The sequence below is a fragment of the Cervus elaphus genome, chromosome 26 (assembly GCF_910594005.1).
Source record: "Cervus elaphus chromosome 26, mCerEla1.1, whole genome shotgun sequence".
Classification (NCBI taxonomy): domain Eukaryota; kingdom Metazoa; phylum Chordata; class Mammalia; order Artiodactyla; family Cervidae; genus Cervus; species Cervus elaphus.
This window is the reverse complement of record NC_057840.1, coordinates 34,009,543-34,297,900: the sequence shown is the minus strand read 5'-3', so window position 1 is coordinate 34,297,900 and position 288,358 is coordinate 34,009,543. Positions and strand designations below refer to the sequence as shown.

Genomic DNA, 288,358 nt, shown 5'->3' with positions numbered 1-288,358 from the left:
GTGCCCTCGGGGCTGGTCCTGCGGCTACCTCTGGTGCCCCATCAGGATGCAGTGTGTCAGGAAGGAGACCCTTCTCTTGCCCTTCACTGTTCTGAGCATTAGAACAGGTCTTTCGGGCGCGGTGTTCAGAGTCTAACTGCAGCTGCTGGAACTGCGGCTGGAGATGAGAACCCACCAAAATGGCGCCTTCAGCTTCACCACGTGGCTTCATCTCTTCCAAGCCCAGAGATACGCACCCCAACCGGAGGCCCTCCCGCCCTTTCTCCCACTGCCGGGCTTATATGGGTCACATTCATGTCCAAGTTTATGAAAATAAGTTGGGGAAAGAAGGGGGAATCTCTGATGGGAAGCTTCCTGCCTCCCTGATCAAGATGGATTGTTCTCGATTGTTTTCCCCTTTTGCTACATGACCACTTAGTGTACTCGCTGAGGCAAAGTGTCCTTCCCCTGCGGCTTTGGGCGTGGCCACGTGAACGACTTCAACCAATGAAATGTGAGGAGGCACCACCCACTCGGGCAACTCCCTTCGATGTTCTCGCGAGCTTTGGCTCATCCTCTCGTCGTAGGTCCGCCTTACTCCATCCTGAGGCCGGTTTTTGCATGGCGCTTATCAATGTGGTCATTGCCGGCCGCCTATCTGTGTTCTCATTACCTGGCTCGGGCGTAGAGATAGATGTGGGAACCTGGAGAGTGAGGAGGAGTGATCAGCCTCTTTGCCCACCTACTACGTCCGCTTAACCCGTGTTCGGGTGCTCCAGGACCCTCCTGCTCTGGCCTTTACTACGACCTCCTTGGTTTTTCTGTCTCTTGTGAAAGATGTCTCTGCAGGTTCCTCTACTACGTCTAGGGCTGCTACATCCTTTAATCTGATCCCACTTTCGCTTTGGCTCTCAAAACTTGAACGATTTGTGTCAACTGACCCTTTGTCTCATAGCTCAAATCACTAATTGCTTCTCCTACTAACTTGTCAAATAACATCAGTGAGACAGTTTTCCAATAAAGCACTTAAAGAGACCACACTTTTGAGTATAATAGCAGAAGGGCAGCGAGCACATTTCTATTAAAGGAGAAAGCAACAAAGGAAATGGGATTTCTAAATTTAAGTGTAGTTTCAAAACTCATTATATCAAAGATTTTTAATTTTTTTTAAATACGAAAGTGACACAGTTCCAAAGTGTGTTAAATCCTGCCAGCCTGGGGACATTTGCAGACACGTGTGTGGTACTCAGGCAGGCCTGGACAGCTCTTCCCCAGCATAAACATCTCACAGGCAAAAGTCCACGTGTGCCAATTCAATATATATGTCAGAGGAAAATTCATTCCTTTGCAGGATTATAGAAAAATTATTCCAGGACGGTTTAATCTTGCTCTATAAGACAAATTCTTAGTGAGTGAATTAACTCTCTCGAGTAAATTAAGACACATTTTGAAAATCGCCTTAAACCCTCACAGGCATGCCGCCTGTTCGGTTACCCAGGGCCTGCACTCCGAAAGAGCCTGCTCCTGCGCTAGGAGTCTTGGAATTCTTAATAATCATCGAACAGAGGCCTGCATTTTTCAGTCTGTACTGGGCCCCACAAATCATGTAACTGACCCTACTTTCAGGTCCCTGTGACAGAGAGAGGTTCCAAATAGTCCTTTGGTATTTTTTGTTCCCTTATTGTTTGTTAATCCACGTGTATTCTTGGCATCTACTTTGGTGACTGAAACCCTCTTCCACAGTAGACCGAACTTCTAGAAACCATCTTTCACCTCTTTTAATCGTGGCTGAAAGGGTCATGGGAGTGGGTCTGATGTCACTGGTTTAATGGCCAGTGGAAATATCACATTCCCTCATCAATTCAAAACACACCGTTTGCTTTATGTTCACTGTCCCCAAGCCTGCTTTTCTGATGCCTGCCTTCTTCCCAGAAATAAACGGTGAGAATTTGCTCTTTAGGGAAAAGTGGCCAGTTCAGCCATCATAAGTTTGTTTGTGCTTGTGGCAATGGTTTAAAAAGGAAACCGCCCCCCAAAAAGAACATGGTAGGCAGTGCAGCGATTCAAAGGACTGTCAACTTGCAATGTGGGTATGGAGGGAGGACGGGAGGTGGCCACCAGCAGGCGGCTCTGAGGGAGATGAATGTCCCTTAAAGAAGAGGCAGGCAGCCCACCTCCTCCTGGAAGAGTGCCTGCTAAGGATGTGGGATTGTGCATATGAATATTTAATTTGTGCCTTTTAATGGGTTTGTTTTTAGCATCTTTCTTATTTAAAAATAATTCTGACTTCATTTCCCCCCTCCCCCAAAGGTAAATAAAGGCAAAATAACGCTGAGAAAGCATCTCCAATGGTTTCCGAGTCATTTTGCTTGTTTAATGCCCGAGACTCAATGCTCCTCGGGTGTCCTTGAGGTTAAAAAGATTCTCTGAAGCACACCATCTTTTCTTGCCCTCCTCACACAGTTCTTGTCCTTCACCTTTTACAGGAAGATCATCTAAATGACAAATTACCAAAGAGAGATTAGACTAGTCCTGGATCTTTAACCTCCCCCACCCCAAATATTCGGTATAATTATCAAGACAGTTCATCTTGTGGATGATGGTTATGCTGGTTCTTCTCCAATAGAGACAAATGGCAAGAGGTGATTAACCTGTTTGCCAAACTGCTAACTGGTAGACTCGACTACCTCCTGAGGGTCACTCAAAGAGCAACATAAGATGAATGGAGAATAAGCACCTTTAGGCTAAACTGCCAGTTGTGAGAAATATTGAAGGAAAGACAATATTTAACCATCTGAACTGTTCCTCTGTGACCTGGCTCTAATCTAGGCTCAACTGATCAATAGCAGCTGACATTGATGTAGGTTCCTACTGATTATAAAATGCCTTTGGGTATATTATCATATCTTCAAGTCCCTGATCTGAGAATATGCAAAAGGGTAACTTCCCACTGGAGAAACTCATTACAGACTTGGAAAATGAATAATGAAGACAAGCCCTTTATTCATTTCAACTAAGCATCTGACGGCCTTCCCTGGTAGCTCAGCTGGTAAAGAATCCTCCTGCAATGTGGGAGACCCTGGTTTGATTCCTGGGTCAGGAAGATCCCCTGGAGAAGGGATAGCCTACCCACTCCAGTATTCTTGGGCTTCCCTGGTGGCTCAGATGGTAAAGAATCTGCCTGCAATGAGGGAGACTTGGGTTTGATCCCTGGATTGGGAAGATCCCCTGGAGAAGGGAATGGCTGCCCACTCCAGTATTCTGGCCTAGAGAATTCCATGGACTGTATAGTGTGTGGGGTCACAAAGAGACGTTTCTGCTTTCACTTACAAGCATCTGAAGGGGCAGTGATGACTTGACAGTAATGCCTGGGTTATTGCGGTTGCTGTTCTGCAAAACTGCTTAATGGGTGGGTTTCATTCATCCTTCTTGGCTCCTTTCCCCTGCTTTCTGTACTCTTCTTCCACCTTTAGGCGCCAATCTCAGTCTGTTCCATGACTGACTTGCACCCGTCCCCACCTGGACCTTGGTTCCCATTGCCACATCTTCCTGGTTCCAAAGCTTCCTCCCCATTCCATGCAGGGCACTGTCCAAGTGAAAGCCTTGACCACTCCATGATGTGGCCCTGGCCTCATTTCCTCCTCTCTCTTCCTCACCTCCATGCCCAGATCACACTATCCACAGCGGGCAGCTCTCCATGTACACCATGGATTTTCTCACCTGGAGCCTCTCCCACAGTGTCCCTTCTATCTGGGAAGGAAGTCAGCACTTTCTGCTCAGAAGAAGGTCACTCTCAAGGGCTTGAGAGTAAACATTTGAGGATTTACCTGCCACAGGGTCTCTGTGGGGGCAACACAACATGGAAACAGTCATACACAATACATAATTAAGCATTCTGGGTTCCACCAAAACTTGATTTTGAGACATGAAGATCTGGAATTTCATATCATGTTCACATGTTGTAAGACAGTTTTCTTCTCTTGATTTTTTCCCCCAATCATTTAAAAATGTAAAAATTGCTCTCAGGTCATGGGTTGTATAAAAACCAGGAGCTGTCTGAATTTGGCTCACGGTATGTAGTTTGACAATTCCTTGATCTAAACTAGTATTAGCTCTTCACAGCCATGTCAGGTGGAGTCTTCAGGAAACTTCTCTGAATGTTGGGCACGTTTGGCAAAAAAAAAAAAAAAAAAAAAAAAATTCTTTGTCTGTGCTCCTGTGGGACCAGTTCACATTTTTTCATCTCTTCCCATAGGATTTTCCAGTCAAGTGCCCTGCCATTGAGATGCAGCTCCATGCCCAAAGCATTTGGCAATGACCTGCTTTTGTGCCTGACTTCCTGCTAACAGCTCAGTCTCCCAAAGCAGAGCTGGAGCCTGCCTGCTCCTGAGCTCCAGGCCTGGCCTTGTACTCCCAGCTGGGTCAGGGCCTAGGCTCTGAGTGGCCTAGGTGGAGCTGGGCATTCTGGGGTGGTATCTGAGCCATCTCCCCTGGTTTGCCTGGGCCTTGAAGGGCAATGGGCTACCCAGGTGGCACTAGTGGGGTAAAGAACTCACTGGCCAATGCAGGAGACCTGAGAGATGGGTTTGATTCCTGGGTCGAGAAGACCCCCTGGAGGAGGGCATGGCAACCCACTCCAGTAACCATGCCTGGAGAATCCTGTGGACAGAGGAGCCGGTAGGCTACAGTCCATGCAGTTGCAAAGAGTTGGACATGACTGAAGTGACTTAGAACACACACATGCAGGGAGACAGGCCACTGTAAATAAGAAAGCAGTGTATAGCCTACACTGTGAACCAGACAGTTACTTGATCCAGACAGAAGGAAGCAGTGATTATGGGAAAAAAAGAAGCGCCATGTACTTGGAACATATGAGAGCTCTGGAAAGGAGAGGGACTCTCAAAACATGGGGCCTGTGAAAGGGAGGGCATTTCCCTGCCACTGAACTCTCCTGAGAGCCAACGTTGCCCTTCTGCCTCAGAATCACCAGCCTTATCTCAAGTCTACAGCTCAGAATGGCCAGGGGAGCTTGGGGATCTGCATTTTAGTTAGCTATTGCTACAGAACAAATTGCTCCTAAATTTTAGTGGTTCAAAATAAAAATAACCATTTATCATCTCACTCCATTGCTATAGATCAAGAATTGGAGAGTGGCTTAGCTCATAGTTCAGCTGGTAAAGAATCTGTCTGCAGTGCAAGAGACCCCAATTCAATTCCTAGATTGGGAAGATCCACTGGGGAAGGGATAGGCTACCCATTCCAGTATTCTTGGGCTTCCCTGGTGGCTCAGCTGGTAAAGAATTCACCTTCAATGTGGGAGACCTGGATTCGATCCCTGGGTTGGGAAGATCTCCTGGAGAAGGGAATGGCTACTCACTCCAGTATTCTGGCCTGGAAAATTCTATGGACAGAGGAGCCTGGTAGGCTACAGTCCATGGGGTCATAAAGAGTCAGACACAACTGAGTGACTTTCGCTTTCGCTTCACTTAGCTGAATGGTTCTGTTTGTGGCTCTCGGAAGATGATGGCCAAGAGGTCAACCAAGGCTGTGATCACCTGAAGTCCCATCTGGAGTTGGAGGATTTGATTCAAAACGGTACACCCAGTGGTTCACAAGTTGGTGCTGGTGGTTAGCAGACAACCTCCTTTCCTCCTCAGGTGGATCTCTCCATGTTTTTTTTTTTCTTTTCTTTTTACTGCTTCATTTTACCAGTGTTTGTAATATGGTGGGATAGATCTGATTTTGAAGATGTTAGGATTGGTGGCCTCTTTTCATGAGCATCTGAATCCATCATGTTGCTTAGGATCTTTCTTCTTCACAAGGGATTTTTTTTCACCCATTGACCACAAGCACTCAGCTCCATGCCTGGTAGCTTCCTCCACCAGGGCTTCTTGGATGTCCTTAACAACATGGCAGCTGGATTGCTCCAAGAGATAACAAGATGGAAGCTGCAATGGACCTCAGAGTCACATTCTTTCATTTTCACAATGTCTGTGGTTACCCAAGTCAGCCCCATCCCAGCATGGCAGGAAATGGTACCAGGGTGTAACTCGTCAGGAGGCAGGAATCACTGGTGCCATCTTGTAGACAGGATATGGTAACAAAGGACTTAGAGCCTGTTTTCTTAAGGGCTAGATTAAAACAACTTAAAAAAAAATTATGTATAGAAAAAATTATGTATAGAAAAAAAATTATGTATAGAAATTATGTATAGAAAAACTTCCTTGATCCAAACTTCATCAAGATTCTTTAATCTAGGCAAATGCTAAAAACAGGAAGCTATTTCCCAAGGCTAGAGTTTGCTTGTGGCTGACTGGGTCTGGTATGAGTGGACTGGGTTTGGGGGAGTGGAACATGACATTTCTCACCCTGAAACAAATAGTTTTAACAATAGTTTTATATCTTATGAAAATCTGTATTGCTGGTGTGTATGTGTAGTAAATGGGCTTCCCTGGTGACTCAGGTGGTAAAGAATCCTCCTGCAATGTGGGAGACCTGAGTTCAACCCTTGGATTGGGAAGATTCCCTGATAAGGGAACAGCTACCCACTTCAGTACTCTTGCCTGGAGAATCCCCTGGACAGAGGAGCCTGATGGGCTACAGTCCATGGGGTCGCAAAGAGTTGGACATGACTGACACAACTTGGCACACACACACGCTTGTGTAGTAAACACTGGACTATTTTACATCCATATCCAAGTTCTCTTCTTCCTGGCAGGATTCCTGAAACTAGTTCTTATTGATGGAAGGTAAGCAGAAGTGGTGTACGTTACGTCCACACTGAGGCAGTTAAATGAAATAGGATTTACTCATCCTCCTCCTCTCCTGGCTGCTGATCAAATGCAAAGCACTGATAGAGGAAACCAAAGCACTAAAAAATGGCAGCCCACCAATTGGAAAAGGCCTGGATCCCTGAATGCCTGGAGCCGGGCTCCCTCCCTTTCTCCTGAGAGACCCATGTTAAGCTGTGAAGAAAGTGAGAAATAAACCTCTGCTTTGTTAAACCACTGAAATTTTCAGGTCTTTGTTAGTGGAGCCAGCACTGCTTGTTATGACTCATGCAAAGTATAAATCTTATGTAAATCTTTGCCATCCTAGAATTGAATTGAATTTTTACAAAACTGAGTCTCTGCCTCCTTTCTTTCATGTTTGTGCTTTCTCATAATATATTTCGTTTTTAAACTAATAACAGCACCAAAGCCCCAGACTGTTCTGGATCTTTATGATGGGTTTGTAACAGCTGTTGAAGGCCTTTAGGGGGAAAAAGTGTTGCCTTCTGGGTTATAGCTTATGAAGTACAAATGTATTCTATAATGTCACAACATATGACATGACATCTGGATCAAAAAAAAGAAAGTAGGGATTAAAAATAAAAGTAAATAGGGGTTATTAAAAATGATATCCTGTATACAAATTGATCCAGTATATTCAAAAATTAAAATAACTCTACTTCTTCATAAATGTCAGAGGACCACAAAGTTCTTTTTATATCCCAAGGACCGAACCAATAAAAGCAAAACAAAACTTTAACCATATACTTCTAGAATTAAAGGTCAGCTCTGAAAACGTTTATAACAGACTTATAAATACTAACAGTTCCTAAAATGTTGTCTGCATAATCACGGACTATTTCTCAATCCTGCCCTATAAAAAACTAGATCACACCCTTGTTTTGAGATTTAGACTATGATTTTCTGTCTTCTCCTCGTGGAAACCGAGCTCCACAAGGGAATTGAGGAAAGCATGGTCAGTGTGTCCCCTGTATTCCATCCATCGTTCACCCTCTTGAGTCTACTGTCCCTTCACACCACCTACTCCAGGGGCCACCAACACCTCAAGGGGCCTCTCCTTCCATTTCTTGGCTCAGCAGCAGGGCCCCAGCCAAGAGGTGGGCCTGCCAGCCCCCAGGCTGTCCAGCTTTCCACTTCAACACAGGTAGCCTCTTTGTGGCCACATTTGTGGCTTCGTGATGTCAGACTAGCTAACTCTCATTTCTCTCTTCCGGCCTCTAAGTCTCTCTGTTAGTTCCCTTTATTGGCTCTGGACTTATTCCACATGATGTCCTACCAAACTTTTCCTCTGGGGGCCTGTGTCTTGCTTTAGAGGGAGTGCTGGCTGGCGCAGGGGTTAGACTAGGAGATGGCAAATCTCAGTGACCACAGGACAGGCTCGTAACATAGCTGGTCTTGCTGGTTCAGCTTCAGACTGAATATTTCCTCTTCTCCCCACTTCCTCTTTTTTCAAAAGGCAAAGGCAAATAAACCTGAATAAAGAGAACAATCATTTGTTTTGTATCTTGGGACATTTCTCTAACATCTTTCCAAAAGCTGAGCCCCTTACATGCAAAATAAAATGAGTGGCATCTTTAAGAGGGTTGGGGAATTGATGTACTATACAAGAAAATTTCCAGAATGTTCAAGAGCATAGTTTTCCTCTCAATCAGTGTGTGTGTGTAAGAAAAGAGACCCAGACCACTGATGTAAGTGGATGAAAAGTAAAATAATGTGTGACAAAGGAATAGTCAGAATACTTGAACTGAAAACAAAGGAGAGTGATCATTTTTACAGCCTCGCCTTAGACATTGAACAGTTGATTTGGGTGACTAACTCTAGCACATCTGTATTTACATGATCTGGAAACGTAAATTACGAACACACAGGAAAATTCAGGGGTTGCCCGGAGACAGAGAAAAGAGAGTATCTGATTCCATTGGTGAATCTTTGGTCTTATCTTTATGAAATCCTGATCTAGCATGCGTGCGCCATCTGGTGGAGTCACAATATCTACCTTCACTTGGAAATGGATTCAGTTCAGCAAGATGCTTTGAATTTCCCATCAACTGCAATGAAAGGGGATTGAAAAAGTATTTCTGTGGCAACCACATGTAGGGTATTTCCAAATTATGTAAGCCAATGGTAAGTGAAAACTTAGGAACTTCACACAAATGCCTGATTTCATCATCTAAAGGAATCCATTCAATGTCAAAGTGTGTTTTGAGTCTGGACATCAAAGACACCCACCAGCTCTGCAGATGGTTCCTGCCTTCCAAAGCAGACTTCTCCCTTCTGTTTTCAAGGTGCTAAGAGGGAGTGATAGTACTAGAGGCAGCTAATAAAGATAGAAAGAAGAATCCCTAAACTCAGTAGCCATCCTTCAAATAACCCAAGGCTGATGTTTGCCATAAAGCAATAAGCTTGACCTACCGAATCTCTTGCTCTGAAATTGTGATTTTTTTTTTGCAAATATTTGTTCTTAATGTGAAGCCTTCCCACACCAACTCTGACTCTCTCTTTCTTTAAACCATTTTTTAAATTAAATTTTTATTGGCATATGGTTGCTTTACAATGCTGTGTTACAAAACGATGTTAGTTTCTACTGAACAGCAAAGTGAAACAGCTATATGTGTATATATATCTCTTTTCTGGATTGCCTTCTGATTTAGGTCACCCCAGAGCACTGGATAGCGTTCCCTATGCTGTATGGGAGGTTCTCATTACTTATCTATTTTATACTTTTATACATACTAGCACATACATGTCAATCCCAGTCTCCCAATTCATCCCACCCCCTACATTCTCCCTTGGTGTCCGTATTTTTTTCCTCTATGTCTGTATCTCTACTTCTGCTTTGCAAATAGGATTTCTAGATTCTGCATGTATGTATTAATATGTGGTATGTGTTTTTCTCTTTCTGACTTACTTCATTCTATATCTGATTCGCTATTTACTTGGGGTCTCCTGCTCTCTCTGACTTGTGTTCTGAATGTCATCAATATCCACCTAAAGTTGTCCCCAGCCCTCAAATTTCCCTACTTCTGCGCAATTCTCTGATCAGCCACTTAAACTCTCTCAACTGTACCACCCACAAGGAAACAGTCAGAAGGAACTCAGGGAAGAAAGAATAGAAAATATCCAGAGTTTTTTTTTGCAAGTTGCTTTGAAATGATTGCACATTTTATATGGAATCTACAAAAGCATAGAAATGTACAGAAAGGTAAAATAGCCGACATGAGAAAGAAGCAAGACTGGGGAAAACATCTCAGCAACTTTTGGAAATATTGGAAAAGTGGAGACGTGCCAAATTTTTAAAACATGGATTTTTAAAACATGAAACTAGAATATTTTAAATAGTTGATGATGTTTGTTGGTTTATTTACTGTTTTGTTGTCGTTGAGACATAATTCATGTAACATAAAATTTACCATTTTAAAGTATATAGTTCAAAGTTTTATTTTTCATTCACAAACTTGTGCAACCATCATATCAAACCAATCTTAGAACATTTCCATTACTCCCCAGAAAAACCCCACACCCCATACCTTACTTCCTGTTCCCTCTTCTCATACCAGCCTCTGGCAACCAGTAATCAATCTACTTTTTATCTCTACAGATTTGCCTATTCTACATACTCTGTGTAAATGGTAGCATATAGTAAGAGGTCTTTGGTATTTAGCTTCTTGGCTTAGCACATTCAAAGTTCATCCATTTTATAGCATTATAGTCCATTGTATGAGTATATAACACATCATTTTTCATACATTCAGTAGTTAATGGACATCTGAGTTATTTCTACTGTTGGCTTTATTGTGAATAATGCTGCTATGAACATTCATATACAAATTTTTATATAAATATACATTTTCAATGCCCTTGAGTGTATATTTATATATATGAGTGGAATTGATGGGTCACATGATAATTGTATGTTTAACTCTTTGAAGAACTACCAAGCTGCTTTTCACTGTGGCTGTACCATTTTACAGTCCCAACAAAAATGTATGAGTGTTCTAATTTCTCTGTATCCTCACTAAGACTAGTAATTTTCTGTTTTAAAATTACCATTATTATTATTGCCATCCTACTGGGTGTGAAGTGATCATTGATTTTTAAGAGTGAGTATTTCAGGTGGTGCAATGGTAAGGAATCTGCCTGCCAATGCAGGAGGTGCAAGAGACACAGTTTCGATCCCCGGATCAGGAAGCTCCCCTAGAAAAGGAAATATATTCTCCAGTATTCTTGCCTGGAGAACTCCAAGGACAGAGGAGCCTGGCAGGCTACAGTCCGTGGGGTTGCAAAGAGTCAGACAAGACTAAGTGACTGAGCCCACACTCAACACACGTTAATGCAAATACAGACTAGAAAACAAAGGAGATGATCTTGGGCATAGAAAAGAACTTTATGTTTCTATATTAAGGTCAACTACATACTTGGCCCTCATCTAACCCAGATGAGAATAATTACCCAGCTTGTTTACCTAAGTATTCTGCTACCAGGGTGTTTATAGAATCACAGAGTCTTGGAGTGAAAACTGCCATAGAGAAGATTCCTCAACTGATGCTACAGTTTCTAAATTGCAGAAATTTCTCTACAATTTACCTGACAGTTAATCATTTCATTTCACTCATGCAATGACAGGGAACTCTTTTCTTCACAAGGCTTCCCATTTTATTTATAATTTCTAGACTAGCTTGCCTTCTTGTAACATCATGTAGATTTTGAGACCATATGAAAAATCTTGAACTACGTTAAACCACCTGTCATGTCCTTGTGGGAGAAGGAAATGGCAACCCACTCCAGTATTCTTGCTTGGAGAATTCTGTGGACAGAGGAGTCTGGAGGGCTGCAGTCCATAGGGTCTCACAGAGTCGGACATGACTGAAGTGACTTAGCATGCATGCATGCATTGGAGAAGGAAATGGCAACCCACTCCAGTATTCTTGCCTGGAGAATCCCAGGGACAGAAGAGCCTTGTGGGCTGCCGTCTATGGGGTCCCACAGAGTTGGACACGACTAAAGTGACTTAACAGCAATAGCATGTCCTTGTCCTCAATATTTCTCTGCATCAAGCTAACTATCTTCAGATTGTTACCCGTCCTATAAAGTCATGGATTCCACTCCTTCACCATCTCCAATGTCTTCCTCTAGATATTAAAATGGGTCTATATCCCGCTAAACATGCATCACTGAGGCATGAGCCCAGCACGCTCTGGACAGTGGGGAATATGGTGAGAGCATTATTTGGCTGTGATGCTGTGCTTCCTCTAATGACGTAGTCTGAGACTGCATGCCTTTCTGCAACTGTGTCATATGTTTGCTCAAATTGTGTTTGAACCAATCAGCTAAAACCCCTCAAACTTTTTAGAATGACCTGCTCTCACTGCCCTATTCTTGGGCAGTTGGTTTCCAAAGCATGTAGGACTCTATCCTTTTTAAATCTCATCTTTCAAATTTTAGTCTCTAATTCCAAAGATTGTGACAATCTTTTGGACTCCTGAGTCTGTTTCTACTTCACTACCTCTCTCAGGTTTTGTGCCCATCACAAATTAGAAAGACATTTTTGTTGGTCTTTGATCAATTCATGGTTATGAACCATACATCCAGCCTGCTCTCCTGGATGGCATCTGTTCTCACAGGCAGCACCACTATGCAGTTCAAACACCTGTTCACGTGTCTCCCTATTAGATTGGACTCTCATTGTTCTTTTAAGTACTCATCACTCAGTAAGTTTTGTTGAATCGAGTTGGACTGAATCTCCTTTTCAAATGCCAGCTTAGAGTTTTTTTGATAGGACCACTTGCCAAACACATGAGAACATCTCCTGTCTTGCTAAAATCTCACTAATTAGTTATGTTAAACTATGGTCAAGGGGGAGGAAAAAGCTGTTCATTTATACCTTCTGCTTAGTTAATAACTCATTTTCTAATACATCATCCTTCATCTGCTAAGTTCTTGTAATGATATGTGCTAGGATCTGTGTTTTTCTATGTGCTAGGATCTGTACTAAGTATTTTACATAGGTGAGATGAGATAAATCTCATCCTTAAAGCAAACCTATCAGGTACAATTATCTCCCATCTCCTAGAGATGAGGAAGCTGTGGCACAGGCGTAATTTAAGTAAATCATTCAGGGTCACGTGTCTAATAACTAGCCAAGCAAGCATCGAAACTCAAGTCAAGTCTACTATGGAGCCAGAAAGCCAATCGCTATGCACCTTGTCACCTTTTATGAAGTCATGACTTTCACCCAGAAAAGAGATGAAATGTTATTATAATGTGTTACTGAGAACATCCATTTCCTTATCGGCATCCACAGATTCCTGCTGGTGATTAATACCTTCCATTCAAAGTGACCCACAGAGAATGGTTGCCTCGGAAAAAGGAAGGAAAAACTTGAGACCTTGAGACCATAGAGGGTCTAATGAGATCTTAACATGCATTTCTAATGCTTTGTTTCTTGTATTTTAAAATAAAGAATACAAAATTACACAATGTAAATACTCACTAATATAAAGTGCTGGATTCATGTGTGTTTTTATGTTCTCAATACTTGCCTGCATTTTCCAAATTACCAAAATAACATTTCAAAACAAAAATCTATAGATACATGGAAATTCTGATACATGTGAAACTGCTGATGCCACAGTTCCTTTTGACGTGGCTAAATGAGGTGGGTCACAGATTTTCCTGTTTCATCACAACAAGTTTAATGTACATCAGTGAAAACATAATTTAAAAATCACTTCAGGCTGTTTAGCTGAATGTATATAATTTCTTCTAGAAGAGCAGTTCACCTCCCAGCACTAGAGGAGAGAGGGAATACCCAGAATTCTCTTGGCTCTGTGGACTCCTTGCTGGAGTCCCAACAGTTAAGCTTCTGTTTGAAGAGCTAGGCTAGGCCTTTAGAAAATGAACTAATATGCATTCTTAGTGCTGCAAATTTATTGCACGTGTTGGCAACTAGGAAGAAATAAAAGGTTCCCAAAGATTATTTCTAAGTCATAAGATCAATGGAAGATTTTTTTTCATATTCTTTATACATGTGCCAATTTTCCACAGGAAAAAATAAAACTTTAATGTTTTGTCCTCCAATGTTTTAATATTCATCTAGAGGTTTATACGCTCTGAAACAGTGATACTGTTAAACACTACTGAAGTTGTAAGCACTTTAGATAATTAACCGTCCCCAGATTGCTAGCAGCTAAGTGCATTGAGGCTTCTATCTGTCTGTTGCCTCACTGGTAAATGGTCACATCTTTCTTAATGTTGCTTCTTCCGTTTTTTGTCACCTTCCAAGTTCCTATTTCGTTCACTGTATCCTAGGGAATTAAACAAATATGCTTTTTAGACCTGTTTGTAGAGTAAATACACCTGAGTAAAGGTCTGAAGACCTTTGTTGTGGAGGACTGCTCTGGATCTTTAGGGTGGGTTTTTGACAGCTGGTGAAGGCCTTTAGAGGTGGGGAATGTTGCCCTCTGGATTTCAACTTGTGAACCAGAGGGTTGAGATTTTTAATAAATCCAAACATCTGTCAAGTGAGTCATTTCCATACCTGATATAAACTCTATTTTTTTGTTGTTGTTTAGTCGCTAAGTTGTGTCTGACTCTTATAGACCCATGGACTGTAACCCTCGGGGCTCCTCTGTCAGTTGGATTCTCCAGGCAAGAATACTGGAGTGGGTTGCCATTTCCTTCTCCAGGGGAGCTTCCAACCCAGGGATTGAACCAGAGTCTCTTCCATCAGCAGGCGGATTCTTTACCGCTGAGCCACCAGGAAAGGTGCATAAACTCTATACACATCTCCTTTTTACCTTTAGAGGGTGTGTGGAAGAAGTTATCTGCTTCCTGCTGAAAACAGTGTTTTGAAATCAAAGCAAAGACACATGAGCTTTGTGAAGACATTACAAACTTTTTTCTATTTTAATTTTTTATTAGATGAAGAGTGCCAACCCTCTGATTTTTTTTAAAATCTAGTACACTTTATTTGGAGCAAGTCTACTTAACAATTTATGCCCTGGGATTAAGCTATGAGATTAGACATTATAGACTGATTTTTGAAAAGTACCATTTTAGTATATTATCATTGCAGTTGTTGAGTGTTTAAAATACATTTTATACATTTGTTTATATTTCCCCCAAGAAGCCCATGATTGGATCTATTGTGTTTTGAGACTTCAGATCATTGGGAAAAGTTTTGATTTTCAGAGATTAGGGAACTGTTTTGACTCCACTGTAAGGTGTTTATTTGACTTGCTGTCTGTCCAAATAGAGACCAATGATAAATGGATCCATTTCAGAGGGATATACTTTGGGTTATTCTTTAGGAGTAAGAATAGTTTGCAATGAATCTCCATCATTTCTGTCTTCACTGTGACTATCGCATCTCGTATGTAGACGATACTTTATAACCTCAAAATATAAATCATCTCAGTTGATTGTAACACCAAACAGTAGGAGTGATTACCCACTCCCCAAAGAGGAAGAGCCCAGAGATTGTCTCCTGATTCTTGGTATAGGCGGCTTCTGACCGCTCAGGGTAGCAGAGAGTGTCTGCTTCTGAGACGACTGGTTTTCTGCAGTCTAATGATCCTGGCCGGCCTGTGTTGGCTCAACAGTTTTATCTGTATTTGCTTCTTAATTGTCAGCTATGACAAAAAATCCTCACTGTTAAGTCTTCATCCTATAAATTAATAATTCCAAATGAGAAAGAGTGAATCTCACACATACGTTTTAGAAGAATGTCAGTGAGCTTCTCAGAATTTCTTCTTCTAACCTTGACTTTGAGAAGGACAGATCTTCTGGTAATTGGCTGGCACGTATTCGAGTTTACTTTTTATGATCAATCATAGAAATATGGCTTAGAAAAAGGAAAATGGCATTTAAAATCATACCTATTTGTTTGTAAGGCTTGGAGTTGGTTTAATACTTCAATGTAATTCATCATTTTGAAGTGAGCCATTTTTCTCAATGACTGTGGTATGTAGCTTCTTCTATGACTAATATGCCATATATCATATTAAAATTGTCAAAGACTTCAGTTTTCTGTGATGAAGAGCAAACACTGAAATATTCTTTAGAAAAGCCTTTCCATACCCAGACTATTGTCAAAAGGTCTTATGTTTAGATAACAATGTAATGTGGTCATTTGACCCTAAGAATGGTGGGAAAAGCAAAATATCGCAGAAATCACCTTTCTTATTGCCTCTATCGCTCCCATTTTCTGTTTGCTTTTTTATTTTTTATTTTTTCATTTATTTTTATTAGTTGGAGGCTAATTACTTTACAATATTGTAGTGGGTTTTGTCATACACTGACATGAATCAGCCATGGATTTACATGTATTCCCCATCCCGATCCCCCACCTCCCTCTCTACCCGATCCCTCTGGGTCTTCCCAGTGCACCAGGCCCGAGCACTTGTCTCATGCATCCAACCTGGGCTGGTGATCTGTTTCACTATAGATGATATACATGTTTCAATGCTGTTCTCTCGAAACATCCCACCCTTGCCTTCTCCCACAGAGTCCAAAAGTCTGTTCTGTACATCTGTGTCTCTTTTTCTGTTTTGCATATAGGGTTATCATTACCATCTTTCTAAATTCCATATATATGTGTTAGTATGCTGTAATGTTCTTCATCTTTCTGGCTTACTTCACTCTGTATAATAGGCTCCAGTTTCATCCATCTCATTAGAACTGATTCAAATGAATTCTTTTTAATGGCTGAGTAATATTCCATGGTGTATATGTACCACAGCTTCCTTATCCATTCGTCTGCTGATGGGCATCTAGGTTGCTTCCATGTCCTGGCTATTATAAACAGTGCTGCGATGAACATTGGGGTGCACGTGCCTCCTTCAGATTGTTTGCTTTTTTAAAAAAGAAGTCTCAGTAGTGTCAGCTGCCTTCAATCTTTATTGAAAGTAGATATATTAAAAAACAAGGAAGAGAGATTCATGCATTTAACAAATACCCGTGTGTGCATGCCTGCTCAGTTGCTCAGTCATGTCTGACTCTCTGTGAGCTCATGGACTGTAACCCACCAGGCTCCTCTGCCCATGGAACTTTCCAGGCAAGAATACTGGAGTGGGTTGCCATCTCCTACTCCAGGGGATCTCCCTGACCCAGGGGTCAAACCAGTGTCTCCTGCATCTCCCGCAGTGGCAGGTGGATTCTTTAACCACTGAGCCACCTGGGAAGCAATAAGTAAGAGATTCATGCACTTAACAAATAACCACCTGCCTCAAATATGGATGTAGCCTTGAAAACTAGGGTTTGGATACAAAGTCATAAAGAATTAAAGCTACCCTCCATTAGCTTTGATATTCATGCCCGTATTAGTTTTAATTAGTGGACATCTGCCTCTTTTAAGCTTTATTTTCCCCCCAGCTTCTCCCCCCAATTTTTACCTTTATAGGTCACGACTAGAGTTCACGCTGTCTCTGGTTTAGTTTTTGCCTCTAAGCTAGGAAACTCTGAGTTTGACCTTCAACATTAAAAAAAAATATTCACGCAGTGGATAAAAACTGGCATAAGTTAAATCACTTCACTCCCTTAGACCTTAATTAAGGAAATTGCAGAAGTGTTTATTTAATTACGTTTAAATACCTAATTGAAGATCAGAAGTCCACTAGCTTCTAGGTACACGAGTTTCTGATGAAAGTTTCTCCATTTCAATGTTATGAACTGAATCATTGACGCTCACATGCTTGATATGGTCCTTTTTTGTTTCAATAGTTAATAGGCTGAGCCTAAGACCATAGAGCCTCCTGGGATCACTAGCTCAATATTTATTCTTTCAGAAATGAATACTATAGAGGTAAAGAAAGAAGACCATATATCAATAGTTTTTTATTTTAATTTTAAATATGCTCTTTTCTTTTCTAGATATATTAGTGAGCACCAGAAAAAAAGGGTTCCCTGTTCTAAAAAAAAATAAAAAAAAAAAAACAGGGAAGAAATGAAGAAGGAGGAAGGGAGAAAAGAAGGAAGTCTCAGTCAATGAGAAGCACTGGCGGGAGTTTGGAGCATCAGGGGAAGGGTGGAGTCAGGGGACTTCTCTGTGTGTGTCTCAGACTGTATCCTGAGCTGCATAGCTCTGGGGTCTCTACCTGGCAGGCCATCTATGTTCCCAGCTTCCTCCAGGTGGCCCCTCGGGGGAGACCTTCACCATCACCCCTGTCAACATCTACTTTGGTTTGGCAGTGCTTCCATCAACTTTGCAACCAATTTCTTTTTCTAAATCCTCTTATGTAAATAAATGATCTCCATTTAGGCCGGACCTGACTGATACACTCCATAATACCTTTCTTGGAAGGCAGCTACATGGGTGGCATCCACCCTCTCCAAGGGCAGAAAATGGGCTTTCACTTCCTTTTTCAGACCAAAACTCTTTATTAAACATGGTGTTTAGTAAGTCCAATGCTCCAGTTTATGACCAGAAATTAAATTATAAACTCAGAGTGCCAAAGAGTGAAGAGACAGCACTTAGTTTAATCCCATCCCACCACCCCCCTCTCCAAATACCTACCTCTACTCTGCCCATAATTACGTGGGGTTTGTGGTAACTGGTTTATCTCACTAGCAAATCTGACAGACCCAGGCCTTCCTTTTTTTACCCCCACGAATTTCCCACTGAAAATGCAGAAAAGGTTTTGGTGAGGTCTCCCAATCATCGAGTGATAACATCAAATTGCAGGGCTTCCCCACAATGTGAATCAAATCATACAATAATCACCAAGCACCTACCATGGGCCAGGCCACGTGCCAGGTGCCCAGGGGACACCAAGCTTGGTTCCTGCTCGCTAAGAGCTGAAGGTCTAGTAGAGAGCTTGGGTCTAGAAGGAGGGTGGCAAGTGCCCTGGGAAGGGACACCACCGATGCTCGAAGGAGAGGGTCTGACCTTGGTCTTTGCCTCTGGAAGTCTCATTGGAGAATCTGGGGGACTTCTTCAGCAAAGTGGCAGCAAGTTGGGCCTTAAAGGATGGGAGATAAAGCTGTGAGAAGTATACAGAAAGGTTACCTGGTTCTGATCAGGAAGGCCAACCATGGGGAGTTGGGGGGCACAGAAAATGGTCCAATAGGACTAAGCAGGGATCTGAGTGACAGTGGGACACTGCGAGGCTGGATTCTTGGGCTGGTTCTCTTTCATGTATTCTGGCCAAAGGCTCAGTCTAGTTCACTCTCTCTCTCTCCAGGTATCCCAGTCTGGTGGAGCTGTTCTCAAGGACGAGAAGACCCTGTTACTGCCTCTGTGACTCACATCCCCATCCCCCTCTGCCTGCAGCCCATGATCACTCCCTCTCTCCAATTGCTCCCCTTCACCCCCACTTTGGGGGTTTTACTTTCCATCCCTTTGGTAGCCCTGCTGTCGGCTCATTTGCTAAGTGATGTATACATTCCAGCTTGGATCCAAGACAGTGTGGGATGAAAACCAAATGCAAATCCAAGTAGGAAGAAAGGCCAGAATAAACACAAACTTTAAGACCTCAAATGAACAGCTCCCAAGGCTGAGCCTGGGTCTGAGCCATCCCCCAGGGCTCTGCGGCTCAGCCCAAAGCAGCCCCCATGGCTGCCTTGCGAGGACTTGCAGGGAGCTGAAGGGAAGAACTCTAGGCGTTCCTTCTTCATCTTTTAAAGATTGATGTGATCTCAGGGCTTCCAAAGGCAGCCTCCATTGGGTCAGCATTCCCTCTGCCAGTGTAGTGGCCTGTCCCCCTCCCTTCTCTGTCCCCTTGGCCAAGATCCCCCACATCACCATAGCCCTCATGGTCCCTGGCAGCTCTGTTCCTATACTCTTGGATCAGAGGCTCACCTTCTGAAGAATCTTCAGACCTGTACCTCCCACCTCCAATGGCACGTGTCTTTGGCTTGTACCAGCTCAGCCACGCAGGAGAGCCCTTGAGCTGTCAGTGTGAACTCACTCCAGACTTTTTTTTTTTCTTTTTTTTCCCCCATTTATTTTTATTAGTTGGAGGCTAATTACTTTACAATATTGTAGTGGGTTTTGTCATACATTGACATGAATCAGCCATGGATTTACATGTATTCCCCATCCCGATCCCCCACCTCCCTCTCTACCCGATCCCTCTGGGTCTTCCCAGTGCACCAGGCCCGAGCACTTGTCTCATGCATCCAACCTGGGCTGGTGATCTGTTTCACTATAGATAATATACATGTTTCAATGCTGTTCTCTCGAAACATCCCACCCTTGCCTTCTCCCACAGAGTCCAAAAGTCTGTTCTGTACATCTGTGTCTCTTTTTCTGTTTTGCATATAGGGTTATCATTACCATCTTTCTAAATCCCATATATATGTGTTAGTATACTGTATTGGTCTTTATCTTTCTGGCTTACTTCACTCTGTATATTGGGCTCCAGTTTCATCCATCTCATTAGAACTGATTCAAATGAATTCTTTTTAATGGCTGAGTAATATTCCATGGTGTATATGTACCACAGCTTCCTTATCCATTCGTCTGCTGATGGGCATCTAGGTTGCTTCCATGTCCTGGCTATTATAAACAGTGCTGCGATGAACATTGGGGTGCACGTGTCTCTTTCAGATCTGGTTTCCTCAGTGTGTACGCCCAGAAGTGGTATTGCTGGGTCATATGGCAGTTCTATTTCCACACTGTTTTCCATAGCGGCTGTACTAGTTTGCATTCCCACCAACAGTGTGAGAGGGTTCCCTTTTCTCCACACCCTCTCCAGCATTTATTGCTTGTAGACTTTTGGATAGCAGCCATCCTGACTGGCGTGTAATGGTACCTCACTGTGGTTTTGATTTGCATTTCTCTGATAAAGTCACTCTAGACTTTCTTCCTGGGGACAGAACTTTGGACCCATAGCCCAAGGGACTGTGTTTACAATAACTGCTTCCTCTCATGTTTCAAGGAGTCAGCAGCCTGGGCTTGAATCCCAGCGCTGTCCTCAAGATAGTCCATAACCCTGGACAAGTCACTGTACCCCCTTGGGCCATCATATCTTCAGCCATTCAACAAATATTCATGTCACAGCCACTGCTCTGCAGAGACAGGGTGGGGCATGCATGGGGGATCAGATGTCTTAGAAGTCAAGTCTTGTCATGGGAGATGCTCAATAAGTGAGTTTTCAAAATCTGGGGCCGGGGAACCTTGGGAGAACAATTTAGTTGAAATATCTAATTGAAATATGAATGCTCTTTGACCCAGCAATTTTCTGCTGATGTATATACCCTAAAGAAATTCACATTTACACAAGGAGAAAGAATGAACAGAAAAGAATTTAAATGCCGGCTCACAAGAGATTCAGTTCATGGTCTGGTTTAATTCCTGGGTGGGGAAGATCCCCTGGAGATGGGATAGGCTACCCACTCCAGTATTCTTGGGCTTCCCTTGTGGCTCAGCTGGTAAAGAATCCGCCTGCAATGCGGGAGACCTGGATTCAAGTCCTCGGTTGGGAAGATATCTGGAGAAGGGAAAGGCAACCCACTCCAGTATTCTGGCCTGGAGAATTCCACAGTCCATGAGGTCGCAAAGAGTCGGACACAACTGAACAACTTTTACTTTCACAAGATTGAAAATTGTGGGATGTAGTCCTGAATGATTTTGTCATGGATTTCATTGAACCCTGGACCTGTATCCAAACTTATCATTATGAGGAACAGATACACCTCTACTTATTTAAGCCACTGTGGTTGGTTTTGTTTGTTTGTTTGTTACACATAACAAACATAACAGGGGATGGGGAAGGTCCTCTGGAGGAGGGAGAGGCTGCCCACCCCAGGATTCTTGGGCTTCCCTGGTGGCTCAGATGGTAAAGAATCCACCCACAATGCGGGAGACCTGGGTTCGATACTTGGGTTGGGAAGATTCCCTGGAGGAGAGCATGGCAATCTGCTCCAATATTCTTGCCTGGAGAATCCCCACGGACAGAGGCGCCTGACAGACACAGTCCATTGGGGTTGCAAAGAATCAGACACAACTAAGTGACTAAGCACAGCACAGTGCATTTAAATAATTTAAAACTAATTACTTTTGGGAAGAAGGGCTTTGATTAATGCTTGATTAAAACTCAAGTTGAATAAATAAAACTCCCTTAAAGCATCTGTCTCATTTACCAGAATCATTTACTATAATCTCTTAAACATTTTAAACTCCTTCTATAGACTTAATCATAGTTGATTTTCTGTTTTAGCACTTCATGTAATTGACCTGGCAAGTTTATTACCAATTAAGCCAAAATGTTCTCATACACTTAAACAGCTCTTCTAAACCTGATAAGTTAAATTGATAAATATAATGAATCTATTTTAATACTGTTAATGAGCTACACTGTAAACTTTCTTACACCTTTCAACATAAAATTATAAGCCTAAATCAACTTCACATTTTAAATTGGAATCATAAGTTTAAAAAAAATGTAATTGCTTAATAAGAAACATAAGCAAGTTTGGGAATATCAGTATTATGGGATTGATTTATTTCATCATCTCTGTATTGATTCTAAACATTATCAGACTTGGGAAGTCACTTATTCAACAAAGGAACAGATTTTTGACCTCAAGGGAGTCAAAGTTACTTCATCAAGGACTCATGACCACAATATGGTGGAATCTCAGATAATTCAAGGGTGCTGAGGAGCCAAAATCAGAAGGAGAGCCAGCCCCCTGACCCTTTCTGTGGTTACCATGACAACAGGGGACACCTTCAGAGGGGTTTGATTTTAGAAGCTTCATTCCAGTTACCTCTTAGTTATTATTCTTTATTCTTAGAGTAGAAAAAAGTTGTCAACTCCACCTCCACCCGAGTTAGCTGACTTCCTCTATTACATCATTGGCTTCTATGCAGACACTGCTGAGATATTTCCAGATTGCTCTAAGGACATTTTAATGGTCTTGAATTGAATCCTGAACTTTTGGTTCTGCACCATGATTCTAAAGTCATAAGAATAACATGAACCATTCCTCTTCCTTGTGACTTTTCAGGAATTCCCCACATGGGATTATAGCATCTCACTTTTCATCAGAACTACCAGTTAACCCACAGGGTGTCTGACCGGGGGCACTGTTATCCCTGCAGACTGTGCATCCTGGGTGTTATCTGAGTCACCTGAAGAGGGCGCTGATCAGGTCCACCCTCAGATGCATCAGTCCTTCAGTCCATTCCAGCCCAGGGGGTCTGATCTCCTTACCATCCCCACCTCCTGTTCTCTTCATTCATTTATCTCTAAAAGTTAGAGAAGTTCCTCCTTTTTTGAATGTCTGGCCTTTTGTGTGTGTGTGTGTGTGTGTGTGTGAAAGTGAGGCCACCACAGCAGAGCTGGGGCCACATTTGTTTTAGACTTATCATTATTTATTGATCCGTGTGGTTTGAAACATTACAATTGTTCCCATTTCATGAAATTCATACTTTGGCCACCTAATGGGAAGAGCTGACTCATTGGGAAAGACCCTGATGCTGGGAAAGATTGGGGGCAGGAGAAGGCGGCAACAGAGGATGAGATGGTTGGATGGTATCACCAACTCAATGGACATGAGTTTGAGCAAACTCCGGGAGACAGTGAAGGACAGAGAAAACTGATGTACTGGAATCCATGGGGTTGCAAAGAGTTGGACACAACTTAGTGACTGAACAGCAACAACATGAAATTCTAAGGTGAGCACTCTGTTGATATCTGGCAAAATAACAGTTATATTCCTCATATCCCTCTAGCAAAATATTCATTGATAAATGTTTTCTTTAGGGTTATAGATACTCTTAAAAATATTTACAAAAAAATTGTTTTATTTTATTATGCTAGTTCAAATACTCTTTAAAACACCAACAGTTAGAGAAATTAACTGGCGGATCATCTTTATAAGGTGAATACTCACTTGTAATTTGTACATTTGGCTTAAAATGGAGTACAACCTGGCTTGGTTTGGACATGTAGAGTAACTCGTTTTTCCCCCAATTTCACTAACCAGAGAAGTCCTTCTTCCTTCATAGGGATGAGCAAGTGACATGAAAATAGGGACTTTCCCTCAGTACTTCTGAGATGTGCTTAGTCACTCTGTCGTGTCCGACTCTTTGTGACCACGTGGACAGCAGCCCACTAGGCTCCTCTGTCCACGGGGATTCTCCTGGCAAGAATACTGGACTGGGTTGCCATGTGCTCCTCCAGGGGATCTTCCTAATCCAGGGATCGAACCCAGATCTCCCGCATTGCAGGCGGATTCTTTACTGTCTGAGCCACCAGTGTAGCCCACTTCTGAGACAAAAGTTTCCATTTTGTGGGCAGAGGGAGGAATGTTTAGGAAGAAGGGAATTTGAGTTTCCTTCTCAATACATTTATATTAATTTTCTTTGCCTAAATTTATGCTGTATTTAAAAGCTGCGTCAGACAAGTATAACCAATTTTAATGTTTACTTTTCAGAAGAGAACCTTTATGCCTTGCACCATCCTAATTCTAATTTTGTCCATTTCTTCAGCCTTCCTTTCTCTCCCCACATGTTTTTTTGTATCCAATTTTATTTCTGAAGTCTTAAGTTACTTGTTTGAGGAGAAAAGACTTCTAATGCTTGCGTAGCCCCATCTCAGTTCCCTCTCCTTCTGGACATAGGAGGGTGACCTTTCCTGGCTTTCTGACGGGGCCACATGACTTAGTTCCAGCCAGTGGGCTGTGGGGGTCAGGAAATCACTCCTGGGCCAAGGTATGTAATCTCTAGGGTGAGCGCTTCCAATTTTCTCTTCCTCCACTGTAATTTTTAATTAAAAATGTTAAAAACGCATGTAAAGAGTAATTACCCAACTGCATATCGAATTGATGACATTAACTACAACAGAGGGGAAAAAAAGCATTTTAGGTTCCCAATGGTGACATCTGCTGGGAAGCTCTCTGATTCGGTGTAGCTGACACCCTGGGCCACCTTCACCTGGCCTGCAGCTGCCACCTGAACCCCAGCCAGGCCTCTTATCTTAGAGGAAAGGGTCCCTCACCCACCCTTCTAATCTTTGCCCACTTGGAACCCAAAGTAGGGCTGCCTGAAGACAGCAGTGATGTCAACCATCACCTACACATTAAGATGCTATCACTTTTAAATGCTGTGTACCAGAGACTATGCCAGACCCCACAAGGTAACTTACGACTCACCCCATTTTACACATCAGATACGAGACTTGATTAAGCAATTAGCCTAAGACTACCAAGGACTTTTCCCTTTAGATGTCTGGCAGAGCAGGGAAATAATAAACCCAGGCTGAGTAACTCTTGTGCTCAACCATTGGACCCGTTGCCACCACGGACTCCTGGACGTGACCTTGATGGTGATATTGACATATGAGGCTGCAGCATCTCCTCCTCTCTCCCCAACTGACTAAGAAAGGTCTCCCCTCGCCTGTCATTGTTAGGCCTTTATTACCAGGATCAGAATAATATATGGGGGAGAGGGAGCAGAGAGGACAGAAGAAACAAGAAAGGCCAGTTGGATTTATAATGGTGAAAAGTGAGAGGAAAAAAATAGTCACAGCCAGCAGAAAAAAGCAAGGAATGCAAGTCTCCATAGGGTGAGTCTGTGACAAAATGTTGAGATGATTAACAAATGTGTTAATTACTCAGTTGTGTCTGACTCTTTCGACCCCATAGACTGTAGCCTCCCAGGCTCCTCTGCCCATGGGATTCTCCAGGCAAGAGTACTGGAGTGGGTTGCCATTCCCTTCTCCAGGGGAATCGTCTCAACCAGGGATCGAACCTGGGTCTCTCACATTGCAAGCAGATTCTTTAACAAGTGGGGACAATATATAAGTTGGGAACAGCTGTCTACACCACATTTAAATTTGCTTCTTTTTTCTGACACTGATTGTCATTGTGGTATCTTACTATGTGTCTTCATTGTCTCTTCCCTGAAAAAAGTTTTCCAAGGATGCTTTTCCCTACTGTTAAATAGATCTCTGTTGGACGAATTTATGGTTACCGGGGTAGCGGGGGAGGATGTGGGGAAAAGATAGGGAGTTTGGGATCGACATGTACACACTGCTATATTTAAAACAGATAGCCAGCTGGGTCCTACATATAGCACAGGAAACTCTGCTCAAAGTTATGTGGCAGCTGGATGCGTAGGGAGTTTGGGAGAGAATGAATACATGTGTGTCTATGGCTAAGTTGCTTTGCTGTGCACTTGAAACTATCACAACATTGTTAAGTGGGTACATGTCAATATAAAATTAAAAGTTAAACGAACAAAGAAAAAAAGACCTCTGTTTATAGATCTTACTATTAAAGAGATTCCGAAGTCCCATCCGGAGGCTCCCAGAACCCATCAGATATAGTCAAGTCAACCTCCATCCTCAAAACAGGCTCAAGCTGGGACAGCCGACAGCCTTCTTTCACGTTTTAAGATTATTTAATGCATTAAGGACAAGACTCTTGAAGGGTGTCATTTTATGGTTTTAATTTTCATGGTCAAATGTGCATAGCACATAGTATTAATCAGAGCAATAATAACATTCATAATAATATCAAGTTCAGTTCAGTTCAGTCGCTCAGTCGTGTCCAACTCTTTGCAACCCCGTGGACTGCAGCATGCCAGGCTTCCCTGTCCATCACCAACTCCCAGAGTTTACTCAAACTCATGCCCTTTGAGTCAGTGATGCCATCCAACCATCTCATCTTCTGTCGTCCCTTTCTCTTCCCGCCTTCAATCTTTCCCAGCATCAGGGTCTTTTCAAATGAGTCAGCTCTTTGCATCAGATGGCCAATGTATTGGAGTTTCAGCTTCAACATCAATCCTTCCAATGAACACTCAGGACTAATCTCCTTTAGGATGGACTGGTTGGATCTCCTTGCAGTCCAAGGGCCTCTCAAGAGTCTTCTCCAACACCACAGTTCAAAAGCATCAATTCTTCTGCACTCAGCTTTCTTTATAGTCCAACTCTCACATCCATACATGACTACTGGAAAAACCATAGCCTTGACTAGATGACCTTTGTTGGCAAAGTAATGTCTCTGCTTTTTAATGTGCTGTTTAGGTTAGTCATAACTAAATAATACCAAGAAAGAAAGTGAAGTCGCTCAGTTGTGCCCGACTCTTTGCAACCCCATGGACAGTAGCCTGCACCAAGCTCCTCCGTCCATGGGATTTTCTAGTCAAGAGTACTGGAGTGGGTTGCCATTTCCTTCTCCAGGGAATCTTCCTGACCCAGGAATATAACCCAGGTCTCCCGCATTGTAGACAGATGCTTTACCGTCTGAGCCACCAGGGAAGTAATATCAACAGCCCTCAGTCAAAGCTAGCACCAGGTGTCACATAGCCTATGCCAGGGACTATAATGTGAATCATCATACTCGATCAAAATAGTCCTAGGTAAGCACTACACTTCTCCTCATTTTACAGATGAAGAAAATGAGGCTGAGAAAGATCCAGTTCCCCATGGCCACCCAGATGGGGAGAAGTTGAAGGGGAACTTGATTCCAGGCCTGTCTATGCTGGGCTATCCAGATGAAGAATTACGAATAATCCTATCCCCCAAAGAGAAAGCTAGCTGGAGCAGTTCCCAGAGCTGCACCTCGGCAACTCAATTCAGCATCCATGACAGATCAGGGCTGTGTCTCTGGACGGCGTGGTTAGGAGACAACCAGATCAGCTCTTTGCTCAGGAACTCTAACTCATGTGACTGGACTTCCCCTTTCCTCTCAAGGAACTTTGCACTTGAACAACTGTACCCAGACCCCCATCACTGGCGTGGACTCCTTTTCCACCCCACATCCGGGAGGGAAGTTTCCCCTCTACCCTCACCTCTTCAGCAGGGTGCGTTGAAACCAGCAAAGAACCCCCTGGGTTCAAACAGCTTCAAAACAGAACAAACACAAGCTCATAAATACAACTTCAGTTTCTTTGCACAGTGATACCAAAATGTTTATTGTTCTCCCATTGGAACTCAAGAGTATCTTTGTCCTTTTAAAAACAACTGGAAGTACTGTGATTAGGTTTAATAAAGCCTCAATGTAGTTAAAACAATGTTCGTTTACAGTGAAGAGTTCAGGACAAACACCTATCAGAGTACTAATAATTGTTTGAAAAAGAATAGAAACAAAATATAGGAAGGGATGCATTTAGTAAAATGTGTAGACTTGGGGAAAAGAACGTCTAGAGAAAAAAAAAGATTTAGATGGAAGATTTTGGACCTTCTAAAAGAGACATCTGGCTACTTCAAAGGTCAAAAGCACAGGTTCTTATAATACCTAATTCTCTCTCTCTCTCTCTCTCTATATATATATATATACATATATTTTTTTTAAGTTTTCTTTCTTTCTTTCTCTTGGCCAAGCCACAAAGCTTGCAGGATCTTAGTTTCCTGACCAGGGAATGAACCCACACCCTCAGCAGTGAAAGCATGGAGCCCTAACCACTGGACTGCCAGGGAATTCCCTCTATATTTTAAATGGGAAAAAAGTCTTCCTTTTCTCTGATACAGATTTGTCGCCAGCCCTGACTCTTATCAGTGACACTAGTGATGATCCTATCAATGCACTGTGTGACTCACACACAAAGTGACACGAGGCAGAAGTCTGAGTACAGTTGCTTAATGAGCAATTATCTGAGCTACTCCTGGGCCAATGTGAGCCGCACCCCTTGAAGGGAGACAGAAGTGACGGGTGAAGGGCTGGAGTTGGCAGTGACCCCCCCACCTGCACCTTGTGGCCCCATGGGTTCCGAACAGTGTGACTGCCATCTGGAGAAAAAGGATAAGTGCGTTTCACGGAGGAGAGTGGAAAAGACGAGGGACACTGTTAGTGTCTGGAAAACATTGCTCTTTAAGAAAAAGAAAGCAAGTCCTGAGTTGTGTGTCTGCCAATTGCCATGGTGTACTCCCACCATCGGCAGTTTCAAGCTACAAATGGTTTAGTAACTGGCATGAAGAATTCATGAATATTTAACCATCAGCTTCCACGAGCTGGTGCGAGCCACCTTCAACACTCACTGGGCTGGACAGTGCGACTAACCATTTATATGCCCGGATGGTGGCCCGTTCAACTCACCTGCACAAGCAGACGCTGTTCTGTTCTGTGCTTGTGAGGTTTTAAATATTTTGAAGGTTACTTACTGAAAACTAGCAGAGTATCCATGAAGCTCAGAAAGATTTCCTCTTAAAAATAATCCTTGCTTAAAAGCCACCAGAAAGCACCAGAAAGATTTGATCAATCTAAATTTAAATTCAGAAATCATCACACAGCTGAACTCTTGGGACTACACTAAATTTTCTGGTAACTCTTTCCTCTATGAATTTTTAAAGAGCAAAGGAAAAAAAAATCCCCCATGATTTTTCTGGAACAATTTAGAAATACTTAAAAACCAGGGCATATTCTTAATAAACATTTAATGCATTTCCAAAGTGGATAAGGAATGGAAGGGAACATACCTGTTCATCCCTTATTCTGTATGTTCAGCTAATCACACTATCGGAACCAGGCCTTCTCAGACTCAAAGTGCTGGAGAAAGTGGAAAGGCTTCTTGACTGACATAGTGGCCACCCCCGCAGGGTGGACTGCCAGGGAGACGGAATGCCCAGGGAAAGAGGAACCGGAGAGGGGAGCAGGGCAGCTTCCAGCGTCTGCCTGCCTGTGTCCTGCCTACACAGTCACCATGATCTGATCCAGAGTTTTCCGGGCGAGGTTGGGCACCGTGGCGTCTTTGCTGGGGTACCCCACAGGGAGCAGCATCAGGAGTTTTTCATTGGTGGGGCGGTTCAGAAGCACTCTCAGACGGGGGCCGCAGTTGAGAGGCGTGGTGGTGACAGTCACCAGTCCGGCATTCTACAACAGGAGAGAAAAAGAAAAAACATTTTAAAGTCGGCAGGCAAAACCCCAGCTCTGCTTGTAGCATGGGCACGTTCTAGTCCCTGTAAGACTCTTTGTCCCATAGTTGGGCAGAAAAGAAGCTACCAACTTGGGCAATGGTGTCTTGAATCTTTCCTACCCTCCTCGGCCTCCCCAGACCCCATCTCTGAACCAAATAGTGTGAAGCTTCTCAGAGAAGAAAGTACCAGTCTTATTTTTCACTGGTGCTTAAAAAAATGGGAATGGTTATTTCACGGAAAGAAATTTGAGCTATCTAATCATACCAAGACAGCATATTATGTGTCAGCATACCTTGACAGCATATTAAAAAGCAGAGACATTATTTTGCCAACAAAGGCCTGTCTAGCCAAAGCTCTGTTTTTTTCAGTACACATATATGGATGTGAGAGTTGGACTGTAAAGAAAGCTGTAAAGAATTGATGTTTTTGAACTGTGGTGTTGGAGAAGACGCTTGAGAGTCCCTTGATCTGCAAGGAGATCCAGCATGTCAATCCTAAAGGAAATCAGTCCTGAATATTCATTGGAAGGACTGATGCTGAAGTTGAAACCAATACTTTGGCCATCTGATGTGAAGAATCGACTCATTGGAAAAGACCCTGATGCTGGGAAAGATTGAAGGCAGGAGGCGAAGGGGACGACAGAGGATGAGATGATGGATGGCATCATTAACTCGCAATAGACATGAGTTTGAGTAAACTCCGGGAGTTGGTGATGGATAGGGAAGGCTGGCGTGCTGCAGTCCGTTGGGTCGCAGACACGACTGAGCGACTGAACTGACTCACACCAAAGAAATGGAATAACAAAAAGCAGTTCCTGTGATTGTACAACCAACCAGTGGAAGCAGAGCATCATCCCAGCTGAGAATACTTGACGTCCAGTGATGGAGGACGCAGTGGCCAAGAGGTACATTAAGAGGTAGAGGACATATTCCACCAACCTCTGCCCAGTCCCGTTGAATAATAAACATTCGATAAAAATCACGTGTAGCTTCAAGCCACTTTTCCAGTTGGCTGTCTCTATCCTCCCCCTGATTTTCCCGTTAGATGGTCAACGGGAAGCCTGGGCCAGAAGGAAGTTCTGGAATTGTCTTTGGGAGTCAAGCATATCTACAGTCCGTGAGCAATCTGTCCAGGTGGGCTCCTGGAAGATTCTTTCCTGTCTCACAAAACAACTGATCACAAAACCCACTCTCATTACACTTTACAGAACGCTAGAGGGCAGCAAACTCCACGCTAAAGCGGAGAGATTTGCCTAGCCAAACGCGCAGAAGCCGATGCTTGAAGCCAGCGACAGAAGGCGAAACTGCTTCTTCCGGGACCCTATGTAGGATAGCGGCGGCGCCCGGCGGTCTGACCTTCGTGACGTTTGTACAGCACCTCCTTTACTTATCTGTTTCAGAATCAGGAAGGAGATGGGACGCCAGCTCCTTTGTAACCATTTTTCAAGTCATCTAAAGTCTTTTTTATGTTTTTTTTTTTTAATGTTTTATTTTTTATGTTTTTTTCCCCCCTCTTTTATGCCACAGTGACTATTTTGCAGGCTTTCAGCAAGCACGTTTTCCTTTGAGATAATGAGGAAGCACATAGGTTTTTGCCGTCGACTGTCCCTTGATCCCTTGAAAGCTGGCTCATTCGCTCTAATAATACTGTTTGCTTTGTTTATTTCACTTGTTTACCATCTCTCCACCCCTTCCCAGGACCGCAGTCCCCACTAGAGTATACTGTTCACACAGGGGGCAACTATTCCTGGAGCCTTCTGGAATCTGCCACATAGAAGGAGCTCAGAAAATATCTGGTGTATCAATGACTTGAATCTTGTGAAAGGCGGACCTCAATTCCTGCTCAATTTCAACTTAGTGTTACTGTAGCTACTATATAGATGGAATTTTTTTTTTTAAGCACATGGACATTTTTTTTTTTGTCATGGACATGTTTCTAATGCAATATATAAACAACTTCTCGGGATAGGAGCTCCATAATAGATGGCTTTTTAATCATCCCGCTGACTCAGACAACAGTGAACACAGCTGAGAAGCCAGGCCCTGCAACTTTCAAGTTCCGAAGCTCCTCATGTGTGTTTACCAAAATCCTTAAAGTTTCTTGTCCTTACAAAAGAAGGCAAACACAATGACCATTCTTTTGACCCTTAACTGATGTTGTAAGTAAACTTCCAGGAAGGATTCCGGATTGTTTGAACCATCATCCTCACCAGTCCAGCTTTCCAGAGGTAGTTTATACATCAGAGTAACTTGCCTTAGGAATTCAACTTTAGATGAAACTGTACTAGTCCCTGAACTAGAAACTCAGCTGAAATTTGCAAATAAAACCACAGTCGGCCCCACATATCACTTCTCTCTCTTGGACAGAGAGGGAGGGCGGCATACCTGGAGGGCAGCCAGGAGGATGCCACAAGCGATGGAAACGCTTATCTCATTGTAGTAGTGAATCTTTTTCTTGCCATTTGCAGCAAATCCGTGGACTTGCTTGAAAATGAGAATCAAAACAGGGGCAGTGTCCAAGTATTCTTTAATCCAATTGGTCCTAAAGGAGAGAAAAAGATTCAGAAGAATATTTTCTGTTAATGGTTCTTTTGTTCCCCTCTTACCACCTTACTGACATGAAAAATAAAAACATTTACTTGTCTTTTACGTTAAAATTGAAAAAGACCAGGATTATTCTTTTGTCATATTTATCTTTTTCTAGCCAAAGTCAATAAACAAATATTCATAAAAAGTCATATGGCAAGACTGAAAAGACACAAAGATGGATCCTATAACCCAGAGGGTAATAAGTCACATTTAGTAAAATAAAAACTTGGTAAGTTTTATGAAAGAAAAATAAGCCAAATGCCTTAGGAGCTCAAAAATGAAATGCTAATTTTAAATAAGAAGATTGTCAGAATGTATCCAAAGTTTCTCTTGAGGAGGGATGCTGAAGGCCAAGTGGAAAAAGGACATTGGGGAGGGCACCCTAGTGAAGAGATGAGCAAAGGGCAGAGGCGGAAGGAGAATCCTTGGCCAGCCAGGGATTTCAGAAGCCTGATAGGCTGGAGGATGGTGTGAGTGGTGGAACATATGTTGGAGGATTGGCAGTTTTCATACAGATTTTGCACAGGGTTTTGTTCAGCGGGGCAGGAAAAGTTACCACGTTTCTGAGCAGAAGCATCACATGATCAAATCTGTTTCAGAAACAGCCAGGCTGGTGTGGACCAGCTCTGGGGAGACCAGAGAGGAGATGATGGCCATGGCCCAGGAGAATCTGGGGAGCTGTGAAGGCTGGATCTGACAGATAGGATACAGGAGTGCAAAGGGAGACGGAAAACGTGACAGTGAGGCTGAAGCGAGTCTCCAGATGGTGATGCTCTTAGCCCAGTTATGGAGAGAAGGAAGGAAACCGTTGTGGGAGAGGGACATAACTCATGGGAGGTATAAATGCTGAGTTTCCCTTTTTGTTTTCCAGCTAAGAGCATGTCTTTCATTACCCTGCCCATATATTTTGGCAAATGCTTCATTCTAGCACAGGTATTCAAAGGAAAGACCCTCATTCAATGCTATATATTAGAATTTTCCCTTAGGGTATATAATGTCATCAGTAAACAAGAGACAGTAATCATTGATTTCATTTTTAACCTAGGAAGTATAATACTTCCTTGTTTAAAATACACTAAACTCACATGTATATCATGTATATTTTTCTATGGTTTCTTTTACCCTACTTAACTACTGTAGGTTACTTGTTCAAAGCTACTTCACTGTACTTCAACCAGCTTACTCACGTTTGACTAAGATCAATGCTTTTCCTCTTTAGAAGGAGGGAGAATGTTACTAGTTTTACCAGAACACTCTGGAGTCAACTAGCTTTGCCATGTTAGTTAAGTCTCTCCCTTTCTCACAGCTCATCTTCCTCATGTGTAAAATGTACTCACCTCAAAAGGTTTTGTGATGGTAAAATCGGTGCAAATAAATCAAATGTTTAGAATAGTACCCAGGACATAGTGCCATGCTTGCAATGGCTAGTGTTATTATCACAACTGTATTTTATTTTACAGTGAATAATTCAAAACAATTTTTAAATATAAGGTGAAGAATAAGCAATTTACTAGTTTTGGAGGCAGGGTAGTAATTTTTTACAATTTTCATACTTATCTGCCAGGGCATACATTGATGGCTAGCATTTTGGTTTGTTCAATTTTACAGGGATGTATTATGACATTGTATTAGAATTAATACAGATTGCCACATGCCGACGCCTGTTAAGAAAACACCTTCTGCCTAGGGCGGAGGGCCTCACGCCAGCAGCAGGAGAACAAAGCTTGACAAGTAAGTTGGACCAGATTGTATATTATAGGCTTTAATGACAGCCCTGAGTTTGAGAACTGACCTAAATTGGATATCAGGAGGTGAGTGAGGTGAGTGTTCATTTGCAATTTAGCAAACATTTATTCAGTTACCTACTATACGTTAGCACTATGCTAAGTGATACAAGGCTGGGCCCTAGAGTTTTTATGAACATATCTGTGTGTACATATTATCTGCAGAGAAAGTCCGTAATGCTCATTGGACTCTCATGAGTATCCTGGTGTACAACAGAGGTTTCTAAAATACAGAAATGAAAACGAGAAGAAAAGCAAGCCAGCAATTAAAGTACTGTGTGCTGTGCTTAGTCACTCAGTCGTGTCTGACTCTGTGACCCCATGGACTGTAGTCCACCAGGTTCCTCTGCCCATGAGGATTCTCCAGGCAAAAATGCTGGAGTGGGTTACCATGCCCTCCTCCAGGGGATCTTCCCAATCCAGGAATCAAACCAGGGTTTCCTGCATTGCAGGCGGATTCTTTACCAGCTGAGCTACCAGGGAAGCCCAAAATCCTGTGTGGTAATGGCTATTTCAGATGCATGGAAGGTGTGTATAAAGTGCTTTGCGCGTGGAGACAAGAGAGCAGCCGATTCTGCCTTCACTGGGGAGAGACGGGGCTGGCAGTGTGTTGTAGGTACTGCACGCACACAAGAGCAAAACGTCTCTCTAAGAGGGACGGGCTCGACTGGACTTTACCTGTCTGTGTTTTCTCATGAATGTGCCGTAAGATTTATGTATTTATTATTAATACCCTGTACTTATTCCAGAACACAATCTAAGTTACATTGCCAATAGACATCCATTTTGATAGCATTTAAATGTTATCTCAGGAAAAAAAAAAAAGTCCTCTGGGACCAAAGAAATGAAAGGAACAGGTCTAAGAGGCCAGCCTTCTCATCACCCAGCCTTGTCTACCAGAGGAGAACCCTGCTTCACTCCACAAGATGGTGAGCCCATTGCCTTTCCTCAGACCTCTGTCACAGTGGGTGTTGGATGGCTGGTGCTGAAAGTGACCACTAAAGGCCCACAGCTGACAGCCTGGGGCATGAGAACTCCTACCTTCTACACGCCAAGGGCTAGAGTTGGCGCCCCACCCCCCCTCATGCTCGACCTGAGAAGACTTCAGAGGGGAACCGAAACGCCTGTGACGAGTGCAGTGTTTGTAAAGAGGACCCTGCGACCAGTGTTCTAAATGACGAGGCTGATGGGGGCTTCCTTTGTGGTTTATCTGGTAAAGAACCTGTCTACAATGCGGGAGACCTGAGTTCAGTCCCTGGGTTGGGAGGATCCCCTGGAGAAGGGAAAGGCTACATAATCCAGTGTTCTGGCCTGGAGAATTCCATGGATTGTATAGTCCATGGAGTTGAAAAGAGTCTGACACAACTGAGCAACTTTCACTTTTTCTGCAATGAGCTAAGCCATGTGCCTCATCTTGAGAAAGCTCATCTGCTGCAACAAAGACCCAGTGCAGCTGAAAAGACAAACAACAAACTAAAGAAACATTTTAATTAAAAAATAAAATAACAAGGCCTAGTCTGAAAAAAATGGAGTGTTTTTAACTTTGAAAATGACTGAGAAATTACTGAATTCATCCTAGATATAATGTAGGATGACTGGTCCTCAACGGGGAAAATGGGTTCAACAAGGCATAGTTAGTTGCAGATTCTAGAAAAAAATGAAACTTCACATGTGTCTGCTCTAATACATTGAAGCTTCATGGTAAAGCCAGTTACACTGAATTCCAATCCTCTTTCCCTGGAGTTAAGAAAGCCTGCAATGTTACTAATGCCTAATGGATATTATACCTGCACTAAATTTGTACTTTTACTGAACATGTACTAAAACTAAAGCCTGCTCAGCGAGATCATGTGGAAGATGTGATCATTATAGCAAGATGTCATTTATTCATTCAAGATCCTGAGAATTTCACAGTCTTATGTTCCAGATAGTAGAAAAGTACATCCTCAAAGTTTTGTTTGCTAATAATTATTTGGGTCAGAGCCTACTTGTTTACTAGACTTACTATGTGTCATCGCTGTTCTGCATGCTTACAAACACATCCAGATTTCATAATGAAATAGACACTAGACTTATTCCCATTTTGTAGATGAAGAAACTGAGGCACAAAGAGTTTAATAAATAGTAGATCTCATATTTGAACCCAAGCACTCCAGCTTCTAAGGCCCTACTCTTAGCCTGTATCTTATTTAATCCTGATACCAAGTTTTTAACATTATTTCAGGTGAAAAAAATAGAAGCTTAGTGTGATGGTTAAGTTAATGTGCCAACTTGACTGGGGCACAAGGAATGCAGATAGTTGGTTAAGCATTATTCTGGGTGTGTCGAATGGATGTTTCTGGATGAGATTAACATGTGAATTGGCAGATTGAGTAAAGCAGATTAACCTTCCCAATGTTGGTGGCCTGATCTAATCTGTTGAAGCCCAGAGTAGAGAAAACACAGGTGGAGTAAGGGATAATTTTCTGCCTGACTGTCTTTGAGTTGGGACATCAGTCTTCTCCTGCCCTTCGACTCAGACTTGGACTGGAACATACACCATCAGTTCCCCTGATTCCCAGGCCTTTGGACTCAGACTGGAATAGCAGCATCAGCTCTGCTGGGCCTCCTGCTTGCTGAGTGCAGGTCTCGGGATTTCTCAGCTTTCATAATCATTTAAGCCAGTTACAATAAGTTGGCTAAAGTAATTATGAGCCAATTATAAATAATAAATAGTCTATTATAATAAATAATGTGCTAAAATGTGCTTAGTCTCTCAGTTGTGTCCAACTCTTTGTGACCTCATGGGCTATAGTCTGCCAGGCTCCTCCATCCATGGGGATTTTCCAGGCAAGAATACTGGAGTGGGTTCCCATGCCCTCCTCCACGGGATCTTCCCAACCCAGGGATCAAACGTAGGTTTCCTGCATTGCAGATGGATGCTTTACCAGCTGAACCACCAGAGAAACCCAAGAATATTGGAGTGGGTAGCCTCTCCCTTCTCCAGGGGAACTTCCCGACCCAGAAATCGAACCAGGGTCTCCTGCATTGCAGATGGATTCTTTACCAGCTGAGCAAGGAAGCTCTATAATAAATAATATTATCTGCTATATGTAATAATATGATAAATCTCTTTCTCTGTGTGTTTCTATTTCTCTCTGTCTTTGTCTCTGTCTCTGCATTGATTCTGTTTCTCTGCAGAATCCAGACTCATGCACTTGGAGACAGCAAGCAGACACCCAAGGTCTTGCACTTGGAAAAACCAGAGCTGAGACATGAACTGAGATGCGATCACAGCCAGCATCTCTAATACCTGCTCAATATGTGTGCTCAAGGCAACACAGAGGTGAGGCCTGACTGCACTTCCATTATTTCTCCCACAGGTAAAATGAAACTTTTTAACCCCTAAAACAAACCAGGAAACTGAATCTTAGTTATCTCATTTTAAGAAGCCAAACCAAACATCCCTGATTCTCCGCACTTTTGTACCTGAATTTCTTCAGGTCTGTGACCCACTGAGGTCCCATCCTCTTCAGGTAGTTTATTTCCTCTTCCTCCTCAATGATCTCCCGAATCTTATGCTTCACATCTGGGTCCTTCACCACCACAAATGTCCAGGGCTCTGTGTGGGCCCCACTTGGGGCTGTTCCTATCACACATTCAATTAACATCACAAATTAAAACTGCAGGAAAATGTGACTGTTAGCTAAGAATTCCTATAACTCATATTTGCTCAAGATAATGTTAGATCATCTAGTGCACAAAGTGCCCAGCAGTAGCCTCTGGGGTCTTGCTGACATCCTGTTTTGTTCCACCTCGCTGTCAGGGTCTTTGAACCAACTAAGGCTGAGATCAAGGCCAGTAGTTCCTGGGCTATGGGAGTTTATCACTGCTTCTCTTATTATGTGGGAGAAGACGTCCTTTGAAAACTATACAGTGACCAGTAAGGAAACTCAGAGGGCAAGCTCTATCAGGCAAAATCCTCCAAAATCCTATTTGTTTTGGTATTCTTGAAAAAAAGTGTTAAGTCGTGAAGGTTATTGGAATTCAAAAAATTTAAATGGTAAAAAGCGTGTAAAATTTTTACATGGTTAAAAGCACTCTCCAGGGCTTCCCTGGTGGCTCAGTGGATAAGAATCCTCCTGCTGTTGCAGAGGACATGGGTTTGATCCCTGGTCCAGGAAGATCCCACATATGAAGAAGCCACTAAACCCATGTGCCACAGCTATTGAGTCTTTGCTTGAGAGCCCAGGGACTGCAACTAGTGAACACATGTATCACAAGAACTGAAGCCCTGCTCCTGGAGCCTGTGCTCCAACGAGAGAAACTGCCTCAACAAGAAGCCTGCACATCTCAGCTAGAGAAAAGCATACACAGCAACGAAGACCCAGCACAGCCACTAAATAAATTAATAGATTTTTAAAAGAGCACTCGCCGAAAGGCAACTGAACTATAAATTGTTTAGTGCCTATATCACAGTTCTGAGGGTGGCGCTGTGGGGTTGTGGTCCTATGTGAATACATGAAACTTCTTGGCCCTGGGCGCTCAGACACGTAACAGTGGTGTCTTTCAGCTCTCACAGGCTTTGGGAAACCTCAGACCACACTTGGATCAGTCCCGGTATCCCCGACAAAGCTTCACAGTGCATCGTGGACTCAAGGAGCTTCAGTTCTCTTTACAATTTCAGCTAAGGAGCGAGCCAGGTTCTGGTCTGGATGTTGCCTCTCTGTCCTAGAAATCGCTCACTGTTTCTGGAAGCAGACCATGGTGTGGGATATTTCAGAAGCAAGTCTTTTTTTCTTCCTAATGAGTAATTCAATGGCATAAACTCTATAGAGGGGGTCTCAAGCCTGCCAGCCTTCATGAGTTCACCATCCACCAGTCCCCGTGATAGAGAGAGCATCACTGAAATGTTAAATGCAACTCGCATCAAACATAAAGCCCACATTTCTAAATAGAGATTCCAGTTCACTTTGTACATGTTGTCTGTTCACTAAATATTGGTGCCATTGAACACAAGAAATAGGTTGCCCCCTAATGTTTTCAGTTATGCCAAACTTCTCTGAATGTCATGTGCATGCATAGTTAAACACAGATATACACACAGAGGATATTTAGTAACTGTTACTAGTTAGATAAAGGACTCACCAATCTAGTACATTTGTGTTCTTAACTGAAATAAAATTTTTTATTCTTACTTCCTTTTAATTCGGGCAATAGATTTATAATGGTCATGCAATAATTTCTGAAAATTAACTTAAATGTGATTTTGTATAGGAATAAGAACCCAGTCAGAGGAGACTCTCAAATAGGGGACTTTCTCTTATATATCCTTCCCCTTGTCTGTAATTCTCATCTCTTCTTCTAGGGAGATATTTATTACTTTACATTAAAAATGGGTTTATCTTGCTTCAATTTACTTTGTGAATTCACATGAAGTTTGCTAGTTCATTGGAACAGAGCCTCATGGTGTGTAATACAAGAAATTTGGTCCCCAAAAGAGAAATATATAAATGTGAGTATGTGTCTGTGTGAGTGTGTGTCTGGGTGTGTGTGTGCTCATGCACGTTTGCATGTGTTTTAAGGGGAAGGGAAAGTAAGAGGATGTTTTTTCTCTTCCATTGTGTAATATCTTCAGAAATTTTCATTTTTCATAACATTTAATAATGTTGAATAATTTTAGAAGTTTTGAACTGTTGTCACATCTGCTCCCAGAAAGTCTGTAATAGTTAGAAGTTTGTAGAAAATGGAAGTCATTATGTCCCTAGAAGTCAGTCAACATGTGGGTAAGACTGTAACCAAGAAGGACCCTATGGGGCCTTTCTAGGATGGGCTTTTCCCATATCCTCTGCTTTAGCTCCTCTTGAAGTACCTAGATAACAGTATCTGATGCACATTTCCAGAGCTGGTTTTTTTTTTAACACCAGACATCACTTTTTTTTTTTTTCACTTTTTTTTTTTAAGTTTATTTATTTTTTAACTGAAGGATAATTGCTCTACAGAATTTTGTTGTTTTATGTCAAACATTAGCATGAATCAGCCATAGGTGTACACATGTCCCCTCCTTCCCTCTAACCTACCTCCCATCTCCCTCCCCATCCCACCCCTCTAGGTTGATACACAGACCCTGTTTGACTTCCCAGAGACAAACAGCAAATTCCCATTGGCTATGTATTTTATCTATGGCAATGTAAGTTTCCATGTTACTCTCTGAGGTGAAACCCCCCACCAAATGGAAGGTGTTAACTATTTGACCCCATGAGCTCATAGCCCCAGGCCTCCTGGAGCCTAAGGTCTGATGAAGTTAACCCCTATGACACCACCCAGCAGCCAGTCAGAGACTTGTGCCTGAGTGGATCACATACCCTGCGACTTCTCTCCCTCACCTGGTTTTTAAAAATGCTTTGAACTCAGGGGGCTTTTAGGGAATGAACCACCCCTCTCCTCTATAAACCTTTCTCTGCTCCAAACTCCTACATTTTGGTGTGTTTGGCCTCACTGTGCACTAACAAGACTTTACAGGTAAACCTATCACTCCAGGCTTTATCTGCTGTGTTTGAATGTCAACATTGCTCTACTACTATCTCTTGCAGCGGACATTCTCAAAGACCCACTGCGCATGTACAGACCTGCTGCTTTGATGACATTATCAATGACCTCCACTGGGACCTGCTCGTGACTTATGAATCTAACAGACCGTCTCTTACTGAGAAGTTCATAAAACTCTTGGGATCTCTTAACCATTTCCTTCTCTGGGTATCTGGTGTGGGAGAATGGGATATGTTCCACCTCTTCCTCTGACTCTTGCCATTCATCAGCCTCTGCAAATAGGAACAAGACAGCAAATTAAAAGATCTCTTGGCTTTGAAAGGGGATGCCCCCTCCCCACCCCCATATGCCTCATTAGCATAAGAATTCTTTTTGAGTTGACTATTTTTAGGAAACAGAAGACACAGGAGAAACTCTGAAAACCAGAGTAGAAGTCACTCTTTGGTAAGCAGAGGTTTACATTTATAAAGGAATTCTCCATTTGGAAGTATCTTCCTCTCTGCCCCAGGAAGAGAAGGATGATTCTAAATCACAATAAACTCTTGTCAATAGAGAAGGTGTGGCCGTAAATCTCTGTAACAACTTTACCCTTATTTACTCTGCTTTTTCTGATAACCTCCCATAACTGACTCTGCCCAGCGCCCAACACCTTTCTTTTGTCTTTATCTGAAACTGATATTTAAGGTGGTGGCTGGGGCCATTTCCCTGGCAGCTCAGCTGGTAAAGAATCTGCCTGCAATGTAGGAGACCTGTGTTTGATTATTGGCTCGGGAAGATTCCCTGGAGAAGGGAAGGGCAACCCACTCCAGTATTCTTGCCTGGAGAATTCCATGGACAGAGGAGCCTGGCAGGCTACAGTCCATGGGGTCACAAAGAGTTGGACATGACTGAGCGACTTTCACTTTCTTTCTGGAGCCATTTCAGGGGGGTTACTCAGTTTTCCTGGATCTCTCCCATGTATACAAGAAATATACTTATTGTTAAATTTCTGTTTGTTTTTCTCTTGTTAATCTGTATTTATTATGAAGAAGAGATGTCTCAGCAAAAAACCTAGAAGAATAGAGGGGAATGTCTTTTTCTCTTTCAGAGTCACAAGGTGGCCAGTGGGGAAAGAGAAATCAAGTTCTCAAAAATATCTCTAAGGATATGAGCTCAAAAACATCATAAAAAGATGAAAAGGGTCTGAGAATCCTGAACTCTGATCTTGACTGTCCTCCAAACTCGACTGGTTACAAATCAAGAAAAAGAAAATTTTTGCTTTCCCAAAGATGAGAAATATGAATTTCTGTTAATGGTGAACTAGCTTATTGAAGCAATCTCCCACCAGCTGAAAATCACTGAAGTGAAAGTGAAGTCGATCAGCTGTGTCCTACTTTTTGCGACCCCATGGACTGTAGCCTACCAGGCTTCTCCGTCTATGGGATTTTCCAGGCAAGAATACTGGCGTGGGTTGCCATTTATTTCTGGAGATTCCAACCCAGGGATTGAACCCGGGTCTCCCACACTGTAGGCAGACACTTTACCGTTTGAGCCACCAGGGAAGTCCAAAGTGTTAGTCGCTCAGCCGTGTCTGACCCTTTTGTGATCTTATCAACTGTAGCCCTTATCAACAGGCTACTGTTCACGGAATTCTCCAGGCATGAATATTGGAATGAGTAGCCATTTCCTTCTCCAGGGGATTTTCCTGGCCCAGGGATTGAACCCAGGTCTCCTGTATTGCAGGCAGTTTCTTTACCATCTGAGCCACTAGGAATCATTGAACACTAAGATCTTGAAAAAAAAAAAAAAAGTATTACTTTAAAACCTATTGTAAAATCATTAAATTGCTAACAGCATAGTAAGATATACCCAGGCCAAAACTTAAGGGAAATTAGGAACCTGCGAAGGTAAATAAGTGCAAAAGCTGCATTTGCCGTGTTAGTACCTGCCAATCCCTATATATTTACATGTTTATTTTTTTATTTTCAGGGATCAAGAGAGACAGAAATCAAAGCTCAGACCCGTATACAATGGGAAGTCTAACAAGCTGGGGTCCCAAGACCACATCCTTAGAAAAAGTAAGAAATGTAAATAAGTCAGCCCCCAAGGGGTTACAGCATTTCTGTGAGTCACGCCTCAAACTTGAACTTGGAACAATGTGGTCCTGCCTGAAAATAGCCCCATCACCCAATAGAAGCAAATGCCAACATAGAGATAATTTTAAGTACAATTGTCAGCAACCCACCAAAGACAACCAGACATACACAAAACCAAAACACCTTGAACAAAATATAGCAGAGCAGATTTTTAAAAATAGAATCAGACACCTGAAGTCTCCAAATATGGAATCGTCAGACTCAAAATGTAGAAAAACTTTGATGGCTAGGTTTAGAGGGAAAAAAAGACAAGCATTTATAAATCTGTAGGGTATAGGAAAAAATGAAAAGTTACATGGAAAATATTTTAAAATAGACATTTTAGAATTGAAAAATAAAATAATAGAACTAAGAACTTGGTGGATGAGTTTAACAGCAGGTTAGACATACCTAAAGAAAGAGTTAATGAACTGTAGATAACTCAGAAGAAAATATCTTGAATAGAGCAAGGAAAGACCAAAAGATGGAAAACATAAAAGAAAGATCAAGAAAAATAAAACAGAATGAGAATGTCTATTTTATGTCTGATGATAGTCACAGCAGGAGATGGGAAAGAGGATGTGGCAGAGGCCATATTTGAAGGAGACTATTTGTTAAAAGGGCTTCCAGGGTGGCTCAGCAGAAAAAAAGCCACCTGCAATGCAGGAGACACAGAGACTCAGGTTCAATCCCTGGGTGTGGAAGATCCTCTGGAGGAGGGCGTGGCAACCCACTCCAGTGTTCTTGCCTGGAGAATCCCAGGGACAGATACATGCATCTGATTAAAAAAAAAAAAAAAAAAAAACTGATGAAAAATGCCAGATCTACAGATTCGAGAGGCCCAGTCAATCCCAGGTAGTAAAAGAGAAGGAAATGGCAACCCACTCCAGTGTTCTTGCCTGGAGAATCCCAGGGACAGAGGAGCCTGGTGGGCTGCCGTCTATGGGGTCTCACAGAGTCGGACACGACTGAAGCGACTTAGCAGCAGCAGCAGCAGTAAAAGAGAAAAGCCCACATCTTTTATAATCAAATATAAAATCTCAAAATCAGCCAGAGGGGAAAAAAAAGATTCCTTTAGGAAGAGACCCAGATGGCTTCATAAGGGAGTTAGTTCTACCAAACACTCAAAGAACATGCATGCATGCATGCATACTGAGTCGCTTCGGTCGTGTCAACTCTCCAGGCTCCTCTGTCCATCGGATTCTCTAGGCAAGACTACTGGAGGGGGTTGCCATGCCTTCCTCCAGGGGATCTTTCCAACCCAGGGATTGAACCCTTGTCTCTTATGTCTCCTGCATTGGCAGGCAAGTTTTTTACCACTGGCACCAGCTGGGAAGCCTGAATAATACTGGAGTGGGTTGCCATGCCCTCCTCCAAGGGATCTTCCCGACCTAGGGATCGAACCCTCATTTCTTAGTTTCCTGCATTGGCAAGCAGGTTCTTTATCACAAAAAATAATTATTGCTAAATTTTCTCAAACTCTTACCAAGAATAGAAATAGAGGAAACATCATCCCCAACTCATTTTATGACACACACAGCCTTGTTACCAAGTCTGACTAGGACATTAAAAGAAAGAAAGGCTACAGATTCAACTTCCTCACAAATATAGATGCAAAGAGTCCTGACCAAAATATTAGTAAACAGAATTCAATGATATATAAAAAACAATGCACTTTGACCAAGTTGGGATTATCCCAGGAATGCAAGTTACCAACATTAGCAAAACCATGTTTGTTACATTCACAATTATTACATTCATTGTAATACAGAAAAAGTGTTTGATAAAATTAGGCATTCATCTCTTAGTAAATTGGAAGTATAAAGGAACTTTCTTAACCTGATAAAGTCTAGCTATGGGGAAAAAATGAAAACAAAACACCCCAGAACCAACTGCATAGTTAATGGTGAAACATTTAAACTCTTCCATCAGATATTGAAAATGAATTAATATTGCCTATTCTCACCAGAGTTTTAATTATGAAAGACTAATTTTTGAAGCTTTTAGGAAAGAATGTAGGAGACTATCTTCATGACTGTGTAGAGAAGAAGAATTTTTTAAATAAGATACAAAAATATTAACCATAAGGAAAAAATCTGTTCCACTTACCTACACTAAATTTATCTTTACACCTGCCTGCTTCTACCATGTTCTTCCATATAATATATATATATACATATATATATAATTTATTCTACCATATAACATATCTATATACATATATATAATAATTCTACCATATTATATATATATATTCTACATGTATACATATGCTTAACTTGAGTTAGTCTTGGACTTCTGGTTATTGTTGGGCTTCACCAACTACTAGAATCTTGGAGACAGAAGATGCCAAAAAGAGACCAGTACAGAAAGTGGACTTCTGTACATCAAATCAGAATAAATTGATGTGAGTTGAACTCTTCAGGGAAATTTAAATCAGATAAATAAGGCTTCACCAAGAAGGCTGCCAAGGAAATAGACACTGAAAATATCACTGGAATCTAATGAGTAGATAGTTCTTTTATACAAAGGCTGAAGTCTTTCCTAAACCTGATCTGATATTTTTCAGCCTGATGGGGATTGGTGCAGAGAAGCCACATAACCAGTAGAAGGCAACTCCTACTTAGATAATAGCAGGTAATCAGAATCCACTATGATTAAATTCCCAAAAATGCTCAGCACTTACTTTCATTAAAGTAATAGATTTAGAGTGTTTTAAACCATAAAATTTATCTGTGTGCATGTGCATGGCTTACCTGAATTATTACTGTACTACCTAAACTGTACCTTTAGAAAACTGAATATAATGCTATCATATATCTTCCTCATTCACAACCCAAAACCCAATGAATATTTGCCTGATAAGACATATTATATCCCATGCCTTCAGCTGTGTGACAGAAAACAGTTAATTGTGATTTTCTTCCTTGAGTAGATACAAATCCATTTTGATGCCATGGATTAACTGATGTTGGGGTTATGATTATATTTTGGTTGTTGTGACATTTACTAAAGGGTTCTCATTTCCAGTAATGGTTATTTACATAATTTAAACCAACTCTGTAAAGTAAAAAAAGCTAAAATGCTTAGTAAAATATAATTTAGAATGTTTTCTTCTACATATTAAGAGCTAATCTGTAATTTCCCTGGTGACTCAATGGCAAAGAATCCACCTGCAATGCAAGAGACTTGGGTTTGATCCCTGGGTTGGGAACATCCCCTGGAGAAAGAAATGGCAACCCACTCCAGTATTCTTGCCTGGGAAATGCCATGGACAGAGGAGCCTGGCAGGCGATGGTCCATGGTGTTGCAAAGGGTGGACACGACTGAGCAACTAAACCACCACTACCAATCTGTGACTATAGGACATCATAGTTAAAAATCTAGGTGAAGGTTAGTACCAGGAGAGGTAGACCAGCAATTCAGTGTCCAGACAATATTTTCCAGTTGCCAAGAAGCAGCCATGAGGCTGAGTTCAGACAAAGAGATGGTGACAAAAGTCAAAACCCCAGGGCCACCCAGGGCTTGAAGGTTTATATTCCAACAGTAAGACTAAAATGTAAGTAATCCAGTCCTGGTGTCTTAGAGCCTAGGATGATATCCTGTGAGTGATCCAAGGAACCATAAGTCTTGACCTCATATTAAAGTTGTCCCAGTGTGACAAAGCTGCTCAATTTGTAGGCGCAAATGTGACTATTCCCTGGAGTAAGTAACAATATCTTGTTGTTGTTGTTTAGTTGCTAAGTCATGTCTGAGTCTTTTGGGACCCCATGAACTGTAGCCCATCAGGCTCCTCTGTCCATGGGATTTCCCAGGCAAGACTACTGAAGTGGTTGCCATTTCTTTCTCCAGGGGATCTTCCTGATCCAGGATTAGAACCACTGTCTCCTGCTTGGCAGGTGGATTCTTTACCACTGAGGAAAGCCTAACTATATCACCTGGGAAGCCCTAACTATATCTCAGGTCTCAAAAAAATTGTGAGTAATTTTCCAAAAGAATAACCAGTGTACAATAAAAAATAACTGTGTTCAAGAAAATAAGAAGTCATAAATAATAACCATAGAAACCACAGGCATCAGAAATAGACCTACAAAGACTTGAGATATTGGAATTATCAGACAGATCATGAAGCAGTTTCAAACTGAAACTAGTGTGTAGGATGTTTACAGAAAGTACCTTTGGGAACTAAACCTGTGGAAAGGTGAGGGAAGAAACATGATTGGACAGAAGACATCATACTTCATTGTAAGCCTTGTATGATGGCTTAGCCAACAATAGGGCATCTTTGGAAGAAAAATAGCCCATCAGAGTTGTCTGCAACTAGGCCCAAATGACTGGGCCTTTATACCCCTAAGCCAACCAGTCATTGCATATAAACCACCCTGGGAAAGGCAGAATCTTGGGCAAAGCAAAGGTAAACTCTGGAATATGCAGACAGTTGAAGGCTATTTGTTTACAATACTCCCAATAGAAGGAGCAACAAGTCTTTCCTTGAAGGGTGAAACATTTCCATGCCCATCACATTGTAACTCTGCAATCCCATGCATACCCCAGAGATAGTCATGTGTGTGTATCCTGGAAATAAGTATTAAAATGTTCTTACAGGCATAGTTTATCATAGTCCTGAATTGGAAATAGCCCAGATCTTCCTCAACAGTAAAATAAATAAATTGTGATATACTCATGAAACAGAATACTATACAGCAGCAAAAAGGAATGAACTGCAGTCACATGCCTAACCTGAATGAATTTTACAAATAAACTGTTAAGCAAAGGAACAAAGTGAAAAGAATATAAGCAATAAAATGCTACTGTTAGGAATGCATATTTAGGGGATACATCTATAAAGAAAAACAAAGAAGTAATTCCCATAAAATTAAAAATAATAGTTTTGTCTGTGGGATGAAAGAGGTGTGACTGGGAATACATGGGTTTATGGAGTACTAGAAATTTATACTTCTTGATCTAAGTGATAATTATATGGATTTTTGCTTTCAAATTATTTGTTAAGCCATTCATCTATGTTTTATACACGTTTCCAGCCAGCATATTACATATCACAGGCTTCTCTGGTGGCTCAGGATAAAGAATCCACCTGCAATGCAGCATATGTGGGTTTGATCCCTGTGTCCATGAGGTTGCAAAGAGCTCAACATGACTTAGTGACTAAACCAATCACTACCTTACACTTCACAATTAAGGGATTTGTGTGTGTGTGTGTGTTTTGTTTTAATAAGAAAGCCATAGAAATGAATTACGCAAAAAACCCCAAGGGTAGATCAACTGAACACAACTGTTAAGACACTTCACAGTCTCTTAAGTGAGTCAGAAGGATGAGAGATAAATCATCTGGGGAAGGTGGGGCAAAAGTAGGAGATGGAATGAATGAATACAGTTAATTTGTCCTAAACATGCAGTAATCTCTCATGGAGCCAGAACTATAGCTTAGGTTTCTTAACTCTTAAATCAATGTTCCTCCCTTCCTGCCCCCCCCGAGAACGGAGGTTTTGCTTTCTGAGGCTGGTTTCAGTTACCCAGGTTCAACTGTGTTCTGAATATATTAAGTGGAAAATTCAAGAAATAAGCAATTTATACCAGTAGTCATGTATGGATATGAGAGTTGAACTACAAAGAAGGCTGAATGCCAAAGAATTTATGCTTTTGAACTGTGGTGTTGAAGACTCTTGAGAGTCCCTTGGACTGCAAGGAGATCCACCCAGTCCATCCTAAAGGAAATCAGTCCTGACTATTCATTGGAAGGACTGATGCTGAAGCTGAAACTCCAATACTTTGGCCACCTGATGAGAAAAGCTGACTCATTGGAAAAGACCCTGATGCTGGGAAAGATTGAAGGCGGGAGGAGAAGGGGATGACAGAGAATGAGATGATTGGATGGCATCACCAACTCGATGGACATGAGTTTGAGTAAGCTCTGGGAGTTGGTGGTGGAGGGAAGCCTGGAGTGCTGCAGTCCATGGGATTGCAAAGAGTCAGACATGACTGAATGACTGAACTGAACTGAAGTTTTAAATTATGCATCATTCTGAGTAAGATGATGAAATCTAATGCCTGTCCTGCCCCATCCCCCCACCCACATGAATCATCCTTTTGTTCACATATCCACCTAATTAGACACTTAGTAGCCTTAGGGCTTACCTGGTGGCTCAGATGGTAAAGAATCTGCCTGCAGTGCTGGAGACCTGAGTTTGATCCCTAGGTTGAGAAGATCCCCTGGAGGAATGCATGGAAACCCACTCCAGTATTCTTGCCTGGAGAATCCCCATGGACAGCAGAGCCTGGTGGGCTACAGTCCATGGGGTCACAGAAAGAGTCGGACACGACCGAGCAACTGAGCACAGCACAGTTATCAGGTCAACTGCTGGGGTACTGCTTGTTCTCAAGTAGCCCTGATTTTACTTAATAGTGACCTCAAAGCACGTGAGTAATGATGCTGGCAATTCAGATATTCTCTTCAGTTCAGTTCAGTCGCTCAGTCGCGTCCGACTCTTTGCGACCCAATGAACCGCAGCACGCCAGGCCTCCCTGTCCATCACCAACTCCCGGAGTTTACCCAAACTCATGTCCACTGAGTCGGTGATGCCATCCAACAATCTGATCCTCTGTCGTCCCCTTCTCCTCCTGCCCTCAGTCTTTCCCAGCATCAGGGTCTTTTCAAATGAGTCAGCTCTTCGCATCAGGTGGCCAAAGGATTGGAGTTTCAGCTTCAGCATCAGTCCTTCCAATGAACACCCAGGACTGATCTCCTTTTCTTACTGTGTCGAATTTAAACTTTACCATAGGCATGTATGTATAGGGAAAGGTTAGGGTATGTAGGGTTCAGTACTATCTGCAGTTTTAGGTATCCACTTGGGGTCTTGGATGGTTGCCCCTTAGGATTAGGGGGGACTGCAGTCAGTGTCCAGGAGGTAAGATGTTGCTTAGGGATCCCTCAAATAAAGATGAGAATGACAATCAAAACGAGGATCCAGAAGATCCAGAAGAATCCAAGAAGATCCAGGGCCTGGCCCTGAGGGTCTGGGGCATTCCAGGTGGAATTCAGGTAGGAGAGAGTCCTCCGCCCCAGCGAGCACCCACACATTTCACTCCTGGGTATGTGATGATGGGGAAAAGAAGGCAAGAGGGAGAAAAGGGGATTTGGGGGAGCTTGAGAACCCAACTACAATACTAGTAGGGATCATGGTAGCTCATTGCTAGCAGTGAGAAACTTCTTACACTTTACTAGCTCGGGGCAGTGGGAGCCCACACTGTACACATTTAATGAGATGGCCCAGTTACTAAATCAGAAGGTACTAGATGTGATGGGGGAGTGGCCACTAACACCTACCAGCTTTCTAACGTTCCACCCTGAACCAAACCCAGATATCATCAGGTCAACTTTATCAAATGCATCAGCAAAGACTTTCGACACCAGTGATACTCCCCCACCATGTGTCCAAAGTCCAGCAAACTCATTTACTCAATGGTAAATGAGCGAATGCATGAAAGGCCTCCTTAACTTCAGGTCCATTTGCAGAAACTAAAGGCAGCGAAGGGGCATGAGTCGGCAGTTTCTGCAGCCACTGAAGTCCAGGGTAGGCGCTCCTACTCGGGCAGAATGAAGGGGCAGCCTCTCAAGCCTTATCAGCGCAGCCTTGTCTCTGAGCCGGCAGATACACGGTCCCAACCACCACTGGGTTGGCTTGTCCTGAAGGGCTTTCTGAGCAGAGCACAGGGGGGCTGCTCTTCCTGGAGCCTCTCCCAGGACAGAAAGTCTACCCTCGACCTGGGGAAAGGGGTCAGCTGAGCCAGATGGAGAGAAGCTCCGAGGGACTGCAGGGCAGTGAACCGACACAAAAGGCACGGCTCTTTCCTTCCTCTTGAAGTCCTAACCATCCCCCGCCACCCCGGCCCCCGCCCCCAGGAAATGTGGCCTCACCAAAGGAGAGGGAAGAGCCTCCATTCTGTGGCTTTTCTGCCTCCAGCCCAGACCAGCTAAACCACTCTGGTGGATTCATTCAAGTGGTGGAGCCCACATATTCCAAAATAAATGCACACTGCTGTGGTCTGCTTTTAACAGAAGTCCTGTGCTATCACACATGGAGTTTGCTATTGACACCAAAACCAGCTTGCCTTGTATCGTGGCTTAAATGCCAGGGAACCAAATTGCTCCCTAATTAGGTTTAATGGCCAAGTAATTCTAGGTCATGTTTATCCTTTAATGTTTAACTTGGAGGCATTTTTCTGGCTGCATTTTTCTATGTGAACTGCTTTTGTGTTTTCGCAGTTCCACTTCCAAATCTTGGCAAACGGGCCAAATGTTTTCCGGCTATGAAACCGCTAGGCCAATTTGTGTCGTATCATCCTTGTTCCCTCCCTGCAATTTTGGAGGAGCCTTGAGCAACCATGTTAATAAGGCTCTGGGTGACGCAGCTCTTGCAGTTGACAATGGGAACAGCTCTGGGGCTCAAGATTGGCCCAGAGAAGGTCTCCTTCCCACTTCCTCAGCCATCACTTTCCCTTCTGTGTGGGCCTCTCTGCCATTTGTTACAGTGTAAACTGACTCACTAGCAACAACAATGGTGGGCGGGGGTTGGGGCGTCTGGGAGTGTTCAGCTGGAAAGATCTGGATTAGAGCAATGCTATTCCAGGTGAAGTGGACAGAACTTGTTTTCTGAGCCCCTCCACCTCTTCTGGGGTCCCCAGTGTTCTGTGTTGACCTTCACTCTCCCCAGAGGCACTCACCCAGATTTGATCCCAAGGATGACATCTCCATCAAATCCTTTCCTGTCCCTAATCTTCTCTCATCTGAATTCGAATTTACCTCTCATTTATCTTAGGACCATAATGTCTTACAGGAGGCCTGGTAAACCAGCCTTTTAAAATTAGTCATGCAGAAGTATGCATGGGTGTCAAAAGATGATGAAAGGCAAAGATGAAGCTGAATTCCTTGCTTCTCATAGCAGAGGAAAGCTAGGTTGGTCACGAGTGCTGCTCTTACATAGCGTTTTTGTCAGTGGTGTGCTGGTAAACCAGCTCTCTGAGAGTAGGGAGAAAAAGATCACTGAATTATAGCACTGGCCAATTTCCAGTGCTATAATATAGAGTCAGCACTTCCATCATGGCCTGACTTCAAGCTACTAGCAAGTGAACAATGGCCCATAAATTTCCTGAACCTCTAAGATCTCAGGCTAGTTCTTGCATACCACTTGGTTGGAAAACATGGAGTTCAAGCATTGGTTGACTTCCAGGCATGTAAGAGGGTTGATATCGTCTGTAGGAACAGTGTTACTTGGTTGAGACTGCTATTGATTGGTTGGCATGCAGAGGAGCTGGTACTAGAATGAATCTATCTCTAATCGGTTGACTTGTTAAGCTTTTACTGAAATGAGCTGTCATTGATCCAATGAACAGGTTTGAAACAGCTGCATATGGGTACATAAAAATCTATCTGTTCCTAAGTCTGAGGAACATTTTTATTCTCAGGTATTGAGCACATTAGATAAAAATTTTGGCAAAGCCTTTATTAGCAGTGACTGGGACAATAAAAATTCAGTTAGAATACTAGCTTTTGGATGGCTAGCAAAGCCAAGTAAAGAAAATCCCCACTAATGTTAAAATGGACACATCTGAATGTGTTTCCTGTCTTTTCCTCCTACTTCCAGTTCCATGAGTTTTCATGAATCTGGGACTGACTGGAGGGTTTTTGTGTGGTATCTTCAGTTCATTTTGGGGAAGCAATCTGAGGTTTCCTGTTTGAGATTAAATATGGGTCATTTCTCTTCCTCAGGCCTCTGCCACAGATAAAGAGGGAACCGAAAATCACCATCAGGACACCATGTGTGACTGGTCCCCAGACAAAATCTGTGTCTGACATCTAATCAGCATGTCCTCTGTGTGACCCGCCCCTTACCCCACACAGGCTGACTCCCCGATCGATCTGTGAATGTGGAACAGGAATCTGGTGAGTCACAGCTGGCAGAGGTTGGATTGGTGCTCATATTTTCCTTAACTCACACTAGAATGGCCTACAAAACTTATTTTACTGTTTTGTCTCTGTGAATTTTCAAAATGGCTTGCCCCTGGTCTCTAGTCACTGTTATCAAAGCCATCTCGTGTTGCCTTGGCAATGGTAGCCTTCTCCTCTCCTCCACTGGAGCCACGGTACTGGCGGTGTATCCTGTCTTAGACTGTGTCCACCCACCCAGTGGTTAAGAGCAGGGACTTGGGTGGCAGAGGAGACTGAGTTTAAACATTAGCCCTAACTACCACCTGCGTGCCCGTGTGACCTCAGGAAATACCACTTAAGTAGACAGCAAAAATCCCAACAAGAGACTGTGAACTCTACACTCGGGGAAAATTTGCTCATGGCTGCTGAGGGGGCCACTACACATTCACTTCATTCCTCTTTGTAAAGAATAGAGAATGGAAAGGGAATCAACAGGCAGAGAAGCAGAACAGGGTTGCAAAGCTTTGGTGTCTGGTCCCAACCATCAGGAGCAGGTCCCTGGAACCAGGTCCCTGGTTCCCCACCAGCCACATCGATCCTTTTGTATCCCTTCAACCCTTGGGTCTTCAGAGCCAGTGGGCTTTCCTCAATGCACACACTACTTCTGATCTCTCAGGGAATGTTTAACCCTGTGGGCCATCTCCTGCCTGCTCTGTTCTGGGTCATTCTTTGGAAAAGATGTCTAGCTTGTAAGCCTGGAACTCTGCAACCAGCCCCCGCTGGGTCCTGGCTTCACCACTAGCTGCTTGGACAGATGATTTAGATGATCTGAGCTCAGCTTCCTTATCTGTAATATAGGGGAGATAATAGTGCCTGCTCCCTGTATTATGAAAACTAAGTGATTCACCCTGTGTAAAAGTGACCTCGGATATAGAAAGTACCTGGGAGGGCTTGTTATGACTACTAACCTGACCCTTCTTCCCTACATCTTGTCTTCCAAGTCCATTCCTCCCAAGCAGTTCCTCTCATCTGAATGTGCTCCCCACCAGGTTCTCTCCTCAGCCTTCTCTTTAGCAATAGCCCCTAGTGAATTCATTTGTTTTCCAAGTTCCAAGCATCACTGTAAGCTAGTGACTCTCCAATCAGTGTCTGTGGCCTGGATCTCTCACCTAGAAACCTCCCTATCTTTCTACTTCAATGTGCCACTGTTCTCTCAAGTTCAGCATGCCCTGCACTACACTCAACAGCTTCCCCTTTAAACCGGGTCCCCCCCCCCCACCCTCATATGACAGCGTTGTTCTAATTCTTCCAGTCTCCAAATCGTTGCCCTCTTCTTCTTCCGACATCTAACTTATTGCCAGAGCCCACTGTTCTTCCTTGACCGTCCCTCTGATCCACCTCTTCTCTTGCATCGCACTGTCCCCACCGCCCTGCCCATTGTTACTGGAGCAGATCCTTACCCAGCTTCAGAGTGGATCTCCCCTCATTCAGGGAAGTGCTTCTCAGCTGGCATAGTTGGCATCCAGGGAGGAGAGTAAGAGGCAGCCCTGCTAGGAGGCTGTCTGGGCTTGGACCCTGTGAGGTATATTCAGTGTACCATTTATGGTATAGCCAGTGGTGCATGGCTTCCAGCATGGAGCACCAGCTGTGTACCCCACCCCCAAATCCTAAGGTTAGGACAACTCAGAACACGCACACACACTTACACACACATGCACACATATACTTCCAGGTGGCCTCTTTTGGAGGGAGGGTGGAGCTTTATTTGGGGGAGAGGGGCGGGCTCCAAAATCACCGCAGATGGTGACTGCAGCCATGAAATTAAAAGACACTTGCTCCTTGGAAGAAAAGTTATGACCAACCTAGATAGCATATTAAAAAGCAGAGACATTACTTTGCCAACAAAGTTCCATCTAGTCAAAGCTTTGTTTTTTCCAGTGGTCATGTATGGATGTGAGAGTTGATTATAAAGAAAGCTGTGCACCAAATAATTGATGCTTTTGAACTGTGGTGTTGGAGAAGACTCTTGAGAGTCCCTTGGACAGCAAGGAGATCCAACCAGTCCATCCTAAAGGAAATCAGTCCTGAATATTCATTGGAAGGACTCATGTTGAAGCTAAAACTGCAATCCTTTGGCCACCTGATGCCAAGAACTGTTTCATTTGGAAAGACCCTGATGCTGGGAAAGATTGAAGGCAGGAGGAGAAGGGGACGAGAGAGGATGAGATGGTTGGATGGCATCACCGATTCAATGGACACGAGTTTGAGTAAACTCCAGGAGTAGGTGATGGACAGGGAGGCCTGGCGTGCTGCAGTCCATGGGGTTGCAAAGAGTCAGACACGACTGAGCGACTGAAAACTGGAGCCATTACTACTCCAGCTGAGAGTCACTGAGCCTCTTCCGAGTCAAATCCAGCCCACAGAACCACCTCAGACCCTCCCCAAACACAGATCACTCAGAGCTCCCCCAAACCCCTCCCTTCCTGCCTGCCTCCTTCATCACCTTGTCTCTCTTGGGTCAACCATGCCCCAGCCCATCCTCAACATCCCACTTCATTTTTGCCCCTTCCCTGGTCAGCATAGTCCTTCCGTCTTCTTAGCATCTTTCCTAGCAGTTCTGTATTCAGGCTCCTTCTGTTCCTCTCAACCTCCTCATCCTTTCTATTCATATCCTAGTAATCCACCAGGCCTGGTTCAGTCTTTCTGTAACTGCCTCGCCAAGATCCCGAGCCTTCTCAAAACACCTTATAATCAATCAGTTCCGCCTGTCTCTTTATTATTCTCTTTTAGTTGTCTGTTCATTGCCTTGTCTACTGAATCAGACACTTAACTTTGAGGACCACAGCCACTCTTGTCTCTAACCCATAGAGTTGCTGTAATGAGTAGTAGTGAGCCCCTACACAGCTGCCCCTTCTTTTATTTCAAAGTTCTTGATCAAAACCTGACTACTTAACTCATGGCCACACCAGCCCATGCTGTGCCCCCTGCAGAAAGATTTTAGCAGCCAGTCAGGACAGGAGCTGGGGAAAGCCAGCCCTTCAACAGTTCTTTTACTGACAATCCAGCTTTTTACTTGGTGACAGCAAATGACAAGCTGACACCCAAGAGAAATGATGTCTCTGTCACACACTAATTTGTTTGCACAATAGAAATTGATGATGAAACTGACCTGCCTGCATTTATTTCTCTCCATAAGCCCCGCCACCCACTTGACCTCATCGTAAAAATACAGAAGGTGGAACTGGAGCAGCAGAGCCAGTGTCTTTACCTGCTTCCTCCTGGTGGACATCGGTGCTGCCTGTCGAGTCTTCATCCACCCAGGGACGGGCCTCAGCCCTAGGCTCCCTGTTCCTTCTCTCAGTGCCTCCATCAGCATTTTTAAAGATCCACACCATCAAAATGCAGACGACTGCTACCAAGACTGGAGTCAGAAGAAACATGGTGGTGAGGCTGATCCTGAAGGGTGTCCATGCTTCCCAGGCTGGGGTTTAAACAAACAGGGACAGGTGTGCGGAACGCTGGGAGATGAGTGAAGAGAGGGAGGGGTTTGCCCAGGGAAGGAACAGTGAACCTGCTGACTCCACAAGGACTTTGCCAAGGAGCAAAGATCACAGCTGCGTGCATCAGGGTGTGCTGTGGGTCTGGCAATGCGTGGGTGAGTGCACTTTTTTAAATTGTGTACTCAATCAATATATTCTTAGACAATCATTGCCAGGATTCGAGGATATACTTTGAAGCACTAGATCTTGCCAGCCATGGTGGAAGGTATTTCACCCTTCTCCTGTAGATTTTGCTGAAAGCAATGTGTCTTCGACTGATGTGTCTCCTGGTGCTAGGAGTAGCTAAGTGTTGGCCCTTCTCAACCAACCTCCATGGCCCTTTTGAGCGGTTCCCAAATCTGGGATGTTTTCCTGTGGTTTTAGAGACTAGGCAAAGGATTGGCTATCTCAGGCCTCTTGTGCACATTTTGGCTTATGTGTATCTATATTATTTGAATTCTTTTCAACCAGTGTGTACTATTTTTTTTTTTTTTTACTATTTCTACTTTTTTTATTGTGATAAAATATAATAATATAAAATTTACTATCCTAGCTCTTTTTAAGGCTCCAGTTCAATGACATTAAGTACATTCACAGTGTTGTAAACCCACCTCCACTCTTCCAAAAACTGCTTCATCATCCCAAACAGGAACCCTCTAACCATGAAGCAGTAACTCCCCACTTTCTCTTCCCACAGGCCCTGGTAACCTCAGACCCACTTCCTGCCTCATGATTCTGACTATCCTAGGAGCCTTCTGTAAGTGGACCCATACAGTGTTTGTCTTTTTGTGAATGGCTTGTTTCACTTAGCCGAAAGTCTTCAAAATTCATCCATGTTTTAATATGGATCAGAACGTCATTCTTTTTCATGGTTTAGCAGGTTCTATATATTTTTATGGGGGCTTCCCCAATGTCTCAGTAGGTAACAAATCTGCCTGCAATGCAGATGCAGGTTTGATCCCTGGATCAGGAAGATCCTCTGGAGAAGGAAATGGTAATCCAAGTCAGCATCCTTGCCTGAAAAATCCCATGGACAGCAGAGTCTGGAGGGCTACAGTCTATGGGGTCGCAAAGAGTCAGACACAACTGGCTCGGCACAGCACATGTATTTTTATACCTAAAAAATAGATACTAAATAAATGTGATATTTTAAAAAAGACCATTACAACACAGTGCAATAAGTTCTATAACAGACAAGTATGCCTGGTCCCTTATTTCATCTGAGACAGGACAAGACCCCACGGAGGACATAGCTTCTACTGTCTCATCAAACTCAGTGTGACCTGGGACAGTGCAAATCAGGGAGCCTGCGCCAGAATCTAATCTACACACTCTTCCCTTCCTTGAGAAACTCTTGCTACAAAAAAAAAAAAAAGTCAGCTGACCTAGACAGTGTGTAGTGTAGTGACATGGTTACTTTGCCTGAATTTCCATTCTACTGTGTGCTCATGTCTCGTTTCTTGACTGGTGATCATGAGTGGATGGGTTGGTCAGTCTGCAGACCGCACTGTGAACATCTTTACTCTAGAGAACATATTTTCCCAAGACACACATGTGAGTCTTTACTTCCAGTGCTGGTGGTGAATCTAATTATCCCCGTCCTTGAATCCTTCTGCTTTAGTAACACCCTGCAAGTGTATTTGCAGGGTAAGTGAAATGAGGTGAAAGAGAACTTTCCAGGAAAGAGACTTCCCGGAGCATTGAGTGAGGCAGCACCGTTTCTAATGATTCACACAAACAGCCTGTCATCAAGCATTTCTATCAAGTACTTATTTAACAAGTGTTATATCAAGTATTCACACTGTCGGCTGGGGACTTCCCTGGTGATACACAGGTCATAGCTCTGCACGTTCACTACCAGGGGCATGTTCAAACCCTGGTTGGGAAACTAAGATCCCACACGCCATGTGCCGTGGCCAAAACAGAAACAGACTCACAGATTTAGAGAATGAACTTGCGGATGCCAGGAGGAAGGATGGGGAGAAGGAGTGGGGGAAGGGATAGTTAGGGAGTTTGGAATGGACACGTACACACTGAGTCCCTTTGCTGCCCCACCTGGAATTGTTACAATATTGTTAATCAGCTATGCTCCAACGCAAAATAAAAAGCTGTCTTTTTTTTTTTTTTTTAAAGAAGAACCTTATGGCTAAAAAAACAAAAATAATAAGATATTCCTATGTCTGCACCAAAATCTTATCTCAGTTCAAGCGTGAAGTTAGGGGAAAAAATTCAGAATGTTTTTAAATCTAACTGGCCTCACCTATACACAGTCCTTACTCACTAATAACTTCAACACCATCAAAGGATATTTACTTTATATAGATCTAATGACCAGAGGACTGTGTGATGCAGAAGTTTATGTTTCTATGTGTGATCACTATGTTGATTCTTTATCTACATTATCCCATATAATCCACAGGAATCAGGCACTTGATAAGAAACTCCACTGTTCCAGCCATTCCACTACTAGATATATATTAATACATATAAGAATTGAAAGCAGGGTCTCAAAGAGATATTTGCACATTTATATTCACAGTACTATTTCTCACCATAGCCAAGAGATGGGAGCTACCCAAGTGTCCATGAACAGATGAATGGATAAACAATATAGTAGAGACACTAGAATATTATTCAACCTTAAAAAAGAGGGAAATTCTGACCCATGGTGCAGCATCAATGAATTTTGAAGCCATCTGCTAAGTGAAAAAACATCCAGTTACAAAAGGATAAACCTTGTATAAATCACGTGTATGAGATCTAATGTAGCCAAATTCATAAAGACAGAAAATAAACTGTTCACTGTGGCTGGGGGAGGGGAAAAGGAGAGCTATCACCTAATGGGTGCAGAGTTCCAGTTTTGTAAGACAAAAGGAGCTCTGGACGGTGGTGGATAGTGGTGATGGTTACACAACAGTGAGAATGGACTTATACTATTGAACAGTACACTGAAAAAAAGCGAAGATGGTACATTCAGTGTTGTGTGCTGTGCTGTACTTAGTCACTCAGTCGTGTCTGCCTCTTTGCATGACCCTATGGACTGTAGTTCGCCAGCCTCCTCTGTCCATGGGGATTCTCCAGGCAAGAAGACTGGAGTGGGTTGCCATGCCCTCTTGCAGGGGATCTTCCCAATCCTGGATGGAACCCAGGTCTCCCACATTGTGGGCAGATTCTTTATCATCTGAGCCACCAGGGAAGCCCTTAATGTTGTATATATTGTACCAAAAATATTTTAATTAAAAAAAAATCTCCTCTACCCTGAAGGAAAAATGAAGAGCTTGTACACAGTGGCTAAAGCACCATGAACGAGTGGAAACAAGGTCCTTAATGCGTAGTCCTGGATCCCCATCATCCACATCCCCAGAGGATTTGTTAGAACAGCAAACTCTTGGGCCCTACTCCAGATCCACTGAATCAGAAACTCTGGAGGTGGGCCCAGCACTCTGTTTCAAGAAGCACTCCAGGTGGTGCCGACACTTGCTGAAGTATGAGAACCACTGGACTCAAGAAAGATTCTCTCCTCATATTCCCTTGTTTAGTTGCTCAGTCATGTCTGACTCTTTTGTGACCCCATGCACTGTAGCCCTTCAGGGTCCTGTGTCCATGGAATTCTCCAGGCAAGAATACTAGAGTGGGTCACCATTTCCTTCTCCAGGGGATCTTCTAGACCCAGGGATCGAACCCATATCTCCTGCTTTGGCAGATGCATTCTTTACGGCTGAGCCACCAGAGAAGCCATCAGTTCAGTTCAGTTCAGTTCAGTTCAGCCGCTCAGTCGTGTCCAACACTTTGCGACCCCATGGACTGCAGCACATCAGGCCTCCCTGTCCATCACCAACTCCCGGAGTTTACTCAAACTCATGTTCATTGAGTCGGTGATGCCATTGAGCCATCTCATCCTCTGTCGTCCCCTTCTCCTCCTGCCCTCAATCTTTCCCAGCATCAGGGTCTTTTCCAATGAGTCAGCTCTTCCCATCAGATGGCCAAAGTATTGGAGTTTCAGCTTCAGCATCAGTCCTTCCAATGAACACCCAGGACTGATCTCCTTTAGGATGGACTGGTTGGGTCTCCTTACAGTCCAAGGGACTCCCAAGAGTCTTCTCCAACACCACAGTTCAAAAGCATCAATTCTTTGGCACTCAGCTTCCCTTATAGTCCGACTCTCACATCCATACATGACTACTGGAAAAATAGCTTTGACTAGATGCACCTGTGTTGGCAAAGTAATGTCTCTGCTATGGGAAGCCATAGCCCAGGGAACTATAGTCAATATTCTGTAAAAGTGTATATGGAATAAGAATCTTAAAAGGATATGTGTGTGTGTGTCACACACACACATGTATATGAATCACTTTGTTGTACACTTGAAAGTAACACAACATTGTAAATCAACTATAATCGAAAAAGAACCACTGCAGCCATTCAGATGAGAGCTAACTGAGGACCCATTGGGGAAGAAAACTTGGGGAGTAGGAGGAGGAAATGGTGGCATAAAGTTTGGAGATGGTGGAAGTGACCAGGTCCAGATGTGGGGGTATTACAGAGCAGGAATCAAAAATGACATCCCTCCTTCTCCCAGCATATTCCAGTCTGTACTTTGTCTCATTCTCTTGGGAAAAGACTTTGGGATTTCACGGACTTCACGTTATTTAACCCAATGAGCATTTAAGTGGTGAGACTGCTATAAAGAGCTCTCAGGGGAAAAGCTGAAATGACAACACAGCGCTCACAAAGCTGGGGATTGTTCCGGAACGTAATTCATCAAGTGAGACTGGCTCTGCCTCTATCAAAACATGACTTCTGAGACTGGGGGATTTCCCGAGTGCTTCTTTTTCTCACTCAAGCAATATCCAAACAGTACTGCCTGGTCACAGGTTGGGGCCCACAGATGAGAAACGACAGCAATTCCTCAACCTCTGTATTATATTATCTTTTGAAAACAATGCTGTTTTATGAAAGAGCTTAACCACAAATGATGTGGCATCCAATCTAGACAAGAAGACAAAAACTCTGTGGTGATATTAGTCAGAAAAAGTTTTTCACAGAAAGATGTTATGTTCCAGAGCCACATTCCTTAGCATTTATCGATACTGTGTTTGCTTCCAATAAAGATTCATTATTGCTTTTCTGCACAATAAAAAAATTATCATCTGATGATGGAATTATCATCACCATCTTATTTCTCCTCCAAGAAGAAATTACGAGGCAGAATGTTAACAAAGCAAGGTGACTTGTAGGAGAGGCATTGATTGCTTGGCATTTAAGAGAATGTCTGGTGTGTTCCTTCCCTAATGTGTGTGTCACTCAGTCATGTCCAACTCTCTGTAACTCCACTGACTGTAGCCCGCCAGGCTCCTCTGTCTACGGAATTCTTTCGGCAAGAATGCTGGACTGGGTTGCTGTTCCCTTCTCGAGGGGATCGTCCTGATCCAGGGATCGAATCTGTCTCTCCTGCACTGCAGGCAGATGTTTCAGGGTCTGAGCCACCGGGGCAGCCCTTAGGCAGCTGTAAGAAAGCCCCGCAAACTGGGTGACTTGAAAGAACAGAAATGTGCTGTCTCTCAGTGCTGGAGGTCAGAAGTCTGAAATCAAGGGTTCAGCAGGGCGGGGTTCCTACGAAAGGCTCCAGGGGAAAATCTGACCAGGGCTTTCTTTTTATTTCTGGTGGAGGCCAGCAAGTGTTGATACTCCTAAACATCACTCTAGTCCTGCCTGTGGAGTCACATGGCATTCTCCCAGTGTGTTTTCAGTTCCCCTTCCCCTTGTAAATCTGCGTCTGTATGTTTCTCCTTTTCTCACCAGGATACCAGTCATTTTAGACTCGGGCCCACCCTATGACCTCATCCTAACTCGACTACACCTGCAAAGACAGTATGTCCTGGTGGACACGAGCATATCCCTTTGGGGCACCACTCAACCCATAACACCTGGTAAAATGGAAATGAAGATACTTCCTCCTCTTCTGGTGGGAGTAAGTTCACTGTGAAACATTAATCAAATCATGGTGAGTCTCCAAGTTTTTAGCCTATCTGATTGTAAAGTGGGCAGAGCAGGAGAAATTGTACTTATTTCTCTCTAAGCCAAGCACCCCATTCATAATCAATGACTCATCTGCCCAGCTGGGAGGCTGAGATTGCTCAACACAAATGTTGGGAGATCAGAAACCTCTTTTATTCATACGTCTAGACTCTGGAAAGTCTAGAGGTCCAAAGGTTATATCTTTTAATTATCCTTATATTTCAGTTTTTGATTAGATATTAATGTTGATTACTTTAACTCGCAACAGCCGGTCAAGTTTTTCTCCCATTACATTACTCTGACTTCCACCTCTACCCCTCTCTGTCCACTGGGAGAACCAGGGGGAGAGAGGACAGGAGCTCTTCTTCTGATTCCATGGGCTCCATCCTATAATCCAGGATGATCTCCCTATTTTAGTATTTCCTTGAAATATTAGCATAAAAGAATATTTCTGCAGACCAAGAAAGGCATTCAGTGCTTTTCTGCAACATAATGACTTAAAATCTCTTTAATACTGCAGGCTAGGCAATCACTGTTTCTCTATTCCTTAATAGATGAAGTGAGTTACTATACTCTTGTTTTTTGAATGATTCATCTAAACTAAGCCTAAAGCCGAGTGCATAATATTCTAATTGCAAAATATACTCTTTTTTTAAAAAATGGTGGTAAAAGTTTATGCAAAACATAAACTTTACCATTTTAGCCATTTTTAAGTGAACAGTTCGAAGGTGAGAAGGACATTCACGTTGTTGTGCAACCATGCCCACCTCCCACCTGCAGAATGGTTTTTTATCAGCCCAGTCAGGAAGTCTGTTAAACAGTAAACATTACAAATATCCATTAAACATTAAGTCCCTCTGCCCTCCTGCCCTAGTCCCTGGCAACCACCATACTATCTTCTATCTCTACAGAGTTGACTACTCTGAGTACCTCACATAACTGAAATTATATTTGTCCTTTCATGTCTGACTTATTTCATAGCTCAACATTGTGGCTAATGTCAGAATTCCTTTGCTTTTTAAAGCCAGATGATATTTCATGGAGTGTATACACTGCATTTATTCATTTACCTGTTCATGGATCTGTTGGGTTGCTTCTACCTTTTGGGTATTGTGATTAATGCACCTATGAACATTGTGGTACCATGTTATTCTTTTTAACCCGATTGATGATTCAATTGGACAAACTAACTGTAAAATGAGTTGCCCAGAACACATCGGGCTGATTCTTAATGAAGCACTATACGATACAAATTTCTGGAATTTCTTTTTCCCCCTAGTTAGCAATGTGTGTGTGCTCAGTCGTGTCCAACTTTTTGTGGCCCCATGAACTGTACTCTGCCAGGCTCCTCTGCCCATGGAATTTTCCAGGCAAAAATACTGGAGTGGGGTGCCATTTCCCATTCCAGGGGATCTTTTTGACCCAGGGATAGAACCCTCATCTCTTGTGTCTCCTGCAGTGGCAGACTGATTCTTTACCCCTAGCACCACCACTACAGTTACCCTTAAATTCTTGTATTTCAATTTTTAAACATTTCTCTAAAAAAATTTATTTATTAAATAAATAATGGCACAGATTCTTTAGAGAAAAAAGGACACAGCATACACTAGCAAATGTAAATAAGAAAAATGCAATTTAACAAAATTAGAACTAAGGTTGTATCTCAAATAGTTACAAAGGGACATTTTAAATTACATCAAACTTCATACAATTCAGTGTGGATACATTTTAAAACTCAATAAAATCAGCAATTTCCAGGGGAAAAACAAGCAAAATTCTCAAACTGACTAAAAAATATCAGTTACTATGATAAAAAATTAAAAACATTGTCAAAGAATGTTATGTTTAAAAAAAGATGTGTCCTACCTCAGATCGTGACCTTTTCAAACACTCAAAGAAAAATATTACCCAGGCTAAATAAAAAACCTCAGAGTATATGTAAATCTTCTCAATTTATTGAGCAAAAATAGGAATAATTCTACTAACAAAGCTCAACAAAGATAGCAGACCAAAAACAAAACAAAAACAATCACACTTATAAATCCCACTTGTAAATTTTACAGAAATAATTAGAAATTTAAATGAATCAATATATTTTAAACATATCTTCACTAAATACATTCAAATAAGATTTATTAAAAAAAAAAGATTTATCCAAGCAACACAGAATAATTAAATATGAGGAAATCTAAATATATTATACTACAAAAATTGGTTAAATTTTAAAATTATGCAATAATCTTCAAAAATTTCCAAAAGCTAGCTGATATTCTTTAATACCCAATCTGACTTTTAGAAAGTTCTTTAGAAGTCCTAAAATTTTCTTTTAACATGATTTTAAAAATTCACCTTAAACTGAATCAATAATATTCTTAATGACAAACACTATAGGCAATATCATTAAAATCAGAAATCAAAATTTAAAAAAAGGAAGGAAAGACAAAGTGAGAGGGGGAAAGATAGGAAAAAAGAGAGCTTACTCTTGAGCATCCTTATTCTGAAAACTCTGGTCAAGATAATAATGAAACTCCTAATAGACCTTCTAGATCGTCACAACATGGGTGCCACATTCTTCAGCTGCATTTTACCAATAATAAAACTGATATTTTTGTTCCCATTTATCTATCACCTGAGTCTCTCTGAACTCCAAGTAGCAGAGAGAGTGGTGATTAATTATTAATTCATTACACTCAAACCCCAACCATAGGCATTTTTTTCCTTCCAGTTTTCAGTTCAGTTCAGTCACTCAGTCGTGTCTGACTCTTTGCGACCCCGTGGACTGCAGCACACCAGGCTTCCCTGTCCACCACCAACTCCCGGAGCTTGCTCAAACTCATGTCCATCGAGTCAGTGATGCCATCCGACCTCTCATCCTCTGTCATCCCCTTCTCCTCCTGCCTTCAATCTTTCCCAATACCAGGGTCTTTTCCAATGAGTCAGTTCTTCTCATCAGCTGGCCAAAGTATTGGAGCTTCAGCTTCAGCATCAGTCCTTCCAATGAATATTCAGGATTGGTTTCCTTTAGGATGGACTAGTTTGATTTCCTTGCTGTCCAAGGGACTTTCAAGAGTCTTCTCCAACACCACAGTTCAAAAGCATCAATTCTTTGGTGCTCAGCTTTCTTTATGGTCCAACTCTCACATCCAGTTTTATTGAGAAATAATTGACATACAGCACTGTGTAGACCATGTAAAGACCAGAGTACCTAGGTTAGCCCCAGAGGTGGAGCACAGCTAAGGGAGTGGCTATCTCTGATGGTTTGGGCTGTGAGGCAACATCGATGTTAGCAGAGACAAAAGGCTCTTGTTTTACTCGATAAAAAGCCTGCCTATTTTATATATAGTAGTGTGTACATGTTACTCCCAAACGTCTAATTTATCACCCTCCTACCTTTCCCCCTTGGTAACCACAGATATGTTATCAACGTTTGTGAGTCTTGTTCTACTTCTATCATAAGTTCATTTGTATCATTTTTTAAAATTCCACGTATAAGTGATACCATTTGATATTTGTGTAGAGACAGGGAACTCTACCCAATACTCTGTAATTACCTATTTGGGAAAAAAAATCTGAAAAAGAATGGATATATGTATATACATAACTGGATCACTTTGCTGTGCATCTGAAACTAAAATAATCTTATAAATCAACTGTATTCCAAGATAAAATAAAAATTAAATTTAAGAAAGAAAGAAAAAAAGCCTTCATGTGGTGGGGGGAAGGCAAAGCTCACCACAAGGTGGCAGGTGTGTGCTTAGAGAGAGTCTCAACGTCAGCTGAGAACAATGCCTGGGTTGGCAGGGCTGGGCCCCCAGTGCGGACTTCTCAAATGCAGGAGAGAAGTCCTGGGCATGCCATGGTCTCCGGGAAATGGAGGAACAATGGTGTCAGAACCTGAAAGGCAAGCGAGCAGTGCTGAGGGTCCTTTTCGGGGTGAGCTGGAGAACTCCACGAGCGAGCCTTCCACAGGGCTGAGGGCATCATTTCGCAAGTCTGTTTCCCAGGTCACGGATTCCACAGTATCCTCTTCAGTCTAGACGTTTTCTGGACACTTAGCGGGGAAATCTTGGATTCTGTATCCTCTCTTGTTATGAGTTAAATTGTATCCCCCCAAAAGGTATGCTTAAGTCCTAACCCCAGTGCCCCAGGATGGGACTTTATTTTGAAATAGAGCCATTGCAGATGTCATGAAGTAAAGTAAGATGAAGTCATACTGGAGGAGTGAAAAGCGAAAGTGAAAGTTGCTCAGTTGAGTCTGAATCTTTGCAACCCCATGGTCTATACAGTCTGTCTAATTCTCCAGGCCAGAATACTGGAGTGGGTAGCCATTCCCTTTTCCGGGGGATCTGCCCAACCCAGGGATTGAACCCAGGTCTCCCGCATTGTAGGCAGATTCTTTACCGTCTGAACCACCAGGAAAGGGTTGGCTTCAAATTCAACATGGCTGGTGTCCTTATTAAAGGAAGGGAGGCATAGAAACAGGTTCACAGGGAGACAGCCATGCGATCATGGAGGCAGAGATTAGAGTGATGTGTCTGCAAGTTAAGGAACACCACAGATTGCTGGCAAACACCAGAAACCAGACTAGAAAGGAGGGACTTTCCCCTCCAGATTGCAGAGGACGTATGACTCTGCCCACCCCTTGATTTCAGATTTCTTGCCTTCTCATTCCTTCTCACTTCTCACTCTCTAGTCTAACAGACTAGAAATCTGTTATTTTAAGCCACCCAATTTGTGGTACTTTGTTACAACAGTCCTAGGAAAGTAGGAAACTGGTCTGTCTCTGGTGACTCAGTGGTAAAGAATCCACCTGCCAATCAGGAGATGCAGGTTTGATCCCTGGGTGGGGAAGATCCCCTGGAGAAGGGAATGGCAACCCACTCCATTATTCTTGCCTGGGAAATTCCATGGACAGTGGAGCCTGGAAAGCTACAGTCCATGGGGTCGCAGGTTGAACACAACTTCGGGAATGAACAACCACCACCTAGAAAACCACTTAAAAGACACTCTTCTAAGAAAAACACATTCTAATCCCAATCTTTATCTTCTATTTAGCCTGGATACTTTATTTGCTGTACCATTTATGTCATTCTACACGCAAGAGTCTGACCAGGAAGGAAAAGGTTAAACGCTCAGATCAAATTTCAGAGAAAACTCCAGAAGGCTCATGGGTTTGCATTCACAGCATCAGACCAAGCTTCCCCACCATTTCAAGGTTCACTTGGCAGTAATGATTTCTTCTCTCCTCCCTGGTTGCCTGCCAGGGAGGCTACCCACCCCCATCTGCCTGTTGGCAGAAAAGACCTCAGCAGAGAAGGCCCTCAGAGGATGCTATTTGTGTTTTCACCTCACACCCTCAATCTGGGTGGCAAGAAGGGCAGGAGAGAGGGCTTGTCTCTTTTCTGGAGAGTGCGTCCATGTGAATGACAACAGAACAAGAGCCAGAAACCATAACCCTCAATCCCAGTGGAATAAAATTAAATCAGAGGTTAAAGTGTTTCAACAAGAATGATAGAACTGAACTGTCTTTTAACTAAGATGCTTCCGGCTCATCCCGCCATCTGTTTAATAGATCATCGACATCAATTACCACTGCTCTACAGTAAAACAAGGAATAACAGAGCGATGCTAAAAGCAGGATGGCCCCAGGAGAGGAGGCGAGCATTGCTGAGCAGAAGTGTGGTACCAGGGGCTCCAGGGAGGGATGGTGGTGGCTGCCTCACCCGAACAGATCCATTTCCTCTCGAGGACTTGAGGTGGAGCTTGTATGATGATAACTTACTTCTTTGTTGGTTTCTTCTTTGGGGTTGGGGGCAGTGTGTGTGGAGGTGTTACCATAGTTACCATAGAAATCAAGACACTATTCAGAAAACTGAATCTCATTACTGACAGGGAAAAGGTGAGTTTTGGGGTCAAAAACACCAGCACGAATGTTACTGAAGGAAATGTGGATATGACTACAGGGAGAAATGCAAAGTCCAAAGTAACCACAACACCCAGAATTCAGACTCTGTTATGCCCTCTCACTGCTCACACTCTAAAATGACAGTCTTCCTAAGACACAATTACAGGTTAAGTTAATAATCGTGGTTCTACAGGATATCACAGCGTTTCCTACCTTATTGTAATTAGACAGGCAGCTTGCCAGCAGCTCATGGCAAAGCCAGAGCTTAATTTTGGATTTAGGCAGCACAAATTGCTTAAGGAGGTTTGGAGCTACTGAGGGATTTTGCTGATTCCCCAGTGAGTTTTCAGCCTCTCTGTACTTAGAGGAAAGAACTGAAATCCCCCTGAAAGTATTATCCTGGGCTCCTCATTCCCACATCTGAGAACGACTTCATGGGGGTCAGTGGGAGGGAAAAGGTGGCTGGCCTCACTTCCCACCAGCCAACATCAAAGAACCACAGGGATTACCCAGCTGACTCCAGCCTCTTGCTTTCCCGTTGACAAGTGACTCACAAGGGTGGCACCATCTAGAAACCTGCAGATCTAAAACATTAATCAGATGTCTTGAATATTCTCCCCACCCAGCCTGGAGTTCTATTCCTGTTCAACCACTGACAGAGTGTTTGACCTTAGGCAAGTCACTCAACTTCTCCAATCCGCTTTATCTTCTCTATAAAATGAGGACCACAAACTCTTTTCTTTCTGCCTCACAGGTGGGTGTGAAACTCAAGTGAAATATGTAAAGAAAGTGCTCCTAATCGGCAGACATGTTTACAAAGGGAAGATATTATAGGACTTCCCCTCTATGGGCGGGACTTCCGTCTGCTGACATGAATGATAGGAGGACAGGTCCTCAAGTCTCTGTCAGGAAGATGCCAACAAAAATGCACCACGCCCTTGAGATGTGTGTGCGCATGCTCAGTCGTGTCCGACTCTTTGCGACCCCAGGGACTGCAGCCCGCCAGGTCCTCTGTCCTTGGGATTCTCCAGGCAAGATCACCGGAGTAGGTTGCCATTTCCTCCTCCAGGGGATCTTCCTGACCCCGGGATCGACCTTGGGACTTGACAGTTTTTTAAAATACTTAACGTGCAGCTTTTGACATGGGTGAGTTAGGCGTATCGACCGCTGGGACAGCAGACACACCAGAATAAGTTCCAGCAGATTAAAAAGAAATATGGCGCCACTTCCTCTTTCCCACTTCCTTCAAGCTTAGAGGGCTCTTCCTGTTAACCACGACCCCTCATCGGCACCTCTCAAAGAATAAAAGAGAAAGTGCCAGGAGCACATAGGGGCATCTTCCCGCATCATTATTCCCATTGCTTACCCTTTAGCCAGGCTTGCATCTTAATGTAAAATGGAAGAGCAAGGACAGTTCTGTAAGTTACTAACCACCTGCCTTCTAATAAGATCTTCCCTCATAGCTCAGTTGATAAAAAAATCTGCCTGCGATGCAGGGGACCCCTGTTCTATTCCTGGGTCGGGAAGATCCTCTGGAGAAGGAATAGGCTACCCACTCCAGTATTCTTGGGCTTCCCTTGTGGTTCAGCTGGTAAAGAATCTGTCTGCTATGTGGGAGACCTGGGTTCGATCCCTGGGTTGGGAAGATCCCCTGGAGAAGGGAAAGGCTACCCACTCCTGTATTCTGGTTGGAGAGTGCCATGGACTATATGGTCGCATGCGGTCCATGTAGTCGCAAAGAATTGGGCATGACTGAGTGACTTTCACTAAATAAATAAAAACAAGCTAAATCAAAATAAATTAAAAGTTCCTTTGAAAATAAGAATTAAAATAAGCTATAAGGATATACTGTACAACATAAAAAGAATAGCCAATATTTTATAATAACTATTAATGGAATAGTTCCAATGGAACTATTAATGGAATATAACTTTTAAAAATTGTGAATTGTGTACTTATACCTTGTATAATATTGCACGCCTACTCTACTTCAATTTTAAAAATTAAGGAGAATCATTACCTGTGAATCACCATCTTTGAGGAGATTTCACCCTCCAGATTCTGGGCTTACTGCTACACAGGTGAGGTCAATAACCCAGTGAGGTGGGTCTTCTTATGGCACCCATTCCACAGATGAGGAAACTGAAGCTTAGAGAAGTCAAAAAGCAGTGCCGGGCCCTGGGGCAGATCCCTGGGGTCACCCGATCCTGGGGTCAGTCACTTCCACGTTCTCACTTCTTCCTCAGCACCAGGCATCTACTGGTCCTTCTGAAAGGCTTGAAGGAAAATAAACACACACCGGATCTGAGCAGCTGCTGGGCGATCCACAGTGCTCAGTGACCTTAGATGGACAAGAGGCAGCTCCCGACTCAGAGTGGATTAGTGACGAATAATGACATTTTCAGCTTCAGCAGAATCACTGATGGGATGAGGACAGAGCAGGAAAATTGACAGGAAAGAACGTGTATTCTTTTGCCCTCTGGAGGCAGGGGGTGGGAGGGAAAGGAAGGGAGGAATACAAACAGGTACTATTTAACTAATTCTTAAAATGCAATTAAGAAAACATTTTTAGGAAATTAGTACAACATTATAAAGCAATTATATCCCAATTATAAAACAATAGAGTACTGAAAAATAAAAAGCAGGCATGGAAAAAGTAAAGAAAGAAAACATTGTTAGGAATGGAGTCAAATCTTCAGTGTGAAATGCACGCTGATAAACCTGGGGGGGGGTGGTGACCCAAACATTGCAAAGAGAAGCCCCTTCATAGGGTAGAACTCAGCCACAGGGAGAAGGCGGTGAGCCCTGCGGCCTCTGCTTGGGGCCCCTGCCAGGCCTCCTCTGACGCAGCCGGCAGTGCCCGGAGTGTGCTGGGCTTCCCGCCCTCGCTATCAGGCGACTTGGGCTTTGCTCAAGAAGATGACAAATGCAATCGAAACCCCAGGAGATAACACTGTTGGTGGGAATGGTGCAACCACTAAGGAGAAAAGTATGAAGGTTCCTCAAAAAGATTAAAAATGGAGCTACCATTATGATCCAGCAATCCCACTACTGAGTATATATCCAAACAAAACTATAATTCAAAAAGATAGATGCACCCCAATGTTCATAGCAGCACTATTTACAATAGCCAAGATATGGAAACCACATGTAAACAACCCAAATGTCCATCGACAGATGAATGGGTAAAGAAGATGCAGTACATGTATGCAATGAAATATTACTCCACCAGAAAAAAAGAATGAAATCATGCCATTTACAGCACCATGGAAGGACCTGGAGATTATTATACTGAGTGAAACAAGTCAGAAAGAGACAGAAATCTAAATATATGTGTGAAATCTAAAATATGACATAAGTGAACTTATCTATGAAAAAGAAACTGACTCATAGACATAGAAAATAAACTTGTGGTTGCCAACAAGGAGGGCAGGTGAGGGAGGGGTGGGGTGGGAGTTTGGGATTAGCAGATGCACACTATCATATATAAAATGGATAGGCAACAAGATCCTACTGTATAGCACAGGGAACTATATTCAATATCCTGTGAAAAACCATCACTGAAAAAATATGAAAGGAATACATATATACTAATATATTTATATATAAATGAATCACATTTCTGTTCAGCAGAAACTAATGCAACATTGTAAATCAACTAAAACTTAATAACAAATTAAAAATATATAAATAAAATCATTGTTATAAACGGGGATGCTACCTTTAGTAAATAAAAATGCAGAATGGAAACTAAGAAAAAGAGAGAGAAGAAAGCCCAGGAGGTTTGGTAGAGGAATTGTCCATCCCCTCTGGTCACTTCACTGCTGCAGGGTCAGGAAAGGGTGTACAAGTTAAGGAGCTGCCACTTGTCCCAGAGCTCAATTGCCCCTGCTGTCCCAGCAGAAGGGCTCAATTGCCAGCTTTGATTCTTGTGCAAAGGACAGTTTGAAGGAGCTGCTCCCTCAGAGCTCATTCCCTTTTTCCTCCTCAGTTGGTTTGGCCAGGATAACACACACAACCAGCACCAGCCTTCATGTCTGACTGGTTAGACGGCCTGCCCACTTATCCATGCTCACGGCAGGCCCTTCTAGCTGGCCAGAAAGTGGATATCTTTTATCTGTGTGTCTCTGCCTAACCCATGGTAGTGCCAATTGATGGGTGTTTGATATAAGGGATTAGCACTGAAGTCTAGATTGCCTAAGGAGATGGGAGCAAGCCAACTGGTCCCTGCCCGCGGGCTTCTGATGGAGATGAGGCTGCAGGAATCAGAGTGAAAACATCCTCAAGACACAGAAAATGGGAAACATATGGAGAAACGGAAAGGCAAATTCCTTCCACTTCTCAGTTCTGTCCAGAGCAGCTCCTACACAGGAGAGTGTCCCCATAGGAGACTTGACCAGTCCGTCTGGCAGAAGGGCCTATGTGTTCAATGGCTCGTGTCACTTAGGATTATTCCCTTGGTTCAAAGTAAAAAAGGACAACAAAGGTCCCATTGCCTTCTGTGGCAGCTATATATATATCTTTTTTTTTTTTTTTAATTTTTACTTCTACATTATGACATGAATGCATCCGAAAGACTGGTATTGAAAAGGAAAGTTTTTATAAAAGACCTGGTGAGTAGGAAGTACTGAATGTCACGTTCCTGGCGAGGTGAAATGACATCTTCATTGAGTTTTGCTTGACCCAGGAGCCTCTGCAGTCGTGGGTTCAGGACTGAACCTAACCATTGTCACCAATCACAATACTTCCTGTGTGGGAAGTAGCTGAAAACTCCCAGGCACATGAGCACACACTTCGTATTCAATGCAACATTATACTATTGGAATATTTACTTTCAGTATATCTAGAGATGGGTTTTATAGTCTTCTTAAGGATACAAAATATTAATATAACATGTAAAAAGAAACAGACTGCCTTCAACATTTACCAAAAAAACCTATATGATAAAGAATAGCAAGTACAACTTTCTTTTCCATAGTTCAAAAAGGACTGGATACAAACTTTAAAAAAAAAATTACAAAGTTTCATACCTTTGCATTCTTAGAGTACTGTTTGTTTTCAGTATAGGGCAATTACTCTTTAAAATATGAGATTTTCCTCTGTATATATAATATGCTTTCTTTTCTCATTAATTAAATTTAGTCCCTGAATTGCCCTCACTCATTGTGGGCGTTAAGACGCAGACCTGTCCCTGACCTTCATCCTCAACATGTTTACTGATCACCAGGCTTGGTGTTCAGGTCTAAGGGGATAACTGTTGACAAGGTGTCTGCCTTCATGGCATTTATTTCCCCGAGGAACAAAGAAGCAAAGTCAGCTAGCGTATGGAGCTGTGCCAACTGTGATAAGTGCTGCAGGGCAAAGACCAGGGTGCTGTGACATAGCCAACAGTCACCGAGAATGGCCTGCGGGCTGAGACCTGAAGGAGGAGAATGGGCAGAGGAGGGAATAGTCAAGAACAAGCAAACCAGATGGAAGCAGCAGCAGGTGTCGAAGGTCTGAGGGCCTGCGGGCCCCAACCAGGCAGCAGTGCTGGGGTCTGCAAGGAAGCTGAGAAGGCGCTTGGGCTGGAGCTTGAGTGTATTCTAAAAGGATGGGAAGCCATTGAGAGATTTCAGCAAGGAGGTAGCATGAGTGATTTACAGTTTTTGAAGATTATTCTTGATTGTGGTGGTGGTTCCATGAATATGCACACACATATTCACACATACACACACACAAGAGTGGAGGTAAAAGTGCTGAAATCAACTCTGTGGGTTGCACCATTGTCAATTTCCTGGTTTGATACTATTTGATAGTTATGTAAGACTTTACCATTGGGGGAAACTGGGTGATAGGTATATGGGATCTCCTTCCACACTGTTCTTTGCAGTTTCTTATGAATCTATAATTATTTCAGAATAAAAAGTTTATAAAAATGATCATTCTGAGTCCAGTGGGGAGAATGAATGGGAAGCTTTGCAGGAGGTGCAGAAAGAGATATTGGGGCTTAGAACAGAGATGGAGGTAGAAACAAGTAGAAGGATTTGAAATGCATTTTAAAAGTAGAAAAAGCAAGAGCTCTCAGCAGATTAGATGTTGCCCGGGCCAGGAATGGGGGGAAGGGTTTGCATGAAGGATAACTTGGTTTTTAGTTTCAGTAGCTCAGTGGATCGTGGTGATATTCTATACATTTATTTTTGGGAAAAAAAAATCCCAGTCAGCTATCATTTCAAAACAACATGCAAACAAGCTTCTTGGGGGGAAAAATGTATCTTTAGTAATATTAGGGGACAAAACTTTTTAAAAGGAGTAGATTTCAGACAGTCCAAGAGTTGAACTGAAGTTAGAAACTCTAAACTTTAATCAAGATTTTGCTATGAAATGTGTGACCCTGTACAAGTCACTTCATTCCCTCCAAGTCTCAGTTTTCTCATCTGTTTAAAAAAAAAATATGAGGAAGGACTGAATAGAAGCTCTCTGAATTTCTGGCTTTAAAATTCTGTAAAACCTGAGGTATTTGCGTTGAAGCTGGGTGACTGTGTTTTTACTGACCACAGGCATGGTGAGTAACATAGCAGTGTGAATTTTCTCTGGACACCAATTCTCAGGACATCAGCTGCTTTTAATTCCGTCCCTATGCCAACTTTGCATTGCAGGAAGAGGCCTTAAGGGGCTCCTAGTCCTGGAAAATCAGCACCTTTGCAAGACATCACAACCAAGGTATGAGTTGTAAAATGATACCCTGGATGCTACTCTGTCACCCATAAACCACCCAAGCTCTATCTGGCCTGCAGCAGGATTAGTGAGAGACACGGAGAAGCCACTGCTGATGGGGCTGAAACTGTATCTGGGCCTGATGGATGGGGTCAGTGCACGGCCTGGCTCATTGCCTGGACACTGCACTGCGTCAGGCCTCCTCGGCTGCCGTGTTAGACCATGTACTTCCTTCTTGTCCTAGACTATCCGCAGGGTCATCTCCCTGAAGACTATTTTGAGTCTGATTTGACCGACGTACTGCACTTATCACAGTGTAGATGTTGCCTGGCCATGTATATTTCTCTTACTAAACAAAGGGAGGGTGATCTTTGAGAAGATGTGGCCTCCAGAAGGATACACTGTTTCCCAGAGTTGGCTCAAGCTCATGTCCATTGAGTCGGTGATGCCATCTAACCATCTCAGTCATTCAGCCCTACCTCCTTACAAAAGCCTTAGAGAAATCAAAACTCTGCCCAAGTAGAATGGTGTTCCACTTCTCCTTTCAGTGGACACTTACTGAGGGCCTGCTATATCACAGGTGCTGCCAGGGGCCTGGGGAGCAGCTGCAGACTTCAGGGGGTCTTGCTGAGGCCACAAGTCCCAGACAGAGCAAGGCACTCAAAAGTTCAGGCCCAGGAACCCCTTCCCCAGTGAGCAAATCATCTTTCAGATTACATGAAATTTGATTTTTTCAGATGGGAGTGTTCAAGTGATATTATCAGTCTAAACATAGCCCTGGGTATCAGAGGTATCATCCTCATGTCTGAAAGTGAAAGTGTTAATCGCTCTATCATGTCCAACTTCTGAGACCCCATGAACTGCAGCCCGCCAGTCATCCATGGGATTCCCCAGGCAAGAACACTGGAGTAGATAGCCGTTCCCTTCTCCAGGTGATCTTCCTGACTCAGGGATTGAACTGGAGTCTCCTGCATTGCAGGAGGATTCTTTACCATCTGAGACACCAGGAAAGCCACCCTCATGTCTAGTGGGTAGAAAATTAAAGTTTGAAAGAACTAAACCTGCATCATCACAATTCAAACAGCCAGTGTCTCGCCCTGGGTCTTGCCTGGCCTTTCCTCCCTCTGCTCTCTCATCACTGCAGCTCACAGCCCCTTCTGGTGTTTGTCTGAAAGTCTTTTCAGGCAAATCCCTCAAAAGCCTCCAATAACTACCTCTTCCCTACTGACTCACACCTGAGTTCCTAAACACCTGGCTCCCGTGACCCTCTGGGATCTACCTCCCCTCCACTGGCCAGCTTTAGATCCCCTCTGCTCTATCACACCCCTACCCTGGCTGGGTAGGACTCACTGCCCCGGGATCCCTTTGTTCACCGTCTTTTTGAGCTTTAGTTTTTTCTAAATGTAATAATCCAAATCATAGCTACATTTCAATACCCAACATAATTGCCCCCTCCTCTCAGGAGAATTCCTTGATCGCTCTAGTATTCATTCCTTTCTCTCCCTTTTCATTTATGGTACTTTTTAATTTTCTCGGTACTTTTCTATCTTGCACTTCTCTATGTGTTTTTCCCAGCTGCTTAATATGTCATAGCTGTCCCTCTAATGAGACGGAAAGTGTACTAATGACAAGCATGTTGTCCCGCTCACTTTTGTGGTCCCCTCTGTAGCTCTGAGCTACACGGCTGGACACCATATATTAACCAAAGGACTGACAGTAAATCCTGAATAAATGTACCACTATTGCTTGAGACTGGGGCTTCGGGTGACCAGGGATGTAAATCTGTCTGGAGTCACCCTGAGTTGTTTTCACAGGTTCAGAAAGTTCCCAGGCTGGCAACACTGCAAAAACATCATTTTGAACTCGGGTCTCCTCAGTCAAGGAAACGGAGGAACTAGTCTTTCCTTTCTCCTGCCCTTCCTTTCATCCTCCCCTCTCACTCCCCACCCTCGTCTTTAAACTAAAACCACTGCCCACATCCAGCTGGCTTGGGACCCGCAGAATTAATTTACTGGAAAATGTATCACCAATTTGTCCAAAGAAGACCATTCTGCAGAATTCCTTTAAAATTAACCATGAACTAAGATTTCCAATCTCATAAAGTCTATTTACTATACTCCAAAAACTCTTTCAAATATTTAAAAATGAACCCATGTATAATGGAGCGATCATCAGTGTGTTCATGCTATTTTGAGTTCTGGGTGGGTTTTTTTTTTTTTTTTTTAATTTGCATTATTTCAAATGCTGTATCTATATTAATCAACATTTTCACACAGCATCTTATTAGCTAGCTCGTATTTCATTATGTTCAAGTGGCATAGTTTGTGAAGTCTACAAAATAGCCTTTAAAATATATTTTCAGCATACTGCATGGTGGGGTGCCATCTGCACCGGCCCACTGGAGCCCCGCCGGGAAGGAAACCCTGACATTTCATTTCTCTTTCACAGTCACTGCCACAAACCTTTTTACAGTAGCTGCCTCCAGCTAAATGCCAGATTGCACCTCAAGAATGGGGGTGGGGAAGCTAATTTCTACTCCAGTCTTTCACCCGTCTCTTTCTATTAGAAGCTCAGTGCAGGCAATTTTATCACTGGGAGAAGGAATCCAGGCTACTGGTTGGTGTTTTATTTTTACATCCACCTATGCCCCCTTTGTGGTCATTGTCACATCAAAAATCATACGTGGGGGTCGTTTGGTACCCGTGATTCTGCACTAGCATTCCTGTGTTGTAAATACAACCCCGGAGTTCTCAGCATGGCCGCTGGAAACACCCCAAAGACCCCGGAAGTTGCTGGTCTCACTCTTACTCCCTCTCATTGCCACTGCCCTCCAGCTCTTCCATCCAGACATGGAATCCACTGTCTCTGGGAACAGCCAAGAGGTATCATCTGATAGTGAACGCATCTGAAAGGCATGTGAAAGGCATCGCTTTCAGATGCCGAGGCATCTGAAAAAAAGGACCACGAAAACCTCTACTGAACACACTGCACGTTGGGCCCAGGGAAGTCAGATGTAAATCACAGCTTCGCCATGTTCACTTGCTAAGGTCTACTGCGTATAGAGCAGGCAGTAGAGAACGCTGTTGCCGAGGTACCCACCAGGTATGAAGGGAACTGCAGCCTCGGGTCCCCCGCCCCGCTTCTACCACCCTGGTATCCGAAGATTCACTGCTCCCGTGTCGCCAGCCAGGCCTGTGGATGGAGCTGACTCCACCCCCAGGCCCCAGGAGGCAGGGGCACCTGATTGGTTTATGCTAATTACTGTATCTCTTCTTCCTGGTCTCAGTGATCAGTTCAGGGATAGATACTTGACTCAAATGGTCAATATGGCAGGAGGAGATTTAAGGGGGCTTCGGGGAAGGGAAAAAAGAAAAGTCTTTCTTCCATTGGAACTACAGGAGCAAAAGCTCTCTTTCCGTTTGGATGGGACGGAGGGTGGATCTAACTGCAGGACTTGCTCGCAGCCCCCTCCAGTCCATCTGAGACCTGGGAATGGGGCCAACATCACGGAAGCAGAGCCGAGGAGGGAAAGTGGGGCCCAGTCACACTACAGGGGACCTGAGTGCAACCAGACCTCAAGCCAGGCAGACATCTGGATCTTTCAGTTACATAAATGAATCAGCTTCACTACCTGAGCCTGCTTGATTTGTATTTTCTCTTTCTTGCAACACAATAGTAGAACTTGAGCATTATTTGGCTGGGAAAACTCGCAAGCCAACAGCTGGCTCTAATATGATGTGATAGGTGCCACTTCCACCGAGGCCAAAACCAAGCAGACGAAATGATTTGCTCTGACTCAGAGAGAAGGGGTTCTCCTACTTCACAGAAGACCGGGGAGTGACCTGGTGACCGATTCCCTCTTCAGACACCTTCACGGGCAATTAGAACGCTGGCCCTTAGAATGTTTAGCTGCCATTTCACAGTCATAAGAAAGCGCTAAGTCAGACAGGGAGCACAGCGCCTGAGGTCTCAGAGCTACATGTCACTGCTGGAACCAGAATAGAGACCTATAGATTTTTCATGATTTTTAAAAATTTTAATCCAGCAAGGTTTTAAAGATTTTTGTTTATAAATTCAAAACTGATTTGGTATTTTTTAATTATTATGATCTTTTCATTTGGGATCTGCCTGCAGTGCGGGAGACCTGGGTTCGATCTCTGGGTTAGGAAGATCCCCTGGAGAAGGGAATGGGCTAGCCACTGTAGTATTCTTGCCTGGAGAATCCCATGAACAGAGGAGCCTGGTGGGCCTCAGTCCATGAGGTCACAACGAGTTGGACATGACTGAACGACCTTCACTTTACTTCACTTCACTTGTTAAGCAGTAAATCGAGCTTTTCTCTATATTTGAACTCATCTTTTTTGTTAACTCACAGATAGAAGGGTTGGGGGCTGTAGACATTTTGCAGAGTGGAAAAGTGCTGACTTGGAGGCAATGTTCCAAGTGTCACAGGATCCCATCACGAGGCAAGTTGTGATGCTGTTAGACTTCTTTTGAGAAAACCCCTTGGGGGGTTTCAAGGCTCCATATCCTAGGTGTCTATGAGGATGGAGGCACTTTGGAGTCATGAGGCCATAAACAGAAAAATGGTCTCAGTCTTGGAATTCAGCATGAAAGAGGCAGCATATGTTAGAGTAGAAAAGAGTGAACCTGAAGCAGTGAAACAGTCACCCATATTCTTGGAGGAGGGAGAGGTGGTGGGGTGGGGGGCGTAGGAGAGAAGGGTTACCAGAAGAAAAAGTCAGCACCATTCCTTATGTTCCCTTTGAATAAAATCTTACCAGGAGAAGGCTCAAGAGGAAGAAGAAGCAAATCCTAGGAATAGCATTTTCTACATCACAGGCATCAGGGTGAAGATGGTGAGGAAAAACAATGGAGGGACCCAAATTGTTAAAAAAAAGACTGAAAAAAAGAGGTCAAATTGGATTAAGGAGAGTCAGCGCAGGGTAGTAGCATATGCCACCCCAAAATATGACTGCAGGGATTCAGGACATGCCATCCCCAAATATGCGGCTTTGACGGATTGATTATTTTGACCTATAGACACTTGAGAAACAGCAAATACAGGATGAGGCTTTCTCTGCCAGGTCCCCTTCTCAGTCTAGAGACACTCAGCTGTTAACACCTCTCCTCTTAGGGAGTCTTATTGACCACAGAGGACTGAGTCATCACAGGAGAGGAGGTTAGAGGTCAACACAACACCTGAACTTCGTCCCGGACAACCACACCTCCCAGGAAGTCTTCTCATCTCTCCTAAAAATTACTGTTCCTTAAGAAACCTACACCCTCGCCCCTTTCCTTATTAAGGTCATGTGCATGTGTGCTAAGTCACCTCAGTCATGTCCTACTCTTTTCAACCCTGTGGACTGTAGCCCACCAGGCTCCTATCATCCATGGGATGCTCCAGGCAAGAATACTGGAGTGGGTTGCTGTGCCCTCCTCCAGGGGTTCTTCCTGACCCAGGGATCAAACCCAAATTCTCTTGCTGATCTAAGTCTAAATTCTAAGCCACCTTGGGGAGTTACTCTCTGGGTATTTTTCATGTATAGGAGGCATCGTGCATTGTGCTCATGCTCAATCATGTCCAACTTTTTGTGACTTCATGGACTGTAGCCCTCCAGGCTCCTCTGACCATGGTATTATCCAGGCAAGAATACTGGAGTGGGTTACTATTTCTTTCTCCATCCTGTGTGCATTAGTGATGGTCATAACAGACTGTGATTGCAGGAGTGTGCATCTTCACAAGCATCCAGGTAATCCCATGCAGGCACATGGCATCTGTATTGGGGTGGGGGAGGGGGGACCCATCCAGAGCAATCCCTGGGAGAAAATGTTAGCAAATCAAATGAATCACCTGGATCAGGACAAACCATCAGAAGCAACCTGACCTCCTGTCCTCTTGGAGTTGATGGTTTACTCGTTCAGTTCAGTTGCTCAGTTGTGTCCCACTCTTTGCAAACCCATGGACTGCAGCATGCCAGACTTCCCTGTCCATCACCAACTCCCAGGCCCTGCTCAAACTCATGTCCATCGAGTCGGTGATGCCATCCAACCATCTCATCCTCTCTCATCCCCTTTTCCTCCTGCCTTCAATCTTTCCCAGCATCAGGGTCTTTTCCAATGAGTCAGTTCTTTGCATCGGGTAGCCAAAGTATTGGAGCTTCAGCTTCAGCATCAGTCCTTTCAATGAATATTCCTTTATGATGATTTCCTTTAGGATGGACTGGTTTGATTTCCTTGTAGTCCAAGGGACTCTTAAGTACCACAGTTCAAAAGTTAATTTTTCTGCACTTAGCTTTCTTTATGGTCCAACTCTCACATCCATACATGACTACTGGAAAAACCAGAGCTTTGACTAGATGGACCTTTGTTGGCAAAGTGATGTCTCTGCTTTTTAATATGCTGTCTATATTTGTCATAGCTTTTCTTCCAAGGAGTAAGTGTCTTTTAATTTCATGGCTGCAGTCACCATCTGCAGTGATTTTGGAGCCCAAGCAAATAAAAGCTGTCACTGTTTCCATTGTTTCCCTATCTATTTGCCAGGAAGTGATGGGACGGGATGCCATGATCTTAGTATTTTGAATGTTGAGTTTTAAGCCGGCTTTTTCACACTGATCTTTCACTTTCAGTTGGTTAAAAAAAAAAAAAGATTTCAATTACACAAGAATGTACTTTGTTTTCTTAGCTGTTTTACAGTGATGGCTCCCCAGCTTTTCATTATGAAGTATCATTTGTATTATTTTTTAATGTAATAGTTAAACAGAGCTTCTGACCAGCATGACACAACCAGGACTTGAGAATAACCTGACCCAAATTCAGGCCCAAAGCAAAGAATCTTGATTTTAAATGTGGGGTTGTAAATATATGCTAAAGAGCAGGTCATACCTAATCAAGCAACCAGGGGTGTGAACCAGCAGAGCAAGAATCATGACTAATTGAAGCTGACACTGTCTTTCTGTGAAGGAGACAATAGCAAACTGTGTCTGTAGAAAAGGATGTTCCCCCTCTAAAGAAGGCTGCAGTTGCCGGGCTCCAGCCTATGGTTGCCATGCAGGAACATGACCAACCAGATTACTCAGTTTTTCAAGAGTAGACAAAAATCAGACATTTGCAAGTGAAAGCTCTGGGTTTGAGATCTCCAGGCCAGAATACTGGAGTGGGTAGCCATTCCTTTCTCCAGAGGATCTTCCCAGGTCTCTCTCATTGAGGGCAGATTCTTTACCAGCTGAGCCAAAAGGGAAGCCCTTTATTATTATATGTATATGTACTATATACTGCATTATTAAAATAAATTATAGAAAATAAAATGTTATTAATAAAATCATAAGGAAGAGAAAATACAGTACTGTTCTGTATTTATTCATACTGTAAATTTATATCATCTGTTTGAGTTGTCCATCTGTCAGTATATATTGACATCTATATTGTCTTATGATACAAAATGTTGCAGATATTATACATATTACCAACACTAGACATCCAAAATGAAAAGATAATGTGAAAAAGAAACTCAGATATTTATTTACAGAAACAATGATTCATGCCCTGACTATGAAGAGGCAGCAATGTAACTGCCCTATTGTTACCTGGTATAATCAATACAACTGCTTCACGGTAGCCTAGCCTCTATAATAAGGAGTGAATTGCTATAAAATATTTATGGCAAACAGTATTACAATCATATTCATACCACAGTATTAGAAACATTGTTACATTTTTTGAAAATCACTTACCTGTGATGATAGACCAATTCACAATTTCTCCAATTATTAGAAAGTGAGATAAACTGTATGGTAATGTAATTCTTTTAAAGCAAAGTGATAAAACAGTACAAAAACAGACACAGTATTAATTTTATATTAAGTATTAATTTTATATTAAGTATCACTCACCTTATGCCAATGTGAGGATAGACTAGTATCTATAAATATTTTATGCATTCATGACATACCTTTTTCTTGATTTTTTTACATTTCTAGGTTGTGTGATTTTTTTCAAATTGTGACAAATCTCAGAAAAATTTTCCAATGTGTTTGCTGAAAAAAATCCATGTATAAGTGAACCCATGCAATTCAAATCCATGTTGTTCAAGGGTCAATGGTCTTGAAAAGAATTGGTCCAGGGGCCATTGCTCCAGATCACGGGTCAGAAAACTCCCTTAAAAGGCCAGATAGCAAGTGCTTCAATCTTTGCACACCACTGGCTCTCTGGTTGTACTGCCCAGCTCTTCCCTGGTGGCCTGAAAGCAGCCGTGGATCATTCATGAACTAGTGGGTGCCGCAGTGTCTCAATAAAGCTTAATTTACAAAATCAGGCAGTTCTCCTGTGGACCAGTTTGCTGACCCTTTCTGTAGAGTGTCTTGTTCCAGAAACTTTTGACATTTATCTGATCAGTCTGGTTTGCCTAATTAAAAGAAAAGAAAAGAAAGCTATTTTTAACTGTTTAAGTTGAAATTTATTGTGATAGGAATCTTCCAGAAATATCCTCGCTCCCTATGTGCCTTGTAGTAGGCATATACCACACAGGTGCCCAGGTGGTACAGAGTACAGAGAAGGGGAAATGAGCCCCTACAAGCTCCAGCTGGCCCAGCACGGCAGTCCCAGTTCAGAGAATTGCTTCGGCTCAGCCCCCAGCTCTGCTTGTTTCCTGGGTCTAACGTGCTTCCCAGTTGGTGCTGTTTTCCACCCTCGACACAAGGTTTTGCTGCTGGAAACTGTGCCTCACACCTTGCATCCTTGGGATGTTGCCAGTCAACACCAATAAAGTCACATGCTAAATTTAGCACAGCCCTGCCTGTAAAACCAGTCAGAACTGTCACCCTGTAATTGCAGTCGGCAACACTTCCTAACGGCTTGATTCCTGCTGATTTTCCCTGTGTCACAGTGAAACTCAGCCTCTTGCTTGCAATAAACCTGTGTGGCTGGCTTTGATCTTTGTTGCTGGAGCTGCCGAAGCCACTGATTTATGCTGGCCAATCCCCCTCCACCTAGGAGCAGACCCCCAATGTTTTAACTGTCACAGCTGTATCGGGAGAGAGAATTGTTGGGCTGAAGGAGCAATAAGTGGTCACAGCCATCCTCCTATAGAGAGCTGGGTGGAAGACTAAAGCACGACCACACACTTAAAGATTATCTCAATAAGCATATTTTTAGGGATGTCAGCTTGAGGGTTAGAAGTGAGTTGTGGTCAAAATCTAGGGTCAAATGATAATATCTAAAACCATCGGCATCGTGGGACTTACCTGACTATCCGATAGTTAAGACTCCATTCTTCCACTGCAGGGGGCACGTGTTCAGTCCCTGGTCAGGGAATGAAGATCCCATAGCAATGCAGCCAAAAGTTAAAAAAATAAAAATAAAACAAACCATCGCCACCTTAGGTACACCTCTGGGGCCCACCAGCTGGAGCCTCATATACTGACTTCATTCCCTCCTTGTCCACTTACCCACAGCCCTGACTTGTGAACAGAATAGAAAAGCAAGTGTTGCTTGTGAACGAACCATCATTGTGCATTGTGAGTGCTTGGTTCTGTACAGACTCCTTCTCCCGGCTCAGCCTTCAAAAGCAAGTCACAAATTCATATGAGTCACTGTCCAGACTGATTTGTCATGAACACATCTTAATGTGATTTTGAAAAGCTGACACTAATATGTTGGTGACGTCTATCAACTCAGCCTCATCAGAAGAGAGCCCGGAGCCTCTCTTCACCCATGTGAAGACTTCAAAGACCCAGGGAGGTAAAAATATGGATTATTTTAGCAGCAACAGAGTCCATCCCATCAGGGAGCTCTGAGGTGGCCTGCAGGGAATGGAAGAATGTACGCGGGCTCTCTGACTCCCGAGGTCACAGAAAGGCTAGCTTCTGGGAGTCCAGGAGCACTGCACAGGGCTGTTAGATGCCCTGAGCCGGAAGCTTTGTGCACAAATTATTTTCTCCCTCATAAGGGTATGCCAGTGTTAGCAGGCTTCCACTGTGTCCTGTGGCACAATGCAGGGTCAGGTTGGGGACATCATAGGGCACGTGGAGGGAAATCCATTAGCAGCCTAAACAACCCCGCACTGTCTCCTTGCCCTCGAGTGTGCTGATAAAAGGATGCTTCTAGCTGTGTAGTGGGTGAGCCCTGTACTTCCCCTGGGTCTATGGGGATGAGGCAGCTCATTGTCTAGTAAAACACTGCCTGAATCTCTCCAGTAAAATAACGGAGAGAGTGCTGGCCTGCGGGTCAGAAAAACAGTCCAGGAGCAGACTTGCCACTCATAACTCAGCAGCCTTGAGGATATCAGCTAACCTCTTAGAACTCTGGTTTCTAATCAGACAGCATTGTTGGAAGAGGGTCACCCTAAATTCCATACTAAGAATGAGTCTGCTAACGTTTTGTGACCCGTGTCTCTGTGGTACTGTTATACCAGAGCATGTGTGTCTGTTGCATAAAAGCCAGAATGTGCTGGAGTGTGTAGAAAAGAAAATGGAGTTGTTGAATGCAGCTCTTTTCTCACGAGTGGCTTTCACTCAGCTCTCTTTCTGGCAGTGACTTACACGTGGTTCAGCCTCACTTGTCCAGTAATTACCTGGGAAGGGTAGAGAAGTAGGTCATTGTCAAGCTCTGATCACTGCCGCTGAGGACCTTCCATCTTACTTGACACCCTTTCCATCAGATTGCCAGGCCTCTTGGCCAGGCGTGTGTGCTCAGTCTTGTAAATGAGACCTCTTTGTGCCCAAGAAGACAGACTCAGTAACAATGCTCTTTGGGATGATTTAACCTAAATTCATTTCATCTCCCCTCTCACGGCTGCCTGCATTTCCCCTGCTCACCCCTCGACTGACTCACCCCCATGCTGAACCCCATACTGGCCCTTGACAAGCTCTGCAGAAAAGGCTTGGAAGAGATGGCTTGGAAGGCTTTCTCCATAGCCAAGCCCCCTTGCTGTCCCCTGTTGCCAGCAGTCATCACAGGGAGCCATCTCACAAATCTGATCCTCAGCCCCAGGGAAGCCTAGACCAACATCTGGATTGTAGCCTCCCAACAGACCCTGAGCCAGAACCAGTGAGACCACCTTTGGATTCCCGGCCCACAGAGGCTGTGAAATAAGATTTTGTTGCTCTAAACCACTTGGTTTTAGGATCATTTGTAATGCAGCCATAGATAACAGATACTCTAGTTAAACTTTTAAGACACATACAGTGCAAATCCTAGATCTTGGTTGCCTGTTGCCTAGGGATATTACTGAGGATACCTACCCCTGCAGCTGGGTATGAAATCCTTGTGTTACAGAGAAGGGCAGATATTCAGAGTGACAGCCGTAAGGGACATGAGGGTGGGGGCTGGCGTAGCATAGCTGGTGCTCTCCACCCGTATTTATTTTCTTTTCAGAAAGGCTAATTTCCATAGCAGTTGTCAGGAAGCCTCATGGAGCTCCCTGGCAAATATATTCTCGTTCTTGTGGTGCTGGATCTCTAGCATGTATTGAAAATTTCTGGCATTTGCAGCTGACGTGAAAACCTGGTCAGAGAAAGCAGTCCCAACTCCTCTCTGCCCCGGTAAGGATCACTATGACTCCTTCCCAGCCTCTCATCTATTGCCCAGTAAGCTGAACAAAATGCAAGTTTAACAGAGAGAAGAAAAGCACATCAAAACCAACTTTCTTCCAACATATCAGGAGAGACACTTAGAAATTCCTGTCTTCAGGATCTCATGAGAAAAAGAGAAGATTTTCTTTTTCTCTCATGCAACAATAAAGTGTGAATTGTGTTGAATTGTGACAGAGGAGGTCAAGAAAGACAGCAAAAGCAACATTGAGCATGAGGGAAGGTTCTTTCCTCTGCGTGGTGGGTGACCATCTGCAAGTGCAGCGGAAGGCCCCGTGCTACCCCGGCTACCCTGTCCCCGTCGGCCACAGTGCCTGGCGCTCTGTTCCAAGGCACACGGAGCCAGAGCATGCTGTGTGGCTTTTTTTTGTTGTCACTGGCAGCAAGAGAGGCCGGAAAGACATTCCCCTGCAAAAATGTGTTTCCCAGTGCTTCCGAGGGACTGTGATTAAAAAAACTGAAAGAGAGAAAGATGGGGGAAGGGAGAGCAAGAGAAGAGCTAATAACTGGCAAGGGGAAGTTGTTTAGTCTCATGCCAAATCCCTTTAGGTCTCCTGCAGGCCCGTGGAGGGTGGAGGGCAGCCAGCACCAAGGACCTACCTGGGAGGTCAGGAGAGGGCCCCGGGTGGCCTATATCATTCACACGTGTCCTTGGCGAACCTCAAGAAATTTTTTCACAGAGCCTCAGACTTGTTCCCAAAGGTGACAGCTATGAACAGATGGGCCCTCACACCAAGGTGTGGGCACAGGAAAAAGGTGAGAAGCAGTGAAGTCATAAAAACCTGAAAAGTATAAGCAATCCTTTCAGAAAGCAGCCACCTGGCAGATCTTCTCCTGGAATTTCCTGTATGTACCAAGTGGACACCTGTGAAACACAGGTGAGGATGTGAAAAGTTGTCAGTGGTCCAGAAGTTCCTCCTGGGCCCCCATCTCCTAGTCATTACCCAGTTCCTCACTACTCCTGGAGGCAACACCATTTTGACTTCTAATACTAATGTTTACTTTACCTGTCTTCAAACCGGATACAGTGTATAATAATTTCACATATTTTCTTTGATTCTGGCTTATTTTTCATAATATTATGTTTCTAAAATTTATCTTTTTGGTAAAGCATTAATTGTTTTGGGCTTCCCCAATGGTTCAGTGGGTAAAGAATCTGTCTGCAATTTAGAAGACATAGGAGATGCCAGTTTGATCCCTGAGTCTAGAAGATTCCCTGGAGCAGGAAATGGCAACCCACTCAAGTATTCTTGCCTGAAAAACTCCATGGACAGAGGATCCTGGTGGGCTCAGTCCATGGGGTCGCAAGGAGTCAGACGTGACTGAGCAACTGAGCGTGAGCACAATTAATTGCTTTATTTTAACGGCCGTTCGGGATTCCACTGTATGAATGGGTCATCATTTATTCATTCTACTGATGATGGTTGGTTATTTCTAGATAATGATACTATAATCACTCTTTGCATATCTCTTTGTGTTCATAGGCACCATTTCTGTAGGCTATATACCTAGAAGTGTGTATCTTCAAATTTAATAAATAAAACTTTCTTGTAATGATGAATATATAGTTAAATTCAGAATGTTTTAATAATATAATGGGGGTGCATAAATCATATATAATCTAATACAAATATTAAAAGACAAAAGTGTTAAAAATAACTATAATTACAATATTTTTAATAGACATAATAAAAAACATGTACATTGTGATACCAAATCATAAAATGTGGGAGGGGAGTGTAAAAATGTAGAACTTTTGTATGTTTTTGAACATAACTGACTGTTATAACCATAAGATGTTTTAGATAAGCCTCATGGTAACCTCAAAGGAACATAACTGACTGTTATAACCATAAGATGTTTTAGATAAGCCTCATGGTAACCTCAAAGCAACAACCTATAGCAGATACACAAAGGATACCTGCACATAGAAGGGAATCAAGCATGCCTCTGCAGAATATCATCAAAGCACAAAGGAAGAGAGCAAGGGAGGAGGAGGGGAACCACAAAAGAGCCAGAAAGCAACTAACAAGATAGCAATAGTATTTCCACACCTATCAATAATAATTTGTTTAAATGTAAATGGTCTAAATTCAACAATTAAAAGACACAGAGTGGCTGAATGGATTTTAAAAAAAGATCCAACTGTATGTTGCTTAAAAGAGACTCATTTTAGTTATAAATACACACATAGGCTCAAAGTGAATGGATGGAAAAGATATTTCATGCAAGTGGAAACTAAAAGAATGTATCGGTAGCTATACATGCATTTTAAAAAATAGATTTTAAGAAAAGCTGTAACCAGAGACAAAAAGGTCAACAAATAATGATAAATGGATCAATTCCCCAAGAGAATGTCACCATTGTAAATATTTATGCACCAACATTGGAGCAAAACTGACAACCACCATCACCACCCCCCCCCCCCCCCCCCCCCACCCCTGCCAAAGAAACAACAAACCAATGAAATCCTCTGTTCTCAAAAGAATAAACAAAGATTAGGCTTTGGCTCAATTGCCTGAGCCTAACCTCTGACTCTGCCTGGTCATCCCAGCACACATGGGTCTTGGGATGATGCTGGTCCACACCGGGGAGGAAGTGAGAGGCAACTTTGCTTTTACTCTAGGGTGGCATCACTGACTCAATGGATTTGAGTTTGAGCAAACTCTAGGAGATAGTGAAAGACAGGGAAGCCTGGAGTGCTGCAGTACATGGAGTCACAAAGAGTTGGATACAATTTAGTGACTGAACAACGAGGTTCACTTTAAAATATTCTTCTCAAGACTCAGGAAGCAAAGGTGCTTGTAAAGAATAAATGCTCACTCTTTTTTTTTGCAATGGTTCGGATCTAGCAGGAAAATGAAATTATTATGTCAAACAAGAAAGAAAAGAGAGATTTTAAAAAGTTGCTAGGTCACACTACTCGAAATAAAATCTCGGATTAATGCAAAAGTCCCTAGGTAGGATTCCTCTTCCAATGCTGCAGACTCGCTCGTTCATCTCCAAGTCTAATGCTTCCCACAGCGCCTCCTGCCCTTTATTTCTCATTTCTTGTCAGGGAAGCCCCAGCAGTTAGTGGCGTCCCGTCTCTCCCCTGCATATATCTCCTCTTCTCCCCAGTCCAAACACTCAAAGCTTCGAAGAAATGAAGAATTTCTCTTCCTCACAAAATAATCCTGGGAAGAACTGACCTGACACACCAAAGTACAATCAACTCCCTTTTCCATAAAACTTGAAGCAACCAGTAGTATTAAATCCCATTTGACCCCTTCAGGATTCCACCAGCAGGAATACACTGGGTGAGGGCATACCTGAAGTCCTCCAGCTACACAAGGGCATGTGTGCTATGATCCAAATTCTTCCATTTCATAGAAAATATTTTATAATATAACCCAAGTGTTTGCTATGGAGATATTGTATTCCAAACCTTTCTCCTGGGGCTCACCCTTGCCTTTAATATCCAAGCAAAATGGCATGATGTAATTGGAAAGGCCAGATGCCGTGGAGCCCCAAGGAAGTATAGGTGCTTCTGATTACTCAACAAAATTTTATGTTTTTTGAGGACCTATTATGTTAAAAGACTCAATGCTAGGTGTTTATAAAATACAGAGCATTAAAAAAAAAAAAAGTGATGGCCCCATCCTCAAGAGCTTTTATAATCCAGTGAGTTTTCTGTGTCCTTCACACCAGATCTTGAAACAGCACCACTCCAGGGGTAGGTGGCTGTCCATTTCCTGTAAAGCCTGGAGAGGAAAAGTGACCATGGACAGCCAGGGGTGAATCTTCAGCTAGAAGCTTGTGCCTATTTCTCAGGGTGGCCTGCAGTAGAAATAATCATACAACATAGTGGATCAATTATTTGCTGTTTCTGCAGGCATTTGGGACCATGTCACCTCTCTTCTCCTAGCTGTGAGCTTTTGTCATCACATTTTGCCCCAGTAGGAGTTGGCAAACCTATTCCGTGCAACCAAAGGCTTGAGTGAAATGGGATTTAGCTCCTTAGGGCTCAGCTCCCCCATGAGAAATGATCCCCCCAGCATCCCTACTAGGTCTCTCCTGTTGCCAGGCAACAGCCCTAAAGCTCCCTGAGCTTTAGGTCAGGGCCCTGACTGTGGGAATGACTTCCTTTGTCCTCATGTGTGCCTTCCTGCTTTCTAAATGTCCTCTAGTGGCTGAGGTCACCCCGCATATGAGAATCTATGCCCTGATTTGTGTCTATTTCTGAGCTTTTTTCCCCCAAGAATCCCAAATCTTCCTCTTTATGTCATGGATGTTATATAATCTATATGCACACAGCATATATGAACACATTATACATGCAAGTGGAGCTAGATCCTTGGAAGTTTTCTGTTTCTTCCTTGCCAGCTGCCAGATTTGGCAGGCCAGCTGACCCCCAGCCAGGCCATTTTATTCATTGTGGCACAAAACCGGGGTTTGGCCCCTCTCTTCCTAAGAATCACAGAATATAAAGGCTGGGAAGAGCTGGGGCTGCCCTCAATTCTCCTTTGACAACTCTGGCCCTTTCCTTGGAGCTAAATTAAACTGTTCTCCCCAGTTATTGTAAACCTGTCTTCCTTATGATGGAGTACTTGTGGCTTATTCCTTGGGGAGCACTAAAGACAGTGTCTAAAGAACAGCTGGATATATAAGAAAGAGGGCAGTCTCAGCCTCTGCGAAGAGTGTCCATCAGGACCTGAGGTTTCTTTGTGGCAGGAATGTGTGTGGCATGATAAAAACCCTTCCATTTCACAGAAAACTTGTGATGCAATCCAAGTGTCTGCTTGGGATGTCAGTTCCCAAGTCTTTCTCCTGGGAGTTCACTCTTTCCTTTAAGATAAAAAAAAAAAGGAAGCTTGAGTACATTGCACATTCTTTATGAAGCCTGAAACCCAGTGTCCCATATGTCCTGGGAGTCTCAGAGGGATTGTATTCCTTACAGTGTCCTCTCTTTCTCTCTCTCTCCCCACCCCCACTCTCCTCCCCATCCCCTGGATTTCTCTCCCTCTCCTCTTTCTTTTCCACACAAGATCTCTTTAATATATGTGAGCTGCTGCCTCAAGCTAAGCCATTATAGGGTAATTAAGGACATTTTTGCAAGTTAAGTATTTCTTCTGGATTGAAAATAATCCAATCACTACTTTCCCATTTAAAAAAATGCAGCAATACATATTTTATCCCTCCATACAGTATTCTTCTAGCTTTTGTATTAGTTGTTATTGCCCCATGTAAATTACACCAAAATTTGGTGACTTAAAATAAGATACATTTATAGTCTCACAGTTTCTGTGAATCCCAAATCTGGATGTAGCTTAACTGGGTGGTTCTAGCTTGGAGTCTCTCATGAGGGGTCTGTCAAGTCCAGGACTACAGTCATCTGAGGGCTCAACTGGGGCTGAAAGATCTTCTTTCTAGATGGTTCACTCTCATGCCTGATGTGCAGAAGGAAATGGCAACCCACTCCAGTGTTCTGGCCTGGAAAATCTCATGGACCCGCTCCTGTCCATGGGGTCACAAAGAGTCGGACGCGACTGAGTGACCGAGCAAGTTTGTCCTGGCTGCTGACAAGTGGTCTTACCCTTTGCATCAACTTCACCATGGAACTGCTTGGGTATCCTTACAGCATGGAAGCCGGCTTCTTCTAAAATGAGTGATCCAAAAGAGAGCAAGACAAAAGCAGCAAGGTCTTTTATCAGAAGTCATACTCTGTCACGTCTGTAACATCCTGTCGGCTTGCACAGGTCAGTCTTTTTCAATGTAAGAGGGGACACACAAAGGCATAGGAGTCAGGAGCAAGAACCATGGTGGATAGGAAGGGCACCCTGAAGACTGTCTGCTGCACTGCTTAAAATGAACATCAGACCTCAAAAAACACACATTTCACTGGATCTAAAATACCATTGACTGTAAGATACATCTTTATTTTATGTATCAACAAGAAAGAAAAAATGGCCAATATTGGGAGACTCTCCAAATAAAGCTGACCCACCAAAGCTACACCTTCAGTTTTGGGGTAAATAATAATAAATCCACCCCACAGAAAGAAACAGCAGAAGACTTGTAAGTCTCACTTTGCACGGGGTGAAGGTAGGGAAAAAGTACTCCCTAGAGAATTTGAACTCAAGTGGATAGGAGCCCCCAGACTGAGACAGCTTTAAATAAAACCTAAAATCCCCTCTTAAGAAACTTGACCTCAATCAGGCTGAACGAAATTGAAAGAGACATCTGCATTTTAAACAAAGTTAAAATATGGGAAAATGTGTATCTTAAACTCAAGAAAACACAGTAAGTCACCTCAGTGAGGATTCAGGTATAACGTACAGAAATGGTTGAGAGTCAGCATTCCTTAGGGCAGAATCACAAAAATGGAGTCTTATTTTTGACAAAAGAACAGAACCTTGGTCCATCTGCTGTGTTTTGTTGGCCAGTATTGTGTCCTTTCTCACGTCAGTTGCTTAGACTCAGCTAATTACAGAAGAAGATGAAGAGAAGCGGAAAGTTTATAAAGGGAATCAATGTAGAATCAGTGGAAATAAAATAAACTTTGAATTAGATCCAGGTCTAATTCAAAGTAGATTGCAGGTCTTTATAGCTGTGAGGTCTTAAAGAAGCTGCTTTCCCTCTCTGAGTTGTAAGAATTAAATAGCACCTATGAAACACCTAGCACAGTGCTTATCATATTTGTCCAAGAATGATAACTATTATTGTATTTACTATATATTTATCAGTTTCTAAAACTACACTTCTTTTTTGAGATTTTCTTTTAAACCTCAACCAAGAGAAAGCCTAATACCCAGGGAAGACTACCTTCCTCCTGCTGCTCATTCAATAATATCTGTCAATAACTGAACGTAAGTCCTGGGCTTGAATGTGAGTCCAGCTGCAACAGCTAGACAAGGCACTTGGGTCTACATGATTTTATCTCCTTCCCAAGGAGCCTTGAAGGAAGAGCAGTATTTTGCCAGATTGATCGCATTGAGGTCTTGCATTCATGCTGAGTGCTCTGTCTCTTGAGTTGTGTCCAACTCTTCATGGCCGTATGGACTATAGACCATCAGGCCCCTCTGTCTGTGGGATTCTCCAGGCAAGACTGCAGGAGTGGGTTGCCATATGCTTCTCCAGGGGATCTTCCCAACGCAGGGATCGAACCTGAGTCTCTTAGGTCTCCTGCATTGGCAGGCGAGTTCTTTACCACGAGCACCACCTGAGAAGCCCCATTGAGGTCTTAGGGGTTCACTGTATAATATCTACTTATTTTTTTCCCTTCTCCCTTCTTCAACTGAAGAACAAAATGCAAGAGGTAGACAAAGGAGGTCAAAATGTCAGCTATATTGCTGAGAAAGCCCATTAGAGAACATGGCGTTAGGCCTGTGATCAAAAGAGCATGTCACAAGAAAGAGGAACTGGACAGTGAGGAAATTTGACAGATGCTGTCTCAGCCAGGTGATCAAGGTCAATATTGACAGTTGTAAACCATGTAGATACATGTGCCCTTGACATGTATGGTATGATGAGAATAACACTTAACCTCCAAGGTCTTCCTCCCCAAAACCTATAATTCTGGCCTAGTCATCAGAAAAACTTCAGACAAATTGCACATGACAAATTTTCTGCAAAATATCCGACCAGTACACCATCAAGTTCCTCAAAAACAAGCAAAATCTGAAAAACTGACATAAGCCAAGAGGAGCCTAAGCAGAGGTGACCAAAAGATGCTGGAATGGAAAAAGAACATTAGGTAAAAGCTAAGGAAATTTAAATAAGCTATGGATTTTAGTCAATAAGAAAGTATCAGTTGGGTTCTTTAATTTAACAAATGCATCATACTAGTGTAAGATATTAATAATAAAGGAAACAATACAGATTATACAGCTCTCTCTGTACCATCTTCTCAAATTTTCTGTAAATTTAGAACTGTTGTGAAAAACAGAGGATTGAAGAGAAAAACAGGTGGGCCATGCCAATACACTCCAGCCCTTCATCCAAGTGTAGATGGTGGGGCAGCTACCTGGGAACTGCAGAGCAGACCCCCTGACCCAACATGGCTGCCCAGGACCACAGACAGAAGAAACCAAATCCCCAAGACTTAAAGGTGTTCCCCTGATTGACTTCACCCAACCGTGGGCCACCAGCTGTGACCCTGTAGCAGGTCATGAAGACAGCCTCCATGGAGGGTCAGGGAACCATTGCAAGGGGCCAGACATGTGTCCAAAGAGGCTCAAGGCAAAGCAGTCAGCTTGTGGATGCTTGGGCTCAGCTGTCTGAACTCAAAGCCTGGATTTGCCACTTTCTACCTGAGTGACCCCCACAGGTGGCTTAACATCACTGAGCCTCAGTTTTGTGATCTGTAAGATGGTGATGGCATTGGTATCTACCTCAATGGACTGGAGAGGATTAAATTAGATACTACAGAAAAGTGGCTGGAACAGTCCCGAGGACACAGTAAGTGCTTGATGATTGTATGTTATTACTATTACTCTCAGAGAAAGAGAAAGCCGGGGAAAGAGGGGCCCTCCCTGGCCTGGGAGTTGGCATGGGAGACGTCCCTTTCAGGGGGCCCAGGAAGCAGCCCTTGCTGAGATAAGGAGGTGAAAGTCAGTGAAGGGGGCACGTCCACGCTGTGGCCGCAGTCCAGGGCACATGTGGGAAGACAGGCAAGAGCAGGAGCAGAGATGAGTTCAGCCACGAGGCCAAAGAGCACCGGGTTTCTGTACTTCTCTAGGGAGAGACAGGACATATCAGGGCTGTGGTGTGTGTGCTTAATTGCTTAGTCATGTCCAACTCTTGTGACCCCATAGACTGTGTGTAACCTGCCAGACTCCTCTGTCCATGGGATTCTCCAGGCAAGAAAACCGGAGTGGGCTGCCATTTCCTTCTCCAAGAGCTATGGTAGACAGACTTTTTCTGTGAAAGTCCTGTGCATGCTAAAAGGCAAAATCAAGGATACAATACATCTCTGATATGTAACGATAAATGCACACATACTTCATGTTATCATGCTTTGCTTTGTTGCATTTTTACAAATTGAAGGTTAGTGGCAACCCTGCACTGAGTAAGTCTGTGAGGACCACTTTCCCAAGGGCATTTACTCACTTCGTGTCTTTGACACAGTTTGGTAATTCTCATGGCATTTCAAACTTTTTCATTATTATCAGATGTGTTATGGTGACCTGCCATTAGTGATCTTTGATGTTATTATCATAACTGTTTTGGCATTTTTAATTTTTTTCTATTTTTTATTTTTTTGGTTTGGTGGTGCCAGGCAGCACGTGGGATTCTAGTTCCCAATCAGAGGTCGATCCCACATCCTCTATGGTAGAAGCTAGGAGTCCCAACCACTATACCGCCAGGGAAGTCCCTTGGCATTTTTTTGTTTTAAGGTACGTTTTAAATTAACACATGTAATAGCCACCTGATGCAAAGAGCTGACTCATTTGAAAAGACCCTGATGTTGGGAAAGATTGAAGGCAGGAGAAGGGGATGACAGAGGATCAGATGGTTGGATGGCATCACCGACTCAATGGACATGAGTTTGGGTAAACTCCGGGAGTTGGTGATGGACAGGGAGGCCGGGCGTGCTGCACTTCATGGGGTCGAAAAGAGTCAGACACGACTGAGCGACTGAACTATCTTACGTTACTCTATCTTATCTCTGTTTCAATACTTGCTTTATCGAAGTTGTCTGGACCTAAAACTGCAATGTCTCAGAGGTCTGCCTGTAAATAACTCCTGGGTGAGTCTAGTGCCATCAGATGACTTCATTCCTCCCCATCTCAAATGCCACCCCCCCCCCCACTTTAATGTGGTATAGGCGTAAGAATTAAAACAACCAATATAAATTGCAGGATTTGCTGGTCTAGAGTTGTCAACACTGTATTAGAGCCCAGAGCTTCAGAGTCACTCACTTCTGCTCTCCTGTTCTCCTTCCCTTGAAGTTTTTGGAACAGCTAGCAATAAGAAGTAGAATGAAATGCTCTGGTATGGCAGTAGGGATGACTTTCCAAATACTGCTGAGTTACAACTGCACCCCTGAGATTTGCAGTTCACAGAGCAGCAGAGCCAAGTGATGAGGTCATGGTTTGGGCTCCTGGCAACTTCTCTGCAGCCATGGCAGGAAGCAACCATGGACAACTTGTAGACCAATGGGGTGGCTGTGTTCCCATACAACTTTATTTATAGACACTGAAATTTGCGTTTCAGGTAACTTTTACATGCCACAAAATGTCATTCTTCTCTTGATTTTTTCCCAACCATCTAAAAAAAGTGGAAAAAAACTAGTCTTAGCTCCTAAACCCTACAAAGATAGCAAGATGAATTCAGCTTTCAGGTTATAGCTTGCCCACTCCTATTTTGAAGGATGGGCTTTCCTAGTAACTCAGTGGTAAAGCATCTGCCTGCCAGTGCAAGAGATGTGGGTTCGATCCCAGGGTCAGTAAGATCCCCTGGAGGAGGAAATGGCAACCCACTCCAGTGATCGTGCCTGAAAAATCTCATGGACAGAGGAGCATGGCGGGCTACAGTCCATGGGGTTGCAAAAGAGTCAGATGTGACTAAGCGATTGAGCATGCATGAGCACGAAGTATAAAGAATGGTTTTAAATAAAGCCTTAATTCTATCAAGTCATCAGCAAACTACAGACCTAAAGCCTCTTCTCTATATTTTCTGGGGCAAATGGTAACAACTTCTCTGCAGAGAGGGTTCTCCGCATCAGAGAGACAGTTCACCTTATTCTGTTCATCCATCTTCCTTGTTTGCAGCATCTCACCCCTCCTTTCTATAAGCAGTTGCTGTCTCAGATGGCAGGAGAAGGAAACTCAGAGAAACCATTATCACTCTCAACTGGGGTGATTCTGGGCTCCTGCCACTATTACGAAAATGCTTCTTTTAGCCTCATGACTGTTGCCAGAGCTGAATGAGCTCAATTCAGTTGCTATAAATAACTTCTATAGCACCTCCCAGGCAGGCAAGGTGTTACACTAGACGGAAGCTCTCAGCTCCCAGCCTCCTGGGAAGGGTACGCTTAGGATGTGCTTGAAGAAAATGACATGTAAAAACAAGGATATGGTTCAATCTAGTCGTGATGCCTCCACAATTAAAATAGTCTTTGATTTTGTAATCAAGTGGCCTGCATGTTGAAACAGGAAATTTGAGATAGTAACAGTAACGGTAGGTGCTGACATTCACAGGTTGGTGCAGAATGGCGAACAGATGCTAGATGAACAGGAGTTAACAAAGAAAAGGAGAAAGGGAGCCGGAGCTCCTTAATCAGTCCTGAGATTGCACAACTGGACCATTTTTCAGAGAAGGAGACGAGGCCACAGAGGTCGGTGGTTTGTCCAAGCTCACCGGCCTTATAGTGGGTACAATGAAGGCTGGACCTCAGTGTCCCCGGTTGGGATGTACACATCCGGCATAGACTTCTACTAACAAACTAGCTGAAATCATAGGATTTATATCTGTTTACACTGACAGTCTCATGTTCTTCAACTTAAGGAAGAGGGCATTAGGGTGGGTGTCCAGGACAATCTTATGTATATTTCCATCCTGTAAGTAACAGTACCCTTTTCACTCTCAACAGTGTCTGGCCGAACAATAAATGACATGGTCACTCTAGCATTTGGCTGGACAGACGGCCAATGTCTGCCAGACTTCGGAGACTAATCAGTGGGGAAATGTTCCCCAATTCAGCTTTAGGGTGGCAGGCTCCCTTGGGATGGCCAGAAGCCTCTGTTCAGAGTGCTCTGATTTTCCTCACCCAGTTCTTAGCCGAGGCATCAAGTTCAAAGAGTCTTTTGTCCTGCGCAGTCTGCAGGCATCTTCTTCGTGCTCTGGAGCCGGATCCTTTCAGGAGCAGGAGCCCCTCAGTGCAGATGCGGCCTTTCAGCACATCTGCCCCGGCCCCTCCCCTGGAACAGCCTCGGCCCCTTCTGACCATCCCGGGAGAGCAGCCTCAGCAAAATGCAGACAACCTTTTCACCTGAATGGTATGGCTTCCAAGTTGGATGCCCTCTGGGAAACAGAAAGACTAGAAATGTTTTTACTTGGTATTGAAAAACAAGTACCTAACCATCTGGTAGGGCTTCCCATGGGGAGGTACATGGGGTCACAAAGAGTCGGACATTACTGAGCAGCTGACCTGAGCTGAACTGAGCTTCCCAGGTGGTGCTAGTGGTAAAGAATCCACCTGCCAAAAAAAAAGAATCCACCTGCCAATGCAGAACACCTCAGAGACTCGGGTTCGATCCCTGGGTTGGGAAAATCCCCTGGAGGAGGGCATGACAGCCCACTCCAGTATTCTTGCCTGGAGAACTCTCATGGACAGAGGAGCCTGGTGGGCTACAGTCCATGGAGTCGCAAAGAGTTGAACACGACTGAAGTGACTTAGCACTCACACAACCTTCTGGACAAGAGAGTTAGAGGTAAACACCACATGGGCTGAAGAAACACAGTGTGACCGTAACCATCCTGATATTCAGTTAACAAAGGAAGAAAGGAGGGGAGAGACACTGTTAGAGCAGATATCCCCCAAAGTGACGCAAGGACCCCCCTGAAGGGCGTGGTAGAAGGCAGGTTCCTGATCTCCCTCCCACAGAGAAGCTGAGGACAGGGTCGTGTGTGCTAAGTCGCTTCAGTTGTGTCCAACTTTTTGAGACCCCATGAACTGTAGCCCACCAGGCTCCTCTGTCCATGGAATTCTCCAGACAAGAATAGTGGAGTGGGTTGCCATGCCCTCCCCCGGGGATCTGTCCGACCCAGGGACAAACCAACGTCTCTTACATCTCCTGCATTGGCAGGTGGGTTCTTTACCACTAGCGTCACCTAGGAAGCCGGAGGACGAGGTCGGAGACTGCATCTACCAAGAAGATTCCAGATGATTCTAACAGGCACCACATGCTGGGGAGAAACTGCTTTAGAAACATGTTTCAATAAATACACTCTGACCAGTCTTCTCTCTCTGTACCTTTTATACTGTCTTGTGGTGGCTTAACAGGCCTTTTTCCTAGAACTGAAAGGGTGAGATCCCCAAAAGACAGATTCTGATGAGAAAGAACCAGGCAATCAATCAAAGAGGGGCAAAGGGAGCAAGAAGAGAAGAACAATTCCGTGAACATGGGTCTCTGGAAGCTTTTCCAGCTGCTCTGAGCTGAACACCCTCTCCCCTCACCTCCCCAGGTAATACAATGTGACTGGGCTTATTAATTCAAAATGTTCCTCTAGTGTTGTGGGTCTGATTCTTCAGAGGCCAACTTGTCTGTTTGCACCACTTTGCCTTCAGGTATCTCTCTATGCATCTTATGAGGTGAAAACAATTGGGAAGCACTATAGTTATTCCACCGAAAACATATTTATTAGCCTCCTAATGATTGTGCATTCAAGTCTAATGTCTGTGTGGGTGTGTATGTGGCATGGATTCCCCACCACCAACAGATTCTCCCACACCAGCGGGGTGTTACATAATTCTGACCCTACCTACCAGGAAATAGCCTCAAATCTCACAGATTAAAGAGCTCAGCCCTGTAAGAATGCCCCCAACCTACTTCAGATGTAATCACAAGCCTAGGTCACCTGTGCTTCTGACTGACCAGCTATAGAACAGAAGTTCCCATGACCCCTCTCATCGGGTTTGATTCATTTGCTAAAGTGGCTCACCAACTCAGAGAAGCATCTTACTTACTAGATCACGGGTTTATTATAAAAGAATGTAACTCAGGAACAGCCAAATGAAAGAGATGCACACGGCAAGGCATGGGCAAGGGGCACAGAGCATCCACGTCTCTTCAGGTGCCCTACCCTCCCCAAACCTCCCCATGTTTACCCACCTGGAAGCTCTCTGAATCCATCCTTTTGTGTCTCTCTGGAGGCTTCATCATATAGGCATGATCAATGAAATCATTGGCCATTGTTGATGGATTCAACCCCCAGCCTCCTCCTATCCTCTCAAATTCGGGATTGACACTAAAAGTTCCAGCCATCTATTCACCCACTTAGTTCCCCAGGCAACCAACCCCCATCCTTAGGTGACCCAGGGGCTTTCAAAAGTCACTTCATTAACATAACAAAAGACACTTTTATCATTCTCATCCATTTTTTCTTTTAACTTTATACTTAATAATCACTTTTGAAAAATCCCAAGGGTTTTAGCAGCTCTGTGCCAGAAACGGGGACACAGACCAAATACATATCTTATTTTAATTATAAAGCGCATTATCACCCTATCTCTTCACAGGTTAACTTTGGGAAGGGGGGCAGGGCGCAGTGCTTCTAGCTTGTTTGCTATTGAACCAAGGGAATGAGAATGCAACGTTGTCATATCCACGTGTCTCTATCAAAGTCCCACTGTCAATTCAGGGCTGGTTTATCCAGGAACAGCTGAAAGACTATGCTTCACTTCAGAAAAGGCTGAAGCTCTCAGTGCTAATCTGATCTGAAAACCTCCCATCCAGACCCTCTCCCCGCCCCTGGCTGGCTTTTTCTCTTTCCCTGTTTACTCCTCCCAGCCCTGGCGGTGTTTCTGGATGTTTCTGAAGCATCAGTAATAAAAAGGAAAAGCCAGAGGCGAAATCCCGGTGGGGAGAAAGAACGTGTTGAGGTGACTGCTACCTCACAGCTGGGTCATTTTACATCAGGTCATTCTGCTCGAAAGATCGAGAAGGCCATTTACGTCCTTGTAACATGAATGGACGTACGTGGTCTTTCCCCTGAGAGAATCACATTAAAACTGATTTGCCCTTTTAAGCTACCCAAATGCAACTCTAGAACGTGTGGTGAGGCTATATTTAACCTCAGGCCCAAATTTGAACGTCAGCCTCCAGTGAGGTTTCGTTGTTCCCCCAGGAACCGGCCAAACTGGACTTCACTCTCACCCAGCGTTCACTCGAGGGGCCAGGCCTGCCAAGGGAGGCCCTCTGGGGATCACGAGCTTGCAGCCACACCACAGACACTCCTTTCCCAGAGAAAAGACCACAACGGGCTAGACGGACACACCCCAGCCTGTCCTGGTCCGCAGCAGACAGGGAAGGAAAGCCATCTGCTAACTTCTCATGGGCTTAAGTAGCAGAGTCAAAACATATGTCCAGGGACTTGTGGAGATGCTGCCCATTGAGTGAGACTTTGGTCTACACACTTTCTAGAACAAACGCCCTTGTTAGTTCATCCACCTCTTCCCACTCCCCGGACGTCTGTCAGCCTCCTGACGATTCTTCCAAGCAGGTTCTGAAGGAGTCGGTGGGCCTTTCTTCATATCTTCCAGAGAATGGGGGCCAGATGTTAACCTATCACCATGGACCTGAGAAAATGGGCTATAACCACACCAGTTTTTTTTAATTAACTATTAAAAACAAAAAGAATTTTGTACATACTGCTATATTTAAGATGGATAACCAACAAGGATCTACTATATAGCACAGGGAACTCTTCTCAATGTTATGAGGAAGCCTGGATGGGAGGTGAGTTTGAGGGAAAATGGATACGTGTATATGTATGGCTGAGTCCCTTTGGTGTTCACCGGAAACTAACACAGCAGTGTTAATTGACTATACCCCAGCACAAAATAAATAAAAAGGTTTTTTTTTTTGAAGAGTTTTCTGAGAGACTGGTGAATATTGAAATGAAAAGTGGTGGTGTCTCCTTGATTATATTCCTTCAAGAAGAGAGAGCTCCAGCTACATGATGAAGCCCTCACTCCGATGTTTGCAGATATGCATAGACTAACTTGTTTTCGTGGATTCCTTTTAAAATCCTGTGACCTGTGGGGGGAAAAAAAAGAAAAAAGAAAAGTGCCAAAATGTGTGGCAAACAGTGTGTGGTACAATTATAGATTTGTTTTCCCTTTCTTCCTATTGGATGTATTTTGCAATGTTCTAGAACAAGCGTATATTACCTTTGTCATCAGAAAGAAGGGGAGACCCTGTCCTGGTGCTGGGACAGTCATAGGTCATACTGTGCAGATGAATTAACTTAGTGGCAGATGCTTCGTGAGGGATGGGGAAGGGCTGGCACGGTGGCATCATTTCCATGAGTCATGCAGCTGGAATCCAGAGTCAAGTCTTCCACGTGGGCAGAGTTGTCCTCTCTCAGGAATATGCCCAAATTCACCTGGGCCTGGGGTTAGATCTGGAAGCACAGATGGTTGAGCTATTTCCCAGCCACCTTTATGCATGCTTGTGTGCTAAGTCACTTTAGTCGCGTCCAACTCTTTGCGACCCTAAGGACTGTAGCCCGCCAGGCTCCTCTGTCCCTGGAAGAATACTGAAGTGGGTTGCCATGCTCTCCTACATGTCAGGGAGGAGGATCTTCCTGACCCAGGGATCAAATCCAAGTCTCTTATGTCTCCAACACTGGCAGGCGGGTTCTTTACCAATAACACCACCTAGGAAGCCCAGCAACATTTATAAAACCAGTTAAATGCAGCCTTCCAGAAACCTCCTTACAAATTTGAGACCCACAACTATGAGAGCTACCATCAGTCATCCAGTCTTGGCTAAGTGATCCAGGAGTGATGAAAAGAGAAAGAAATGAATGGGCTGCTTCTGACCCATCTGACTCTGTGTCTTTGGCCCATAAAAGAAACATTGTCAGTAATTCTCTTGGAGCTTGCCCCAGCCTGGTTTAGCAAATCATGTCTCCAAACTTCGGTTAGCTTGAGTACAAATTGGGGGCAAGGAAGAGGGTAAGTGTTTGGACTTTTCTAGGCAAATATATTAAAAATAGGAAGCAAATGAGAATTTCCTCTCTTGCCAGCTCCCAGCATTGATCTTCTTTTTAATGGTATTTTTTTAATTTTTTTTTTTTGGAGTATAGTTGATTTACAATGTTGTTAGTTTTGCCATAGGAGATGGTAGCTTGGTAGCTCTTTATCTATTCCAACCTAAGGGCTGTCATATGCTGCAATCACTTTGAAGGCTTAAAAGTAGAATTTTCCAGACCCTTGATGGGTCAATCCTATAATCATGTTCTCCTGAAAATCATTTCTGGGGACCCAGCCTAAAATCCCACATCTTTAGACCTCCCAACAATTATGTAAGCAGCTAATGCTCTGTATCAAATCCCTTTGTGCTTAAACGATAATGAACACTGTTATCTGCAACTGAACCCTGACTTTCAGCAAAGATGTGCTGACTGCCCCATAGGGCAAGCCCTGTGCTACTTGATGAAAGCATGGACAGTAATTCATCTGTATTGAGTACCTCTTATGTGCCACAGATCACTCTAATGTTCTTTTCCTCCAAAACCTTATTGATGATAATTACAACTGGATAAACAAGTATAATTATAAATGTACATTATGATACAACCAGTTAATACTATAACAGGAGCTCTAAACAGAGGTATGTAACAGAAGGGAAGACAGAGATCAAGAGTTGGGTAAGCTTTCAAAAGTGGGGCTCCATACGCCCTATACGTAACACTGCTATTAACTCCTAGGCTGCTCCTAAAGCCCTCTTCCTTTTCTGGTTGTCTGTCCACCTACTGAGGCTTAGTACATTTCAGTCCAGCCAGGTTGGTCTTCTCATGATGTCTCACCTCACCCCCTTTGTTTATTTTATCCCTCATACTTTGAGTGTTCCTCTTTGCCCATCCAGTCTGACTGCTTGTTCATCTCTACTTTCTCTGAATTCCTACACCATTTAGGGTTCCACACTCACTGTTTTGTGTTCAGTCTTCTAGATGAGAGGTCTGTATGGTTTGTCATTACTACCCATCTGCTATCCTGCTTCACCAGCCCTTGGAAACAAGGAACTTTACACTAAGCACATGGCAGTCGCTGAAGAAGGCGCTGGATATGTTAACACTTTGTTTATGATTCACTTGTTTGTCCACAGAGCCCTCACCCTTGCTGTCCTAAATGAGGTCAACACAAATAGGAATTCAAGGGAGAGGAGGAAGTGGGGTACTCAGTTTAAGAATGAAAAGAGGACAAGAAAGGCAGAAAATGGGGAAGGTAATATATTAGAAATCAAATGAAAAAAGGAAGGGAAAAAATACTTTGTCCTAAGGCTAGACAACACATTTCTATCTTCCACCGGGTATCATCTTCATTCTTGATACCGTTTGACTTGCTAAGTGCCTGTTTAGAGTATATGAACCATGTTAGAGTCTTCTGATGCTCTCATGAGTATGTCAATAGAGGTCAAGTTCCCAATCATGACCCCAGTCTGCTGTTCACAATCCGCATCAGTTGCAATGGTGCAGACCAAGCATTTGCTTTATTTCCATCATCCAGGTACCAAACACAAAATCCTCTCCATTCTTTTCTGTCTACCATACTGCCAGGGAAACCAATCTGCCTCTCTTCTTCTAATGAACCAAAAAGAAAAGCAAAATGCTTCTCCTGGGAGTAAAGTAGGATTTGGAAGTCTTTGCAGTATTTATTTCTACCTGTTTATCTTCCACATAAGAGTAGATGCATTCATTCATCTGTATTGAGCAACTCCTATATGCCACAGATCACTCTGACATCCTTTCCCTTCAAGACCTTATTGATAATTACATTGGAGTAAACAAACAGACCAAAAATTACAACCAGCTAGTGCTATAGCAAGAATTTACCTTGCAGCAAACCAGGTTTGGAAGGCTTTGCAGTGTTTATTTAATCTCTCCACCCTCCGCATCTCCCCGTATAGAGCAGTACATTTGACCCATGAAAAGGTTGATCAGCAGCTGAGCTGAATATGCTATAAGCACAGATAAACACCAAACCAGCGTGTGAAGATGCATGGCCCTTAAATGGATCCAGGGCTTTTGTTGTTGTTTTTTTAACTTAGAACTCAATGGCCTTTGCTATTAACACAGAGACTCTCACTCATACTACTGCGGTTCTTCCCTAAGGACTCTTCTAGACACCATTTATTTACCTAGATGCTCCCAAGACAGAAATTACTCCCTTCGTGTCAGGCTCTGAAGGCAGGCGTGGTAACTCTCTGCTGCCCCGGGAGACTCGTTCATCACAGGCTGCTGATCATCCACTTCCCAGAGCAGAGGGATGTCATGCAGGTGCATCCAGCTGCCAAGGGTGAGATGGGAGCCATGCACACAGAAGCACTGAGCCCCGCCCCCTTTGGACCCCCAGCAGGCCTCCCCCCACCCAACACTGATATTTCCCATAGCAGGCTCACAACCTCTCTAAGCCGAGGTTCCCCTTATCTGTTTAATTATGCAAAAGGAAAAGAAAAGTGAAGTCGCTCAGTTGTGTCCAACTCTTTGTGACCCCATGGACTGTAGCCCACCAGGCTCCTCCGTCCATGGGATTTTCCAGGCAAGAGTACTGGAGTGGGTTGCCATTTCCTTCTCCAGGAGATCTTCCCGATCCAGGGATCGAACCCGGGTCTCCCACATTGCAGGCCATCGCTTTACCTTCTGAGCCAGCAGGGAAGCCTGATCATGCAAAAGAACAGACAAAACAAGCAACAACAAAACCCAGGCCCAGTTCAGTTCAGTCACTCAGTCGTGTCTGACTCTTTGCCACCCCATGAATCGCAGGCCTCCCTGTCCATCACCAGGCCTCCCTGTCCATCACCAGCTCCCGGAGTTTACTCAAACCCATGTCCATCGAGTCGGTGATGCCATCCAGCCATCTCATCCTCTGTCGTCCCCTTCTCCTCCTGCCCCCAATCCCTCCAAGCATCAGGGTCTTTTCCAATGAGTCAACTCTTCACATGAGGTGGCCAAAGGATTGGAGTTTCAGCTTCAGCATCAGTCCTTCCAATGAACACCCAGGACTGATCTCCTTTAGGATGGACTGGTTGGATCTCCTTGTAGTCCAAGGGACTCTCAAGAGTCTTCTCCAACACCACAGTTCAAAAGCATCAATTTTTCGGCGCTCAGCTTTCTTCACAGTGCAAATCTCACATCCATACATGACCACTGGAAGAACCATAGCCTTGGCTAGACGGACCTTTGTTGGCAAAGTAATGTCTCTGCTTTTTAGTATGCTACCTAGGTTGGTCATAACTTTCCTTCCAAGGGGTAAGCGAATTTTTTAGCCAAGGTCACACTGCAAGATGGATCCTCAATCCTCAGGCACTACAATGGATCCCTGTGTGGATAAAGTCCAAGCTGCTTACATGTGTGAAGCCCCTTATAACCTGGCTGTCAACTCCACCTCTCCTGACCTCACACTGCAGCCTCCAGCCCTGCTCAAATCATTCAGGTCCGGACACTTGACCCATGCCGTTACTGCTGCTAGAACTTCCTTCTCCAGCTGCTGACCCACCACTTCCCACGCCTCCTCCTGCTCATCTCTACTCATCCTTAGGGTTCCAGCACCCCATTCACCCTCTCATTCAATCAATCCACAGGCATTCTGCTAGTCCTTTCCCTATGTGGTGTCTTTGGACTCTGAGGATACAACAAAGAACAAGGGGACTGGTCCCTGCCACCCAGAGTTCACAGCCCAGTGAAGAGGTATAAGTAAACAGGCGGTGATAAGATGCTGGGGTAGGTTGTGTGACAGAATTAGAACAGGGTGTGTACTCAAGGTTGTCCAGAGGAACAGAGCCAATAGATACTAGAAGAGGTGTGTGTGTGTGTATGTGTGTGTGTGTGTGTGTGTGTGTGTGCGCGCAGACAGAAATATAGATAAAGAGATGTGTTATAAACACTTGGCTGTGTGATCACAGAGGCGAGCAAATCTCCAGTCCTGCAGGGTGTGAGTCATCAAACTGAGACCCATAAGAGCCCATTGGCTCTAGTTCTAGTCTGTCTCCGAAAGCTTGAGAACCAGGACAGCCAGTGGTGGAGTTCCAGCCCAAAGGCCAGCAGGCTAAAGATCCGGGAAAAGCCGACATTTCAATTCTAGTCCAAAAGCAGAAAAAGATCCGATGTCCCAGCTCACAGGCAGGCAGGCAGGAGGCATCCCCCCTCACTCAGGGCAGGGTCAGCTTTTTGTTCTATCCCAGCCTTCAGCTGATTACATAAGGTCCACCCACACTAGGGAGGGCCATCTGCTTTATTTGGTCTACGCATTTAAATGTTAATCTCATCCAAAACACCTTCAGAGAAACACCCAGGATGATGCCTGACCTAATTATCCTGTAACCCAGCCAACCTGACACACAGCAGCAACCATCATGGGGTGCTGCAGGGACACATAGCCAGGCCCTTGACTCTGAAAGTGCTTTTGTGACCACCCCCTAAGACTCCATCCAGAGTCCTTTCTCTCTGTTCCAACAGCCCTCACTACACTCCTTACCGTTAATTCTTGTGGGCTAGTATTCTCTCTCTCCTGACCGTAAAGTCCCTGACGTTGTTAAAATGCTGTTGAGACCTTGCTCTGAAGTCAGACCTACTGGGCTAAAGTCCCAACTCTTCCACTTTTAGCTGTATAGCTGGGCAAGCTTTCTAATCACCTGGGCCTCAGTTTTCTTATCTGTAAAATGGGATGGCATTAATGCCTACCAGCCTCACAGGAATATTGAGAGAATTAAATGAAGCAATACACAGAATGTGCTGAGGGTCTGCTGGCACACAGTAGGTCTCCAGAAAACAGTAACTCTAACAGTCATTCTCTGTGTAACTCCAGCACCCAGCAGGCTTCCAGAGCATGACAGGTTCTTGTTGAGACCTGCACATTGCCACTTGACTCCCTCTCCTATCCTGCCAGCAGCTGCATCTGTGCCCATGAGCATCTCAGGGCCTTGTTCTTGCAGAACGTTGCTAACATCTCCCCAGACAGGAGCGGTGGGAAGGGAAATGTCTTGTCTTGCCAGAAAGAAGGTGATGACAAGATAGATGTCTGTGAAAGGCTGTAAGTGCCTGGAGCAGCTGCCCTGAGAACTATTCCCAACAGGTGACAAACGGTTGTCTTTAGTGACTGGCTTGACCTTCAGTTAATAGTAATAGTGACTTCAGTAGGGAAATTGATTTTTGACCAATCACCTTCAAAAGATGGAGACCTCGGGACAACTCATTATCCAGTATTTGATTTCCACTTCGAGGAGAAATGGGACCCAGGGGAATGAGTTGACATTGTGCAGTTTCATTTTTCCCACCATTAAGGCCCCTCCTGCCTTTCTGGAAGCTTTTAACAAGTCCTTAGTTAATTTTTTTTTTAATTGAAGCATAGCTGATTTCCAATATCATGCTAGTCTCTACCATACAGCAAAGTGATTCAGTTATACATACATATACATTATTTTTATATATTCTTTTCCTTTATAGTTTTTCAGAGTATACACAACACTGCTATACAGTAGGATCTTGTTGTTTATCTATTCCATATATAATAGTTTACATCTGCTAACCCCAGTCTCCCACTCCAACCCTCCTTCAACTCCCTTCCCCTTGGAAGCCATAAATCTGTTCTCTATGTCCCTGAGTCTATTTCCATCTCATAGATAGATTCATTTGTATCGTATTTTAGACTCCACATATAAATAATATCACATGGTGCTTTCTCCTTCTGACTTAACCTCACTTAGTACGGTATCTCTAGTTGCATCCATGTTGCTGCAAATGGAATTATCTCATTCTTTTTTAATGGCTGAGTAATATTCCAATGTATATATGTATCACATCTTCTTTATCCATTCCTCTGTTGATGAACATTTAGTTTGTTTCCATGTCTTGGCTATTGTGTATAGCGCTGCTATGAACATAGGGGTGCATGTATCTTTGGGGATTAGAGTTTTGTCTGAACCAGTCCTTTGTGTAGTGTGAACTCAGTGGTGAACAGACACAAAAGGATTTTTTTAATTTATTTTTTTATTGAAAGATAATTGCTTTACAGAATTTTGCTGTTTTCTGTCAAACCTCAACATAAATCAGCCATAGGTATAGAAAAGGGAAGGTATATAGCTCCTCCCTTTTGAACCTCCCTCTCATCTCCCTCCCCACCCCACCCCTCCAGGTTGATACAAAGCCCCTGTTTGAGTTTCCTGAGCCATACAGAAAACTCCCATTGGCTGTCTATTGACACGAAAGGATTTTACTGTCCTTCTACCAAGATCTTCCACCTGTGGTCATGGAATCAGCCCTGGAATGGTACCTCTATCCTGGCCCTGCCGCTCACTCTCTGGCATCTCAGTGACCACACCTGTAAAGTAGGGAGCATCACCTTTCCCACAGACCTCAGAGTGACATCTGAGATAGGACAGATAGAGTATCTATGTCAGCTGAGCGGTACTTGTGAAAAAGCGTGGGAGAGTTTGCAGTGTTACGCACATACAGGCCAGGAGCTTACACGGGAGGACCTCAGCCTGAAGGCCTTCCATAACCCAAACTAATTTTTCATTTCAGTTCAGTCGCTCAGTCGTGTCCGACTCTTTGCCACCCCATGGGCTGCAGCACGCCAGGCCTCTGTATCTATCACCAACTCCTGGAGCTTGCTCAAACTCATGTCCATCGAGTCAGTGATGCCATCCAACCATCTCATCCTCTGTGGTCCTCTTCTCCTCCTGCCTTCAATCTTTCCCAGCATCAGGGTCTTTTCCAATGAGTCAGTTCTTTGCATCAGGTGGCCCAAGTACTGGAGCGTCAGCTTCAGCATCAGTCCTTCCAGTGAATATTCAGGACTGATTTCCTTTAGGATTGACTGGTTTGATCTCCTTGCAGTCCAAGGGTCTCAACACTGGAATAAATGTAAAGTGGGAGAAATAACTTCTCACAGCATGTAAGTCAAAAACCATGGAGTCATGCTTTTTAAGAATAATCTAGCTTTTTCTCTAATACGTCAGTGAGCTGTCTTTTGAATCAGTTAACATGGTGTGTCAGGGTGTTTGGACTTTGTCATAGCTTTTTATTTCTAAATTGTTCCAACCCATCTTTCAGCATGAACACCACCAAGTGAGTGTTTATTACGAGATACAAAAAAGATGTTAAAACGACAGGGAATGTTAAACAACAGCATGATGGCCCCCGACTTCACTCTGGCTGAGGTTTTCCTCAGCATATACCACTGTGTGGCTTGAAATTGGGTATTTACTTATCAGCTAGAGGGCACTGCCCAGGCCAGAGCATAAGCTGATTATAATCCACTAGACCCAAAATGAAAGCTGAGTGTCATGAGTTTGTGTCCCCCCAAAAGATATTGAAATCCTAACCCCAATACCTGTGAATATGGTCTTACAAAGTCTTTGCAGATGATCAAGTTAAGACAAAGTCATTAAGGCAGGCCCTAACCCTGCATAGCTTGTGTCCCTACAAGAAGTGGAAATGGATGCAGAGACAGACACGCATAGAAAGAAGACAACAGTCATGTAAAGGCACAGGGAGGAGCCAGCCTTCTACAAGCCAAGGAAGAGCTGAGGCTAAGCTACCAAACCAAGAAAAGAAACATGGAACAGATTTTTTCCCCAGTCCTCAGAAGAAATCAATCCTGCCAACACCTGAACTTAAACTTCCCATCTAATGAACAATGAAAATATGAATTTCTGTTTAAGCCCCGTGGTTTGTGGCTCTTTGTCTTAGCAGGTATATTGCTTGCATATTACCAAACTAATATACTAAGCTACCCTCGTTGTTTTTTTTTTTAATTTGGAGGGACTTTCTTCCATAAGATAATATCTTCTCAATTATTTAAACAGCACACAGCTTCCAGTGTGTAGTTAGCAGTGATAACCTAGGAAATGTTTGAGAAAGAAGAACTTGTAGAACTCTGGCCTTCATATAGGAATGTGGAGCTCAAAGCAAAAAAGTCTAGGAAGATGCACAAATAATAAAGGAAATTATAGCTAATATTTACTGGCTATTTCTACGTGCCAGGCACTGAGTTCAACCCTTCATGTGCATTAACTCATTTAATTTGCACAACAACTTATTGTAGTAGACACAATCATCACCCCCATTTTTCAAATGAGGAAGTCAGTGAGAAAGGTTTAGTTACTTGCCTAAGGCAGCACAGCTAGTAGGGGGGAATTCTGTGAATTTCAGTCCTTGACAGTCAGGCTCCAGAGCACACTCTAATGGCTAGAAAGACCTGGAAGCCACTAGTTTTATAAGATATGGTTAACCCAGGGCCTTCCCTGGTGGTCCAATGGTTAAGAATCTGCGCTTCCACTGCAGGGGGCATGGGTTCCATCCCTGGTCTGGGAAGTAAGGTACCACATGCCCTGCAGTGCAGCCAAAAATACACACACACACACACACACACACACACACATATATACACATACATATATATGGCTAATTCCATCATCAGCATCTCTGAGATAATGAGGAAGTTTCATGTACATCCCTTGAGCCCATATTCACTGATGGCCTCTCATGGCCTCTCACTGGGAAAGCAAAGCTGAACCTGATGCAGACCCTGCCTGCAGGGGGTACAGGCCATAGAACACAGGTTAGGGCATACATCTTCAGTCTTATTTTCGTTTCTCTGCTAACTCTTGGTTCTGCCCACCACAGAATTGAGACTTACCCTAGGAAAAATTTTTATCATATAGCTGTGATGGTTAATTTTACGTTTCAGCTTGGCTAGAATATGGTGTGAAGTGAAGTGAAGTGAAAGTTGCTCAGTCGTGTCCGACTGTTTGCAGTTCATGGAATTCTATACAGTCCATGGAATTCTCCAGGTCAGAATACTGGAATGGGTAGCCTTTCCCTTCTCCAGGAAATCTTCCAAACCCAGGGATCAAACCCACGTCTCCCACATTGCAGGCAGATTCTTTACCAGCTGAGCCATCAGGGAAGCCCCAGACTATGATACTCAGTCATTTCATCAAACAGTAACCTAGGTGCTGCTGAGAAGGTATTTTGTAGATGTGCATAATTTTTTCAAGTGGTTGATAGTAAATAAGGAAATTAAGCTCGATAATGTAGGTGGGCCTCATTCACTCAGTTCAAGACTTCAAGAACAAAAACTCAAGTTTCCTAGAGAAGAGAAATTCTGCCTCAAAACTGCACCATCAACTCTTATCTGAGTTCTGAACTTCCAGTCTGCTCAATAGATTTTTGAACCGACCACTTCCTGTAATCATATAAGATAATCCTTAAGATAATAAAATGATAATATTAATAAATAATAATACCATAATATATAATTCTGAAACCTAAAATATTTTTAAAACATACCATTATATTAAAAATTGTGTATACACAAACACATTTGTATGGGTATATGCAAATGTATATATGTATGTGTGTATTCTATTGCTTCTGTTTCTCTGGAGAACCATGAGGGAATAATAGTCTCATTAAAAATCACAAGATTAAGGGTTGAAGATTTGGGTCTGAGTCCCAGATTCATCACATACCAGCTCTGGAAACTTCAGAAATTTCTGGAAGGCCTAAAAATTATCTTCAGAAATTCTCTTCAAGCTTTAAATTCCTTATTTATAAAATGAAAATCTTTTAAATGTTTGAATAAAATTTGCTTCACCTGCTTCCTAGAGATATGTCAAATGACACAGATTAGAAACACTTTTTAAACAAAATGCCAAACCAGTGTCACTTATTACATTCCAAGGGCGTAATTCTTACAAGTGTAGGTGACTATTTCTTTTTCTTTCCGACTTTGCACTACTGGCCTCAAAGTGGGACAGTAAAAAGTCGTGCTGAGCCTCAGAGGGAATGAATGGAGACAGAGCTGACTGGAGGTCATGGTGAATCGCTGGTGCCAGAAGGTGATCAATACACACTGTGGGGCGTCCTTCGCAGGGTGGGGTGGGGGGAAGGAGGACAGAGGCAGGCAGGACCTGCGTGCACTGTTGGCATGGAGACAGAGGAGGAAGGTATCTTACATGAGCCCTGCAATCTTCTTAGGAGACGCATGACCAGGAAAATCAGCAGGCAGAGAGGCTGCTCAGAGTCGTGTGGTGAAACTGCCTTCTGAAGCTTCGGCATCTTGGGTCCAGAGGTCCCTGAGTTCCAGCTGAGCAGCCCCCTATGATATGAGAGGTGGAGAGGGAGCCCCCCTGACCCAATACAGGGCCTGAAATAAGCCTTCAGAAGCGTGGAGCATTTGGCTGGGTTAGGAGTGATATCCCTCGGAAGGGGAGCCTTCTGGTGGGTTAGACATGGGGAGGGCATGAGAGATGGGGTGCAAGGTGCCAGGGACCCCAGCGAGGGTGTCATGAGAGGAGCACTCTATTTGCTGCATTCAGAAAGGTGTAGACAAGCTAGCCACCTAACAGCACCCTCCTCACGGTGTCCGGGACGCCCTGCAGTTACTTCTCCGTCTACACAACAAGGATGCCACGCTGCTGGCTTGGCTGAGTTCCCCTGGAAGGCCCCAGTGACTCCACCTGCTTCAGCCTCATGTATTACAGAGTGCTCGGCAGTCACCCTCTCCAGTGTTTAGGGGGCAGTCTCCATCTACCCCCTTCTCTCTACTCCTCTTTAAGCCAATGACCCCCAAAGTCAAATGATGCCACACCTACAGGGCCACAGGGCCACTGTGTCCCTCGTCTTCAGGGTTTTATCCAGGCCAACAAATTATTTCTGAGAACAAAGCATTTTCTTCTCAAATCCAACAGAACCAACCCATTCCGCTAATATGTTGCTCTAATTTAAAATGTGTCAAGTGTGACTGGTGTGAGCTTGTTTGATGCCCTGCAGCCCATGGTCTGGAATTTCTCTGTTTTCTCAAAGCTCTTTACCACACACTTTTCATGACAAATATTGATTTTGTATTCAGCCTTCAGGAAGTGTCATATTTTTCTTTTGTATTTTCAAGATTGTTCTGTGTTAGTGTTTTCTTTGTCTTCCAGAACATTATCACCATTCCCCATATGCTTTCTCGCCTAGATAATCATAAAAATTAAAAGCCTTCATTAGCACGCACCATTAACGATGCCAGGTTTTCTAAGCACGTTTATGGCTTTGCGTCCAATGAACACTGTCTTCTCCTCTTGTCCCCAAGTGGCACCTGTTCTGAGGCTTTATTTCTAGAGGCGGAAAGCGTTTCCACTGTCCCCGCAGTTTACCACCTGCCCCGGCCACACACCAGTTTTCAGAAGTGGGATAAACCTCAATCTGTAAGAATTTTATAGAGGAAGAGCAACTCTGGCACTCTGCTCCTCCAAAGTAAACCTCTGAGTTCAAGCAAGAAGTTCCCATAGAAATGATAAATCATGCAACACGTAACCATACCGGAAAGAAGGAAGGAGGAAGTAAGTCATAGAATATCAGGGAGACAGGGGAGGTGACAGATTTTATGACATTCCAAAGTCATCTCAGACGTTTAACAGAATCTAATAGGTTTACGAACGTAGGTAGCCTCATCTCAGTGGTACTCAGAGAAGGGTCAGGCACAGGCTAGTGGACCAAATCTGCCAGCATAGTGTAGACAGCCCTCAAATTAACGATGGTTTTTATATTTCTTAGAGGATTGTGAAGAAGGTGGACTGGAGGGAGTCGACAGGGTCTGTCAAGAGCTTTGTCATCACAAAGCTGAAACAACTTATGATCTGGCCTTTTACAGGAAAAGTTTGCTCTAGAGTTTCCCAGACTTGCCTGATCACCTTGATTGACTTGTGAAGATGGTCACACACATAGATCCCCTGTAATGATGAGTCCATCACAGCATTGTTCATAATCGCTGAAAGTCAGGGCCTAAACATCCATCCAGGGGAGAATGGGCACACCTCCTTTAGAATAAATTAAGTGGCCAAATTATGAATATTTACACAGGAAATTCTCACATGTGAAAAACAGGGTGCAGACAGATACATAGAATATGATGCTATTTACATGAAGTTTTTAATGTAGTATTATTTACGGATCCTTCATAAGTAGTGAAAGTATGAAGACATACATGGCAAGGATACACACCAAAGTCAGGTTCATAGTTACCACTGTAGAGAGAGAGATCAGCAGAGGGGTATAAAGAGGGCTTCAATTTATCTATGTTTCACATCTTAAGCTTAATGGCTTGTAGATATACAGGTGATAAATAGATACAGATATTTACACAGACATAAATAGATACAAGTATAAAACATATTTGACTATTGTTCCTTGGATTTTTTTGTACACTGTAAGTATTTTGTTATAATGATTTCTTTTTAAAATTACTGCTCAGTAATCTATAGCTCTTAATAGATATTCAATACAGTGTGGAAGAAGACTCTTGAGAGCCATTTGGACTGCAAGGAGATCCAACCTGTCAATCCTAAAGGAAATCAACCCTGAATATTCATTGGAAGGACGGATGCTGAAACTGAAGCTCCAATCCATTGGCCACCTGATGCCAAGAGCCAGCTCACTGGAAAAGACCCTGATGCTGGGAAAGATTGAGGGCAAAAGAAGAGGGCGGCAGAGGATGAGATGGCTGGATGGCATCACTGACTCAGTGGACATGAACCTGAGCAAACTCCGGGAGATGGTGAAGGACAGGGAAGCCTGGCGTGCTGCAGTCCATGGGGTCACAGAGAGTCAGACGTGATTTGGTGACTGAACAACAACAATAGATATTCCAGGAAGCTGAAGTATTTAAGGGTCAATATGTGGATCACATGAAAGGAAGTGCACATTTGCTGTTCCCTTTTCTTTTTAGATTAATTAATTGAATGATGATTTAAAATATCAACTGCCTTTTTCTAATCATTTTAGGGCGCAATATCCGCGGGGTGGATGCTCGATTAAGAAGACTCCTCCACTTTGGTTTTTCTGGCTGAAGGAAGGAGCATTGCTTCCATAAGCTTCTTTCTGAAAGTAGCAAGGAATGCTGGTCTATATCTTGATTAAATACATGAACAGGTGAAGACTAATTCTAGGAAGAGCTGGGAATAAAAGTCAGTAGGGTAGCAATAGGCAGGGGGTGGTGGTTTAAGAGACAAAGCTGGCTGTGGCCTTAGCTGGGCTCACAACAAAGACACACTGGGAGAGAAAAAGAATGCAGCCTGAGGCAGCAGGGGAAGAAATCCTACAGATGCTGCTTCCACACACAATGAAACAGATTGGAGCTGTCAGAGCATTGTGAGACCTGAAAATAAAACCTTGAGGCTGGGAGGAAAGATTCTGCTAATTGGAGTGGATAATTTAAGAGGTGAACACAGCACAAAGCCCTAGAGGGACTGATGCAGGTTTAATTAAAGATGATTTTCCATAACCTTGTCCTTGATTTAAAAAACACTGGCCCCTAGAAACACTGGGGAAAAAAAACTTGTGTGCCTTGTTATATGGATTTCACCTTCTTTGAGCCTTAGCTATGGAGGGCCATTTTCCCATCCATAATTTTGCCCCACTGGGATGATTGCTGGATTTAGGGTACTGACCCAAAGGCCATTTCCACCCCCAGCCACGTATGACACCAAGAAGAAGTAATACAAATACATTTCAGTACTAATGAGGACAAAATGTAATACACAGACAGCAAGGATCAACCAAAAGTTCTTTCAGTTCCTCCAAGGTTTTAATTATGGAATTGTAAAACCTGGAGAACCGTGGGGTTCAGATTCTTGTCCCCCATGGGCAGGTGTTCCAGCCTCGCCCCTGGAAACTCTTGATGGTGGCCTCACAGACTTAAGCTGTGCTGTCAACTCCACTGACTTCCTCCGGCTTCACCCTTGTGATTGAGCTGAATCAGGTCAATAATGGTAACAGATGGAGAAGGAAGAGGGAGGAGAAAAAGCAAGGGCCCTAAGGGTAGTGATCATCATTTTTGAAACTGAGAATGAGCAAGAAAGGTATTCTAAGTAATGACATGCATGTAATAGTAATAAGGTGCTGGGTGAGATGTAAGATGTGAGAGTTGGACCATAAAAAAACGCTGTGCACTGAAGAATTGATGCTTTCAAATTGTGGTGCTGGAGAAGACTCATAAGGTCCCCTGGACAGCAAAGAGATCAAACCAGTCAAGCTTCCAGTAGACGTTAATGCTGTGGCCGACCTTTAACGTTTATTGTTCATTTGCTTCTTTCTACTCCTCAAGATAGCTAAGGCAAATATTCTTAATTTTAAGAGGAGGAGACAGAAGCCCAGACAGAATCACTTGACCAAAGAGACCAGGCTGGGTTCTGACAGATTCAAGTGCTTTTTTCACTCTACCAACCTCCTAGGACCCATGTGGGGTCCTCAGTGGACTTTATCACAGTGAAGACCATACCTGCCCCCTCCTCCCCTTTGCAAACTTATCTGAGGCCCCTCTGATAGTTGTCTGAGCTTTCCCTTTCTCTACAATGTTTGCATCACATGAAACATTCTGTGGAGGAAATATTCAGATCCACATACCAGAATCACAGACTGCTTCATCTAGTACCAAGGCAGGGTCTGCCTCGATACATATTTAGTTTTGCTATTTTAGCATTTTTAATTACAAGAGACGCCGTTACTTTGTTTGGTGGTGACTTAGTCACTCAGTTGTGTCGGACTCTTTGCAACCCACGGACTGTAGCCTGCCAGGCTCCTCTGTCCATGGGATTTCCCAGGCAGGAATACTGCAGTGGATTGCCATTTCCTCCTCCAAGGGATCTTCCCCACCCACGGATTGAACCCAGGTCTCCTGCAATGCAGGCAGATTCTCTACTGGTTGAGCCGCCAAGCAAGTACTTTGTTTGAGGAGCCCCATATCACAGTGGGGGCCAAAAGACACGATGGTCCATACTTGACAAAAGCAAAGATGATTAAAGCTTAAGATCCCAGCAGTATGTGCTGGTTAGCTTGAAGGAGAACGAATGCCTGACCGTGGGGCCTCTGATAAATCGGTAGGGGGGTCACTGTGTGGAGGAGGACAGGGGCCCAGGGGCCTCGCTATGGCTGCTAAAGCCTCTTCTAGAAGGTGTGTGCTAACCCCTCCCCTCTTAGTAACCCAATCTTGCTTCCTATAAGATTCTTATAAAATCAGAAGCACAGCACTAAGGGAGCTATATTCAATATCTTGTGAATAACCATAATAGAAAGGAATTTTTAAAAGAATATATATATATATACATATATATATATATATATATATATATATATATAAACATTGGGGTGCCCGTGTCTCTTTCAGATCTAGTTTCCTCGGTGTATATGCCTAGGAGTGGGATTGCTGGGTCCAATGTCATCGCAGCACTGTTTATAATAGCCAGGACATGGAAGCAACCTAGATGCCCATCAGCAGATGAATGGATAAGGAAGCTGTGGTATATATACACAATGGAATATTACTCAGCCATTAAAAAGAATTCATTTGAATCAGTTTTAATGAGATGGATGAAACTGGAGCCCATCATACAGAGTGAAGTAAGCCAGAAAGATAAAGACCAATACAGTATACTAACACATACATATGGAATTTAAAAAGATGGTAACGATAACCCTATATGCAAAACAGAAAAAGAGACACAGATGTACAGAATAGACTTTTGGACTCTGTGGGAGAAGGCGAGGGTGGGATGTTCAGAGAGAACAGCACTGAAACATGTATACTATCTATGGTGAAACAGATCACCAGCCCAGGTTGGATGCATGAGACAAGTGCTCAGGGCTGGTGCACTGGGAGGACCCAGAGGGATCGGGTGGAGAGGGAGGTGGGAGGAGGGATCGGGATGGGGAACACATGTAAATCCATGGCTGATTCATGTCAATGTATGGCAAAAACTACTACAATATTGTAAAGTAATTAGCCTCCAACTAATAAAAATAAATGAAAAAAAAGAATATATATATATATATGACTGAATCACTTGCTTTATAGCAGAAATTAACTCAACATTGTAAATCAGCTATGTGTGTGTTTGGTCGCTCAGTCATGTCTGACTCTTTGCAACCCCATAAACTACAGCCCCCCCCCCCCCCCCCAGGCTCTTTTGCCCATGGAATTCTCCAGGCAAGAATACCTGAGCGGGTTGCCATTCCCTTCTCCAGGGAATCTTCCCTACTCAGGGATCAAACCCAGGTCTCCTGCACTGCAGGCAGATTCTTTATCATCTGAGCCACCAGGGAAGCCCCAAATCAGCGGCACTGTAGCTTGACTTCAGAACCACCATTTAAAGTGAAAGGGGAGACCAGAGGCCACAACAGCATTATTGTAAAAACCTGAACCATGGTGTGATGGGCAAGCTCCATCCACTTTCCTAAGGAGATGATCCGCTCTGACAGCTACAGGTAATTTAAAAGCTCTTGTGAAGCGTTGGCTGGAAAACAAACGCAACTTCCAGACTCAGCCAATCCCAAATAAGCATTTGAAGAGTCAGTCCTAAAGCATCCAAGGCAGACCGCAACACTTACTTTCCCAGTGACCCATAAATAGGCCCCAAGGACTTTTCAAGAAAACCCTGACAACACAAACATAATGACCCTTTAGTAATGAAGTTGGTATCTGAGGGAATTGACTGAATTGATGATGGTTATAATCTTAAGAGCTCTTCGCTTCTGCTTGTTTTTCTCTGGGCGATCATCACTGAATGGACATTCAGTCTAATATTTGTTGTTGGCAATAAAATGGGAATTTCAATTCTTAAAGGGTTTCTGCCCTCAGGGTCTGGGGCGCATTAGAAATGTTTGTTGCTTTGTCTGGTTCATCCTGTACACGAATGAGTCATTCTTGATCTCGGGAGGTGGAAGGCAACTACTTAATCAGGAAGCAAGTTCTGTTCTGAAATGTGCATCCTGCTTGCAGAGTGGCTTTACGAAGCATCTTTTGTGTTTCCTCCACAGAAAGATTGTAAATTAGGAAGCAACACTTTGGATTAAATGAGACTCATGATAAAACATGAGCAAAAAGGACAATTAAGGGTTGACTTCCTCCTAGAAATAATAAAATATTTTATGGAATTTAAAGTCCCAGCCCAAATATAATAAAATACATTTGTAATGCCTCTGGAACAACAGAAGCATATACAGAGAAGTGGTTTGTTGAAGGCCAAGACACTATTCCTACCTTTCTTTTCTTTCTTTTTTCCTAGGGACAGGATGACAAAGTGTGGAATTTTCTTCCACTTCTTCCAGTGCATTGTATACCAATATTCACATGCTTATTTTCATGCATTTTCTTGTTTGATGACCTAAACAAGATTCTAGAAGGGATAGGAAGGGGAGGAAAGATATTTCTCCAGATGTTCTGTCAGTTCAGGGTGTGCACTGCTGAGGCAAAGGGCATTGGCTCCTGAAGCAGACGTGTGAAGCTGAGCCTGTTGGAGGTGAATCTGCATCAAAAACGCGTGATCCTCAGAACCTATGAGCGAAGTTCATCCCAAAAAAGCAGAAGAGGAAAGGGACATGGAGCTCCTTTCCTGAACAAGTCAGTGTATGTGCGTGGCTGAGCGCGGGGCCATCCCCAGCGGCTTCTCTGCTGGGCAGGTTGCTGTTTGCTCTGGGAGCAGCATCTCAGGGAGAAGCTAATATTCACAGAAGCAATTCAGCAAGTGGAACCTCTGAGGATGAGGTGGGAAGGATGGAAACCAGGGAATCAGGGAGGGCTGGGGCCCAAGAGGGGAGGCTGGGCTCGCCCAGCTCTTTTGGAACAGCCAGCAACCCTGGCTTCCTGCGGGACTATGGCCTCCAGAGCTTGGTTCTTCACCTGTTCTAGGGATGGACACTGTGGGAACCTGAGGAGAGCCTAGACCCTCTCCTCCCTGAAAGGTTCCCACCTCTCTGCTCTTCCCTCTCTGAAGCAATTTAAGTCTCTCCTTTAGAGCACTCTCTCTCTCTGTGGCTCTGTGTGTGTCTCTATCTCCTTCTGGTCTCTTGCTCTCTCTCTTACAAAATTTCAGAGGTTTCAAAGACTCCCCTTCAGGCCACATGAGCTGTAGCTCTAAGAGCTCCTAGCTTAAAGATGCGACTTTCCTGGTGGCTCCAAGGTAAAGAGCCTGCCTGCCAATGCAGGAGACATAAGACACATGGGTTCAATCCCTGGGTCAGGAAGATCCCCTGGAGGAGGGCATGGCAACCCACTCCAGGATTCTTGCCTGAAGGACCCCATGGACAGAGGAGCCTGGTGGAAATCAGGCTGGGTGCATGGTTCACAAAGAGTCCCGACACGACTGAAGTGACTTAGCACAAACATGAGCTTAAAGAGGTAGGCAGGGTGTTCTCAGCTCTAAAAGGAGCATGTGGGACTTCCCTGGTGGTCCGGTGGGTAAGCTTCCACACTTCCAATGCAGGGGGTGCAGATTTGGTCCCTGGCCAGGGAACTAAATTCCCACATGCCATGCAGCATAGCCAAAAAGTAAAAAGTTTTTTTAAAATAAAAAAAGGAGCACATGTTTGAAACAGAATATAAGATTAAAAAACAACTACACTTTTTTTTTTTTAAAGCAGTTTGGGAGGTTTTGTTCAACTCCTCACCCATCATTAATTTCAGAAAGAGATGATTCTCTAAGCCCACACTATAGATTATGCATTTTGGTGCTCCATGTTGGGGTTACAGCCAAAAAGAGTGAGGTGCTAAATACTATAAAAATATTCTTTTTAATTAAGATACATTGCCTTATTTGTCCCATAATCCATAGCTATAAGAAAAGGGGTTTGAGTCAGTAACAGCCCCTTTTACACATCTAATCCACACCAGGGGTAATTTCCTACTACTAATAAGAGGAAAACCAACCTGCAAATCACTTACCCTCAAGCAACTTGTGACCCCAAGGGGTATGATGCATTACACTTTATATGGATCACTTTGCGATCTGGGAGCACCAGGTATTCATTCCATGAGCTTACTTTCTATTTTGTGGCTCAGGGACCACTGGATTGACTGTGATACTGCAAATAAATTACAGTCACTAAACTGCTTTTGGAGTTTAATTTGAGGGTGTCAAGGTAGCATGTGATAAACTGCCACTCATATTATTTAAGTACCTATTTTAAACAGGAAGATTCAAGATAAGAACTGCCACATGCCTGTCTTCTCAGCTTCACTCTAGAGTGTCATTTTTCTGTAAATTTGTTATGTCTCTCTTCCATCGGCCCATTTTGCCTTATCTCTACCACACAGCATCCTCCTTTTGTGGCTAACAAGGAGAGAGAGAGAAAATAGCTTTTGTGAAAGTAAAAGTAAATTCTGCCAACAGAAAATCATTTCCAGACATGAAATCTCTCTAAAGAAAATTTCTAACTCTCTATAATTGAAAACGATGGATCAAATTAGGGTCTAAACAAAAGAAAGTATCTACTAGTTACACGAATGATGCATATCATACTCAAAGAGACCAGGAAGACTGATCATTGCCAAGACTTGGGTGGTGTCTGAGATTTGACCCTATTTCCAAGCTGAAAAGTTAGCCTACCTGAGAGCCAGGAATACATCAAAGACCCAATACTCCTGGATCAGAGAGAGAGGACAGCTTATTATTCACAAGAGCGGTAGCTAGAGCAGCAGCATTTTGGAATGATGATTTTGCAAGTCCCAATTCGCACAGGGGGTTGCAAAGAAGGCTGAGTGACAACTATACTTGCAAAGGGCTGCACTACAGGAGAAAGAACTCTGAACTTAGGGAACCCGTATCTTTTATAATAGGCAGTAAGCTCACCTGTTTTTTTACTCTAGAGGGAGAAGCAATCTTTATCCTCCAACACAGTTTGCTGCACACACAATCACACTTGAAAACACTTGTCCACCCCTAAGGCAGTGTCTAGCCACAAAAACCCAGAAACACTAGAGACCTGTATAGAATTGTCTCCCAACAAGGATAACACTGAATTTGTGTGCATATGTGTGAATGTAAAATGTGATCAAGTCAACATAGCACAAACATTTTTTTAAACCCCCATATACTTGATAGGATTTTCTACCTCTAGAATCCACTGGAACAAGGTGAACCCAAACCCAGCAAGGTCATTTAATGCACCCTACCTTGAAGAGCTTGAAGCTGAAGGAAATATGTACCAGAGATAAATCTGGTCTTATTTATCCAATGGACCCAAAAAAAGCATCAGAAGACCAGAACTCCAGGGCCTAGTTTGCAGTTGTTCTTGTAACAGTACTCCACTGAGATGCTCATCCAGTGTGCTGTGGTGGGAACACCCACACAGCCGAGAGGAGTACAGAACAATCCAGTCTTATACAAGCCATTCATTCCCAGGTGCATGACACCACAGTGGCATCAGAACACTGAAGAAGTGAAGCATTTCCAGCCCTGGTGTCTGAGTCAGGGAGGAGGGGAACTCCAGGAAGTCTGGATCTTTCTCACTCACCGAAGACTGGGAGAAGCCACCTGATTTTCACAGGCAAATTACAAACACCCAGCTAGTTACATCCCGAACCTCAGAGAGAATGTCACCAGCTCTCAGTAATAACTCTCCAGGATCCTTTGGATTGAAATAAATTCAAAGAAGAAGAAAACAGCAGTGGGGAGAATCACCAGGACCCCATCTCTGTTCAATCTGAAACTGGCTTCCCCAAAGTTCTAATACCAAATACATTGAGTTCTTCGTGTTTTTAGACCATAGACAAGGGGCCCTCCCACTAACAGTACTTTCCCCCACCCAAGACATCTTAGGCAATTTCTGCCATCAAAGTGTCCTCAGGGTGGTGCCTAAAGCAGAGGTGGAAGGATGTGGATGAAGGGGGTGGTAGGAAGTTCCCAAAAGTGTTGGCACTCAAGGAAGATCCCTGAGAAGCAGAGGGCATCCACAGCAGCCTTAACTCGGAAGCAGAAATGTGGTGCAAGGGCCGGAGTGTCACTCAGCAGTCACACGGAGGGCTGGCTCTGAGCCTGGGCATCTCGCTGAGCAACACTGGAGGGACAGGAACAAGAACAAGCCCCGTGCTTGCAGGCCGGGCGTTGAGCAGCACCCAGAGCAACTCTAAGCAATGAGGCAATCACACGGCTCCCACTCTGACCATGGGAAGGGATGAGGTCACCTCCCAGACGCTCTCCAAACTGCGTCTCCAGGTGGGGGCCTGGTACCTGCCTGGCAGTCTCTTGGCGTTGACCCCTTCTTTCTGTACCCCTCAGTGAAAGGGCAGTCGTGGCTCGCACAGACCTCGTGTCCCTAGCCACTTCGTCTTCTTGGAAAGAACCAGAAACAATGACTTACTCATCTACTGTTGATTAACTGATTTCTGCACAACACACAGTCTTTCATGGGGACTCCAGTTTGTAAAGGAAAATCAAGCATCTGTGTGTAACAAGAGTTGGAAACCACATCGCCCTGGGCTGCTCTTTCTCCTAAAGTTGGCTTCTCAGGAAACTGAAGAAAGGGTGCTCTGTACTCTGCTGCCAAGGCCAAGCCCAGGAGCTTTTTGTTAGGGGAGAAAACAAGAAGAGCCCAGAGTAGGCTGTGCCACAGCTCCAGAGCAGGCAGGGCCCCGGGTTCTCCAGTGAAAATAAAATGAGAAGTGTGCTCACGTCATGGCTGCCGCCTGTCGTAACAGCACAAGCTGATGCCCTGCCGTCAGACGTGGGCATTGGGCTACGCAAGAACGGCCAGTGGCCTGGGGGACTCAACCTGGGGACCTTAAAAATGTCTAATCTCTGCTCCTACCTATGGATTCTGATTAAGTTGGTCAGGACTAGGGTCTAGGCATTAGCTGCTTTTAAATCTTCACAGGTAGTTCAAACATACACTCGGGTCTAATATGCGCATGCTCTCCGAGGTGCGAAGGAGTCAGTTGAGTTTTCTCTTGAAGAGTCATTTATCATATTTATTCAATTGGCAAACACATATGGATCCCTCTGATGGGTCAAGCACAGAACAAGGGGCCTGATTTATAAGATCCAGTTCCAACCTCAAGAATCCTAGAATCTAACAGATGAGACAACAGGTGAATGAATAGCCAGTAGTAATATAAAGGAGACATGCCACTAGGCTGTGTGCACACAATTAGCAGGGGACCAATCCAGCTCTCCAGATACAGCCTATTGGTGGAGAGGGTGTACCAGACCCAGGCAATAGTTTTTGCAAAGCTTCTGAGGAAAAAAAATACAGAGAACATTTCAGACACCCCAAGGAATTCAGTAGGACCAGATGTTAGTCTGAAAGCCTGATAGAGAAGGCTGGAGAGGTAGGGACCAGTTCCTTGCAGAGAAGTCAGAGGGGTTTGGGTTTTAAGTAGGGGAGTGGAGTGATCAGAGCTGTTTTGGGGAAAGATTATTCTGATTACTGGGTGGAAAACAGATCGGAGGGACATAAGACAGAACACAGGGAAGTCAATTCCAAGATAGTTGCAGCAATCATGGCAAGATTTCACCAGGACAGATTTAAGCAGTACTAGCAGAGGAAAAGCTTGGTGACTATGGATGCGTTGGGACTGGGATTGGGAGGCCAGGAGGAGGTCCCAACTTGTGACTTGAGTGCTCCAGAGAGTCAGGTGATGCCAGGCCAAGAACAAGGGGCGGGGGGCAGGAAGTGTATGATGTGGTAGGCCTCAGAGGCCTTCAAAGGAAAAGTTCTAAAGATTATAACTTGCGCTGGTCAAACCTAACAGAACTGCTGCAAGTTCCGATTTTTGTGTACTCATAGAGTGCAAGGCATTCTAACAATAATTGGAATAGTTGATTCATCTGAAATCTTGAGAATATACACCAGATGGGCAAAAGGGAGTTTGAATGAAATGAGAGATGCACAGCCTAGGGGAGTGTTGGAGTAGAAGGCAGGCAGGGCCAAGGGCACAGAGTTATTTTCTGTTTCCTGCTCAAGCCGGGAGTCTGTCCCAGCTCCTCTCCTTTCATCACCTGATCTGACGATGCCTCAGGTGAGGTCCAGGATCAAATGAACAAAAGACCTGAAGATGAAAAGTTAGGTATAGGTGCTTGGTACCCTTGTCTGTGGCTCAGTTGTAAAGAACCCACCTGCCTATGCAGGAGGCGTGGGTTCGATCCCTGGGTCTGATCCCTGGGTCGGGAAGATCCCCTGGAGGAGGGCAAGGCAACCCACCCCAGCATCCTTGCCTGGGAAATCCCACGGACAGAGGAGCCTGGCGGGCTACAGTCTATGAGGTTGCAAAGAGTTGGACACGACTGAGCATATGCGCCCACACCCTTGTCTTCAGAGCATCTCATCACACCCATGTGGTTTCACAAGGCAAACGTGTAAGCAGAGGTGTAAGCAGCTTCATTTATTCGAGTAAATAGCTTGTAAATAAATCATTGGTAAACATTACAAAATTAAATACATTTTCAAAAGCTTGCCAGTGTACATAAAATTCACAAACATAGTTCTTTTAAAAAATAAAATATGTTCAGAGCACCCTTGATATAAAATGCCTGACCCCTGTCCTCTGACAGGGCCACCTAGAGACACCTTACGGTAGGGAGGGGGGTTTCTATGGGAGGCAGTGGGGGCTTCCCGGAAGACACCAAGAGTTTCTACTCTGACCTTTGACCCCACCCACATCCAGCTGCATTTTGATCCTTCTCCAAGGAGCCAGTATCGAACTGAGAGGGGCTCAGCAGGTGCCCCAGGCTCAGCTCCAAGCAAAGGGATTGGATCGGGGTGCACAATTAGGGCCACAGTCCTCAGCATAAGCCACTGAGAGAAGCCAGAAAGGAAATCTCTACCACACTTCTAAACCAGCCAACGCTCTTGCATCGACTTTCTCCAGCGGAGCTGAGGTTTTTCTCAGTTGTACACCCGCTCATCGCTCAGCTCACCCACCCTGGTCTGATGCCCCCCAGGCACAGAAGTGACCAGATCTACTTCTAAGGAGGAAGATACTGAATCTGCTCACTTCCTTATGACCTGCTTTCATGGAGAGAGAATAATACATGGTATTTGGTAGAAAGCACAGAATGAATTGCTACACGGCGCTTTCTGGTTCCACCGCCAAACACCCCTCACATAGTGTGAATATTTCCCAAGAAATTCGAATAGTCATTCAAAGAAAGGGTTCAGAAAACTTTAAAATACCACAAATGAGGCAATAAGTACATGACCTGGCAAAGCATCCCGATTAACAGAATAATACAAAGTCCATAAATTAAGCCCTTGACCAACTCCACATTGTCGTAGTGTAGCTCATTAAAGATACGCTGAGTTCTTTTCACTTTGGTGCAGAAAGTGAACATTGGAGGTCTCCAGCACTCACACGAAGAAGACCTAGTGGCCTCTTGAAAACACACACGCCATGACCTCCAATAAAAGGACGACCACAAGTTTATTCCATCCGTGTGAAATAAAACTCACATCCACATTTTAACTTAGTTGCCTGTAGATATATACAAGTACAAGAAATTCAACCTCTGTGTCAAATGTACAACTCAAGAAAAAAGTATTACCAAACTAGCTGTAAGAAAACCATCATCCCTGTATCTGGTTTCTCCAAGAAGATGCTGCCTGGTCCAGCCCCTCCTTGCATGTCTGCCTGATTTGATGCTCTCTGGTTGGGCTGAAGCCAGAGTCTGTGATATCTTTGCTATTAAAATATTACACCAACCAAAACTTTAAAAACCAAAAAAGGAACACTCTTGAATAAATGTCTAATAGATACCACCCCTCCCCACCCCCCAAAAAAGTTGCTCATAAGGACAACAGTTCTTTAAGAAAAGTCTTCTTGAAGTCCAAATTCCTTCCTGGGTCTCCAGCAGAGTTCCACCTGGGCTGGAATTATACAGCCTTCTTCTGCGGGGGGCTCAACTTCCTCATGCCTCTTATCCGAGAGAGCAGCTCCTTGATGAACTCCTAAAAGAGATCAGAAGAAGTTATTATGAGAGAGTCACAATATTCAAATAAGGGTTTAAAATCTGCTTGAAGTCACTGACTTCATCTGCAGCTAACCTTAATTGATGAGCTTGGTTGGATGTGTTAACCCAACTGGTACAGTATAGGACATTTTTAAACAAATGAAGATACTTAAACTTCTCACCATCCTGCCTTCTCACTGCTGTACTCTCTTTAAAGAGAAAAAAACCAAGCTGCCTTCACTCATTGACATTATCTACTTGGCCCCTGAAGGCCTATGTGGTTTAGATCAATGTTTCACTAACTTCACTAAATCTTTAGCACTTGCTTACAAATCACCAGGGAAATGTGTGGATTCTGAATGAATAAGTCTGGTTGGGGCTGAAGATTTTGCGTTTCCAACTGGCCATCAAATGATGCCAGCATTAGTCTCTGAACCTCACTTGAAAGAGCTAAACTAGACCCATGGTTTTCACACCACGGGTGTGCACATCAAATCACTGGTGGGGAAGGAGGGCTTATTAAATAAACTCCAGAGTGCTTGGCCCACCCACCCAGAGTTTCTGATTCAGTAGATACAGGCTGTGGCCTGAGAACTTGCATTTCTGACAAGCTTCCAGGTGACACCTATGCTTCTGGTCTCAGGATCTTACTGAGAACCGTGGGTCTAGATCATAATAGAAGTCTCTTGACTTTTTTGGACTGCAAATCACAGTTTGAAAAGAAAAACAAGACACATTTATATATACAACCCAGTACATACAAAAATACATCTGAAATAAAAACTTAAAGAATGAATACTTACTATATGCCACAGACTCTTTTTTTATTCCACTCTAATTTCATTTAAAATGTAATACTGGGGAAGACCCACTAAAATGATGCTGTGACTATTCATGGATCAGAACCCAAAGAACAATCTAGAATAGTTCTCACTTTAAGCCATCAGCAATCTTTCGTTGTTGCCTCATGTGTTAAAGTTTCTGGCTACTAAATAAGTCGCATTTATTAGATAATAATTACTTTGTCTTCCTTTTTTAGATTTGTTGAAACAAAGCTGACAGCCAATCAGACTTTCTGATCAGCAAAGGACAGCCAGTGAGTGACAGAACTGCGCACAGCAGGGACATCCCGGAGCAAAAACGTTAAGGAGACTTCCTTTCTTTTAAGACCTCTGAAAAACAGCTTTCAGACAATCACCCACCAATTACAACCCCCAGCCATAGCTCCCAGACTTCTGGGAGCACAGCCCCTGTGCTTCTATCCATCTCTAAAACATAATATGCTTAAACAGTTAATATATGAGGAGCTGCCATGATTTCTTTTTTAATAATCTTTTTGCTATTATAAAAGTTACATGTGCTTTTTCTAGAAAACCTAGAAAATATAAACCAACAACAATTACTCCTCAGAACAAACCACTATTAACACGTTTTCTTCTATGGAAATTATTTTTACCTAATTAAGATCATACTGTATAAATATATTCTTTATTTGCACTTAGCATTGTATGTGTGTATTAGTCACTCAGTCATGTCCAACTGTTTGTGACCCCACGGACTCTGACTCTAGCCCACCAGGCTCCTTTGTCCATGGAATTCTCCAGGTAAGAATTCTGGAATGGGTAGCCATTCCCTTCTCCAGGGGATCTTCCCAACCCAGGGATCGAACCCAGGTCTCCTGCATTGCAGGCAGATTCTTTATTATCTGAGCCACCAGGAAAGCCCACACCTAGCATTATGTCAAGTCTTGTCCCCACAACATTAAGTAGTCTTTTTAAAAATTAATTTTAATAGTTAAACAGTCCTTTATTATATGGATGTTCTACAATCTGTTTAATTCCTCCATCACTGGATATTTGGCTGGTTTCTGGCTTTTTGAAAGTATAAACAATGCCACAGTTAACATCTTTGTGTATAAATCTCTGTTTACAGTTTGGATTATTCCCTTTGGAGAGCTATTCTGTCATAGGTCAAAGGACATAAACATTTTAATCACCACCATTTCTGAACTTGGACAGAAGACATAAATATGGGTATGACGAGCACTGATCTAAATGACTTTCAACTGAAAACAAAACAAACAAAAAGCCCTAAAAATCTTGTGATCTATACATAGTTATAGCAACCTAGTATACAGAGATGCAAGACTGAAACAAAAGCTTCACATAAAAATGTAACTCTTACTATCCGTAAGATATTTTCTATTTTATTCTATTTTGAAAAAAAATACAGATCAAGATCACTTAATGGTTACCACCCATAGTTTGTAAACACAGTGATCTAGACCCAGGTTATTCAATATATTAACCCCTAACTACATGTGGCTATTTCAATTTAAACTAATTAAAATAAATAAAAATTAAAATTCACTTCCTTGGTCACACAAGCCACATTTCAAATGCTCAGTCACCATATATAATATATTAAATTAGCTAATGGTTATCATATTGAACAGTAGGATTTTTCCATCATCTCAGAAAATTCTATTGAACTGTTCAAGATGACAATACTTGGAATCACAAAACTAGATGCAAAAACCTTGGAGAAAAGTGCAAATAGAGAGGAAAAAAAGGCCAAAGACCATGGTCAGAGGCCCTCTAACAAGTGAGATCTGGCAAAGGCTTGGCGCCAGCAAAGGAGACTGAAAAAGAGGAACCAATGAAATTGGGGGAAACTCAAGAAAGTGTTCTGGTTTTTCTTTCAAAATTTTTTAAAAATTGAAGTATAGTTGATTTACAATATTGCAAAGAAACTGTGTGGTTAAGAAGCCAAAAGAAGAAATTGCTGATGAGAGATTAAGTCAAAGACAAAGATATTGAATCAGGCAAGAAAAGGGCCATTGTGCCCTGGAGGAGAGAAATTTTAATAGAATGGTTGGGAGGGAAGCTCTCAACACTAAAAGGACCCCAGGGACTTTTTTGTAAACAGCTTCACTAAAATATAATTGATATGCCACAAAATACACATAGTTGAAGTATACAACTACTATGAGCATACTATCTGCACAATGAATATAATGGACATATCCAATACTTCCAGCTGATTTTTCATTTTCCTTGATACTCCTCCCCTCCTCCTCTTATTCCTCCTGCCCCAGGAAAACACTGATCTGTTTTCTGTCATTCTAGATTCGTTTGCATTTTCTAGAGGTTTCTATAAATACAATTATAACACTCTATACTTTTTAGTCTGGCTTCTTTAGCTCAGCAAAACTATTTTGAGGTTCAGCAATACTGCTGCATGTATTAATAGTTCATTCCTACTTTGTTGCCAATTGGCATACCCCTTCAGAGAAGTATCACAATTTGTTTACCCAGTCACCTGTTGGTGGAATTTGAGTTATTCCCTCTTTGGGGCTTAAAAGCCAGTGTGGAGAACAGTATGGAAATTTCTTAAAAAATTAGGAGTAAAACCACCATGTGATCCAACAATACCACTACTAGGCATATACCCTGAGGAAGCCATAACCAAAAAAGACACATGTATCCCCAATGTATCACTGCAGCACTCTTTACTATAGCTAGGACATGGAAGCAACCTAGATGTTCATCAATAGATGAATGGATAAAGAAGTTTTGATACATAAATACAGTGAAATATTACTCAGTCATAAAAAGGAATGCATTTGAGTCAGCTCCAATGTGGTGGATGAACCTAGAGCTTACCATATAGAGTGAAGTAAATCAGAAAGAGAAAAACAAATATCGTACATTAACAAATATATATGGAATCCGGGAAGACGGTACTGATAAACTTATTTCCAGAGCAGCAATGGTGATGCAGACGTAGAGAACAGATTTGTGGACATGGTGGAGGAAGGAGAGGGAGGGATGAATTGAAAGAGTAACACATTTCAGTCCCTTGGACTGCAAGGAGATCAAACCAGTCAATCCTGAAGGAAATCAGTCCTGAGTATTCATTGGAAAGACTGATGCTGAAGCTGAAACTCCAATACTTTGGCCACCTGATGCTAAGAACCTACTCATTGGAAAAGACCCTGATGCTGGGAGGGATTGGGGGCAGGAGGAGAAGGCGACGACAGAGGATGAGATGGTTGGATGGCATCACCAACTTGATGGACATGAGTTTAAGCAAGCTCCAGGAGTTGGTGATGGACAGGGAAGCTTGGCATGCTGCAGTCCACGGGCTTGCAAAGAGTTGGACATGACTAAGTGACTGAACTGAACTGAACACTGAAACATATACACTACCATATGTAAAACAGATAGCCAGTGGGAATTTGCTGTACGATGCTGTGAGTTCAAATCCAGTGCTCTGTGACAACCGAGAGGGGTAGGATGGGGTGGGAGGTGGAAGGGGAGGTTCAAGAGGGAGGGACATATATATACCTATGGGTGATTCACGTTGCTGTGTGGCAGAAACTCACATAATATTGTAAAGCAATTAAAAAAATAGAAAACTACACAAATCATAAAAAAAGTTGCTAAAAACATCACGTACAAGTCTTTGTATGAAATATGCTTCCACTTATTTTGGGTGAATACCTAGGAGTAGAATAGCTGAGGCATTGATCTATTTATGTATCTATCCTTACACCAATAAGGAAAGTGTAGACTTTTATAATAAGTCTTAAAATGTGGTAATGTTAATCAGCCAAATTTATTAATCTTTTTCAAAACTATTCTAGGTCCTTTAAATTTCCTTAATAATTTTAGAATTGTTTTGCCTGTAAGTGCCTACCAATAAAAACTGGCTGGGTTTTCATTAAGACTGCATGAAATCTATAGATCAATTTGGAGGGAACTGACATCTTAACAATAATAAATCTTCTCACCCATGAAAATAGTATATCTCTGTACCCATTTAAGTCTTGTTTAAGCAACATTTTTGGTTTTCAGTGTACAAATATTATACATCTTCTGTCAGATTTATTCCTAAATATTTAATATTGTTGACGCTACTGTGAGTGGTGTGGATTTAGTTCAATTTTGATTGTTGCTAGTATATAGAAATACAATAGATTTTTATATATTTATCTTGTATCCTGCAAGCTTGCTGAACTCATTATGTCTGGTAACTTTTGGGTATACTCTTGGATTTTCTACATAGACAATCATGCTGTCTGTGAATAAAGATAGCCTGAGTGAATAGCAGAAGAGGGGATAAATATGTTATAGTATACTGTAACAGAATAATGTTATTGCCTTCTTTGGGAAAGACCTGTGTTTGTGGTGCTTACATTCACTTGAAACTCCAAATAACTTGATCTAGGGAGAGAAGAGGAGCCTCAACTAACTTCTTTGCAGTTAACACTTAGTATCTGAGGGGCCTTTATTTGGCAAGGAGAGTTGGTGAGTGACACACTATTTTAGGAAGATAAGGCTGGACAGTTTAAAAATGTTAAATTTTGGAATTATTTAACTCTTAAAAGACAGCAGAGTAATAGAAAGTTCTGTTGCCAAGGTGCCCACTGAATTTTATAAGAAATTTCAGAAGACACTTGAGTGGGGGTAGAGAGACATATGAGACTATAAAACAATATAGTCTCATGACCTGGGAGGCCCAGAGACCTTTCTAGGTTTCCTACGAGGTGAAGACATAATGACTAAGATACTAGCCTTTTCTTTCTTCTTCTTCCTTTTTTTATCATTCTCAAATAAACAGTAGATTTTCTAACCAGTGGAAAGCAGATGCCCATAAGAATCTAGTGTCTTAACAAACAGACCATGTCAGTTTTGTATTCATAAATTATAGTAAAGAGGATTATATACATTTAAACAATGTTATTGCACAGGAATGCAATAAAAATGAATAAACTAGAGCCTTCTGTATGAGCATGGACAAATCTCAGAAGTCTCATGTTGGGCACAATAAGCAGGCTGAAGAAGAAAAACTACAAAGTATCATTTATATAAAGGATGCAAGATAATCCTGAGCACACTTGTCACTCCTACTTGGCTGCATGAATCCAACTCCTTTTTGTTTTCCTAGCATGGTGCATAATACAGGAGGTGCTCAGCAAAGGTTTGTAAAGCCAAGAAATATGTACATGAAGCAATTAATCCACACAGCGAGGCATTAAAGTGAAGCAGCAGGGAGAGAAAACACGAGAATCTCTATATATCAATGGAGGAGGCTGGAACGGTACAAAGTATTAACTGGCCCCAGCTACTCTGGAGGAAGGTTCCAGAGGTTCTCCTTTCAGCGCTGGAACACTAGGCCACCTGGGAGAGTTAGGGAAGAGGAGGAACACTTGGGGGAGAGTGGAGACTAGGATGCTGGAGGTGGGGAGGGCAGCGAAGAGAGGAGAGGTTTGCACAAGCACACACACAGAAGAGATCAAAGAACAGCAGAAACATCTCCAGTGACCCTGGAAACCTGACTCAATGACATGAGGCCATCGGATTTACAGAGAGACTCCTAGGAAAGAAAAGGCAAAGCAGGCTTCTGAGGGGACCTGGCAGCTTCGTGAAAACAGAAGGTCCGTCCTCGCTCTGGAGTTTGGGCGGTATGGGCTGGCACGGGACATGGCCTCGCGGTGGCCACACTCTGAGCTCTCGTTCCTAATTCCTCCTGGGCCCCGTGGCTTTCAGCTGCCACCCTTTCTCGCCTGCTGGGGTCTGTGCCAGAGGCGGCAGATGGATGCGCACTTTGCAATTATCACCAGAGCCAGGCGTCTGCGGCCCTTCCCTAGTCGCTCGGAGTGACTCATCTGTTAGTGATGACATTGCGCTGCTTCGGGTGGGTCCGTCGGAAAGTGGGAGAAGGAGAAATCTGGGTGTCACTACAGACCGCTGCTGTGTGCGTGACTAAGCTGCACTCACTCATGTCGTTCTTTCAAGCGTTTCAAGTCATTGGAAAAGATAAACAAGATAAATGGATATTATGACGCAGCCCTTTGATGAGAAATATTTCCCAACAAACAGATTTTTCCAAAGAAATGCTTAAAACTGCCGCTTGGTGAATGATGTCACCAATGAGAACGACTGTGTGCCACATGCAAGTTCTGACAAAGGGCGCCCAGCAGAACTCTGAGGGCTTTCCCTGCTTGTCCAAAAAATACCACCCACTGCTTAGGTGGCGTGAAAAGAAACAGCAGGGGAGGATTCTGAAGGCTGGAGCCCATGAGGATCAGCAACTTCCCGTGTGCCTCCTCTTTGTCACCCCAGTCACTGCACCAAGCATTTCCTGAAAAGGCACATTCGGGGACCATCTGTCCCTGAGCCTCGCTGCCAAACGATGGCAAATCAAGTCAACTTGCACCTGTTTTATGTAGCTACCTGACACTCCTTCCAAAAAGCCTGGCATTCAACAGATGACATGGGAATCAGGCAAGTTGTGATTGGTAGACATGGAAGAATTTCATTTTTTTAATCGAAGTGTAATTGACATACAACATTATATTAGTTTCAAGTATACGACATAATGGGCTTCTCTCATAGCTCAGTCGGTAAAGAATCTGCCTGCAATGCAGGAGACCCGGGTTTGATTCCTGGGTTGGGAAGATCCTCTGCAGAAGGAAATGGCAACCCACTCCAGTATTCTTGCCTGGAGAATTCCATGGACAGAGGAGCCTGGCAGGCTACAGTCCATGGGATTGCAAGAGTTGGACACGACTTAGCAACTAAACCACCATAAGACATGATACATGAATATATCGCAAAGTAATCATGACAGTAAGTCTGGTTAACATCCATCACCACACAGTTACAATTTTTTCTCTTAGCAACTTTCAAATACACAAAACGGCACTGTGAACTGTAGTCACCAGGCTCTATGAGAAGAATTTCAAGATCCAGCAAAGATTAGATATGTGAGAACAATGGAAGGGTAGGCAGTGCATGCCTCTTCTTAAACATGATGGCAACACCTGAAAACTATTCCAAATGGCAAAATGTCCTCCCTCAACGAACCAGCTAAGCATTCAAAAATCACACTGTAAACTTTCATTGGCTTGACTGTCCGGGTCACACAGGACGCCAAAGGGGCAGGCGGTGAATCCGTCCTGATGAACGTGGCTTTGGGGGCGAGCCCATCCCTGTGTGACCCTGGGATTTGCTCTCCTCAGTCGGTGGCATTATTCAGCAGCACCGGGGCCTTCATCACTCAGCACTGAAATACTTCACTTCCCCGTCTTTTGGGGGGTGGGGGAGGGGAGAGGGTTTTTCTTCAGAGAAGTTCATTTGCCGACAGAACCACACCAGAACTGATCCTATTTTTCATGATCTGAAGAGAGGCTTATGAATCTGTTTTGGGTGAGGGTTTGTACCTGCTGTGCTTATAATGACTTCTGCCAGCGTACATTCCTGAAGGCCTTAACTGCATCCTGGTTCCCCCTCCTTTAACTTAAAAACCACTGACACTATTTTGTCCATTTATTTCCTTGACTATCCACCATTAAAGATTAATTTGCTCTGCTGATGAGAGCGGTCTCATGAATCTATTTTAGAGATTCAAACCGCTGCTCTTAGATTAATTTATTTTGTACCCAAATTCTAACCTTTTTGTATATGCAGCAGAACAGTTCATTTGCCCTCACCAGATCCAACCTAACTGGCATTTAATTCTTCCTTCACTTACTAATGGGTTTCTCACACACTGTACACCTGCAATTCACACCACATAAAGTCCAAATAAGTAATCCAACTCCAATAAATAATCCATGGACTACACTCAGCAGAATTCCCATTTCATAATCCCTAAGAAAACTAATTTCATCAAGGCTTCTATTATCAATGAAGGACAATATTATTTAGTACAAACACCTGAATCTTGTCTAAAGGAAAGAAATCCATTTCTAAACTGTTTGAGACTTGTGTGATTGTGACTCCCTTTGCTAAAGATATAGAAATCAATCATGTGTCAAATTGCCTTTAACATAGTTTTTCTCTTGCCCAGATAAATCTAAACACAAGAAGAAAACATAAAGCTGATTTTAATATAGGGTTGATTAGCTTTTAAAACATGATCATGGTGTCACATGATCATTCATTTTGAATTTAATAGAAAAAGAAAAGGCCATAAAAGCACAATCAATCACTGGAAAATGCCAACTGTTTAAAGTCACTGCCTTTTAAAGCCTCTACCTCCTCCACTGAGTCTTTTATAAAATAATAATCATTAATGTCTGGGGGGAAGGGGACCATCCAATGGCAAGACGCATGTGGTTCTTCCAGCAAAGCCAAAAAATAAGGTAAATAAATAAATCTTCTTTAAAAATGAGTCCAAAAGTCAGCTCCAACATGTCCTGGCTCTTTCTCCCTGGGCAGAAGAGGCCTGGAGCCTAAAGAGCCCTAATGAAAGTGTGTGAACAACTGACATACTGGGACTAAAATCCTTTTGGCCACTAGATAAAGCTTCCCATGTTTCTGGCTAATCAATCTGAACTCTTTATGATCTACCTGCCCAATTACTCTAACACATAATTAGGCTATTGTAGCCAATGGTTCCAACGGCTAGAATGTCGTTCCTATCTGACTCCAGTCTTTCTTTGTAATTTCCCAATTCTTACCCTTCAGAGACATCATTCTGAAGGTGACAGTTTTCAAAGGGTAGATTTCAACTCATTAATCTCACATTCTTGTTCTACTCCTTTTCCCAGCCCTAAACAGCAGTCTTTTTTGAGGAAATCCCTTGAGAAGCTAGATGAAAAGTTTTCCCTGCATGCAGGCTCTCAGATCTATTAAACAAGCAAAACGGCAGCCTCCTTGGCTTTTTCCAGCAAAGTACAGATCCCATAAAATCACTCTCCATTCAGCAATTTGGTTTCTAACTTAGAGAACCATGGGATAAGCTGACACCCTGGCACTTCTGTCATTTTATCCCCATTTTAAAATTTTTTGAGCATTGAAATTCTCACCATAGTGGCTGTGGCCTTTTAAGAGATTGATCTTATTTTCTATTTATTATTTAATGTTTATTTATTTATTTTGGCTGCACTGGGTCTTAGGTTTGGCATGTGGGATCTAGTTCCCTGACCAGGGATGGAACCCGGGCCGTGCATTGGTAGCGTGGAGTCTTAGCCACTGGACCACCAGGGAAGTCCCTAAGAGATTGTTTTTAAACCGGACACACATGTTCGCCACCCTCTCTAAGTCCCTAGATTACAGAAATCTTCTATAAATATTTGTTGAATGGATGAACAAAGAGAACATAGCAAAACACCAAGCCAAACTTCCTCCAGCCACTCACACCGACTCTCCTAGTTTACATTTTCTTTCTGCTGCAGTCAGCTCAGTAATCAGGGCTGGGAGTATTTCCATGTACGCATAAACTGAACAATATTTTAAATGACAGGTTAAGATACTAAATGGTGGGTGTGAGTAGGAAGGTGACAATGGCCAGCACCAAAGCCTATCAGAAATGTAAGATGCAGTCACTGTGACATCAGAGCAAGGAAAGCGAATCTGCCTTCCTACCAACACACAATGAACAACAGGGCAGACCCGTCCTGCTGAAAACACTGGCCAATTCCCATTTGCAAACAATAATTAGACATCCTTCTTCTGTACCGTCACATGGCATGACATTTCTATGACCCAGCCAACTACTGGGACCAAAGATGCCTCTCACCGCCTCCTCACAGACTGAGTCATCCTGCGTGAACTTCTCATGCGTATCAATGGACAGACTCTGATGGCTAAGATGATAGGTAATACCTCAACCTCTATTTCACAAAAAAGAAATAAATCCAGAAAGAAAAATCTGATGTTTATTAGACAGCAACGGCACAGCCACCTTTAACTATAAAAAAGAGATTTCTAAAAGTCCGTAAGTCCAACTGGCAATTCTCTTAACAGATGGTAAGAGAGACGCCCTCCAGCCCATATTAAATGCAATTTCTTTCCACCATCCCAGTCAATGGAAGTGTTCCTCTGTGATCCTGAGATTTGAAAACCATCCAAAGTGACACTGAGCAACAGGAGAAGAAGCTTCCCCCTAGCCTGGCTAGTTGGCCAAGACATCCCCATCCTTGATTTCTACAAAGCCCACTGTATGCATGGTCAGTGACTCAGTCATGTTCAACTCTTTGCAACCACATGGACTGTAGCCCGCCAGGCTCCTCTGTCTGTAGGATTTTCCAGGCAAGAATACTGGAGTGGGTTGCCATTTCCTACTCCAAGGGATCTTCCTAAACCAGAGATTGAACAAGTGTCTCCTGTGTCTCCTGCATTGGCAGGTGGATTCTTTACCTCTGAGCCACTTGGGAAGCCCTACAAACTCCACTTGCATCCTTCAAATCCAAGTAATAACCAAAGCAAAATTACTTATTTTCTTCATGTTTTATATAGAAATATCCTTTTTCTACCTATTTTCTATCCTATTTTCTACCTATCAGCTCTATTTTAGTATCAACTACATCAGAAATGGCATTTATTGAAGTGGAAAAAATGAAAGCACCATTCTGACTAGTCAATCACTAATCCATTAGTGTGGGGACTTCAGTTACACTGCTGTGTTTTCTAAAGGGCCCAAGTCAGGAAAGATTTAAATGTCAGGAGTCCACAGTTTGGCATATGAATCAAAATGGGGAAATACAAGTCTCTTTCTTCCTAGCCAGGGACCCACACGGGATGAAACCACGGACCCAAAGTCTGTGACAGAACAATATCACTTCTGTGAAATCAGAAGATTCTTTCAAACCTGCTCTTCAAATTAAATAATGCAAGAATATCATTATCAGTGAATTTGGGCATTTTATGCGATTAATATGTAATGGAGAAGTATTGCCTTATATGGAGCCAGATTCAACCAGCATGTGGCAAGCTTCATGTTACGTGCTTTCCTACGTACCCTGACTTCTCTACTTATTAACTACGTCACCTGAGGCAATTTACACAGGCTGTTCTGTGTCTCAACTGAGGATCATAGTGCCAACCTCATAACTCTGCTGTGAAGATGAAATGATTAATACATGCATTAGATCAGTGCCTGGCATGTGCTCAGAGATGACTAAGCTATTAATATTGTTGCTATCACTAATAATATTTTCATTGCAAATAGCCCTTACTAAAATCTAAGGAGGTGGTTATTACTACCTCCATGTTCATAAAGGAGGAAAAGGAGGCTCAGAGAGGTTGAGAAAATTGCTATAAGTCACACAAGTTTAGTGCTGGTATAAGACTCTAGATTCAAAGTCCAGTCTTCTTTCCACTCCCTGCCCCCCAGCCCCACCACTGCCAACTCATCTTCTGCAATGAGACTATAAATAGATCTGTCTGATTCAGCAAAGACGGTTTCCTTACATTTCTAACTTCAAAGAGGCATAATAATTGTATGTAAAATTCTTTTGATCAAAAAATAGTACCTCCAGAGAAGGTGGCTTGAAAAGGAACATCATTAATTGTGAGGCATTTAGCTGAGATAAGTCAAAGTCCTTTAATGTCCTACATGTCTTGCTGTGTCAAGCAGCTTAGGAAGACTGGCAGGATGGAGAGAAAGAGCACAAGATCAGGTGTCAGAAACTCAAGGATAAGTCGCGGTCTCTCTGCTCACTGCTGCGAGATCTTAGACAAGTCACCCAAATTCTCTGCTTCAAGTGATGGTTGTGAGGATTAAATAAGATAATACTTGTTCCCTCAGTATGAACTCTAGAGCTCGGGGGAAACACAAGCTATTAATTTTATTATCACAATCCAGGTGCCAGTAAAATCTGTTTCTTATGCACATAAGCTTAAAGACAAAACTATCCAAACTTTTCTGAAATGATCCTTTAATACATCAATGACCTTGACTGAAATTCCCCAGTGTTTTACACCATTTCCATTCCTAGGAACCATGAGCTAAAAAAGCGGGCAAGATAGGCTCCATCATAAACTACAGCACCTTTTCCTTCCTTCTTCCTTTGGGACTCCGAGGAACATTCAAATACCACATCCTCTCATCTCATAAGCCTCTTCAAAGAGACCAGCTCAGTTCAGCTGCTTAGCATGTATGACTCTCTGCGACCCCATGGACTGCAGCATGCCAGGCTTCCTTGGTGTGGAAGTTGGAGTTCCCTGATGTGGAGTTCCCATCACCAACTCCCAGAGCTAGCTCAAACTCATGTCCATCTCAAGTTGGTGACGCCATCCAACCATCTCATCCTCTGTCATTCTCTTCTCCTCCTGCCTATAACCTTTCCCAGCATCAGGGTCTTTTCCAGTGAGTCAGTTCTTCACATCAGGTAGCCAAAGTATTGGAGTTTCAGCTTCAGCATCAATCCTTCCAATGAACATTCAGGATTGATTTCCTTTAGGATGGACTGGCTTGATCTCCTTGCAGTCCAAGGGACTCTCAAGAGTCTTCTCCAACACCACAGTTCAAAAGCATCAATTCGTCAGCACTCAGCTTTCATTATGGTCCAACTCTCACATCCATACATGACTACTGGAAAACCCATAACTTTGACGATACGGACCTTTGTCAGTAAAGTAATGTTTCTGCTTTAAGGAATACAATTATTGCAGGAGGAAAAGACCCTCCATCTCATTTAATTATGAGGAGTGTAAACACTTTTCTCCCTGAACATTGCAAAACCTGAGGGAAAGAGGCGGAGGGCTCTCATGCATATCCAACCTTTCTTACCTAAATACCAAAAGATGCACTTCCCCACCCAGAAGAACTGAAGAAAAAAGGAATGATAAGTGAGTAAGGGGCATGTCTACACCCACCAGCCTGCATCTACTCTCAGCAGCCACCCCCCACCCCCACATCACATGTTAATTCATCGGCATAATTCATCACTTTTCCTGACTAAGATTCCACTAAGCTTGTCCAACCCTTCGCAACAATTCGATACTGCTCTCCAAATATCTAATTGTTTTAACTCTTAATTTCCCAACTATGTATAAATAAAGGAGTTCTAGTCCCCAAAGAGCTAAAGGGTAAGGTCACCTGCTGCCTTTCTGTCCTTACTTCAACAAAGCCTAAAGTCAGATTATCAACCCTCAGATAGGAGTTTACTGGGTCAAATCTTAAAAAACAAAACAAAACAAAAAACAAAAAACAGACAAACAGAAAAACCTCTCCAGAAAAGAGATGTCAAACAGCAATAGTTTGAGAAGCCCCCTGTTCCAAATGTGTGTGTGTGTATGTATATGCGCTCAGTCGTGTCTGACTCTCTGCAACATTATGGACTATAGTCTACCAGGTTCCTATGTCCATGGGATTCTCCAGGCAAGAATACTGGATTGGGTTGCCATTTTCTCCTCCAGGGGATCTTCCTGAGCTAGGGATAGAACCTGCGTCTTCTGCATCTCCTGCATTGGCAGGCATATTCTTTACCACTGAACCACCTAGAATGCACCCCCCTCTCCATACCCACATACAATGAAAAAAAAAAAATCTGATTTGCAACCTGGTCACTCCACGCTGAGACCCACCAATGGACAAGTTGTGCTCATACACACAGATTCCAATCAGCTTACTGAGTCCTAACATTCAAACATGAATACACTGCCCAGAATTAGCAAGGATGGACAAAAACAGAGAGAGAAAAAATGTGATTCAGAGAAAAAAGAGAAAATGAAGAGAGCAGCATAATCTTCAAAAGGAAACAAAACATTGACTGATATCCTCAAGGAGAAAAAAGAAATAAATGCATCCATAATATGAGAAGAAATACTCAAACAAAATAGTGAACAGTGAACAAGAAAGAGTTCTTGAATATTAAAAATAAGATAGCTGAAATTTTAAAATATCAATTAAAAGTAGAGAAGATAAAGTCAGGGAAATCTTTCAGAAAGTAGAACAAAAGATCAAAGAGGTGAAAAACAAAAGGAAAAAGATAAGAAGTTAGAGGCTCCATCTAGAAGAGGTAACATCTAAATAATAAGAGAGCCAAAAATATAGAATACCGAGGGGAAAAATTGATAAAAATAATAAATATTAAAAAAATTAGTTTTGAAGAGCTGAAAGGCATAAATCTTCAGACTAAAAGAGTTTACAAAGTACCCAGCATATGAACAGAAAAGGACCCACACTAGAGCATATCATTGTAAAATTCCAAAATATAGAGATAATCCAGGTTAACTGAAGGGAAAAGAATAGGTCACCTAGATTCTGAGAATGGAAAAGGCTTCTGAATTCTTAACAACTGAAGTAATACAATAGAATAATGCCCTTAAAATTGAGTTTTAGAAATGAATTTTATCTAGAATTCTATACCATCCAAACTATCAATCAAGATATATTTTCATATATGCAGGGATTCAAAAAATTTACCTTTTATACATCCTTTCCCAAAAAGCTATTGTAGGACGATGTACTCAAATTTAAATGAGGAAGACAGATTTAAGAAACAAAGCATCTGACAGGGGACAGCAGTGAACAGAAGTCTCAACACAATAACTACTCAGCAGACCCAGAGAATAACTTCTCCATATTGTTGCAAAGGGATTCCAGGAGGAAAGCCTGGTGTGGAGTGATAGTAATGATGTGTTTGAGCATATAAAAAATATGCTACATAGACAAAGATTCCGGAGAGTTCAACAAAAAAAAATACCAATAGGCACTAGACAAAAATAAATGACAAGGTACTTATCAACTCCAGGAAAAACAAATGGCTATGCAAGAGAGAAACATTGGCAATATTTCACTGTTTGACTTATCAGTGAAAAACATTTATTTAAATCATGGTACTGTTAATCTTGACTACTGAGTTAATACAATACTGTTAAATAATTTTATTGAGGGGATGGAAGGAAATGAATTGTGTGGCGAGTAAGAGATCTATCATATTCTTCTTAAGTCAAGGAGTGAAAAAAAGTGGTAAATGCATACTTAGCAATATAAGAGTAAACAGCAGGGAAACAGCCAAAATTGTTGTTATACAAAGATACATAAATATAAAATATATACCTCTAGGGAGGGGAACTAAGGAATGTGAAAGACATGGCTACTTTTTCACCATAAGCCTGTTTTTGGTTTTCAAAATTATGAATATATATATCGCATTGATTAAAATATATATGTGTATACATATATATATATATATGTTTTGATACCTAAAAAATCTAAAATCTCTATGAATACAGTATGTAATAAATATAAGGGAAAACGGAGATTGTAAGAATAAAGTTCAAATAAGAAACTGACTTCAAGCCAAACGATCCTAAAATCTCCCATTCATTTTAATTTTACATACTCTTTAAAACATGCTCTCCTCTCCCTTTGTAGTTATGCCACTTCAAAAACAGAAGTCCTCTCATTATTGCATTGATATTGTAAATTAACTTCAAAACATCTGATAGATCTTCTAATTTCTCTTATTTATCATAGGAGCAAAGTGAAAATACTTCTTTTACAAATATTTTCCTAAATGATCAAATCCTTAATTTGTACATGGGTCACTAGAGTATTCATTAAATGTTTTGGTCTGATCAAACTAATATCAGTGTTTTACATTAATGCTTATGTTCTTGACAAATATCCACATGAAGCATAAAATTTATCCTTCCAATAAAGGCAACCATTCAACTATAAATGACAGAATCAGCTTTAAGCTTTTTAAAAATACATACCTCTACACTAATAGAATGTATTCTCCAGTTATAAATCTAAAATTTTTACTAAAATGATTCCAAACCTTCTTATAATTTCCTTTGAAGTTTGGCATTTAAATGATATAAAAGCATGCAACACACCCAATTCTATTAGTTTTAAGTCTTCTAGAACCAGACACGTTTAGGTTTACAAATAAGGAAGTCAGTGTTATTCAAACACATGCACTTCACTTATAATGGCTACTTAGTGTACACATAATCAAAACTACTTATTGTGGTTCCACTTTAAAAATAGAGAAATTGATTTAATTAAAAAAAAAAAAGAAGAAAAAAGCCAGCTCAAACTTGACATTTAGGGAAAGTGATTTGCTTACCTCTGTTGGTTTGTAGCAGTCTACAAGAGCTTCCTAGAAGAAAACACACAGAAGTTTTATTTTAAAATTCAACATCATTTAAGTGAAATCATCTCATTTTTATAGCATTATTCTTAATAGGGTAAATCAATATTTCATACTGACTACCAAGAATCATACTGTATTTCAGTATCTGTTAGCCCTCTGAAGACACAACGTTGTACCTTTCATTTGCACTCTTCAGAATACACACATATACATCTGTCCTTCGGGCTGCCTATGTGGTTCATAATAATCTGGATACACTTAAGTTGAGACAGCCTGTGAGAGATGGTGACAGTCACACTGGGCGTGGGGAATGAGAGCCTGGCTGTGATTCAACCACAAAGTAGCTTGTCTCACCTCTGCAGGCTTTGGTTGTCCTCCCCTGAGAACCAGCCAGGGTGATCTGATGGCAGTTAAAGCCTCTTTCAAGTAATTATTTTTTAGAAAAAAATTTTATGTCATTACATTTTCTATAGAACTGGTACCTGGGGTTTTTTGTTTGTTTTTGTTTTGCTTTTTGTAACTTTCATAACCGGGATGCTATCATCTCCCAACTAAATTTAACAACAAGAAATAATCATTAAACTGAGACTGCTCACCACGCAAGGGGCACCAGTAATTATTAACACACTAAACACATTAACACATTCAAACTTGTCCTTTGCTTGCCCCTAGTGATCATTTGTCATCAGTGATAACTAACAGCCATTAATAGTAATTATCAATGAACAGTGAGAACCATAGGAGGTCAAAGGTTAATTGGTTTTAGAAACTCCCAAATGCAGATTTTAAAATGATAGATTTGACTTCCTGTGGAAAGGGAAATAAGTATTTTTTTTGCTCTGGACAAAGGAAGGGGGGGGGCGGTATCTCAATATCCATTGTATTAGGTGAGCATGCTCCAATAAAAGATATTTTATTAGAATTATGTTGCAAGCAATCTTATCTAGGAATGAATTTCATGAATGCTATAATCCACAACTGCAAGACCAGAATCCTGGGCTTAGGTATTCCAGTTCTAGCTCAGTCCCTCTCCTTCTCATACAACTGTGGGACATGCCTTTCTTCTCTGGGAAATGGATCTCTGCAGGCAGAACCATCTTTCTCCCAAGAAGTTGGAGCTGGAGAAACTCACATCCATAAGGTGATTTAAGATCTGACTATAGGCAGGTCCTTTGGGCTGTTTTATCTCCAGATATGCAGTTTATGTGGGTGAACACTCAGCATCCTACTGATTCCCTCTGCAACCTGCCACTGCCCAAGCGCTGGCGCCAACACCACCCCAGGGCAGGATGAGTGAGAGCCATGCTCTGGGGACCCAAGTGGATTCAAGCATTCATCAAAGGATCTAGATTTTGAATACTACTTACCCGTAATTTTAAAGCCCTCTCTTCTTCACTGTCTGCATCAAGAAGATCATCAATGTCAATTTCCACATCTGGCATTTCTTCTTCCTGGGGAACAAATATGGAAACATTCTATTTAGTGAGATACTGCACTTTATCTAACCAATGGCGTTGAGTCATATAGATGTGCTGACAATTAATGGGGGTGGGGGCACAGGGAAGAGACTAGGAGGAAGAGGAGGGAAAGAAGAAGGAAGGGGAAGTAGGAAAGAGAAGAAAAAGGAAGAAGAGGTGGGAAGGGGAAAAGGAACAGAAGGAGGAGTGGGAGCAAAGGAGACATTAGAGTCACAAAGCATAGACACTAATGCTACCTCAACAATGATGATTTTCTACTTTCTGGGAGGAAATTGCCTTTCTGAGTATTTAATGGGGGGGGGTTGATCAATTATAGGAAGAGTAGTGTGACTTGCAGTTTCCTACTGAACATCGACATTTCTTTGGCGACTACCTGGTCTTTTTTTTTTGGAGAGTGGGTGGGGGTGGGGGGACATGGATCTGCATCTCCCTTCCCAGCTCTGGGTCTGGAAAAACCTGAGTCCAGGGGTTTCTGAGCCAGGGCTCTTGGGTCAATGTCACCCCAGCCCCAGTTATAGACTCAACTCAGATCAGGGGGAAAAGAAGTTCTTTCAACAGCAGCATCCCGGCTGGAGAGTGGGCTGAGGGAGCCCGTTACCTAGAAACTGCTGCAACCATTGTGCAACCGTGAAGGGAGAGTCTGACTCGTGGTGGGCAGACGGGAGAAGTAAGGAAAGAGGGTTCTGAAAAATGTCGCCGAGTCGAACCACCTCTGAAGCCCACCGACATCCCAGTAGAGCCCTATTATTGGGAGTCAAGTTTAAAATTCCTGCAGCCAAGGACATCCTGTCCACAACAGAGGGCGAGGAAGTCCAGCAGCAATGCGGTGAGAGACCTCCTGATCTGGAATCTGACCTCCAGTGCCTGGTTAATCCCGGCTACCTCTCCTCTCGCCTACCTCTTCCCCACATCTTGGTCTGAGAAAGTGGAGAGAAAGATCGCATTTAGAAGAGTGCTTTAATTTTGCACTTGCCGTGAGGAGTCACCTGCCTGCCAACTCGTCCCAGCCCCAGGGATGGCGAGGAGTATTTACAGAAGTCAGAGAGAAACCTGTGTGGGGACACCTGTGCGTCCACCTGGGCTTTGCTGCTCTGTGCCAGCCACCTTGTCTGGTCCTCAGAGGCAAGGCTGACTTTCTGAGAATTTCCTTTCTAGCAAAGCGCATCCACTAGGTAATGGTGCCCAACCGTTCTTTTTCCTGCTCCTACACAAAAGTGAGGACCCAAGTGTTTTGAGGAAACTGAGGCAGATGATATACTACTGTGAAATAATAAGAAAATGTTTATTGCTGTCTGTATCCCACTTCCTGACACAGAGCTCTTCAAACCCTTATAAATAGTGAAAGTGAAAATGAAGTCACGTCTGACTCTTTGCAACCCCATGGACTGTAGCCCACCAGGCTCCTCCATCAATGGGATTCTCCAGGCGAGAGTACTGGAGTGGGTTGCCAGGCAGTGGACTGCCCTGGATCTTCCCAACCCAGGGATCGAACCCAGGACTCCCACATTGTAGGCATATGCTTTACCATCTGAGCCACCAGGGAAATCCTTGTAAATCCTTGCAAATAGGGGTGCTGACTATTGTGGGTTTTTTTTTTTTTTTTTACTATTATAAGATATGAAGTCGATATTGGAAAGTTCAGATAAAGCAGAAGGAAAGCTGAACCCAAAGTAGAGGGAGGTTAGTTTCATTAAAGTTAAAATCTCTTTTAAATTTTTTAATAATACTAACAAAAAATGGGAAGGAAAAAGCAAGTCTCCTTAGAGAAGTCAAATGACCTCAGAAGTGGGGAAGAAGGATTCTTGCTGGAGAGTAGCGGTAGGAATAAAATTAAAACATAATCACCTGGCCTTTCAGGGCATCAGAAAAGCAGTACAGGGTTGGAGGTGTGCATCTGCCTATAGGAATATTTGACAGTACCTTCCCGGCCCTAAGACTCAGGCTACATGAGGCAATGAACACAGCATCACTGTGCTCCATTTAGAGCTGGCTAGGTTGCCGTGCCTTTTCCCTCCTTCCCTGGAAGCCATCCAGCCCACATTTTTATCGAGCCAGTCTGTCTCTCAGAGTGGTACAGAGCCACTCTTTCAAATGAGATACCATTTTTAAGCTCTCCCCAGGGCTTTGGAACTGTGGTGCTGGAGAAGACTCTGGAGAGTCCCTTGGACTGCACAGAGATCAAACCAGTCCATCCTAAAGGAGATCAGTCCTGAATATTCATCGGCAGGACTGATGCTGAAGCTGAAACTCCACTACTTTGACCACCTGATGTGAAGAGAACAGACTCCTTGGAAAAGACCCTGATGCTGGGAAAGACTGAAAGCAAGAGGAGAAGGGGGTGACAGAGGATGAGATGGTTGGATGGCATCACTGACGCAATGGACATGAGTTTGAGCAAACTCCAGAAGATGGGGAAGGACAGGGAAGCCAGGCGTGCTGCACTTCATGGGGTCGCAAAGATTCGGACAAGACTGAGCAATTGAACAAAGGGCAGAGCAGAGAGATGGGGACGGACGTGGCCTCCACCAGGGGGAGGATGCCGGAGGACCCCAAGGCTGCACTCCACTCAGTCAGGATGCTGGGGAGGACCACACTGACGCTCCCCTGTGTGGGTGCCAGCCTCCCTGTTCATCATCTACCTTTCACACTGGTATTTTCTTGCTCCAGGGCTGCCTGTGCTGGCTTCCTATATTGTGTATATTTGACATTGTGGCTGAAAGGAAGGCTGTGGGTGGAGAGGAGAGCCGTTTGGGGAGAGCCCCAAAGAGCGGTGTGGCTCTCAAGGGGCTGCCAGACTTTCCAGAGTGAAAGGACTGGTGGGAACCGAAACACCAACAAAGAAACTCACTAGATGAAGGAACAACTGGCAGCCCATGAACACGGATTGCAGCTGGGAAGCCACAGCGTGGAACAAATGACTCCTGAACACATGGACCCTCCCTGGGGCCAGTGAATACTGAAGTCATGGCACACACGGTGAGGATATTCTAGCAAATGTGGTGCAAGATTAATTCACCTATGCCCGCAGCTCAGCACGACTTTAATAACCACCATGTAAGGGCAAAACACCCAGAGCCCATTTCAGCTGATGCTATTCAAGAAAAACCAAGTAAACGTGATAACCCCACAAGTTTCCATCTGTGTAACAGTCTATACAGCCTTGCTCTAAGTTCCCTGACTCCTCTCTCAAAGCAGTCATTTGGGTTCAGTGGTTTGGGTGCAAAGTATGCATTTATGTCACGGTTTAATGAAACCAAGTAGAGGAAACAGGATATAGAGACTCGTTCAAGTAATCACAGCTGAGGGAAGCTCCGTGTCTGCTCTTCTGAAAGGAAATAAAAGAAGAAGTGAACAATGCCCTCGTCAGCATAGCACAGCACAGGTTTCCCCGCAAACATCGTTCAGCTTTGAGGCCAAATTTGGTCAAACAAGCTTTTACTTGCTCAGCGGCAGAGTCTCGCCCACACGGCAGCGTCTGCAATTAGGTCTCCTGTCACCACGACTGTACTGGGCTCCCCAAAGGTTCTGACCTTATGCGACCCATTTCCCCCACCCTTGAGGTCTGGGCCATCCAACGTGGTCACCACATGTGGTATTTATGTTTAAATTCACTAAGATGAAATAGAATTCTAAATCTGGTTCCCTGGACATCTCAGCCACATTTCAGGGCTCAGCTGCCACACGTGGCAAGTGACATGGGGTTTTTCATTTCACTGGACACCACAGCCCTAGGGTCCACTCATCCTCTGGCCCAGACAAAGCAAAGCCCCAAAGAAAACAGCCAGCATCCCAAGGTCACCGCCATGCCCCAAGGGCAGGTAGCTGGGCAATCCTGGGCTTGGCTTTCTAAGTGGGAAGGTTGATGCAAACTAAGTATTCACTCGCTGAGTAATTATAGTGAATCACTAGGCATCAGCATTTTCTACCAACCTATGGGCTTCTCAGGACCCCCACCTGCTTCTCTCAGAGGCCAGGAGGAGGTCAGGCTGAGTGTGTGGACCAGAGCAGGGCGTGGAGCACACAGCAGGGTGGATTCTGAAGGTCAGTGATACTGAAACCAAAGCCCCAGGGAGGACAGAGAGATGGGGCCATGGAGGTACATGTGAAAAGAAAAAACAGATCTAGCATCAAGCATAGAATCCTGCATATATTTGGGTTTAATCATTTTAACGAGGAGTGTGGACATAGTCCAAATTCAATTGATGTTCTCTTGAGCTCTATCTTCTGTATAAAGCTGTATCACTGAATAACCTTGGGGACAGATCAAGTCACTTACAAGGAAGTAGCTCCACCCATGACCTACTCTGGTTTGCCAGAATTTAGTTGTGTTCGGGGACTTCCCCACACTAAAAATAGATCTGCCAACAGGGGCTCAGGTGACAAGACATGAAACAACCTCTTCAGAGTGGCTGGGTAAGCCACCAGCTAACATCATCCCCCACTGAGACAGAGATCTTCCTGTTGGTACCCACAGAACGAGGCCCTGGATCCTTCTGGTTAAGAAAGTATCCACTGAGCATTCACCACACGTGAGGCTCTCTGTGTCAACCCTGGGAGGCCCTGCCATGGAGAGGCAGCCCACGCACAAACACAAAACGCTACTGAGAGGCACCGAAAGACAGACAAACCAAAGGGCTTTATGATGAAGGAAGGGGAACGCTTCCACCTGGGCAGGCGGGGAGGGTTTCACCAAGGAGAAGCTGGCCTTGGGGAATGGCAGGATTTGGACAGGCTTAGAGGGGGACAGAGAGCACCCAAAAGAGATAGGATGGTACACAGGAGGCAAAATACAAGAAGTGTTCTAAACACAGGATACAGAAAGGTCTTGGCCTGGGAGTCAGACTGCTCTGGGCTGCAAATATTAATGCTAATGCCTATGAAAGCCAGAAATGAGAGCTGAGGCAGGTGGGAGGCTGTAAGGAGTATGAGTGAAGCAAACAAGAGAAAACATGCCCCATGGAAAAGCAGCCAAAAAAAACAACCAAAAAAAAAAAACCCCCCAAACCCTCCATTCCCGACTACTGTAACCTTTTAGGAACAAATGCTCAGTGCTGCCAGATTTTCCAAGTTTTCAGAAAAGTTGAAAAGATGGATTTTTTAATGTTAAAATATCCCGATTTATTTTTCCAGTTGGTTTACAAGTCCTTAAAATACTGTGAAAGAAACAAAATCCATCCCCTTCATGTTGCCAGTCTTTCCCTGCAGAGACTGTGGCAACGGAGGGCTGCACAGCAAGGGTGAGAAGTGATGCTGGGAGAGCTGGCCCAGCTGCACAGTCCCGGCCCGGGGGCCCAGGGTAGGGCGTGGGGGTGCTGCTGAGAGCCTGCTGCGTTCATCCGTGGGAGGTAACAGGGCCTGGATGCCAACTGAGGCAAGAACGGAAAGATTTCAAAAGTGATAAATAGGAAGGGAAAAGAGATGGAATTTAGAGATGAACTGGAAGTTGGAAGAGGGAAAGAGAAGATGCAGGTTGCCAGCCTGAGAGGTTTTTTGTTTTGTCTTGCTTACAATTTCTTTTTTTTTTTTTAATTTATTTTATTATTTGGTGCTAGGCCAGGTCTTTGTTGTGGCATGCAGGATCTGCAGTTGCAGCATGTGGGATCTAGTTCCCTAATCAGGGATTGAACTTGAGTTCTCTGCATTGGTAGCTCACTGGACCACCAGGGAAGTCCCAAGCCTGCGCGGTTTGGAAGAAACACGCAAAGACAGAGCACGCCTCGGACCCTGAGGACACCTCACAAATCAAAAGGCAGTTCGGAGGGCAGCCATCTCCAGCAGCCCCATCCCTAAGCAAAAGGGGGACCCCCACGCTGCCATTTCCCCCTGTAGGCAGGACTCCGCAGGGCCTGTGACCACCCCCGGCTCACACACCAGGACACAGTGATGCAACCTCGTATTGTGTTCCTGAAACACAGACGGCCTGTGGGGAAAACACACACACACACACACACACACTCATACACTGCTAACCAGGAATTTTACACCATGAACCCCGACAAGAGTGGTGTCAGCCGTTAAAAAGTACAAATGCTCGCCGCCCTCCACAACAGGGAAGGCGGCAGGAATGAAGATGCGAAAGCAGCTTGAAAACCCTCAAGCAGTTTGAAAACGGAGGATGGTTTTTAAGGTTCCACCACACAGCCCAAGGGCTTCCCGAAAGTGACAGTGGCTCATTGTTCTCCGCAGTCTCCGTCCCAAAATAAGGACGTGAAGGACCGTGAGATCAGAGTGTTGTGAGCTCGGCGCCAGTGAGGGAGAAACTCGGGCAGCAGGGCCGGGTGGGCACTCGCCTACTCTGATACCCACACTCCCCAGAGCTCCCCTCCACAGGCTTACGGGGAAACTGGAGGGGGAAAACCCAAAGAAGGTCCCCACTCCCAGGGACTATGTGAGTGTTATTATTTTCTCTGAAAATATTTACATTCCAAGTTTTCATTAATGACAACCCAAAACCATTTCTGTAAGCAAGCACATTTATTCTAGGAATTGTCTGGATGACCATCCCATAACCAGATCCAGCTCTGTGTTTATCATCAAGCAGAATTATGTTAATGGCCTAATGAGAAAAAGGCCAAAAGGTAGATTTAATACTGAGTTATTCACACCAAGCTGCTGCCCACAACTGTGCCTTGCCGTTGTGTTAATTGTTCAGTCGTGTCAGACTCTTTGTGACCCCATGGCCTGTAGCCCACCAGGCTCCTCTGTCCATGGAATTCTCCAGGCAAGAATACTAGAGTGGGTAGCCATTCCCTTCTCCAGGGAATCTTCCTGACCCAGGTATCAAACCCATGTCTCCTGTATTGCAGGCAGATTATTTACTATTTGAGCCAGCAGGGAAGGCAACTGTGCCTAATTCCTCTGACGGAAAGAATGACATCAGCCATCCCAGTCAATTCACATTGTACATTTGAGTTGTACAAATGTACTTTGGGTACTTTATGGGTACTTTATGTTTAATTTGCAATTTTGATTTTGTAATCAGAAGAACCATAAGCATAAAACGTTCATGCTTGGTTTTGAGCAGTATACATCTAAATATTATCATATTAAACCTTTAAATCACATCATAGTAAACCTTTAAAGCTCTGGGATTTGTAAGAAATTTTTCTACCTAAAAAGGAGCCCAGCCTACCCTAAGGCACATCACTGTGAAATATCAGAACACTGGAGATGAAGCGGAGATCTGGGAAGCTTTCAGAAGGAAAACAGGTCACACACACAAGGACAGAAAATCAATGTCACCAGGCTTCTCAACAACAGTGCTGTGAGCTGGAAACCAAGAGAACAAACATGCCAAGATCCTAAGGGGAAACGAGTTTTAACCTGGACGCCTACATACCCCCCCGACTGTCAACTAAGAGATAGGGAAAAAAATCACAGACATTTTATGACACATCAGGTTTTATATCTTAATATGTTTATCTCCCATTTCAGGAAGAAGTGCTCCAGTGAATCAAATAAACTAGGAGAGTCATCTATCACTGTGGAGCATGGAGGCCAGAGGGCGTACAAGGATCAGGACTGAAGAGGGGGGCATGAAGAATTGGGAAGGAATCAAGACTGAGTGGGGAGGTGTAGAGAGCTGGAAAGCTGAGTGAAAGGAGAGGCAATGAGCCTCTTTTTAATATGGGCACCAGGTCCAGTCCCTGATGGGCCCACATCCGCCAGGTGCTTTAGAGGAGCTGGCATAGGAGAGTCCTGTAACAGAACTCAAAGGGTTAAACGAGCATACACCATTCCAAATTCAACACTGACAAATGGTACAATCCCATGTCACTAGCACATAGCTAACACACACTTGTTTTATTTTATTTTAGTTTGCTTGTTTATATCCCCCTCTTTTTCTTGGACTGCTTTCCCATTTAGGCCACCACTGAGCACTGAATCGAGTTTCCTGTTCTATACAGTAGGTTCTCATTAGTTACCTATTTTACACATACTATTGATAGCATATATATGTCAGTCCCAATTTCCCAATTCTTGTTTTGAAAGGTAAATAACCTTCAAAGGCTGAAGCTTCCTCCGAGCCAAACAGCAAAATCCGTCCAACTCCTCCTTCAAAAAGATTAGGACAGCCTGACCGAGCTTCACCCTGTGATAAAGTGAAGGGATGTTTTAAATAACAGGCAGAGAGGCTGCCCTCCTTGCCTCCCAGGTCGGACACCCCTCTATCCTGCACCGAGCAAGACTGACATCATTTCACAAACACCTAGAATATATTTTAACTTTCTGATAGTTCACCAGCTTTATTTGGTACTTTCACTATCATCATTGAATAAATTATTTGAGATGCATCCTTGTGTCACAGCAATCTAGTTGAGAACTGTCACCCTGTTCTGTTCTCAGTCACTCAGTCTTGTGTGACTCTTTACGACCCCATGGACTGTAGCCCACCAGGTTCCTCTGTCCATGGGGATTCTGCAGGAAAGATTCTCCAGGGCATGGGTTGCCATGCCCTCCTCCAAGGGATTTTCCCCATCTAGGGATCGAACCTAGGTCTCCTGCATTGTAGGAGGATTGTTTACCATCTGAGCCACCAGGGAAGCCCAGTCAACATACAAAACAGGGGCTTCCCTGGCGGTCCAGTGGTTAAGACTCTGCGCTTCTGGTCTTTCCAGTAGTCATGTATGAATGTGAGAGCTGGACCATAAAGAAGGCTGAGCACCAAAGAATTGATACTTTCAAATTGTGGCACTGGAGAAGACTTTTGAGAGTCCCCTGGAAAGCAAGGAGATAAAACCAGTCAATCCTAAAGGAAATCAGCCCTGAATTCTCTTTGGAAGGACTGATGCTAAAGCTGAAGCTCCAATATTTTGGCCACCTGACAGCTGACTCCTTGGAAAAGATCCTGATGCTGGGAAAGATTGAAGGCAGAAGGAGAAGAGGGCAGATACAGTTGGATGGCATCCCCAATTCAATGGACATGAACTTGGGCCAACTCCAGGAGACAGTGAGGGATAGGGAAGCCTGGTGTGCTGCAGTCCATGGGGTCGGGAAGAGTCGGATATGACTGAGGGAAGAGTCGGATATGACTGAGGGACTGAACAACAAGTTTCACTGAGAGGGGCGCAGGTTCCATTCTTGATCAGGAAACTAAGATCTGACATGCAACACAAGATGGCCAAAAAATAATAATAATAATTAAAAAATAAAACAATACAATACAAATGATAGCTCAGAGATATAAAGATTCACACTACAGGTCACATGAGCATACTCCAGATCTAGGCACATCTACACTGGGATCTAAACACCCCAGGCAAATCCACGTGACAACCATTAACATTTACTGAGGACCTGCTATTTTCTAAAACTTTCTAGATGCCGGGGTTAAAGAATGAATTACGGGCAAAAATACTTGCTCTCAAGGAGATTAAGCCCTGATGGGGAAGACAGACAATAAACACCTAAGTACAACATGCACAAATGGTGATAAAGGGGCTTCCCTGGTGGCTCAGACGGTAAAGAATCTGCCTGCAATGCAGGAGACCTGGGTTCATTCCCTGGGTAGGGAAGATCCCCTGGAGAAGAAAATGGCAATCCACTCCAGTATTCTTGCCTGGAGAATCCAAAGGACAGAGGAGCCTGTTGGGCGACAGTCCATGGGGTCGCAAAGAGTCGGATATGACTGAGCGACTAACACTTTCACTTTGAATCCAAACCTCAAGGGGTTTGGTTCTATATGAGCTTCTATACAAGCTTCTAAAAGCAGCTGCATGGGTTAACGAGGTGGGCTGAGCCTGAGCGCTTTTCTAGGTGTATGCATAAAGGCACCCTATTGAGCTTGGGTGGGTGAGATGGTGGGTGTGAGCCACTGGCAATGCAGGACACTTGGTGTGGGCGCCCAGGCCAGAGGCGACCTAGAAGCTAGGAGCCGCCCAGAAAAGCAGCAAGCCAGTGTGGAGTCAGCCGAGGGGTTGCACCCCAGTTCCCTTCCCTCCCCTCTTAGCATGTTGTTCCCCCTCCACAGGACTCTGAGGAGCTGGTCTTTCCCACCCCCAAATCTCTGCCCTCCCTAAAAAATTTAGCAATTCGTTTTTAACAAACGATTGTCCTTGGAGAGATAATCATAGCTCTCCAAACACGGTTTTAAAAAGGCTCAGAGTCAGGGCAGAAATGATGCTATGTGTCCCATCCTTGGTCTCAATGGTAACGAAAGGACACCAGGGGAATCTGGGAGACCAGGGCTCAAAAGCTGCTTCTTTCCACAAAGGCCCAGGTGGCCCTGCTTCTCAGTACAGATGAGACCCCTCCAGCAGTGGGCAGGAAGTGGCACAGGGCACCAAGTTTGGAAAGAGACAGGCCTAGGTTTAAATCCTGTCCCTGTCCCTTACAACCTGCAAATCAGGCAAGATAATTTATCTCCCAACCCGGGCCCCCCACGCCCATAATCCTCAGGGTTGAATAAGACGCTGGCCTGAAGGTGCCCGGCTGGGCAGTACAAACTAGCAGATGATAACATGACCTCAGACGGTGCTCAGTTGACTGGGTGCTTCTGATGGCTGGATTTCTCGTCAATAAATAAAGTTCAATGTGAAAGTCTCTTCCAAGGAATCCTTCATTTCTGATGCCTGAAAAGGGCAAGTGAAGACCTAACACATTACCAACTTGTTCAAAAGCACAAGGACTCAAAGGAGGAAAAAAGAAAGGAAATATAGGCAAGAATCTCCAGATGCAGCGCTTTCTCAAAACAATAACACTTGGTTCTGCATTTCTGCATGTGAACATTAAAGATGCACGGCTGGCCGTTAACAGTACCAAACTGACAAGAAGAGGGGGAGATGGCTCCTAATAAGGGATTTGAAACCAGTGATGGCTGAGGCAGATGGCAAGGGTGGCAGGGACAACCTTCTCAGCTGTGGCACACCTGAGGATGGTGAGGACAGAACGTCCTAAAGGCTCCAGATACAGGAGGTGGACGGCCACCATCCTCATGCCCCCATGCTGATTGACAGCAATGTCTCACCTCTGACCCTCACTCACCATGGCAGCACCAACATCACGAGGAACACCACACGTAAGTGGGTCCTGAGGGAGGTGGAAGACCCAGACATTAGGACATGATAAAAAGACAGGGGGGACCGGGCAGCTGCAAACCATGAGCAAGGCAACTCAGCAGTGACCTCAAATCAGTCCTGGACTGCAGGCAATGACTGAGGACCCTGGGGAAGAATAAAGGAGTGTTCTAGAACAGGGCTGGTGGTGTCCAAAGAGAGCAAGAGGCCACAGCCGTGCAGCCTGTCTCGAGGAAGTCATACTTGTCCGTGTCCCATTTCCCATTTTCAGTGACCTGGCCAGAGCTGTCTTCTGATGAAAGATGGCATACACTCCCCCTTGCAATAAAACTACATAGGTGGCAAGCCGAACTCCTTTGGCTAGAAACCATCAATATACCCCTAGGGTGTCACAAAGGCAATAATAACTCTAAGTCTGGTACAACCCCATTCTTAGAGAAAAGGCAGCTCCCCCATGCTACCAAAGCTTTCACTGAATCGTTCCTTGGGAATATGGAGTCACTGTGGTGTCTTATTTCCTGAACATAAACACAGAATCCAATCATTTTCCAGTTCCTATCTCGGGAAGCTTCCTAAATCAGCTATGGCCAGATGTCTCCAGGACTGAAGGTGCACAGAAGAACAAGATGGTGGAGAACGATGTGGAAATGACACTTGGAAGAGAGGCCAGGCACCGAAAAGAAACTGTGATTCCCATATGGAGACCTCCAGGTGCAGATCGGTAGGCACCGTGCAGATGGAATTCCAAAGACTTGGTGAAATGAGCTATCAAGTCATGAGAAGCCATGGAGGAGCCTTCATGGTAAGTGAAAGAAGCCCATCTGAAAAGACTATATACTGTATGAGTCCAACTACATACAGGACATGCTGGAAAAGCCAGAACTATGGAGACAGTAAAAAGATCAGTGGGCATCAAAGGCTCACAGGAAAGGAGGGATGAATGGCTGAGCACGGGCATTTTTGGAGCAGAGAAATCATTCTGAAATTGTCATGATGGATCCACGCCATTATTGTCAAATCCCATAGAATGTACACACACTGAACCCTAATAGAAACTATGGACTTCAGTTAATAATAACGTATCAATAGTGACTCATCAACTGCAATAAGCACAACTGGATTAATAACAGGGAAAACAGGGTGGGGTGGGGTTGGTGAGGGGGTGTAGGGGAGCTCTGTAACTTCCGGTCAGTTTTTCAACTAATATAAAGCTGTTCTAAAAGTACAGCCTATTGATTTTTTAAAAAATGACTATCAGACACAGAGAATAGACTGGTGATTGGCTAGGGTGGGGTGAGAGGGGTAAAATGGGGGGAGGGAGTCAAAACTTGGAAAATTCCAATTATAGAAGAAATAAGTCATGGGGATATAATGTCACAGCATAGCTACTACAGTTAGCAAACTGTATTGCGTATTTGAAAGTTGCTAAGTTTAGAAATTCTCATCACAAGAAAAAAATTCTGTTAACTATGTATGGTGATGAATGCTAGGCTTATTTTGGTGATCATTTTTCAGTATATATATCAAATCATTATGCTCTACACCTGAAACATAAGGGATGTCAACTAAACTTCAATTTTAAAATGTGCTTATAATTTTAAAAAATGACTACTGTTGTGTGGTGACAACACATGGCAATGTGACAGGCTGACCTTCTCGCTAATAGCCTTGAGAATTATTATTATAACATACGGAAGTGTAAAACATCCTGATGCAGGGAAAGATTGAAGGCAGGAGGAAAAGGGGGCGACAGAAGATGAGATGGCATCACCGACTCAATGGACTTGAGTTTGAGCAAGCTCCAGGAGACAGTGGAGGACAGAGAGGCCTAGTGTGCTGCAGTCCATGGGGTCGCAAAGAGTCGGACACAACTGAGCGACCGAACAACTACGAAAGGTCCCGACTGCCATGGGTCAACTGCCAGGCTGAGGGAACCGGCCAGCCTCCTCTTCACCCCTCAAAAGCCATTTAACCAGAGCTTCTCTGGTGAGAGCAGTTCTGTGAGAGCACTTCTGTGACAGCAGACCATAGGAAGAGAGAGCTGCTTTGTGAATAATTACCATAATAATCTGCATTTAATGAGGGCTTGCTCTGTGCAGGCCATGTGACTATTCAGAGAGGCCTTGCCCCTGAAGCCTCCTCCCTCTCTGTCCCCACCATCAAATCGTCACCAAGTCTATCAATTCTATGGCTTAAGCGTCTCCTGAACCTGCACTTTGACTACTTCCCAAGTCTAAGCTAATCATCTCCCCCAGGCTGGAAGCTGGTACTGGATGGATTTCCTTACAGTGCAAAAGATAAGCTTAAGTCTGGAGACCTGGGTAGAGAAGGGTTCAAGGTTACAGAGGAAAAAAAGAGCAACTGTTCCATAGAAACGTAATTATAACCTTGATGCCATAAGGGGTGGGTGGCTGTGAGGTATTGCCAAGTCTCCCAGGGCTCGAATTTCTTTAAGATCTGATATTTGGACACTTAACTGTTTCTTTTTTAATGTATGTCCAATAATTTTTTATTACTGTTCTCCTATAAAAGCACTCAATTTTTAAAATGTCAACTGGCTTCAACAATGTCATTGAAAATTTAAAGTGCACTTGGAGAGAATTTTAAAGTATGCCTCGGGAGCTCAATGTGGGGCAGCACAAGATATCGAAGTTTGGGAAACCCCAGGTGCAAGATGAAAGAAGAGCAAGGGCCAGAACTCCCTTCTCCAACTCTTGATTCCCCACTTGGAGACATTTTTCACTTTTTAAAATTTAATACTTTTTTTGGCTATACCACACAGCATATGGAATCTGAGTTCCCCCAACCAGGGATCGAACTCATGCCCCCTACAGTGGAAGCTCAGAGTCCAGTCCACCGCTGGACTGCCAGGGAAGTCCCGAGAGATTTTTCCAGAGCGCTTCCCAGCTAGAAGCTTGAAGGGCTCTTTCTCAAGTGATGATTCATGGAATACCTGCCTGAGAAACCCCTTGTGAAGATGCAGATTCCTGGGCACCCCCCTCAGGGTCACTGGACCCTGACTTGCAGGGAGGAACTCAGGACCCCCACAGGGAACTGGAGCCCAGGGGATTTAAAGTCAGTTAAAGCTTGCAGAGCTTCCCTTTCCCAGTGGCTCAACAGTAAAGATCTGCCTGAAGTGTAGAAGACTTGGGTTCGATTCCTGGGTCAGGAAGACCCCCTGGAGAAGGAAACTGGCAACCCACTCCAGTATTCTTGCCTGGAGGATCCCATGGACAGAGGAGCCTGGCAGGTTACAGTACCTGTGGCAGCAAAGAGTAGGACGTGACTGAGCAACTAACAACAACAACAACAACAAAAGCTTGCAAATCCTGCCTCAGGAGGTTCTGGTTGACTCCTAAGACAGTGACAACAAAAAAGGGAAAAACCATTTCTTATGCTTGATCACTGATTTCCACAGCCCTGGTAGAAACTTCATTCTGCACTGGCTGCCTACTGGGGGCTGGCCAGGGGCTGGATGCTGAAAACAACCATCAACAAGACAGGAGACCCACACCCGTGCAGAGATGATGCTAATGGAGGCAGATGGCCATGACCCAAGGCACACTGCTGCTTGGCCAGGCACTGAGGCTCAGCTGAGTGAGTTTGGCCACACTGTCCCCACCAAATCCGGCCTGGGAGGTTGTCTCCAGGCCCAAGGCCACCATCGCTCTGCTGTTGCTCAACTTCCCTCTCCCCTGGGACCCTCGGTGAAGACATCATCTGAGTGTTCCTCACCGCCCGCTGGTAACCCTATTTTGAAAATGAGTCTCGCTGCCCATAAAAAACAAAATCTTCCTTAGCTTTTGTAATTGTGCAGGTCTTGCACACACACACTGATGCACGCTCAGTCAAAAGCCCAGGATGAAGGAAGCTGTGGCAGGGGACCTGAGCCATCACACAGCCCTCACTGAAGAGCAGCCCTCCTCCCCCAGGGGTCAGAGGTCATCTGGCAACAGTGCAGCCAGAGCAGGATCCAACCCACGTCCTCCTCTTCACTGACCACCGCAATCAATCAGGGGACAGATGTCATAGTCAGATTGCCACCACACTGGACAGTCATCCCATAACAGCCTGGAATTCAGCAATTTGCCAACCTACAAAGCATCCCTTTAATTTGGGAGCCACCTTCTCCCTAATTTCACAGATCCTGGGGATGCGGTAAACATTAAATGCAATTCAAACACTTGATGCCTTTTACATGCAAGCCAAGTGCCCTCCTGAGCCACTGCTGGAACGGCCTCTAGAAGCGAGTGCTGGCGAGAAGAGGTCCAGAGTGGAACTTCCTAGACAAACAACAGGAAGCAGAAAGCGGTCTTCACCTGAGTTGAACCTGCAGATTAAATTCTCAGGTGGGGCTGAGGTCTCAGTCTGGGCTGCACTCCTGACTTTCTCCCACAAAGATACTCCCCCACCCTCTACTTGTGCATGGCCGGAGGAAGGCAAGTCCAGCTGATGATCCTTGTAAACCTCTGCAGCTGAATAATTCCCCCAGGATACCTGTCGGGGAGCTAAAGGGGTGAAGCAAGCAGAGAAGTTCAAGGCTTAGTGGGTGGAGAGTAGAGGGTTTCTAGGTTTATATGGTGCTGCTGGGAGGGGAGGGGAGGGCGCCCAGGCCTTCCTGAAACCTGGGAACTCTCATCTGTCTTCCATAAATGCTGTCAGCCCTGATTATGATACAGTTTCCCCTTTACAGTAACAGCTCTGGGACTTAGACCCTAGGCGAGTCACACACAATTCCAGTAATTGTCAAAATTCTGATTCTGTTATTCTGATTCAACCACAAAGCTAACTTCCGCTAGTGAGGCAGTAGGTTGCTGCCTGACCTCCATCTGTGACTTCTGCTCCTAGGACAGATACTCATCAGAGATCACAAATAGTGGCAGATGGAAAAGGAGTAGGGGCTCCATACTTTAATTTTAACAAAAGAATTGACTGAACAACAGATTTATTTTTCAGAGGAGAAAAAATGGTGATAAATAACAGGGGGGACAAATTTCTCACACTTACTCTGATTTTATTCCCAGAAAGCTACTGAATGCGAAATTTTTTCCCCAGAGCTTCATTTATTTTGTCGTGAGCAGGGAACAGTTTTGATTGAGGATGATATATTCAAGGCCACCTGGTGTGCCCAGTCGCTCAGTCATGTTCAGCTTTTTGTGACCCTATGGGCTGTAGCTTGCTGGGCTCCTCTGTCCATGGGATTTTCCAGGCAAGGATATTGGAGTGGGTTGCCATTTCCTCCTCCAGGGGTTCTCTCCCCAGCCCAGGGATCGAACTCACATCTCCTGCAGTGGCAAGTGGATTCTCTACCACTGCGCCACCAAGAAAGCCCCTTCTTTTCTGCATAAATACTAACAAATGCCATATATCATTAAGCCTGATCCATGCTGTGCATCTCAGCACCCACATCCTGGAACTTGCCCTGGCCATGGAAGACATCAGCATGTGCAGAGATCAATTCTGGAAGCCTCTCCCCTCAGTGCACCTTATCGATTTTTTTTTTTTTAAGTGCTTAGAACAGAAATGAGATTGAAGAATCCAATGCCTTGCTCCTACTCTGCTAAATATTGACATAAATGAAAGAGGGACCAGAAGGCCTCACACCTAGTGGCCACTCCATAATTATCTGTTGAGTGACTGCCTTAATGATTTATTCTGAGTCCCAGTGGGTCTTTGCTTTAGCAAGCTAACTCCGCTGTTATAAAGGCAAGCAGGGATGAAGATTTATGATAGCCCAGTTGCCTCCAGGACCATAAGTCTTTGCCAGCCTCTAGGCTGCTTGAAGCAATCCAGCTAGTATTCGGCAGGCATAAAGACAGCATAATGTGATGATTCCCTTCTGAAAGTCCCATTGTTACTCCTACTTAGAAAAGGAGGGTCTACGAGGATGACAGTTCTCAGGGTCTATGACACGGGACGGGAGAACCCCGTTTCTCCACTCCCTGAGACAGGTTCTTCTGCCCAGAGAGTGACCAAGCCAAAGGGTCCCAGGTCTTCTCCCCTTGGTACCCAGTGCACATGAAGAGATGGGTGCAACCCATTCAGGCCAACCACTGCCCATGACGGGACACTGTGTTACAATCCGGAGTCTCCCGTTCTCTGGTTGCCCACACACTGTGGTCCTTGGTAGATTCCATCTCCCGATAGTCACTAGCATGTCAAAACCCACCAAGATGTATACCTGCTGTCTCCACCAGCAAACTCAGAGCCCTGGGAAGGCGGGACTGTGCTTTCCTTATTCTTGTAATTTCCTCCCCTGCCTATACAGAGCATGGTATTCAACTCACACAAACACACACAGTGACCTTTTTATTGTCAGTGAATAAATTGAAGCCCTCTTCCAAATAAAATGCTCAGGCCTAAAACTTTACCATTAAACACATTTTCTAAAAGATTCAAGTTAACGAGGAACCCATATAATTGCATGGGTACTTAATTTCCTCTTGAAATTGACTCAGAATTGGAGATAAGATAATCATGCAGGTTATATAAGAGAGGCTATAAATAGTAACTGCTCTAGGTATGTAAGTAAAGCTAGTCCAAAGGGAAAGTGGGCATATATTCTTTTTATAACTCTTGCCTTTGTTGAATGATTCAACCCAGACAGAGAACCTCTTGAATCAATTGTTATATTTATGAACTGGCTCTATCTCACCTTTAAATTTTGTGTCAATAATTAAATTCAACAAGCATCAGTGCTTAAACAAGAGGATTTCCCCTTGACTCACTGAGATGTTAAAGAACAGAAAATATCTACCACCAAGGAGCTTAATTAAACGAAACAGGGTTTTCAGTTATGGAACAAATTATATAAGAGTATCTTTTATATCTTGCAATTCGCCAAGGCAGATATTTTATCAGGTTAACAAATGCCAGAACTGTCTGAAATGTCTGGAAACTCTTGCTGTCTGAAATGAAGCAAGAGTAGCCAGCCTCCTACTGAGTACAAGGGTTAGTCATTTCAGAGTGAGGGGAGGCCAATGTAACTTAATAAAATGTGAAATATTTATTTGTCGCTGTGCTGGGTCTTCGCTGCTGCAGGGGCTCTTTTCTAGTTGCGTCAAGCAGGGGCTGCTCTCTAGTTGTGGTGCATGGTCTTCTCATTGTGGTGGCTTCTGTTGCAGAGCATGGGCTCCAGGGCAGGCAGGCTTCAGAAGTTGTGGTGTACAGGCTTAGTTGCTCTGCGGCATGCGGGATCTTCTCCGACCAGGGATTGAACCCACGTCTCCTGTACTGCAAGGCAGATTCTTAACCACTAGACCATCAGGGAAGCCCCAAAATACTTTAAATGGAAATTTTTTTTTTTTATCATTTCAAATTAACATTCAAAAAACCATTCTAGGATAATAAAGTATTACTTGGTAGACAGTTGGAAGGTTCTGCCTTTAATTAATGGAAAAGAAATTGATATGTAATTGACATACAAATTGTAGTGGGACATTATGTGGTTCTCAGTCACTAAGTTACACATACCACTTAAAGATCCGGTCAACCGTATCCTTTTGTACACATTCTTTAAAGGGAAAACAAACAGAGGTGTGCAATACAAAGACAAATCTTGGCTCAGGCTGCGGTCCAAATCCTCAGTAGGCCTATGGATCAGTTGAGTAACTGTTTCTTGGGATAAGAGAAGGGCAATCAAAATGGAAGAGGGATTTTGAGGGAAAAGAGATAAGGAAACCATGCCCACATCAGGCATTCAGTGAATGTCTGCCAGGGTGAGAGGCCGGGTAAGGAGGCGTAGGACAGTGGGTTCGGGGACTCCATCATTGGAACAACAGTTGAAGGAAAAGAGGAATGAGTTATTATCAAGAACTGTTCAAAATCAGAATGAGATGACTTGGAAGGTATTCCAGACCTGAATCAGCAGAGGCTGATGGAGGGTGCCATTCTTCTTCCAGATTACAGTCTCCTTGTGTTTATTAATGTTGATTCTTGTGCCCTTTCGCTGGCAATGTGACTGAAGCAGCTTTAGAAAGCTCCCCTGGGATGGGTGGGATGAAATGGGAGACTACTCTGTACAAAATAGACAGTGAGAACCTGTTGCACAGCACAGGGAACTCTACTCAGCGCTCTGTGGTGACCTAAATGTGAAGGAAATCCAAAAGAAGAGGGGATATATGTATATGTATAGCTGATTCACTTTGCCGTATAGCAGAAACTAACAAAACATTCAGTTCAGTTCAGTTCAGTTGCTCAGTTGTGTCCGACTCTTTGCGACCCCATGAATCGCAGCACAACATAACGTTAGAAAGCAAATATTCCAATAAAAAAATAAAGTATTTTGAAAAGAAAGCTCCCCTGATGACTCTGATAAGCAACAAGTTTGGGAAATACAGGACTTGGTAACCTCTAAGCTCTTCTCTCCATGAATCAAAGCCTGGCCCTTACCTGCTGTCCAGTGGCAGCCTACACAAATGACTTTTACTTTGCAGTAAAATAGGGCATTAAGAAAGGAGACATGCAGAAAAGAGCAGTGAGCACTCAGAATATTTCAGGATCTTTCTCCTTCCCACTAAAAGGCCGACTAGGTGTATAACTGTGCCCATGGCATCCTCTAGGATACTCAAGTAACACTCAAGTACAACATGAACAATTCAGGCCAGGACTTAGAGACAGTAAATTACTACACAGAGAGGCTGGCATCCAGATCAAGTCCACAGAATGGATAGGCAAAGTCAAAATGGACCAGTCCAAACTTAGTCATCAGATCTCAAGCACTGAGTTTCTATGCTTTGGGTGGACCTTAGGGAAAGTATTCAGGACCTCTCCAAGGAGACACTGTACCTTACAAACAGGAAGCTTAGAAACAGACCAAGTGAAACCGCAAACCCAGTGACTCATTCTACACACCGAGTCTGAAAGCTCCCACCTCTATGCACGTGAGTGTCCACACCTGGAATGCTCCTCTGTCCCCATCTAAACCCCACTCCCAGCTTAAGATCACTGTGCCTGAAACCACTTCCTTCTAGCATAGCTGGCAGGGTAAGATCTCTTTTAAAGTCTCATATCAGGATGGCTAAAAGTGAAGAGGAACTAAAGAGCCTCTTGATGAGGGTAAAAGAGGAGAGTGAAAAAGCTGGCTTAAAACTCAACACTCAAAGAACACAGATCATGGCATCCAGTCCCATCACTTCATGGCAAATAGAAGGAGGAAAAGTGGAAACAGTGAAAGATTTTCTTTTCTTGGGCTCTAAAATTACTTGGAAGGTGACTGCAACTATGAAATTAAAAGACATTCACTCCTCGGAAGGAAAGCCATGACAAATCTAGACAGTGTATTAAAAAGCAGAGACATCACTTTGCTGACAAAGGTCCATCTAGTCAAAGCTATGGTTCTTCCAATAATTGTGTATGGATGTGAGAGCTGGACCATAAAGAACACTGAGTGTTAATGCTTTCAAATTATGGTGCTGGAGAAGACTCTTGAAAGTCTTTTGGTCTGCAAGGAGATCAAACCAGTCAATCCTAAAGGAAATCAACCCTTAGTATTCTTTGGAAAGACTGATGCTGAATCTGAAGCCCCAATACTTAGGCCACCTGATGTGAAGAGCCAAGCCATTGGAAAAGAACCTGATGCTGGGAAAGCTGAAGAGAAAAGGAGAAGGGGACGAGAGAGGATAAAACAGTTAGAGATAGGATCACCGACTCAATGGACATGAATTTGAGCAAACTCTGGGAGCTAGTGGAGGACAGAGGAGCCTGGCTGTGCTGCAGGCCATGGGGGTGCAAAGAGCTGGACACGACTTAGCAACTCAACAACAACAACCAGAATGGCACTTAAATAATGATTCTAAAAGTAGATGTTAGGACAAGTCTTTTCTGTCATGCTGTTGGGAACACTCTGAGAGCATTATACACGTCTAATTTATTTTTGTGTCCCTCCCAATTCTAAGCACTGTTCTTTGCACATAGTGATAATAACTAAATATTTGGCAGATAAATTCATTCCACATATAGTTATTGAGTGCCTGCTATATGCAAGGCCTTGTTCTAGGTGCTAGGAAGAGAGCAGGAAACAAAATTTACAAAATTTACAAAATGCTACCCTCCTGGAACATAGGTATGCAAAATAATGTTGAATGGATATAAGTGCCATAAAGAAAATTAGAGCAGGCAAGGGAGGCAGGAATGGTTGAGGTATTGCAATTCCCCAAATGTTGAGGGTTCATTGTGAGTAAAGCTCTGAAGGTGGTGAGGCATTAAACTGTGAAGATGTCCAGGGGAAGAATGTTTCAGGCAGAGGAAAAGCAAGTTGCAAAACCCTAAAGAGGAGACACAAATGGCTTGGAAATGAGGACACCAGTGTGGGAGAGCAGAGTCAGTGCAGGAAAAAGAAGGGGAAGATGGGAGAGGTAAGGCCTGGGGGTCAGATCACAGATCTCATAGATCAGTATAAGGACATACACATAATCTGAATTACAGTAGTGAGATCGCTCTAGCTCCTGTGTTGAGGATGAAGGGGGAGGAGGCAAAGGAGAAAGAAAGGAGAGCAATAGAGCTGAAGTAATCCAGGCAAGAAAAGTGGGTAACACAGATCATGGAGGAGGAGGTCAGCTCTGGGATACTTGGAAGGCAGAGCCAATGGGATCTGCTGACTGACGGAATACAGGATGCAAGGAGAGAATGGCTCTAATGTTTCTGACTTGAAGAGCCATTTGGATGGGCTGCCATGTCTTAGTTGGGTGAGATGGGCTAGAAGGGCAGGTGGGGGTGGCGGGGCAATGGAGCTGCAGATGGGAGCTTGGTTTTGGATATACTGAGGCTGAACCACCTTCTAGGCATCTAAGCTTTGATGTAGGATGCTATTGGATATGGAAGGATAAACTCTGATGGAGAGGTCCAGGCTAGAGACATAAACTTGGGATTCACAAGTGTATAGATAATATTTTAAGCCATGAGACCAAACAAGAACCCCAAGAGATGGGATGTAGAAAGAGAAGAGGTCTGAGGGCTAATCCCCAAGGCCTCAAATGTGTAGAAATTAGAAAGATGTCAGAGGACCAGCAAAGGGAGAGGGAAGAGCACAGTGTCTGGAAAACCAATGGAGGGGAACAAGTTTTAAGGAGGAGGGGCTGATCAACTGCATCAGACCCCGCAAGTGAGACTAGGCCACTGCTCTGAGCTCCATGGATGTGACAGCTCCCTGACAAGAACAGCCTTGGTGCAGTGCTGAAGGCAGAAGCCCCAGCTGAACACAAGTGAAGCAGGCTCCTTTTCAGTGGACCTCATACATCACTTGGTGCACTGCTGACACTCCATTCAATATTTGCTCCCAAGAGAATATTCTCAAACTCAACATCACCTGCACCTTCAAGCCATAACGGCATTTCAGAACAGACAGTAGAGCCAAGCAGACCAAGGTTTGGGCCCTAGCTTTGCCAGTTACAGGCTGTGAAACTTAACCTCTCTGCACCTTAGTTTCCTCATCCATAAAATGGGAATAAGGATGAGAGAGCCTACCTCACTGGGCCATTTTAAGGATTAAATGGCATGTCCTTGGCTTAACACAGTGCCTGCTGTTTAGTAGGCGCTTCTCCAGTAAGAGCTTCTGTGAGTCTGAGGAAGTCAACCGTGGACCCAGGCCAGAGAAAAGATTAGTCTCGATTCAAATTCTTTATCATATCTGAGTGATGCCTTTGTTTACAGAGTTCAAAACATGTTATTATGCAGCTTTACAGGGAGACTGGCCTCTGTCCAGAAGACCGCTTAGCAAACACTACGTCTATAGCCTCTGAGAATCCCAGAGTACAGAGTGTTAGATCCACTGATTAATAATAAAAAGGCAAAGTCCTGAACCACAAATCAGCTATGAATCAGTGACTTAGAGCCTACGTGTTTATTTTCTTCAAGAAATTTGGGTAAAGCACAAACCATCACAAAGCATAGTCCTGGGTCTGGTTGAATAGTGCAAAACTAAATAAGGTGGTCCTCTCTTTTTCTTTTTTCTTCAAAAGAATAATAGCTAATATTTACCAACACCTTTGTGCCAGGCACTGTGCCTATAACTTTTACAATCAAGAGTTTAATTACTTCTCATCTCAACCTAATTGTAGGTGCTCATATGACAAGTGAGGAAATGAAGACTTCTAGGGGTTACATGATTTGTCCTGGGTCAGGCAGCTTGGCCCAAAGGTGATTTGACCAAAAATATCCTTTACCCCTTGTAACCTGCAAGTGGGATGAGGACTCAAAGCAAGAGGTGAGAAGGCCTTGCTGGGCAGTCACCTACTTGGCCTTCACCTTCCTGGAGGTGGTCGGTACTGGGGGGCAGTGGGAGGTTACAATCCAGAACAGAACTGTGTGACTCCACAGATTCCGAAGATGAGCAGGAAGGGGATAAAATTCAGTACAGAATCAGCCAGGATTAAGATTCCAAACTGTGGTTGTTGGTATTAAGATGTCTACTACAACTTTTAAACTCTACCCAGAGGTAGAGGTGTGCTTGATGACAAAGCATTCCATATGTAAACATCTTGAGAGTCCCTTAGACTGCGAGGAGATCAAACCAGTCAATCCTCAAGAAAATCAATCCTGAATATTCATTGGAAGGACTGATGCTGAAGCTGAAACTCCAATATGTTGGCCACCTGATGCAAAGAACTAACTCATTGGAAAAGACCCCGATGCTGGGGAAGACTGAAGGCAGGAGGAGAAGGGGATGACAGAGGATAAGATGGTTGGATGGCATCACTGACTCGATGGACATGAGTTTGAGCAAGCTCCAGGAGATGGTGAAGACAGGGAAGCCTGGCGTGCTGCAGCCCATGGGGTCACAATGAGTTGGACATGACTGAGTGATTGAACATCAACAACAAATATGTAAACATCAGTTTTAACGCTTCCAATGGGAGCAGTCCTAGAAAGTAAGGTGAGAAAATGTTCCCTCTGGAGAAAAAAAAAAAGCTAAAACAATCAACATCCACATGATGAGCTTGGCCATCCCCAGAAATCCCTCCTAGGTAAAAGACGGCTTGATGATACATTGCAGATGAGACTCGGGTATTTCCTCAGTCCCCCAGAAGGATACCAGAACTGCCAAATTCGATCAGGGACACACAGGTATCTTCCTTATCCAATCAAGAGACCAGAGTCTCCCTCAAATCCAATAACAGTGACCATGAAAAATGGGACAAGGATGTCAATTAAGTCATCAAAGAACACTGTGTTCTGCTCTATTGCATTCTGACCTCCATCTGAGCTGGCACCGTGTAAACAGAAGGAAATACATTAAGAAGCACAGAGGTGGTAAATGGGGACACAGGCATGCTAACTGTATCATTCTTCATCTGGCATTCTGGAGGGAAAGGGATGGCACTGACTCTCAAGGACTGATTTCAGTTACATCCATAAAAAATAACTCAAAGGAGGGAGAACTAAGAGAGTGAACAGGGGTAATGAAAACACCTCCTACAAAGGGAAGGTAGTTCCCTTTGTTCTGTTCAATACCAGTTTTCTGATGTCCCTCCTCAGTCCCCAGGCATCCCTGCCCTCCTGGACAGCTGCCCTGAGCAGATGACCACTGTCATCTTCCTGCTACACATCAGCCATCCACAGGCGGCCCAGTCCTGTCAATCCCACCTCCAGGGAGCATCTGTACCCACCCCCCCCCCCCCCACTTCCATCCCCTTGGTCCAGGCCACACATCCCCTCCAGCCTCCTAACTCTCTCCGACCTTTTCTCCCCACAGCAACCACACCGGGTTTTCTCCAAATTCGAATTTGCCTTCAAACATTTAGAAACAGAACTTACCATTTAAGAGTGCATTGGATAAATATTTGTCTGGCCATCTAATTAAACTCTTAACCAAAAGAAGAAAGATTCAAGTAGATTATCCCATCATAAAACCAGAAGTAGATTAATCTGTTCTAAATTAGAAACACTTAATGCTTTAAGAACATACAAAGTTAAATTTTCATAAGACAACAAATGGTAGCCATCACCTAATAAGATAAATAAACCTTGATAATAAACAGATCTCTCTCCCCTGTAATTGAATCTGAGAATATAATATTCTTCCTTGGTTTTTTCACATAGTTGAATTTTCTGTGTGAGTGAAAAATACTGGAAAAGATGATATTTAAACGTGTTCCCAGGTGGCGCTAGCGGTAAAGAACCCACTTGCCAATGTGGGAGATACAAGAGACATGGGTTGGATCCCTGGGTCAGGAAGATCCCCTGAAAAGAGAATGGCAACCTATTCTAGTACACTTGCTTGGGAAATCCCATGGACAGAGGAGCCTGGTGTGCTACAGTCCATAGGGCCACAAAGCATCAGACACCACTGAAGCGACTTAACACACACACACACACACACACACACTCAATGTAAAATAAAACTTTAGGTTTAAGACAGCAATATTGTGAAGAGTCATTAGTTGTGGAAATATAAATCATACCAAGAAGTAAAGCATGTGAAGCAAAAAATCATGAATACATTTAGAACAACTTTAAAAAAAATCCAACCTGACCATCTCACTCCCTTGCTTCAGTGTCTGACTAAACTCAAAATTCTGCCTCCTTGACTTGCCCCCAATGCTCTCCTGGTCTGACTCCACCAGCTTCATTTTATGCCTGAGGCAGCCGTGCAGGCCAGTGAGCACTTTCCGAAGGGCCAGTCCCCGTTTCACCGCAGGCCAGCTGGCTTCACAGCCTCCCAATCAGCGCCTGGGAGAGGCCTGATCTGCCCACTGCCTCCGGGGGCCCAACCCTCCCTTTATTCATCAGCCCAGGGCTTCCCTCGGCTGCTTCTCCCAGCCGCCACTGTTGTGTTTATTAATCACATAACCACAGAATACCATGAGACTGTTAAAGCAGGCTTACTTGACATGGCGTTTATCCATACAATGACAAGCCCACCTAGTCGTCATGATGAAAGGCCATATAAACCCCTGGCAAAAGCCTGATGAAACAGCTGAGTTAGTTCAGTTCAGTCGCTCAGTCGTGTCTGACTCTTTTGCAACCCTCTAAGTGGCTTTTCCTGTAAAACACTCCCCTCTGAAGCCCAGTTCTAGATTATATAGGACACGTGCTCTTCAGACTGCAGAGTGATTTCCTTCAACAAGGACGGGAAGGTTGTTCCGAGAGCCCTGGAAGATCCTCACAAAGGAAAACCCCACGAGTGAAGCTTCCTGGGATTAATTTTTCTCCTTGACTACATTAAATAATGACTTAATATGAGGGTAGAGATGAAGCAGGAGCAATCCCTTTGAAGAATGACTGTAACACTCCATGTATCAGCAAAATCTCTCTGGTTGCAAACGTTCTGGTAGCTCCTTTCTGGTATAGGGCGGGTCTGCACTTTGCTGCTCCCTCTGAAGTTGGCGGTGGGGAGTGGCTTGTTAGGGCTAATAAACTGGGCGGGGAAGTGCTATGCACCCTGTCTGCTAGAAGCTCTAAGAGCCATGGATGACTCACATGCCACTGGATCTGCTTTGTTAACCGTGTCCAAGAAGGAGCCCCATCAGCTTGGGCCTGAGTGACAACGAGGAACAGAACCCCCACATCAGCCAACACTGGATACACCTCACGAGTGAGAGCTATGATTTGTTGTTTCAGATCACTGAAATTTGGGGTCACATCTGATTGCTTCTTGGGTGGCGTTCATGATGAAGAACCCGCCTGCCCGTGCAGGAGACATAAGAAACATGGGTTCAATCCCTGGGTCGGGAAGATTCCCCTGGAAGAAGGCATGGCAAACCACTCCAGTATTCTTGCCTGGAGAACCTTATGGACAGAGGAGCCAGGCGGACTACAGTCCATGTGGTTGCAAAGAGTCAGACACGGCTGATCACAGCAGCACAGGCAAGCTGATTGCAACATAACCTAACCTATCTTGACGGATAATGCTGATTTGTCACTGATTGTTGGAATTTAAAATCGTCATCAGTTTCCTATTACAGACTAGGAGCCTGCAGAACTGTTATGCAGTAGCAGCCTTCAGATTGGGGAGCCCTGAGCCCCACACCCAGCAGGGGACTCGGCAGGGAACCTCAGCTTCCTCCAATCAACAATTACTTACTGATACACATCGTCAGACCAGGGGCTAAATTCGAGGGATACTGTTGACTGTTGCTGGAAAACTGTTCTGGTGGCTGTGAGGAGGGTCCCCGTGGCAAGTTGAACAAAGTTGAGAGACCAGTGACGTATCTGGCAGGGCCAAGAGCAAAGGACAGAAGCCTGGGACCTCAGTCAGAGCAGCTCAGCATGGGTCCATGACATTGAGATGACTTGGGGGTGATCAGAGCTGACTATGACCAGGCACTTTCTAAGTACTTCACACCATTAACTCCTCTCAACCTCACAGCCAACCTATCAGATAGGCAGAAACCACAGTTGTCATTTCACAGATAAGGAAAGTGATAAGGAAAGAAGTTCAACAACTTCTTTGGATTCTCGCAATCCAGCGAGGCTGAGAGGTAGGGATGTGGGAATGTAGACATGAGAAATTAGTTATCTTAATAATAATCTGAAATTAAAAGGGGAAGAGATCCGTAACAGAATGTGACAGCTAAGATCCAACCACAGAGGGTATGGTTAGCCAAGAGAAGGCCCTGGCAGCTCACCCAGGAATCAAGGGCAGGAAGGGAGAATGAGTCATCCTCTCCCCCAAAGGATGAGTCACAACCAAAACCTCTCTTGATTGTATCTCAGCCAGGCCTTGTGAGCCAGCTGAGGTCTGCTCAAAGAGATAGTTCATTCATTCACTGACTCATTCACAAATCTTTTGGGGCACCTGCCATGCACAAGGAACTGTTGGACATTCAAATATACAATCATGAGTGACCCATGTAGTGGCTGCACTCCAAAGGCCTTTCCTCCAATGAAGACAAACTAGGAGTGAGGACTCCCCTGGGCAAAACAGAGGTCACTTATCCAGATCTTTGGCAAAGAGAAGTTCTAAACGTGCCAAAAAGTAATGTCCCCCAAATTGCAAGCGATGGCAAATCACACACATGGCCTTAAAGGGAATGCGGTGGGGGTGGGGACAAAGAACCGGGCATCCAAGTTTCCCTGGAGAGGGGTGGATCTGCCCAGCCAGGAGAAGGCAGCTGGCCTGCTAACAGGAGGAGGTGTCAGTGAGTGCAAGAGCCCCTCTGGGCCCCACACAAGAGTCACCGCAGCTCAAAGTCATGACGGGCCCAGTGCTAAGTCCCTCTTGCAAGAAAGAACATCACATTCTACCTGGGAAAGATGTTCCCAGGTGCAGCGTTTACTGAGCTCAGACACGTGACGACACCTGCAGATTAGCTCATGCAGAGCCCAGACACTCACTTCTGATCCGTCTACGACAAAGAAGACAATGATATTTAACCTGCCCGATTTAGTGGCGCATCAAGTTTTGACAACCAATCCTTCTTCAAAAGCTGGATGAATCACCGACCTGACACTCTAAGTGATTACTCAGAACTTGAGAAACCTGTGAACGGTCCAAAGGAGAGCCTTACACCAGAGCACGTCTCTCCTGCTTTTCTCAGATGTTCAAAGTAAACAGACTTAGTAATCTCTACATCGGTGTGAGATTTTACATACATCACTGAAACTTTTCTACCTTTTACTCACTCATCTCAAGAAATTTCCCAGTTTAGTGACACAGGTAAAAACCAACACTGAGATACTCAGTCATAGGTTTGTAATAACTCTCCACGTCCTATGACATTTGGAAGGATTTTTCTGAACACTGAACTTCCCTGAAGTCCTAAGACAAAATACATTTTATTTTTCATTCTATTTCCATTCTGTGGAGAAAGACAGAATTTATAAACCCATTTTCACCAACTTGTTTTCTTTTTTCTAATTCTAGAGCTAGCTGTACTATAGAAAATTCAAGTGAAATTTATGACTAACATTAGCTAGAGTTGCTTGCTAATAATCCAAGATAACTCATTTTTAAAAAATCGCTCCCACTGAAATGTGAAAAGTCTCAACTATACAGCAGTTATGAAAAGGATAATCCACAGACCAGCAGAATATTTGCACGTTAAATGGGCATTTATGAATTTCTGCAGTGATGGCGTGCTTACTTGGTGACAGGCACTATACAGTGTACTTTACATATATCATAGAAGTCTTCCCTGGTGGCTCAGAGGTTAAAGCGTCTGCCTCCAATGTGGGAGACCTGGGTTCGATCCCTGGGTTGGGAAGATCCCCTGGAGAAGGAAATGGCAACCCACTCCAGTATTCATGCCTGGAGAATCCCATGGACAGAGGAGCCTGGTAGGCTACAGTCCAAGGGGTCGCAAAGAGTCAGACACGACTGAGCGACTTGACTTTCACTTTCACTTTCCTTTCTACATATATCATCTCATTTAATCCTCACACTGATCCTATAAAGTAGGCATACACCTTGATTATCCTCACTTTATAGTTAAGCAAACAGAGAGACTGAGTAACTGGCCCCAAGGCACACAGCTTGAAAATGACAGCCAGATTCAAATCCAGGAGGTCTGAATGTTGAGTATGCTCTCTTGGCCATACCAAACTAAAAGTGCTCTGTTACTGACCCTAACCAATTTGATAAAAATGGCTCAGTTTAGTCAAAAGACAAGACTAAGTTTTATTTTTCTTTAACGTCGTTTACCCCCAAGCTAGTTAGCTGCATGGTCCATGTCAAGCCCAGCATTTCCAAAAAAATGGATTCTTATTCTACCTCTTGTATCCAATTTCCCACTTCCTCTAGCAGCTGCTACAGAAGAAAAAGAAGAAAGGGGTAAACATACTGCAAACTATTTACTGCACAAGGTAATTTTATTTCGAGTCTCAAATTAGAGGAGCAATGAAAAAGAAAACCTGTCAGAGCCCCAACTCAAAAATAAATCATCACATTAAAGAAAGATCTTAACAAAGATACCCACAAAAGGTGCCGTGTTTGTCAGGTAGCTGGCTCACACAGACTCAGAGCAACCTCTCTCTCCAGAGAGCTCCAGTTAAGGCAAAGGACAAAGCATCTTATTATGTTTAGAAACAAGAAGGCTAGGCTCCTATGTGACATTTTTTCCTAATTAAGGCATAGCCCAGGAAACCATTATGTGCGAGAAACCATTTTTTTTTTTTTTTTAATTTGAGAAGTGCCACATCTGGGGAAACAGGAAACAGCAAAAGTGATGAGCCAGGGTAACAGAGAAGAACATGAATAACTAACAGTTACATATTCAAGTCAAGATTGTTTAAAGGTTCAACCATACTATTAACATTTCTCCTCTAAGGACAGTCTAAATCCTGTAGCAGAAAGGAAGGGAAAATGCCCACCAGTGCCTCCCCTCACTGAAAAGTACCCTCAAATGTTCGGGAGAGGAGTGGATGGCCCACCAGGCTGAGCTATCCTTATCAAAACCATCTCCTCAACAGCCAGCCTTACCGGAAGCAGTCGGCCACTCACTGATAAACAGACGCAAGCAGAGAGAAGAAAAACTGCACTTCTGAAGACAGGCCTCATCGATTTCACTTTTTAAAAGATACATATCACTTACTACTAAATTTAAATGTGACTATGAGTTCCTAAGGGAGAAGCTATAGTTGGTCGACCTTCCTCTCCCCCAAGTAAACCTAAACTTTGACACTCTGTCCTTATTTCAGAGGCACTGTGACAAGAATGTGGACATTAATTTTTCTAGTGACGATGCAGATTGGCACTGAGTCATTTATTATTTCAAGCAGAACCCCTCTGAGACCGGATGGCACAGATCAGTGTCAGCACTCAGCCCTTCAAACAGCACACAGACTGCCTTCAAGTTCAATCAAGCCTGTGGTTTTCACACTCATCTGCCCTTCCTGCCAGTCACACTGTTTGGCGACAGCCCCAAATCTCTGCAAAATCACCCAATGGCACTCTGATCTCCACGTCACACGTGCTTTAGGAGCTCATACTGATGCTTCCTCCTGCATCTCCCACTGAAGTGACCCCAGGGAGGTCCTCCAGACATGCACTCAAAGCATCACTTCCGAGAAGGGTTTGTATGGCTGTGGCAAGGTTTACATCAGCGAAAACCAAAGGCAAAACAAGTAGCTCTTGAGATTTTCCTGCATGTGTGGCTTCCTTTCTGCAATTCTGGATGAAATATTAAACTACCACGCCTGACAGTCCCAAGTACTTACATGTCATTAAAGCACTTTCCCCAAATGCTATTATGCATTGCTCTAGTGATAGCTCTTTCATATAAGTGGGAACTAATTTCCCCATTTCATGATGAAGAAACTGAGGCTCAGAGAAAGAGGTTATTTGCCGCAGTCACACAACCAGAACCTTGTATCAGTTTATGCTATTCAACCTAAATATAATAATAGCTGACATTTACCGAGAGCCTAGTATCTATCAGATGCCATGAATGCTCAGTTGCTAAGTCAGATCTGACTCTGTGCAACCCTATGGACTGTAGCCCGCCAGGCTCCTCTGTCCATGGGGTTTTCCAGGCAAGAATATTGGAGTGGGCTGCCATTTCCTCCTCCAGGGAATCTTCCCGACCCAGGGATTGAACCCATGTCTCTTGCATCTCCTGCATTGGCAGGTAGATTTCTTTACCACTGAGCCACCTGGTTGCTTTATCACCTAAATCATCTCACTTCATTCTCACAATATCCCTTTCATGACTCCCAATTTTACAGATGATGAAACCAAGGAGCAGGGAGGCTAATTTCCCCGAGGTTGTACAGTCACTATGTGGCCCAGCTGGGACTCAAACTTTCCTCTTTCTCACTCATTCTATGCATGATATTACCCTTCAGTTTCACCACAAGCACACTAAAAATAATCAGACGGATGTTTCTTCACCCAAATATAAAATCATCATCATGAATAATGGCAATTATTTTAATAGCTCATGAACCAACAACTGAACTTTAACACGAGATGCGTATTTGGGGATTCAGATCCTAATTAAGGGTCAATCTGCTGGGTTAGTTTCCATTTAAGAAGATAGGCCAGTACTTAGGCCTCCTTACTGGGCTCTTCAGGCCCCTGGGGGCCATTTCCCTCACTGAGGATGAAGGCCCCAAGGCCGGAAGTCTCTTCCCTCCCCAGGCCCCTCCCCAGGTCTCCCCACTCTGAGGACAGCAGACACCACAGGCCTCCCTTCCTCCTCAGAGGAAGTGGGCTGGGAGAGTAACTTAGGAAGTAGAACAGGGCTTTGAAGGGGACTTGTCCACTCAGAGTGATGGAGACGGTCTTGGAAGTCAAGGAGCAGAGTTGGTGGGCTTTCTCTGGAGAATGTGCTGTGCCTGCAGCATGCAATGGGTACACAGATCTGCTCTTCAATCCTTCTCTGTGGATGGAGAGATGAGTCAGCTGTGAGAGCTGAAAACCCGCATATCAAGGAGCAGGGCAGGCCTAGAAGCCTCCGAATCTCTTCAGGCTGGGTCAGAGTTAGCCAGCCCTTCATCTCATATTATCGCTTCCACGCATAGTAACACAACAACCAATAGCATAAAGAACCTCTTCAGTGTTCCTGACCCAGGATTTTGTGGCATCGTGACTGTTCTGACAGCCAGGGGTAACTTCGATTCCAAAAAATGAAAGCAGAAACCAAGCCATCATGGTAATGAGTCTATGACTGGGCTTTCCTCAGACACGCTGTCATCTCTTGGGTTGAGACACTCTTCCAACAGGTCTATCCACCTGTCACACTGACTGTGCTAACACTGAAGAACTGAACTTCAAGGGCTGGTTGGGCACAAAAGGAGAACGACAAATCCCCAGCTGCTGCACCCCCTTCCCCCCCCAGTCAGAGCCCGAGTCTCCTGAGATTTCTCCAGCAGGCCTTGCCCCTCTCTGTCAGCCCCCTTAAGGGCTTCACTGTCCTCATGGCCCCCAACACGCTCCTCTGCCCACACTTGGGTTTTCCTCCAGTCTCCCCCATGGGGTGCGTTATCAGACAGACCAGACCCTTCATCCCGACTTCCCATTGCTGTTCCGAGATGTGCCCAAGACAGGTCCCCACGAGCCTTCCCAGGAGGGTGCCAGACTTGGAGGGCACAGAGCCTCCTCAGGGTACCTGTGTTTGGAGGGCACTAGAGGGCCCAAAACATCTACAACAAAACCCAGCAAGTCATCTGTCAGGAAGGAGGATGAAGTTTACAGGCTGGAGCACAGATATCAGAATTTCTGGTGAAAGGAAGGCAGCAAATAGGACGTGAAATCAGGAACTTGGGAAACCAGAAGGCAGAGGGACAGAGCAAATGACACATGGGGTGTGGCCCGATCACTGGCCTGGGGTGGCACCTACCTTAAATAATTCCCATAGCGGGTGGTGGTATGGAGCTCAGGGCACACACAGGAACCCTGCTGGGAGATGATGTCACAACCCACAGCCTTGAGGGGAAAGTGTGTTCATGACCAAGATAAAACCTTAAACCAATGAGCAACTGAACAAAGTTTGTCCCACAACCAAGGCCAGGAGCAAAGAGGAAGGACACAGACAGCCAAGAGAAGTCCATCTTCCTCACCTGAGACAGGGTCTTGACAATGAGGTCCGTCCCATCTACCTGCTGGGAGGGTCACTGGGCCACCCTGGCTGCTGGTGGGTGGATGTAGGTCCAATTGGTCCAATTACACATGACCCTGTTTCCCTTCTTTGCTGTCAGCAGACAGGTTCCAGGCCTTGGTCACAATGGCAAGGATTTTTACCTCTTATCTACCAAGATAGTTCCCTTCCCAATATAGACTTGACCTGAAAGCGCCACTGAGTAAGACCCACACATGGACCCGAACTATCACTTCGGTTTCCTTCTCTTCTCCCCGGATCCCTTTGCAGAAACAACGGGTACAGAGCGGTGCATCTTAGTTTCTCTAGAACTGTCCAGATGCTTCTCCTGAAAGCACTTGCCCCTCAGCCAATCCACAGTGCAAGGACACAGCCTGAGTTCTCTCTGCTGACCATCAAGACGGGGCTTAACTGTGTTCAGAGGGTACCCGAAACATCCACAAGAAAACTCAGCAAGTCATCTGTCAGGAACTGAGGTCACGTTTGCAGGCTGGGAACACGGATATTAGAATTCCTGGTAAAAAGGAAGGCAGCAAACAGGACGTGGAGTCAGGAACTTGGGAAACCAGACAGTAGAGAGACAGGGCAGCTGGCACACGCCACGGCTGGGTCACTTGCCTGAGGTGGCACTTGCCTGAAATAATTCCTGGAGCTCTCTCATCCCACTTCCTGGGTCCCCCACACAGCAAACAGGATTCTCCTGAGTCAGACTCCCCTCCAAGTCCTCTGCTGAACCCAGACACCTGCACAATGGCAGGGGCCTGCCTGACACGCACCTCACCACCAGGAACATCTTGAAAGAAAACTCTCACTTCTGTGACCCAAAAAGCTTTTGTTTGAATGCGGACTAGTTGAAGACGATCATAAGAGCTCTACTGGCTCCCACGACACCAACCCACTAATCCTCTGAAATATCCATAGAAAGAAGCAGAGCACAAATTAGACAAGGAACAACTCCTTCACATGAGCTAAGGAAGTTCTCGCATTTATGGAGCCTGAACTTGGTACTTTAAGTGTCTGCACGGACGGAAACAGGATGCTGCTTTTCTGTCATCCCTTTGGCACTAAGACTGCTAATCAAGGGGAAAGTTCAGTTTAAACCAAAAGATACTGTCTTGAAACAGGAAACAAGACAAGAGGTACTTGCCCCAAGGGAGTCAGATACACACTGTACCATAATCATCCTTCTTCATCCTTGATTTTTTTGGGGGGGTTGGGGAGCGCCACCCCAAGTGGCATGTGAGATCTTAGTTCTTTGACAAGGGATCAAACCTGGGCCCCCTGCAATAGTGGAAGCACGGAATCCTAACTACAAGGTTTCCAGGGAATTTCCCAAGCTTGATTTTTAGGAACCATTCCTGGTTTGGTAACTCAAGGAGGCCATGGGTGCCCCTTGGGACTTCCCAAGGTGGCTCATATGGTAAAGAATCTGCCTGCAATGCAGGAGACCCAGGTTCGATCCCTGGGTCAGGAAGATACCCTGGAGAAGGAAATGGCAACCTACTCCTGTATTCTTGCCTGGAGAATTCCAGGGAAAGAGGAGCCTGGCAGGTTGCAGACCTTGGGGTCACAAAGACTCGGACATGACTGAAGCAACTTAGCATGGGTGCCCCTTAGAGACGGAAGCATCCAGGGTGGCTTATCCAGACTGGTCAGCAGGTGACTATCAGCGTCGTACCCCAGCCCCACACTCTGTCACCTAGCGGTGGCCAACAAGAACCCTCTTGTTCATCCCAATCATGAGAACTCTCTCCCCCCACCTCAAACCAGGTAACCCAATCAAAGGATAAACCCACAAGAAAGGGTGGGATCCCCACAGGCCATGACAGGCTAGAGCTCCAAATATTTCCAGAGGGGTTTTAAATTCTTTCTTAGAGTAACTAGTGACTTATGTGTGGATGGTTTAGAAATCCTGTTATTAAAGGGAGAACTTCAGAAAGTTCAGGACCCACTGGAGCAAACCAAATGGTGATTAAAATACCACAAGTATTTTTTTCTTTTTTGAACCTGTGGTACAAACTGCTTTTCCCAAACACACCAGTGGTAAGACATCTGAGTTTTACTTTAACCGTTTCTGCTGAAATAAACAATCAGCCTGAAACCTTGTAGAGTCAAAAGCTGTGTGTTATGGTTACCCAGTAATGCAGGGTTGAATGCTGTAAAATGATTAAGCGTTAGAACAAACAAACTGGACAAAGTAAGAGTTCTTGTAATTGGCTACATTCCTAATGGGGGAACCAAACCACCACCCGGGAAATGTCAGAGTGACTTCCTTGCAGTGAGAAATGCCCACAAATGCCAAGCTAGGAAGCTTACCTTTATTTGTGCTTTTTATGGTTGAAGTAATATTTTACAAGGAAATTACTGTGCAGTCATGAAGAGAGAGGAGTTAAATATTTATGAAGACCCACAATATAAACAAACTCACTTTCTCCAAAATATGCTCAATGTATCAAGTTTCTGTATCCTTAGCACAGGATCACTCTGCTCTCACGAAAAGAGGAGGTGGGTTCTGTGACACCTGCTGGCAAGGACCCCAGTGAATCAGAACCAAGAGATCCACAGGGAACAATCCTTCCCACCCCACCAGCTGTTCTGCAGCCCTCGGTAAGTTACTGAACCTCTCTGTGCCTAGTTTCCACCTTTTTAAAAATGGGACCAGTGATAGTATCTAGGGGCTTCCCAGGTGGTGCTAGTGGTAAAAAAAAAAAAAAAAAAAAACACCTGCCTCCCAATGCAGGAGACATAAGAGACACAAGTTCCATCCCTGGGCTGGAAAGATCCCATGTAGGAGGGCATGGCAACCCACTCCACTATTCTTGTTTGGAGAATCCCAAGGACAAAGGAGCCTGGTGGGCCAACAGTCCGTGGGGTCGCAGAGTCGGACACAACTGAAGCGACTTAGCATGCTCACACATCTCATAGGTTTGTTAAGAGGATAAAGAGTTACTATGAAGAAGGCTCAGTGTTGTTTGGGTTTTATTATTTGCTCAATAGAGATCAAGTGCCACAGCAGCACCATTAGCAACATTCAAACCATTCATGGTGTGTTTCAAGTAGCATGAGACCAAAAAGACAAATCCTTCATTATTTACCATCATGTGACATTCCAGGAAATCACACTTACTTATTAAAACACATCTATTCAACAGAGAACATTTGCTGGACTTTTTGGAGGACAAAATATCTTATGAACCAATGTTACTACCCTCTAGGAGCTTAGAGACGAATTAGGAAGATAAGATACATATACATAAGAGACCACACCACAGGCAGCAGATGGGAAGTGCCAGCTGAGCAATGCTATCACATTCATTTTTGATTCCCTGGTGGCTCAGATGGTAAAGCGTCTGCCTACAATGCGGGAGACCTGGGTTCAATCCCTCGGTCAGGAAGATCTCCTGGAGAAGGAAATGGCAACCCACTCCAGTATTCTTGCCTGGAAAATCCCATGGACAGAGAAGCCTGGTAGGCTACAGTCCATGGGGTTGCAAAGAGTCGGACAGGACTGAGCGACTTCACTTTCATAGCTATAAATCTAAGATGTGTTGGGTAGACTGTGTGTGTGTGTGTGTGTGTGTGTGTGTGTGTGTGTGTGTGTTACTCGCTTGGTTGTGTCCGATTCTTTGCGACCCCATGACTGAAGCACACCAAGCTCCCCTGTCCTTTATTATCTCCCAGAGTTTGCTCAAACTCATGTCCATTGAGTTGGTGATGCCATCCAACCATCTCATCCTCTATGGGCGTCCCTGGTGGCTCAGAGAGAGGAATATGAGGGAAGAAGTCAAAAACAAACTCCACTAAATACAGTGAAATATTCTAGATTAGGTCTTGGAAGAGAAAAAGGACCTAATCTAGGGGGGAAACAACAACCACAACAAGGAAATCCGAAAAAAGACTGTAGTTTAGCTAACAGAATTAACATTACACTGAGGTTGATTTCTTAGTTTGGCTATACGTACTAGATTACATCCTCTATGGACTTCCCTGGTGGCTCAGATGGTAAAGTGTCTGCCTACAATGCGGGAGACCTGGGTTCAATCCCTGGGTCGGGAAGATCTCCTGGAGGAGGAAATGGCAGCCCACTGCAGTACTCTTGCCTGGAAAATCCCATGGATGGAGGAGCCTGGTAGGCTACAGTCCATGGGATCACGAAGAAGAGTAGGACACGACTGAGCGACTTCACTTTCACTAGACTACAAGATGTTAGCATCAGAGGAAGCTGAGCGAATACAGATATGAGAAAAATTAACACTATGTTTGCAGTTCTCTCCATCCAAATTGTGTTGGGGGTTGGGGTAAGCTGATGGGGAGAGAGAGAGTGTGGAAGGGAAGAGGAAGCAGAAAGAGTAGATGGGAGGAGGAAGACAAGGAGAGAGGAAGGGGGCAGAGAAAGGGTGGGAAGAAGGCAAGAAGGGGGCTAAGGAAGAGGGGAGAACCGAGGGGGAGAGACCAGAAGACAGAGAGGGAAAGAGGAGCATTTCTTCTCTTTAGTGTCCAGAGGAAAACAGTGGCTCTACATGTATAAGCAAATTATTTCAGATAACCAATACTGACACTCTGTCTAAAATTTGCTCTAAATGTGCCTTCTGAAGCAGAGGCTATCGATAGCATTGACCATTTTCTCGGTAACTCGGGTCAGACGTCGTATGCGTTGCGGTGCCACCCTCCAGGCCACCAGCACGCACACAGTTCTTTGTCTTCTGGGAAGATGGCGCCAATCTCCTGAGCTTTTTATAGCTTCCCTGTCAACCCCCTACTGTCAGGCTGTCAGCTGTCACTTCGAGACGTTATCCCAGTACTTACATCTAGCAGCCTTCTTTGTGGCTTCTAAACCAGAATGAACTAAGAAATCAAGCTTGTTAGAACCCTGGCTAAAGGAAGAGGAAATGAGCTCCTCCAAAGAAGGAAGAACAGATTCTCCAGGGTGGCTCCTTCGCTTCCCAAATCTACTCCTTCTGCTTTCTTCCAGGTCCATCTCTGTATTCCAAATGAGTGACCTCCAGAGAGGTAAGGTTTCACTCAGTAGGTGAAAACATTCCATGGAGACAAACTACAAAAAGAAAACAAAAATAAAAGGCCAGCGTTCACTAAATAAGAGAGGGAACCAAAGCCCTGTCTGTAAGCGATAATGGAGAGCAGGGACACCCAGTTCTCTGGCCAGTCTCTCTTTCCTGAAGCAGAGGACAGAGCCAGCCCTGGCCCTGCCCCAGGGCTGCCTGTCCCAGTGTCCACAAAGGGCTCTGAGCAGCTGGAACTGGAAACCACCAGAAACAGGCAGTGGTGGCCAAGAAAATGCTGGTAGAGGCGGCCCCACCTTCCAGCAGCTACTGCGGGGCGGGGCGGGGTGCGGGGAGGGAACTGGCTCCAGCTTCCAGCATCTGCTGAACACACCCCACCTCGTTCACATCCCTGGAGGAGGGAGGCAAGGGGCAGAGAGGCCCTGGGACATGAACCGCGGCCCCAGCATAACGGAGCAAGATGGCGGCCACGAGAAGCCGTCAGTTGACGGTCGCCAGCGGATAGGTGTGAGGGGCAGCACCAGCCTGAGACCCGCCTGCTATGCAACACCAACTGCCCCCGGCCGAGCACAATGCCAACCTCCTGAAAAGGCACGTCTCTACTCCTCTGAACGTGGTCTTTACACTGGCACTGAATTCTGAAAATAAGAAATATATTTCACCGCTCACTAAATTCACGGGATGAAATAATGTGCTTTAAAACGTTTTTGTTTACTCTCTTTTCTTCTGTAGGGCTTTGTTTTAAAATATTCTGATAGCAACATAAAAGCTCTAATTCATAGGCTTGTGGCCTGTTTACCCAAACTGTCGCACATACAAAACATTTTAAAATAACTATAATAGAACAACAAAGCTACCCCAGAAATAGAAAATTCCAAAAATTACCCTCCTCACACTGGAACGTTTAACTTATAAAGAAAGAAACAACAAATGCTCTAAAATCAAAAACAGAAACTCTGGAAATAATCCTTTAATTTCATAGTTCTACTTCAGGCCTGACACACAGTAGGCCCATAACAAATATTAATTAGGTAGATGACTGGATGGTTGAATAGACAAAGTCCTATTGACTAGTCTGACGCTAACTGGCCTTCCCTAGGACTGTGGCCAATAGGACTTATCTAAAACTATATTTGGACCTGTTGAAGAAATATAATCAAGTTGTCAAGGCAAGTCTTCTCTAAAATCAAATCTGAGAACCTTCTGTTTGAGTCTGAACTTAGGGATTTTACATACTCTTACTGAAAAGGCAAGTTCAGAGCTGACTATCAACCAGCTGATACCTACTGACCATTTCCAGTGTGTAGGCCATTGTGCCAGGAATGGAAGACGGAGTATAGTAAGCACAATGAGAAGATCCAGCCCAGCAAGAAAACACACCATCAGAATCTAAAATAGCGCCCCCCCCCCCCGGCCCCACCCCCCACACACAAGGTCCTTGTTTCTTGACTATAGCACAGTAGGGAAGAGGATGAGCCTTTCAGTGAATGGTGCTGGGTCAACTGGATGTCCCAAAGGGAAAAAAAATGAATCTTGAGGTCTATAGTATACCATCAATTTCAGGTAGATTATAGATCTAATTATGAAAACTAAAACAATGAAGGATCCAAAAAGTAACATTGGAGAATATCTTCATGACCTTAGACCAGACAAAGATTTCTTAAACAGGATGCAAAATACACTAAGTATAAATGAAAAAACTGGTAAACAGGACAATATCAACATTAAGAACTTCTGTTCATCAAAAAACACTTAGACATTACAAGACTGGAAAAGGCAACTTACAAAGTGGGAGAAAATACATACACTACATATTTCTGACAAATGACTGACATTTAGGATGCATAAAAGATTAGTATCCAGGATATATAAAAATCAGTAAGACAACTCAACCAAAAGTTTATCTTTTAATGGGCAAAAGAGTTGAACAAGTATTTCACAAAGAGAATACCCTGAGGGTCAATAAACATAAAAAAAGACTGAACTTCATGATAAATGCAGATAAAACCACAATGTGAAAACACTGTACACCTAACAGATAGTTAAAATGAAAGAGAGAAAATTCTAAGTGATGGCAAGGATGTGAAACAACTGGAACTTTCAGATACTCTAGTGGGAATGTAAGTCACTGTCATTACTTTGGAAAATTGTCTCGGAATATCTAGCAAAGCTGAGCATATGTATGCCCTGTAAGCCAGCAATTTCACTGCCTTGTATACCACCCAACAAAAATGCAGACATATGTTCACCAAAAGACACATGCAATAATGTTCACAGCAGTTCACTTCAGAATAATTCCAAACTGGAAACCTCCCCAATGCCCATAAAATGCAGAACACATTAAAAAACAACTGTGATGCATTCATACATCAAACACTGTACAGCAACTCAAATGGATAAACCTCAATGGTGTGCAATGACTTGGATGTATTTAACACAATGCTGAACAAAAGACATAAAAATTATTTAAAAAGGCAATCAGTTATTTAAAAAGGCAATCACCCTTGCAAGCGAGGGTAGGGGGTATACTAACGATGGAAAGAGGGTAGAACAGGGACTCGTGTGGCACTAGCAATGTTCTGTTTCTTGATCTGGATGAATCGTGGTAAATTCAATTTGAGACAATTCATCAACCCGTACACTTAGGATTTGTGTACCCTGTCTGTTATACTACAAGAAAAAGTTAAAAAAAAAAATGCTCTCACTCATGATCTCATCTCACAATTTTTTCTGTCTCTAGTCCCTTGATTATGTCAAGGTCCATCCTACCTCGGGGTCTCAGCATTAACTGAATCCTACTGCAGAAAAACTCATCCTCTCCTGTCTTTGCACAGCTGATGTCAACTCTCATTGTGTAGGTCCTGGTTCAAATGCAATGGACTTCCTCAGAGAGGCCACCCCTGGTACCAGCAAGCTAGGCACACTCATTCATTCTCTATTCCATTAGTCTGTTTTATTTCTTCCATAGCACTTCTCACGGGCTGAAACCATTTTGTTTTACTCTTGGGTATCTGGTTCCAGAGCACAAGGACTTTGTCTCTCTGGTTCATTGCTGTGTCCCTACCACCCATATCTCTAGCATTCAAAACTACATCTGGCTTATTTACCCAAATGGTTTTAAGTTTATATCCACTCAAGAGCCTGTGAGCAAATGTCTATGCCAGGTTTATTTATAATTGCCCCTAAACTTGAAGCAACCAAGATACCCTTCAATAGTTAAATGGACAAATTGTGGTACACAAAGGAATATTATTTAGCTATAAAAAGAAATGAACTATCAAGTAATGAAAAGATGTAAATGAATCTTAAATACATGTTGCTAACCATAAAGAAAACTGAGTGCCAAAGAGTTGATGCTTTTGAATTGTGGCATTAGAGAAGACTCTTGAGATCCCCTTGGACAGCAAGGAGATCAAGTCAGTCAATCCTAAAGGAAATCAGTCTTGAATATTTATTGGAAGGACTGATGCTGAAGCTGAAGCTCCCATCCATTGGCCACCTGATGCAAAGAACTGACTCATTGGAGAAGACCCTGATGCTGGGAAAGATTGAGGGCAGGAGGAGAAGGGGATGACAGATGATGAGCTGGTTGGATGGCATCACTGACTCCATGGACATGAGTTTGAGCAAGCTCCAGAAGTTGGTGACGGACACGGAAGCCTGGCATGCTGCAGTCCATGGAGTTGCAAAGAGTCGGACATGACTGAGTGACTGAACTGAAGTGAAACAAGCCAGATTGAAAAGGCTACATACTACATGGTTCCAATTAAGTGACATCTAGGAAAGACAAAACTATGGCAATGGTGAAAGCATCAGTGGTTGTCAGGAGCTCAGGGGGCGTAGGAAAGGTTGAATGAGTAAATTACGGGAGATTTTTCAGCATGATGAAGCCATTCTATAGGATACTGTAAGGGTGAATACATGACATCATGTATTTGTCAAAACACAAAGTACTTTACAACACAAAATACTTTACAGCACAAAGGACAATTTAGGATGTGCAAATTTCAAGAAAAATTTTTAAGGGAATTCCTTGATGGTCCAGTGGTTAAGACTCCATGCTTCCACTGCAGGAGGCACAAGTTCAATCCCTGGTCAGGGGCCTAAGATCCCACAAGTTGCATGGTGTGGCCAAAATAATAATAATAAAATAAATAATCACTTAAGAGTTTGGGCGATCCCAAAATGGAATGCAGAATATGGCAAAATCAATCTAACTATATTACAAATGTATGAAACAACCTCACTGAAAGAGGTATGGGAAAGAGGTGCTGACTTAAATACCTGGAAATGAGTGGAGTCTATAACACCAAATGCAAAGTGAACTGTGCACAAACACTGTACTCCAGTTGATAAAGTTATTTCCCACAGGGGTATGGGTTAACAATTCTGATAACTGCTATACATGTACGCCACAACTGCACAATTAAGTGAATGGATGGCAGGTGGTGGGAACCTCAAGTTTCTCACTGATGGAATAAAAATTTACAGATGAGCAAGAGAAAGAGGCTAGACTAATGCACGTGGTAATGGATTAGAGTGGGAGACATCACCTTGAACTCATGTTTGGCTTAATATAGAGAGTGATGGTTGGTTACCTCTAGAAATATTTACAGATATATGTATATACAATAGTTATGCACACATACCTTTCTTCATTCTGACAGCTGACAGACCCTAGAAACAATGACTCCAGTAGCCACACCTAGCATCCATGTCTTGGTTTCTAATACCATTCTTCTACAAAAAGAACTAAATCTCCATGTAGAAATGGCTGATTCTATGCCTAGGGCAAAAAATACACAAGATGAACTTGGAATATCTTGTAGCACCAGAGAGTAAAGAAGTATTAAACACACACAAACACACATGCACACACATACAATGATGGGAGTATGTCAAACATACAAAGGAGCCAATTGAAACAGCTTCCAAAGTTGGAACAATTCAGACAATAAAATAAATACAGAAGGAATGAATTTTAACCCAAAGTACATAATAAATACCCACAGCCCACATAGATTTAAATAAATTTTGGCTAAATAAACAAGTGGGAGAGAGGAGACAAATGTCCCATGCAGAAGAATTCCATATAACTTATGTAGAAATCTTAGGAGTTGGAGCATAAGTCCCCCTCCTTAGGTGTGAAGGAACCTGGCAGACACTATACCAGCCAGTTGATCAAGATCAAGATCAACATCAACAGTGATAAGTCCTGTTGATAAGAAGTCCCTTGACAGGATGTGATGAGAACTACCCTTCACCTCTGCGATTTTCCTCCCCCAAACCCATAATCCCAGCCTAATAATGAGAAAAACATCACACAAGTCTCATTTGAGGGGCATTCAACAAAATACCTAACAGTACTTCACACAAATGTCAAAGTCATGAAAAATGAGAAGCACCTGAGAAACTACCATAGTCAAGAGGAATCTAAGGAGACACGGCAACTAAATGTAACATGGTATCTTGGGTGAATTCTGGAACAGAAGAAAAAGACTCCAGATAAAACTAAGGAAACTGAATAAAGTATGAATTCTAGTTAAAATAATGTATTGATATTGGTTCATTAATTGTAACAAATGTACCATACTAATTTAAGATATTGCTAATAGGTAACTGGTTGCAGAGTATATGGAGTTCAGCTCAGTTCAGTCACTGTCATATCTGACTCTTTGTGACCCCATGGACTGCAGCAAACCAGGCTTCCCTGTCCTTCACCATCTCCCAGAGTATGCTCAGACTCATGTCCATTGAGTCAGTGATGCCATCCAACTGTCTCATCCTCTGTCGTCCCCTTCTCCTCCTGCCTTCAATCTTTCCCAGCATCAGGGTCTTTTCCAAAGACTTGACTCTTCACATCAGGTGGCCAAAGGATTGGAGTTTCAGCATCAGTCCTTCCAGTGAATATTCAAGGTTAGTTTCCTTTAGGATTGACTGGTTTAATCTCCTTGCAGTCCAAGGGACTCTCCAAGAGTCTTCTCTAACACCACAGTTCAAAAGCATCAATTCTTCCATGCTCAGCCTTCTTTATGGTCCAACTCTCACATCCATACATGACTACTGGAAAAATCATAGCTTTGACTAGACAGACCTTTTTCAGCAAAGTAATGTCTCTGCTTTTTAATATGTTCTTTTGGTTTGCCATAGCTTTTATTCTAAGGAGCAAGCATCTTTTAATTTCATGGCTGTGGATCTCCACAGTGATTTTGGAGACCAAGATAATAAAGTCTGTCAACTTAGTTTGGAATACTACATTCATAATTTTTCTGTAAATCTATAAACTTTTTATTTTTAAGTGGACCCAGCAGAAGGTGATTGCAGGACTGGTGGATGGATATTGGAAAGAGGGAGAGATGGATGGCAAAATGACTGATGGGAGGATGGGCGGAGGGCAGGATGGCTGATGGATGGAAAATGGGTTGAGTGGCTCCAGAAAGCAGGGCAGACAACAACTGCTGAGAGCACAGAAGATGAGAAATGAGATGGGCATTAGGGTCTCAGCTCCCTGGAGGGCATGAGCCCCATTGGTAGAGAGGAGAGACAGCCGTACAGCAGTGGGCTGCAGGTGAGCAGAAGGGAGCAGACAAGCTCCCTGTTGTGTGTGTGTCTGATTCTATGCAACTTCTTGGACTGTAATCCACCAAGATCCTCTGTCCATGGAATTCTCCAGGCAATAATACTGGAGTGGGTAGCCATGCCCTTTGCCAGGGGACCTTTGATCTGGGCAAAAAGAAGAAGAAATAGGGAGAGTCTTCTGTGTATGCATGTCTGGCACTTTACTGAGGCATCATTTTCACACCATGAAATGCACAGATTTTCAGTGTCTAGCTCTGTGACTTTTGAAGGAAAGGCTGAGATGAAGAAGTAAGTCCCTCCTTGAGCAGCAGGATGGAGGCTCCTGAGAGAAGATGAAGGGGTTGCTCACTCACACTCACGCCCACCAGGTCTGCTCAGAACTCAAGCTGGCACCGTAGAGGCAGCTGAGTAGAGATAGTGTCTTAGTCATAACAGTTGGCTTGAGAATTTGGATTGCACTTTGCTGTTTTGTATGTTCTCTGTATCTCATTCTTTGCCCTCCTTGACTGTTCTAAATTGCTTTAAGCAAGGCAATTTATAGTACGGTGTCAAGGATAAATAAACTAGTTCCTCTTTAGAATAATGAGAGAACTCAACTGACAGATCTTCCGCATATTAAAGGCAGCCTACTATCCCTCTCTGAAGTTTAATGTGGGAATATTCCAGAAGTTTGAGATGTGACTGTCAACTAAATGCTTTTAAAGTCTCAGGCTAGTTTGGGTGATAGTCTGTTTACCTAGATACACACACACACACACACACATGCACACACACGTCCTTTCATTATCTAAACATCCATCCATATAAACTGCTTCTGGCATAAGATTACTAAATATTGAACCATCTGGGTTTGATGAAGAAATGGAATATTTTAGCTTAACAAAAGGCACTTGTCTACCAGAGATAGTACATGCTATTTTCTTTTTAGTTGTAATATTTGTAGATTGTTATCATTATAGCAAGCATAATCATGTTTTAGCACCAAATCAATGACTCATTTTCTTTCGACTTGCTAAAGACCTGCCACACCCCATCACAAGCAGGAGAAAAACCAGTTGACTAATTAGATCTGTTATGTGCAATATTAGCTCATGAGAACAGGAAAGTCATCTTTACCAGTCTGAAAATGCAACACCTTACCTGCTTGCCTTGAAACAGACTTGATTCAATTAATATGTGCAGAAATGAATAAAGCAGCTCTGTTAGTAGTACTACTGACAAAGAAAACATAAAAGATATTAACAGATGGTTGACCACAGCAGCTCAGGACAAAAATATTCCTTAGCAGAAGCAAAAGATGTTGTTTAGGATTTTTCACATTTTATTTGGAAGAAGCATTATTTCTTTACTTCATGTCAAAGGTAATATTTGGAATTTTCAGATATGAAGGATAAAACACCTACTCTGTATCTTATGGCTTATTTAAAGTGAATTTCCAACTTTTTACTTCCAAACTCCATGTAAGTGGATAAATGGAGAACATAAGAACCCCAATGCTAACTGCGCATGCAAACCTGGCAAAACAAAATAAGTTATACACTTAACTGTGATATGTACTCGAAAACAAATGGATTTGAATTTTTCTAAAGAAACAGCTGAATCCGGTAAATGATTCTTCTGAAAAATAACAGAATGCTATAAATTGTTCAACTAAGATGCAGAATATTTGAAAATAAATAAAATAAATTAAGCAGAAAAGTTTTACCTGAGGTATTGGTCAAAAATGCTAGAACACATGGAAATAATCAGTGGGTGAAGGTGAAACTGATGTTCACAGTTTCCAAGAACTGCTTCTGAGTCTTGTTCTTCTTACTGGCAATTTAAACTTGGGCATGTTACTAAGCCCCTCTGAGACTCAATTTTCTCATTTAGAAATAGGATGACCACTCACATCACAGAGCATTTGCATGGATTGAATGGGATTATCTGATGGGGCTTTACGGATTCTATCATAAAACAAAATAAACCAATATTATAAAGAGCAATCAATTCTGCTTTCCACTTTCTACCAGAAGTGTCTATGAAAAAAAATCTTAATTTCATTTTTCTATCCTGTCATGTTAGTTCTAAATCTAACTATAAAGTGACATTTCAGGAATAAATTCCCCAGTGAAAATTAATTTGTTGAGTACAGATTTCTTCAGCCTCTTATTTAGGCTAATTTATGCTCCTCGCCTTTTTAAAAATTTATTTCCTAAATCTGCCGCATTTTCTCTCTCGAATGCTCATTTTAGATCTCAACACAAATCCTCCTCAAGTTAAAATAAATACCACCATTAGTTAATTATGAGCTGCCAAGATAAAAGACAAATAATTAGAACTGGAAAAGTCCCCAACAGCCAATATTAAAAATTATATGCCTAAAAGCTTTAAGTCAGATACGTCAGCTCTTCTTAAAGGTTAGCCCAATTAAATGCAAAAAAAAAAAAAAAGGCAGATAAGACTAGCTCTGAGTATCTGCACCGTTAGATTTCAAATTCAACTTGGAAGTCAATGGTAGGGGGAAAGTACTGGAGGGGGAAAGAGGGTTTCTCTCTTTTTAAAAGCCTTCTCAATTTGATCCTTCCCATTCAAGTGGCATCACACAAGAGATTATGCAAAGGAATGGTGGAGACACTCACTTTAACTACTGAAGTGACTATGGAAATCAGATGATCTTTGGGTGAACTAGTCTAATTGTCTCAGGTTTGCCTTGAAAGGAAAGACCCTCTATTACTGCTTCCAGCATCACCCACCCTTTAATAAATCTCCTTTTCTCCAGTGCACATCTGGATTTATTATAGAACCTCTAAAGATCAGTCAAGGAAGTCCTAGACTCACCCCACCCCCGCTTTTTTTTTAAGATGAGGAAAGAAAACCTGAAAACAAAAGCCTATCATGAATATGACTTGCCAAGGTCGTCTGGCTGGTAAGCGGGCTGCCCATTAGAACAGAGGCCAGGTCATTCCCACAACATCATATTAGAAACATATTTTGAGTCAGAGATTTCATAGACACCAGCAAGGTCCCACAGCCCATAAATGATAGAGCCTGCCCTGTTTATTCATTCCTGAAGTTCAGTTATTAAATGATGACTTTCTCTTACTTAAGACCTTACTTTCTATTAAAATGAAAGATAACATGTCAATGAATTTAAGATAATCTTCCTGAAAGCAGGCTTAGAGCAAAGGAAAAAGGACACGACCAGTAGGCAGTAAATTTGTTGTTGTTGTTCAGTCATTAAGTTGTGTCTGACTCTGCGATCCCATGAACTGCAGCACGTCAGGCTTCCCTGTCTTTCACTATCTCCCAGAGTTTGCTCTCATGTCCATTGAGGCAGTGATGCCATCCAACCATTCTCATCCTCTGTTGTCCCCTTCTCTTCCTACCATCAATCTTTCCCATCATCAGGGTCTTTTCCAATGAGTCGGCTCTTTGTATCAGGTGGTCAAAGTATTGGAGCTTTAGCTTCAGCATCAGTCCTTCCAATGAGTATTCAGGATTGACTGGTTGGATCTTCTTGCAGTCCAAGGGACTGCAAAATTGCAAAATTCGTCTGTTGTAACTTTGGCCCTGAATGTGATGGTATCGGAAGATGGGTGTGTGGGAAGTGATTGATGTGTTTTATTCAATTCAGTTCAGTCTCTCAGTCATGTCTGACTCTTTGTGACCTCATGGACTGCAGCACACCAGGCTTCCATTTCCATCACCAACTCCTGGAGCTTGGTCAAACTCATGTCCATTGAGTTGGTGATGCTTTTTAACCATCTCATCCTCTGTAGTCCCCTTCTCCTCCTGCCTTCAATCTTTCCCAGCATCAGAGTCTTCTCCAATAAGTCAGTTCTTTACATCAGATGGCCAAAGTATTGAAACTTCAGCTTCAACATCAGCCCTTCCAATGAATAATCAGGACTAATTTATTTTAGGATTGACTGGTTTGATCTCCTTGCAGTCCAAGGGACTCTCAAGACTCTTCTCCAACACCACAGTTCAAAAGCATCAATTCTTCAGCACTCAGCTTTCTTTATGGTCCAGCTCTCACATCTATACATGACTACTGGAAAAACCATAGCTCTGACTAGACAGACCTTTGTCAGCAAAGTAGTGTCTCTGCTTTTTAATATGCTGTCTAGGTTTGTCATAGCTTTCCTTCCAAAGGGCAAGTGTCTTCTAATTGCATGGCTGCAGTCACCATATGCAGTGATTTTGGAGCCCAAGAAAATAGCCTGCACTGTTTTCATTGTTTCCCCATCTATTTGCCATGAAGTGATCGGATCGGATGCTATGATCTTGGTTTTTTGAATGTTGCATTTTAAGCCAGCTTTTTTACTCTCCTCTTTCACCTTCATCAAGAAGCTCTTTAGTTTCTCTTCACTTTCTGCCAAAAGGGTGGCAGAAAACTGGTTCAAAATTGGGAAAGGAGTATGTCAAGGCTGTATGTTGTTACCCTGCTTATTTAACTTATGTGCAGAGTACATCGTGGGAAATGCCGGGCTGGATGAAGCACAAGCTGGAATCAAGACTGCCAGGAGAAATATCAATAATCTCAGATATGCAGATGACACCACCCTTATGACAGACAGAAGAAGCAAGAACTATAATTCTACAACCTCCAGAATGAAAACCACAATCACAGAAACTAATCAAAATCATCCCATGGATCACAGCCTTGTGTAACTCAATGAAGCTATGAGCCATGCTGTGTAGGGCCACCCAAGATGGATGGGTGGAGAGTTCCGACAAAATGTGGTCCACTGGAAAAGGGAATGGCAAACCATTTCAGTATTCATGCCTCAAGAACCCTATGAGCAGTATGAAAAGGCAATAAAGAAATGCAACTACAAACAGGAGAGAGTTGCTGCCATCAAAGGACTTCCAAGGATGTAGATGCCTCCATTCTCCTCCTATAATGGACAGGGTTCCTTTACTTTCTCTTTTTCTCTTACCTAATTTAAATGGATGTTGGCGTCTTATTCCTCTTTCCCCATCTATGCAAATGTCTGTTGGAATGAATGAATAAATGAATATTCTTGCCCTTCACAAGTCTTTCCACAGTTTGCCCCAAGGATTCTTTCAAAAAGGAAAAGCCCTTCTGTGATCATTTTATCCTCAACCATAGAGTGATGCTTTAGAGACTAAATCACACTCTGGTCTCCTTGTTTCTCAGCTTTTACGCAGTGGAACAGATTTCCAAAATGCCAATGCTGACTAAGAAAAACCTGGTGAGAATTTATTGGCCTGAACTTTTAAGCAGAGGCAGGAATCCTGGCTTTCATTCCTTGTTCCATCAAGACATGTGTGAGCCTGTTGCTCTGAATCTTATCTGCTGCTGGAAAAGCCCTCACCTCTTCCCAGTACAGCAAGCATCTCCACTCCCAAAGAAGTGAACAATTACTGTGCAAACAAAGTAATATTCTTGTACATAATGAAAAATTAAAATTACAGAGAAGAATGGCAGTAATGTGTGATTACTCCCTTTGAAGACTTTTATGACCCGGGCATCAATGCCTTATTCCATCATAATACTCTTTTAATTCACAGTTTCAAAAAACTGTGTGCTGGGTTGCTCAGTCATGTCCCACTCTTTGTGGCCCCATGGACTGTAGCCTGCCAGGCTCCTCTGCCCATGGAATTTTCCAGGCAAAAAAAAACCTGCATGGATATAATTCCTAACCATGAAAAAGAACCAAAACTTCATCAAGGATAAAGGAGAAGTTTTGGGTTTTTTTTTTTCTTTTGGCCATGCTGCATGCTGTATGTGGGATCTTAGTTTCCTGACCAAGAATTGAACCCAAGTCCCCTGCACTGGAAGCGTGGAGTCTTAATCACTGGACCACCAGGGAAGTCTCAAGAAGAGCAGGTTTTTAATACAGGCAGAGTCATACTACATCAATGCACTTAATTTGGGAGCTGTACTTCTGAAATGCATGGCACCAGAAGATGCTGCCAACTGGTCTACTGGGCCAGTTTTTGCGTCACTCACTTGACAGCCAGGTCCTGGGCCCCTGAGTGCAGACAGGATGAAGAGGCCACCCAGGCTGCAGGGACCACAAGATTCCACCTTTACGAAGCTGGCAGCAAGGCCAGGGGACAGGATTACAGAAAGGTGCTGAGACATGGGTAAGCACAAGCCAGCAAAGACTGGTCGGCCAGCTTGCTGGGGACAGCACCTGTCACAGAGGCTTCCTGGAGGAGAACAGATAAGAGGTAGACAGGTGAGGAGGAGGAGGGAGGGAGAGGTGGCTCTGGCAGAGGGAGAAAGCAAGGGGGACGGAAAGCAGGGGTGGGGTGGGGACAAGAGATGGGACCAGAGAGGGGACCCCGAGTTTTGTCTCAAGCTGTACCCTGAAGGCTAGATCGGGTCAGGATTTTGGAAACACTCCAGCCATGTGGACGGGGCTCTGAAGCTCTGGTGGGGAGGGAGAGCTGGAGGTGAGGGATCAGAGGAGAAGACCCCAGCCCAGGAACCGGAGACAGGGCTTCGCTCCAGCCTCCCCACTGGAGCCGATGTTGCCTCTGACTGAGACCTGTGGCTCAAGGCCTCTGTACCGCAGTCTCTCGACCTCCCTTCCTGAGTTACTGCAAGGACAGAACTCGCGCTCAGCAAGGATCGGGTGTGCAGTAAGAACTTGAGACAAGCAGCTGATGGGAGCAACCGCAGCATGGAGGCCATGTGACTCTGCTCACCGTGACCTTGGACAGGGACAAGGAGCAACTTCTCTGACCTCAGTTTCTTCCTCTATAATGCGAAGCAATGAAGATGATACTTCCCACCCCATAAAGTCACTGCCAGGATCGGCTGTTGGAGATAAAATGTATACATCACCTGGCCCTTGACCGAGAGCTATTTGAGTAGCAGAAGTAGTAATACCAGCAGCACTAGCAGAAGGATTGTAGTAGTACTAGTACTCTTGGTAGCAGGAATTTGAGGGGCAAGAGACCCAAGTGTCTCGTGCTATAATACAGGTGAGACGTTGTAAGGTGCTGGACTAAAGCGGCGGCAGTGAGAAGCCACGCAGTCAGATTCCAGGGCTGGAAGGGGCAGGCACCAACCAAGTCTCCTGACTGCTGGGTGTGACCCGCAGGGAGAGGTCAGAGAAGGGAGCCAGTGTAATTTTGGCTGGGACACCTGCAGACAGCATGCCCACCATCTACCGAGGGAACCGAGGAAGCGGGCAGGTTTGCAGAGGATGACAAGAAACTCAGCTTCAGAGCAGCTGAAGATGAGGCTCCCACCAGGCCTCTGAATATGTCTGGTACTCCGAAAACAGATCAGGGCTAAAAATGGAGATTGAAGAGTTGTCAGTGTGTGAACAGTGACTGAAGCCACAGGAATATTCATATCACTCAGAAAGAGGGTGTAGCAGTGGGAAGAAAAATACAGAGAATAGAGTAGGGACCCAAAGACAGAGCTGGTGTGATATCACGGAAGAGGAAGGCAGAGGAAGAAAATGCAGAGGAGGCTGGAAGAGTCGTTAATGATTAGGATGAGACCCAGGAGAGATCTGCTTAGAGCAAAGGGCTTCCCAGGAAATGCAGAAGGGCACCGAAGGCCTCAGAAGGTCAATGAAATAGAGACCCAAACAAACCCACTGGGTTGAGAAGCAAGGAGATCCTCAGGGAAACCGTGGCAGAAGCCGACATCAGATTGTAACGGATCAACAGTGGTGTCATGGAGGAGAGAGATCTGGAAAAATAGTAAGGGAAGGAGAAGATAGGGCCACAATCAAAGGAAGTACAGGATTGAAAAAGGAAAGCATTTTTGTGGTAGGGGGTTGTTGGTAACAAAAAGAAACACTGCAACTTGTGTGTGTGCTAGGGTGAAAAGGGGAGGCTGAAAAAGCAGCCCAGATAGGAGAGAAATTAAGAGCCTGCTTGGGAGGGCAGCTGGCCTGGCTTGAACACAGGAGGCTGCAAGGGGCAGTTCAGGTAACAACAAAGGTACCTTGCAAAGCCAGGTGAAGGTGTGAAATAGCCAAGTGCAGGAGACAAGAGATAGGAAAGTAGACTACAAAATGCAATTATGCACATGGTGTGCAGACCACAAGGAAAATCAAACAGACTTCACTGCTCCCTCCATCTAGAAAGAGAGGACAGCTCTGAGGTAAGCAAGGGTACCCTAGGAAGCCAGGTTGTTTCAATGGTGGGAGAAAAACAGAAGATACTGGAAGCAAACAGTTGCCAGAGATGAGAAGGGCAGGTAGGTTAGTGTGGTGAGGGGCACAGTAGAAGCAAAGGAAAAGAGTGAACAGGACACTGGAGGGAAGAAGTTCAATTTTCAAATGAATTCTCTCAATCTAAGCTTAAAAATCAATCAGCTGCAGCTACCATCTTTAAGTTCCTATTTCAGACAAATAAGTCAAGGAAGGTAGGTGTATATCCAAAAATGTTGAAATCAAACAGTAAAGATGCAAGAGCTTGATATGGATGACTGTTTAACAAAACCCTAGATTAGTATTTTTCCATAGCCAGAAGTATGATAAAGGATCATCACTAAATAATCCAGGACTAAAACAACAATGACTTTTCAAAAGTTTTCTGAAGGTTGATCCTTTTTCATTCATTCGTGTTAATGCTTAATGGTCGAAGAACTGAGCCCTCCTAGGGACACAGATGAAGAAAATTAAATCAACCCTGCCTTCAAACTGTTGATGTCTAAAGACCCCAATGCTGGGGAAGACTGAAGGCAAAAGGAGATCAGGGTGGCAGAGGATGAGATGGCTAGGTAGCATCACCAACTTAATGGACATGAATTTGAGCAAACTCAGAGAGATAGTGGAGGACAGAGGATCCTGGCATGCTGCAGTCCATGGGGTCGCAAAGAGTCAAACACAACTTAGTGACTGAACAATAGCAACTTGCCTCCATGCAAGTGAAAATTCATAAGGACTTCCAGAATAAGGAAGGCGCTAGGAAAAAAGAAGGGGATGATATTTGCTCATGTTCAAGTTCAAAGACACGTCAACACCTGTGACCCCATATCCATCTCCAAACTTTACCACTAACTAGGTATGAATACTTCATTTTCTTCCCCACTCCTGCCCTCCTGTATCATAGAGAATGATCAACAGCTAGTGGCTGGTTATGGTTCCAACTGGGGCTTCCCAGGAGGCTCAGTGGTAAAGAATCTGTCTGCCAATGCAGGAGATGCAGCAGGAAGATCCCCTGGAAGAGGAAATGGCAACCCACCCCAGTATTCTTGCCTGGAAAATCCCATGGACAGAGGAGCCTGATGGGCTACAATCCATGGGGTCGCAGAGAGTCGGACACAACTAACTGACCGAGCACGCATGCATTCGTGGTTCATACTACACCGATTAAGTTCCAGCTCCATGGTCTGACCCATTTAGAACTTCTAACAACCCCACCAAGGGGCCAGGATGATTCCCTTAAACGCAGGGTAAAGTGGCACTCAGAGAAGTTAATAAGGAAGTTGCCTCATCTCAGCACTACTCAATGCAGGGGCCAATGTAGCTTTCAGGTTCACCTCACTTCAAAGCATTGACTCTCTTAACCACTGCCTCCACGTCAGATTTCCCCAACCATTGTTTCAAAGGGAACTTGTTAAGCACAGTTTTCTTTTCAGCCTTTGGCAATTTCGAATTCTTTTATTCATAGACTTTTAAACATGTTTAATTTAGTCCATAATATTTTACAGATTGAGTTTATGGTGTTTTCTTTAAGCAGTTTTGTTTTGTTTTTTTTTTAATTGGAGTATAGTTGCGTTACAACGCTGGGTTAGTTTCCACTGCACAGCCAAGGGAAACCAGGCACATGGATACATATATCCCGTGTCCTTGGACTTCCTTCCCATTTAGGTGATCACAGAGCTATCGTTCCCTGCGAGTAGAGTTCCCCGTGCTATCCAGTAGGTTCTCGTTAGTTGTCTATTTTGTACGTTAGGGGCTTCCCTGGAGGCTCACACAGGAAAGAATCTACCTGCAACACGGGAGACCCGGGTTTGAGCCCTGGGTCAGGAAGATCCACTGGAGAAGGGAATGGCAACCCACGTCATAGCAGGGTATATTTGTCAATCCCAATCTCCCAATTCATCCCATCCCCCCTTCCTCCTTGGTATCCATGTTAAGCAGTTTTGTTGAAAAGTCGATTCATTCTCAAATAGCTACATAAATGGGGATTCACCACATTATCTGCACATCATCTTCTAGACAGCAGTTTCTACCTTCCAGCAAAGCAAGCTAACTTGATGTTGTAGACTGGGAGTTGAGAACAAAGTAAGGACCTGAACTGAAAAGAAGAGGCCTGATCCAGGAACAAACCCACAGACACCTGTGTCCCTCTGCATGCAACATCAGTCAACCCAGAAGTTACCGCAGCTGCATCCGGGAGCAGGCAACCTACAGGGGTTCACAGAGAGTGCCGGGTACTGTCCCATCGCAGGAAGCAGTGGTTAGGGTGCGTCTGGCTTTCTGGACACAGCCCTGCTCTGCTGTGTTCCAGCTGAGGGGCCTCAGGCAACTTCTAGACTTCTCTGAGCCTCAGTTTCCACATCCATGAAATGGGACTATCAAAGGTTGTTACTAGGATTACATGAACCATACCTGATACAGAAAGTACTTAATAAATTTTAGCTTTGTCTCTTAAATATGTTTAAGTGTTTCCCTTTCTGGAGCAGTACTTTTTTAATGGCAGGTCACAACCCCCAAATGTGTGATGAAATCAATTTAGAGGATCAGAGCCAGCAATTCTGGTAAATTAAATAGAACAGAATATTGTATTTAAATATTAATAAAGTCATATTTTATATTAGGGGCTTCCCAGATGGTGCTAGTGGTAAAGAACCTGCCTGCCAATGCAGGAGACTTAAGAGACGTGGGTTCGATTCCTAGATCAGGTAGATCCCCTGGAAGAGGACACGGCAACCCAGTCTAGTACTCTTGCTTGGAGAATCCCATGGACAGAGGAGCCTGGCAGGCTACAGTCCATGGGGTCGCAAAGAGTCAGACACAACTGAAGCGAGTTGGCATGCATACATGCATGCATTTTATATTAACTTGGTAATTTTTCTTTTGCGTACATGGTAACATTAACTGGTCTTTGTGAATCTCTGTATCCATCCATGTGTTAGTGTAGGTATCAGGAAGCAAGGGAATTTCTTTCAAGGGCCACAATCAAAATATTTTGAGAACCACTGATTTACAGAATGAAGATGGTAGGGAGAAAGGGAAGATGAAAAAGTGTAATGTGCCAGAAACCACTTTTTAAAATGCAGACATCATGTTGAGGTTTGACAGAAAACAACAAAATTCTGTAAAGCCATTATCCTTCAATTAAAAAAATAAATAAATTTTTTAAAAATGCAGGCTGATGCTGGAAAAGGAAAGTCCTTCTGAATGGACAGTCAGGATCACCAGGGGATACCCTCCGTGTACAAGTCTGTTTATGCCTAGGCTGCTGCGAGGGTTTCAGTAATCCAAGATTAACAACAGGCTTTTATTTCCAAAGCAAATCAAATTGCAAAACTGGAAGTACTGATGTTATCTTGATGCTGAGCAAGATGAAAAAAATTGACATGACTTATCCAGTAAGTCCTCTTGCAATACTTGTCAAAGTAGACATTATGCCAGATATCAAATGCTCTTTAAAACCATCAGGGTTTGGGAGAGATATGAAAATGTCTTAAAACAGAAATCCTGACATGTTGATATAGAGTTAACCTCGCAGTTCCAGGATAATCAAATTCCTAGGTGAAAATGTAACTACCTGTACAAGTAGACGAAATGGAAAATAACTATAAACATAACCATTTTAGAATCTATAAAGACATTTATGTTTATATCCAAAAGGCTGTGCTGTTTAACGATACTATGTTTAGACTGTGTAAGAGGGGTCATAGCCCCAGGCCACTCCTGCCACAGGCATTTTCCTGCAGAGTACCAGGTGGATTTACCCATCCAGGACCGGTAAGCCTCTATCTGGTTTTAGGCTACACTTCAAGTCGCCAGCATCCCCTGATCAAATACGCAGACACTTTCAAAGCATGAACCAAGTCCTTCCAGGTCCTTGGTTGGAGCCAGAGGCATGGTTAGGGGATGGCAGAGGGTGTGGACAGACTGCACGTGCAAGTGGACACAATACACCAGGTAGGATGGTATCACAGGTGAACAGCCAAAGGAAGCAGGCCCTGGGCCAGAGAAAAAGGTTCTTTGGATCAGTTCTGAGCTCTGGGAGATCTGGGAATTCACGGTTCAAACCTTGCTTTCTGGGTCATTATGAAGATACAGTTGTCAAGGTAGGAGGAACCACATTTTAAAGAAACACTCAATAGCTTGATTCATGACTTTTAAATATTCAGACACATACTGTGAGGCCTCCATCTGTTCTCTTACACAGGACCCTGCAGAGTTAGAAGCAGGCTTGGTGGTTAGAACATGGACTCAGAGTCCATGCCATCTACCCAGTGCCATCCACCAGCTATGGAGCTTGGGAAAGCCTCTTACTTCTGCTGTGTCTCCCAGTTTCCTCGTCTATAAAACAGAGAGGATAACAGCACCCTGTCCATATGGGTTGTTGTAAAGACTAATGAATCAGTGTACACAAAGGGCCTAGAACAACATCTGGGACCTAATACAAGTACTCCATAAATTCTCTTTGTGTTATTCTCTATACAAAACTGATTGGCCACTGCAAACTTCTAGATAAAACCACAGCCAGGAAGTTATTCTGTGTATTTCTCCCCCCCTTCCCCGACTCCTTTCTAATTTAAAATATCACACTTTATGGCACCCTAAAAGACCACTATTTCCTATTCTGAGAAGGACAGGGCACCTAACTGCTGACCTTCCTGATGCAAGTTTTTCTGAAATTACATATGTGTTCATCTAGAAAGCACCCAACCTGGCAGACAGCTCAAGCCTTTGGCTGAGCTGAAGTCTGGCAAGTTGGCTTTCCATGTCAATTTCATACACACACCATTTGGACATTTCCGAACCTTCATATTCAGGAGATTCAGAGCTACAAACCAGCTAGGTCCTTCTCAATTTACACACCAGAGGCTGAAATACTTGAAACTATCAGCAAGGAAAGGCTACCAGACCAGAGAGCTGAAGCTAAAAATAGAGCCCTACTAGTGGAGAAAGAGATGGAAGAAGACAGTCCTTTATATGGCTACTTATTAGTCCACAGGCTTTTTATTATTCAGTGAAGGTGTAGCATCAGCATAGTATTTATAAATTGCCAACATGACTTATAGCTCTTCAACCTAACATGACAGAACAAGCAACTCGAATCTAGAAATACCTGCCACATTTTAATAACAAGCTAGCAGCATATAGCATCTTGTGTCATTTTACCACAAAACCTCTCAGATCTTTAGCTGTTTGCTATATGCGGAGGTCTGCAATATGAGAAGCACAAGGAAAAGCTGCAAGGTCATATTTACCCTTTAAAATACGTACCTAATCTACATGTTTAATACAATGAGCATTCAATCTTCCATTTTTTTTTTTTTTTTTTACCAGTTACTCTGAAGATTTTTGAAAATACATGATTTACCAACCTTGCTAAGAGGCTGGAACTCTTTCCCAAGCTACATGTAATTGGTCTGCCATAAAAGGAGCATTACTAAAGCATAGTTAATTTCAACAGTAGTTTCTCTATTAACCCAAATCTTCTCTAAACCCAAAATGGAGCATAAAGACTAGTATGAAATAAATGAAAACTAACTGGATTCTACAGAGGCAAGACTGAGTCTTCCATCCACCCCCACAGTAACCCCATCGAAATCAAATATATTGTTTCTTTAAAGAGTTTTGCCAACTTCCTACTTAAAAAACACCATAAACACTTTCGTTTTGGGCCAGTTTTTATTTACGCAATTAAAATGCTTTTATAAGAGCTGGGCTGGAGGAACAATATATTTTTACAAGCCCATTAGTCATATAGTCAAGCTTCATTATATCATAATCATTCATCAGGAGTCCGTAATGAGAATGCTGTTTCCTCGCGCGATGAGAATATTAAGGAAAATATGTATTCACAATAGGCCATAAAATGTGTGAAATCCAAACCAGAGGAAAAGCCAGTGGGTTCATCTGGCTTTCATTTTTGCTGAAGAGGGTAACAGCCGGATGAAAGCAAACCCAGCTTTAACTCAGAAGCCATATCCTTAATTATTAACCCTCTTCATCCTTCCACCCTTTCCAAACTCCACTCTCTTAAGAGAAGTAGAATACTTCATTTACAACTACTGCCATTAAAAAGACTCTCCTGCGAGAGCATTTTAGCTTCGGTCATTTTTCGGTAACCACAGTTTTGTTACAGTTTGTTCTTAGTATTTCTCCAAAAACACACCAATCGTTTCTCCTTACGCGGCAGACTTGCTACAGGCTTAGCCCCTGAACTGTGGGAAGTAAATGTCGCGGCGGAGGGGGGAGCTGGGGAATTCCCAGCTCACCCGCAGGCTCCCTTCCTCCACCCAGCACCCTTCCAGGTTGCCCAAGGCTCTCATTCTGCGCCCATCAACGCGAGTAACTCAAACTGGGCAGGAAGAAAGAGACCTGCTTCAACAAAGCCCAACGCGTGCAGCTTTGGTAAGGTAAGGACGAATCGTGGGGACACGCGTCGGGGCTGGCTGGAACTGGGAACGCGTTCAGCTTATGGTTTTGTGATGTTATTTCAAGAACGCAAGGGGCCTCTGGGATCCCCAGAACCTCTCCTCTCGGTGAAGCGGCTTTCAGTCTCTTCCCTGCTCCCTCTCCACGAAACTCGGGGTTGCCAGGATCCCCAGAGCAGGGAGTCCTGTTCTTGCGCGCAGCTGGGTGAGCCCCTCCGAGCCCCACTTTGGGAAGCTGCAGCTGAAGCCGAGGAGAGCCCAGGGGTGGGAGAAAGGCAGTGCGCTGAGCAAGACCCGGCCCTCCCCACGACCATCATGGGGCCCCCCAGCTCTCCGGACACCCGGCAGCTGAACCCAAGCAGGATGCGCCCTGGCACCAGAGGGCACCCTGGGGAGAGAACGCGCCGCGTCTCGCTCCCAGCCCTGGGTCCCCAGGAACCAGGGCGGCGCGCAGCCGGGAGTCGGAGCCCTGGAGAATTCCTGTGTTGGCACAGCCGGGTGCGCGAGGCCCCCCACCCCGACCCTCCCGGCCCCGCGCCCAGGTACCTCGCAGCCATACAGCTGTCCCAGCTGCTCCACGATCCACTCCTCCAGCACCAGCCGTTTCCGAAGCTCCTTGCGGTCGTATTTCACCGTCACTTTTCCCTGCTGGTGGCGCCGCTGTTGCTGCTGCTGCTGCGGTTGCTGAGCGTGCCCGGCGGCGGCCGCGGTGGCCACGGGCGCCGAGTCCTCCCGGGAGGAGCCCGAGCCGCTGCTCGAGCCGGGGCTGCCGCCGGCGCCGCCCCGGGGACTCTGGAAGAAAACCCGCGCGCCGCCGCCCCCGGCCCCGCCGGCCGCCTCGCTGCTGCCTGTCGCCACCGACATGTCCCCGCGCGCGTAGGAGCCGGAGTGCGGCCCGGAGGAGGACAGGCGGAGCGCCAGGCGCCGCTACCACCTCGGGCCGGGCAGCGGCATGCGAGGGCTTCGCCGGCACCTGCTCCTCGCCGCCGCCCGCTCCGGGGAGGTCTGGAGGAGCACGGGCGGGGGAGAGCGGGGAGGAGGCAGGGGCGGGGACCCAGCCTTAAAGACGCCGCCGACGACCCTCTCGGTCCAACCGGGGAGGCGGATCCGGCGCCCGGCAGGCAGCAGCCAGGGGCGTGGGAGCTGCGCGCGGCGGAGCGAATGTGGGCGCGCAGACGACGCGGGCGCCGGGGTGTGGACACCGGGAGGACTGGCGAGGGTCTGCTGCCAGGGATGGTCCTCTGCGCGGATGACCGTGTTCTGTCCCCCGGGACACAAGGATTGCTCTTCTCCCGCCGTCCCGAAGCGCAGGAAGCCCACCGCCGCCCGCGGCCTTGGCCAGCGCTGGGGGATACTGGCGACCGCCGGGGGAGGGGGCAGGCGACGCGGGAAGGGACGGAGCCGCAGGTCCCTGGCAAAGGTTTTTGCTCTCCCTCCCGCCTCCTGGGAGGGCGGGGACCTGTCTCCTCCCCTCCTGGCCCCACCCCACCGCTCCAAACACCCATCCCTGTTCTTGCCGCTTTCTCCCTGGGTTTGTGAGAAAATTGACTAGGCGATGTTTGTGCCATGAGGCAATCCCGCACCTGAAAAATACTCTCCAGACCAGTTTTTCTCCTCTTACACCGTGTCTCGTTTCTTCATAGGCAGAGCATGAAGGTATCTCTATATCTAAAGGGCAGAAGGCTCGCTGTCTCTTGGGCAAGAGACTGGGGACGCAAATCTCTCTCTGTGAGCCCCTGCTGGTTCCCGGTCTTCCATTTCTGGCATTGTAGTATTCCCTGCTGGCCACCTTTCCTCTCTCAATACCATTGCCAAACAACCTCTTTTTAGCTAGGAAAATAACAGCTGAGACTACTTTTAAAACTTTATACAGCCAGTTCAGTTCAGTTCAGTCGCTTAGTCATGTCCGACTCTTTGCGACCCTATGAACCGCAGCATGCCAGGCCTCCCTGTCCATCACCAGCTCCTGGAGTCCGCTCAAACCCATGTCCATCAAGTCGGTGATACCATCCAACCATCCCATCCTCCGTCGTCCCCTTCTCCTCCTGCCCTCAATCTTTTCCAGCATCAGGGTCCTTTCAAATGTGTCAGCTCTTCACATCAGGTGGCCAAAGTACTGGAGTTTCAGCTTCAACATCAGTCCTTCCAATGAACACCCAGGACTGATCTCCTTTAGGATGGACTGGTTGGATCTCCTTGCAGTCCAAGGGACTCTCAAGAGTCTTCTCCAACACCACAGTTCAAAAGCATCAATTCTTCTGCGCTCAGCATTCTTTATAGTCCAGCTCTCACATCCATACATGACCACTGGAAAAACCATAGCCTTGACTAGATGGACCTTTGTTGACAAAGTAATGTCTCTGTTTTTAAATACGCTGTCTAGGTTGGTCAGGAAGGAAAGTTATGACCAAGCTATACAGTCAGGAAAAGTTATAAATGAATGAGTTTCTTATAAAGTTTAGGGCAAGGAGATGGAGCAGAAGTTATAAGCAGAAAACTGTGTGTGTATGTGTATAAAATTATTGGGAGACATATATTTATGTGGTATCGGTCATAACAATACATTTCTGTTCAGACCATTGAAAGAAATCATAAAGATACTCAAACATAAGTACAAACTTTGTACAAAATTCTTTTAAATGCTACTGGACACTTCTCAAGGTGGCTCAGTGGTAAAGAATCTGGCTGCCAATGCAGGAGACAAAGAAAACTTGGGTTCAATCCCTGGGCTGGGGAGATCCCCTGGAGGAGGAAATGGCAGCCCACTCCAGTATTCTTGCCTGAAAAATCTCACGGACAGAGGAGCCTGGTGGACTACAGTCCATTGGGCCACGAAGAGTCGGACAGCATGGCAGCAAAGGGTACTAGCAGCTACCCGAGTTTCTCAGAGATAAAGAATCAAGTCAGTTTCCTCTGAATACTTTCTTTGATGGAGAGGATTCTAGCTGGGCCCTTAGACTCACAGCTATAAAGACATAAAGACACTGGAAATAAAAGTGGCCAGAGCTTTGTTCTGACTCTTCTGGCTTTGCATCTGGTTCCCTGGTTTCCTCTCCCCAGGTTTGTGTCTGCTTTATTCTTTCGTGTGGGGTTTTCCAGCTGGAACATGACGGTGAAGGGATTTTCCTAAAGTGTTCCCTGCCCAATGTTCATCATCGGGACATGTCTGGCCTTGCAGAATGAAAGGAAAGATCTAGTGGGGATTGTGTGGGGGGAAAAAAAGGTGGCTGGTATAGGTCCTGGTGCATGCATGCTTGGTCGCTTCAGTTCTGTCCAACTCTGCGACCCCATGGACTGTAGTCTGCCAGGCACCTCTGTCCATGGGATTATCCGGTCAAGAATATTAGAGTGGGTTGCCATTTCCTCTTCCAAGGAATCTTTCCAACCCAAGGATCGAAACTGCATCTCCTGCTTCTCCCGCATTGGCAGGCAGATTCTTGCTCCTAGAGACTGATGAGAATTCTCCCCATGACCTCCACCCCCACCTGCCTTAGGGGGTAGATCATTTTAAACCCTGTGCTCATAACCAAGAGGGCAAGCACATCAACAAAAAGGAGCTTTGTCAGCTAGGCTGAGGAGGCAGAGGAGGGTAGGCAGTGATCAACAAGACTCTCCCCCCAACACAGAGAGAGACTAAGCTTGTCTCCCTCTCGACGTCTGGCACTTATTCAATTTAGCTAGCACCAGCTTTAACCAACTGGACTAACCAAGAGAATTTCGTTCAAAACAAAAACAGCTAAAATTGTACTTCATGAGGGAGAAACTATATAAAACCTCGGCCTCGTTCTGGTGCTGGGGCCTGGCTATTCCCATTTATTTTGAAAACTATGCCTGGGATCCAGGAGTGTGGCAAAGAGTGGGAAATTCCGACTCCTTACTTTGAGTCTTTGGACAATGAATTCAGTCATTCGAGAATAACTTCAAAGGATTTATAAAAATTGACTAAGTTCTTTCTGAGAATTTCTTGTGCCAGTTTTTTCTCACTGTATAAGATGCTTTTTCCTTTATGCTTAAAATACAGCTTTCACTTTCATGACTTCAAAAGTGACAAGTAGTAAGAGACATTTAAGAAGAAATTTAGAGTTTTCACATCCTAACTTGTAGAAAAATAGCCAGGGAGGAGTTAGCCTCCTTCCAGGGGTACACTGACTTTCAGATGCCTGAATGAGTCACCTTGACTTGGAATTATGAGTTGAACTAAACAAGAGTCCCTCTTCCTATAAATCCCATAGCTCCACCCAGGACATAATTTACTTTTTTTTTTTTTTAAACTTAAGAATATACCATGGACATCTTTTTGTTGTTGTTGTTGTTTTGCCACACTGTGGGGCATGCAGGATCTTAATTCCCTGCCTAGGGACCTAGCCTATATCCCCTGCATTGAGAGCTGGAAGTCTTAACCACTGGACTTCCAGGGAAGTCCCCGGGATATAATTTACATTCAAAGTGAACTGCACAGCCCATTCCCACCACAAATACACACACACACATATACACACACACACCCCTCCATGCTTGAATAATCAAAACTCAATGTTCAAATCTTGATGGATCATAGAATTACTGTTTTTTGCAGATTTCAAATACTGAAGACAAAGTATTTGGGAGCAAGGGAATCATTCCCCCCACCCCAGGCTAGAAACCATTTATACAGATGAATATTTAAATTCAGTAAAACCAAAGATATTTCTTACCTATAAGACTTATGTGTAAATTTGTTCAGGGCAAACTCTTTCTTTTCTAAAGTAAATAATTTTTTTAATGGCAGTTAATCAAAAACAATTAATCAGTTCAGTTCAGTCTCTCAGCCATGTCCGACTCTTTGCCCATGGACCACAGCACGCCAGGCCTCCCTGTTCATCACCAACTCCTGGAGCTTACTCAAACTCATTTCCATCAAGTCAGTGAGGCCATCCAACCATCTCATCCTCTGCTGTCCCCTTCTCCTCCTGCCTTCAATCTTTCCCAGCATCAGGGACTTTTCAAGTGAGTCAGTTCTTCTCATCAGATGGCCAAAGTATTGGAGTTTCAGCTTCAGCATCAGTCCTTCCAATGAACATTCAGGACTGGTTTCCTTTGGGATTGACTGGTCGGATCTCCTCGAAGTCCAAGGGACTCTCAAGAGTCTTCTCCAAACCACAGTTCAAAAGCATCAATTCTTTGGCACTCAGCTTTGTTTATAGTCCAAATCTCACACCCATACATGACTACTGGAAAAATCCTTGCTAAAGGTTGTTAGAAAAGGGTGAAAATCAAGGGTCCCAGGGCTTTCTTCCTTCTTAGAGGAAAGAAGGACTAAAATACAAATGTTCATACTTAGACCCAATTTCCTTACTTTTTAAAGGCTAGTTGTTGCAATAATTATGCAACACTTGGGAATCTGCCTTGCGACTGTGATAATTACAGCCCCCAAAGCTAGACCTCAACAGAGAATTCTTATCTTGACTCATACAGGTCAGTGATAAGATGCCTGCCCCTGATTTCTCTCAGAGATGTGATAAAGCAAAAAGACAAACAAAAAGTAACTTAATAAGTCTGTTTTTCATTATAAAAGTAGAGAAAATATCATCTGTTCTTTAGGATTCTATCAACTGTTCACAGTATTTTTAGTTTTCAGAATACAGCCCATTATTTCATTATTCTTTATGCATTGAGAGAAGTGATATTGTTAACCTATATCAGTGTAGTTTCCTTATGGCTACTACTTCATCTACGCTTCCCCCACTGACTTTTTTTTTCCCCTTCCTAATTCTGGGCATTTGATTGTATTATGTTCTACAATTTGAAGTCATAATTCCTAAATGAACTTAGCCACTATTTGCATAAATAATCAGAATCAACAGCAGTCACTGTCACAGTTCTTTGTGTTAGCAATTAACAGAAATTCTTATGTGACAATTCAGAGATGATGAAAAACAGGGGGAGAAACCCATAGCTTCATTGCATCCCTTCTAACAAAGATTAAATATCCCTGTGGCTTCCTGTAAGCCTCACTTATAAAATATTTTGTCTTTTTCTGTGAGACTAAACTCTCAAGAGAAGCCGATTCTCCCCTGTCCAGCCAATGTCCTCCTGCCCTCCCTCTTTCACTGTCCAGTGTTCTGGAAGAGTTGTCCATTCCCCAACATCTCTGACTTCGCTCTCACTCAGCCCTCTGCAGCGTGACTGCCACCGCTGCCAAGCAAGGTCTTCATGTCGCTCAATTCAGTTGTGCCTTCTCAGCTCTTATCTACTTTGAACTCCTGCCACGCTTGACAGTCTTGACTCTCTCCTGGCCAACATCCTCCTGGATAACATCCTCCTGGATTTGTTCCACCTCTGTCTATTCCATCACCACGCATCTGTGCGTGCTAAGTCGGTTCAGTCGTGTCCGGCTCTTTGTGACCCTACGTAGCCCGCCAGGCTCCTCTGTCCTTGGGACTCTCCAGACAAAAATACTGGAGTGGGTTGCCATGCCCTCCTCCAGGGGATCTTCCAGACCCAGGAATCAAACCCGTGTCTCTTTGTCTCTTACATTACAGGTAGGTTCTTGACCACGGGGCTTCCCTGGTGGTTCAGCTGGTAAAGAATCCACCTGCAATTCGGGAGACCTGGGTTCAATCCCTGGGTTGGAAAGATCCCCTGGAGAAGGGAAAGGCTAGCCACTCCATGGAGTATAGTCTCCATGGACTGTATAGTCCTTGGGGTCACAAAGAGTCGGACACGACCGAGCGACTTTCACTTTCTTTATCACTTGTGCCACTGGGAAGCCCATCACTGTAATTCTGGTGAACTCCTTTTCCTGCATCTCCACCTTCAAGGTAAGTGATTCTCCAGGGTTCTTCCCTCTGCTTCTTCTTTATTCATTCATACGCTCACTCAAGGTGACTCTGTCTCCTAGTGAATCTTCTACTTTGACAACCTACCATCTACCTGTCACAGACTCTCCAGATGAACAATCTCCAGCAGAATCCTGGTCCAAGCTTTAGATCTACAGACACATCACCTTTAGTGCCCATGCGCTATGCAAATATGTTTACTATTAAAGCACACAGGCACAGGGGGCTTCCATGGTGGTTCAGGGGTAAAGAACCTGGGAAGCCCCATGGACAGAGGACCCCAGTGGGCTACAATCTATGGGGCCACAAAGAGTCAGACTTGAGTTAGCAACTAAGTAGCAACAACACAAATATATATTGATCTCAATTCATTTGAGAGCAAAACAGTCCAGTGAATATTGTTTTGGTCATGGATGGTTAGCACAGTAAAGGCTGCTCTAGCCCAGTTTATTAAAACTTTTTTTTTTTTTTTTTTTACCACAAACCACAATAAGAAATACATTTCTGGCATGACCTAAATATACGTCTACACACATAACTTACCCATATGACATGTCATACACTCTGACACATCCTATTCTATTCTGTCCTATTATTAATAAAGACTGCTGCTCACAATCTACTAAACAGATTTCCCAACCTACTATGGGATTGCAACCCAGAATTGGAAAAGAGCTGCTGTCAGCCAGAATCATACCTTCAAGCATCAATCCTGGCACCCTCCAGCATGGTTATTTATTTCTCCAGTGCTCTCTTTCTGTCACTATTAAATTAAGTGTTCCGGTCAACAATTTTGACCCCAAATGACTGACACAGAACTTGAGTGTGATCCTCCGGGAAGTGCTGCGAAAGAATTAAACAAGAATGTTCTGGACATGAGCATGGGCCTTTGCTGAACCTCTATACTCCCTCAGGAAATGGTGGAGTCCCTGGAGGGTAAAGATAGAAGGCCATCAGAGATTGGTAGAGCCTCCAGCCTCAGGGCAAGAATAGAGTGCTGGGCAAAGGGTGAAGGCAAAGGATGAGATGGTTAAATAGCATCACCCACTCAATGGACACAAATTTGAGCAAACTCTGGGAGATAGTGGAGAACTGGAGGGTAGAACTGGGTAGAGGAGCCTGGCTGCTGCAGTCCATGGGGTCGAAAAGAGTTGGACACGACTTAGTGACTGAACAAAAACAACAACACAAAAAAAAAACCCGGCACAAAGCCCGTATCCCAAGTGCCTGGATTGAATCTGACCTCTGCCACTTATGGAGAAGGAAATGGCAACCCACTCCAGTATTCCTGCCTGGAAAATCCCATGGATGGAGGAGCCTGGCAGGCTACGGTCTATGGGCCGCAAAGTCTGAAACGACTGAGCGACTTCGCCTCAGTTCTGCCGCTTAGGCACTGTGTGACCTTGCAAGTTACTTAAGCTCTCTGCGCCTCCATTTGCCCGTCTATAAAAGGATCAGTAGCACTTGTTTTACAGGTTGTTCTGAGAGAGAATGGGCATCTGGAGAAAAAGCACCTAGAACAGTGCCTGCTGTTATGTGTGGAGGGATCATAAACACCGCAGAGAGAACTTACTGTAGTTCCAATAATGTCGCAGAGAAATTATGGCCATAGGCATGTCCTGACTCCAGGAATGTGAAGAGAACAATGGGAAACATCTCCAGAGGGAACCTGCTCCAGTCATTACACAGCAGACTCAGCATTCCCATCGACAAGTTCCAATAAATGGAGGCAAACACACATATCCACTGCTTACTCAGTTGGTGCCTTCACCTACATGCCTTGAAGTCACCTGAAATTAACAAGTTCTAAACGACATCACCGACTTCCTAGGACCTACTTCCTTTTCCCAGTTTCCTTTTGCCAGGACCTTTTAGCATCACTCACTTGTTTATTCTAGAAACTTGAGAACCATCTCCCTCATTCTCTTATCCACCCTGTCCAATCAATAAGCAAGTCTTTATTGTCTGGATCTGAGATCTGCCTCCTCCTCTGGTCCTCACACTCTCCGCTGGATGTTTCCAGTGCTCTCCTACTTTATCTTCATGACCTGCCTTCCATCCATTGTCTATATTCCTCCCACAGAGACATTTCTGAAAACAAATGTGATCAAGATCCTATGCTTAAAAAAATCCCTCCATATCTCCCATTGCTTTCAGGCTAAAGTACGAACAACCTCGCATTGCACACAGGCTTTTCTTGCTCCGGCCCTTGCTTTTTGCTCCAGCATCTGTTCAAACATGCCGCATCCCACCCAATACACGTACATACCTCACTCTGCCCGACATATCACTGAACGTGGATTCCCAAATACAGAACACTCACCATCTACTTTTACCTGTACCTATACACCCCTTCCAAGCTCCCCATGGTGCCAGGCTGACCCCTCACCTCTCCAGGATCATCTCAGGTCTCACCTCCTGGACTAAGCTATTCAAGATGTCCTTGGTCTCAGCTTGGTGTTGCTCTCATGTCTGCTCATTGGCCACCACCTGTCACATCACCCATCAAGCCTTTTTGTGATCACGTCTCTGCTCCAAGGTCACCTCCTCCACAGGCCTCCTCTCTGCCCTCTCTCGCCCCTTGATCGCTTTCTTTTCTCCTTCTCCTTTGTATGACTTCTTGAAAAGTGCATATGTACTTGTTAACTGACTCACTCTCCTGCCTGAATGTAAATTTCATGAGGGCAGGGACTTCACTGTTCACTTTTTCCACTTCCTAAAACAGTAGTTGGGGAAGGAAATGGCAATCCACTCCAGTATTCTTGCCTGGAGAATCCCATGGATGGAGGAGCCTGGCAGGCTACACTCCATGGGGTCACAAAGAGTCAGATACGACTGAGTGACTTCACTTTCATTTTTCAAAACAGTAGTAGCACTAGGCTTCTCATTGTCAGCAGAAGGTGTCTGTTAAGTCATCTGTCCCTCCCACTCGATTGTAAACTCTGGAAGAGGAGGAGGAGGCTAATTGGAGTTTATATTCTCAGCACCAAGAACAGTGTGCTTACCACATGTTAGGTGCCCCAAAATAGGGAATGAGTGAAACTAATCTCCACTTCTGGCTATATGCTTTTTTTTTTCCCCCCTCTTGGCTCTCCAATTCAAATATACAGAAATGCAGGTCTCTCTCATCTCTCCTCAGTCTAGGCTCAATCTGGTGGTGGTTGTTCTTTTAAAATCACAGGAAATCACACTTCCCCCCTCTACAGAGAAGCTCCAGGATTTTTTACTATGTTTCCATAGTAAACAAAAGAAATAACTGTCTCTCTGTTCTCCCCAGGGCCCACACACCAGCTGGAGCTCTAACCCCCTTTCAGTATTTAGTTTCAGCTTTTCAACACCTTGTTGGTTTGAGGCTTTTATGAGACAGTGGCTGAGGAATCAGGTGTGAAGTCCGCTGATGACTCTGGTTCTCCTCTCACCTGACTCTGCCGTGGGCTGAGCAGTTGTTTTCCCCATCTGCAAAAAGAGGAATGATTCCAAAGGCTACCACCCCAGGCCATCTGTGGTAAAGGACCAGGTCACATGGACCGAGGCGTGGTCCCACAGGGCACAGCTAATCTGCAGCCAGTGTCATCTTTGACTCACCAAGTGAGCGTCACAGCGCTCAGACTGCTCCAAGCCCTGCTGTCTGACCCCAGTCTGTACCACTGGTCTCCTGGCAACATCGGTTGTCTCTAAAATTTCTCAAACGTCTACTCTCACATTCTGAGCTTATCTTGCCGTGACCCAGAAACAGAACAGACCAGTCACTGGCACCAGCTCAGGAACAACTCTCTGAAAATCCTGAGCCACAGGTCCCGTGTTGTCATGATGAGTGACTCATCAACTCTAACAGATGTTGTAGTATCTATAGCAATAATAACAGGGCATTGCCCTCCAGCTTGGGAGAATGGGGTGCTGGCCTTCACTTCCTCCTCTGGAAATCTCTGTTAGAACAGGGCTGATTCTAGTGACCCAGAAAGACGTTCACCTCCTGAGAAGCTCGTGTAGCCTCTGCAATCTGCCCGCCACGTGCTCTGGAGGATGGCACAAGACTCCTTCCTTTAGAAATCCACATCCCAGGCTTCGCTGGTGGCTCAGTGGTAAAGGATCTGCTTGCTAATCCAGGAGATGTGGGCTCCATCCTTGATCCAGGAAGATCCCACATGCCTCTGGGCAACCAAGCCCATGTGCCACAGCTACTGAGCCTGTGTTCTAGATACTGGGAGCCACAACTTCCGAAACCTGTGTACCTTAGAGCCTGTGCTCTGCAACAAGAGAAACCTCCACAATGAGAAGCCCACACACCCCGAAGAAGAGTTACCCCCACTCACTACAACTAGAGAAAGCCTGGGCAGCAACGAAGGCCCAGCATGGTAAAAAATAAATAAATAAATATAATCATAAAATTATGTTTTAAAAATAACAAAAGAAAAAAGAAAAAAAATCCATCTCTTATTCCTGTATGTCTCTGAGGACTGTTGGCTTCACTGCGTTGCGTCATGTTGTACTGTGTGTTGCATTGTGTTACAATGGGCTCCAACACAAGGAAAAGGGGCTGGGTATATCTATGCTGAAGGCTTTGACTGTGTGGATCACAGTAAACTGTGGAAAATTCTGAAAGAGAAGGGAATACCAGACCACCTGACCTGCCTCTTGAGAAACCGGTATGCAGGTCAGGAAGCAACAGTTAGAACTGGACATGGAACAACAGACTGGTTCCAAATAGGAAAAGGAGTCCATCAAGGCTGTATATTGTCACCCTGCTTATTTAACTTATATGCAGAGTACATCATGAGAAACGCTGGGCTGGAGGAAGCATAAGCTGGAATCAAGATTGCTGGGAGAAATATCAATAACCTCAGATATGCAGCTGACACCACCCATATGGCAGAAAGTGAAGAAGAACTAAAGGGCCTCTTGATGAAAGTGAAAGAGGAGAGTGAAAAAGTTGGCTTAAAGCTCAACATTCAGAAAACTAAGATCATGGCATCTGGTCCCATCACTTCATGGCAAATAGACGGGGAAACAGTGGAAACAGTGGCTGACTTAATTTTGGGGGCTCTAAAATCACTGCAGATGGTGACTGCAGCCATGAAATTAAAAGACGCTTACTCCTTGGAAGGAAAGTTATGACCAACCTAGATAGCATATTAAAAAGCAGAGACATTACTTTGTCAACAAAGGTCCATCTAGTCAAGGTTATGGCTTTTCCAGGGGTCATGTATGGACATGAGAGTTGGACTATAAAGAAAGCTGAGCACCAAAGAATTGATGCTTTTGAACTGTGGTGTTGGAGAAGACTCTCGAGAGTCCCTTAACTGCAAGGAGATCCAACCAGTCCATCCTAAAGGAGATGAGTCCTGGGTGTTCATTGGAAGGACTGATGTTGAGGCTGAAACTCCAATACTTTGGCCACCTGATGCGAAGAGCTGACTCATTTGAAAAGACCCTGATGCTGGGAAAGATTGAGGGCAGGAGGAGAAGTGGGTGACAGAGGATGAAATGGTTGGATGGCATCACTGACTCGATGGACATGGGTTTGGGTGGACTCTGAGAGTTGGTGTTGGATAGGGAGGCCTGGCGTGCTGCAATTCATGGGATCACAAAGAGTCGGACACGGCTGGGCAACTGAACCGAACTGAATCCATGAAGGGCCTGACATACCCAGTGCCAGTTTCTACTAAAAAACTAGAAGGTCCCTCTAGACGGTGAACTCCTGAGGTGCTGCAGAGGAAAGTGTGATGGATGACTTTTCACTGGCCTTGTGATTAGACTGTGAGGAGAGGTCTAGACTTAACTATGACTGCAGGTGTCCTCCACAGGGAAGTCTGTCAAAAGGTCCGCCTAGTCAAGGCTATGGTTTTTCCAGTAGTCATGTATGGCTATGAGAGTTGGACCATAAAGAAAGCTGAGCACCAAAGACTTGATGCTTTTGAACTGTGGTTTGGAGAAGACTCTTGAGAGTCCCTTTGACCACAAGGAGCTCAAACTAGTCCATCCTAAAAGAAATAGCCCTGAATATTCATTGGAAGGACTGATGCTGAAGCTGAAGCTCCAATCCTTTGGCCACCTGATGCAAAGAACTGACTCGTTAGAAAAGACCCTGATGCTGGGAAAGATTGAATGCAAGAGGAGAAGGGGATGACAGAAGATGAGACGGCTGCACGGCATCATTGAGTCGATGGACTTGAGTTTGAGCAAGGTCCAGGAGTTGGTGATGGACAGGGAAGCCTGGCATGCTGCAGTCCATGGGGTCACAAAGAGTCGGACACGACTGAGTGACTGAACTGAACTGAACTGAACTGAAGAGGGAAGTGAATCCACAACCAGGTTGGCAGTTCCCAAGCTAGTCTCATGTGAAGCAGGTGTCACAGGTTTATAATAGTTTGAATCTTATAATTCCCAGAGCTCCCCATCAATGATACCCAATGATGTGTCAGATGCTATGTTATAAACGCTATCTCATTAAGTACCTGCCCCCAACCCTGCAGATAACCTACCCTCAAGGTTGATGATTCCATTCATTTGAAAGAAAAAGAATCCAAGCTGCAAGAGACAAGTGGCCCCACCTTCCACCTTGAGGTTTTGGGGTCGTGGAGCTGTGATCTTATCTTTTACCTTCCAGTCTCATCATTAGTAAGAACTTACACAAAAGTCCCAGCCTCTCAGTTCTGCACAGGCCCTTTAGTGTCAGGCTCTGAGCTTAGGACTGAGCCAGGGAGTTAGAGACACGGAGCATCCCCTTCCTTCCTTTGGAGCTTGGCTTGGTGGAGCCAAGGTCATTGTGAGAGAGCCTCGGGGCACCAGCAGCGTTCAAGGGACCATAAACCCACTCCTCACAGAAATCTCTAGTCTGGTTCCAAATTTGGAGTAGTCAAGTTTTATTTTTAAGTGAGGAAGGAAGTTTTTTCTTTCCCCTTCTCTACTTCAAGAACTGAGATGTTCTGAAATCAACTGGCAATTATATATGGCATCCACTAGGTGTGCAGTTTCTGGTTCCCTGACACATGGGATGAAAATCTGATGCTGGTCCACCTCCTATCAATCAAGTCAATGTCTCTGGGGGTCAGGCCTGGGCATCAGTGCTAAAAGTTCCCAGGTGAGTCTTCTGTGCAGCAAGGGTGGAGGGCCATTGCCCAGGACCACTTGGGGACAAGCTTCATGACTCCCCAGACACTGCCCTCTGTTCTCAGCATTATTCTGTTCTTTCTCACTCTTATTTACTCTCTCTGGCTTTGCTCCACAAAGACCTCAGCAGCAGCAGCTTTGGTCCTCCATAAGTGCTTAATCAAATACATCGACTTCTATAGAAATGACTATTCAGTCACAGTATGCATTTCACAGTACAGTTTGAAACTGGTGATGTGACTTGGCAATTGTTTTGAAATATAAAAAGAATGGATCTTTATGGACAGACAAAAACATCTCAATTGTAGAATAATAAAAGGATCAGACATAATTGTAAAGTTATATAAATATGTAAATCCATCATGTCACCAAGAAATCTAATTACCTAACTGGAAAAAAAAATTTTTTTAACTGGAAGAGAATGGTCTGTCAGAACCTTGTGCAGAGAATTATGTTGATCCTAGGAAACATAATATGTTGAAAAAAGTAGAGAATGGTATTTCTTTCCAGCTTTCATGTTTAAGACAACAGAAAAATCTATGGTACTAGGTTGCAAACGTTATGTCTGAAAAACAAGCAAAATTATAACATGGTTCGGCAACAATGCTACTGCCCAGAAAATGAGGCAAGAAGTGAATGTGCATAATGTCCTTAGTGTAGACTGCAAGGCAATAAGCTGTAGAATAAGTAATAAGTGGCAATAAGCTTCTCTGCCCCAACTGCCCAACCCACGGAGAGAAAGAATTATTAAAAATTCCACATATGCCCTTTGGCTGTCTGAACCCTTAGAAAGAGGTTCTGTAGAGAAAAACCTAGAAGTGCTGCAGAACGTAATGAGTGAAGATAAGCCTCAAGGTACGTCTAAATCTGTCACTATAGATATTGCAGGACTGCGACTATGACTGCGGCCGACATTTTAGAAAATAAAACTTCTAGTAAATTCATGATTCTGGTGAACCAAGAAATGTGGAGACTTTTTGGGAAACAGGGTCAGAATCTAAGTTGCCAACTGTGCAGTATGCCCCCTTTTTTTTAGCCCCACGGTAGGCAGGACCTTAGTGCCCCAACTAGGAATTGAACCCATGACCTCTGCAGTGGAAGGGCAGAGTCTTAACCACTGGACTGCCAGGGAAGTCCCTACCCCCTAGTTGGTCCTGTACAATCAGTCGAGCTGGGAGAGGAACAATCCAGACCCTACACATGGGAGGTGGGGTGGGGAGGTTGTGGGGGGGTGGAGGAGGGACAGTAAGCAAGGCAGTCTGCAGTTGTGGGTTGGTTCCAGCTATGAACCAAGCTGTGAGTGGGTGAAATGTGTCCCTCTTCCTAATGTGCAGGCCCCCACCTCTCCCAGGTGCATATTCCAATACACCTGGATGGTGCTCATCCACCATCACTACCCTTTGCCAGCAGACAGAGCCTCTCATGGCCTTCCCCCATCACTTGTGTCTCTTCTCTCCCATGCCAGCCCTCTTTCTTACCCTCCAAGACCAAGGCAGCAACTACCGATGGGGAAAAGCCAGTTGTGTGATGAAGACAAGAAGACAAAGAACCTGTACCAGATTGAATAGTGTCCCCGCCTGCTAAATTCAAGTCCTTCTTAGAACCACAAGCCTATTGCCTCATCCGACAATCTTGCCGCAGAGCCCACGGGCATTCCCAATGTCCTGGGTGCTAAACCCACACCTCCCCACACTCCGGAACCAGCAGCTCCACAAATGTGGCTGAATTTGGAAATATGATCACTGTAGATGTAATGGGTGAGGTCATACTGAAGTAGGTGGGCCCCTAATCTAACCTGATTGCTGTCCTTCCAAGAGGAAAAGAAACACAGCCACATAGACATACAGACACGCTGTGTCTGGAGGAAGACAGAGTGAAGACACCCAGAGAACGTCATGTGAGGTGACGATCACAGGATTGCACCTGCAAGCCAAGGATTGCCAGGACCATCAGAAGCTAGAAGAAGCAAGGAAGGATCCTCGCCCAGAGCCTTTGGAGAGTGCACAGCCTTGCCTCATCTCCAGTGTTGGAGTCTCCCGAACTGGGAGACAATGCATTGCTATTGTTTAAGCCACCCAGCTTGTAGTACTGAGTTACCCCAGCACTAGGTGCTAATACGGAGCCTTTAAACGTAAGCATGTACCTGACTGCTAACCACAGTCTCCTGCAGACTTGGGGTGAAAATAAGTCTCACCTCAAATGAAGACTTCTTGTGTCCTGGGGGAGTCACTTAGTGCTCTGCTTGGAGCTGGGCTGTGATGTGACATCCAGACTCTACAAAGAAGAATGCCATCAGGTACGTGGCATTCATGAACCCAGAAGAGGGAGTGACAGCGTGTGTCAGCTACTGCCAGCCCTGTTGGAGGCACCTCCCAGGGCTCACAGCCTCGGCACCCTCAATCACCCACTCTCCTGCTATGTTGAAACACCTTCTGCTTTTCACTATACGGGGGAAAAATAAACAAATACAAGATAACGCACTTAGAACTTTTTTCAAATGTCTGTTTCAAATAAATCTAACCTATTTTAAAAAATGAAATTATTCTTATACAAATACACTGAACATCAGTTGATTTCTTCTTTAATGGAAGCTTTGTTAGTAAGCAAAGAAGGCTGCAAAAGAGTCCTGTGAGGACCAGTTTATGAAAGTGTAAATATTTAAGATACAAAGTCGAAGTGGTTTCAGAAAATTTGTGAGACTGGACAAAAAAAAAAATGTTTCTTAACCAATAGGATTTAGATTATAAAAACTTAGAAGAAAAACAAAGAATGACTTCGTTTACCTTTCACTTTCCCTGGAATGGCTACCCACTCCAGTATTCATGCCTGGAGAAGCCCATGGATGGAGGAGCCTGGCAGGCTACAGTCCATGGGGTCACAAAGAGTCAGACACGACTGAGCGACTAACACGTTAACTTTCACTAGCTGCTTGGTTTCCTTAGTATCTAGCATGGAATTTGGCAAGCAGTAAATCTAATGAATAAGTACTCAACTGCATATAATAATTAAAAAAAACCTTCAAGATATTTAAATATCAAATGCTATTTGGACATGAAAATATCATCTTGATAAGCTATAAATAACTCTTCTGTACTCTTCTACTGAGCTTATGAAATATGGAGAACCACTTCAACATTCTGAAAGTCAGCATTCAAGGAGAATATTAATACTTCTCCTGTAATAATAACAGCAACACTTACATAACCCCGCTAAATGCCAATTACTATCATAATTGTTTCTTTTACATCTGAAGGGAAAAAAAAGTGAAAATGTTAGTCTCTCAGTCATGTCCAACTCTTTGCAACTCCATGGACTGTAGGCCACCAGGCTCCTACGCCCATGGAATTTTCCGGGCAATAACACTGGAGTGGGTAGTCATTCACTTCTCCACGGGATAGATCCTACCCAGGGATTCGAACCCAGGTATCCTGCATTGCAAGTAGATTCTTTATCAGCTGAACCACTCATCATTTTGCAGATGAGGCAATGGAAACACAGAGAGGATAAGTAACTTGTCGAAACCACACAGGAAACAAGGGGCAGAGCTAGCCAGTGTAGCCCCATCTACACAATGCAGCCTCTCATTAGGAGTTTCTCCCCCAGTAAACGTTTATGATGGAGCCACTGAACGCGAGAACTGTGTCTGGGCATCATATTGAGATGAAGAAGCACCACTGAATCACTTCTGGGAAAGCTCCTCCGGGTCATAGCTCACTCATGTTCCTCCAAAACTGAAACTCTGGCACTGCACAGCCTCCTCCATGAAACTGCTCTTCAGACCCAAAGAGCTCTCACTTATTCAACTCTCTCCCCAGAGTCAGGCAGATATAGAGAATCCTTTCAGATATTAACATCCTAAGGCCAAGGTGTGGATCATAGTGTATTCATTGGGAGAGACCTAGAGTGCTGGTTTGCCTTCCTAAGAGGGAAAGTTAGTGATTGCACATATATTCCTATAGCCTATTTTAAAAGCTGAACTCTTAGTTTCCTTAAATAGCTATCTTTCCAGATGCCACGTTTCTCCTGGCTATGGTTTGAATGACCATAATTGAGATTAAATTTTAAACAGACAAGCAAGAAGACAGCAGCAATGGTTTTGTTTGCAGGGTCAAGACTCGTAACTTCCTTGGGTCAAACCTCCTGGAGGTTTTAGTAAATTTTCTGAGTGCACATGAGAAATTAGAATGGGAATGAGGGAGTTTTCCTAGTGTGGCTTATTCATGCTTAGATTATACATGGATCATACTTATTTACAGACTATTTACAGACTCATTAGACCACCCCCAGGACATGTCCCAGGCTGTAGCTAGTTAGCAGACCTTTTATTGGCGTTAGATGATGTCTTAAAGCGATTCAGAAAAACTTCAGTCGATGCATCACTTTTCTGAGAAATAAATATCATGCATGGATTTTATGCGTCACTTATTTCCATCTGGCCTGTGAGCCGCACACTTCGCTTCTGCACCTGCTTCTGGATCAGTAGCGCGGCATGTGTTCATTAGAACAGCTAAGTGTTATTGCAAACGCTCCAAAAGTGTAATGGCTCCATCACTCCAGAAGTTCACTCTGTGCTCACGTATCAATCCTGGATGGATGAACAGGAAAGAAGTTTTAGAGACGGTTCAAGCTTTAATACCATACCAACCCAAGCATGTTAATTTTTAGTGGGCCTGAAAGTGACCAGAAAAAAACTTCAAATAACCAGAAAATCTTCTAGCTCTCTCAGTCTGAACAAGGATAGGACTAAGCCTACAGAGAAACTTAAGGACAACAAGAGACAAAAGCGCTACTGCCTGTGATCACATTTGAGAATTCTTACATATTCACTATAATAGTTACACCCTCATTCATGAAAGCTACTCTTTTTAATGTAATACTCATAGACTAGAATCACCTCTTGTTAATAGTATTATAGTACTAAGCACTTCAGCACCCATTAAAAATGCTGAAATTTACTAATGAGTGCAATATTTGGGGAGCTTTAAGTGAGATCCAGATATAAAAAAAATATGGAGTGCCTCTTTTTCTTTTAAATTGTAAATCTAGATATCTACAAAGAATTGGATTTACCCCAAAAGAAAAAATATATATTTGAGGAAGACCTATATATTCCAGGTTAGTTTCCTAGGACTGCTGGCTGGCTACCACAACCTGGGTGGCTTGAAACAACAGAAGTGTGTTCTCTCACACTTTCAGGGGTGAAGTTCAAAATCAAGAGCCCTCAACGAGCTGAAGAGAAGACGCCTTCGGAGCCCCACCCCCTACTGGGGTGGCCGCCAAACCTTGACACTCACCGTCCAGCAGCTGTAGTGTTCCACCTCCGCCTCGGTCATCGTCACATGGCTATCTCATCTGAGTGTCTGTGCGTCCTTCCCTCTTCTTACGAGGACACTGGTCACATTAGATTAAGCTTCCATCAACTCCAGTGTGACCTCATCTTAACTAATTACATCAACATTGACCCTATTTCTAAACAATGTTGCACTCTGAGGTACTGGGGCTTAGGACTTCAACATTTGCTTTGGAGAGGACACAATTCAACCCATAACAATCTATCAATTCCCTTTTTTTTTTTGCCAAATCATGCAGCTTGCAGGATCTCAGTTCCCCAACTAGGGATCAAGCCTGAGTTCCCTGCAGTGGAAGCACAGAGTCGCAATCATTGGACCATCAAAGAATTCCCTCATTTCATCTTTTAATTACTATAAGGTCCATGTTTGAGCTTCCCAGGTGGCACAGTGGTAAAGAATCTGCCTGGCAATGCAGGAGACACAAGAGGCATGGGTTCAATCCCTGTGTCGGGAAGACCCCCTGGAGGAGGAAATGGCAGTCCACTCCAGTATTCTTGCCTGGAATATTCCAGGGATAGTGGAGCCTGGAGAGCTACAGTCCACAGGATCGCAAAGAGTCAAACACAACCAAGTGACTGAGCATAGCACCATGTGTGAGCTAGAATTCTAGCAAAAGACTCTAATACACTTGCAGAAATATTCCATTGCAGGGGTTTAAATCCTGAAAGCATTTGTCTAAGTTAATGTTGTGGCAGCCAGGTATTTATGTGCACTCCTTTGGAAGGAAAGTAGCAACCCTGAGCAGATTACTCTCCAGAAGTTTCCAAAACATTTACATTTACTTGAAGACTGTGAGCATTGCAGGTTCACACCACCACACCTCCACATGTAGCCTCATGTAGCTGACTCAGGTCCACCCATCCAACAATCTGCAAAATTTCTTAAAGCAGAAAAGATGTTAACTTCAGGCCCCTGAGACAGCAGCAGCCTTCTGATCACTTAACAGTGTGTTAAGTTGTTCCCACATTCTCTTGGAAGCTCCATCGTCTATTGACTGGATTCTCTAATTTCACTGATGGGCACAATATCACATGAAATCACTCTCTGCTCAGAGCACCAGAGCCCCGGGGGCATCCATCAACATTTCAAGTCTTTTTAAAGCATCTTATCTGGGGAATTCCCTGGTGGTCCAATGGTTAAGACTCTGAGTTCCACTGTAGGAAGCATGGGTTCGATCCCTGATTAGGGAACAAAGATCCTGCATGCCAGAGCAGGGTGGTCAAAGAATAATAAAAAAATTTTAAAAAGCATCTCATGTGAAACATATCTCTTTGGAGAGATACGTGGTCCTGGGTTGATTAAGCTCTGCTAGGACTGGCTACATAATTTGGGGAAATTGCTTGATAGTGAAAGGGTCAGTCGCTCAGTCATATCTGACTCTTGGCAACCCCATGGACTATAGCCCACCAGGTTCCTCTATCCATTGGATTCTCCAGGCAAGAATACTAGCGTGGGTTGTCATTCCCTTCTCCAGGGGATCTTCCTGATCCAGGGATTGAAACCGGGTCTCCTGTACTGCTATCAGATTCTTAGTGCAAACGAAACTATGGGACCCTTGTTCAAAACATCATTAATTTAAGGTAACATCAGCAGAGCATGAAACCAAGCATGGGCCCTATGTGACTACTGGTTACCTGTCCCTGAAGCCAGCACTGCCCCCCACCCTTCCCCTCCCCAGGGGCCTCCCCAAAACTGACTTTCCTTGACCTCTGAGGAACTTTCTGAGCGACACAGCCTCTGAGTTGGTTAGAAGTGTTGACATCAGCGTCATTGAGAAACCATGTTTATTCAGGTGCAAGTTTGTCACTTACCTGCTTTTGATTCCAGACATGCAGGTACTGAGCAGAGAATCCTGACTTTTAATTCCTCCAAATCCTCATCTGGCACTGGTTACCCAGGGGGCTGGTGGCCCCTCATCCTTACCAGCCAGACCTTCCCCAGCCTGAAACCCTCAGGGCCCCAGGAAAGGAGTACAGTAGCCCCAGTGGCATGTTAAATTCAGGCACAGGAATTTCCCTGGCGGTCCAGTGGCTAAGACTCCGAGTTCCCAATGCATGGGGCCTGGGTTCAATTCCTGGTCAGGGAACTAGATCCCACAGGCCACAACTGAGAGTTCACAGATGGCAACTAAAGACCTTGCGTGAGATCAAAGATCCCATGTGTGATGACTAAGACCTGGCACAACCAAATAAATAAATAAATTCTGGTACAGTCTTTTTAATATATATATATATTTTTATTTTTTATTAGTTGAAGGCTAATTACTTCACAACATTTCAGTGGGTTTTGTCATACATTGATATGAATCAGCCATAGAGTTACACGCATTCCCCATCCCGATCCCCCCTCCCACCTCCCTCTCCACCCGATTCCTCTGGGTCTTCCCAGTGCACCAGGCCTGAGCACTTGTCTCATGCATCCCACCTGGGCTGGTGATCTGTTTCACCATAGATAATATACATGCTGTTCTTTCGAAACATCCCACCCTCACCTTCTCCCACAGAGTTCAAAAGTCTGTTCTGTACATCTGTGTCTCTTTTTCTGTTTTGCATATAGGGTTATCGTTACCATCTTTCTAAATTCCATATATATGTGTTAGTATGCTGTAATGTTCTTTATCTTTCTGGCTTACTTCACTCTGTATAATGGGCTCCAGTTTCATCCATCTCATTAGAACTGATTCAAATGAATTCTTTTTAACGGCTAAGTAATATTCCATGGTGTATATGTATCTGGTACAGTCTTTAATCCCCCTAAATCTACACGTGGCCATGTAGATCCCACATGGCTACATCTTCAGGTTTTCAAAACACTCCAGTAATACAGCTTTTCATGTGAATTCTCCTAATTGTACAATGTTGACAACTAAGTGGACTTCCCCCGTGGCACTAAGTGGTAAAGAACCCAGCTGCCAATGCAGGAGACTTAAAAGATGCTGGTTCCATCCCTGGGTTGGGAAGATTACCTGGAGGAGGGCATGGCAACCCACCCCAGTATTCTTTCCTGGAGAATCCCAGGGACAGAGGAGCCTGGCAGGCTCTAGTCCATAGCGTCACAAAGAGTTGGACACAAGTGAAGCAACTTAGCAAGCATGACAACTAAATAAGAATTTTAGAAAATTGCACAAGCAAAACAAAAGCTGTCTGTGAGCCCTGTTTAGCTGTGGGCTGCAGTTTGCCAGCTTTGTCTCATTGGAAGGTTACCATCCGGCCCCGAGAGATGGTGCCCACATCCTCCCCATCACCATGTTCCCTCCTTAAGGTTGCACTTTCTCCCCAGACAGTCGCCTCTGGGTTGCTGAAGGCTTGTGTGTTGTATTTGTGTGCACAGAGCATTGTAGGATGTGTGCGTGCTCCCTCAAGAGCAGAGAAAGCTCTGGAAGGTACTGAGGTCTCTAACCGGGGCATCAGCAGGGAAGACTCTATCAAGGTACCAGCCTGGAGAAAGTGAGGAGGTGAAGCTTGGGGTCTTAACAGGCTAGGGGAGACTGGCCTTGGATGGAGCCCACTGGCCTAGGTAGTGGGGGGCTGGTGATGAGAAGGGTATGGCCATAGGAACAGGACTGGTGAGAGGACAGAGTGAGGAAACTGGAGAGGATGTGGCAGAGGAGAGGGGACCACAGGAGGGAGACCACGAGACAAGCCCACTGCTGCAGAGCTGCCCAGCCTGGCCACTGATAGACTTACAGTCCTCCTGGAGAACAGTGCTCCCCTCCAGACTTTGGACACGTGACTCATGACTGTGATTTAGGGGCAGCTGGCTGGGAGGCCCCCAAAGTCTCCCCAAGACAAGAAGCACAAAGTGCTTTTCTGCCCTGACTGCCCCCAGGGGAGCAAACACTTGTAGAATTTGTTCATACTTCTCATTGTGGGTTTCTGTTTGATGAATTACACGTTCCCAGGAAGCTTCTGTAACACGATAGCTCTTGTTGGGTTTGGGCGGGGTGGGGGTGGGGAAGGGGACTATGTGGAGCACCTGATTGACACCGTGAATAGGAAAAGGCAGTCAGACACCATTCTGTCCCAGAATGTGCTGGGTCACCTGGAGCTGGTCTGAACTGGCCAGCCCTGGGCAAGCGGGAAAGAGAAGTCAGGAGCTTGAGGGGCAGATGGCTGACCCTGCCCCTATAGACAGGCTGGAGTTGACCATGATCTTCAGGAAAGGCCTGAATGTCTAAGGAGGCTGAAAAGGACCAGAATCACCTGTCCTCCCTTAGGCCAGGGGCTCAGCTAAATTTTCAGGACTGCTTTGGACCACCAAGGTCACTGTCATGGGCACTTAGCCACATCTGACCTGTTCATAGTGTGAGCATCAGTAGATTAAAACCCTAAGTGATCTGAGGTGGGTGGTGGTGGGTGTGTGTGTCCCTAAAGCAGGAATTATTGAGAATACCCTTCAAAAACTCTATCCATGAGACAGGGAGCCAACTGAAAATTTGGAAGCTACAGGGTCTTGCAGATGCAATCAAAGTAGATGAAGTATATTTTCTTGCCTAAATTACTCAGTATGGTTTTGAACACTGAATACATTAACCATGGAGCTTTTAACTTGCATTTCTCTCTAAATTATATGGATCCACCACAAATATTTAAGATAGAGATGACTTGTCTTCTTAAACATTTTACAGGAGAACATGTATACTCTTAATAAATATATATTTGCTTCGGTTATGATCTTTGTTAAGTAATAAGATGCATTCCTACAGAATTTTACACAATGTTTTCTATACTCCTGGCCTGTAAAGCACTGCAGAATTTCCATTAAATAATAAAATGCCCTAAATGCACATCTAGAATGGTAAAGATGGACTTTATAATTGTGTTGATGTGGAAGAGGGCAGAAAAGGAGGAGGGTAGAGAGAGGACGATGGGGAGGAGGAGAGAAGCGTTCGGTGTTTCAGGCTGGTGGTGCAGACAGCCACCGATAGCCAGAGGCCCCTTCTGAAACAGGAGCAGGCAAGTCCATCTTTTTCAAGACCAGAGGGAAGCAGCCCATGACTGGACTCCAGCTGTGGCTGTCTCCAGGTGTCCTTGACAAAGAGATAACTGTCACATGGGAAGATGAGATCCCATCTTGTGCAAGTTACCGTTGGTGGTTTTACCTGCTCATTTGGGTAAAGGGATCTGGCTCTGGGACTGGTTCATTCTGTTGAAGTCATGAATGACTCACGTTCTCCCGCCCGGTGAAAGGCATACTTCACTGCCTTCGGCTCTTTCTTCCCATCGCCAAAAGAAAACCTGGCCTCTGGTGGTTTTGCACTTGCATCTGTGTCTCAGCAGGCTGTCTCCTCTTCTGGGGTTGATGAAGAAAACATTTCACGAAGTTCAAAGTCACAGCATCCTCATCAGAGCACTTGGGATGGTGGCAGATGGAAGGCGCGTGGACGCCCAGGTTGCCTGGGGGATTGGTGGGTGCCTCTGTGTCCTCATGGCAGTGATAGTGCGCTGTGAGGGGGTGAGGAGGCCAAGAGCAGGGAGCCAAGGAGCTTGGGGAGGGACAGGTTAGGGGAGCTTGTCTTGGGGCCGTTCCAAGGGTCCAGGCATAACTGAAGGAGGGAACTGAGGCGATCTCTCTATGCTGAGCATTTGACCAAACCATGATGATTTTTCCATTTTCCATTTTACATTGACTTTTAATTTCAATCACAGATTCAGACTGCCTGTAGTGCCAAAAGTATTATTAGAACTGAAAACACAATAGACTCTCAAAGAACCAAGAAAATGGAATTTCATGTCCCATGTATATTGCTTGTGGCCGCACAAGCAGTAAGCGCCAGACTTGGCAGCTTAACATAAACATAAACATTTATCATCTCACAGGGATTCTGCAGGTCAGGATCTGGGGAGCCGCTTGGCTGGGCTGACCCTGGTCCAGTCTCTCATGAGCTGAAGCTGGGGCTACAGTCGTCCAAAGGCTTGGCTGGGGCTGGAGCATCTGTCCCAAGAGCGTTCACTCACATGGCTGCACTGAGTGCTGGCGCCTGGCAGGAGACCATTCAGTGCCACACGGACCTCTCTGTGGCTTCACGGTGGAAGCCACACTTTTATGATTTAGCTGCTAATCACACTCCATCCCTTCTGCAATAGCCCATTATTTATAGAACTGCTCCACGACTTAGTTTGGGAGGAAATAAGACAAAAGCATGACTCCAGGAGGCGAGGATTACTGGAGGCCATGTTGGAAAATCACCGCCATGTCTGGGAAAATGCATGTCTATGTAAGAAGACGACAGACACAAATACATTCTTGGCTGAAGTCCTCAGAAAATCCAATTGTGTTCAACTTTCAAATCTGTTCTGCCTTTGACCCAGAAATACTTGTGGCAGAAGTGACTGAACTCCACGTTCCTTTCAACTTGCTGCCCACCCCCAAGAGAAGAGGACCGCCGGCTTCACAAAACGCTGAAAGGTGGAGACCTGCAGGGGGGAGAGCTGCAGGAATGCTATTCTTCTCTTTCCTTGCAGCTCCCTGGAACATATATTACCACACGCTTGAAAAGTGCCACCGGGATGAAAGGCTGCTCTTAATAAATCAAAGCTAAGAAATAATTGAAACCCAGCGAAAATCAGTTCTAATATAAAGACCAAAGGGACAATTTGCTAACATGACACAGATGAGAAGTGGTAGCATCCATCTCAGAGAAATGAACGCAGATAGAGGATGAAGGAAAGCGTTTTGATGTTAACAAAATCACTCCCATACAGGGGCTGGGAATCCTAAACTATGGTGGCCAAAGTGAGGAGGGGTAGTATTGTTACCTCTTGTTAAGTGCAAGGCATTCAAGGAAAGTTTCCTTCCTCTTAATTGCAATCAAGAAGTGTAACCCAATGACTGTGTGTGTGTGTGTATACTGTGCCCACTGCTTGCAGACAAGATCTAAAGACTATATATATATGGTCTCAGCGGTCAGGGAACTTATCCTTTAAAGAGAGAAATAGACAGACACAAATAAGTGAACCATGAGTGTCTGTGGGCAAGGGATTATGGGGGTGCTGAATGAAGATGACTGAAGGAAGGCTTCCCAGAAGAGGTGGCAAGGGAATGGGGCTCTGTACGATGCACAAGATGCTGACAGGCGGGGCCAAGGGAGAAAGAGAATGGGCAACAGAGCAGTTCAGAGAAAAGAGCTTGAGCAATGAAACCGAAGTTGACAAACGCAGGATTTGTTTAGAGGACAGAAACAATGTAGACTGTAACTAGAATGAAGAGTTGGAAGCGGTCAGAAGTAGAGGGTGGTCCTTGATGGGAAAAGTGATAGGATATACTGGGAACAGAACTGGAAAGGCTGTTAACTCCACGAGTTTATTAGAAAGCAATGGAAACCATATTACCAAGTTCAAATCCTGGCTGTACCACTTACCAGCTGTGTGAACTTGAACAAGTCAAATTCTGTACCTCACCTTTTCTGTTGGAAACAATAATATGATAATATTGCCTCACTTCATAGGTTATGAGGATAAAGGACTTGATGTACAGAAAGCACTAGGTCAGTGCCTGGAATAGTGCCCCTCCATCATTATCATCGTCATGTCATCACTTGTTTAGAGAGATAACTATAGCCCCTCTGTGAAAGGAAAGGAGGGGCAGGCTTGTGGGAAGCTGCAAAAGTAGAATGAAAGACTAATAATCAGTCAGATGTGAAATTATGGGTCCAAATATGTGGCTAAATTCATACTTTCAGGTGAACTAGGAGGCTGGAGACTTTACTGCTCATGATAAACAAAGTTAAGCAGAAGAAACAAACTAAACCTTCCAAATCCCAGGCTTAATACAGTAATGAATTGTGTCTCACCTGGGAGACATATTCTACATTGGTTGGGGGGAGGCTTTGCTCCACTCAGTCTCCCAGGGGCCAGATGGAAACCCCATCATCTTGGAGCTCTCCCTCCGGGACTGTCGCATCCTTGGTCACTGGGTCAGGAGATAAGATTGTGGATGCCCACAGACCAGCTATGGCACAGCCCCACCTGGCTGCAGGTGAGCGGGTCTTTCAGGGGAATTACATGGATGTCCAGTGAGGAGTAAATTCCTCTGCCGCAAAATGAATGGCTTTGAACAGGCAAGTAATAAATTTGGGTTTGGGTGTTGTATTGGTTTGCTAGAGCTGCCATAGGAAAATATCAAAGATTGGGCAGCTTAAATAATTGAACATTATGTTCTCATAGTTACTGAGGCTAGACGTCCAGGATCAAGAGGTCAACAGTTTTGGTTTTTCCTGAGGCCTTTCTCCTTGGCTTACAGATGGCTATCTTCTCACTGGTCCTCACATGGAGGACTTCTGTGCCCATCCCTGGTGTCTCTTTGCATACCCAAATTTCCTCTTCCTACATGGACACCAGTCAGGTTGGATAAAAGCTAAACCTAATGGCCTCATTTTAACTTAATCACCTCTTTAGAATCTCTCTCAAAGATCGTCTTATTTTGAGGTAGTGAGGATTAGGGCTTCAACATATGGATTTTAAAGGACACAGTTCAACCCATACCAGATGTGTTGAGTTTGACCCAACTGAAGGAATCATCTAAGGTATGTCTTAAGAATAAATTCCTTCTGTTAGATATTGGAAAGTTTTACCCTAAGTCAAGGAGTCCATTCAGCCTAAGAAGCTGAATGATTGTAACTGTTATTTCTGTTCAGTTTTTGACAGAACCAACGAGTTAAATATCCTAAACATGAAACAACAGGAAAAATCCCACTTCCATAAAGAAAGAAAAAACCTGGCCTCTGTAATAGGCAAATATTAACAAAGATTGGAACCCATTCACAGCTGTGAAGTAAGTCATGGATTTAACCTGGCATTCATCAAAGAAATGGAGGCCACAGTGATGATCCTAATTAAAAGAAAATTACTCTTCATGTCATACAGTAAACACTGACAGAAGGTAACATGTCCATGGTTATTTCCTTACAGATTTCATTAACCATGGTTAGAATCTCTTATCATTTGCCATGTCTCAGTCTACAGGCTGCCAACATTTAAAAGAATAGTTTAAAATTCAATCCTGCAAAGTAAGCAAAAAGCAGACAGATGACTGAATTTTTCTATCTTCATACCCATGTTTCACCATCCAGAAAAATAACCAGTAACTAGAACTACAAGAAAACGTGCCTTATGAACTTTCAGTGAAACCCCAATCAAGTCAAATATGTTCTCACCATAATATTTTGTGAAAACCAAACACGCTGGATAGATTGTGAGCTACAGTTCCAAAATACAATATAAGGCTCCCAAGTGGTTCCTTCATAGATTTTTTTTTCCATTATTGGCTTTTCAGGATGTTGTAAAATCTTCTCCAACAGCTTCCATCTCTGTCCATACAATTCAGCACCTGATGCTCTGACCTTGTACTAATGGTCCATGCATATAAGTTGTCTCCTGCATTTTGAGAAGGCTGTACCTTACATGTTTTAAGTCTTTCATAATGCTTCTCATGAGACTGAACCCAGCTGGCCCATGAGAAATCTTTATTACTATAGCATTCAGTTCAGTTCAGTTCAGTCGCTCAGTCGTGTCTGACTCTTTGCCACCCCATGAATCGCAGCACGACAGGCCTCCCTGTCCATCACCAACTCCCAGAGTTTACTCAAACTCATGCCCATCGAGTCGGTGATGCCATCCAGCCATCTCATCCTCTGTCATCCCCTTCTCCTCCTGCCCCCAATCCCTCCCAGCATCAGGGTCTTTTCCAATGAGTCAACTTTTCGCATGAGGTGGCCAAAGTATTGGAGTTTCAGCTTCAGCGTCAGTCCTTCCAATGAACACTCAGGACTGATCTCCTTTAAGATGGACTGGTTGGATCTCCTTGCAGTCCAAGGGACTCTCAAGAGTCTTCTCCAACACCACAGTTCAAAAGCATCAATTTTTCAGTGCTCAGCTTTCTTCACAGTCCAACTTTCACATCCATACATGACCACTGGAAAAACCATAGCCTTGACCAGACGGACCTTTGTTGGCAAAGTAATGTCTCTGCTTTTTAATATGCTATCTAGGTTGGTCATAACTTTTCTTCCAAGGAGTAAGCGTCTTTTAATTTCATGGCTGCAATCACCATCCACAGTGATTTTGGAGCCCAAAAAAAATAAAATCTGACACTGTTTCCCCTGTCTCCCCATCTATTTCCCATGAAGTGATGGGACCAATTGCCATGATCTTAGTTTTAGGGGATAGTTTATATGTTCTAAAATACAAGGCTATTCTAGGTCAGTAGTTTTCAAGCTTTCAAACAATGCTTTCCAAGCATTGTTCAACTAAATTCTCCCTCCTCTCTCAGGGAGTTTGTCAAAAATCATCTTTTTCCCCCCTCTAACCAAATGGCAACCCACTCCAGTATTCTTGCCTAGAGAATCCCATGGACAGAGGAGTCTAGCAGGCTACAGTCCATGGGGTCGCAAGAGTTGGACAGGACTTAGCAATGAAACCACCACCAACAACAACCAATAAGTGAGACAGGAAACAAGGCTGGATTATGAGTCAGGGAAGCCCTGCTGGCCAGTGATTCTCTTCTTGGCAGCACTTCCTGTGGGACTTGTGGGGAAGCTTCTTTCTTGTGGGTCCAATCACAAATACATAAATGCAGACCTCCAACCACCAAATACATAGAGGGAAGTGTGAGAGATGACTCCTGCCCAGTTTTCTGACACTGTGGGTTCCACATGTAAGACTGAGAAGGCGAGAGGGGAATGTTTTGGTGCTGATTTTTGTCTTAGATAATTAGAAGAGGGCTTTGTAATCACCCTAGGCCTATAACCCACACAGTACTACTTTCAGCCATCTGACAAGCCTAGGGTTGCCAATGACTCCCAAAGACCATAAAGAATTCAGGAAGCTCCACATTTTGGTTCTCAACTTCCTCCCAACACAGTTTTCTCCCAGTCCATGCCAGGCCTCCTTCAGGCTTTCTCCTCTTTTTGAACTGTGCACCGCCTCATTCTGTGCCCTAGTCTTTGCTATTCTTGCCCCACCTGCAACCAGACAAACAAGACCAAAGCCCACTCATCATTCTTCAAGTCCTAGTGCTCAGGCTTCCTTCTCCCAAGCCTTTCCTGTACTGCCCCAGCTGAACTAGCTCTCACCTTCTCTGAGTCCCACGGGACTGGCTCTGGATTTCCATCTTTCACTTATTATTACATAATTCAGCTTCTCTAACAGACCTAGGTCCTCCAAGTCTACTTGGTGTATGCTTCATCCAGAGCAAGGGATGCGGTTCCTCATGATGGTATTTAACAATACTCATTGAAAAATGGGAGGCTATGACGTCATTGCATGTGATAAGACACATGATATTGGAATATGGTTTTCTTTTACTTCATCTTTTTTCTTCTTTCTTGGTTCATTTTGCTTATTTGTTTGTTGTTGACTGCCATCTAAATTGAAAGCCTCTGTCCCCTAAACTCCACCTTTAAAGTCTACTTGTTCCAAGAAATCTGTGTCTTCTTCTTCCTCCAGTTTTTTCCTCTCCATATAAAATAACTATCTTTGACTAGAACAGATGAAAATATGAGGAAAGAAAAAATCACCACTCAGGAGAAAGTATGATTTCATCAGGACAATATCAGGATGCTGTGAGCTCTAATAACAGTTTACGAATGTGTTAAAGATGTGGTAAGACTTATATCAACTCTAAAGGGGTCTTTCTCCTACTCAACATCAGGATCCTTTCTGAGACCTCAAATTGCTCAACATGCTTTAATCTCTTTGTCAGTTGAGGTGGCCAAGATTCAAGCTACTTCATCCCCAACAGAGCAACCCCCTCCCACCCTGCTGCAGACTATTCTGCCCCAGTTTCCTGACTCAGTTCAACTATCCCCCTACTACCTTCCTCCTCCTCTTTTTGCTGCCCAGGAATCAACTACATAGACTAGCCTTTTTTTCTTATGTGTTCTCACGATGAGAAAACAGGCCCTAGTTAAACAACCAGGGCACATTTATAGAGATTCCGGAAGTTCTACAATCATGATGTAGTTTGGACATAAGCTCCACTTCTGGGCTTGAGCATAAAGCTTACTTCTCCCTTCACCCTTCCACGAAAGCCAGTGAGTCGTTTTCTCCACTGCAGCCCCTGTTCCTAAGACAGTGAAGCAAGGATGATAACGTATGACCCGCTGTACCATCTGGGCAAGCCTTTGTCCATTTCTACTGGAGGAAACATATTTAGAAATGAATTCCAAATTGCCAGTGGGGGAATTCAATTCACTATTAGAAATAATTACCCAATTGTTACACATGAGTTACAGAGAAGAGTGGAATCTCCTTCTCTAGGAAGCTTTTCTTTTCCTCTTTTTACTTTGTTTTTTCTTTAATTGGAGTATAGTTGCCTTACAATGCTGTTTCTGCTGTTCAATGAAGCAAACCAGCCATATGTGTATATATATGGCTCCCTCTCCTACAATATCGCACCCCTCAAGGTCACCTTGGGCTTCCTAGGTGGCACAGTTGGTAAATAATCCACCTGCCAGTGCAGGAGACACAAGAGACATGGGTTCGATCCCTGGACTGGGAAGATCACCTGGAGTAGGAAATGGCAACCTATTCCAGTATTCATGCCTGGAAAATTCCATGGATAGAGGAGCCTGGTGAGCTTCAGTCCATAGGGTTACAAACAGTTGGACACAACTGAGGATGAATAAAGAGTAGGTCACCTACTCAGAGCACCAAGCTGAGTTTCCTATGCTATACAGCATGTTCCCACTAATTATCGATTTTACACATGGTAGTGTGTATCTATCAATCCCAATCTCCCAATTCATCCTACCTCCCCACCCCCCTGCCGTGTCCATACATCTGTTCTCTACATCTGCGTCTCTATTTCTGTTCTGCAAAGAGGTTCATCTGTACCATAGATTCCACATATATGCATTAATATATGATATTTGTTTCACTCCTTCTGACTTCACTCTGTATGACAGACTCCATTCATCCACATCTCTACAAGTGACCTAAGAAGACCCAAATAGACATTTCTCCAAAGAAGACATACAGCTGGCCAACAGGCACATGAAAAGATGTTCAAGATCACTAATTATTAGAGAAATGTAGATCAAAACTACAATGAGTATCACCTCATATCGGTAAGAATGGCAACCATCAAAAAATCTAGGGATATTTTAAACTGGTAGACTCCATCTGTCAGAAATGATTAGCTCTCTCTTTCCAAAGCTGGGGAACTAAAGGAACCAGTTGCTCAATGTTCTCCCACTCTACAGCAGCCACTGTCTATGTTGACAGTTTTCTCTTATTTGTTTGAATATTCATTCTTTCTAGCCCAAGGAAGTGTTCTCCTTAACCACTAATTTGTCAGAACATGTGTCAAAGCGGTTTGGACTATCCCAAAAGAAACACCTTTAAGAAACCAAGAGACACAAAGCGATTAAGTCACTCTGGCAGAAGGGCCAGTGGGTGGGCTGTCAGTTACTGGGGAAGCTGTTTTTCACTTGGAAAACTTCCCAGGGAAACCAGGAAGCCAGGCAGAACAGCACAAAAGAGGGGCAGCCTCCACCCTTGAGAATGGGAGGCTCCACCTCAGCACTGAAACAGGGATAAAGGCTACACTCCTACCTGGTTGAAAGGTGAGAAGGGTTCTGTATGGTGAGAGTCAGTCTTCTCCCCTGTGAGCAAATATTTGGACATTGCTTTAAAAAAATTAGTTGTAGGAACAATGTATTTTAAAAGGAGAGAGTGATCCTATAGCATAATACCTAAGAACAAGCAGGCTTTGGGCTCCAATAGACTTGGCTTGAGTTCTGGCTCCAGCTCTCCTGCACACCTTTGATTTAACCTTGGTAAGTTTCATTAGCCAAGAACAAAACAGTTCCCAGCTCACAGCATTGTTATGGGCCTTAATGAGAGGGATCCATCTACAGTGCTTAGCCCAGCTGCCTGCACAGAGTCAAGGGTAAATGCTGCTGCTCTGGGGCTTTAGTTGTGTTCGACTCTTCACGACCCTATGGACTTTAGCCTGCCAGGCTCCTCTGTCCATGGGATTCTCCAGACAAGAATGCTGTCTGGAGTGGGTTGCCATTTCCTCTTCCAGGGGATCTTCTTGACCCAGGGATTGAACCCACATCTCTTTTTGTCTCCCACACTGGTAGGCAGGCCAATGCCTGCCACTAGCGCCACCTGGGAAGTCAAGGGGAAATAAATGTTAGCTATTAGTATTATTACTGCGATTGTATGATTATGATTTTGTCATGTGTATGATGCTAAAGTAAATGTGGACTACTGATATTGGTCTGATTGTTATGGTTATTACTGTGTCATATATATGATACTTGCAGAAGGCAATGGCAACCCACTCCAGTGTTCTTGCCTGAAAAATCCCATGGATGGAGGAGGCTGGTAGGCTGCAGTTCATGGGGTTGTGAAGAGTCGGACACAACTGAACAACTTCACTTTCACTTTTCACTTTCATGCATTGGAGAAGGCAATGGCAACCCACTCCGGTGTTCTTGCCTGGAGAATCCCAGGGATGGGGGAGCCTGGTGGTCTGCCGTCTATGGGGTCATACAGAGTCAGACACGACTGAAGCGACTTAGCAGCAGCAGCATATATGATACTTCCAGGAAGTTCTGCCTTGTGGAGAGTAAGAAAAGGAAGGTTGGTCCCTGGACTAAACTGGGGAGTGGTAGTGAACTAAGGAAAATCCAAGTGGCCACATGTGCTTAGGTACAGGTCTCCAGTGTCTTGGTCCATATATTCCACAGACTTCTCAGGATTCATGGCATTTCCATGCCTGGACAATAGCCAAACCACACAAGGGCTTTCAAAGCCCTTTCCTCTCAAAGCACTAATTCTGGAGTTTTACCCACTCCTAATTGAGCACAGCATTGAAAGACTTGTATTAAATTAGACTTCATAGTCTGAATGAACAACCTAGGTTTGTCCTACCCTCTTTGAGATGCTAGCAAGCCTAGGTTGAAGTAGCTGTCTTCCTCTCCAGGGTAAGCACCAAAACCAACTTTGTCTTACTAGAAAAATAAGAACATTCTCTAAAACCATACACAAAAATAAACTCAAAATGGATTAAAGGCCTAAGTGTGAGACTAGATACTATAAAACTCCTGGAGGAAATCAAGCACAACACTCTTTGTCATAAATTGCAGCAACATTGGATCCATCTCCTAGAATAATAGAAGTAAAAGCAAAAATAAACAAATGGGACCCAATTAAACTTAAAAGCTTTTGCACAGCAAAGAAAAACAATAACAATACGAAAAGACAATCTATGGAATGGGAGAAAATGTTTGGAAACAATGCAACTCCAAAATAAACAAAACAGCTCAATATCAATATAGCTCAATATTAAAAAAAAAAAAAAAATCAAGAATTGGGGTAGAAGACCTAAGAGGATATTTCTTCAAAAAAAACTTACAGATGGACAATAGGCACATGAAAAATGTTCAACATCAGGAATTATTTGAGAAATGAAAATCAAAGCTACAATGAGGTACCCCCTCCCAACAGTCAGAATGACCATCATCAAAATGTCGACAAATAATAAATGCTAGAGCGGGTATGTAGACAAAAGAACTCTCTTACATCACTGGTAGGAGTGTAAATTGGTACAACCATTATGCAGAACAGTATGGAAGCCCCTTTAAAAACCAAAAATAGAACTACCATATGATCCAGCAATCTCACCCCTGGAGCAAGAGAAACTTCCTGTATAGCATGGCAGACTGTATTCAATATTGTGTAATACCCTATAATGTAATAACCTATGTAATAGATATATGACTGAATCACTTTGATGTACACCTGAAACTAACAGGACATTGCAGATCAACTATACCTAAATTAAAATTTTTAAAATAAAATAATAATAAAACAAACTCAAACCAAAAAACAATACAACAGTTGGCTGTACAATGGACTTTGGGGGCATCTCCCCGCCTGTTCCCCAGACTGAAGAGAGTCAGGGTGTCACTGGCTCCTGAAACACCTCTCTTGGACCTTGTAAGAAATATTTCCACATTCCACATCATTTTTGACAGTTTAACAGTGAACTGTGTGGGCAGATTGAAATGGAGACCCAAAACTGGTTAGTTTCCAAAGAAAATTGCCATCAACTAGAAACCTGAATATAGCCATTCATCGTCTATTCTTGGGATATGAATGGGTCATTAATTAGAGCCAGGAAAAAAATGGTGTGGTCTTGGACAGGATAGCCAAAAGGAAAGACTCTTCCTGAGCGGTGTGAGCTCCTTGCAGGCGGGGACCACAGCCAAGACACAGGTCCCGGGTGCACAGCCCAGCCCCCAGGCACATGGTAGACGGTACACAAATGAATGAATGAATATAAAGTTGATGGCAAAGGATTTGGGTTTGGTCTCCGGCTTTGTCATTGCCACAGTGCACAATCCAGGAGGAATTCTTTCCAATTCCAGATTTCCACCTCTGGAAAGCAGAGATGAAAAATAACACACTTCTCTTAAAATTGTAGTGAGAATTACATAAGCTAATTCTGACCACATTTTTTACAAGCCACCAAGAGACTGTGTCTAAGAAAGAGAGAAAGAAGAGTTAGACTGTGTCTAACATCCCCTTCTTGTGGTTGCTGTTTAGTCACTCAGTCACATCCAACTCTTTGCAACCCCACCAACTGTAGCCCGCCAGGCTGCTCTACCCATGGAATTCTCCAGGCAAGAATATGGACTGGGTTGCCATTTCCATCTCCAGGGGAAGTTCCCGACCCAGGAATCATCCTGGGTTGATGCAGGTTGCATCCTGCATTGCCAGGCAGAGTCTTTGTTGCTGAGCCACCAAGAAAAGCCAACATTTCTTTAGAACATGTTATTTGCTAAGCAGATGGGCAAAGATTTTTCATGCATGTGACCTCCTATGATAGAATACAACATGGATTACTGTCAGCTCTTCGTTAGTGAATATGCTTTGGTTGACTTGTTTTCTAAGTGGATTTGGTTGCTTTGCTGGTGAAGTGGGCTGCCCTGGACTGGTGTCACTCAGAACCTGCCCGTGGTTCCCACCACACAAGACAAGCAGGATCTCCAGGACAAGCAGCTTCCCCAGGACCAGGAGCTCAGAGAGGATGCTCAGAGCTGTGGCTTCTTATGGCTTCCTCCTCCCCTATGACTTCCATCTCACCCTCTCCTCGCCCACTCCCACAGTCCCCTTCCAAAAGAGGATAAGAGGATATGCCAACAAGCAGAATCCTAAACTTATTCAAGAAAGGACAAATTCAGTAGTGCTGTGAGAACTAAACTAGGCAATATATTTAAATAAAAATAATAACTCCCTTCCATCCATCACTCGGTGCCCAGTTCTGTGCTAGGTGCCTTATCTGGACTGCTTTGAATCTCTATGAAATGAGTATAATTATACCTATTGTACAGATAAGGAAACTGAGGTCCAAAGAAAATAAATAATTTGTTCAAGGACACAAAGGTTTATCTAATTGTAGCTGTGGGTTTGAAATCAAATCTGTCTGACTCCCAAATCTGCTCTCAATCAACACATCACTTCTGTAGCCCACCCATTACTTCCTGTGCCCACAGCCACCTGGTGAATGTTATGTCTGCTCCCCTCCTCTAGAAATGTCAGCGTCATAGAGCTTCAACAACGCTTCATGAAAACTTGCCAATCAATTAAAACGTGTGTGTGTGAACATGTATGTGTATATGTGTGTGCATGAATATATGTATGTGATCACATTGATTTATTTGATCACTGATCTACTTATAAACCTATTTCCCAAGAAGGCTTAAATGATAAAATTTGGCCGTCACTCAGATTCTCATCCCTTTTTTGGGTACAGTGGAATAAGCAACGGGTATCTGACAGACCCAGTTCTAAACCTGATTCCACTTCTTCCTGGCTGCATGAGTTGGCTTGTCAACTGCAAACAACAGAAGCTATCTTTAGCCAAGAAGGTCTGTTGAAAGCAAGTCTCTCAGGGCAGAGGGCAGAGCTGGAGGTCCAGGCTTGCAAACCGCAGGGACTCGGCCAGGCAAGGCCAGCCAGGATCACCCTAGGAACCCTCTGCTTAGAAAGCCACTTAGGAGGCCCACTGGGCCTCACGCAGCTGCTGTGAGTAATCCCTGACTCTCCCTGCATGTGGCCGACCATCCAAGCCAGAACCTCAGGCAGAAGCATCCTGGCAGCAGGCTCAGGCCACAAGCCAGGGAGCTGGAGGAGAGACTGCCTTTATCGGTCCACTCCTCTCACTTGGGCGTCAGCCCAAGGGAGTACATGCTCGTGTCCCATAACGTTAACTCCCTGCTCCCCCGTCCCCTTCCAGCCCCGCCAAGGCTGATGGCCCAGGCTCACCATCCACCAATCTCCTGCAAACAGCCCAGCCGCTGGCCCACCTCTGAGAAGCACCAGTTGGTTGACATATCTTGACACGTCACCCACTCTTTTCTAGAATGAGGTTTTTGTTTCCTCTGGCCAAAAATGTAAGATTTTCATAGTCTCTGAATGGTTCTAAACTACCAGGTCACAAAAGATGTTAATACTCTGTTGGAAGTTTAATCATGGAGGTGCAGCAAACCAATGCAGGCTGTATTCTGAGACTCTCCTTCAGAAGTAACCAGGCATGCAGAGAGAGCTCCACCCTGGACTTTAAGTGATTTGGGTTCAAATTCAAGGTCCCTTACTAACCAATGTGTCCTTGGGCCCACCAGTTCACCTTTCCATGTCTGTGTCCTCACCTAAGAAATGGTGCAAAGAGTTTCCTGGCCAGCCTGCAACACCAGAACCAACTGGGGACCATGGAAAGAGCTGCCCAAACAGGAATCTAGCTTTATGACTGACAGATATGGTTGTGGGAGAGAAAGATGGAAAGGAGAAAGGCTTCGAAGCTTCCACCTCACTCTTCCCGGCCCAGTTCAAAGGCAGATCTGGTACAAATTCCCCCGGCCACGCAGTCTCCCTACAAGAGGTGCTCCTGGAGCAGAATCTTGCCTCCTTAAACTAGATTCACTCTCTCCAGGGAAGTCTCAATGGCTTGTTCTGATGCCTAAACTCTAAAAAAGTGTATGCTTTTGGTACTTTTTTTCCCCTTTTGCTCTGGATATATCATCCAGGTTCTCCTTGTGGATAGTTAACACAGCTAACACGTCATAAGAGAAATTTCACTTAGCCCCAGATGACCACCTATATATTCTCATCCATTTGCACACGAACAGAGGGGTCACCCTGTAAGAAGAGTGCTTTTATGCTCCCCTCTCCAGCCTGGAACGAAGTAAAAATGTTTACATTTTTTTTTTTTAAAAAAGGCACAAAAGTAAACTTCTTAAAAACTCACAATATCAAGGTTTGTTTCCTTCTGAAGAGGGAAAGTAGTTTGATAAAAATGAATGGCAGCTCAAATTTGACAAGGAGAAGCAGCATAGTTATTTCTAACACATACTGTAGTGGTATAAAATATTTCCTCCCATATTTCCTCCCTTCTGGATATGGTCTAGTCCATTTTTTTTCCCCTCAGAAGTCTTAACTTTGAAATTAAAAAAAATAGTAATTTATATACTCATCTGTATTTCTTAATTCCAAGATGCAATGTTCATGCTTACATTTCCTCTTGTATTTTCTACTGGAAATCAAATAAATGGCCATTTGCATCAGAAAGGAAACACAAAGAAAATAGAAAATTACAATTGTTATTGAATAGCCATTGCCATTCAAGGGACTTTTTAAAAACAATTTTGAACAGTATAAATCTTTTCAAAACCCAGACTTTAAAAATCAGCAACTTGTTGATGTATGGCAGAGACCAACACAGTATTGTAAAGCAATAATCCCCCAATTAAAAATAAATAAATTTTCAAAAAATCAACAATGACCTATTTCTGATGACAACATAGAGTGAAAAAATCACTCACTGAACAATAACATTATAAATCATCCTCAGAGAAGCTCTACTATAAAACTTAGCTTTATACATGGGATCAAACTTCAGAGCATGAAGAAGCCTTGCTCCATCCCCTTATTTCATATCCAGGTGAGCAAACTTGACTTGTAAAGGTTAAGTGACTTGTCCAAGGTCCCCCAGCAATAGTGACCAAGACAGAAAAGGAACCAACACACCTCTTCTGACACTGGTGTTCTTCCACTGCCCCGCCTGAATACACCAGGAATTAATTTGTTACCACCCAACTTGCTACATGGAAGATGAAGTATATAAGAGGCACTATATCAGGACAAATGAAGTTTACCTAATATAAAGAACATCAGAAAACATTCAGCAGGAAGCGAGCCACTTCAGGTGGTGACAGGTTTTCATCTAACTTGTTTTGGAGCTAAGAATTTGCATTGATTTAGCCTCACTCTCAACCAAGTTAAGTCACTTTCATCATCAGACATACTCATTTATTGAATATTCTTGCCAACCTTAATTTTTGTTTACAAATATCTCATCAAGATTTAAAATTTTTATTTGAATCCACTACAGTATACTAACACATATATATGGAATTTAGAAAAATGGTAATGATGACCCTATATGCGAGACAGCAAAAGAGACACAGTTGTATAGAGCAGTCTTTTGGACTCTGTGGGAGAAGGCGAGGGTGGGATGATTTGAGAGAATAGCACTGAAACATGTATATTGCCATATGTGAAGTAGATCACCAGTCCAGGTTCAATGCATGAGACAGAGTGCTCAGGGCTGATGCACTGGGATGACCCTGAGGGATGGGATGGGAAGGGAGGTGGGAAGGAGGGTCAGGATGGGGAACACATGTACACCCATGGCTGATTCATGTCAGTGTATGGCAAAAGCCACTACAATATTGTAAAGTAATTAGCCTCAAATTAAAATAAAAATTAAAAAAATAAATAAATCAAAAAATAAAATTTTTATTTGAATCCAAAATCATTATTATTATAACATCCACTTACAAACAGTTTCCATTCCAAGGTCCATTTGCATGTCATTCTAGAGCCTGGAACTTGTTTCTATCAGAAACAATTCTACCAATGGGAATTCAGTCCCCAGCTAGTTCTCATCAGGGGTCTAATCCGGGATGCCCATAAAGTAGCTCAACAGGCACACAGGACCCTGGGACAGGAGGCCCTTTCTCCCCTCTTCCTCCCTCACTCCTACAGAGAGGGAACTATTCCATTCCTTTCCCTCTCCCAATGCCCACCAAAATAATAATAATAATAATAATAATAAGCTGAACTACAAGCAAACCAAGAGTTGGCTCTGCAGTGTTTTTCATTTAAATTTCTTGTGCTGCTGCGTGACAAAAACCCAAGACCCTCCTTCTGCTCAGACCAATGGGCTGTGGGCCTCTTGCATCAGAAATTAAGGAAAATTTTACTTCAAAAATCTAGCTGACATTGAGAGTTCCTGAAAATTCTGCCAGTTTCCTCCTAATTCAAAAATACTTAGTTAAGCAGTTTAATGCATACCTCTGTGTGTTCTTGTTGGGTTGCTAGTTGTAACTGATTCTTTCCGACCCCATGGACTATAGCCCACCAGGCTCCTCTGTCCATGGGATTTCCCAGGCAAGAATACTGAAGTAGGTACCCATTCCCTTCTCCAGGGGATCTTCAAGACCCAAGGATCAAAGCTGAGTTTCCTGCATTGCAGGCAGATTCTTTACCACTGAGCCCCCAGGGAAGTCCCGTGCCTCAGTATACACAGGTATTAATATATATGCATATACACATACTTTTGGAGTCTGATCAAGCACCAGCTTAAATCCCTGCCTTACCACTTCTTAGAGGGCTGCCTATGGAAGATATTTCACCTTTGGAAAATTTTAGATCTGCTTTTCAGTGTTCTCCAAGGTAGGGGTTCCAGGTGCTAGTGGTAAAGAACCTGCCTCCCAATGCAGGAGACATAAGAGACGCAGGTTTGATCACTGTGTTGGAAAGATCCCCTGGAGGATGGCATGGCAACCCACTCCAGTATTCTTGCCTGGAGAATCCCATGGACAGAGGAGCCTGGAGGGCTATGGTCCACAGAGTCGCAGAGAGTCAGACATGACTAAAGCGACAGAGCACGCATGCACGCACGTATGGCACTGATCTCCTTTTCTGACTTCACCTTCCATCACTTTCCTGGATCAGCTGTTACAAGCTCTTCCCCAGACCCCCCATGCCACCTGGTTTCATGTCTTCACTCCTACCAGAACCCCTGCCCCATCACATCTCTTACCCTCCAGTTCCCACTCCAGGTCTCCCTCCCCTACGCAGCATTTCTGCCCTTCCGATGTGATTGTGACAAGATTCTGACTGCACTGTAGTTGTTGATGTCATCCGTGTTATTTATTTACTAAAAATAAGCTCCATGAAGACAGAGTCTGTGGTTCGTACATCCTGTACTTTCTGCTGCAGCTCCCACACAGCATCTTCAGTGCCAAGGATGTTCACTAAATGTTTGTTGAATGAGTCGTGATTCCTTAGACCAGCTGTTAAGTGCCCATAAATTCACCCCAATCAGAAAGTACAGGAAGGTAAAGTAAGAAATATTAACCAAAGGAAGAGCAGTCTTTCTCATATTTCTTCGAAGTCCCAGCTGTTCACTGGGGCAGAGAGAAGGGGGTGGTGACTGGGGCTCTTCTATCCCCTCCCTGTCCACCAAGCCTCATTCTCATTAGGAGACTGGTTTTCCAAGTGTGTTGAAAGGAAGGGCCACAAATAGTTTGTTCACCCCTAGCCTGTCTAGGCTTCATCCTGCCATCAAAAGTACTTGTTAACATCAGGGATTTTCCCTGTGCTAATGAGGAGGGTCATAAATTTAATAACATATGTTCGTTTTACAAAATTATCCATTCACTTCTTCCCTGGTAAACCTCCCTGATTTGTCAAGACCCACCTCAGTGCCACCACCTCCGTAAAGCCTTCCATGACTATTCATTCATTCAACAAGCATATATTAAGCACCTATGTTGTGCTCACCACTGTGCTGAGTGCTGGAAATACATTGCTGAGTGAGACAGACACAGTCTCTACCCATGGAGTCCATGTCTAGTACATGGAGTCCATGTCTAGTACAAAGGTGATATAGAGGCTTGTAACTGGGAGATTCAACCATGCTGGGGAAAATCAGAGCAGGCTTCTCTAAGGAAGCGATGTTTTATATCGTTTCCTTCCCTCCATGTTTCCATTTCTTGTTACATCTGTAATCACAGAGATCTGTGATTAGGGGCCCCACTTACCTATATGCATTAAAGATCGGGACGTATGTCAATAATATCCTGACCACAGAGCCTGGCACATAGCAAAAGCCAGTAAGTAAGACGAATGAACCAGTCTGTGACCCCGTCCTGCTTCAGGGAGTGGACAATGGTCACTTAGGAAGGACAAACATCAACACACCGTATCCCAACCAAATCAAAGAGATGCCACGAGCAAGCTCTTCGGGGAGTACTTGGAAATGGCTGTGTGACCTTGTAGCAGACTGAGGTGACCTTGCATCCCAGTCCCATAGCTGTCAGATCATCAGCCTCTTGTCCTGACAGAGGTATAGTCATGACACAGGTGATAAAAAAAACACCTTCTAGTAGAATGGTCCAAGTTTGAGGTCAGAAGGAGCCCATAGCTCAAAAGCATTCAAGTGACTCTTTTCCCCAGCACCTCCCCTCCCAGTCGCTGCTAGCAGGTAAGGTCTCAGAGACACAGCTGAGCTCTTCGCTCCCAGATGACTGCAGAGGGTGAGAGTGAGGGCTCATATTACTACCCCGGTGGATCCTGAGAACCAAGCCCTGTTTATAAGGGTGCTAATCAGCCTTCTAAAGGAGGTCCACTTCCAGTCACAGTAACTTCATCCTCCACTAGGAGAGAACTCTTGAAGGGCACCAATATCTTCTTGGAGACCAGAATGACCTGCAGAATATTTGCCATCTCTCTATGACAAACCTAGACAGTATTTTAAAAAGCAAAGACATCACTTTGCCGACAAAGGTTCATCTAGTCAAAGCTATGGTCTTTCCAGTAGTTATGTACAGATGTGAGAGTTGGACAATAAAGAAGGCTGAGCGCCAAAGAATTGATGCTATTGAACTGTGGTGTTGGAGAAGACTCTTGAGAGTCCCTTGGACTGCAAGGAGATCAAACCAGTCCATCCTAAAGGAAATCAGTCCTGAATATTCATTGGAAGAACTGATGCTGAAGCTGAAGCTCCAATCCTTTAGCCACCTGATGCAAACAACTGACTCATTGGAAAAGACCCTGGGAAAGATGCTGGGAAAGATTGAAGGCAGAAGAAGAGGGTGACAGAGGATGAGATGGTTGGATGGCATCACTGATTTAATGGACATGCTTGGGCAGACTCCATGAGATGGTGAAGGACAGGGAATCTTGGTATGCTGCAGTCCATGGGGTCATGAAGAATCACACTGGCAACTGAACAACAACAAAAAGAGCACAGAGATTTAATTAGTATGATGAGTTGTGGGAAGGCTGGAAACAATTGCCAACAGACAATCTGCTTTAACTGACCTATTCCTACACAAATTGTATGTTTCTTCACAAGACCCTGCTCCATCATGGAGCTATGAGGCTCAGCAACAACCTCAAAAGGGTTGGTTGGGTTGAAGCCAGCATGGTCTAAACAAGTTTCTAAATATTGTCTCAGTGATATTTGAACTCTTACCAGCTGGGATGGGGCCAAGGCTGTTAATATTAATAGCTGTGAAGAGGGAGACTGGGTAAGAAGTTCCAGGGACTCATAAGCCAGAATGGATTTCTCATCTGGGGACTTGGTATCTTAAAACGTTATTTATTCATTCACATACCCGTTCACTCATGTATTTGTGGAGTTGACACATCACATGTGCACAGCCCCCAATCTCTCAATCCATCTCTGGAGGCAGAGGCAAACACTGGAGCGGAAAGTGAGAAACCGCTTCACAGGAGAATTTGGGAGGGGACCCCAAACTGGGGGGCCCCTTGGGGAGGCGACAGGGAGCTGGAAAGTAAGGAGGGGGCAGGAAGAGTTCACCAGCCAAGAGTCAGGGGAGGCATGGCAAACAGAACTCATGAATAAAACACTTAACTTCTGTGCCTTCAATGTCTTTATCCATTAAATGAGAGAGGGCACAGCCCAACCTAATGGTGTTCTTGAGAGGATTAGGCAGCAAGGCTAAGCCCAGGGCTTGACAACACCCCACACCCAGCAGATCCGGGTTCCCAGCAGTTGGGGGGAGGGAAAGTATTGGTGGAGGTTCCTTCTTGCTCTGACTCCTCCTAGGGGCCTGGGTATGAATTTCTAGTTTCCATGGACCAGGATTAGGAAAAAGTCCGTAACCAAGGAACAAAACAAAACTTGGCAGTGGGGGCAACCTGATGAGTCACGAACGACAGAACCTGCAGACAAAACATTGGTCAAGAACACAGCCTGAAATTAGAATTGCTCATGAGAAGCCCACTTTCAACCCTTATTAATGTAGCTTCAAGAGATGGATTCTAGTCTTTGGGTTCTATCTCCCTCTCTTTTTTAATTGAGTAAAATATACATAAAATTTACCATCTTAATTTGTAAGAGTACAGTTCAGTGGTACTAAATATATTCCTATTGTTGTACAACCATTACCACCATCCATCCACATTACTATTTATCTTGTAAAACTGAAATTCTATACTTATTAATCAGTAGCTCCCCATTTTCTGCTCCTCCAGCTCCTGGAAACCACCATGACACTTTCTTTTTTTAATGGATCTATTTTATTTTCTTTTCTTCAGTGGATCTATTTTAATTTATTTTCTTTTTAAAAATGGATCTATTTTTATTTTCTTTTTTAAAATGGATCTATTTTAATTTATTTTCTTTTTTTAAATGGATCTATTTTAATTTATTTTCTTTTTAAAAATGGATCTGTTTTATTTTCTTTTTTAAAATGGATCTATTTTAATTTATTTTCTTTTTTTAAATGGATCTATTTTAATTTATTTCCTTTTTTGGCTGTGCTAGGCATTCGTTGCTGTTAGTGGGCTTTCTCTAGTTGCAGCAACCGGGAGCGACTCTCGAGTTTTGGTGCTTGGGGTTCTCCCTGCAGCGTCTTTGCTTGCCGTGGAGCACAGGCTCAGCAGTTGTGGTGTACAGGCTTAGTTGTTCCACAGCACGTGGGATCTTACTGGACCAGGGATCAAACCTGTGTCTCCCTGCATTGGCAGGCAGATTCTTAACCACTGGACCACCAGGGAAGTCCCATCGTTACACTTTCTGTCTTTATAATTTCGACTACCCCAAATTTCCTCATTTAAGTGGAATCAATACTTTGGCCACCTGCTGCTAAGAGATGATTCATGGGAAAAGACCATGAAGCTGGGAAAGATTGAAGGCAGGAGGTGAAGGGGATGAGATGGTTGGATGGCATCTCTGACTCGATGGACATGAGTTTGAGCAAGCTCTAGGAGATGGTGAAGGACAGGGAAGCCTGGTGTGCTGCAGTCCATGGGGTCACAAAGAGTCGGACATGACTGAGCGACTGAACAACAACAAAGTGGGATCATACAGTCCTGTGAGTGTCTGTGTGGGTATGCTTGTGACTTTCTCATTTCATTTAGCATAATGCCCTCAAGGTTCATGCATGTTATAGCATGTTGCAAAGTTTACCTTTTTAAAAGGCTGAATGTACACAAGTATGTGCTTATCCTTTCATCTTTTGATAGACACAGGTTGCTTCCATGTTTTAGCTATTGTGGAATAACACTGCTATGAACATGATGTACAAATATCTCTTCAAGACCCTGCTTTCATTTCTTTGGGTTACATACCCAGAAGTGGATTTACTGAATCATATATAATTCTATTTTTATTTTTTTGAGAAACTACCATGCTGTTTTCCACAGTGGCTGTACCATTTTATATTCCCACCAATACTTGGAGTTGTTCTAAAGAGTGAGTGGTAACTCACTGTGCTTTTGATTTGCATTTCCCTCAGTGATTAGTGATGTTGAGCATCTTTTCCTGTGCTTGTTGGCCATTTGTATGTCTTCTTTGGAGAACAACCTATTCAAGTTCTTTGCCCATTTTTTAATCAAGTTGTTTGTCTTTCTGTTGTTGAGTTGTAGGAGTTCTTTATATATTCTGGATACTAATCCCTTATCAGATATATGATTTGCAATATTTCCTCCTATCTTGTGGGTTGCCTTTTTACTCTGGATATGGTCTTTTGACATACAATTTTTAAAAAATTTTTCATGAAGTCCAAGTTGTCTATTTTTTTCTTTTCATATCTTTGCCTCTGATGTCATATAAAAAAAAATTATTTCAAGTCCAAAGTCACAATTTGCATTTCCCTCAGTGATTAGTGATGAAGCATTTATCCTGTTTTATTCTAAGAGTTTCATCATTTCAGGTCTACATTTAGGTCCTTGTATTCACTATATGTTAATTTTTGCATGTGGTGTGGAGTCCACCTTTATTCTTTTGTATATGGATATCGTTTTCTCAGCACCATTTGTCAAAAAGTAGATTCTATCTCTTTTTACAACATTTCAAACTCCACATATGCTGCCTGGTTTGATCTATCCAATAACCACACAAGGCAAGTACAATGGATTTTTTATTTCTTTATTTTAAAATACATTTCTTTATTGCTGAGGGACTGGGATGCTAAATCCCTTGTTCAAGTTACACGTGCAGAAAAAGGACTAAATTTATGGACAGCCCTGTGTTCTTCAGTATTACTAAATCATGCTTTCTCTGAATTTTCCACTTGGGTTTGGGAATGAAAAGCAATATCTGAGGTTAAAAAAGGAAGGTATATAAAGTTCAAATCACACTCATAAATGAAGAACTTTCTCTCTTTGTGTTTTGGTTTTCTTGGATGTCAAATGAAATTGCTGAATAAAAATTTCAGATGTTTCCCCTAAAAAAGCATTAGTGGTAGAACATGAGCAAGCAGTTGCTTCATTATCTAAAGACCAAGAAGCCCAGCCCAAAGAAGCCTTCTGCAAGAGAAAAATTTATTTGAAGTTCCATGTTCTCACTGAAAAAAAAGTCAATACAGTTCTGCATTTTACTTTATAATATACTAGATAGCATCACCAACTCAATGGACATGAATTTGGGCAAACTCCTGGAGACAGTGAAGGACAGGGAAGCCTGGCATGCTGCATTTCATGGGATTGCGAAGGGTCGGACACGACTTAGTGACTGAACAACAACAACAATCCTTGGATTTGTTTTAATATAAACATAAATTAGGGACTTCCCTGGTGGTCCAGTGGTTAACAATTGATCTTCCAATGCAGGGGACATAGGTTCAGTCCCTGATAGGGGAACTAAGATCCACATGTCATGGGATAACTAAGCCCATGTGTCACAACTAGAGAGAAATCCACTCACCACAATGAAAGACCCTGCATGCCACAACAAAGATCTGACACAGTCAAATGAATAAACATTTCTTTTAAAAAAGCATAAATGAATATGCTTATACCATACAATTTTGACCAAATGGATTCTCTAAGGTGATGCAGAAACTTATCCTCTGATTTTTAACCATTGTCATTCAGCATTGTACTAACTGTTTCATGTACCCCAGTGTGAGATACAGAAAATTATCCCTTAAGTTTCCATCCCCCACTTTGAAGTCCCATTGTTGTTGTTTAGTCGATGAGTTGTGTATGACTCTCTTACAACCCCATGGACTATGACCACTGGGCTCCTCTGTCCATGGGATTTTCCAGGCAAGAATGCTGGAGTGGATTGCCATTTCCTTTTCCAGGGAATCTTTCTGACCCAGGGATGAAACCCAAGTCTCCTGCATTAGCAGGTGTATTCTTTACTACTGAGCCACAAGGGAAGCCCTTAAAGTCCTATACCTGGATTTCAAATAAGGTGTGAAGTCACACTCAGGTTTGATATGAGTACTGACAAGTAAACTTAAAAATGATGTTTTTTACATTTAAACCAGCTCCAAAAGAGGACAGACCCTCAACCTGCACCCATTCCAGACTGGCCCAGAACTGAGGTGTTCCCTGAAGGAGAATTGCTCCAGGCTGAATCAGTGAGCATATCTCGGGTTGCACAGAGTAACACTCAAGAGCTAGAAATCAGCTTAAATGCTACACACCACCCCATCATTTATTAATCACTAGGGAATGGCTACCCACTCCAGTTTTCTGGACTGGAGAATTCCATGGACTTTATAGTCCATGGAGTTGCAAAGAGTTGGACAGGATTGAGCAACTTTCACTTTCAAGCAAGTCTACTGTCAAGTTCTAATGGAAAGCATCCACGCTTCTTTTGATAGTTCCTGGTTACCAAAAAGATTTTTTTTTTAATTGAATTTAAGCCCTTCCTTTCAGAATAGCTAGTGTACTGCATAGGTATCAATTTTTTGAATTTCCATAGGTCAGAACTACAATTACAGCTAGTGAGACTTCCCAAGTTTCTAATTATGTAGTGCCTTGATAAAGTCGGAAGGCAGCAGTTAATGGAAATCTTTTGTTTTCTATGAGAGGTTTCGTTTGCCCAGCTTTTCATTATTTCTGAACCATAGGGCAGTTTATTTTATTATAAAAGGACATTTGCATAAAGATCTTTTTTTATTGTTGCCTTGAACTGATGTTAACTGGGGGGGGAAAAGACTATAGGACAGAATATAAACCCTTATCACATTAACAGACATAGGAAGATCATCTATGAGCTCTGTGAACTTAATATTCGTGAGGTCATAATCTGAAGTTGCTTGTATTTCTAATTTTTAAAAAGCATCATTTCTGTGAGAGTTAGAAATGGTTCATTTAGGTAGTATAATTTCAATGGATTATATTTCAGTTATTACACATCCATCTTTATCAATCACCAAGGTTTATTATAGTCTAATGTGATTTTCTCTGAACCTGTGTTTTTCCTGGGGACTGAAGTCACTGTGTGTATACTGCCACAAGGGTAGTTTACTCCCGGGGTTCTTCTCCCTAAGTCATGGAAAGGTCTGGAGTGCTGACAAACACTCTAAACAAGTGCATTTTCTGGTTCACCAAATACCAGACATCTAGAGACAGCTGCATGGCATAAGAATCCCCAGCAAAAGATGAAAACTTTTGTCTTTGCTATTTGTTTTTATTAATGGGACTCATTAAGCTTTATATCAACAATCCAAATGAGGGTAACAAAACTACCCAACCATCCTCCCATGTCATGCATGTCCAGGGAGTTGAAAATGAAATTAAACAACATTTTTCACGAAAGACGAAAATCCTACTGCTTTCATCACCAAGCCTCTTGCTCTTTCTTTTCACCTCCTAAAAAGACTGCCAATGTTTACCTTAACTTCGTTCCACCTCAGACATGCAGATGACACCACCCTTATGGCAGAAAGTGAAGGAGAACTAAAGAACTCTTGGTGAAAGTGAAAGACGAGAGTGAAAAAATTGGCTTAGAACTCAACATTCAGAAAACTAAGATCATGGCATCTAGTCCCATCACTTCATGGCAAATAGATGGGGAAACAGTGAAAACAGTGACAGACTTTATTTTGGAGGGCTCCAAAATCACTGCAGATGGTGACTGCCGCCATGAAATTAAAAGACGCTTGCTCCTTGGAAGGAAAGTTATGACCAATCTAGACAGCATATTAAAAAGCAGAGACATTACTTTGCCAACAAAGGCCCATCTAGTCAAAGCTATGGTTTTTCCAGTGGTCATGTATGGATGTGAGAGTTGGACTACAAAGAAAGCTAAGTGCCGAAGAATTGATGCTTTTGAGCTGTGGTGTTGAAGAAGACTTTTGAGAGTCCCTTGGACTGCAAGGAGATCCAACCAGTCTATCCTAAAGGAAATCAGTCCTGAATATTCATTGGAAGGACTGATGCTGAAGCTGAAACTCCAATACTTTGGCCACCTGATGCAAAGAACTGACTCATTTGAAAATACCTTGATGCTGGGAAAGATTGAAGGCAGGAGGAGAAGGGGACGACAGAGGATGAGGTGGTTGGCTGGCATCACCGACTCAATGGTTGTGAGTTTGAGTAAACTCCGGGAGTTGGTGATGGACAGGGAAGCCTGGTGTGCTGTATTCCGTGGGTCATAAAGAGTCGGACAGGACTGAGCAACTGAGCTGAACTGAACTGAACTGTTCCACTTCACTCTTTAACTCAAGTGCCCTCTAGTGTCTTTCTTTATTTTGGCAACTGAAGTCATGGAGTCCTGTTTAAACATGCTTCCCGGTGTTACTTCCATCGTCGTATTTCTCTTAATTAGCATAGCGCTAAAATTATAAGACTTTGTGTGGAAAAACAGAAATGAAAAATTAGAATGTCTACATGCCAGACTCTCCAACCTCATTCCTTAGTAGGCTAATAGCTTCTTTCAGTGCTTCACTTTCTCCAGTCATGGATCTAGAGATTTTTAGCTCAGAAACTCACCTTACAGAGCATGTAAGACAAGACCCTCATCTGAAAAACAAAGAAATCAGGACTCAGAATTTAAGAGGCTTGCCAGGGAAATATAATGAGGGTTAGCAACTAGATCTTTTGTCACCCATATGATGAACAGTTAAAATTTTCTAGGTACTTATTGTGAGGTCTATTAAAGGCCTTATTTTATTTGAGCCCTACAGCAATTTTTTAAAGCTCTATTTTTATGCGAACCATTTTTAAAGTTCTTATTGAATTTGTTGCAATATTTTTTCTGTTTTATATTTTGAATTTTTGGCCACAAGGCACATTGGATCTTAGCTTTCCAAGCAGGGACTGAACTTGCACCCCCTGCATTGGAAGGTAAAGTCTCAACCTCTGGACCACCAGGGAAGTCCCTCCACAACATTGTTTTAAAGTAGGTACTATCAGTATACCTATTTTACAGACAGAGAACTAGAAGTCTGAGAGAGCATGGGGAAATACAGGTCACAAAAATACAGGTTTTAAACCAGACAGTGTGATTCCAGAAACTAAGCTTGAAGTCACAACTGATATTTCTGCCTTTATAGAAATTGTCTACATAGAAGCAGGCTTCCCTGGCAGCTCAAGATGGTAAAGTGCAGGAGACCTGGGTTTGATCCCTGGGTTGGGAAGATCCTCTGGAGAAGGGAATGGCAACCCACTATCACTTTCACTTTTGATCCAACCTGACCAAATTGGAGCACAAACACCAAGTTTCTGCTGCTCCTGCTGGCAAGCCTGGTTGCGAAGACATTTGGTGCTTCTGCAGGAGTAGTAGCAGAGCTGCTGGGCTCTGGTCACTGGCCTGGCAGTGTTGAGAGCAGGGCCTGTGGCACATGGCATCCATTCACGCAGACCATCGCCTGCGTGCCTGCACAATGTGCTTCTGGAGTTCCCAAAATCAGTTGTGACTTCTGATTGTGGTGATGGCCTGAGTAGTGTTACAGTCCTAATCTTGGCGGCTTTCAAATCGCAACAGTAGTGATGTAATGATGGCATCAGCAGTTTTTTAATCCTAGAAGCAACATTTCGGTCTTGGTGACTTATGCAGGCTTTGGACAACTTCCTGGGGTAGAGCAAACACATATTGAAGTCTAGGGCCTGCCAAAGATAGGGACCCTGGGAAGCGTCCTGTTCTTTGGGTAGAGATGCTGAAGGACTGCGCCTTAGGAGTAAAGGTCAACTGCAGGCAAACCAGTCCTCAAACAGACTGCAATCCAGCTTCAAAGCTTCTGCATGGCCAAAAATATCTAACTCCTTGATTTACAGCAACCGAGTGCCTCATGCTTTGTAGATAAGACAACAGAAGCAGAAAACACACAGAAGGTCTAGATCAGTGCTCTGATAGAACTAGAATGCAAACCACAAACGTGAATCATGCATGTAATTTCAAATTTTCTAGTAACCACATTAAAAAGAAAAATGAAACAATTGAAATTATTTTTTTAAATTTTAACTCAGTATATTTTAACTCAAGTTTTTACTTAACCCAAATTGCTATTTCAAACTATGTCAGCATATAATCAATATAAATATAAAATCAATATAAAATTCATAATGGGATACTGGACATTTTTTGTACCAAGTCTTCAAAATTGGGCATGCATTTTACAGTTGCAGTATCCCAAATCAGACTTGCCATATTTCAAGTGTTCAGGAGCCAAATGTAGCTAGTAACTACCATATTAGATCTTACTGTTTTAGATTTTAGAACTATCAGGCAGGAATTAAAAATAGTTATACTTAGCATGTTTAAGGAGCTAAAAAAGATGGAAATTCAATGTAGAACTAGAAATTATATACACTTGATCTATGGAATAACCTATGACTGTAAAACTGAGTAACTAAAATTAGGAATTCAATACATGTATCTAATAGCAGGTTATACATGGCTGAAGAGAGAATTAGTAACTGGAAGGTAAATAAAAAGAAATTATCTGGAATGAGGTACAAAAAGCCCAAACGGTGAAAAAATACAGAAGAAAGAGACATAGCAGACACAATGAAGTCTACACCACATTTCACCGGAATCCCAAAGGAAGAAAACAAGGAAGAAGTCACATTTGAAGAGCTGATGGCTCAGGATTTTTTAAAACTAATTAGAAGTCTGTTGTCAATTTGATTGTCTTTCCATTACAGATAGCCTATATTTTATCAGTAGTCACTTTTAATTTTTTCTCCTTTTTCTCTTTTAAGATCTTGAAGATATTTTGCAATTTCATTACAATACGTCTAGTAATTAATTTATTTTTGTGTAGCTTTCTTGGGATTTGTTCTTTCCAGAAATTGAGAATTAATGTCTTTCTTAAAAATCTGGGAAATTCCTAGCTCTTTAAACATTTCCTCTCTCTCATTTTTTTCCTTTCTGCTTTTGAAAGTCCTGTTAGGTGTAGGTTGGGCCCTCTTATTGTATAGCTTTCTCTTATACCTCTCCCTCAGTTTCAGAATGAAACCCTCTGCTGAATTTTGATTAATTTCTTCAGATCAATCATCTAGTTCACGGATTCTCTAGGCTGCTTTGTCTAAAATGCTGGTTCACCAGTGCAATGAGTTTTAAATTCAGCAAACATTTTCACTACTAGAAGTCTGTTTTGACAATGTCTCATTATTTGCAATTATTTTTGTCCTTTCCTATATGCCTTTATGATTTACATATATATATGTATGTATATGTGTGTGTGTGTATGTATGTATATATATATATTACGGCTCCTACTGAGTTGGATAGACTTGTTTCACTTACTGTGGTTTGAGTCTTGATGCAATTTCTAAGTTTAAACTATGAGGTTTTCTTTGGCTGGGCTTTATCTATGAGTAATGTCAGCAGCCTACTTGAGATTGTGTTCTTCTGGAGGAGTATTAGTTTAATCCTGTTAGACACACATGGATCTTTAATAGCAGGAATCATTTTTATGTTAGTTTTGTGACTTGGAGGTCCCTTGATGGGTCAGGCAGAGTAAATTCTAACCCTAAAACCAGGTAAAGACAGCCTATACTTATTAATTCTCAGCGGAGAGTTTCTCATTTGTTTTACACAGATCTCTCAGGCCAAGATAGAGAAGTATGCCTGCTGTATCCTTTTACTGTTGTCTCTCTGTGGCCCTGAGATGTTTTTCTAAATCATCTTTTCACTCTCTCTCAGCTTTATATGGTGTCCCAGATCCAACTCCTCACCTTGATAAAGCCCATAGGCTGGTGCCTAGATAGGAGTAAAATCTAAATGCTTAGCATCCTGAGGCCAAGAACCTTCACCTCCTTTCCCTGCCCTTCCACCAACCTCTGGAAAGCCACAGGGTCCCCTACTTGGCTTACCACTCTGCCTTTCAATTCTCTTTTCCGGTTTGGCCCTCACAAATTTCCCTCTCGTGTAAACTCAGCTGTGCTTTAAGAAAGGAGTTATGTGTCCCTCTCGCTTTGGAGACTCAGAGCCAAAACTCTAAACTGAAAATATCTCAACTCACAGTTAAAGGTGAATATTTCATCATGAATCTTACCCCATTAGAACACACAAGAATCGTTCTCATGTGTACCCAGCTTAAACTTCAAGAGAATAAAATCTAATCTGACTTCACTGTAGCAACATAAACATTAGAAGTTTCTCTATATATTTCCATCTTCCCATCTCGCTATCTGAGCAAGTAGTTTTCTGGCTTCTTTCCCTCCAGGGAGATTCACAGCAAAGTGAAAAAGACTCCCTTCCCTCCACCCCAACCCCCACCCCGACCAAAATCCTTAACTCTGAGAGAAAGTCTTAGATGGTGTCATCAAGAACTATCAAGAGAAGTTTTCCCCCACACTGGAGAGAGCCAATGGAGATGGTGATAAACCACTCAAAGAACTCCTGGGCAAGTGTCCTTCACATGAGTAACCACAGGGCACCATCTAAAACCTGCTAATGACTTAGAGGATTCTGTCTCATATTTCCTCTCCTTCTTTTATTTTTACTTCTCCTTCTCCTCTCTTATTCCAGGGCATGTCTTAACTGCTCACACTGTGACCCAAACCATTCTCTTTCCCACCAATGGTTATGGAACAAATGAGTAAACTTGTTTTTCTGAGAAAATGAGCATGACTTGCTGTAAATTCAGCCAAGGAGTGCCAGTGACCAGCTTCATGTTCTGCAGGAGAATAAGCAGAGAAGCTAAGTACTGTCATCGCAAAGATGAATCTTCTGGCTCAGAAGGAAGACCAAAGGAGTCCTTTCTAAAACAGAGAGAAGTGAAAGAGAATTCAAATTTCCGTGGGTAGATAGGAGCTTTTCAAAGGAGTCTTTGAGAAATTAAGCACACTCCTTTAAGTTAAAGTTTACTTTTATGAAGAGATAAAAAAATGTTTTGATAGTAATTAAAACAGATAGCATCCTGATAGGAACAAATTTCAGGCATTCAATATTGTGGGAAAAAATAAGAGAAAATGTCTTACATAATATACAAAAAAAATCAGAAAAAATGGAAAACAAAATTACTATCTGATTTGATAGTAATATAAGTGCAATTACGTGTTTAGCACACACCTGCTAAAAGGCAAAACATGTTCATGAGAAGCATATGTTACTAGCTTTCCATTTTATGCCTTTTTCCCCCAGATAAATATTACCTTCTTCCATCAACAATTTTCATCCATTATTGTAGAAATCAGAGGTTTAAATATTGTTCATTTTTGTTGCTATTCCTTGTTCCTTATTTGTTAGTTCATCATGGGGAAGATGGGCTTTAGCCAAAATGTTTTGTAGAAGATGATCTGAAACTGACTGTAGCAGAAAAAATAATGTGTGCTTTTCTCGCTCTTTTGCTACTGTATCACATGGTATCTGTTAGCTAAAACTGACAGTTAATTATGTAGTTTCAAGGTTAAAAAAAAAATTCTCATATTGCAAGGAAATGTCTAACCATCTGATGAAGTAACTGTAATATGGATTTTCACTGCTCACTTGTATTCATAAAGGCACAATTCTCCCAATTCATCTTTTCCTATGGTGCAACTCTATGTTAAATCCCAAACTAATGATTTCTCCTCAACAGCAAAGTGTTACTATAATTCACCCTGTTTAGATATATTCTAAAAATGTATTTTAAACTATTTCAAACTATTCATTAAGCTTCCCTGAGAGTCCTCAAACTATCTAGTGTATCTGATTTAATTTGGTCGAGTTCAGTTTTTAAAGGGTGCTGTATTCTACAATGTGACTTTTTAAATTTTTTTGTTTTTTTTTAGTAACTTGATCTATTTTTTCCATTTTTGAGATATAATTGACATACAGAAACATATAAGTTTAAAGTATACAGGATAATGCTTTGACTTATATACACCATAAAATGATTACCACAGGTTTTGTAAATATCCATCACTTCATTTAGATACAAAAGAAAAAAATGTTTTTTACTTGTGATGAGAACTCTTAAGATTTACTCACTTAAAAAATTTAACATATAACGTTGTTTTTCAGTCGCTAAATCGTGTCTGACTCTGAGATCCCATGTACTGCAGCCCACCAGGCCTCCCTATCCTTCACTATCTCCCGAAGTTTGTTCAAGTTCAGGTCCATTGAGTCAGTGATGCCATCCAACCATCTCGTCCTCTGATGAGATATATCACACATACAGCAGTGTTAATTTTATTTACTATACTGTATATTACACCCCTAGTAATTACTTACCTTATAACTGGAAATTTGTACCTTTTGGCTAACTTCATTCAATTCCCCCTCTCCCACCACTTCCACCCCCACCCCTCCTCTGGTAAACACAAACCTAATCTCTTTTTATGAGGTTGTTATTAGTTTTTGAAATATAACTGACATATAAACACTATGTTAGTTCCTGGTGTGCAGCATAGTGATTAAATATTTCTATATATTTCAAAATGATCACCATAAGTCAGTAAGTCGAGCTACCTTCTGTCACCATGCAAAGATGTTAAACTCTACTGACTGTGTTCCCCACATTGTACTTTTCATACCCTTGACTCATTTATTGTGTAACTGCAGGTCTGTTCCTCCTAATCTCCATCCCCTACTTCTTTCACCCTCCACCCACTGTGACAACCACTTGTTTGTTCTTTGTATCTATGACTCTGTTCATTTGTTTTGTTTTTTAGATTCCACATGCAAAGGCATACAATATTTGTCTTTCTCTGTCTGACTTATTCCACTTAGCTTCCCTGCTAGCTCAGTTGGTAAAGAATCCATCTGCAATGCAGGAGACCCCAGTTTGAGTCCTGGGTCAGGAAGATTCACTGGAGAAGGGATAGGCTACCCACTCCAGTATTCTTGGACTACCCTGATGGCTCAGCTCGTAAAGAATCCACCTGCAATGCAGGAGACCTGGGTTCAACCCCTGGGTTGGGAAGAATCCCTGGAGAAGGGAAAGGCTACACACTCCAATATTCTGGCCTGGAGAGTTCCATGGACTGTATGGTTCATGGGGTCGCAAAGAGTCAGACACGACTTAGCGACTTTCATTTTCTAGGTCCATCCATGTTGTCACCAATGGCTGTGGCTTTTTTTAGGGGGTGGGGGCCCACACCATGCAGCATGCAGAACTTCCCTCACCAGGGATGGAACCCATGCCCCTGCAATGGAAGCATGGAGTCTTAACCACTGGACCACCAAGGAAGTCCATATTTTTTAAAGTCTATAATCAACATAAGTGTTTCCAGTGACTAAAAGTGAGTGGGCAGTTCATTAAAATATCTATCATACTTGTAATAAATATAGTATTATATGGACTAAGTTTATGAAGCTCATAAACTATAAACATCATAGTAAGTAGAAGTGACTTCTAGTTCTGGCATTCACTTTGTCTAAAAGATCAAGGGCTTCACTGAGAAAAATCATTAGTTTTTTCACTTCTGCAAACTTGAAAATAGTACTGCTTGGAAATATGATTCTCCACAGAATTTACAGGTTGGTATGATGATTCATGGCTGAAGTAATATCATTCATCTGTTCTTACTTCCACAGCCTGGGAACATGTCTTATAATTTTGCCAAATGCCTATATGTTTCTAATATACTCTCAAAGATAAAGGACTTTAAGTTGCTTAATTCAAAAGGAAAGCACTCTATAAACTATATCTCAATAACTTTCTATAAATTATATCTCAATTATAACCGTCTTCAAATTATGTCTCAGTAACTGATTTACATTAAAGATGGAGAGAAGACTAATAATAGTGGAACAAAAGAAACAATGAACTTACCCCACCTATGAGCACATCTATTGACCTGTTGTTTGAAAAAGTTTTTTAAACCTTCCCCACCTCCACTAGGACTAAATGACTGCCTGCGTGTGCGTGCACGCTAAGTTGCCTCAGTCCTGTCCAACACTTCACAACCCCATAGACTGTAGCCCTCCAGGCTCCTCTGTCCATGGAGTTCTCAAGGCAAGAATACTGGACTGGGCTGCCATTTCCTTCTCCAGAGGATCTTCCCAAGCCAGGAATGGAACCCAGGTCTCCTGCATTGGCAGGCAGATTTTTTTTTTTTTTTTTTTTTTTTACCACTGAGCCACCTGGGAAGCCCCTAGGAACTCTATCGCCAAAGTCTTAAAGGAAAAGAGTTTTGGGCCTACAGTTTTATATCCAGACAAAGTTTCACTTAAATGGGAAGGGTGTGTGTATTAGTTTTCTATTTCTGCCATAACAGATGATAGACTCAACTACTCAAATCAAACCCACTATTTTCACACACTTCTTGTCTGCAGGACAGAAGTCCGAGGTGACTCCTTGAGTTTCGCTGCTCTGGTTCTCCCCAGTCTGAAATCAAAGCGTGGACCAGCTGGGCCCTTGGCCTGGGGCCCTGGGAGGAATCAGCTTTGTGCTCCCCCCACCCCCCACCTCACTAGATCACTAATAGAAGCCATTTCCTTAGAGTTTCCGACTGGGCAGCCATTAAGACCCAGGACTAGGAGGGGGAGCCCCAGAAGTTTCTTGCTGGTGGTTTCCTTACCCCTGACTCATTTCTCTCTGCAGGCTCTTTCTCCTTGTAAATTCTCCTATGGCTTGAAGCCGTCCTCCAGTCAAGGCAAGGCCAGATAAGATTTAAAAACTGGCAAAAAAAAAAAAAAAGAAGTACTGTGTGGAGAAGAGGTAGAGCACAGAGAAGAGGGCGTGGCAGGAAATGCTGCTGCCCGCAGGCCACCGCACCCCCTTAGAAAGTGGGAGCCCCTGAGGCTCACAGGTGTGTTAGGTGTCCTCTTCTGTTTTCTTCCACAGCTTGACTCATGAGTAGTGAATCCAGGAGTCATGTCCTGGCACCTTGACTGCTGTGGGGGTAGAAAGTATTACAGGGTAGGGGCCCTTCCATGTGGGCTGGAGTCTCAACTCCTTTGGGGACCCATCCTTCCAGACTTTAATTAGGACTTGAGTCCCTGGAGCATGCAATAGTGACTCCTTAGAATCTTTTGGGTCCTGGTTCACACCCCACAAGTGTATATCTTGCTGGAATTGCCCAGTGGCCATGGTATAAGACTGGAGGGTCTGAGCCTCTGGATCTAGGAAAAGGTCATTGACATAAACAAAAGGTCTTCCATATAGCATCTGATAAAGACTAAGACCAACCTGTTCCTTAGGGGCAACAGGGGTGTGGAGGAGAGCTATTGGTAAAGCCTCCTTCCATCCCAGGGAAGCCTCCTGGGTTATCTTTTTTATCGCTGATTTTAATAATTGGTTGGCTCTTTCTACTTTTCCTGAAGACTGAGGCCTCCAGGCACAATGGAGATAATAAGTAATGCCCAATGCTTTAGACACCCCTTGGGTGACCTTAGAAGTAAATGATGTCCCATTGTCACTTTGTAATGACCTGGGCAGACTAAATCTTGAAATTATTTCATGGAGCAGTTTTTTTTACCACCTCCTCAGCCTTCTCAGTCCTGTTGGAAAAGCCTTCAATCCATCCTGTGAATATATCTATCGCGACTAATAGGTATTTTTACACTTTGGATACTGGCATCTGGGTGAAGTCCATCTGCCAGTTCTCTTCTGGGTTCTCTTTTGGGTTGGCTGGGCCAACTGGGGTCTTTGAGCTCCTTGGGGCTTGTTTAATTGGCAAGTGGGACAAGAGGAGACCACTTGCCTTATAGTTGCTTGGAGGCCTATTCCTCTGAAGGATCTTTCTAGTAATCTTTGGAGGGCCTTTGCCCCTAAATGAGTGGTGGCATGTAAGGAGTTAACTAACTTCCATTGGAGGTTCCCAGGCAGAAGAAGGAGTCCCTCCTTTTGGAATCACCCCATATGATCTTCTTGAAAAACCTTCACTCTTAGCTTTAATAGTCTCACCTTCAGTATATGAAGGAGTTTCTGGCAAATTCGTTTGTGAAACTAGGGTGGCAACCCCTATTAGGTCATTGTTCTGTAATGCTACTGTCTTAGCTGCCTGACCAGCTGCTTGGCTCCCTCGTGCCACTTCTGTGCTCCCTTTTTGGTGTCCTTTACTGTGGGAGACTGAAACCTCAGTGGGCAGATGGACTGCCTCCAAGAGTCTAAGAATTTGATCACCTTGTTTGATTGGGGACCCTCGGGTGGTCAAGTGGCCCCTTTCTTTCCAAATAGTAGCATGTGCATGTAGCCCCAGAAAGGCATACTTGGAGTCACTGTAAATGGCTATTCTTTTTCCTTTTCCCAACTCAAAAGCTTTAGTCAGGGCTATGAGCTCAGCTAATTGGGCTGAAGTACCAGGTGGCAGAGACTTAGCCTCTATGGTCTCAAAATTGGAGACTACTGCATACCCGGCTCTTCTTTTTCCATCCAAGACAAAGCTGCATCCATCAGTGTACCAGATTTCCTCAGGATTGGTCAGAGGGTCTTCCAACAATCCCTCTCGGGGTTTTGTCCAGTGGGCCAAGGTTTCTAGACAAGAGTGAAAGGGGAGAGAGCCCTCGCGGGTAGGCAGGAGGGTGGCTGGGTTAAGAACCTCACAAGGGGATATAGTGAGGCCTGGATTTTCCATCAGCACTACTTGATATCTGAGGATTCTTTGATCAGACATCCATAAATGGTCTCTCCCATTTAGGAGTTGTTTTACTTGGTGGCTGGTAAAAATAGTTAGTTTACCCCTAAAGGACAGTTTTAAAGGATCTTCAATCAGGATTGCAATAGATGCAAGATTTCGAAGGCAGGGGGCCAGCCTTGGGCAGTTGGGTTGAGCCTCTTGAATATATAAGCTCCAGGCTGGGGCTCAGATCCCAACCTTTGAGTTAACACTCAAAGAGAGGCTATTCCCTCTCTTTCGTGGACATAAAGTTGGAATGCCTTTTCTGGGTCTGGCAACCTCAAGCCAGGTGCTCAAGCTAAGGCCTGTTTTAGTGTAGCCTCTGCCTTCTTTTGAGGAGTTTCCCACACTAGTGGGATTGAATCATCCCGTCCCTTTAAGCTAACATGTAAGGGTTGGGCAACTAGACCATGGCTGGGTATCCAGATTCTACAATACCCAGTCAGCCCCAGGAAAACTTGCAATTGTTTTAGAGTCGTGGGGAAGGGCAACTGGAGGATTCCTTGTCCCCGATCAGAGGACAGCCTCCTAGACCCATGTGTAATCTGAACTCCCAGGTAAGTGACCTTTGTCTCGACCATCTGTGCCTTAGCACACAAGACTTTATATCCCCTCTCTGCCAAAAAGTTTAGAACCTGGATTGCAGGTTGTTGGGTATTTTTCTCATCTGGAGAGCAGATGAGTAGGTCATCTACATATTATAATATTTTCCCATTAGGTCCCAAGTCCAGATCTAGGAGATCTCGGCTAAGGGCCTGTCCAAACAGGTGGGAGCTATCTCTGAACCCCTGAGGTAATACTGTCCAAGTCATCTGTTGGTGCTTTTCTCCTGGGGCCTCCCACTCAAAGTCAAAAATATATTGGGATTCTTTAGCCAGTTGTATGCAAAAAAAATGCATCTTTGAGATCCAAGACTGTAAACCACTTGGCACTGGGTGGGATTTCTCCCAAGATTACTAGGGATTGGGTACTGTGGGATGGAGGGGAACTACAGCTTCATTTATGATCTGGAGATCTTGAACCATTTGCCAGGTTCTGTCCTTTTTCTTTACTGAGAGGATTGGGGTGTTACATGGCGAATTGGTGGGGACAAATAGCCCACAAGCAAGGAATTTATTTATTAAAGCCTGTTGTCCTTCCCATGCCTTTCTTTTGAGGTGATATTTTTTCCAGTTAGGAACCCGAGTGGGATCTTAGAGGACAATGATGACCAGTTCAGCTTGGTGGGCTCGTCCAGGAGTCCCCTGCTCCCACACCTGGTGGTTAATTTTGTCCTCCCATAGTTTTTGGTCCTCTCTATTGGAGAAGGTGTAATGGGTTCTTCAATAGTAACCAGGAGCTGTAGGGCTCTGGGGGCTGGAAAGCTTCTCATCACCAGGGTGATCCCCAGTTTAGTGAGTATGTCTCTTCCCAATAAGGGAGTAGGACACTCAGGGGCCACCAGAAGCTGGTGGGAAAATATTTGTCCATCCCAGCAACAAAGAAGTGTTCCAGTGAATCTTTTAGTAGTTGTTTTTCCTGTAGCACCCAAAATAGTACAGGTTTGGGAGGAGAAGGCTCCAGAGTAGGAAATCAAGACAGACTAGGTATCCCCTGTGTCAACCAAGAAATTCTTGAACCTACCTGCCCCATCCAGTCGCACCCTTGGCTCCAGCCCCATGATGGTTATCTGTGACAGGCGGGCTGGCTGGAGTGTGCCCACTTCAGTCCTGTTGAACCATCCTGACAGAAGGCTTGTCACTTGACTTTGAGGCTTTTGGGTCCCCAGGGTAGAGTGCCACCCAATGTCCCAGTTGATGGCATTTGTAGCAAGCCGTTTTAGGAGACTTGTCACGGTTTGAACCCTCTTTGGCCCAATGCCCCGCCCGTCTACAGATTAGACATTTGCCTCATGCCTTGTCCTTCAAGGACTCAGGGTGTGCCATAGGGATTCCCTGGAGGGCGGCCGTCATCTGGGCATGCCTTGTTGGTTTCCTTCTCTCCCTCTCCTGGGCCTTGGCCTCCTTCTTCTGTTCTCTGTTATAAAAGGTATCGGTGGCCATCTGGACCATCTCATCTAAAGAGGAAGCAGGGTCCTGCTGTTCTGCTCGTAGTCCGAGTCCCCGGTCGGGAAAGAAGACTCCTCGAAACAATGCAACTCGCAATAGGGGAATTTATTACTGACTCGAGCCAGGGCCTCCCGCCCTCACCAGGTGTGTGAGGATGAAAGGCCCCGAGCCCCAGTTCTCTCGGGTATTTATTAGGGCAAAATAAGCAGCAGGTAGTTGGCGCAATCGGATTGGTTACACAGTGGGTAGTTGGTGTAAGCTGATTGGTTACACAGTTGTAAGGTAATTTTTGTTGGCCCAACGTGGGGCTTTCAGCTTTCCCCTGATAGGTTCCCTTTTTTCTGGCTAGGCATATGTTGATTGGCTGGCTCCAGGAGGCCTGATAATTATATTACCCCGGGAAACCAGGCCTACTCCTAATCTAGGCTGCCTGCCATGGCGTTAGCCGTGACAGCCTCACACTGCTGTTGTAGCTATTGTAACTTTATTCTGATATCTGATGCACAATGGGACAGGAATTTGTTCTTTAAAATCACCTGTCCCTCGTAAGAGTCTAAGTAAGATTGGTAAACTTTTGGAGGGCCTCTTTTAGCCTTTCCAGAAAGGCAATGAGGTCTCATTGGGCTCCTGAGTTATTGCTGAGACTGGGCACAGTCCCACAAGTTAATAGGCTTCTTTCAATTGCCATGGGTGGACGTCCTCAGGGGTGAGTCTTTCTGAAGCCTACCCTCCCCAGTACTGTTGGAACCTGAGAGCCAGGTGTCCCTGGGTCAGGGTGCAGATCCCCTGGCAGGCTGAGGCATGACAGCCTCCTGTCCGGGGAGATCGAATCCCCGGGCAGGTCGAAGCCTGACGGCCTCCCAGGGATTGTGTCCCTGGGCAGGCCGAGGCGTGACGACCTCCTGGGACCCCTGGGCTGGCGGATCCCCAAGCAGGTTGAGGCATGACAACTTTTTCAGGACCAGATTCCTAGGCAGGTTGACCTCCTGGGACTCCCGTCTGGAGTTAGGCATCCCCAAGAGCTCGAGGATGACCAGTGCTGGGTAGGATTAAGGGGTTGTAATTTTAACTCATTGCCAGGTTGTTCACCACAGATGGGAATAGATACCCAGATGTAAAACAATCCAAGCCTGTGCCCTAAGACTGGGAACCTGGTGAAACGGTCATAAATCTTATCCTCTTACTGCTGTAAGTGATTGTAAGCCACTGATTTCCTCCCCTAGTCCTCCATAAGAGCAGGTTAGGGTGCATCCACAGGTAAGCATTTCGTTGTCATAGACCCACCTTAGGTAATAACAGAAGTAATGACAAAGGAATGGGTTATCTGGCCCTGTTAGGAGAATTAAGGAATGTTAATAATAGTCTGGGTGGAGCAACATCTGTTTGGTCTGTTTCCTCTTAACAAATTTGTTCTTAAGCCAATTACTAACTCTTACAGTTAGGACCTTGCCCCTTGTAGGCAATGTTGCTCCACATAAACAAAAACGAAATTTCTGCCTAAGTCTAAAACTACTACTTGAACCTAAAAAGGCACATGCCATCCCTATTGTGGCTTTTAAGGACACTTTTCTCTTTCCCAGAGACAACAGGCTTAACTCTGGACAGAGGAGGAGCCGTAGAGAACACCTACACGCTAGCTCAGGTTCTTTTATTTCTTGTTTCAGAGATGTTGGTACTGTTTTAAAGTAGTGTGAGCATCATGCTTCCTAAGTCAAGAGATCACCTCCTAAAGACAGAGCCTGTTTACTTTCATTCTGAATATTCCACCTGGTGGAAATACATGAGCTTTGTTGTTTTCCTGGTCTTCCAATAGCCTGTCATTATTGCTCAATGCTATGTACCCGTTGTTGAGTGTGGGTTTCCTCATAGCCCTGGTCTAAATGATCTCAGATGGAGTGAGACACATGCAAGCCACTGGTATGTGCACAAGCAGTTGCAATGACTCATTCCTCAGGCTGAGCTTTCAGTAGCCATCTATATGTGCCAGGCTTTGTGCTTGGCACTCCCAGTACAGAGATGAAGCCTTGCTCAATCCATGCACTCAAGGGACTCATTCTCCAGAGACTGTCCGGAGTTAAGAACTATATTTCAATATAATTGGTTTCCTTTGTAACCCTATGTATTTTATTTCATGCATTGATAAATATTCTTCTGAGAAAAAAAAAAAAAAGGCAACAGACCAGATGTTCCATAAAAGTGGAATGGAAATTTGACCCGGGGGTATGTTTGTAGCTTTAGGAGAAGGGTGGTAAGGGTTTGGGCCCAAACGACCTGCAGGGCTAACTCCCAAAGTGGCAAACATTATCCCTGGAAGCCCAATCATCTTTGAAGAGATGCCAACAGATGGACTTCTACCAGGCATTGTGTGCCCGTCACCCGACCTAGCAGGTCCACTGAGCGATGCTAATGTTGCACATGTTGTAGGAAACATGGAAGATGAAGGCCCGAATATCTAGAGGGGTTGGATATTGTACAGTATTTCCCTCCCAAGGGCCGGCTATTTTCTGGTTGTCCCTCCAAAAGACTGTAGAGGCAACACTGTGGGCCTGGACAGGGTTCAGGAAAGAAGCGTGAAACAGGAGGGAAGGGGGCAGGGTACAACTTTTGAAAGAATGGGCTTCCCTGGTGGCTCATATGGTAAAAGTGTCTGTCTGCAATGCTGGAGACCTGGGTTCGATCCCTGGGTCGGGAAGATCTCCTGGAGAAGGAAATGGCAACCCACTCCAATACTCTTGCACAAGGGCATAACATAAACCAATTAAAATCAATTGGGTCCAAGATGAAAAGTCAGATTCAAGTAAACCTTAATCCCCAATCTGTAAGCTAAATGACACACCCAGTGGTGGCAGGACAGTGAACTGAACTGGAGGCATTGCCAAAAGATGGAGGCAACGGTTGGGATGATCCTCCCGCTCATTAGCATATGAATTCATCCCGCTCACAAAACCTAGCCAGGCCACATTCCATGGCCAGAGCCCTCTGCAATAGCCCACACCCTGCAGAGGGTGCTTCTCTTTGAATCCTAACAAATCCACCTCTTACCTATCGCTTTATCTCTCACTGAATTTTTGCAATGAGACACCAGAGCCTGAGCTTCATAGGTTTTGGCTGGACTCGAGTCCCAGGAGAAAGAGCTGAAGGACAGGAGGGAAAAACGTGGGAAAATCCCCTTCATAGCCTGCCAGAAATCTGCTAAATACCTGACCAGTGCTCACAGTTTTCAATGGCCTGCTCCTTAGCACAAAGATTAAGGACAGAAGAACCCCCACCGGCTTGGGTAACAGCTACTGGGGCTCAGCAGAGAGTGCCTTTGGGACATACTGAGGAGTAACCTCTCCGGAGACCCTCAGTTGCACCCACTGCCACCCGCCTGTTTGCAGGGGATTTGAGGAAACAAGAAACAAGAGACTGTAAAGGAATTAAGATTTCGTTAGGCATATGTCCCTCCAGTAGTAGGAGCGAGGACCTCCTACCTTAACCGGAGGTCTTCTGGAATCTGAGACTGAGCTGCGACGCCCCGCACGTCGCCCCCGCCACCCGGCCCCAGCTCCCCGCGCCCTGCCACCAGCAGCCGGGGGCCGGGGGAGGTGGTGGGGGGAAGGGGCAGGGGGAGGGAGGTCAGCAGGAACCTCTACCTGAGCGAGAACCGGGTGTGTTGGTTCTTCGGTCTTGATGCATAACTTCATTTGTGAGAAATGACTTTATTCCGGTAAAGAATCTGCCTGCGATGCAGGACGCCCAGGTTCGATTCCTGAGTTGGGTAGATCCCCTGGAGAAGGGAAGGGCAACCTACCCGTCTTCTTGCCTGGAGAATCCCATAGACAGAGGAGCCTGGCGGGCTACAGTCCGTGGGGTCACAGAGTCAGACACGACTGAGCGACTAACACTAATCCTTTAACCTGTTAGTACCCAGCGAGACAAATTTCCTGCCCTTCATTGGGCTTCCAAAGTCAGAGTTTGAACATAAAACAGGTTTCCAAGTAAACAATTTCATGGGAATTCCCTCTTCAATATTTCTATTTGGGGGCAGTTGCCACGCATTGTATCAGTGTTTCGGACTGAGTTTTCCTCTTCTGGCAAAGTAGATTCTGAGGTTATAAGAATCTTCTAATCTTCCAATGCAGATCCACTTGACAGTAGTCTTGAAAAAGCTTTACGGTCCTAAAGTTGAAACGACGAAAAATGTGCCACAAAAAATTTGAAGAAGTAAAAAGTTCAGTTTTGTACAGAATCACTAGCAGAACCATCTATGATCCTGTTCATGCAGCTCCAACCCCTTCTACATGTGTGTTTTATATCAGCGCCGGCATTTACTCTGCAGTAATATTTTGCAGTAATAGTATTGGCTGTTTTGCACCTTCATAGTATGGAAATGATTGAACTGGATGGCAGCATCAGTGCACTGTAGTTCCCAACATGTCCCAAACATGTTGCAGATGACTCAGTATCTGAGAGGCGACACACCCGACAGTGCACCTTCCCTCTCCAATTATTTTACCCTTGGGATGGAGGCGTAGGAGTTGAGAAGTGTCACTTTTTGGAGACAAAGCTAAGGTGAAGTATACTGAGAGATCCAGGGAGATCAGTTTTTATCAGTTCAGTCACTCAGTCCTGTCGGACTCTTTGCAACCCCATGAACCGCAGCACGCCATGCCTCCCTGTCCATCACCAACTCCCAGAGTCCACCCAAACCCAGTCCATTGAGTCAGTGATGCCATCCAACCATCTCATCCTCTGCCGTCCCCTTCTCCTCCCACCTTCAACCTTTCCCAGCATCAGGGTCTTTTCAAATGAGTCAGTTCTTCGCATCAGGTGGCCAAAGTATTGGAGTTTCAGCTTCAGCATCAGTCCTTCCAATGAACACCCAGGACTGGTCTCCTTTAGGATGGACTGGTTGGATCTCCTTGTAGTCCAGGGGACTCTCAAGAGTCTTCTCCAACAACATAGTTCAAAAGCATCAATTCTTCAGTGCTCAGCTTTGTTTATAGTTCAACTCTCACATCCATACATGGCCACTGGAAAAACCATAGCCTTGACTAGATGGACCTTTGTTGATAAAGTAATATTTCTGCTTTTTAATATGCTGTCTAGGTTGGTCATAACTTTCTTTCCAAGGAGTAAGTGTCTTTTAATTTCATGGCTGCAGTCATCATCTGCAGTGATTTTGGAGCCCCCAAAAATAAAGTCAGCCACTGTTTCCCCATCTATTTCCCATGAAATGATGGGACCGGATGCCATGATCTTAGTTTTCTGAATGTTGAGCTTTAAGCCAACTTTTTCACTCTCTTCTTTCACTTTCATCAAGAGGCTCTTTAGTTCTTCACTTTCTGCTGTAAGGGTGGTGTCATCTGCATGTCTGAGGTTATTGATATTTCTCCCGGCAATCTTGATTCCAGCTTGTGCTTCCTTCAGCCCAGCGTTTCTCATGATGTGCTTTGCATATAAGTTAAATAAGCAGGGTGACAATATACAGCCTTGACGTTCTCCTTTTCCTATTTGGAACCAGTGTGTTGTTCCATGTCCAGTTCTAACTGTTGCTTCCTGACCTGCATACAGGTTTCTCAAGAGGCAGGTCAGGTGGTCTGGTATTCCCATCTCTTTCAGAATTTTCCTCAGTTTATTGTGATCCACACAGTCAAAGGCTTTGGCATAGTCAATAAAGCAGAAATAGATGTTTTTCTGGAACTCTCTTGCTTTTTTTGATGATCCAGCAGATGTTGGCAATTTGATCTCTGGTTCCTCTGCCTTTTCTAAAACCAGCTTGATCATCTGGAAGTTCACGTTTCACGTATACAGGGAGAGGATAACTCTAAAAGATGTACTTTTGGGTGTATTTTTCATGGGGTGTTAGTAGATGAAAAAGATCCAAATAAAGAGAAACAGTTAAAGATCAAGCTTCTGGGTGGAAAACGAACGACTTGCGGGGAGGTTGAGCTGCTTGCACTATGTCTGAAATGAACGAGCTGTCGGAGCTCTATGAGGAGAGCAATGACCTGCAGATGATTGCGATGCCTGGTGAGAGTGACCTTCCGCCTATGAAGGTAGGCGGCGGGTGCTGGGAGATATCCAGAACCCCGCCCGCGCCGCCAGTGCCCCGCCACAGCTGGAGGAAGAAGACCCCATGGAGGAGGAGGCGGCCCAGCCAATGGCCCCACAGGGGCCCCAGCCCTGGGGAGCAGCCAGGCCAGATCGCGCGCCCTGATTTCGAGAGCGAGGGCGAGGGCGAGAAATTCGATGACTATAACTCTCCGGAAGAGGAGCCGCTAAATGGTGAGGGCTACAGAGTATCAGCGACCCTTGAAGAAGCCAACAAGATGTTTCTGAGAACCTCCAGAACCAGAGAAGCATCTCTGGATGGCGGGTTTCAGATGCATTATGAGAAGACCCCGTTTGATCAGTTGGCTTTTGTCGGAGAACTTTTTTCACTTATGGTTGTCAATCGTCTGACGGAAGAACTCGGCTGTGATGAGATCACTGAAAGAGTAGTTAAATGCTGTTAAGAGAGGAGAAGCTTCTTGAGGAGAGACCCAGCATTCCACTGTCTTTTGGGTTTATTCCAAATAGTTCTGTACCAATGAAAAGCTTGATCTTCCAAAAAAAATTTTTTTCTTTTTTTCTTTTTTTTGCAGAGTAGAATAAGGTAGTGATTGCACAGTTATGAAAAAGGAGGAAAATTGTTAAAGCAAAGTATCTTAGTACTGTCTAAACCTGTTTTCAAGAATGTCCAGAGACACTTATGGGTTTGACTGTTGTTTATTCAGATTAATTTCCTTTCATTGGGGAAGATAATCTTTCATATTTCACTGTAAGGAATGGCTTTGCAAGAATAAGATACGACCAAGACAGACTGCCAGTACAAGAGCCCACTGATGATAATTATATGAGAAAAAATAACTGATTATTCCACTTTAGGACATAAGATGTCTTTGAGATATTTGGACTGAAAGCATATTGAGAAAACTTTAAAGACTCAACTTTGTGATCTATCCAAGCTGTGGTTATCAAAGGCTAAATTTTTAGTGTAAAATAAATCTACCAAGTATTCTTCAGTACTCAGAGGATAATCTAGTCCCAAAAGAAGTATGTGTCATGTGTGCTATATCTTAAAACGTGTTTCCAAGAACAACTGAGATTTTGTTGTACATGTATCTTGATCACTTTTAAAGCTATTGTAATCTTTACTTCAAGAAAATTAGTTACCTTGAACATAAAGTTTCAAATCTAGACTGTAAAATGTACATGAAGGTACAAAAAATATACACTCTTTCAAACATCAGTATATACTAGAGAATTTTCTGTTTCTCTTGCTCTCTTTTTTCATTTCACTTTATAGGCAAAAGACTCTGGTTGAACTTCATAATGTAAGAACTGTTAAGTGAAAATTGTCCAGTAAAAGGAAAGCCCTACATCTAAAAAAAGACACTACGAACAACCCTTAAAAGTTTTAAATCTGCCCAGAAATCCACCTCAGTATTTGAAGTTTCCCTCTGTCTCCTCCTCTGATTAAGCTTGTTTTTGGTTATGCATCAACCAGCATTCAAGATAATAAAAATTTATTGTTCTGTATTAAAAAAAAAATCAAACTTCTGGAATTCAGGTGGCAGTGATGATCACTGGAAGTTGTAAGCTATGAAGTCTTCATCACAGAAATCTCCCTATTATCCATGTATGTAGAGAAGGAGAAAAGTCCATGGTGGATTGGCTTGCATGAGTTGGGAGAATCTTAAATTGTTTTTGTGGCAGCACAAGTGAGTAGAGGCCAGTGATCCACAGGTAATTTCTCAACAGGACCTGGTCCACATGTCTGTTCTCATTGCCTGTGGGATTAGCTATCTGGTCAGAAGGGAAGTCCTCCACAAAGACCGGGCTGCTAGGAGCTCTGCCACTGATGACAACCTCAAGTTAAGAGTGCAGATAGCCCCTCTCCAGGGTCTTGTTCCCCATGGACTCTCACTCTCTGGGGGACAATGAAAACGTGGGATCGATGGATGGCTCATGAAAGTCTGGTTAAGAATGAGTTCTCCAGACTTCCCTGGTGATCCAGTCTCTAAGACTCCACACTCCAAAGAAGGGGCCCAGTTCGATCCTTGGTTGGGGAACTGGATCCCACATGCTACAACTAAGAAGTCAGCCTGTTGCAACTAAGAGTCTTCATGCTGTAAAAAGATCCCAGGTGCCACAACTAAGACCCAGTACACCGCCCCCCCCAAGAAAAAAAGATATTAGAAAAATAATTTTTTTTAGTTCTCCTGTGCTAGTGATGTGTGGGCCTTCAGACTGATAGTGTAGGAGCTCATGGCTCTGGGTCAAATACCCTACACGGATGTCGACTCTTCAGAAATATGAAAGACGGTTATCAAATACCCCAGCCTATCAACTGTTCTGATGAACCATTTGCTGTGATGGCTTGTGCTGGGACTTAGATTCGGAGGAGAGGCCCAGTTCCAGCAGCTGGCCCGATGTCTCACAGAGGTCCATGCAGCCCTAGGGGCCTGTGTCTGACTTTCCTTTCTCAGTCCCCCAGCGTCAGCAGGAAGGTGCCTGCTGAGGCCCAATTGGAGCCAGGCAGACACATACATCACCCAGCACCACAGAAGCACATTGTCTTCCAGAACTCTGTGCCTTAGGAATGCCATAGCATCTAAACTTTCTAAGACAGACTTAATGATGTGGAATATTTTCTAGATATCACTTTCATTAGGTTGAACTGAAAATGTTGGTATAAATTTTTTGACCAAGAAATTTTTAAATAATGTTATAAAATAAATAGCTTTTAAGATTGTATCAACACAAATACTTGGACTAGCTTAGTGCCACGTGTTTTTTAGTTTTTACTTCCTCAAAGTAATGTAGTTGATTCACCCTTGAATGTGCCCTGCTTACTTGCTCAGTCGTGTCCAACTCTTTGCGACCCCATGGACTATGCAGTCCATGGAATTCTCCAGGGTTGAATACTGGAGTGGGTAGCCTTTCGCTTCTGCAGGGGATCTTCCCAACCCAGGGATCGAAGCCAGGTCTCCCACATTGCAGGTGGATTCTTTACCATCTAAGGTACCAGGGAAGCTCAAGATTACTGGAGTGGGTAGCCTCTCCCTTCTCCAGGGGATCTTTCTGACCCAGGGATTGAACTGGGGTCTCCTGCATTGCAGGTGGAGTCATTACCTGCTGAGCCACCAGGGAAACCCTTAAGTTTCTTTCTTTTCCTTCCTTTTTTAAAAAATACTGATCACTAGTCTTGGGAATTATTTGTCTATAAGATGAAATACTTTGTCTTAGGAAAAGCAAAATGAAAAAATGCTGTTGCTTTGTACAGGGAAAGGCAGTGTTCAAGGGAAAAAACTTAAAAGCTAGAAGAAAAAAAAGAGAAAAATACAATAGAAACAGAAACTACTCTTTCATGGAAAATTGCCTTTTTAAATTTTTTTTTTAATAAAGAGGAGTTCTGCCTTCTTACTTTGGGAAAAGTAAGAGTGGAATTCAGTGGAACATCTTAAATTTGGCAGATCCTAGTATTTCTGAGAGCCAGCAGTGGATTGGGGGGCAGGTCAATAGTAAACAGTAGTGATTTTATTTATTTTTACATTCGAGATAACACAATTCCAGAAGGTGCAATCATGTTTTTAAGGTTAAGAATCCATTTTACTGCACCTAGAATATGCCATGCACAGAATGGGTGCCCGAGTTGTGTTGCATTAAAAAAAAAAAAAAGTAAACAGATTTTGTGCTTATCTTCAAGGCTGGCTTAAGTATAAAATGGATCTTTAAAAACACTTGAAAAAATTAAAGCATTCAATTTATTAAAAAAAAAATTACATATGCATCCCGAGGAAGGCGCTCAATGCCTAGCCACTGATCAGTGCCTCCCTGGAGTCAAAGCTCCTCCCAGACAGCTCACACTGTTGCTTATTGAAGCTGGTTATGACTGAGATCCTACCCCTGGTGGAGTTAACAAGTGGTGGAAAAGGAAAAGTTGGTTTGTTCAGGAGCCCTGGGAAAATAGTGACCTAACGTCCTCAGACCGTCTCCAAGCTTCCCGGTTAGAAAAGGGGGCGGAGGGGCTGCTGCGGGCGCGTCAGCGTCCCGTGCAGTCAGGTTGTTGGCACAAGGCGGACGTCTGAGCCTCACCAGGCTTATGGTTTCAGCCGGTCTGGGGGTCTGTGTGCTTGCAGCCAGCAGTTTTTATGTGCTGGGGGTCTGCTTCCTGTAGAAACAACTTGAGACTTGTGTCAGATTTTTGTTATCTTTCAGGGAACTGGTAATTTCATGACACTGCTATGTGGCTGGTCACAGTCTAAATTGTTACCAGTTTCCCAGCCTGAGGAGTATTCTCGTTTCTCCATCTTCACGTTTCCTAATCCTTAACTCTTAAAACACTGTTTTGAGACTCACAGGAGACTTGACTGACTACAAACAAGAGGCAGACAGAGGCCATGGGGGGAGGGGGGGCCGGGTCTTCCCCACTAAGGCCGCCTAGAGCCCTTTTGGTTACAAGACCATTTATTACCCATTTTTCCATGATCCCAAGAAGCCCAGGGCCTCCAGCAGCTTCCTATATATTGAAGAGAATCTAAACATGGCCTCTCTCAACTGGCATCTTATCCCTTTGTCTGATAACTCACCCAGCAAAACCCCCAGACCTGGCCCCCAGGACCTAACGTAGGAGGGACGGGAACAGGGTTTCCCAGAGTGTGACACGGGGCTCGAGGGTGAGGCTGGGCATCCCCACTTCTACCCTTTGGTCCCACATTCATATTGTCTAGGAATTGGGACAGCAGCAGCCTATAATGGTTATTGATTAAGACAGGAGTTGATAGATTTTTCTACAGAAGAAAGTAAATCTCATTGTCTCTTTAGGCCATTTGGTATCTATCTCTGGGTGCAAAAGGAGCTTCCACATTTGTGGAGCACCAGGAGCCAAATTTAATGTGTAAATCAACTGAGAACCAGACTTGTCCACTGTCCTGGTTTCTGACCCCAGTAATGAGTGACCCACCCCCTAGAGAATCATCCAAGAGCTGCCTCAGCTGTCTATGAACCAGAAACTTACCCTGTCTTGCCCTGTAGCTTCTGGTGGTGGGAATGTGATAGGAGGCGGGTCTGGCTGTTATGAGCTAATGCGCCCCTTCTGCTGTAGACTGGCTTCCTTGGTTCAAGGAGCGGTAGGGGACACTGCATGAAGCCACAGGTGTGAGCAGGGATAGTGGCCCTGTATCAACTCTGCTGTCAGGCCTAGGTCACCTGCTGGTACATCCTATTTGTTCCCTGTGGCCCTGGTTATGCCAAGCCACATAATCACTTCTGTCCTATGACGGCTGGTCTATCACAACTAATGGTTAGGGGTTGATGAACCCAGATCATGATGGGCACCTCTGACATTCCATGACCAGAGGCCTCATCTCTGCCAGGCCCCAGGACCATACCAGGAGCCACATTAAATGGTATGGGCTTTCTCACTGCAAGTGGTGTGTCCTTTCTTCAGGGCACTAGGAGTCTGTGTTGTGAGCCTCCATTAAAATGCCATGTACAGCATGTAGGACCATTCTAACCACAGAGAGCTATGATGTCACTGGTTCTGTTGGGTCATCTGCCCAAGAAGCAGGTCCAGCCACACTCATCATTCATCAATTGTGACTGCTTTTGTGCCAGCACAGCAGTTGCAGCAAAGACCTAGGGTCTGCGAAGCCTGAAATATTTCATATGTACCATTAGAGGAAACTTATGGACCACAGTGGCAATTAAATGGAGATAAGGTAGGGACCACAGCTCTGCAGGCCTGGGGAGATTGTAGGTGGGAACTCGTTTTCCTTATTTCCTCCAGGATATGATACACATCCTATCAGGGGATGGGGAGTCAGGGTCAGAAGTATGAATGTGGAATTCATTACTATGGTACCCTCACCCCATGGTAGTTTACTAACTACACAGATTATCCATTCATGTCAGAAGTCTAAGACATGTGAAATGAACACTGAGTGGATCTGTGGACCCAGAGATAACCACTGTTAGCAGGACCTGGGACAGGTGTCTATTAACTGCCTGGTCCTTGGAGCATCAGTTCACAACATGGGGGCCATGATCATGCTACTGTTTCCATGCATGATGTTAGTAACACACAGGGCCCAATATGAATGTGGGAGTAGTTTCTCCTTCTTCAGTTCCAGTTCAATTCAGTCACTCAGTCCTGTCTGACTCTTTGTAGCCCCATGGACTGTAGCACGCCAGGCTTCCTTGTCCATCACCAACTTCTGGAGCTTACTCAAACTCATGTCCATCACTTCGGTGATGCCACCCAACCGTTTCATCCTTTGTCATCCCCTTCTCCTCCTGTTTCAATCTTTCCCAGCATCAGGGTCTTTTGTGCATCAGGGTCTTTCTTTGCATCAAGTGGCCAAAGTATTGGACTTAGTTACCACAGTAAATAGCCATGTGGCTCATCAGGAAAGAATGGATGGACTTCTGCACTTGCTGCAGTAATGAAAGGGCCTGCCTCACTGAGATGTGGCTTCTTTCTCTGGTGATGCCTTCTGAGAAGTAGCTCCGTTCTGGAAATTTTGGTAGGGTTGTTTGGTAGGGGTGGCTGCTTTCAGCCTACTGATCATCCAGTCTTGTGTTTGTCTCTCATTGTTTTCTGTCTCTCAATCAAGCAGTTTGCATCCAGGTTCACTGACCATCTCTCTGCCTCTAGGATCACCCTGTACTATGAACCAGCATTGTACTATCTGCAGTCAGGCCATGGCTGGCATTGGGACTTTCTAATCACTTTCAGCTTCCCTGATAGCTCAGTTGGTAAAGAATCCACCTGCAACACAGGAGACCCAACTTCGATTCCTGGGTCGGGATTCCTGGATCTGCTGGAGAAGGGATAGGCTACCTACTCCAATACTCATTGGCTTCCCTTGTGGCTCAGCTGGTAAAGAATCCGCCTGCAATGCGGGAGACCTGGGTTCGATCCCTGGGTCAGGAAGATTCCCTGGAGAAGGGAAAGGCTACCCACTGCAGTATTCCAGCCTTCAGAATTCCATGGAAGTCCATGGGGTCACAAGAGTCAGACATGACTGAGCGACTTTCACCAATCACTTTGACCATTTTACCAACTTTGCTCCTGATATACAGGATCAGGAATTGATCCCAGCCATCCACCTGGAATCTGATCTTCCTCCATTTTCCATCCCTGTTCCTGCTGGAAGCCCACAGGAACACGGTCTCCTACCTCCATCCCTGACCTTCCACAAAAGTCAACCTTGAGTTGTTGGAGATGTTTCTCATCCATACTTTCCTCTCAGGCTCCATAGAGTCCATCAGGCTTTCACATGGTGCCTGGTGACCTGGACACTTTCCTGCCCTTTCATACAGTGTCCGCCCTGGAAGATTCACTTCTCTGGGCCTTTGATCCCCTCATCTACCACCTGCCTCGGAAGTTCTGGACGTTCTCTTTCTTGCCATGTGGGCCAGGCCTTCTCCAGGCTTCCAAGACCCATCCTAGTGGGAGATCAGCAGCATCTCCCCAGCTTTGTTAAGTCCTATGACCCATAATTATAAACTCTTCCTTCTCCAGCTTTGGGTTCTGTGCTCACCTGTCACCTCTTTGCCCCTCTCCCTGTGATCTTGCTTCCTCAGGAGCATCCCCACAGGCTCCCCATCTCTCACAGGACATGGGGTTAGACTCTGACAGTCCTCTGTCATCTAGACTTTTACTGCATAGCAGCCTGGCACGTCTCTGCAAAGGTTATGACGCTGGGACCTGACCTGGTGGACACAGGGACACACCAGGATGAGTGACCTTTGCCAGGCAGGGCCTCCTGCTTCTCCATGAGGAGGGGGCACTGGTGTGTGGTGTGTGTTGGGGGGGGGTCATTGCTCTGACAGCCAGCCCTGCACTGTACTCGGCTCTCATAACTGGGGGAAGGGACCTACGGGTCTTTTTTCCCCAACTTCACCCTCACTGTGTTTTGCCTTCACAGACGCTCATTCTGTTTCCTATAATTTCACCATCAATCCTCTGCCCAGACATGGACAGCCATGGTGTGAGGTTCAAGGCGAAGTGGATCAAAAGGTCTTTCTCTCCTATGACTGTGGTACAGCTGAGATCAAGTACCTGAGTCCATTGGGAGAGGAAGTGAAAAGTATGAACGTCTGGGAAACACAGACTGACACACTCAGAGACACTGGAGACTTGCTCAAGGAGCAAATGTCTGATATTACACCAGAGAGATACACAGACAAGGGTGAGTGAGAAAGTCCAAATGCAGGAGGAGCAGACTGGCGGCTCAGCTGCATCCACTGTTTTGGGGTAAAAAAAAGAAAAATCAGATACTGTCCTTCCCTAGTAGTCCAGTGGAAAGAGCAGCTGTTGCAGGAGAGACCAGGGCCAGATTAGCTGGGCCCAGGGGAGGTGGACCCAGGTGGGGCAAAGAATCTATCAAGTCCAGAGACTGAGCTCTTTCTTTTCCTTGGTGGGGTCAGGCCCTCTGACCCTCCAGGCCAGGATGACGTGCTGGCGTGAAGACAACGGACACATCAATGGATCCTGGCAGTTTAGCTTCAATGGAAAACTGTCCCTCCTCTTTGATTCGGACAACGGACACTGGACAGTGGTTCATTCTAAAGGGAGGTGGATGAAAGAGAAGTGGGAGAGTGACAGAGCTGTGACTGACTTCTTCAAGAAGGTCTCCATGGGAGACTGTCAGCTCTGGTATCAAGATTTCTTGGTGCGCTGGGAGAAAATGTTGAAGAGCACGGGTAAGTTAGAAGCGTAGGAGAAAGTGGTAGTTCTCTCATGGTGACATGGACCCACTCCCGTGTGTGTGTGTGTCTGTGTGTCTGAGAAAGTGATCTGTCAGAGGTGAGTTGTCCTGAAGAGCAATGACCCGGAGATGCTCTGTCATCCTCCTTCCTCTTCCACCTCCTGACGTCTCTCCTCACAGCACAGGCCTTTGGATGACTGATCATGGATTTTTCCTGATCCCAAACCTGTAGACATCGTTTTGATTTCTGGGATTTATTTCTCACTGTACCCTCTTTCCAGAATCTTCTTTTAAATATCACCAATCCTCCTTCTGGAAATCTGTCACTACCACCTCTGCTGTCAGCTCCTGAGGACTCTATCCTCATGTCACCGTCTCTGACGTCACAGCAGGACTGAGTGGCTGTGTTGGAAACCTTGCTCCCCCATGAGCTGTCAGAACCCCTTGAGGACTGGGCTCGTCCCTTCTCCCCATCTCGCCTGAGGATCTATCACTGTGGCCTCCATGTGATGGGTGTAAACTGTCTGCACAGTAGGGGTACCTGAGTCAGGGGGGTGAGGAGGCATCTGCCGAGTTTGGGGTCTGGACAAGGGCGTCACTCTTGCTCTCCTTGCAGCATCACTGACCACGGGCCCCCCTGCAGTCCAGCCCACGGCCACAGCCATCAGTCACACCGCCTGGATTGCTCCTGTGGCTCTCACCAGTTTCGTCATAATGGGCAGCATAATAGCCTGTATCCTTTACAAGAAGAGGTACTGAGGGCAGAAGTCAGAGGGAAGGCAGGGGCACAGGGCCTGGTGTGAGGACGGGGAAGGTAAATCCCAGCCAACCCCTGCCCCTCACTGAACCTCCTCATCCTGAAAATGAGCCAGTGAATAAGACCCCATACCACCTGAGAGAAAGAACTCAGACAAGCTCAGGCCTCAGTTCTGAAAAGTCCTCACTGTCAGACGACACTGGGAAGTGGGGGGTGACTGGGGGCCTGTTGAAGTTAAAGGGTTGAGCCACGTCCCCTGACTGAGCACAGACCGCGGGCTGGCAGGGCCCAGGGTGGGTGGTGTGAGAACAGCAGGCGCTCAGGGCGAGGGCAGGACTCCCGGGGCTGAGAGCAGCATGGGGGCTCCTCATGACGTGTCAGCGGGGAGGGGACCCACCCAGGGGCCAAGATGAGAGGGGCCGGGCTCATCCCAGGAGGAAGGGCTGGGAAGGCCTTTGCAGACCCAACTCCAAAGGCCTGTTCTCACCGGAAGTGGCTTGGGCCAAGCAGGCAAGGCAGGAGCCCCACAGCAGAGACTGTGGGAAGGGGCGAGGCCAGGCCTGTGCTCCTGGGGCAGCAGCAGTTCTGACTCAGCCTGTGGCCTGCTCGTCACCAGCCTCCTGGGGACCCAGAGCCTCCATCACTGAGCGGCCCTGCCTTGAGCAGAGGTCCTGGGGATGGTGGGCCTGAGCTGGGGTGGAGGCGCCCAGCTGGGCGGGACCAGGAAGAGATGGGGGGCAGGGACCCTAGTCCTGAGAGCTGTGTGCGCTGCTGGCTCAGAGACTGGAGGGGAGCGAAGGGAGGAGGTTTGCCTGCAGCCCCCCAGGGCTGTCAGGAGGCAAGGCCCCTCCTCCGGGGACCTGCTCCCTGGCCCTTTAGGCCCCCCTCAGGGAGGATCCGGACCTGAGTAAAGGGAGCAGATTGATTCCTCACTGGCTCCAGTCCTGAGCCTGAGCAGGGGGTGTCAGGGCCTGGGGTGACTCTGTGATGCAGGAAGGAAGGATAAGGGGACAAGAAGCTGCTGGGCCTGGGGTGGGGGTGGAGGGGGGGACATAGGAGCCCCTCAGTGAGGGCGGGGCTGGGGGGGGCTGGGGAGGGGCAGCCCCGGGAAAGTGACAGGAGTTCCTCAGACTCCTGGACCAACACCTCTTTCTTTTCTGCAAGAGATGGTTCTCCCAGGAAGCCCACAGGTGCTCTGTATGCCTTTCTTCTGGTTTTCTCTTTAGATCCAGGAGATCAGACCCCAAGGATCCTGAGTCTGTTTTCCGGTTGCTGTGACACAGTAGATGCATCATCTCATGGCTTTTATCAGGTTTGATGAAATCCTACTCAGCATCTTAAAAAAAAAAAAAGAAACAATTTATTTCACCACTTTCTTTTGGTGATACGTGATGGAATATCTATACGGAAATAATCAAGTACTTGAAGAAGTCTCCAGAAACAGGACATTTTTCATATTCTTCTCATTTGTGGATAATTAAATTCTTCCGTGCCTCGTGACCTCATTCTTGCAAATGATATTGCAAGAAAAATACCATCTCTATTACACAACTCAGGGATTCTTTCTGTGTCTGGACAAAACCACCTCAGCCTGTTTTCAATAGAGTGAAGTTTTATTTATGACTATTTCCCTTAATAACTTATTATGCTTAAAGTGAAAGTGTTAGTCGCTCAGTCCTGTCTGACTCTCTGCGACCCAGTGGACTGTAGCCCGCCAGGCTCCTCTGTCCATGCGATTCTCCAGGCAAGAACACTGAAGTGGGATGCTGTTTCCTTTTCCAGGGAACCTCTGCAACTCAGGGGTTGAACCCGCGTCTCCTGTGTCTCCTGCATTGACAGGCAGATTCTTTACCATCTGAGCCACTGGGGAAGCCCATTTATTATGCTACTGCTATTTAAGTAAAAATCTCAGTACTCCAGAAAACTTGAAGTATTTAAGTTTCTCTCTCACGAGAGAAGTCATGATATTTCACCATTTCTCCACCTTATAGGATTAAATGTACCTAGTGCTTCTGAGAAAACACGGTCTGAGCAGATGCGTGCGCCCTGTGTTCATGGCAGCGCTGTTCCCAGCAGCCAGGCCTGGAAGCCACCTAGTGTCCACTGACAGATGAATGGAGAGAGAAGATGTGGACATATATCCAGTGCAATGTTACTCAGCGTCAAAAAGAATGAAATAACGCCATATGTAGCAGCATGGATGGACCTGGAGATTGTCATATTGAGCAACATAAGTCAGACAGAGAAGCAGAAACACCTTTTGACAACACTTGTATGCCGGTGATACAAGTGCTCTTACTTACGAAAGAGAAAGAGACTCAGAGACTTAGAGAGTGCATTTATGGTTGCCAGGGGGAAGGGATGGGGGGATTGTTAGGGAGTCTGGGATCAACATGTACACACTGATTTATTTAAAATGGATAACCAGCAAGGACCTCCTGTGTAGCACATAGAACTCTGCTCAATATTATATGGCAGCCTGGGTGGAGATGGGATGGGAGTCAGGGAAGAATAGATGCATGTACGGAAGTGAAAGTGAAAGGTTAGTTGCACAGTCATGTCTGACTCTTTGGGATCCTGTGGACTGTAAGCTGCCGGCTCCTCTGTTCATGGATTCTCCAGGCAGGGGAGTACTGGGGTGGGTTGCCATTTTCTTCTCTGGGGGACCTTCCCTACCCGGGGATCGAACCCGGGTCTCTTGCATTGCAGGCAAATTCTTTACCAACTGAGCCGCCAGGGAGGATAGAGACGTGTATGTGTATGTTAAATCCCTAGCCTAGCTTATTTGTGCTGCTCATTCAGGACACCTACACTCCTCTCTGGGTGTATATTTCCACTTTGCTTCCATTTTAAATAAACAAACTGTTTCTCTGTATGTCTCCAGTAATAACTTTGGTACCTGTTTTTACAGTTTTTGCCTCTGTGAAACATTCTTGCTTTTGAAGACGGTAAGAGCCAAGGGAACTTTGTATCTCGCCCCTGGTGTTTAGTATCTAGAATTCCTCCTTTTACACCAAGCTATCCAGGTTCAATTCCTAGGTAGGAAACTAAGGTCCCTCTTTAGCACAGCTCACTGCTGTCTCTCTGAGATCAATATTAAGGAGATATATACCTTATATTAAGGTGTAAATAATGCACCTTAAATTTGCAGGTAGAGGGGCTTCACAAGTTTGTCATGGGAGATTTTGCCACCGCTGAGAGTTTAAAAAAAAAGAAAGTCCTCTCAAGGTTAACCTGGTTCTTTCCCTCTCTAGGCCCTTTAATGGCTATTGTTCTTTCCTTTCTAATCCTTGTTTATTTAACCTTTTGATTGACTTTGTGTCTGTAGGATGTACCAGTTTGAAAGAACACTCATGGTGGCTCAAGAAATACAGCCCATTCCAGTGGAGGGTGGCCCAGATCCATGTAGGTCCTTGTGAGGGACTTCTGCACCTTGAGGGGAGGCTCAGTTCAGTGGTCCCTGTCCAGCAGGGAGAAGTTTGGATAGAAGAAAGCTTCAGCCCCTTAACCCTTCAGAATAAGGGTATAGAACCCCTCAGTGGGTAATGAGACAGGCTGGGACAGTTTGCTGCAGTGAGTGTATCTGGACAAAGGTCACATCAACATCAAAATATAAAGAAATTATAAGGGGCTGAAAATAATTGCATGCATGTGTAGTTGGGGAAAATAATCAGCAACAAGATACAAAAAGACCAAAAACCCAAGGCAATTTCAGAGCAGCCAGGAGCAAAAGCAGGTACTTGGTCATGATCCCTCCACACAGCACCACCAAGGGGGAACAAACCACCCAGGTCACCACTCTGGTCTGAACCCAGGACCTGCCCCCACTCTCATCTCATATGTGGGACCGGATCCCCCACGCTCTGGAGCCAGCAAGGGAACATGTTACTTGTTTTTGCTCCCTCGTGAGTCCCAGTGAAGCTTCTTTTCCCCTGAATCTGTGTTTGGCCTTTTATCAACTTCTATTGATCGAGTCCAAGAACTCTGGTGGGTAACACAGGAGGACTTTGGCTAAATAAAGGTCAGGAATGCTGCTTGGAGATGGTGTCTCCAGTGGGCTTCATCAGAAACAAGGATTGAACATACGCAGATTCTAGGTGGGGTTACACTGTGTCAGGAACAAAGCAGGTGCAATGGTTGATATGGTAGAGAGACGGGAAGGCCAGCCGGGTCCTGACTGCAGAGAGTGTGATGCTGGTTCATAGCACACGGCGATCCTAGAGGCAGACAGCCTGGATGGGCGGCCAAACTAGATACAAAGTGCACAATGGAAAGGAATGACACAAAGGGATTCCCTGCTGGCCCACTGGTCCGGACTCTGGGCCTTCACTGCCAGGTGCCCGGGTTTGATCACTGGTCAGGGAACTAAGATCCCAAAAGCCAGGCAGCTGACCAAAAAGCAAAAAACCCCAGAAATGCAAATAAAATAAAACACAAGCTGGATGATTAGGATGCTGAAAACAGCCATTGCCACAGCTTGTCTGGATACTTGGTCCAGTTTCTAGAACTGAGCCAGTTATCAGAACCCAGAATCCGTTACTAGAGAGCGATGCCAGTTTCCAGCAGGAAGGCCTCTTATCACCAT

At 44.0% G+C, this 288,358-nt stretch overlaps 3 protein-coding genes and 3 pseudogenes across 6 annotated transcripts; 4 read left to right on the top strand and 2 right to left on the bottom strand.

Moving 5' to 3' along the window:
* Positions 1-27,601: 27,601 nt before the first annotated feature.
* On the bottom strand, positions 27,602-56,058 carry IYD (iodotyrosine deiodinase). Of its 3 annotated transcripts, none has more exons than XM_043888626.1 (5): positions 55,798-56,057; positions 40,628-40,741; positions 37,410-37,569; positions 31,954-32,110; positions 27,602-29,525 (listed from the first exon to the last, which is right to left on the bottom strand). In XM_043888626.1, exons 1-5 carry the CDS (start codon positions 55,967-55,969, stop codon positions 29,343-29,345), a joined length of 786 nt encoding a protein of 261 aa, XP_043744561.1. In that variant the 5' UTR covers positions 55,970-56,057; the 3' UTR covers positions 27,602-29,342. The 3 variants fall into 3 exon arrangements, with proteins under 3 accessions (XP_043744561.1, XP_043744560.1, XP_043744562.1); XM_043888625.1 differs by having other exon boundaries at positions 40,550-40,741; positions 55,798-56,054; XM_043888627.1 differs by lacking the exon at positions 40,628-40,741 and having other exon boundaries at positions 55,798-56,058.
* A 70,055-nt stretch (positions 56,059-126,113) lies between these two features.
* On the bottom strand, positions 126,114-206,525 carry PPP1R14C (protein phosphatase 1 regulatory inhibitor subunit 14C). Its single transcript, XM_043888602.1, has 4 exons — positions 206,207-206,525; positions 145,906-145,989; positions 144,512-144,544; positions 126,114-127,690 (listed from the first exon to the last, which is right to left on the bottom strand). Exons 1-4 carry the CDS (start codon positions 206,522-206,524, stop codon positions 127,616-127,618), a joined length of 510 nt encoding a protein of 169 aa, XP_043744537.1. The 5' UTR covers position 206,525; the 3' UTR covers positions 126,114-127,615.
* On the top strand, positions 205,193-286,201 carry LOC122684484 (UL16-binding protein 1-like). 2 transcript variants are annotated; one of them, XM_043888601.1, is made up of 6 exons: positions 205,193-205,347; positions 205,527-205,642; positions 282,234-282,497; positions 282,736-283,011; positions 283,633-283,768; positions 285,000-286,201. In XM_043888601.1, exons 3-6 carry the CDS (start codon positions 282,398-282,400, stop codon positions 285,049-285,051), a joined length of 564 nt encoding a protein of 187 aa, XP_043744536.1. In that variant the 5' UTR covers positions 205,193-205,347; positions 205,527-205,642; positions 282,234-282,397; the 3' UTR covers positions 285,052-286,201. The 2 variants fall into 2 exon arrangements, with proteins under 2 accessions (XP_043744536.1, XP_043744535.1); XM_043888600.1 differs by having other exon boundaries at positions 205,326-205,642.
* LOC122684256 lies at positions 272,166-274,079 on the top strand (annotated as a pseudogene).
* LOC122684254 lies at positions 274,002-274,772 on the top strand (annotated as a pseudogene).
* LOC122684253 lies at positions 274,993-276,774 on the top strand (annotated as a pseudogene).
* Positions 286,202-288,358: the final 2,157 nt, after the last annotated feature.

Bases quoted from the DNA above. Each gene is read 5' to 3' on its own strand.
- LOC122684484 (XM_043888601.1), top strand. From the start codon at position 282,398: ATGAACGTCTGGGAAACACAGACTGACACACTCAGAGACACTGGAGAC. The intron at 283,012-283,632 runs GTAAGTTAGAAG...CTCTCCTTGCAG, and splicing joins GAAAATGTTGAAGAGCACGG to CATCACTGACCACGGGCCCC. The intron at 283,769-284,999 runs GTACTGAGGGCA...TTTTCTCTTTAG, and splicing joins TGTATCCTTTACAAGAAGAG to ATCCAGGAGATCAGACCCCA.
- PPP1R14C (XM_043888602.1), bottom strand. From the start codon at position 206,524: ATGTCGGTGGCGACAGGCAGCAGCGAGGCGGCCGGCGGGGCCGGGGGC. The intron at 144,545-145,905 runs GTAAGTAGTATT...GTTTTCTTCTAG, and splicing joins AGAGGGCTTTAAAATTACGG to GAAGCTCTTGTAGACTGCTA. The intron at 127,691-144,511 runs GTAAGCAAATCA...GATCTCTTTTAG, and splicing joins ACTGCTACAAACCAACAGAG to GAGTTCATCAAGGAGCTGCT.
- IYD (XM_043888625.1), bottom strand. From the start codon at position 55,969: ATGTTTCTTCTGACTCCAGTCTTGGTAGCAGTCGTCTGCATTTTGATG. The intron at 40,742-55,797 runs GTAAAGACACTG...TCCTATTTGCAG, and splicing joins TGTCCACCAGGAGGAAGCAG to AGGCTGATGAATGGCAAGAG. The intron at 37,570-40,549 runs GTCTGTACATGC...AATGTGTGATAG, and splicing joins TAATGTCATCAAAGCAGCAG to GAACAGCCCCAAGTGGGGCC.